At 39.8% G+C, this 252,163-nt stretch overlaps 6 protein-coding genes across 19 annotated transcripts; 4 read left to right on the forward strand and 2 right to left on the reverse strand.

Annotated features, from left to right (window-relative positions):
* Positions 1–32,005: 32,005 nt before the first annotated feature.
* HABP2 (hyaluronan binding protein 2) lies at positions 32,006–57,833 on the forward strand. Of its 6 annotated transcripts, none has more exons than XM_064514239.1 (14): positions 32,006–32,160; positions 40,570–40,640; positions 46,094–46,222; positions 47,387–47,497; positions 47,992–48,108; positions 48,523–48,642; positions 49,661–49,829; positions 50,285–50,379; positions 51,429–51,675; positions 52,354–52,496; positions 52,827–52,961; positions 54,367–54,512; positions 55,420–55,621; positions 57,253–57,833. In XM_064514239.1, the coding sequence occupies exons 2-13, from the start codon at positions 40,598–40,600 to the stop codon at positions 55,594–55,596; spliced, it is 1,632 nt and encodes a 543-aa protein (XP_064370309.1). In that variant the 5' UTR covers positions 32,006–32,160; positions 40,570–40,597; the 3' UTR covers positions 55,597–55,621; positions 57,253–57,833. The 6 variants fall into 6 exon arrangements, with proteins under 6 accessions (XP_064370309.1, XP_025973325.2, XP_025973326.2 ...); XM_026117540.2 differs by having other exon boundaries at positions 40,604–40,640; XM_026117541.2 differs by having other exon boundaries at positions 40,604–40,640; positions 47,390–47,497.
* NRAP (nebulin related anchoring protein) lies at positions 56,932–111,798 on the reverse strand. Its single transcript, XM_026117538.2, has 42 exons — positions 111,186–111,798; positions 110,823–110,917; positions 110,031–110,118; positions 106,813–106,917; positions 106,138–106,242; positions 105,359–105,466; positions 104,443–104,547; positions 103,741–103,848; positions 101,973–102,077; positions 99,268–99,372; positions 97,250–97,366; positions 94,875–94,979; positions 93,824–93,931; positions 93,021–93,125; positions 90,510–90,608; positions 89,833–89,937; positions 88,183–88,290; positions 87,141–87,242; positions 86,444–86,641; positions 86,091–86,195; positions 83,667–83,765; positions 81,662–81,766; positions 81,067–81,174; positions 80,132–80,443; positions 79,146–79,250; positions 76,827–76,925; positions 74,905–75,009; positions 74,390–74,497; positions 73,506–73,619; positions 71,861–72,058; positions 69,880–69,984; positions 68,747–68,845; positions 67,860–67,964; positions 67,389–67,496; positions 65,427–65,738; positions 62,576–62,680; positions 61,802–61,900; positions 61,589–61,693; positions 59,904–60,011; positions 58,937–59,248; positions 58,540–58,692; positions 56,932–57,312 (listed from the first exon to the last, which is right to left on the reverse strand). The coding sequence occupies exons 1-42, from the start codon at positions 111,255–111,257 to the stop codon at positions 57,211–57,213; spliced, it is 5,214 nt and encodes a 1,737-aa protein (XP_025973323.2). The 5' UTR covers positions 111,258–111,798; the 3' UTR covers positions 56,932–57,210.
* Positions 111,799–117,266: 5,468 nt separating this feature from the next.
* Positions 117,267–143,630, forward strand: CASP7 (caspase 7). Of its 3 annotated transcripts, none has more exons than XM_064514242.1 (7): positions 117,267–117,368; positions 118,796–118,908; positions 136,451–136,599; positions 137,634–137,762; positions 138,207–138,382; positions 139,765–139,903; positions 141,248–143,630. In XM_064514242.1, exons 2-7 carry the CDS (start codon positions 118,796–118,798, stop codon positions 141,469–141,471), a joined length of 930 nt encoding a protein of 309 aa, XP_064370312.1. In that variant the 5' UTR covers positions 117,267–117,368; the 3' UTR covers positions 141,472–143,630. The 3 variants fall into 3 exon arrangements, with proteins under 3 accessions (XP_064370312.1, XP_025973310.1, XP_025973312.1); XM_026117525.2 differs by lacking the exon at positions 117,267–117,368 and adding an exon at positions 117,855–117,873; XM_026117527.2 differs by lacking the exons at positions 117,267–117,368; positions 118,796–118,908 and adding an exon at positions 135,112–135,129.
* A 1,912-nt stretch (positions 143,631–145,542) lies between these two features.
* Positions 145,543–164,104, forward strand: PLEKHS1 (pleckstrin homology domain containing S1). 5 transcript variants are annotated; one of them, XM_064514244.1, is made up of 15 exons: positions 145,545–145,731; positions 146,031–146,120; positions 148,164–148,299; positions 149,537–149,625; positions 149,708–149,835; positions 151,264–151,398; positions 152,563–152,635; positions 153,308–153,415; positions 154,170–154,265; positions 157,881–157,991; positions 158,728–158,843; positions 160,181–160,390; positions 160,496–160,597; positions 162,552–162,687; positions 163,545–164,104. In XM_064514244.1, exons 3-15 carry the CDS (start codon positions 148,269–148,271, stop codon positions 163,611–163,613), a joined length of 1,404 nt encoding a protein of 467 aa, XP_064370314.1. In that variant the 5' UTR covers positions 145,545–145,731; positions 146,031–146,120; positions 148,164–148,268; the 3' UTR covers positions 163,614–164,104. The 5 variants fall into 5 exon arrangements, with proteins under 5 accessions (XP_064370316.1, XP_064370314.1, XP_064370313.1 ...); XM_064514243.1 differs by lacking the exon at positions 146,031–146,120 and having other exon boundaries at positions 145,546–145,731; XM_026117440.2 differs by lacking the exon at positions 146,031–146,120 and having other exon boundaries at positions 145,550–145,731; positions 149,729–149,835.
* A 12,709-nt stretch (positions 164,105–176,813) lies between these two features.
* DCLRE1A (DNA cross-link repair 1A) lies at positions 176,814–196,100 on the reverse strand. 2 transcript variants are annotated; one of them, XM_026117462.2, is made up of 9 exons: positions 195,100–196,100; positions 192,334–193,911; positions 190,236–190,369; positions 188,897–189,015; positions 187,009–187,152; positions 185,944–186,089; positions 184,743–184,897; positions 178,202–178,354; positions 176,814–177,560 (listed from the first exon to the last, which is right to left on the reverse strand). In XM_026117462.2, exons 1-9 carry the CDS (start codon positions 195,521–195,523, stop codon positions 177,528–177,530), a joined length of 2,886 nt encoding a protein of 961 aa, XP_025973247.2. In that variant the 5' UTR covers positions 195,524–196,100; the 3' UTR covers positions 176,814–177,527. The 2 variants fall into 2 exon arrangements, with proteins under 2 accessions (XP_025973247.2, XP_025973246.2); XM_026117461.2 differs by having other exon boundaries at positions 178,213–178,354; positions 195,100–196,098.
* Positions 196,101–196,271: 171 nt separating this feature from the next.
* On the forward strand, positions 196,272–238,056 carry NHLRC2 (NHL repeat containing 2). Of its 2 annotated transcripts, XM_026117463.2 has the most exons (11): positions 196,273–196,702; positions 198,930–199,082; positions 206,354–206,809; positions 209,000–209,121; positions 210,847–210,976; positions 221,762–221,861; positions 222,349–222,580; positions 223,022–223,144; positions 224,117–224,326; positions 225,896–226,121; positions 228,863–238,056. In XM_026117463.2, the coding sequence occupies exons 1-11, from the start codon at positions 196,531–196,533 to the stop codon at positions 229,126–229,128; spliced, it is 2,190 nt and encodes a 729-aa protein (XP_025973248.1). In that variant the 5' UTR covers positions 196,273–196,530; the 3' UTR covers positions 229,129–238,056. The 2 variants fall into 2 exon arrangements, with proteins under 2 accessions (XP_025973250.1, XP_025973248.1); XM_026117465.2 differs by lacking the exon at positions 224,117–224,326 and having other exon boundaries at positions 196,272–196,702.
* The last annotated feature ends 14,107 nt before the right edge of the window (positions 238,057–252,163 follow it).

Below are 252,163 nucleotides of genomic sequence, written 5' to 3' on the forward strand. Positions count from 1 at the left end.
AATTTGTATTTATTTAACCCTGCCTTTCAATGGATCTTTGTTCATGTTTCTGCAGCTTGGATTTTCTTGCAAGACCTAATCTTTTTTTTTTTTCTTTATAATAGTTTTTTTTTTTTTTTAATTTTGGTAACCAGCATAAGTGCTTTCATTCCCTAACAAAGCTTGAGGAAGAAACAATGAAGTAAATATGCAAAGCCAAAGGCTCACTTGCTAGAGATGCTATTGTTTGTACAATGGTAAAGCGCAGGCATCTCTGCTGAGGCGTGGGCCATCTCTCACTAGATATGCGGCAACCCCAAATCTTTACAGACAAATGACTGAAAGAAAAGAAGTCTGTTATCTTTGACTCGAAAGCAGTGAGCTGAAGTGAGGAGTGAACAGGAGACCTGTCCAAGTCTCTAGTAGCAGTGATTCGGACTTCCCTGAGATGCAGCGCCTTTACTACAAGCACTGGACATCAATGCTGAGCACTGCCAGGAGCCTTTTTGCAGACTGTCTGTGCAGCATAGCTGGAAAGGGGCATGCATGGCATGTAAAACTCAGGCGGCTGTGAAGCCCTCCCCCCATCTCTCCTGCTGCACCTCATATAGAAAGCAGCTGGACTAATTTCATCTCTGAACGTTACAGTGTGGGAGAAACCTCTGGAGGCCATTTAGTCAGTCTCCTTCATAGAGGTGGGATCGAGCTCTCCTCAGCTGCTCCTGATGGACCTCTTCCTGCACGCCTCCCTAAAACCACCTATAACAGGCATCCCACACCTTTCTCCTGCTCTAGGGGTCAAGTCTCCTTAAGGCTAGAAAAAGTAACCTAGCATACATCTTACTGCCCAAATTAAACTAGTCTTTTCTATCATGGTGAACACAGAGAGTAGTTAATCACCCCTCCTCTCTTAAAAACAGCCATTTATATGTGGCAGATTGTGCCCTCTCTGCCTTTTTCCCTAGATTAAGCACACCCAAGTTTTTCTGCCCCTTCGCCAGGCTGACAAGTTCCAGTCCATCAGTTTACCGATGTACCCAGAGCGTGAGAGGCTGGAGCCAGCTCGGCTCTCTGAGTTCGTGTTCACAACGGTTGCATGATTGCCTGCACAGACATGTGCTATCTGTAGCGACTCACTGCTTTGCAGAGGGCCTTGGGAAGTGTGAGAATCAAACAGACTCTTCTTAATCTCATTTATTTCCTCAAGCCATCTGGATTTAGTAAACAGTCAGGACATCTGATGGAATAAAGCTGAACCTTAGCACTACCAGGTTCACATGTGCAGTAAGAGCCAGGGCTGCCTGCATTTGGAGGGCGGGCTCCAGTGCTGGCTTGCCATTGAACCTTAATAGTTCTTCTGCAGTTTGGGTCTTAAAGTAGGCCCAGCTATGACTTCTTGCCTCATGGGGTGTTATGAATGCTTATTACTTATTGCTGAGAGTGGAGAGCATTACAGGGAAAAAAAAAAGAAGCTAGAGAGCTTATTCAAGCCTCATCCAAATTTTGCAGATTTGGCTTGTGCAAAGTCATCCTCAGGAAGTGGCCACTGAAGGTACTGTACAGCTTGTGTAAGAACTGCAGAGCTGAGCCTTTAAAATGCATCTCAATCGAATCTGCTCTGAATGTGGTCAGGCGAATCTTACAACTGGCTTTGGTAGAAGCATGGGATGTGGTCCAAAGTAAAAGAATCAGTGCTCTGGGAGTTTGAATGAAATCTAGTAACTAATAAATGAAAAGTACTTTTGTTTATCCATGTTGGCAAGCAGCCTGTCCGTAGTGGGAATGCTAGTGCCCCAGTATGTTCGTTATCCATCTGGATTTATATGATGCTAAAATGGGAGTCTGTCCAAAGTATGAGGTGCCCCTGCCACAAAAAGCAAGGACAAAGTACAAGCTTAGGTCCGAGAGCCATTTGTGAAATCCATGCAAAATACAGCTCTTAACTCCATAAAATCACTCCCTTCACAGCAGTATGTAACTATAGGTGTGTGTGTACTGTTCATGTTTGTGTGCCTGTCTGATATAGACTTAGATTAAATATGTTCTTATGCAGCTGACCTCAATGCTAACAGCCTGATGGTCATATTTGGGTATAAATCCTGTTGCAAACATGAGTTAGAAAGAGGGCTGGATGTTTTACACTCTCTGTCCTTAAAGTCCCTGCACAAGGAGGATTCTCGGGTGGTTTAGTCAGCTTGACTGTTTTACTGCATTGACATAGTACTGAGCATCTGAGCTACCGGCATGTGTTTGCCTCCATACCTGCCTCTCTACTCACTGGTGTCAGGGAGGGGAAGAGTAAACCATAAGCTGTGTTTCTAGAGTTTAAAAGGAAAAGTTCTAACCTGCCTTTATTTTGATAGAATCGTGGCAGGAGGAAGGTCAAAGTGCTGTTCTTCCAGTATCACGAAGCTATCTGACACTTATCTTTATTTAGCCCCGCAGTGGGTCTGTGTAGCTTTACTGAAATTTGTGCAGGAGGTACGTTTTGGGGGGGAGGAAGGGAGCATTCTTTTTTCATTTGTTCCTGTTCAGAGAGTCCAGGATGTAAAAATTTTGCTTAAGTTTTGTAACTTTAACATTAGGCAATGGGGTAAGGAAGATAATAAACATCATACCCTTTCCTGAGCTTTACGCTCGACATACTAAGTAAACTGTGAAAACTGGTCTAATCAATGTATGGATTTGAAGCTGTTGGAAGGAATTTTGAGGAATGCATTCCATTGAGATGCCCTTTAAATACTTGCTTAATTTTTGTGCATGAGCATCTTTGTTTCATTAAGAAACCCTCCACAGCTGAAACCTGGGTAAGACATATTTCATTCAAGTCAGGCATATAGTAATAGGTGATATAGCATAACACAGCGTGATGACTAGGACCATTTCTAGCTGTAATTTCATGGAGAAGCTTTTTAAATCGTGGACAAAATGTTCCCACCTATCACAAGGAAGTCTTTGTTGGCTGTTTCATGTCTTCTGCTGGAGGGGGAACATGGGTTTTTATCCAAGCTGGTAAATTTGAACCCCTGTTTGACATCACCTCACTCTGAGGTTGAGCCATTTGAATTTCACCCTTATGCAAAATGATTGGGATGGAAGGTGGGGGAGGCAGGAGAGGCTTTTAGCTAGTTAGAGCTTTACACTATTCTTGCTATGATGCCTCCTGATGGGAAGCAGTCTAATAAAGCTTCCATTTTCAAGTTGAGATAAAAGCATTACCTATCCAATAGATCTGTGTGTAGACACTAATGCCTCTCTGCTTTGTTTTCACATATTATATGTACAACTGGCATTAATTGTTGCATTTTTCTTATGTTTTTCCAGTATGTTTTTAATCTCTGCAGGCTGTATTGATTTTTTTCCTGTGTTGCTTCTGCACTTGCCACCAGGACCTCCTTGTAGATAAGGTGTTTCAATTCAGTGTGTGATATTTCTTGGGAAAACACTCTAAAACACTTTTTTTTAATGTGGTTTTTTTCTTCTCTCTCCCCCTTTTGCGATATATTAAAAGGAAGATGCTGGAAAAGAATTCAGAGCACAAAGCATAGACTTGCAATGCCCTTTCTCTTTCAGCGAACTCTTTTATTCTACTGTGAGGAATGAAACGCTTCTGTTGCAGCAAACACAGACTTGTGTTTTACAGCAAAAGCTGTTTAAAAGGTTATACACAGACTGTACACAGGGTTGAGCTTGGTAGCAAGAGTGTTTCTGTGTTCCTAATATTGAGAAGAAGAGACCACTTATTCTGAAGTCATAGCTGTTATGGAAGGACCCTTCTTTTTTTACTGCTTCTGTTATCATTACTTTAATTCAGAGCTGAAGGGGAGTCTATCAGGAGAGCCAAAAGTTAAGGAAAAAATGTTAGGCAGTCACAGAATTATGCTTGGGGGCTAAGAAGAGGGTGTCCTTGGCCATTCCTCTTGTATGATGAATGATTACTGGGAAAAGCAAAGTTTTAAAGTGGGTGGGAAAATCCAGTGACCACAGATAGATAAATTGCAATATTTTATGGGTTGTCAAGGCTTATCATGCATTCCCTTAAAGTTACAATTCTTCATTATCTCAGTACATACAAACATCAGATATGGAATAGCCTGAAAATAAAGGGGAGGTGGATCCAGCCACGGTCTCCAGGCAAGGAATGTTGTTGGAGGAGTCGCATGATCACCAGTGTTGTGTTGAATGGATGCACAGATTTTGTGCAGAGAAGGCAGGAGGACACAATTTCCATCCCTGTCACTCACCTCCCACTGTGCCAGACAATCTGAATGGTTTTGCCATGAGGAAGCTTTGTTCCCCGGCATGCTGCCTACCTGCTGCCAGCCTCAGTCAATGCCCTTACCTCCTGAACCATAAGCTCGGCTGTGTAAACTTGAAATGAGCACAATTAACATTGCCTTACAGTATGTCTAAATTTGTGCCATTAACTCTAGCCACCAATCCACCTTGGCCGCTGAGGTCAACAGAAAGGGCAGAGCTGTTCCTGTTGCCCCCACTGTGGCTTGTGTAGGCTCTTGCACTGGGGCAGGCAGCAGCTGTGGCAGCCCTGGTCTAGGGAATGGGAGCTGTAATTGCTTAGTGACAGGTCCTGGGGAATCCAAACCACTGTCAACCCCTCTGCAATTAATCTCTCAATGATAAATGGAGTACTTTCACTTCAGATTGGGAGCTAGCACCTTTTTCTGCTTTATGCGCTCCACTGACTGGAATGGGCACACGGTGTTGCTGCCCTCTCTCTTCTCCCATCGTGGACAGTGTAAGCATGCTGCACTGCCTATTGCCCCAAGAATATTCCTGCTGATACTTGGATACAGCATAAACATGTTAACCCGCATTAAGCAGTTAGCAACCAGCTCTCTGAGCATCATGCTGGGCATTTCCCACTGTCTGCATGTGTGATGTGTGAGCTGGCAGCATCATCTGCCTCAGCCACGCATCATTATCTGGGCACTTTATGTCTGCAGCTGCTCATTAGATATCTTTTTTTTATCATAGCAATGTCCAGAAGTGCAACCCCAAAAGTGTCAGGGGTGCTCATGGCTGATACTGCCAGAGTAATGACATACTGCTCCTGATACGCCTATAAAACCAGCACATGCCAGAGAGATGATTTTGGCAAACTACCACCTGCTAGTTCAGCACCTTGCTTGATACTGCTTTGGGAAATGGAGGAGGACAGGGAAGCGCAAGCTCCTTTTGCTACCTGATGCAGTTAGGGCTCAAGCCTGTTTGGGGTAGCCTATTTGTCTCCTCCATCCCCACATCCTCCTGTCCTGTGTTCGGGTAGGTGCTGCTTATGGATCCCCGATGAGTGGCAGCAGTCCGCCTCTCACTCTTCCCAGGACCGAGACAGTGACATCGTCGCTCTGGCTGGGATCTCACGACAAGTTAGAGGCAGAAGCAATTCCCCACCAAAGCACTTGGTTCAAGCCTGAGCCTGTGTCCCCTGTAGCACTGCCTCAGCTTTGCTGCCGAAGAGCTGTATCTCAGCTGTGCTGTGACCGGCCCCCCCCCCCCCCGCCATCAGCCTGGGAGAAGCCCCAGCACCCCCTCCCCAGGGACAAGCCGACCCCAAGAGCGCTAGCACAAGGGGATGAGCCGACCCTGCCAGCATTGGGACGAGCAGTTGCACAGCATCCCTAGCCTCTCCCAGTGTGCACAGTGAAAGAAAATGCCATGGTCTAAAAAAAAAAAATGCCGGGTCTAACCCAGCTACATTGGATCCTATGCAGAGTGAGCAATTCTACAGCATAACTATCCATCTCCATTCTGTGGCCCTAATATAACAGCAATCCATTTCAGAAAGAATGTAATATTGTAAATTCAGCCACTTTAATCAGAAATAACCACTGATTCAACACAGATGTACAGAAAATGTTTTGAATTTTAGGTCTACACCCCAGCCCCAGAGAGCTAAATGCCGAATAGTCACTGCTCTGAAATGCATGCTGTCTCTTGGAAAGTTCTGCAAAAGGTGAAATGCGCTGCAGTTTGTTTTGCTTCTAGACTGATCTGACTAATGGTTCAAACTTTCAAAGAAACCGTGTAGGAGCCTGACATTTAGAGAGGGAAAAGGGAGAGAGAGAGAAAAAAAAAAAAAGTGGGGGAGGAAGTCAAATCTTCCCAGAGAATTTTAAAGGACTTTTCCCCCTCTCCCATAAAGGGGAATGTGTCTAGAGTGCTGCTGTGCTTGTATTTGCTCCTGGCAGGCAGAATATTGTTCCCTGCATTTCCCAGTGGTGCAAAGAGAAGCATGTGTGTATGGGTGTGCTGATGTCAGGATTGCTTCTTTGGGAAGTTCGGGGGGAGGAAATCTTCCAAGAGATCAGCTCTACCTGCATTGAAAGGTACCGCAGTTAACCATAAGAAATACTTGCAAAGTTTTTTATGGGCCATGGGAGATTTAAAGCTGGAAAATACCAAATGTGCTACAGACTGGTCATCTGCCTAGAAGTCAGACAAATCCCTGCTCTCCTTAATCAGTGTAACCAGGAATTTACCAGACTAAACTGGGATGCATTTTCAGTGTTTTGTATCCCCCTTTATGGCAGGCAGAATTTCCGTACACGCTTTGGGTGTATTTATATAGAGATATATAATACAATGGTGTACAATATATAGTGCTCTGATATATGCAAGTATTACCCCTATGTGCTTGTATATTTATGTACATTGAGATACGTTCCAGATGCAAATCAGCTGCTTGGAAGCACAAGAAAAAATTCTCCGCAGCTTAAATTGCACCTGCAAAGAGGTGTCCATGCTGCATTTTTACCCTGATATGAGCTTTTTAAAATAAACCAGGACAATAACTATTTATTTTTAACTTGGACAATATTATCAGGCAATGCAGATTTCTAGAGAAGGTTTCTCTTTCCCCACCCTACCTGCACGCACACTTTCACATAAGTCATCTGGAGTTAGATATACTAAAATGTCTGAGGTCTAATGGTCCGACAAATGAATGGCAAAACTCTCTGTAATCCCACTGAGTGGATGTTTCTGGATTATTCTGCACGGCTTCTCTTCTCGGACCCTCAGGTGCTAGGGGAAGTTGTAGATGCACACTGAGTGCCAGAATGATGCTTTCGTAATAGGGAAGCATTTTGCTTTCAGTAGTTCAAGTAAGTGTCTCATTCAGGTTGAACACAATGGATGTTACTGAAGCTCAGCGTAGTTAGATATGGAAATAACCCATTAGGTTAAGCCCTCTCCCTTGCTAGCATCGGATGTAGAACGTGATCCTGCAAAACCTTGTTCACACAAATTGTTCTTACTTATGTGATGCTTCCCACTGAAGTTAAAAACAAACTCCTGTGCTATTCCTTCCTCTGAGCTTCCCCGTACATCCTGTCTCTTTTGTTTCACCTCACTTGGTTATAGAGGTCAGGCACGTCGGCTGTTTGGGGGGATTTCAGCACTGAGAATGCTGTACCTAACGAAGGGTGAATAGTGCCATACCGGTGAGATGAGAGAGGACGAATAACAAATAGAGGTTTACAAAAATATTTACAGGGATTTCAGTGATAAATGCACACCCAGGAGAGTATTAATTGCTATAACTATCTGCAGAAATTATTTTTCACTAAGTTGATATATTGGAATTATCAGACAAATGTGAATCAAAATCTCTTTTCTTCAAACAATTTTGTTTAACCTTTTTCTTTCATGCAAGAAATCTATGAATCTCCTAATTTTCTTTTCCTTTTTTAAAATAAGATAAGCTAATAATGCTTAACCAAAATTTTAAAAGAAACTTCACTCACATAAAGAAAAATAAAATATGTTGCTTAAAGGATGACAGTAACAGAACTCTTTGTTCCTCTTTTGGTGAGGCTATCTCCTGGTGATTTTTAAGGGGATATTTTATTAAGATTATTTCATTACTCACATCTGACCTATTCCAGTTAAATTTTTTAAATGTTTCATATTATCTTAGTAGAATATTTTTGGTTTTGAAGCAGGATAGTATTTCAGTGCTGTAGATTTTTAATGTTGGGTTTTTTAACATCTGATTTATAGACAAAAAATGTAGGAACTGATTTGCACCAAATTCTGCCAAAATAGTAGGGGTTTATAATAAAAAGCATTTGTGAAAGCAAGGGAAAAGTAGAAGAGAATTAAAAATAATGGCAGAATTATTCTTGTAATCACTCAGTATAGAATAAGCATAAAATACAGCCATAATATGAACGATCATCTGAGGGGGGAAGTAACAGCAGAAAGACAGAAAGAATTTCAATTAAAATATACTAAGCTTAACTGATTGTGCAGATAAAGCATACTGATACAGTGATGATGGACACTATATAGATGCCAATGCAGACTCCCAGAACACAGCAAACAGTTTAATTAAAAATGAATTTCAATACAATTATTGTTTTAGCCTGACAAACAACTACAACAGAAAGTCATATTTCATAGTACGAGCTCCCGATGCATGAAGCATTTCATTGTACCATATTTATGAACCCTGTTTTTGTTTCAAACCTTATAATGGACAGTTGAAACACATAGCAATGAATATATCCTTGTATCAGTGCTTTGTTCTGGGATTTTATCTAAAGATATAATTACAGTGAAAGAAGTGGCATCAGATGGGAGAGCCCCGCTCTGGCGCAGGGAAGCCGAGCGCGTTTGCACCGTTCAGTTATGTTTCAGTGCCCTCTCGTGGCTCGTGGGGACACGGGGGACACACTGCCGCAAGCGGGGGCCACGGCCGTGCCAGCGTCTCCGCTCCCCTCGCCCAAAACCCTCTGCCGCAGGAATAGCTCCAGGTGCACGCCAGCTCCCAGGGATTTCGGCAGGGCCAGGCCCAGCCACCCGCCGCGTGGGCACTGCCGCATCGGGCAGAGGCGTGGGGGGCCAGGGTGAGCCATCTCCTCCATGGGGCACACGGGCCGAGCCGCCGTGGTGCCGGCGAGGGCTGCGGTGTGGTCTCTGGCCACGGTCTGCACAGGAAAGTCTGTAGCTGACCCTGTTTCTGGATTGGATCGGGTCTGTCCAGTCTCTCACTGTGCAATGACTCACACTCTTTCCCTATAGCTGAACATCAAAGGATGCTGCAGCCCTGGCAGATACCTACCCATGTTTTTTTTTTTAATATATATATATAATAAGCAGAGGTTATGGACTGTACGATGGCCACATCAATATTTGATTGCAGATTTTAGAGTTCCCCTGTAATCTAGCCATGTTGGTGCATGTTGTTTAAAATATCTTTCCCATCTTTTTTTTTCCTAACATTTTTTTCATCAGTTTCTCCTGTCTCCCCCTTCCTTTCCTCCCAAATGAAACAGTAAGTCTCACAAATTGCAGTGCTCAGACTTGATCAGAACAGCTGAAGGTCTAGAATTTGGCATCTCATGGACAGCTACTGGGTGAGCATCCTACACACATAACTGTCCAAAACTTTCTTTTCAGAGATTAAGTTCCTTTGCTCCCTCCTAGTTCCAAAACCTGCTGTCAGTCCGGCTGATTTGTACAAAACCATATGGTACATGTATTCTGATATGGAAAAATCTATCTAATTCTAAATCGAAGTCACTTATCAGTGCAGTATCTAAGTCTGGTTAGGAGTCAAGCTGTGACCATTGCATTTAGATCACTTATGACACAAACTGGATTTAAACACATATCTCCAGAAGCATAAACCTGTGTCTTTTGACTTTACTACAGTCTTAGATGATGGTAAAAGTCAAAACCACCACAATAATTACCCATCTATTTCTCACAGGGTTTTCTGTAGTGCCCATCACTATAAAACCTAGCATATGATATTTGAAAGTTAAATAAATGATGTGAAACTTAGATCTCTGGTTCAACTAGGCATTTTTTACAATGTCAGAACTGAGTGCAAGCTGTAAGTCCTGTCTGTGCTAAGGGTCTTTTATCATTTTCTTGCTTGCTCAGTGCAGCTTGAAGATTTAAGACTGAGGAGGGTATATAAATTGCACAGATCTCTGTTGCAGGGGAAATTGATCCCTGTTGTAACTCTGCTGAGGTCAGTAGAGCTGTAAATGAGAAGGACTTTTGCCCAGTGTTTAGAATAACCATTTCACTGAGCAGTGCATTGCCCAGCCCCTGATGTCTTTTGTTGATCAAGAGACAACAGGTGGAGACTGCTTGTTTTTTGAGAAAAATTTAATTGAGCAAGAACAGTCCTTCCTCCCTCTATTTTTAAGGTTTTAATGACAGTACGTAGATACCATCTTTCATTCTGAGGGACACAGCAAATCAAAGCCAGACTGGGTCTTGGTAGAGTTTTTCCTCCTTTATTGGTGCCTTCCAAAGGGGTGGGAATAACACCAGTAAAATGATGTTGATATCAGTGATTTTATCTTCTGCTGATACCAAACTGATGTTCTTAGCACAGGGACACTTCTTAGAGGCACATCTTTGCAAAGAGGAAGGGGATAAGACTGAAGAGGTGCTGGGATTGTCTGTGCTAGTGCTGGCTCTTACTGGTCAGGGATTATAAAGTGTCTGTGGAATTGTGGCAGGGCCAGATGCAGCCCGGGAGGACATCCTTAGGTGGTACCCTGAGAGCAGCAATGACTTATGGTAGCTGCTACTGCTGGCTACTTCTGTGAGGGGAAAGCATCATTCCTCATGAGGTGACTGAGCAAGAGATCTTCAGCCATGTGCTCATGACCACCACCCACCTGTACTCCCCCCTGATACACAGTGTGAAGGCCAGGTTTTCAGTTAGAGGGAATCAGCAGAGTTTCCCATATACACCTCAGGACGCAGGAATCAAGATCTTGTGTTAAGGTTGCAAGCAAAGCTCTGTCAAGATTTTCACCCTGTTCCTACTTGTCTGACATACAAAACTGCATGGCTGGTTTGCTCCTGGAGACAAAGCCTCAAAGGTGCTGCTGGAGTGTTTGGGGAGGCCACAGCAGAAATTCGTACCAGGTTGAGAGCAGGGCCTGGCAGCACCCATCTTTGTCACAGCAGGAGCTGTGGAGCAGAGGACAGTGAAGGAGCACTGAACAGCAGGTTTGAGGACAATGGTCAGGGATACACAACTAAAAACATGGACTCCTGCTGTTCAGAAGAGAGGAGTCAGTGCTGTTAGCCCCTCTGTCTTCACAAGCCCTGAGCTTTTTCAGCCATGCTAAAAAGGAATTTGGCCTTTGAAGACAGTGGAGGGGAGCAGATGAGGCAACAGCTTCTAAAAGTACACTCTAACAAGACAGTCCAGACAGCTCTGTTGTATCCATTAATAATTCTGTACACACACAATTCTCAGTCCTGTATTTTGTGACTCATAAATCAGGGGGAGCTATCCTTTCATACATTAGGACACCTTCTTTTCAGACTTTAGTGTTGAAAGTACCTCCAGTATTGTGTCTGAAGTTGCTGTGGCTGTAGAATGGAGTCACTCCTCTGTTTCATAGATAAAATCCCAAAGGACAAGCACTAAGAGAGTCTGAGCACCCATTTCAATCAGTCTCATTGCTACAGATCAGGCAAACTGCAGGTCATGAGACTTAAATGTCAAGTGTGTGCCCAGTGACGGGAACAGCAGAGGCGCTGGATGGTCACAGTCTGTTTCTGTGGCTGAATGTTGATGTGCACGTGCACCATTGCTTCTGACGGTCCCCGTGCGGCTCGCTTTGCCTGTCACAGTTCAAGTCAGTGAGAGTTTCTTTATTTTCTCAGAATCAGATTGGAGTGAAGTCTGTGTTACTGTGACCTCGCTTTTCTGTGGTTCTCGGTCTTGTGAGCTGTACCTGGTTGCTAACTGACATTTCCTTGAATGCAACTGTTATTTACAGAACAAGAGGTGAATGCACAAAAATGTTTTTGGAAGTCAGTGGCAAAGGCCAGGTTAATGGTTACTAGTGTGCTAACACAGACTCTGACCCGTGCAATGCAGCCAGTGCACTGGACAGTGTTGCTATCGTCTGCTCACACAATGCAACACGGCACAACGTGGAAACTACCTAGAGCAGTGTTGTCTCCTCACTTTGGCTCATCTCTCATTAGCAGCAGCCTCTATAGCAAGAGACACTTCTTTCAAAACTTAAAAAGTAAGCGTGAATGCTGTTCAAAAGACTGCTTGTTAGAAGACTAGAAACAAATGGCAGCCTGAGCTGGAGAGATATACGAGACTTAAAATACGTATATATAAATCATATATACCAGCATATAATCCAGGGTGTACAGAAACTGGCCCTTCTGTTTCATCACCACAGAGTAAACAAATTGCATATTTTGCTCTGTCCTATGAGTACTTGTCCCTCTCTCTGCTGTCTCTCCTGATGCCACATGCTGAAGCTGTGTTGACATCCTTCCTCCCTCTATTCCTTTTCCTTCAGCCAGCACAGCAGGAGACCTCCTTTCCTATCTTCATCATTTCTTCATCAAAAATATGACCTAGTTTCCATTCATTCGGATGCAAGGATGAGTCCTGATCAGCTGGGCAGAAGCAGTGTGTGTGCAAAATGCAGGGCTGCCGTGCTGGAGAACACAGTTGGAACACTCCCAGCATTACTAACTATCTGTCTCTCTTAGATGCAGAAGTTTAGCTGGTTGCATGCTTATCTGAGAGGGAGGAGTTCCCATTTCTAAGCGAAGAGATTAATGTAAAGGTCTAACCTCAAAAACTGCACAAGAAAAGTGCTTAGACCTGGGTTAGGCCACTGCTCTGGACTTTGAGTTCAGATTCAATGTCATTGTAGTTTCACAGTCTCCTCTGAGGACATATCTGCTCCAGTCTGAAGAAAGTTCTCAATCATAATCACTTTTTTACATTTGCTAGCCAAATTGCACAAAAAGTTAATGCATTCCAAGCTGAGGATCTAAATTTAGTTTGCCCTTGAAGTAGGCAGTCTCTATCAGAAAATGAGTGTTCTCCACCTGCATGTAGAAACAAACAACTATTCTACATGAAGGTGATATATAATATAAGCTAAAGAAACATTTGCACATCCTGCAAGCACAACAGCTGGCTAGAAGTCCTGGGTAAACAGGACTAGAAATTCATGGTTAGAAAACATTTAGTTAATATTTTTTAGCTAATCTCTCTCCTTTTGGAGCATTTCTCATGTAAATATTTTGCAGTAATAAATATATGTATAGAAATAGCTTGATAAAGGAGCAGGGGAATTTAAGAGACTGACAACCAAGACCTTGCTATAAAATGACAGCTCTGCAGCCTGATGTCCTTCTACTCTCTAGTCAATGCTTCTGCATTGGAAGACTTCACAGATCCCCTGGGCACAGATGAACTTGATACCACACGGCTGTATATCCATACTGCCTACATAATGACAACCCATATATGCAACTCTAGATGGATTTGGCTAGGAGCTCTGCCCTACTAAACGTGCCTACAAGCAGATGCATGTGCTGATATGCACTTCAGTGGTACCTTTGGGCGTCAGCCCCATGGTCCCTTTTGTGGCCGACCTCGTGTTTGGATCGCAAGAGTCACGTCACATTCAGGGAGGGCTACACAGTGAAGCTCATAAAGGTTAACTGTGCATATGCTGGTGTAAATCAGAGTATGATATTAACTCTGCATTTTTATCCCAGCTAATGTATACCTAACTTCTCCCCTAACTGTAGCTAATGGTGATGTTCTGATGTTCCCACCATAGAAAATATTATTTTTAGCAGGGCGTCATTTGTTGTGCAATTCCTTTGAGCTGAAATATGTAATATACTTTCTTTGCACTGAAAAATTTTACAATGATATTTATATCTTTGCTTAGAAAAAGCTGCCCTTGATTAGCAGCTGGCTATTTAAGTCATCCCTTTACTGGAAGAGTCTACCATGCAGGTTGTAGAGGGAAGCAATTATGCTTAAGAGAAGCTACCCTTAGGTTAAAGCCACAGGGGGAACTAATTCAATTGAACAGAGGCCATAGCTTCTATATGAAGATGCAAGGTATCTGTCCCTCAAGCAGTAGTGAAAGATAAGGTAGATGGTTACACACTGTTGAAGAAACTTTTGCTCACAAGCCCTGCATATTATACAGACTACTAGAAACAAATTTTATAGCAAATTTTTCCCAATTTGGGAGACAAGCAGACAATTTTGCCGCAGATGTGTCTTTCAGGATCATTACTTCACGGGTAAGCGTCATTCTGAAAGGCCCAGGTTACCACTAGGTATAGCTGACTGCACTTGGATGTAACTCTGAGATCTATTTATAAAATAGGTGTATGAGATACTTATTTGTTTGTGACTGTTTATTTCAGGGACTGACTAAAGGATAACCATTCTTCACCTTCTCACAAATCCCAGGAGCTGATGGGCAGTTATTTTAATAGCCTGTTTCTTATCGTTCCAAAAGACAATTTTTCCTACAAGTTTCCAGATAAAGATGAAACTACGACCATAAAGAATTACAGATCACAAAAAAGTCAGCCTGAAAGAACACTCTCAGCTCTATGCCCTGAATCCTATGGAAAGTATTTCCTAAGCCTAAAGAGCAGGAAGAATGGTAAAGACTCTAGTGGAAATTTTGAACTAAACCATCAGCTGTTAAGCGAACTTTAGTTGACAGGATTGGGGAAAAACATCACTTGTGGGGAAACTATTTTATAACTGGAAAAATCCTCCCTGGCCTTCCTTCGCAAGCAGGAGCCCCAGGAGCGGCAGAGCTGATGGCCCCACGGGGTGGTAAGGTGCTGCCGAGCCGTGCGGCCGCTGGGGAGGACGGTGCCGCAACGGTCCGGGCCAGCCCGCGGGGCTGTGCCGCCACCACCGCAGGAGGTCTCTGACAGCCAGGTAGACCAGGCTCCGGCAGTACTGGAGCGGGGGGCAGACTGTCAAAGACCTTGCAAATTTGCATGACTCTCTGCTGATTCCTATCAAACTGGGTCTTTGGCTGTAGAGAGCAAGGGCTGGGTAAACCTCCTCCTGCTCCCCACTGTAATTTCAAGTTTCCTTCACTTCTCCTCTCTTCCTTCCTCTACGGTTTATTTGGATGGAGGTTAAGCAACCCAGCATCATTTTTCCATGACAGCAGCACCCTCATATATGTACATTTGTTCTGTGTTAGCGGGGTTAATTTAATTTTGGCAAAATATGTCAGAGAAACAGCCCTGAAGACAGAAATCCTCCATTTACCTACTGAAAACCAGACTGTGTTGTTCAAGCTTCAGATCCGCTGTCCTACAGACATGCCTCCTGCCTAGCTTTGAATGACACAGGGCATTTCAGCTGCTGGTACTCTGTCCCTGGCCTTGCTGAGACTAGCATGAAGGTGCCAGTCTAATAACAGACATTACAGCTTCCCTTAACTGACCATAAATGTGCTTGGGAGAGCCACCTGCAGTACTCCATGCAGTCAGTGTGCAGGAGTCGGCCGGCAGGGACGGGGCTGTGGGGGCACGGGCATCTGCTCGCCCAGCTCTGCCAGCTGCTCCCTCTGCACCTTTGGGCAGGCAAGCTCATCCAGCCTCGGTTTCTGTTTGCTCTTGCCCATAGGAAGTTTTGCGAGGATTAATTAATTCATGTTCGTGATATCCTTAAGAACTGCTGAAAGAGAGGCCCTACTTCAAGTGTAGAAAATAAGTAGGGTTATGGATACAGAGCTTTCACACGTAGCAGCCTGGGCTGACGAGCCGATGGCTGTTTCCCTGGGGAACTGCAGAGTATCGCAAGTTGGTGACTCACATCCTTCCCCTCCTTCTCAGTGCCCAGCTGTGATTCATGGGCAGAGGACTTGCTGGTTTAAGTACAAAATAAAAAGGTTGTTTAAAAAAACAGTTAGCCATCACTGTTATAGTGGAAACTGTCCCCTGTTTAATTGTGAAGCAACGCCATCAGAAAATTCCTACTTATTCCACTTGCGCTATTATGCAACTTCTCAGAAAGAAACCACATTCATCACTGGGGAATAATAAGTCTTATTTATAGAGTAACCCATGTGTGAAATCCTCTGGGTAACTAACAAAATATAGTCTGACTTAAAAAAAAAATCTGAAAATACATCTCCATGTAGTCCAATAAATGCCAAGAGGGGTTAAATAATTTCTTCATGTTTTTAGACTGAACATGGTCAGCAGTAAATGAACATCTAGGTGATTTTTAACAGACATCTTCTGGAGCTACATTGCTATCCTCCAAACAGTTGGTAGCTGTGTGGGATGATCAGACAAAAGGAGAGAATATACTTGAAGAGGTGACTGTGTCTTGACCCTCAACTCAACAGATTACCCCTCTGGTCTCCAGGCAGCTTTCATCTAAAACCACTGAAAAAAAGCTAATAAGGAGGCGGCTTTGCTGAATACCAAGTGACATTAATTTTACCCACAGATGTGGCAAATTAGGAGAAAATGCCTCCTGTTTAAAATATTTTCCCTCTGAAGCCCCAGATTCCCATCCCATAGGACGAAATTTCATTTTGTCCTTTGAATTCGTGGAAGCGGGGCAGAGGGACTGAAGCCAAGGTGGGAGCTGAGAGCTGTGTGTGGCCATGCTGCCCTTGAAGAACTTTCAGTCCCCCGTGTATGGAGGTGGATTCACTGAGTTTTAACTAGGCACAGCACCAGAAAAAAAGTTTTAAGGTGGACAGTTATATCTGGCCCATTTTCCCCTAAGCTAAATTGATGCATGGCTGGAATATTTGTGAATTCAAGGGAAGAGAAAGAGGAGTCTGGAAAAGCTGGGGCTGCCTCTTCATTTGCCATGAATGTTTACACTCGCTGAGGGTTGCAGTGTAAAACCTTTGATATGCCTCACTGGCTTTGGCAACATAAGATTTTTGTACCCCCCCACAGCATGCTTATTGCCTGGCCAGGTCACTCCATAAGAACAGATTCGGGGCTAGTCTCTATGCTGAGACTCTCATCCTTACTTTCTTTTTGAAAACAATAAGAGTGAATTCAGGATGCTACAGAAAAACAGATGATAATTTATGCAGGTACAATGTATCTCTTAATATCTTCCTTCCAACTATGTTTCCTGTATATTGTAGCTTTTATTTTAATTATTGAATTCCAAATGACTTGCCTTTCAGTCAGCAAGACTGAAAGATCTTGAAAGACCCCAGAAGTAATTTATGAGCAATTATCTGATTTTCATTTTTAGCAGTCTGTACTGTTCCGCTTTCTGTCACCTTGGAATATTCTTCGCCACAGTCTAGATAATTTAACTAATAGGAGGGACACCCGTTTTAAAAGGGGGCTTTATAATGACAGGCCCTGCTGAGCCTGCTGACATTGGTATGGGTAGTTAGAATTATTATGGTGATTCTCAGCATTTTCATTAATCTCTTCTGCAATTTCTGGGGTTTCTGAGAGGAAACTTGCCAGGCAAGGTCTTAGCAAAGTAACAATTTTTCTTCTCTTTCCTTAGGGTCTTTTTTTCCTATTGTGAGACTGGATTAAAAAGGTAGAAGTAGTTCACAAAACTACAAATGAAGATGGTGACACAACAGGCTTAAGGGGAACATAAGGAGAGCAACAATACTCTGCTGGGGTGCTGACTTCCCTCTTTTCCTTACCCTCTACCTGAAAATCAGGGTCCAGTGGGGCACAGAAAGGATCCATTTCTGGATGCTGAGCCACTCCTGGCTCAGGATTATGGATTTGCTGAGAATGGCTCTGCTGATTCCACAGGGAGGGCAGGTCACTTCAAAGAGGTCCCACAGCTGCATGCCGGTGCATGGCTTGCGACACGCGCCAGCACCAGCCGCACTTACACCTGGGCTCCTCAGCCACAGGCGACACAACAGAGTGGTAACCAGCAGAAAGGGAGGAATGAAACACGTGGCAGTGTGTCATGTAAAGGTCCATCAGGTGCAATTCCTCCCTCCGGAAAGACACAATGCAGGGCGCTGAAACTTCCCTCTCTGCTGGCCCAAGTATGGCCCACAACATATGTGGGAGAGTGGACCGTGACTGTGATGTGGGTTTCCACGAGTGAGTGGACTATCCATCTCTCTCTCTCTTTCTCTCTCTCTCCCTCTCTCTCTCCCTCTCTCTCTCTCTCTGTCTCTGCCAAGTGAAAGAAGTTGTGCAGCTCAACTAAATTTCTAGTCGGTGCTGAGAGCATGAGGGATTCATCGAAGGGCTGGTGAAACTGTAGCTCTTGAAGTCTTCAAGCACAACATCTCTGAAGGGCTCCTTCATGAAAGCACAGCCCCATGGAGGCAGCAAGAACCAAATATCTCTTGTCGCCACATCATCAGCAAGAGGGAGGGTGCCCACAGCTCTTGCAAACAGAGTTAGCCCCAGGAGCAGAGACCACCCGGGCCAGATGAGCATTTCTTCATCCTGGTCACAAATAGAACATGTCTATTTTTATCCCCCTCTGGTCTGATTTGCTTGTGTAGACAGTTAGCTCTTCAGAACACAAGAAAATCCTACTATTTTCCTGTATAACATCTACTGCAGGAGGCGTCATTTTTGCGTGGAACATTTGGGTGCTACCACAATCCAAATCATGAATGTCATTTTTGTGTTTATCTTCTCTTTCCTTTGATCTTTCCCCCTCTCTGATTGCTGATAGATTCAGCTACCTTAGGAACAAATATTTCTTGCAGCTATGCTCTTCCATAAATAGCAATTGTATACTTCTAATCAGAACAACTTTTTTTTTTAATGCATATCTGGAAGTTAAAGAGAAAGAAAGTAAAATCATTTAGAAAGGCACAGGATGTGGGAATGTGCCTCAGTCCTCTGCAGAACAGAACTGAGCACAAAAATAACTGGTGCTTTCGGCAAGCATCAGAGTCCTCGGACATTTAAAGATTCAATATGCAGGGAAAGAAGAGGCATGGCAGCTACCAGTTAGCTGGATGGGTTTATTTTATTTTTCTCTCTGTTCCTCTTAAATGCACTTAGAAGGGATGGCTCAAAGGATTCAAACTTCCTTGCTTCCTTGTGGAAAAAAAAGTCATCCCTGGTTTGGGAGCCCAACTTCTCTACCCAACCAGGAAGTCACAGATATACCAGATCAGTGGGTAAAAGAAATGCTTGCCTTGCCCCCATCCAGACACATCAGAAGTGAAACCAAGGTCAAGTCTTTTCATGTGTTGCTCGTAGCTTCTCTAAAATAGTGTTTCCACTGATGCACACCAATGTGATGAACATTTTTCATGTATTATTAATGCATTTCTTTGTACCATGTTCCGAAAAAAAAAAAGTTTTGATTTATTCCACACCTTATACCCAATGTGACAAACTAGTGAGATGGCAGCGGGCTGTCTCTTTCTTTCTCCAAGATTTGAAAACTGAACTTAAAAGTCTGGAATTATACTCAGATGCATTCCACTCTTGTAATATTAACATTTTTTTTATTACCTGAACTATTTTCCCTGTCTCCCTTGACTCCCACAGCAGGGACTCTCATATTATTTCCTGCAGTGTTCCACCCCCACTTTCAGAGACCTGGATTTGAGGAGCTGCCCTACCGTTTATCAAAGCTTTTCCCTTGGTCATCAGAGGGAGTCTTGTCTGGTTTGGGCTCTATGAAATTGTCTGCTTCTACTTTTTTCCTTGCTTTTTCTTCCTCTTCTTTGTATTGAGTTATCTGTTCACAGCTGAGTAATCTCAGTAGAACTGCGGGGATGGAGATCTTCTTGCCTCACGTCAAAGATACAGAACCTTTTTCAGCTGAGCTAGGGATTGGCGATACAGATAGGTATTTATAAGTGCACGCACAAAGCAGGTATGAGTTGTCCGCTGTGGCAATTCCTGTGCAATATTGTAATGATCACATATACCTCTGACCCCTTTTTCTGCCCTCTAACTGTACCGTTCACCTCCACCAAGACTACTTCTAGCCATCTATCCTGCTGAGTGCCTCTCAAGCAGCAGCCATCTATTTGGAAAAAAACAAAAACAAAAAAAACCAAAAAGCAAAAAAAATGCCACCAATCAACTAAGGAAAGCTTTGCTTTCTTTTCTTCAAGATATGGAATTTTTTCCCAAACCAGAGTGGTAAGGTTCATAATATTCACTCTTAGACCAGCTGAAATGTTTAAAGCTTAATACATTGTAAAACAGGTTAAATTCTCATCATATTCACCCCATAGAGAGTTGGGAATCACTTATTTGAAAAGAGAGAAAAATCTTTTAAAATCTACTGTAAATTATGAGATAATATATTTTAAATTATCAGTGTCATTACACAGAGAGAAATCATAGATCATTTCCCAATGAAACCACTGATACTGAATTTGTAGACTGTCTCTGTCATCAGCAGGTATTTTAAGTATGAAGTTAATTTTTAATACAGGTGATCCAAATGCAGAACAACGTGATATGATTTGAGGCAAATGTTTTGGTTGTACTTTCTCGGGGGTTAAATTCTTTGTGTTTTTTCCAGCTATCCCTTCTTCTCACAACAGAAAGCCTCTATCCTGCCAGTAGTTTAATTCTTAAGCTCTTAAAAAATTACTTCTCTGTGCAATCCTTTTTATAGTGTATTGAGTTCACATATGTAGAAATTTATATATAGTTCCTAAGCTCTGTTCATTTGCATGACAGTCCTTTGAGTAGGCACTTCTCTGAATAGAAATAAGAGTTCCCTTCCTGCGTGTGTGGAACTCATCTAGCCCAAATCAGCATCTACGATAAAGATGCTGACACTAGTTTTGTGGACGGTTATTATTTATTTATGTTCCCACGACTGGCTAATGGAGTTCTCTCACCTGGCATTAACAGAAATATCTTTTCAGAGCAACATTATTTATATGTACAGATGACGGAACATATTTTAAACTTCACAAATCAATTCCATGAATATTTGCTTCAACAGAAGTCAAAATCTGCTTCCTCTATATTTGCATTTTAGTTATTTGGAAATAATTCTAAATCTTCTATTTCTTATTTTTCTTTTTCTTCCTTTTTTTTGCCAAAACCATTGCCACATCTTCCTTAAAAACAAACAAACAAACAACCCCCCTCCTGCTGTGTTTCTGTGTGTGAGCACTCAGAACAGACACCTGCAGAACACCCAAGGAATTGTCAGGGAACTACCTGCCTTCTGTGCCTGCTTTTGCAGACAACTGTAATGGTGAGACTCTCGATGTTTGCATGGGATCCAGAGCTACCCACAGAAAGCAAATTTTGAGTGCCAAAGTGAATGTAGGGAAAGAAAATCTCATTCTAAGACTTGACAACCTGCCAGTCAGGCAGTAAAAACAAAAGCCATATGACCCATACACCAAATCAAGATTTACCAGCCCAGTTTAATCTACCCTTACCAGAGGATGGTATGAGGCTGTTTTGCTAACAGTTGCAGAATACACAAGCTGTAAGGTATTCATGCACATTTTGTAAACAGCAGAAGTGGGCAAATCTATAGAATAAATTATACATAACTTTTCCCTACTTCTTTTGCCTGCCAGCATAACTATGCCCATACTGTGCTGAAAAAAGAGTTTTCACAGATTTGTGATCTTAAGTGTTGAATCTATATTTATGAGTTCCCATGATGTTTCCATAATAATAAGATTATTAATGTCTCTTTTACTTAGTATGAGGCACTAAAGCAATCAATGCATGAAACTCACCAGCCTGTAACAGTAGCTGGTTCATTAGCAGTGACTGCTGTAAAGAGTGTGGTGAACATTAAGGAATATGCAGTTATTTTTAGCTGGCACACAATATTCTGTGCAAATCCAGCACTGGAAAGGGAATGGAATTTGTAAACATTTCATAGTCAAGGAATCCTTCCCAGAATGACATCATCCACAGACTTTTAACCTTTTCTCTCTAGTCCAGCACCCTAAGGTCCAGGTAAAAACTTTGAATATTACAAGTCTGAAGACATACCAGAGATGAGTTCTCAGCACGTGCTCCAGTTTGACATGAGCATTTGAGGGTTATCCTCTGAGTGTGCTGAGCTGTGCACCTTTCTTTTCAACGTTTTGTCTAGCTCCCATTTCCATAATATGCTCATGAGAATATCATGCTGAGTTCCTTCAAAAGCCCCATGTCATCTTCATGTATGTCAAATTTTGCTTTAACCTTAGTATTTCTTTTTTCAAGTGAGATCAGGATAGACAAGGAGGAAGTCCTCAATAAAAGTAGCAAAATCCAGATTTTGCATCCTTTTCAAAATCCCAGAGTTTGGTGATAGCAGATGCTTTGCAAATATCGTGGGGTTTTGGTGGCTACTTGTGGCCTAACCGTTGATTCAAGGTCGAAGAGGCCGGCCACAACGCTCACATCAGACATCGTCATCACAGTGAGGAACAGTTGCACCCTTACAGCGCTGTGCTGCATACATTGTTTTGACTAGGACAGTGTGTGGACATTATTCAGTTTTTAAACTTTATTTAACCAGATTGGTAATGTCCTTGCTCATCTGAAGAGGCTTGTAACAGCATATGAAAGTGACAGCTAAGGAAAATGCCATCATTAGAAATATTTTCCTTGCATCTGTGGCTCTCTCTCAGAAGACAGACATGTTGAAGTGATGCACACAGTATTTTCAAATTAAGACAAATGTATATGAGTGGCCTTTGTAACTTTGCTGTATATTCTGGGAAAGCTCAGACTGAGGATCTGACCTGAATTTGGAATTGAGTGGTCCTACCAGTTAAGTAAAAACTCATTTTTCATGACAAGAATCCATTTATTAGGTGAACCAAAAGCCCCACAAGCAGACAGTTTTAGGATTTCAAAGTGCCTTCATACAGGTTCTAGGAAACAACTTGCAAAACATGCAGGAATTTATACAGAGATGTTTAATAAATCAAAGAGACACTTACAACAATGAACATCACTCAGTTTAGGTGATTAGTTCTTTACAGTCATTAGGATTGGAGACCAGAGTGTGTGGACTAGTCTCTTTTTATAGATGATTGATGGGATGAGAGAGATCAGAAACAATATTGTAGACAACAGATGAACAGAGAATATTAAAAAAGCAATGGGGGGAGGATTGAAGCCCTGCTGAAAGATTAAAGAATAGAAAGAAGTACAAATGAGCAAATCAATTATTGTGTGAAGATTTCTAGGATGTTGTTTAATTCATATTGGCCTGTTCTATATTTAGTTTCCTCACAGTTTCGCTTTTTATTGATGTTTCTTTTAGTTCCCTCTCTGGAATGTGATTCTAAGATGCATCATTGAATGATCCTTTGAGGGGAAATGTTACAAAATGAGACCCAACCTAGCAAACAGTTTCTGACATGAGCCGTCTTGCCTTAACAAAGTGAAATTCAATGATGCTGTTTCTGAGTACGAAAATTGTTCAAAGGAGTAAAAAGTTTACAAGTTTGGGCCACGGAGCATGTACATCTATTTGAGGAGGGAAGGGCAGAGAAGGAAGGAGAAGTGGTAACTTCAGAAAAGCTTTTTCCTTCTGCAGCAATTTATGTGCCTTGTGGGATGTTTTACTCTCTGACCAAGTAAAGGGGGTGGGTTGCTGCAAGAATGATTATTTGCTTCCACTTTTTAGGTCCAGCTCAATTAGATGTAGAATGACAGTGCTAGCACAGGCAAAGACAACATAATATGTGACCAGTTTCCTCTGGGAATCAGAGAGTGGTGCACTGGACTTGCTAAGGCCCCTCAGCACTCCTCTACCGGGCCCTGCAGGCAAGGCAACTTCAGGGAAATATGTGGGAGCAACGTGAAGAGAAAACCAGAGAAGAGGTGCTTAAGCATAAATGTAGCTGAGTGAAGGCTGAACTTTCTGTGCTGTGTGATGGTGTCTGTGCATGGAAGACACTAGGAGAGAGGGGAGGATTATGCTGGGAATACGTGTGGGAATGGGTGTCAGCGTGAAGAAACCTGTGTGCCTAAGCGAGGTACCATAGGAAGGGGAAAAAAAAGAGGAAATAAATATACCTTTAAAAATTAGCGTACTATAAGCAGGAGTCATGTACATTAAAAAAATGTAACCACACTCCTGTACTCACTTCAGGATGTCATTACAGAGCCAAGTCCAGACTATTCAGGAATCACTTCCACACTGGACCATGTTTGAATTGAGTTTAACAATAAATTACTCAGTTTTGCAATGCCTGCCTTAGGGATAATTATAACATCACTGTAACTGTTTTTAATGTAAACACTGGTACATGCTACCACCTATACCACCCCCCTAACATTCAGAACTTCCTCTGGAAAGTTAGTTAGCCTCCTGTCTAAAAATAGTGTATGAAAAGTGCTGCTTTCTACAAAAAACGTCAACTTCTTCCCAGAAAGCTTTTTTTAACTGAAAAAAGGTGGGGGAATTCACCAATATCCTTTTTGTGAAGTATTTCATAGGAGTGTGGTGACGCATACATCTGCTCTGCTCTGTGAGACACTGTGGGAGACGTGCATCACAAAGAAATTTTCAGCCAGGAGGTCCATGATATTACTGAGAATGAGGGGAGGAGGAACTTGACTACAGCTATCATGAAACATTATGGTGGTAAGTTCATACCAGAAGTTTTCAAATGCTCAGTTTTTGATTTTTCACCAGAAGATCAAAAGTTTATTCGCTGGGGGGTCAGTCTTTCCCCACCTTCAGACTTTTTATAGTTTTGCTTAGGACTATATAGTGAGAAAACCATGCTAAATTTCCAGTCAGATGATACACTTGTTGGCTGCTAATTAGGGAAGCTATGTGGATGGTAACTGCATTTTGCTTTGCAAATGCCGGACACCGACTTTTCGCTGTGTCTGTCCATTCTCATCACTGGCCCATCAGAGGAGCTGGGCAGAGCGAGTGTTGTGCCAGTGGTGTGGCAGCAGAAAGCTCCTGCTCTGCAAGCATCGCACTTCCACAGCATTGGCTGTGTCTCATAAAGAAGTGCCTCTGCTCTGGGTAGCTGCCATCTGTTAACTATGAAGTGTATGAGACAACTAGCTTGATAGCAGTAAGAACAGAAAGTGGGGAATGGAAACGGGAACAAATATGCTTGAGAGCAGCTAGGTCAAAAAAGGGCCAGTTAAAGAGGACCTGAGGGAAGCAGGAAAAAAGTTTTGAATATGAAGAATAAGCAGGGGTTAGGATTTTCAAAGGAACACAAGGGGGGATTCAGAGGGAGCCAGACACAAAATCCCTTAGGATTCATTCACAATTCCAGCGACTAATCTACAGTCTATTAGTCCAGTAGTTATCGACCTGGAATGCACATCTACCATCACTCCTCAAGAGACAGCTTTCTTATGCTGGTCAATCTTATAAAAACTATGATCAATTTTATTTGTGGTTGCCATTGTTACATAGAGAAAAGTGCAAACAGTGCTGTGCTTCTATTATAAGTTTAAGAGTGACTTAAACTCTTCAGAGAGACTTAAACTACATTAAGAAAAAAAGACTTGTTTGACTTCAACATATAAAAAATGAGCTTGAATACTGGATCAGTGTCCATAGAGAAAATTTGTTTTCAGAAAGCAAATCCAGGGACAAAGTATAATCGATAATGGATCAAAAAGAGTAATTGTAACCTAGGGAAGCTGGGATTGAAATGCAATCAACGTTTATGCTCAACCAAATTGGCCCTGCTCATCACACTAGGTCAGCCAAGTTAAACAGAAAGCCAAGATAAACATGACATAAGTACTAGCACTGTTACACATTTCATCACCTCCATGTATGAGAACAAAGGAGGGTAAGTCGGGGGCTACAACTGTGTGTTGCTTCAATTGTGCATCAATGGGTGCAACTAGCTGTTCGGATGACTAATTCTTTTTAATGTATAATAATTACCTTTATTAATTACGTGAAAACTAAAAATCTTTTCTGTATTCTTATTCAGAGCTCTGCACAAGGAAGATTTAAGTATACACCTAAAATCTGTAATGTAGATGCATAGGTCTTACTCAAGGAGAAGGTGTTGACTCTCTCAGAACTGCATAGCAGTTCTCGTAAGAGCTATGCATAATTGCACCTGAAATAATGACTTGTCTCTGTTATTTTAGTCATTTAGGCAATTAATTGAATAGCATGCTAAATTATTCTGCCAAAGAATTCACAGATATTTAATATATGTATTGCCATATGATCTCCTGTCGGACTCCCCTCGTGGAAACAGATGATAACATATTGTCTCACTGAATAATGTGTGATGCCTGTTTAAAATAACAGTACTGCAGTGAATAAGAAAGCAAATAATTTAGTCAAAAAGTTACAGTGCTTTTTTTTAAGGCACGTGTTTTGGATGTACTTTTTTTTTTTAATCCAAGCAGTTACTAGTTTGTGCTTGCCTCTAAATGCATGCAAGGTAACATGGAGGTCAGGCTTCATTATGGTTTTGCTTTTACAACAGGAAAAAAGTAGTTGCCATAATGTGCATTATATTCAGTTTGTTTGGGGCTTCTGAAAAATAAATAGTAGTGAGAGTAGTGTCATCTACACTGCAGCATGAGAAGAAAAAAGACACGGATATTGGCTGAAGTCTCGACAAGAATTGCATGACGACTTGCAATTAGGCAGGGCCCAGGACTGCAAAAATGGATCCCTGGAAGAGCTCACCTGGCTGTGGCAGTTACGGTTTCACAGCTCAGGGCGCCTGGATGGGATCTGTGCCTTTCTTAAGGTACAGAGAGGAGATGGAGAGTTGGCAGTCTGGGAGTGAGGAGCACAAAGATGGCACCCCGCAGTCCATCCCTGTCTGTACTTCTGACCAGCTGCAACATTCAACAAGGCCACCCACCTCTGCCTAACCCCGTTTTGTCTCCTGTCCTTTCCAAGCAGCTTGTGAGCCCATGGGCCAAGGACCAGCTCATACTTTGCTTTTGAACCATGCCTACAGCAGCGTGTGCTGCCGCAGTACTGTGACTGCTTTTGGACAGGGTGACAGAAGTTCTTACCTTTAGTTGTCTCATCTGCTGGTATCTTACATGTTTTGGAAGAGCCTGGCTCTGACCTCCACAGGGTTGGTCCTTGTAACTCTGTGCAAGTTGGTGGCATGAAAGCCCTGGAGACAAGTGACAGAAGGGAGCAGCGAAGCCTGGCCAGCCCTCTGTGCTGCTGCTCCTCATCCCCAGGGGGAGCAGGGAGGCAAATGCTTGTGGATACAGTACCAGGCTCTTTTAGGTCAAGGAGCTTCATTTACTTTTTGCTGTTACACTTTCTCCTTTCCTTTCTATGCTCTTATCTCTGACAAAAGGTAAAAATCCAAATGTTGTGCCTTTCAGAAACCTCACCTTTTCCCCCAAAACAAATCGGATGGCCTTGTCAGCTCTTGCCAGCTTTCACCTGAGTCTTGCTCTCCTTCACTCTGCTTCCGTGGCATGGATTGGGGCTGGTAGCTGCCTGTGATTTCCCCATCAGAGATTATCTTGGAGTCAGGTATCCCAGGAAGCAAACCTTGCTCCTGGCAGGAAATGTTTGCTGGTGTTTCATGTGCTCTCATAGCCCTCTGGTGCAAAGTCTTTTGTCTGCTCTTGTTCTCACTTTGGCATTAGCCATCTCTGGGCTGCTCTTTTGTGCCTGGAGCAGGAAGAGGACCTCCTACGTTTCTGCTATGCCCGATATTAGTCCACAGCAAAGAATCTGCTCTATTCCAATAGCCAGTTCTGCTGATTATATGTTTGCATGAACAGTGGATTGCAAGACTCCAGGGGCATGGCCTGTACATTTTCTCCTTGGTCGATATTCCTTGCTGTGCTCTTTGTACGGAGAGAATCTGATGGAGTCTGCACAGGCGGCATTAGGTAACCAGAGCAGAGAACTATATTAGCTCTACCTTTACAGTGTAAAAATATCTCTGTTTTAGGATAGTTGAACAGAATTTGGCCCTTGGGATTTATAGCCTAGGCAGGGTAAAGTAAGAGCTGTGTACATTAAATGCAGACTTTGAGGTAGGCCATTGCATCTTTCCTAAAATGATGTTACCCTACGGTCACATTTTGTTTGTTTTTAATACTCTATAAATTTACTGCAGAAGCTTTGATGCATGTTTTTCAGCTTGAAAGCAAAACTATCTCTTTGTCCACCACTTTACAGTTTTAATGCTTTTAGCAGGCAGCTTCAAGACACAAAAATGAGCTCAGAGCGCTGTACAGCTAACAAGAACATCCGGAGCTGTTATAGGAAAGATTTAAAAGAACACCCAAGAGGCCGGAAAGCGACAAAAATTCTTATGGTTGGGGCATAAGCCAATCTCTAACTGGGGATAGGAATAAAGTTCCTCTGTGATAGGTTGTTCATTAACTGCTGGATGGAGTTTATGTACCTTCATAAGAAGAATCAGGTACCAAGTTAGTATCAGTGCCGGGTTACTGGAGCTGGGGTAGCGCTGGAGTGGTACTGCCTCTCTTCCTAATTAGCTGAGCCTTTTCTTGCACTGATTTTGAATTTGCATAAATCCCTTGAAGAATTACTTCTAGGTTACAGTGGCTGGGACAGGGGAAGAGTCCTTTTGCATGTCCAACAGAACTTTCTGCTGCCTGCGCTTAGTCTGGTTTTGTTTGTTTGCTTCTCTTTAAATTTTTACTGTGCTTTTGATCTGAGCCCAAGAATTGAAACCATCACTAGGAATTTGCTGCTAGTGAGAATTATGAAACAAAATGCAACCGCAACACTTTAAATGTTGATTTAAGTGGTGTCTAGACCTCATGCTGGCTTTCTGCACCAGGATGAATTTCACAAAAAGAATACGCCTCCTCCCCTTCCCAGATTTTATATTAAACGTCAATTCCCTATACTCTCACTCAAATCTGGTCCTTCTGTACAAAGAGGAATAATAGGGCTTCTGCTTTCTTATTTTTATTTGGAGTTTGAAAAACACTTGTATTTAATGGAAGTGGAGGGAACATTTAAAAGGGAAGCATGAACATGTATAGTGCTTTTGAGTTATTATGTCACTTAAGGAAAGCCACAAAAAGGTAGCAGCAGAAAAGGCCAAAGGCAAAGCACTGATCTTTGTATATTCCATGGCATGGCTGTTGGGTCTGAGGAAAGATCGCCCGACCCTCAATGAGACTGGTTTATGCTCTTGTAGGCACAATATCGTAATGATGGTAGCTGATGCCAGCAAGTATTGCTAGAATCACTATTAAAGCTGAATACTAGATGCTTTTGTTTTTCCTTTACTTTAGGAATTTTCTCTCTTCACTCACAAATATGGTGATATGGTTAATAACCAGCTCTGCAGTTAACATATCTAACACTGTAATAATCCACACATATAGACCCCCATATGTAGATCTATTACAGAAAATTCTTCATTCATGCTTGTTTTCTTTATGTTGGAAAGTGGTAAAGAATTATCAGCCGGGGAGGGACGGGGGGGAGTTTTCAAATGCTTTCCAGGATTGGAATTCAGGGCTTGTGTGTGGTGGCAGAAAAATGTCAAGGAGAAAGATTTTTTCAGTGAAAGGTCGGTCCCATTTCAGAGCAAAAAAATTAACAAAGCAATATTTCTGCTGCTTATTTTGGCAACAAAACTACCCAACAATTACAGAGTACATTATTTGGTAGTGATTCCAAATAAATCATTGAGAGGATAATGCCTTGGTTATTCTTTTACTTCTTTTATACTAGACACGACAACAAGGGCAAGAAACCTCTTATGTCTGGAGCTGCTGGTTAATATGGGACAAAGTACTGAGCCAGAAGAGTTTATTATCTAAACAGGCAACACATAGTGATAGAGGAGATACTGCTACCCACACTTTTCAGATGGGAAGCTAAGGAAGACTGAGAGTAAATGACTTGTTCAAGACACTAAAGATGATTGTGCAGAAATTCCCCCAGTCCTTCACACTTCTGTTCCAGTACAGAAACTGGTTATTTTCATCTACATATTCTCAGTTTTAAAGTCCTTGATAGTTCTTCCCTAAATTTTTCTTCATATTATTTTTGGAAGCCACCTGGCCTGTCAAGAGAAGTGCTTCATGTCTGTACATCGTGCCATTATCAGTAAGACAGTTTTGGAGATGTGGAGAATAGGTCCAGCCCCCAAAAAGAGCAGCTGGCCCCAAATCTTGCGCTATCTTCAAAGCCATTTACTATGCACACCAACATACTTTATGTAACTCCCATGCCCTGAAAGGAATGGCCATATCCTAATGGAGGAGGAAAGGAAGGTGGTGTATGTGGGGTTCACAACTGTTTGGAATCAAAATGTCTACAAAGTTGCTTTCAAGTTTCTTGAAGACCCCTATTGAAAAGATATTTCTACACATGGAAAAGAGGAGGAAGGAATTTCACTTGTTTAAACTGTAATCCACTTCTCAAGTTAGCAAAAGTTGCCAGTGGGTTTGACTTTTCATAGGATATGACATGGTGACCCCTTTTCCATGGACACAGTGACAGAATTAAATGGATCGGTAGGACTTTGATAGTGGGCAAAATTCTCCTCTGAGCAAAGAGCCACCAGAAATACCGTCACTCAAGTCATATGAAGGTTTACGTGGCACAAGAAGAGATGAACAGGCCTTGTTCTAGCCCTCTGCACGTGGCCAGATTTCATTCAGTAGCTTGGGAAGGTCAATTAAATGTTAAACAGCATCCAGGATAACATGTTAAGACGACTACACGCCATGTTGCTTCTTTTTACATATCAGGAGCTGTGCACAAGGGCATATCTAAATAAAATGCATAGGAAATAGCATCACACAAATATGATCTACATTTTTTCTTGATCAAAGAGGCTGAGGGAAAAAATAATTAAAAAGTAAAAGCCTTATGCAATGAGATTTTAAAAGAAAACTTTGGAGGCTGACAAGACACATCTGGCACAACTTCAAAGTCCATCAAAGTACATATAATCAATGTTTGTCAATAGCAGTTTTGCATCCTTTAATTTATCTTTCATGGATATAAAGCATGATGTTATTAGGATCCAGTCCATACCTTAATTCTGTTTGAGATTTGATGAATCAGGTCTCTATTAAAATTCAGTGCAAATCAGCTTACTCAAGGACACATTACATAAAGTGGTGCATTATCTAACTCCTTTTATCTTGCTGTCTTTCTAACTAGTTAAAGAATCTGGAATTCTCTTAAACTTGTGTGTGTGACCACCAGTGTAGTAAATCTCAGATGTGTTTTGCTTGTGGGCACCTGCTTAAATTATGCATATGTGACATAAATATACTTTCTAAATTTTTTGTGTATTATTTTTTAATGTAAGAAATCCGCCTCAGAATGTACAGGTTCCAAAGCGAGGAATCGTTAGAAATGAGGTTCCCTGACACGCAAAGTTCACCCCCCTTTTGACAGAGTCTGTAATCAAGTGCTCACATCATATCTTTTTCACCAGAAAATCCCATTCAGAACAGGAAAGAGTCCTTGTGATTCCACTGTGCTTTCTTCCTCATATTTCAACATGTGGCCCCCTCCCTTTTTTATTTACCGTATGCTGTTCCAGTCCTCCCAAGTCAAGAACTGTATTCTCTTCCTGCTGGTGCTGTGCAATGTGCTCAGCACTATCCTACCGAGCTGCTTTATAAACATAGATAAAACATATTACTAGGGAATTCCTATGTGACTTTGAGCTGCCGTCTGGAAACCCTTTGTTTGTAGCACCCTTTTCTTTCTTCCTACTATAAACTCTTTGGGAGAAAGAATTTGTCTTTTCACCTGTTTTCATCACATGTAGCACAAACAAAGTCCGATCCGTTAGTTTGTCACCGCGACCAGAATATAGGGTTGTTTACTCTTGCAACAGCATCCTGATTCCCTCCATTGCTACTGCTGTTGTATTTGCCTCAGCTTCTGGAGATCGGTGGTTACTTGAGAATCCCAGTTTTTATTTTAAAAAAAGGATTCTTAGTTCTTGTATTTGTGGAGAAATGATCAAGAATATGAATGCTGAAGTTTAAAATCCAGAAAGCAATAAAAAGCACACTTTCATGCTTTTAAAAATCTTACTTTTTAAATCAGATCTCTTTAGCTTTTTCAGGGGAAAGGGAGAAATGAGTCTGACTCATATTTTTTTTTAAATGGCAATAATAGAAGGGAAACAATTCTAATACCAGAAAAATATTTAGTTTCATCATTAATTCATACTGTTTCCAGCTTTGATATTTACTGTTTTGAAACATTCACCAACAGTCAAGACAGTGATCATCTGGACAGGATGCATTTATCTCATCAGGGCAATCTGTTGAACATTAAACAATATTTGAAGCACAGTTAATTATTTGCACTGAATTAGCTCACTCTCAAATGATCGTGGCCTGTCTGAAGAAACACAGGCAACAAGAAAAAGCTTATTTGAGGAAAAATCTAGCAGCGCCAGAATGGGTAACGGTGCTTTGTCCCTTCAGGTTCTTCCACTGCTCCTTTTCCTGGGGACCGCACGGCTGTGCGTGAGTACGCTTTTGCAATACCTTTGCGCTGCGCGCCGGCTCTGTTCCTCGCTGGACCCTGCCCGGCGCCTGCAGAGTTCAGCCGTGTAGCTGCGTTTTAGAACAGCGACGTGCCCAAGTGCAATACTGTATAAGCTGAAGCCTTATTGTCCCCTTATTGGCGGGGACAAGCGATGGCAGCCTCGGGGCTGATCCCCTGGCTGCCGGGGAGCCCGCGCCGGCTGTGCCCTCGGGCTCCCACCGCCCCGGCGGGACGGCGGCCGAGGCAGCGCTCCCAGACCACCCCAACCAGCCGCGCGGCCGCCGGGGCTGCTGATCTTCGTGGCGAACGGAGTTAACTGCTTTTATTTAAGGTTTCTGAAGGCAGCTCTCCCGTGGCAGGACAGTGTGTTGCGAGGTGCATGCTTCCCTGGTGATGGCGCGTTGCGCGTTTTTGCAGTGACTGCTGTTCCTGCAGGGATTAGGCATCAGATTAAACAGGGCACTGGTGTGCTCTGACTTGGCAGTTTTGCAAGCTCTTTTGCAGAAGATAAAATTTACCCCTGGCCATATGTTCTGGATAGATGAATTATCATTGCTACTAACATGGAAGGAAGGTTAGCAGCAAAATATTCAACACAACTAGAGAAGGCCAGAGCCCTGCTCTGTCAGAGCTTGATATACTTTCCCAAATCTATTCATCTTGTCTTTAAAGAAGAATGAAAGAATGACTTGTAACCAAAGCAAAGTTAAAAGTCAGTTTTAAAAACATTTCTTTTGTTCCTCCAAGCACTGTGATCAAGTAGATTTTCTTATGAAAGAACTTGATGTTCTTTTAAACCTCTGCTTTTTAATGAAGATTCCTATGCATGCAAGTTCATATTTACTGAAATTAATTTCAAAATAGTAGGTGTCGACATGGTTAAATCAAGTCCTTCGGGAAAAATACATAGTGAAGGGTTTTAAGGGGTTATGGATCTTTTTGAAGTGTTTGGTGAATTTAAAATCAGTGATTTTCACAACACAATAGGGTTTTTATTAATTAGTGTATCGTTAGGTGTACCTATCCCCTGACAACAGTAGATACAGCATACTTGATCCACTGATACATGTGACAGCTTACTGGGGGGAACGATTCTAGAGTAGTTCAATGCCAGTTTTACAGACATTGTGGGAACCCAATCTAATATAAAGAAGCTCATGATGAATTGGCTGTTTTAATTCATAGCCGGTGAGGGAGAGGTAGGTGCAGTTTTCAACCAACATGAAGTCTTGCACAGATTTTCCTAACTAGTTCTAAGTACTAGATTGATCCATTAGCTTTGACAATCCTAATCTGACTTTGCTCTAAATATCACTGTGGAAAATAGAGTGTATATCTCCTCCCACCCCGAATATTCATTAACATTGCTAAAATGCAAAGCAGCACGACAGAATATTCAGCAGGCTAGTTTTTAATAAAACATGTTTTTTCTTCATAATTAATATAACAAGGTTTTCTGGCTTAGCACTTGGCATGAATCCCAGAAAAAAAAAAAACGAGGGGAATGAGTTGCTGTGACGTGACCATTGCATGACAAACATGTTATGAGAGGATGTTTTTGCCTTAATGATTTGTTACAAAGCAGAAGTTACACTCAAATAGTTTGAAGGAAACAATAAGAGACTTTGCACACTCCTGAAATTGTGGAAAATATCCCCTACATTCCCATTTCAATCTTTCTTTCCTGTAACTCTTTTCATCATTCATATTTTTATTAAAATCTGCTTTTAGGAGTTTTTATAAATAACACTCCGATTAGTAAATGCTATTGGTGTAATATAGCAGAAGTCAAACATAGGTAGTAACTCATATTGAGTTAGTCAAAACAGAACAAAAAAGCACCAGGACATTTGTGGATCCAGCAGGCTTTGGAGAAGGACCTAAGGCAAAAATTTCCATTCAGTTCTTTCACTATTACCTGAAGAAAAACTGATTATACCTGCATAAATATAGAGCATTTCCATAAAGGGCATAAATTTACATCACAGATGCAAGTGAGAACAAAATTTGGCCCTTCATTTAAGCATATATGCTATAACTGTATAAAAGATTGTCTTCAGATATGACAGGCCTTCTCAGCATTTTTTGGCTTTTAATTGCAGTAGGTCCTCACCAATTTACACATCAGCATTGCATGAACAGGAACTTTTTAGAGAAATCAATATGCTTCCACTCAGCAAGACACTGTAGTAAAAATGTTCCTGGCATAAGGTGTCATATTGTTAGAGGTTCCTTACATTGCCAAAAAGAAATTCAGCGAGCTCGTCTGCAGCAAGTGATATGGATAGATATTCAAACACGCCAACTGAGCTGAGTATCCCCCATTACCAAAGCACCTGGGCTTGTAGTGAAGCACTTTTCCAAAATACTCACCGATTTAAATGATATGCTTAAATATTGTGCTGAACTGGGCTAGAGAAGTCAGCAAGAGACAAGACTGAGTTTGATCCCACAGTGCTCCAGCGATGGAGCTGCTTATATACCAGGCTGCAGTTCCCATTCAGCAAAGCTCTAAAGCATTTCAGCATATGCTCGCAGGAAAGTAAGTCATTTTTAAACCAACAGATGTTCAGATCAGGCTTTTTCTTCATATTAGTGTTCCCTCCAAACTCAAAACCACCACTGACAGCAGAAAGGAAGAGTTGCAGGAGTCCAAGCAGCAGAAATGGCTCTTCACTGAATATTTTAGAACTTCAAAAAATTGATGTCTGCTTAATTGTGATGGAGAGCAATTTGAAGTCACTAGCCATGTCCAGTCAAATAATCAAGTGCACTTACTAGTGGAATGGTAAGGATTAAAGTATCACATTAAGATCAAACAATTACGAAGAAAAGCTCCTTCTTTAGAAGGTATCATCAATGCGTATCTTCTAGCTGGACTGCAGCAGGTATGAAGCTGTTACAGAAAGCAGCACTACCGGTCTTTCCTTGGCTCAGGTGCTTGGACATCTATGTTTTAGGGTGAAAAATCTTGAAGTCAACTCAGCTTGAGATCTTCTCATGGTCGTTTTTCTACCCACCAACAGATCTATTCCTTTAGCAAACCTATGTTTCCTTCACCTTCTCACTGTAGTGCTGCGTCACTTGCGTAAAGGGTTTTTGCTCTGTTGCATCATAAACTGATCCCTGCCAAGAGGAGTGAATGCTGTCAAACCTGTTTTGATTTGTGGCCCACCAGGCATAATACTTTACTGCAGCACCAGCCTAAATTCGCCTGATGCGTCAGGAAAGCAAAGCAGCCTTCGCAGCGCCCCCAGCTAGTTGTGCGCTGCTCTCTCCTAGAGGGAGCATTCCTTTCTGACCCCCGAAGGCAAGCAGCTTATGCCCTGAAGCATGCAGGCTGATATCCCTTGTAACGAAAGGGACTTAACGACTTTGCATAAGCTTTAAGTCTAACAGTATAACTTGCATTCTCAGCACAGGCTGCAAAAGCGTTTGATAACGCAGCAAACTTGTGTCAGTGTGACAGGGCTGGTTTGTGCAGCCCCGTTGAAGCAGATTTCGCAGCTTTCTCTTACTTTGGCATCCAAGACTGGGCCCATTTTCTACCTAAGGGCACCAAGACACCTCACCCACCAGTGAGCAACTTTACAAACAGCCAGCCACTACCAGCCCATTTCTCACAATGCAAAGATTAACTTCCAAAATTTGATCTCTTGGAAAACAGGAGCAGGTAACTCCTGTGTAGACAACCAAGCTCGCTTCAGCAGCACCTCTGAGGGCCCTGCTGTTGCTTCTCTCCTGGATCCCCAGGTTTTTTGTCCTGGTTGCTACCATAGGAAATGTTCTCAAATGAATAATCACCAAAATAAAGACATTACATGTAAACTGCTCTGGGTATTCTGAACCCAGTCAATGAGGAATGTGTCATGTACTCTAAGGCAAATGTAACAATTCAGTGCGGAGGTAGGAGATGTCTTGCTAGAAGAGAGGTAAAGAACTCAGATGTTTTGGTGGAATCCTTTAAGGGAACAGTTTCCCAGGCTAAAAATATGACATGTGTTGCATGTGTGCTCCAGATGACAACATGCCCTGCTTTCATCGTACTGCAACTATGGCCCTGGCTGGGAAATACAATGTCATTGCTGGAAAAGCCACTTTCCCTTGAAGTTCAAAGACTGTCACTACCCAAGATGGTTGCAGGCAAAAATCTGGACGATTGTAAGAGCATCACAACCATCAATTCCCTCCTCCTTTGGCGAGAAGCCCAGACAAAGGTTCCCACTGAGAGCTGTCAGCAGCATCAAGGGGTTCACTATGAAAAGGCAGTAGTTGTGTCTGCCCTCCTGGCTCCTTCATACCTCATGGCAGTTGTGGATAGAAGTTGTTCAAATACCCATCCTCATTCTCCAGTTCATCCCCATTCCATATCCTCCTCAGATGCAAAGCTACAATTATACTGAGGGACAAATGAAAGGAGCAATATTTGTTTTGCTGCAGTAGAGGACACTGCACAGCAAACTGTGGGAGGATTTCCACAACCTAGCACAATTAAATGAATAGGCCAATTCACACTTAAGTAATTTAATTTTGTACTCCTGTAGTGCTTTCTTGTGAAGTACATGTGTGTCTGTGTGTACTCATATGTGTGGGGGAAGATATCTTTTGTCCCAGGTCGCCTTCTGCTAGTCCATCATGCCAGCTTGAGTAACTACACTCTTTTCTCTGGAATAATTTCTGTTTTGCACACATGTAAATTCAAGGCCTAGCCCTGGGTTGTACCCTTTGGGCTGCCTGTTTCTTCACTGCTTTTATAGCTTTTTTAATTTTTTCATTTTTTATTTTGATTGTAATATGGGGTAGCAAAGGTACCTGAAACACAACAGTTCAACTGCAGAATGCCCTTGGCAGCTGTAAATAATTTCTGTCAAATTTAGGGTCAAATCTTCCTGGCTTTATTCAGAAAGAATTACCAGAGATGATTAAGTGGACATTTCTGTCTGAGAAAAAGCTGTAGGATTCTGTCCTGAGACCAAGAAAACTCATGGTTCTGGCATTACTGCTTGAAAACTATTATATTTCATTAGTCTTTCTTTCTTAAGGAGGTGAAATGGAAAAATAGAGTATCATATATCTGCAGTATTTAACCTTTGTACAAAGCCTAATTAGCGAAGTTTTGATGGTTCTTTGGAGAAATAAAGCTTAGTGAAGTGCTGATCGTTAGGACGATGACAACAACAGAGGTCGGGTGAAATTAGGATATTTTGAATTTCAGCCTTCTTTCCTCCATTTTTCTAGCAGCCTAACTCCACACTCAGCAATGCACCTTTACCCATATAAAATGTCTCTCCTAGACTTTTTTGCAGGGTTTCTTTTTTATGAGCACAAAGTAATAAAATTTAAAATTGCTCTCCGTGAATTCTTCCAGCTTCGTCCCCATTCTCCGTGGACCTGCTACGAACAGGATCTAGTGATTTTATTCCCTCTTGAGAAAACACAAAAAGTATCAGTGTCGAGCTGCAGAAAGGAGCCTGGTGAAACAAGCCCCACAGTCTAATTTCTCTCCCTCCCCCCTGCGCTTTTGTTTGAATCCTGCTCCTGGCTGGACTCAGTATTGCACCTCGTCGGAAGGACAAGATCCTCCTCTGCTGGCCACGAGGAATACGGCATGGCAGGCGGCGAGGCCCTCGCCTCCGCTGCCCGCGTGCAGCCTGCACCCGCATCCTGCATCCCACACATCACACGCATCATTCATCCCGCATCCCACATCCTGCATCCCATACATCCTGCATCCCACACATCGCGCAGCCCGCAGCCCCTCATGGCATGGATGAAGCCCAAAAGGGCAAGCTGAAGCTCACAGGAGGGAGCAGCACAGCCCTGCAGAAAGCTTGGTGCAAGGACACGAACAGCAAAAATTTGGCCAACTTGCAGGAGCAAAAATGCTTCTGAATCAGGGCAGTCTAGCAAGCAGCCAGGTGGACCTCACAAGGGAGCAGAAAAATCTCCAGGGCACAAGGCCAGTCCTGCCTGCGGTTTTTTCCCCCCACAGCTCTGTCAGTGCTGCTGAGCCATCTGCAGCTTGTGACAGGTATGTGAAGGTGAAAAGCCCCAGAACAAGACTGGAAACTGGAACTTTTAAAAAAAGATTATGTTTAACGCTTGGACTTGGGGCATAGCGCTCCCTCTGAAATGCACAGGGTGCTGTAGCCACATTTGTTCCTAGTAACATCCGTTTTGTGGCAGTGGATAGAAGTCCTCTGGCAACCCGTTGTGTTTGGGATTCAGTGCCCTGGAGGACAAGCCAGTGCTTGCTCTGAAAGGTGTTACTGGAAACTTCTACATTTTCTAGGGCACCAGATTATTGCAACAGGGCATTTAGGGTATGTGCCGTCTTACAGGCAGCTCTGCTCGTGGAGGGGTGCTTGGAAACACAGGCTAGGTCGGTAGTCAGCCTGGGATATTAGAAAAGAAAACAGTACAGCAAAGTGCTAGGTCTCTCTCCTTTCTTTTTTTCTTGTTTTAGGAGTCATCCTCCTAGGATAGTGTGAAACCATCGCCTCTGTTCTACAGCTGGGAGAAACTGAGGCACAGGAGGACACGATGCCGTCACCTCCCATGCTGCTCAGCCTGAGCTGAAGCCCTCTGAAACTCCCATGTGGAGCTATTGGCTGCCATAAGTGTAGGGAAGGCTTAGCAACTTCACTGAAAGCAAAAGCTTCTGCCTCAAAACCCTTTCCAACCCCATTAGGCAAATAGCACAGAGGGGCACCATAGAGAGCTGAGGAGGGAAATGAAGCATTTCTTGCTTCATACTGTTGTTGTTTCTGCTTCCTTATCCTTCTGGTTCATCTATTTATCCAAAAGGGAGGTCTACTCCCCACTTGGAGGGTTTGTTTTGGTCTGCATTTGTGGATGAACTGTACCACTAATTGTAAATGGGACAATTAGACCCTTCTGCTCATACAATCTCCTCTGCATCGAGGATCTGTTAAAGGATCTGAAGAAGCCTGTACCTGCACTCAGCAGACAAATACACCAGGATGAGAGCTTTTACAGCCTTATTTACTATTATCTCTGCAGTCACTTCGGAGGGGCAAGTGTGTGTGTGTGTGTGTGTGTGTGTGTGTGTGTCCTGGCAGCTGCACTGGATTTAGCTCTACATCTGTGTGGCTCACTTAGCTGCACCTGGAAAGGGGCTGTGCTGAGTGGGTTGGGGTACATCACTCTCCCTGAAGTCAGTGAGAAGGGTAGAGCTGGTGTGTCTGTTCTCCCTGTCTCAAACACAAGAGGGACACAAATATGCCTGAAGCAAATTCGTTTATACATTCCAGATCATACTCACAAATGTGAATTCTGAGTTATTTGTCCGGTTTCTTATTCACTCATTCTTGTTCACAATCAATGTTTAGCTTCTTTCTTGTCTTTCTTCTATATACCATTTCTTTATATGATGCACAACTAAACAATGCATATATTTACAGTTAATTGTATCTATAGCAATGCATAGGCACACATAGTTACTGGGAGTGTGTGCGTATACTGTCTTGAATACATACGCTAATTTGTTTGGAATTACGTTTCCTCCCTACAAATTGTATGAGGGATGAAGAATAGCAGCTCCAAATCTACTTCTTTGCACCCGTTGTTAGCATGTGTACTCTCATCACAGGCAGGTAATTCTCTCTGCAACTGTAATTTAGGGCGAGAGAGAATGCAAGCTGAATTCTTCATGTGAAGGATGAGACCTGATGTGGAGTCAGTACATTTCCATGCAGACAAGCCTCACTCACACTCTTCAAAGGTTGAGGGCTGTTTTCCTTCTTCTTCTGTTCCTTTTTGTCATTTGCCCTTGATCGTGAGCCAAACAGGAAAGGCTGGAGCCCCACCTTGGAGGTCGAACACATGGCATTTCCTCACAGGAAGTACTAGAAATGTTCTCCTCCATCCAAGCATTGTTGACAGCCCTCCAGCTCAGAGGTCCAGATCCCACCAACGCGTAGCCACGCTTGGGCTCCCAGGCTGTGCCAGCACTCCCTGACCTCTGCACCGCCATGCCGGAGCCCGTCACAGCCACTTGCTTTTGCAGCAGGCTGGAGCATGGCCTGTGTCAGTATTTCAGAGAAGTGATGTGAGATAAAGAGTCAATGCACGGTCACTTTTTAAGCAAAGAGGCAATTTAACTCATTCAGGACATATTTTTGGAAAGCGCTTAGGCCCTGCAGCTAGGGCTGGGTGCTCAGAAAAGCTAGGGCTCCCCTGTAGGTTGTTGAGAGCAGTTGGCTTTTCAGATATTTTGATAATCTTCTGAAAGAGCACTTAAAAATCATGCCTTTTTTCAGCTCTGAAAAAGGTAAAGAGCTGATCTGGATGTCCAGCGCTGGGGCAAAAGGAAACCTGCCACCAACTGTGTTGTAAACCGAGCTCCTGTTGTCTTTTGTTTTCAGAAACTGACTTTCTACCCTTCTTTATCCCATGCAGTCTTGCAGTTTCTTCTTCCTGACTGGCCTTCTCGATGGTAAGTGCTTTTGATTTCTTCCATAAAAGTAAGTGCTGCATATGAAGTGCAATGGTTGGCAACCTGGTTCATCAAGACCCTTAGCTAGTGCCTGGCATGGAGTTTTAACAACTTCATGCACAACTTTGTTGCAATTTAAATAAGGCATGTGATCCAACAAAGTCGGTTTGAATTTAGGCAAGTAAACCTTGCCTAAATGTACACCTCATGGACATGCCTCAGGTACACCTTCAGCTTCACTTTGTCCCGCCCTCCGCATGGCGTCGGACCTTCCTGTGTGCTCTGCTTCGGTGCAGGAGACAGCTCTGCATCGGTCACAGCCAGGAGCACGTCTGGCACGTTGAAGCACAGACTAGGGGAGCTGCCGTGGTACTTCACAGCTGATCCTGGGGTAGTCCTGGACCTCACCTGCCTCTCACAGTACAGACCAAAGCCGGGACTTCTCTGCCACTCTGTGGCCCCAGGTGCTCAATACAGATCGAGGGGTGCAGATGAGCAGGGTCTGACACAGTGGGTCAGAGTGGAAGAGAAGTCACTGTGCCAGACTGCAAACCTCAGGCTGAGGAAGGTGAGGAGAGAGCCTGGTTGTGTGAGCTGGGCATGAAAGCTGAAGGTCAAATACATGCAGGTTCGTTTTTCCTTGCAGCATACAACTAATTATGGAACTTACCAGTTCATGCAGATAAAAATCATTGATGGCTATGTATATTAACAGGTTGATAGCAGTAAAGGAGTGATTTGGGGGGTAAAGTTGTGATGGAAGTCATGTGAGGATGTGTAGATACAGTGTGAGGATTGTACATCCTTAAGCAGCCTACCTGGTCTATGTGGAAAATGAAGGTTTTATTGCTAAGTTTAGTACTTTTGTGGGTAAGACCTGCTCTTTCTTTTCTTGATTTCAGTGGCTCTTAGATCTGAGCTTATCATTTATAACTAATAAAGTATTAAATTAATTTTACCTCTTTTCCTGCAAAAAGAATGTGGCCTTCCCCAACCACTTATTATTCAACCATATTTCCATTCATTTAATAAGCTTTCTGGCTTCCAAGTGTAATCTGGAATCCAGCTGCCTTGAAGCTTATACAGCACTGCTTCTTTCCCCAGATCAATGTTATTCTTCTAATAAGATGTGTATGGAAAACAAATTTCAGAATCATTCCTGTGTTTGAGCTCAGTATTTAGCTTGTGCAAATATTTGGTCACACAGTCATGCACTTGGCTTCAGGCTGTTATCCTTTTGGCTGGATTAACTGTAACACGGGCCTTGTGCAAGCCAGCTGAGCTGCCTTTCAGCGGTGGAGCTCCCCTTCGGATTCAAGGCCTTTCATAGCAAGTTAGTTGCTACATGTCCTTTCTGGTCCCCAGTTCTACCCACACTCCTCCTAACTACAATCCCAGCCTGTGTGCAAGCTTCCTCCCCCGTCTTTGTTTACATATTCCCTCTGCTTTTTCCTCGTGTCCCTGCACTGTCCCACTTCCCTCTCTCCTGTGAGTCCCTCACTCCTTCCTCCTTCGGCTTTCATCAGCAGCCTTTGCATGGTGCCCTGTTGTTCCAAGGGAAAGGTGCTACAAAACTGCAGTAAAGTAACAGCCCCAAAACTATATCTGAAGGATTTCCGGCTTTGTTGTTAGCTGTTCTTACTTCTTTTGCAACCCCTCTTCAGAGTTGCAGACACCCCCAGCCAAGGCCCTTGTGGAAGGGCCAAAATACCATGATGCCTAGCCTCTGCAGAAGTAAATGGGAGACCTCCATCATTTAAAATACAGTAGGATTTCAGCCTCATAAAATAACTTTACAGTATTCTCAGAAAAAAAGTATTTAGAAAGGCTGTGAGAAAAATCCAACCAAAATTAGACGAGACATCAGTCAGTCCCCAGAGGTTCTGAGAGCTTGAATAAATGCTGGGTGCTTCGTGGCTGCCTTGATGTGTGTTTGCAATGGCTTTAACTTTGCCCATCACTCATCTTGACAACTGCAGTCTAACAAAGTTACCTTGCAATTCAGGTCGCTCAGATGGCATCCGAATGCATCATATTCCCACTTGGAACATTAGTCATGACTTGATCCAGTGAAGGTTTTGAAAACAGTGTGAGTGCCAGTGTCGGGCTGTCTATTCTCTCCGTAAGAGAGAGTCCACGTAAACTAACGAACAAGAGGATATTGATCAGAAATCCATTACTTGATAGACAGCTCTTGGCAATGTGAAAACCTGCAGATGAAAGCTCAAGCAGTTTAAAAGATCACCCAAACCTCAAAGCTGATTTGAAGCTTTAAAAGTCAATCCCTGCCTATCAATTATGGGGGGATTTTTTTTGTACTACACAGAGGAAAGTTATTCTTTGAAAATTTGCATGCAGGATGTCTAATTTAATTTCATGTAATAGTCACATTTCAGTGACAAATGTCAGATCACTGCTTTTTTAAGCATGTTAAGGTTTTCCAGCACTTATAAAGAATGAATACTCTGATTTAGTAATACGTTTAACTCAACCAGTGTATCAGACTTTGTGCGTTAATTATGTGCTCAGATAAAAAAAAAAATGTTGTTTTTGCTTTACTAAACCTATGGCTTGTTATGAATAATTAAAAAAATGGAATGGGAGTACTTCTTAAATAAGAGATGTGGAAGCCAAATAGTTATTTAGTGTTGAAGCAGTGATAAATAGGAAGACACATTTCAGTTTGATGTCATGTATCCAAGTCAGGGCTTTCTGGTTTTTGTTTTTCACTGCTTCATGCTGCTGGGGAGGACACCGAGTAGATGGAAGATGGGAACTATCACTCACATAGCTTGTAGTCACTCTTTCATTTTCACAAACCAAAAGGAGAGCAGTGATGGATACAGCAGGGACTGATCATTTCTCAGATTTGCTGTGATCTTACGGCAGCTTGGCCAGGGTTTCCCAGTTGGACGGCTCAGCTTTGCTGAGTCTCAGTATTCACAGTTGGGGCCCGGGTACCCAGAAGTGTTTGTTGATATTTTCTGAGCCCTCTTCACGTGCACCCTTAATGCTGCGGCCTGGTTGTAGAGCTGCACCTGTAGGGAACGGTGGGACCCTGCAGGGGGTTCGGTACGGTCCAGGCCGCAGGTCTGGACCCTCTCGGTGCTCTCCGCGGGAAAGGCCATCTCCGCCCAGCTGCCCTGGCCGGCAGAGCCCTGCACACCTAACTCAGGTGCGTGCTAGCTTTTCCCAAAACCTGCCTGCCTGGGGGTCATCTGCTCCTTAAGTGCAAAGCGGGGTTAGCACCCTCCTCCTCGGAGGGCTGTTGCAAAAGGGAATCGACACCAAAGCCTTCTGCCCACAGGCATTACCAAGCAATCGGCTTTTACCTCAGAGATGCACTTAAAATAGTGCATAGTGGATCAGCAAGTAATTTCATAGGTGTCATTAACAAAAGGTTAGTCCATTGCAAAGAAATGATGCTAACCTAACAATTAAAATGAAGTGTCATTGTCATTTCTTAACACCATACTTGCACTGGCTGGTTTGAAAATCATGGTAGATGCTGCTACACCAGCTCAGCGTCCGTGTTCGTTCAGAGCACTTATTTTTCCCCTGTCAGCTCAGCAGAGTCCTCGCTAGCCTCTGCGCAGCATGCTGGGCATGTTTGCAGTGTGCCTTTGGCAGCTCTAAGTCCCCCATTCATCCTTCGTAACTTTTAACAGGTATAACCTCTATAAAAAAGGGCTACCCAGTCTCTCGGAATAGTTCTCTAAAGCATCTGTGAAATAAAAGCTAACGTTCCCCACTAAGATTTTGAAAACAAACAGGGGAAACAAAATCAAACTCCTTCAACACAGTCCCTCAAACTCAAGTCAGCTTGCAAAATCTCCCCTCACACAGAGTGAGCTTGTGGACTGCATTTCAGGCAAAACCCTCTTTTTGTTTTCCTTTCTTAACTACATCACATTAAATTTAATTTTGTTCACTGTAGACAATGTCCTTATCTTCCAGTGAGATCCTTCTGTTCCTCAGCAAGGCATACACTTCTGCAACGCTTGCACACTGTCAAGACTCAGCTCCTGTGGAAATAATGAGCTGAGGAAAAGGAGTCTTGACTTGACATAGCAATAAATGAGGTGAAACTTTCCTCTTTTTTATTTTTTTTGGTGAGAAAGGAGAGTTGGCACGTAGAAAAAAAGAAGAAAAAAAAAAAGACTGTTCTATTTTAATATGAAATATAAAACACCCATTGTACAAAAGTGGAATTTCTTTTTTTCAGAAGCAAAGAAAGAATAAAGATAAAGGCTGCAAGCGACTGAATGAGGAGAGAAAACTAAGATAATGTAGTCGATAATCAGTTCAAGGCAGAGCATTATCCATAGGGCCATCGGTCTGGCCCTAGGGGAGAGCTTTTTAAAATGTCTCCGTATGTAGTTTAGCTTTGCTCATTACCATCGCGTGTCTTTGAAACACCCGAGTGGCTTCAACTGGCAGCAGACATACCTGTGGAAAGAGCAGCCAGCCCCCTTTAATCAGCCTCCCCCCAAGCATCCGCTGGCAAAGCTGCCGGTCCGCCAGTGCGCGGCTCCCAGGGGACACTGCCGGCGCGGTGGGGCTGCTCCCGGGAGCGCGGCCGGCACACCGCTGAGCCGGCTGCAAAGCTGGTGGGAGGCTGCAGGCCGTGCTGAAGCAAGGGCTCTCTTTTCATCGCGTGTCTGCACAGTGCCCGGCACAGCAGGGGCCTCGCTCCTAGAAAAGGGTTTTGTGGACTCAGAGCCACGTCAGGATGTAAGCGCCTGACTGCTTAGGGCCCTCACTCCCCAGCGACCTCTACCAAAATGAAGTCCTGTGTCCCAAGAAGCGATTGGCAGCTATGTACCTTTGAAGATCCTGCCTCGCACTGCAATGGCAATGATCCTGGTAATCAAAGCAGTGAGACTAAGAAAACCTGTTTTTCTCATAGGAATCTAAATCTCCTTTTCTTATCGCAACCTGCGCTGGTAACAGTCATCAGGGTCCTCTCTTGGTTCTCATACTGAGTGCTGGGCTGGTGTTGCTCTGCAGCACGCAGCAGTGAGGAGTAGCCGCATCCGCAGGACTCCCAGCCAGCAAAGGGCAAAAAAGCCACGTCCTCTGCAGGGCATCCTGGCTCCCGTCACAGGAACCCAGCTGAGCCGCGATGATCCCAGTGCACTCCACCACTCCTTGGCTGCAGCAGCAAAGCCAGAGCTGGGATGACTGGTTTGCTGCCTTGCTGTGTACTGGGCAAACTCTGGCCGGATGGGCTCTGTGCTGCAAGCTTCACGGTACCAGCAAGGAAGAGCTAAGTTAAGCCTTGTTTCCCCAAGGGGGTGCAAGTTCTGGACCCACTGTTGCCGTGATGTCCCAAATGAGCTCAAGGAGAAAAAGACTGGCCCTCCCCAGGAACAACTTTTTAATACCTTCTCTATTTTTAAAAGCATTTTAATTCTTCTGTACTTCCACCCTTTTCTCACCCCTCCCTCCAGGCCAGACTGACGACTATGAGTACTATGATGAGTATACCCAGCCAGAAGAGGAACCCCTCCACCAAAACCAATACGCTGAGGATCCTGACTGGTTTGAGGAACAGTTTGGCTACAGTAGTACTAGAAAAGGTATTAGTAACTCTGCACTTCTCGGGATGGGCAGGGAGGCAAGGAAGGGGTAAAATCCCAACACTGCATTTTCAGTGTGAATGTGGCAGGCCTCGTCTGCTGGCGTGCTCTCGAAATGCCTGCATCAAAGGGATGAGTTAGGAGGATTGTTTGCAGTGTTCTCCTTTGTATTTCTCTTGTAAGGAGCCTGTGTTTTATCTCTGGGTTTCACAGGGTGGATTCTGATCATGCAGAACATTTCTGATTGCTACTACAAAAAACACGGGCTTATTTGTCTATAGACACTGTAAGATGTAATTGCTGTTTTCATGGGATATATGTTCTGTATTTATGCTGGGAACCCAAATGTAGAGCAGGTTTGCTTTTTTTTTTTTCCTGTCTCTCTCTCAGTTGCAGGGTTCTTTTCTTTTCTTTTTGTATTTTGCCATAGGAGAGCAGGAAAGGATCCTCAAAATTGCTCTGGGAACACAAAATAAGAGACAGGAAGTTGGTTAGAACATCCCCTAGGGTTATCCTCTTGCATAGAGAAAACAGAGGTGGTGTGTAGCTGGCTTTGCTTGGCCCCCACACCAATTGCTCCTGGCAGCCTGGAGTGAAGTGGAGAGGTTTAGCACAGTAGAAGTAACAGCACCCAAGTGACTCTTGGTCAGTGCCTACTCTACTGGAGCCATAGCCAACGGGGGGTATTTTAGAGTATAATAATGATAGATAGCTTTTCCAGGGTAGTTTTAGCAAGCCAAATCCAGACACCTCCATACTGAGTATATGAAGACAGATGCTCAGGGCCGGCCTGGTTCTTAATGCATCTGCTTCTGCAACTGTTAGAGAAGCAAATCTTCCCTGGAGCCAAGGAGTGGACTTACCCAGTTACAGCTCAGTCACAGACTTGGGAAGGAGCTGGGGAGGGAGCTCCAAATACAAAAACATGAGCTGGAACAGCTTGCACTAAGCTCTGTAACAATTCACAGCTGCTCCTGCAGTTAGTTGTTGAACTGAGGTGTAAGCAGAGTACCTGTTAGACTGGATGCTGTGCTCAGGAAAGACAGCCTTTTGCACAGCGCTCTGATGGTACCTGTTAGTTAGTCAAAAAACCTGAGAAGAGAAGGCAAGTGACAGAGGTGGAGAAGCTGAAAGTAAAACTAAAAAAAATCGCCATCCTCTCAGCAGACCCCTGCTCCTCCAATCCCTGCAAGAACAATGGCCGGTGTGAAAAAAAAGGAAGTCACTTCAGCTGCCACTGCCCCAAGCCATATACTGGGACTACATGTGAGAAAGGTAACTGCTGTTTTTCTTAGCTCATATTCCTTATCTTCATAACTAATGTTACTATTAAAGCTCTATCAATGGAAACAAACACAATGCTTTAGAAAACTGTTTCTTCTGAGGTGAGGGTTTTGACAGCCCAGTGTAGCCATATTAATGGATCTTGCATCAAGCTCATAGTCTAGACCAGAGTCCTTTTAAAGCAGTATCCAGTAAAATATACTACAGGTGTTCAGAAAGTACATCTCTGTTCCCAGTCTTCCCTGGTGTGGGCAGTGGTGAGTTGCCTGTTTGTCTTGCAGCCCTTTTGCTGTAGATACTGTGAAAAAGAAGGAAAATCTCATGTCCAAACTGCTGCATGGTCCGGGGAGATAGCCAAATGAAAACCCCCTCAGCAAGTCAGGAGAAAGCATGTCTTCCCATGATCCCTGTAGGGCAGAGCCCTCATGCACATACAAATGCTGATAAAGTATCTTGTTTTTCTGTTTTATCTGGCCTCACCACAGTGAAAGACATGTGTCTGGAGAAGAGGTGTGTCAGAGGAGACTGCCTCATTACATTAACCTCACCTTATTTCCAGTGCAGCTGTAGTCATCCCTACAAATTACCAGACTGTGGCCGAGGTGAGCGTAACCCCAACAGAAAGGGTTCCTATTTAGCTGGGCGCTGTGTGAATTGCGGTGGGGACTGTATTGCATTATGGCTGGGAGGTCACCGTACAGCCCGTTGGTTCAGGGACAGCGCGTGTGACCCACATCAGGGGGTTTATTTAGAGATTCATCTCTGCCCTAGTTGTTAAGCCTCAGTCTGCTGCAGCAACCACCCCTGGGGATCAGCACCCTAGCCCAAACATTCATGTTTGATTTACAAGGTTCAGTCACTAGCGAAACCTATGGTAATAAGCATTTTACAGAGTTCATAAGAAGTTAAAGCTTACAGGCTAAATGGGAGTTTTCCCTAATTTCCATTGGATGTGTGAGTGGCTGCATAGCTTTTAGCAAAGTAACAAACCTGTTTCGTGTTTTCCGTGTTGACAGCATCTTCACCATGCAGGCCAAATCCATGTAAAAATGGAGGTATCTGCATACGGCACAGAATCAGATCAGAATTCACCTGCAAGTGTCCTGAACCATTCAGAGGGAGAATCTGTGAAATTGGTATGTCACCACTCCAGAGGAAAAGGCTGGGGGCTCAACCTCCAGTTAGCCAAAGGTTGCCTTATCCATGCAGTCAGATTGACTGACGCCCTCGCTGCACAAGGAACCTAACTGTGCACCTGCGGCACTGGCCTCCGTGGGGAGAGTTTCAGAGGAACAGGCTGACTTCTGTTCAACAGCAGCAAAGGGGTTCAAAACCGTTCCTGTGTTGGTATTTTCTGAATTGTGCTTCAGCTAGCTCCCACTAGAAGAGAATGAGTGAGCACACATTTCCAGAGGTCCTACGTGACCCATGGGTAAGGAACGCCAGGTTTTCCTTAAACACCAGAGAGCCAATGTAGTTAAGATTCATCCTGAGTTGTCGCTGACTCCCCAGTCTCCAGGGGAAGGTGCTGGTACACAGATGGGTGACTGAGGTCATGGGATTACCCCAGCCTGTGTGGAGTGTTTTACGCCTCTCTAGTACCACACCACAGGCACCATACCCCACACACATTTCCAAGGAGCAGAACTTGTTTCATTCTCTTTTAAAAGTTTATTGCACTTCAGACAAACTCCATATAAGATGAGTGCACCTCATTGCAGATGACCTTTTCTCCATCTGCCTACCGGTAAAGTCCACAACCCACAACCTTCCTTTTGGCACATCTGTTTGCTTGTCACAATACCAGTTCTGCACCTTGTTCTGGCTAATCCTGCTGATACCATTTCTTGGACAGGCCACTGGGGGAGTTGTCCTAGTTTTAAAAGACACTGTTTAGCCGTTAAGTCCTCACAATGCAAAGAAGTTTCAGGCATTTGAAGTCAGTCTTTTCCTCAGGCGGGATGGATGTTGGGACATGATTCTTATTTCTGTCCTACCGAAGATAAAGAATATCATTATGTGAATTGTTGGGTCCTATAGCTCTTCTGTTCCTCCATGAATTGAACAGTAGGGCAAGCAGGGAAAGGAGGGGGAACTGCTTCAGGGAAGGAACAACAGAAGAGACATTTTCATATCAGAATTTTCTTCTTACAGGACCAGATGATTGCTACGAGGAGGACTCCGAGTACAGAGGAAGAGTGAACCAAGCAGCGAATGGAAAGACATGCCTGCACTGGAATTCCCACATTCTCTTGGACTACTCTATTAACTCATTTATGAAGGATGCTGACTCTTACGGCATTGGTGAACATAACTTCTGCAGGTAATATTTTGAAAAAATAACTGTAGAGGTCTCTGGTGAGGAAAGCAGAGAGTACAAACTGCTCCCATGGATTTGGCAAGCATAGGGAAGTCCTTAGGTGATGTTAAGATCTCACATCTTCTGATACACTGCCTGTCTAAAACATACCAGGGTGTTATAGCAGCATTTCCTAAGTGACTGTACTGATTTGAGACTTCCAGAGGTACCCTCATTTCCCTGAATTCCCTAGTTTTTCTCAAGGTTAAGATGAGCGTGGGGATAATGACAGACCCTGTCTTTCTACCCTCCCCCACCTCAGGCATCGTCTTTTTCAAAACTTATGAAAGAATATCTCTGAAAGCTTTGTCTCATGCTGGAGCATGAGACTACTCTGCTAAATGTCCTCAGATCTGTAAGCCAGTTTCACAGATATTTCCACAGTCTGGTTGGCTGATGCTGTCAACTGTTCCCTTCAGGAATGCTGATGGTGATGAAAAACCCTGGTGCTACATCAAAAATAACAACAAGGTGGAATGGGACTTCTGTGACATTTCACCCTGCTCAGGAACAGGTAGAGTGGAAAATTATAAATAAGCAGTTTGGCAGTGTGGAGGTGCTCTAGACCAAAGGGTGCCTTGAGCTGAAGGCACTGGTACAAGTCATTGCCACAAAATTGTGGCATCTTTATTATCTTGTTTTAAATAGCATTCCTGTACATTCTGCCCTGGCATAGGTGATTCCTGCAGTACTCAGAGTATTCAAGTTCAAAGCAGTCAAATGCACTTCAAGTTCCGGCTATTCTAAATGTCCCTTTAGGTGTACTGCACCATATACATCCAGAAGGGGAACTGTTGACGTTGCTCACTGTCCGAGAGCACCCCATACAGCAAGGCAAAATCACATGCCCACAGTGTAGTAAACTGATGTTAGAGCTGGAACTTGCAGGACTTACCCTAAGGCTCTGGGATTTACCACTGGTGAGGAGCTAAATATTCAAAGGCATACTGGTAAACTGTGAGAAGTAGGAGAGAGTGGGGAGTGAGTCAGCTCACATACTTCAGACTGAATTGTTTCTGGGCAGAGATAGATCTAACCAAGGCTAGATCTTTCAAGAGCCTTTAAAGATGTTTTTGTTTCTGTATCTGAATCTGCTTATTGCCAGGTTTAGTCTAAGCCAGCAGATGGAAGAGGGATAGCACACTTTTTGAGGATTCCCAACAGATCTTCCACATGAAGACCCTGTACTATATTCATTCAGATGTCAAAGAATTTAACAGTATTTCCGTTTGGACTCTTTTACCTAGGCAATGGGGTGCTAACAGAATAACTACCCGAGACAGAGTTTATGTCTAAAACATGGTATAGGGTTTTGCCAGATGGATAGAGTTCTTTTTTATTAACTCTACTTTCTCATTTCCCAAAATATCACTCCTGATCATACCCTCGCATCCTCAGAAACAAATACCTTCTTCCACAGGTGCCAGCCATGCCTGCAGAATTGTAATGCAGCCAATTGTCCCAGTGACTGGGAGTCACCCCCTGTTACTTAGCTCTCCATGTCACAGTTTCCCAGTCTAATATAATCTCTGCATTACACATCTGCTGTCTCTCCCAATGCAGCTGAAGAGATCCCAGGGGCAGCAGGCAGCCCAACTGTCCCGCCTGGATCAAATGAAATATTCAAAACATGTGGACAACTAGAAAGCCAAAGGCCACTAAAGAGGATCTACGGTGGAGCCAAGACTAAAGCTGGCAAACATCCGTGGATGGTATCTCTGCAGAAAAAGACTTCATGGAGGAGCAGGCATTTCTGTGGTGGAGTCCTAATAAAACCATGCTGGGTTCTCACTGCTGGACATTGCATTGAGTAGGTGCAAGTCCTATATCTAGGTAGCTAAACATAAAAAAAAGAGAGCAACTGTTAAAGATGCCATAAAATTTACAATCCAAATCATTGCTGGGAGTCAAGTTAAAAGGAAAGCATACACATGAAAAAGGAAGAATATATACATGAAGCATACACATGAAACTGTACATATATTTAAAAATGGTACTTACCAGAACAACAAATTAAACTTGCCTTCCTGGTCACCTGAAGTGAGCTAAAAGAATAAAGCAGCTTTGTATTAGAGGGAAAGAGGAGTAATATAACAAGGTTTTGTGAGGTATGTGAAAGAGGGATTTTAAGTATGATGAGACGATTGCAAGTCATTACACTCCCATGGCTCCATGGATTACCACTCATCATCACAGCCCCAGTAATAGACTGTGTGCACACTCCTACTCTGTTCTAAATACAAAGAGAAGCATGTTCATGCAGCTTTAAACTCAGTACCCATCATGATTGCAACAAGTTAAGAGCACATATACAGACCAACATCACAGCTTTCCTGACTAAGCCCTCTTATAACAACCTCTTGAAATCTTCTGCCCATGCTCTACAACAACAGGAAGCGCCTATCTTGACTTCCACGTGCTAAAGCAGTGGGTTGTCACCACCCTGCTGGACAATGTCTCCATGTAATTTGCTTTACTCTTTTTGCAGACACTCAGCAGAAAATCTCCAAGTGGCCCTTGGAAAGCAAGACCTCAAGAAGAGAGAGCCTCAAGAGCAAATATTTGATGTGCAGAAGATCATTGTACATTACAAATACAAAGACAAGGACGGTGTCCAATACAATGATATTGGTAAATCCCTTCTGTTCATGTGGCTCACTTCTGATCTCAGTTGTTTGAAGCACTTCTCTCCAACTGAAGTCAGTGTAAAATTTCCATCTGATAGTATATTCTGGAAATAGTTAGGCCAAACTGTGGCTTACATCCTTTGGATCTTTGGGGTGGGAATCATGACGGCCAGGCAAAAGTCATGGTGTGGGAAGAGTAAAAAAATAGAGACAGGCCCAGCATATACGCACATCACATATCAGATATTTGTAGCCTTCACAGGGTTATGTTACAGACTGATAAGGACTAAAATTAATTATAAATATTTTTTGTTGTTGTTTATCTTGTATCCAGCATTACTGAAGTTGAAGCCAGTTAATGGTCACTGTGCTGTGGAAACAAAGTATGTGAAAACAGCGTGTTTGCCTAACTTCCTCCTTCCTGTTGGGACTGACTGCTTCATTTCAGGATGGGGTGCCACAGAGACAGGTACTGGTGGGCCAGCTTGTCTTTGGTTGGTGCTTCCTTGGCAAGGTGGCCTGGCGCCTTCTGTGACAATTGCTAGATCCAAATGTGGGTCTATGCACTCAGTGAAACCAAGACTTGGAATTCAAAATTAAAGACAGCTAAACCCTCCTAGGGAAATTAATCATTAGCTGGCATCTCCAGCTGTTAGACCAACCAAACTTGTCAGAAAGTTCTGAAAAAAAAAAACCCTTCACATTTTTTTGTTTGCCATCTGACATACCATGTCTTGGTTTCAGCTGGAGCCAGCAACAGAAGCAAGAAAATATCGAGAGAGAGGCTATTTTATAGCTTGTGTGTTTCAAGACAAGACCAAGAAAGAGTGGAACTTTCACAGGCTTTTCCAGCCCATTGGATCAGATAAAGCTTTTTAGAAGCAGCATCTGGATCTTCAGATGCACAGGAAAAAAAAAAAAAATCCAAAGCTTTTCAAGTTCAACCAGCGCTATCCAAAACCTTTCTTGCCCACAGTAAATCCTGAGGGGAGAAATTACTATGCTTAAAAAAAGATAATGGCAATTTTCTGAAAAATGCATTTTCTCATGTTCTGATTGATGTGTTGCTGTAAAGCAGCAGAAGGAAAATGTGTCACGGAGGCTGCAGTAGATGTCCGACTGCTTTGTGACTGATACAGCCAGATATGATACCTAGGACCAAATTCTCCCTTCTGATGTAACTCTCATTGAAGTCCACAAGAGACAAGCGTATTCATTTGATCAGAATGCACCAACAGAATTTAATGGACATTTTTTTAAAGTTCCAAATAAAAAGTCTCTTAAAAGGGTATGGGGATTTTTTATTATTATTTTTTTCTCCAACAAAGAATATGAAGTACCCTCTTCGTGTTCAAACTAGATAGCTCCTTCTTTTAGCAGAGCTATTATTAGCGTTTCAGGAAATCACTGCAGAAATGGAGTATTTCCTGAAACTCAAGTACAACTAAACTTATAAACCACCTTTAATTATCTACAGATGTAGTGTGTTGAAAACCTGGCTACTGCCTTTAGATGTCAAGTTATGTCTTCAGATTCACTATAATTAATCATTGCCTTTAAATATTGTCTAATTTTCAGTTTTCATCTGTTTCATTAGTTTGCACATTAAAACAGCTAAGGAAGTTCTGAACAGCTCTAAGCTCCCTGGCACGAATGGGAGCTGCAGACCAGCACCTTGGAAAAGCAGAATGCCACTGACACATGTAGAGCTGATCTGAGCCAGATTCTGGATGCCTGATTTTGCTTTTGTTCAGGCAACAACCTCAGTGTGCTGAGTGAAGCTTCCAGGCTCAAACCATATTATTTCAGACAGACTAGCCCATATAACAGGATTGGGAGGAAGGTGACTCAATTTTTTGGTGCACACCCTGTAGATGAAGAATCCCGTCAGCTGTTAGATGCCAATGTCAAGCTGATTTCGCAAAGGCAGTGCAATGCACCAAAAGCATATGATCACGTACTGGATGAAAGCATGTTCTGCGCAGGAAATCTTCAGAGGTCTGGAGTTGATTCTTGTCAGGTCTGTTGCTTTTTCTGTATTTGAACACTAATTTCTCATGTAAATAGTCAGGCTGTGCAGAGTAATAGCTTTGGAAGGGTACTGCATATGTATCTGTTTCTCCCATCAGTATATTTCAACAGCCATCATCTTTCTTCAGTACAGTTTAAGATTTATGTCCCTAGAGCTAATGTCATCCCTGTCAGCCACAGGCAGATCTATGGAAGCTAGAGACCTGCCTGGAAAAGTTTAGTTTCTGAGGCAGCTTGTCATAATAACTTGAAAATTTAGCTTTTTTTCCTCTCTATTCTTTTACAGCCTCTGCTATCAGCAAAAATTCCAACTTGATCTTCACTATCAGAGCTAATACTTATGGGGAAGTCAAAATTGATATTTCTTTTCATTACAGTAGTGCAAATGTGAAGCAAGTTCATATTTACGCTGTTGTAAGACTGGATAAGAGCTTGAACAATGCTTCCTGAGGTGCAAACTACCACTGCAAACATACTAAGCAATAGAAACCACCAATAAAACTGAAAAATGAGACCACTCAGTTCAGAATAAAGTTTTGTTGTTATTTTGGGGGGTGGGGGTGGATATGAAGTGCTTTCATTTATGCCTAGGATCACATCTTTATCTTTTTGAACTCAGGCCCTGAATGCCTGGTACTTCATGCCTGGGAAATTTCATGTGACCTTGTCAAATATGTCACAGACTTAAACAAAACCTTACATCTAAGAAAGTCTAGTTTCGTCTGACCTGATTCCAGAAAAATTGCAAGCATGCTCAAGAACTGAGCAGCACCTGTTGGTACATCTGTTAGAAAAAACAAAAAAAACACTCAAAGTCTTTTAATGAGTGAAGGGAATTCTTATACTGGTAAATGTTTTGCTTCACATTTTGCTCTTGTATTACTTTTTCTCATCAGGGAGATTCTGGAGGCCCTCTAACTTGTGTAGAAAATGGCTCCTACTATGTGTATGGCCTTGTGAGCTGGGGTGATCAGTGTGGGTTAAAAAACAAGCCAGGAGTCTATACCCAGGTGACAACATTTCTCAGTTGGATTAAATCCAAAATTCGGTCGGAGTCAAGGTCACTTCATTGAGAGACAGCATTTGGAACATCAAATGGTAAGCTTGAGAAATTTACTTATTTTCTAGTCTTTTCCCTCACCTCCTCTTCCTCAATCAAAAACTTTACTGATGCTTCTCATTACCTTGATGAGGTATTCAAGGTCACCATCTCGGAAAAGGTGTCAGAGTGGTTAAGAGAATGTTGATTACAGTCTTCCTGTTTGGGGGTTTTTGAAGCCATCTTTTTGTAGGCAAAACAGATCAGAAACTAAAGCAACTCCAGTTATTTCCCAAATCAGTCACAGCAACACTCAATTTCCAGTTTTGCGTTTCAAGCCTTTGTCCCTGAAAATTCTGCAGGCTCAGCTGCTACCACCCTTTTCCTCCTCCCCTCATGCCCCCTGCTGAGGTGTTTTTACTACAGTCACTGGAATCTGACACATCAAAGCTATTGGCGTGTGCTCCCAAAGTCCGTGGCATTTTGAAAATATATAAAATACATCATGCGCCTGTGTTTGCAAGACTGGGGCCATTGGAATAATCTGAGGAGGGAGGATCAGGCAGGAGGATTATTTTTAAAAGCCCTTCTGTAGGGCTAACAACCCTAAATTCCATCAGTGATGCATTCCAGATTGAAAAAGCAGGAAAAAGAAATCACTAGCAGAAATACTCTTTACTTCTCATGAGAGGATTAGTCATTATGCTGCAGACCCACAATGATATACATGTGCTTAACTGCACTTCATATCAATGAGACCTAGGGGCTTTTAAACCCCTTTAAAGAGTTGGATCTAAAGCTCTTGGGTAATTCTTAGATTTTTAGAAGGTTTGCAGGTAGAATTGTGTATTTTTGCCCAATGATTCTACAACCCAAAAGGGAAATTTGGAAAATGGGATTGGTATTAAATCAGGACATAAAAATAGATATGCTTGCATGTGAAGAGTCAATTCGTTAAAATAGTGATGTCTCTTTCATCTGAGTTCTAGGGCTTACAACCTTTCCTAAGCAGCTACCTAATCTATCAATAGCTACTCCTATTGCAATAATTTCTAACAAACTAATTCTGATTTTTGCATCAGAAGATTTGAAAAAGACTGAAGGGCTAATTGTGATCTGAATACACACTGTAAATCAAGAACAACCTCTATGGTGTCCATTAAAAGACATGACCTCGGTTAGTCAATGATAACTTTGCTTCCACTGGCCCTTGTCTTGTTCATCTATTAAGCCAACTAAATCGTGCTTTTGTAACCTAAGTCAACGGTACCAATAATCCAGGAACATAAAAGTCTCCAAAGATGACAAGTATGGAATTAGATTCATTTGATTTATTCAATACAAATGATTTTATATTCTACCAGTCAGGTTCATTCATCTGAAGTACAAAGCTGAGCCTGCCAGTCATCTAGTATTAATTTCATTTACAGCTTTAAATAAATACCAGACTCTGTAATACATAGGGTGATAAATAACAAAGTATCCACACAAAAATAGAAAGATTAGTTTTAAGTTGCAATGTTTAGGTTGCTTTTAAAAAAAAACATTCGTAGATGCTATGTATTTTGCTTCCCGGAAAACTGGAAAAGCTACAGGATTTGCAGGACAAGCTGAAAAAAAATCCAATTGTTTTGTGTCGTGTTTCTGCTTACTTCTTATACAGCTGCATTTTCCTTCTCTTTACTTGCAGAATTTCTGAAGCATCAGGGTTGACTGTGACTTGCTGACATCCTTCTGTCTCTGACTCGTCCTGTAAGATCAAACCCAACTAAATTGTGAGGACAGCCAGTGGACAGGAGAAGGTTTTAATTGTTTTATTATTCTGTAAATATATTTACAAATTAAAAATTAACTCTACTGGCAAACAAGTGGGCAAAATCTGAATTACTGCTCTGCACTGAACAAATCTCTACCATGAAAACGTGCAAATAACTGACCCATTCATGTAAGTTAGATACTACAAGTATCCAAGGACAGAATGTGCTCAAGTCCTAATTTCTAGAGCAAAACAGCAAACACCTGATTTCCACATGAATAACGCACCTGTAGATTTCCCTGGGACTATCAGATCTCAACCACATGTAGGGCTTAAGAAGATATTTTCTGCAGTCTCTACTGTCTGTATTAGTCAACTATAGTTACAATTCATTTCCTGAGTAACTTTTCAGATGGAGAAGAAAATCAGGGATCTGTCCTGTTTCTCTTGGGCTGGTTTATTGTTTGGCTTGTTCCCAGAGTTAAAACTTAAATTAAACAAGTATTTAAAGTGCAGAGCTTCTCTTTTATTTTAACTTTTATTGTAACTTAATGCTTCCTAACAGTAGAGGCTACAAGGTTCCCATATGGACTTTTGCTCTCTTGTACTGGGACATTGCAGACTAAGACCCACACCTGTGGAGGTAAGGGAGGAGGAAAACCTGGAAAATCCCAGCTTGTAATTTCTTGCAGTTTGGGAGGGACAGGGGTGGAGGAGGCTGGGGTATTGCCCTTCACAAAAAGCCTGCCACAGTAATTGACATTATGCTGGTAGGCATCTACACAGAGCTTGTCAATATAGCTGTCAGTGGAGATTACATGGCAACACATGTGCCTTACAGAAATTAGGAAAAGCGATGGGGAGTTGTATAGGGAGTCCCTTCCACCTCCACTTCTGCTCTCTGTGGAGATAGCAGGATGTCTAGAGATATGAAGACATCCACGAGCAAAAGAGCAATACATCCCAAAATATTACTAACTCCTATCCTGTGGCATCATCAGCCATGACAGTGCTGAACTCCCTAGAGGAGCTCCTTCAAATTAAGGTTTAGACACAGCCACAGAACTCAGTGAGGGAAGTATATATATGTTCTGTTTAAATAATGGGGAGAACTGTAGTCTCCAGGGAGCATTCAAAAGCATTAAATGGGATGTATGCCTGCCTGCCTTCTGGTGAGCAGCGCTGTTGGGATTTGTGAGAAGAATGGTTTACTCTACTTACAACTTCAGGTTCATACTGAGCAGAAGCACTGTGCAATTCCATTCCCCGAGCATATGCCAGCTCAGCAGCTCTTCTTGCCATTTCAACTTTGTAGGAACCTGGCGGAGTCCAGCCAATGCCTCTGGTCCAGTTCAAGTCAGACTTGTATTTGACCTGAGAGAATGAAATACATGCCACTATGTATTATTTCATTTGGCTCTCAAACTGCATGCCCTGGATCTTCAAGAGAGTGCATATCAAGAGCAACAGGATCAATAATTAACAAATTGTTCATTTTCAGCATACAGACTTCAGTTGTTTTAAGAATACAATTTTGCTGCTAGGTAAAGTCTGCAGAACACATTGCCACAGACAGCTCCTAGCACTTGAATGGACCACTCTGCTCAGCTATACTTACATCACTCTGCAGCTTGTAGGCCTGCTTCGCATGCTTCACATTTAGCTGCTCAGGATCACAAGTGTATTGGTGAAGAGGCTGCCTGTAGTTAACACTGCTGGCAAGCTGCTGGCTTCTCTTAGCATGGAGGAATCCCGGCTGGTTAAGGTGACTCCTGAACTGCACCCTGTTTTGGGCATATCCACTCCTGTATTGGTTGTCACTCTGAAGCTTCCCCACTTTGAGGACATGCCTGATTTTGGGATCATCATTTGCATTGCGGAATCCAATCTGCTGACCTTTATCTCTCAGGAAAGCCTCTCTGTATTTGTACTGCAAGGGGTACAGAGGAAAATCTCATTTTCAGATTCAGATTACATTCAAATTCCATTATGGAATAACTTATCCTCCCCTAGCTATCAGTGCTTCCTGTAGTGCACAGAGACCAAGGGTTTGTCTGATACCAAAGTGTATCACTTAATCTAACATGACACTCAAGGAGAAGGATCTCCGTTCTAATTATTAAAGGACTGGAAAGATTAGGGAACCCCAAATACTCATCTCTTGAAAGCATCCACAGTTCCTCTTATTCTTGTGCTGTCCAGTGTACCCAATAAACAGCTCAAGCAATGAAGCTCTTCCATCTTCAGCATTCCTGCCAACTGCAATCTCATGTGTTCAAAGGTGACCCACTCTAGTCAAGCTCATGCTTTGACTATTCATAGCCTACTTTACTGAAGTATATCATAATATACCTCTTTCCCAAGAACAGAGCTTTGAAATGAAACACACTAATCTGTTTTTGGATATTATTAATGGGAGTCTATAGTTGGAAATTCTTGCACTTACCAGCATTTGGTTTAACCAGGTCACCAATTTTCCCAAACCAGACTACAAGGTTCACTTAGGCCAGAATTTACCCATTTTGAAGGGGTGGGGGTGTCATGGGAAGAGGGTTGGGAAGTGTTTGCAATAAAATGACTCTTACATCACTAGCAATCTCTCTTGAAGCCTTTGCTGTCTGGAATGGAATGGCGTCAATCCTAAAATCATAGCCAGATGCCCTTGTCTGTTCCCAAGATGTTTTATATACTTTCTGCGTTGAAAAGAAAAGAACAAAACAGTCATTTTCCCCTGGAGTTTCTTAAATGTAGTCCCGTGACTGCAATAATAAATGTTTTATCCTGCTGGGTTTATTTGTATCTAGAATCATCAGTACCATCTCCAAGGTTTTGATCCACTTCTATAGGACTTCAACTTCTTTTCTGTTCTCCGTAATGATAAAATGTCTCATCTGAAAAGTGCCACCAGGGTTTCTTTTTGTACTTGAATGTGGTTATTTTTTATTTGATTTAATTTCTATTAGAAACTGCGATGCATCAGTCACATCAATATTGCATTGATATGGCCCTTATTCTCTCTTTTGATGCATCTACTTGTAGTGTCTTGGGTTTCGTGGCATCATAATTTCAATATCAGCTATTTCAAGCTTTTCTAGTGTTCCCTATCTCAATCCCCAGCCACATGTGGCTTCATTAACTCATCTGGAATAACAGCTACTTCTAACATATTCAGTGTGACTGTAAGGCTATGAAATACATTCACATCCTGAATAGAAATTGCTCTAGATTTGATTCTTCTTCCATTAGTAGTATTCTTACAATAACTTCTAATTTGCTGTTCCCACTACACAGCCACTGTATCTTAGCTGACACTTCTAGTTCTCCCTTTCAGGTTTTATTCATTTGCTTTCTTAAGACTCTGATTCATCCCTTCTGGGGTTTGTGACCATATGAAAAACCAGCACAAAGTCAACTTCACATTTCAAAAGGTGTTCTCATGTTTCACTGATGAATAGGTGGTGTTTAGTTTGAATGTAAACTGAGATGGCAAAAGTCCTGCATGAACTGGTAGAACAGTCCACGTAGAAGCTATGAAAGTATTATTGTAAGCCCTGCTAATGGGTCTACGGCTGATCCTGTATTCGTGTGCAATCATCCCTTTCCCTTTTTATTTTTTTCCTCTATGGCTTCAAAGAATGTATATCTTAGTTGTTTCTTTCAGCTATAGAGCACCTCCTACACAAACCAGGAACTCAAAGAATTTTTCAAACTAAGGTCACTCTGACTCTACAGTTAAAGAACACAGGGAACAAAAAGTAGGATAGACAATGTGCCTCTGTCTGCGGTAGTGTGGAAGCAAAACTCTTTAAAACAATCCCACTTACTGATGCCGCTGCATCTGTGTTGATGACAACTGTGTCTAAGGAATCAGTTTAAAATACATTGTTGCAACCTTATGAAGTTAGATTGTATAGTCAAGGAAAGAGAAGGATTATTTTCTCCTTGCCCACCCAAATGGAAGTTCATGGATTTAAATTTATAACTAACTACAGCTAGTCTCGAAGACTGAAATGCTTAATAGCTCCCTGCCCTAGAAAGCAGAATCGATTCTCAAAAGGAAGACAAAAACAACAAAAACAATAAACTTCTCCTAATCCCACCCGCTCAGACCTAGCTAGAAGTTGGCTGTCCACAACCTCTGGCTTTTTCAGTCAGGCTCAGCAAAGAACTTAGTGTCTATACATTCGGGAAAGTTTTTTTCATTCCCAAGCAACTTTGTTTCCCTTAAATGAGCATTACCAACCCTGAGGTAAAAGGCTCTGTTACTTACATCGCTGATTTGAAGTGCATTCTGGCGGGCTCGGATAAAATCTGGGTGATCGGGAGGCAGGGTGTACCTGTGCCTGGCTTCAGAGTCTCCAGCCTTGTACAACCTCTGGGGAGTCAAAAATCATTGAATACAACTGATACTGGAAGCAAGGTTGAGGTCAAATCGTTAAAGTGCAACAAAAGTTAAGATCATTTATAGTAAAACCAAACCTACGTCACTGCACTGGAGGTAGCTATTTTTAGCATGAATCAAATCTGGAGAGTCAACCACAGCAGTGAACTTCAAACTTTCTGGCTTCTGACGGTACTTTGTCTGCAAGTGATATGGGGGAAGACAACAACAAAATCCAAGAGGTTTATGTTAGACAGAGATAAACCAGGATTCCAAATATGTGATAACTAGAGTAAAACATAAAAAATCACCTTCTTGAGGCCACAGTATTAAAAAATACTATTCTGCTTTAGTCTGAGCTGCTCTTTCAGCTAGGGAGTAGGGATGCCACTATACCACTTCAGTGGTGCCGAGGCACCAGACTTACTTTGTTTGTGAAAGTAGGGTTTTACATTGAAGATTCACATGCGAAAAGCTCTCAAATACTATGCTTAGGACAGCTCATAATTCTTCTTCAGTAATACAGGATACTGAACAGGCTAATGCCCCCTTCAATGTGATTGTCAATGCTGTGTCTTTCTGTATCACTTCCATAATCACCTGCTTAGAACTTCATAACAGAATTTACTGCATTTATTTATTGCTACATATTTTGTTTACACTCCTGTGTTTCATTCAGAATGGAAAATATTCAGCAAGTGTCACGCAGTGGACTTGTATCTCCCATACCGCTTCTTGGTAACTTACACCTTGTATAAACAGGCTTCTGCATCAAAAGGAAATGATAAGCTACATTCGTAAGTGTCATGTAACGAGGAGCCTTGATGGTAAACAATTCCTACAGATGTGCTATCCCATGAAAGATTTATCAGGTACCTCGCTGATGAGCTCTCCAGCCTTCTTTACACTTTCTATCTGCGGAGATCTCAGAGCCATCCAACCAACCCCTTTCATGAAGTTCAGGTCTGATTTGTAGCGACGCTGTTAAAAATGAAAATCGTTAGCTATCAGTTTTGCATCCACAGCTATTAAGGTTTTTAAAAAGACTTCCTGATTCATATTAACATTTCGAGGTTTTTCATTTGCCATGCATATATCACATCGTAAAGCCGAACTGTTTGCATTTGTTCATTCCACCAGGAATTAAATAATGTATCATATGCAAGTTACAAGAGGAGGCCCCACAAGTGAATTAGTATGACTCAAAGCAGTAAGTAATAACCTGTTTGTACTGGGTGTAAAAGAACCCCTTTTGAAATAATTTTCTGAGGTGAATTCAAGTCAGGAATACTAATTATTTTATCTGGTGCATACTTCGTCATTAACCCCATTTCTAAGAGGAGACCATTACTCTGTTCTACCCACATTAAAGGCTTGCTCTACCTCCCGATTCAGTGAGGAAAAAACAAGATAGACCTAATAAAAAGTGAAAGACAGTAAAGCAACCCTTCCTCCAACAATTCTGACTTCCTCTTCAGAGTGACAGTGGATCACTGTGTGACTTTAACCCCATCACTCAGCTTTTCAGAGTCTCAGACTCTCTATATGCAAGATGGAGATAACAAACAGCTGGCTCAAAGAGGTGCTGTAAATTACTCTTACTAGACTTTGATGAGATCAGACAAAACCAACTTGATCATTTCTCTGGATTCCTAACCTGTCCCTAAAAGCCCCGAGGTCCTTATTCATTTCCTATTCTGTCCCTTGTAGGCAAGCTCTAAAGTACACCCTGATAAGCTATAAGGACTAAGTCCCCGAAAAAGTTACTTTCCTGCAATGTAAGCCACCAGCACAGATTGGTAAAAGCTAGAAAATACTGCATATCTAGATCTAAGCAAAATACAAGCCACCTGTTACCCGTTACAGCAGAAAATAGGAATGGGAGTTGGAATGACAAAGAACTGCATCTAGCAGCAGCTTCTATTCCATCCCAAGAGTATCCCCAAAAGGTTCCTAAACCCATTTGATACCTCCACAGCCTAAGACAACTTGCATACTAAGAGCACCCTGTCTTCTACCAGCAGCATATTGTGAGGACTAGTCATTAGGCAAAAGGAGGCATCTAGAGAACTCTACTGAACAATAGACTGGGAAACAAAAGGTTTAATGAACAAGTAGTGCTGATCTGCGAGGCAGGGTGACAAGACTAATAAATGTGGAAGAGGAATGCATAGACTGAGATTTCTGTGACTTCAGAGAAGGTACATAAGGAATTACTGGACAGCCTGAGAAAGAAGATTAGAAAACTTTACTCAGGGAATGGCCTTAAATGCATGTACATTTTTATTATGCACACATATATTTGCAAGTGTGTACATGTGTGTGCATGCATGTATACACATAATATGTATATATACACATATAAAATGGACTCCTATGAAATATTTTTGAGGACTTGATAAGTAAAATTCCCGTGGTGAAAGATCAACTAAAATGCAGTTGACAAACTCTGTTCTCCCCACTGAATACACTCTCTAGGGTCTATTGTGCTACTCTGAAACTGAAACTGAGACTCCCTTACTCATTCCTAAGCCCCACAGAACTTGCTCTCTTATTTTTGTTGTCCTACATTTGGATATCTCAGTTTCCTGGGGTAACATCTTTTTCCATCTGACAGAGAACAAAGACAATTGATATCGTAATAACAAAATCCAACAGGGATTCTTCAGTTGGATCATTTGCTTTCATTTGAAGACATAAATCACAGTGGGTTCTTTTAAGGTGTCTTTTCTGGCAATGAAGAGTGCATTCAGGATACCAGATAGCAAGTACACTGAGTAAGAAAGAAGGATGTGGACTCTCCATTGCTTTGATTGCCTCTCTGACTTTCACAGATAGAATATCTATTCATATCTTCTCATCAAATATCCCATCACTTTGTCTCTCGATAAAATCTTGAGCTCAGTAAACGATCAGTTCCCTGAAGACATATAAAAAAAAATCAGCACAACTTTGGAGCAACCTTTTTCACTTCCTTGCTGAATCATTCAGCTTCTTTTCTTATACAACAAAAAACAGCCAAACAGAGCTTCCTGCTACAGAGTGACTAATGAAAGATGGTACTGGACCCTAAATTGTCAAAATACAACTACCTGCATACAGGCAGCTTTATACATGCACTCAATATCTGCATCTATCTGGAAGCAGATATGGACAATGGCCTATCCCCCTGAACAAATGTACACGTGAACACAGAAGCATACAAAGTTAACGTGGATGTTGCCTGTGCTGATTCCATCATTTCTGTGATCGAACTTTGTCTGAACTTACATTTGCATGAGTAATTTCTGCTAATACATCTGGGCAACTGGTTGTTTGATATTACCAGCTCTGTTTGTAAAATGGCCTTCTAACATGATACCACAAACCAACCTCTGAACATTTAACCTCCTGCCCAAAGACTTCTGCATGTAAAGCAGTCATTGTTAAACCACTGGCTGGCTGTGACCTAACCAACTGAGAGATGATTTTGTATATTCCCCAGCTCTAGAATAAGTAATATGGACCACACCAATTTTCCATCAGGCGTATAACATGAGAACCTCTGTTTGACTCACTTATGTTCTGTATGCGTGGAGCAATCGGATATCCTGCTGCTATGCATACCTAGGTTTACAAGTGCTCTTTCTAAAAACATTGCCCAATGTCAATATACAATTTGTGCCAGTCATGTAAGGTTTTATTATTGCTAAATTCAATTTGCAGTTAACAGAAAGAAAGTCTTTACCTCACTCTGCAGCATATGGGCTCTTTTGGCCCATTTCATCTTCATGTCTTCTGGGACTGCTGTAAACTCATGGAGTCTTTTTCTGTAATCCTGATCACTCACTAAGGCCTGGGCTTTCTTAGCATGGACAAGATTCACCATGTCCATGGGCAGATGGTACTGAGACCACACTCCTTGGGATCCTTTCTTATACTCCTGTTCACTCTGTAATTTAGCAGCATGCAAGCAATGCAGCAACCTGGTATCATCCAGAACACTTCTGGCACCAACATGCTTTCCTCTCTCCATCACAAAGTTGTATTTATATTGGTACTAAAAACAAAAGAAGATAAAAGTGACAAAGGGCCAAAGTTAGACTGATTACTCTAGCTAATTAACTTAGGATAAGTCATTGAAACACCTATGCTGACTGCAAAAAACAGCCAGGCTATACAGCACCAGAAAGTAATTGTTTGAATCTCTCATTGCTCTCAAATTTAGATACCACAGTAGTTGCAACATTTAAGTTGAGCACAACTCAACATATGCTCTGAATATGCCCAAAGCACAGATCATGTTTAACCTCAGATCACGCATTTTTATTTTATCTCCCATAGAATTCTATTTCCATTACTAGGAATAAGAACATAAAAGAAACAAACAAAAGAAAGACAAAAAATCTATACAAGAGAAACATCATGCACTCTGTAGCCTTCAGATTTGCAAATGCCACCCAACTATTTGAAAGAGTAAATTCAGCTTTCCTGGATCAATAACTATGTTGAGAAGCCTAAGATGGTGGTCTGAGCACAAGAATAAGCACCAGCAACCCCTCATTCTCATCTTAGCTGGGACTATGACTCTGCCTATGATCTTGCATTTATCCTCTCTGTGAAATGGTGATGATGATGATAATGATTATTTATATAGCATCAACAGGGTGTTTGAAACTTTAAAGAGAAAGCCTGGGCCCTGAAGAGTTCATAATGTAGTTGAAATGGGATAATAACACTTATCTACCACACAAGAGAGTTGTGAGGATTAAATTACACTAGCTAATGTTTATAAAGTGCTTCAAAGATGAAGGGCCAAATTCAGATCTGTTGTAAGTGGATGTAATTCTATTAGGGACTTGTACCCTTTAGAGCAGATCTGAAGCTATAACCAAAAGCACTCTGCAAAATATAGTTAAGTATACATTGTAAATTACAGCTAGATGTAGTTGCTTCATAAAACAAACACACATTAAATATATTCGTATTTTATCACATTAGAGAAAAAATATGCAACTAAAGGCTACATAAAATTAAGAGGTTCTTTTTAAACTTAATTTTAGTTTAATTGTAGGTGTTTCTTATAATTTATTTCTCAAATTTCTTGCAAGGATGAGATGAAATTACACTTTAGAAGGATACCACTATGTCTGAGTGTTTTGCAAATAACAATCCAAGAGAAAAAATGTTTTTAAGGGTAAGAAAATTTGTTTTCCTTCTTTCAGAAATTAAGGGGGCACATTTACAGGAGCATCCACTAATTTTCACATCCTAACCAGACAGCCAGCTCTTGATTTTCAGAGATTCAAAGAACACTCAGCTTCTTGTGACTTCATTTCAACTCAGGGACACTAAGCACTTCCAAAAGCCAATTCAAAGCTAGTGGACAGAATTACTGGGCACTTTACAATAGGAGTAGCTGAAAGCCTGGAGAGCTTGGAGTATCTCTTTGATTTGGCTGTCTGTAAATACTTCAATTCACTAGCTATTTCCCACTGGAAGATGTTTAACCAAGCTTGGTTCCCGATTAGCAGTGATTTTTTTTTTTAAATTCACACAAAGAATCTCATTCGTAAGTAATATATTCTGTCTCACACTTGTCTCACATGGTTACGGAGTTGCTTTAATTCAGTGAAATCTGCTTTAGACATTGTTTTACATGAAGTTAACAGAAATTAGGCAAGAGGGAAGGTTGAATCATTCAACTCACATCACTAGCAATTTCTCTGGAGGCCCTGGCAGTCTGGAAAGGCAGTGCTTCCGTTGTCAGCTTGTAGCCTTGAGCACGTAGATTATGCCAAGATTCCCTGTATTTCGCCTAAAGTAGGAAAGGCACATGTAGATTGCTGTTTCACTTTTAAATGCTCAAAGGAACAAACAAAGTAAACCTCTTTCATTTGTTATTCTGAGTTAGAGTTTCATTCCTCATTCTCAAAGGATTTTTTTTTTAATTATCTTTACGAAGTGCTACAAACTCAGACAAAAAATGTGTCTCATTCCTTATGTAGATTTAATTTACTCACAACTGCATACATGTTAATGGAGATAGATATCGTTAAAATCAAATTGGAGAAAGCATAAATACAACAGACCTAAAAATTCCTCGACTTATCCACCATTCCTTGCCCCTGTGCAATTCATCCTCCAGTCCAAACAAATAAGAAATATAACAAGCTCTTACGTCGCTGAGGTTGGCTGCATTTATTCTTGCCCGTGTAAACTCAGGCAGACCCAGTGTTGCTGTATAGCGATGCTGACTGTCCTCTCCTGCTGCTTTATACAGGCGCTAGAAGAGATCAAAAAAGACAATTGCAATTCATTTTTCTAATGTTTCAAAAAAGTAACAGAAGTACTTAAGTTGTTTGTGATTATGACAACCATTATCGGCCAGCACAAAACCAGCTAAGAATATATCAACACAACTGCAATTGCATTTTTTTTCTGGTATTAAAAAGCTTCTAAATTAATTGTTCCGTATATATCAGGATGCCAACCCGCTATATTCTTAGCCTTGCATTAGGACGTTCCCAGCAGGCCAAAAGGCCAAAAATAGACCTAAGAATGTTAAGAGCATCATGAATATATATTAAATAAACGGGTAGATATTTCTGGTAGACTGGCCATATTTTCTAACTTTGATTCTTCCTCATATTATTGTAGAAGATTTTGATAATTTGCTCAGGGGTTTTGTCTTCTTTTCAAAAATTAGAAAAGGGATTCTTTTTCAGGAGACCTCTAAAGAGGCCACACTATTCAAGTGCACTCCCGCAAGAACACCCACCAGACTGATATTCTGAGGCTTTGTTTCATGCATAAAAAACTGATGACAGGACTTTATTATATGAGCACTATTTGGCACAAAGAGATTGAACTGAAAAATGGTGCTAAATGTTTATCCAGGAGTAAATTTTTTGTGATCTAACTCTGCCAAAGCAGAAAGCAGTGATGTTTTCTTTCCTTTTGATACATTCTGTTTCTCAGAACAAGGCTGTTTTTTTCCCTCTCCGCCAACCCTAGCTCACTGCATTTTGAAAAGCGTATTTTCTGATTCACATTAGAAGAGCCTACCTCATTAGCAATCATATTGCTGAATTTTGCATGAAGGAGGCCAGGAGAGTCTGTCACCGATGTGTACTTGAAGGAATGTGGCTGCTGACGATATTTACTCTGAGTTCACACAGAAAGAAAAACGAACAGAATCACTAAATTGTGTTGTCAGATAAGGGACTTTTTTCTAACAGTAGTGCTCTAGTATTGCTTCTTATGCTTAAAACACTACTTTGCAAAGGATACATATCTATTAACCATAAGGCTAATTACCTTTTCTACTCTGGTGCATGCTTGTCTCACTAGGGGAAACTAAGAGTAAATAAGGAATTCTGTGTACTTCAAGAAAAATACGCTGCTTTGCTCAATACAGCAATGAGGTTATTTCACCCCTTCGTATCACTAACCCTGGCTAGTGAAATTAGAAGAAAGGCAATACAATCCAGACAGAAGGTGCTGCTCAAGCCTGCTGAACTGGGCAGGCTTTTTTTAGCTCATCTTTGTGGGAAAGATGAGATTCCACCTGGTCAGTGGTGCTAAGTCAGAACTGTGAACAAAATAACTGCAAGCTCACTGCAAGCAGGGATCTATTCACTGGAATGCAACTTGCACATCTACGTGATGGCAATAGATCCAAGATTTGAAACTAGCAGAGAGTGTAAGGAGAGAACAAAACAGGGGAAAGAAAAATCTGATTACAAAGGGGTAAAAGAATAGGACACAAAGGCAGGAAGTGAAAAACAGACTAAGAGTGCAAAGCAGAAGGAGAGCTGAGGATAGCGTAATGGTCACTCTGGCACTGGGCACTCTGCAAGTCAGTCGAATTTTGGAAAAACAGTACAAGGTGCCTAATAAAGTGCACAGACTTATTTTTATTTAAAAAGGCACTTTTTAAATCTAAAATAAATCACATAAAATAACAACCATCTGGGTCTGAAACACAGGAGAAAAGATATGTGAAAACAGTTAGGAAAGTCTCCAAAACCTTGAACTCTAGATTCGCCCATCTGTAGTTAGGACATGAATGGAGTGATTAAATGGAAGGGGAGGGAGCCTAGCATTATCCAGTGAGTCACTTGGCCAGCCCAGTTTAATAGAAAGACACCTGGCAAACTCTTGTTTGTAGTGCAGAAATCAAAACCCTCTTTTGTTACCTCACTGATGAGTTCAGAAGCTTTCTTCTTTCCTTCAATCTCTAGGGCCCCTGAAGTAATACATCCAACTCCTCGCATAAAGTTCATGTCAGATCGGTATAAATTCTAAGGGAAACCAAGCAGAAGTAATTACAAGTTTGCACTTGAGATGCCCTATATTTATTCATCAAAAATACACAATAAGGTTATTCAAATAAATCCATTAGAATTATCATCTACTACAAAGAGATAATATACTATATGCTATGTTCCTGTGCTTGTGTGTGCATGCATGTGTGTTGGGCACATTCATCATGAACAGACATAGACAGCACCAACGTAAGATTCGGAAGAGTACAAAATCCCATTAACACTGAATGATACTTGGGCTTCCAAATTCCACTTGTACCTTTGAAAAGAAACTTTTCCTAGATATATAACTTTTATTCATATATAATATATAAATCATATCTATATATTATTTATGTATAGATATATATAAAATGAGACTAGTTATATTCTTCAGTAAAAGCTGGGAACTTTTAATAAGTAACATTTCAGACAAAATACCCTTGCCTTTAAACAGTTCTGAATGCTCATAATGCAAGCAAGAAACACTAGGGGAAAACAGTGCTGTGCCACAGTATCAATTTTGTTAAAATGTTTTCTAGACTATCAAACACAGCAGTGAGTCATTGCAAATATTAGTTTTTCAAATACTACCAATAGCTTAGAGCTAGATACATTAAGACAAATACTATTGCATTTGATGATGAGAAGAGTGATGATGAGGACAAGAATCATTTTATTCTCTACTTCAAAAAAATTAGAAAGACCAAACAACTAGTAAACACAGTTTTGCATTATTCGATGCACATCTGGAAGCTGCTACTGCTTACTAAGGTAAGAATTAGCTGTACTTACTGAGGAGTTTTGGTTCAACAGGCCACTTGTAATGAAAATGAATTCTACCTTCAATTTATTCAGCCATGTAGGAGAGCAGAATCAACTCCTCTTTTATTCTCTCATGCATATGTCTGTCCAGTGTTAATCTCTGGACTCAAAGACATCACAGTGTTGTGCACAGGAAATATCCTTTGTGAGCAGATAGAAAGGACAAAAGCTAGGCCTCTTTACTCACCTGTTGCCAGCTATTACAGATGGCTGGTAAGAGTGTTGCTACCAATTAACATTTTACTCCCAACTCAGAAGACAAGCATGGAGGGAGGGAAATCTGCCTCAGAATCTCTGATTGTGTGTGCTTTCACTCAAGTTAGGGCAGTACAACTGGCAGCTGATGTTAACACTTGTTTGAATACAGTCTGCCATCTTTAAGACTGTTAAAAGTGTAAAACTGATATACAGTGGCATTTTGGGGCCAGATTTGTTTTTAAGATATAGTATCTCCTGAGGACTCCTGAGGCAATATAATCTATTAAATGCCCTTTGCTTAGGGCTTTGCCTACAGACACAGCCTACCCTTGAATTTGTAAGGCATTATCCAGTTAATTCTACTGAAGATTACATACTGGGCTAAATTCATCCTTATTAGAATTTCAGTGGTTATATCTTGGGCCACAGTCTACTGGTCTTTTACAAATCAGATATATTTTTAAACAATAGGCATCTTGCTTCTGGAAATACACATTAATTACACCCAGATGCAAACCAACTCAAAGGTCAGAGGGTAAACAGTTTGCATGGCTAATAAGACCTTAAAAAGAGTATTTCTCTAACAGTACAATCATCCCCACTTGCAAATACTTCTCTTCCCAATCATCAAATACTACTGTACTTTACATCTTGGAATGGTGCGATCACACACATTGTACAACTACCTAATAAGATAAATGTCTCATTCCTGAATGTAATCAAGGAGGAACAGCCATTGTTTACCCCTCAACTGCTGTTCAAATACATACCATCAGCTGTCATGGTTTGAGACAGAACTATCTCGCATCAGACCCAGTAGGGAAATATCATTGGGATGTTTTGCAGTTACCTCACTCTGTAGTTTATGTGCATTCTTGGCGCATCGCAATCTCACATCATCAGTCAAAGAAGTGTACTGGTGCAGCAGCTGTCTATATTCCTGTTCACTGACCAAAGACTGGGCTTTCCTGGCATGTACAAAGTTTATCATATCCAGTGGCAGATGAAAGTGAGCCTTTGTATGCTCAAAACCTTGCTTATATTTCACCTACCAAATTAAAAACAGATCACATATATATCACAGCACAGTAATCAAAATTCAGGTTTTGATCAAAAGAGACATTCTCCATATTTCTCCATTTTCCAGTATAAATTACTCTTTTTAAAAGTAAGTTCCCTAGCATATCTAACTGTACTGTGAATGACCAATATCTATAATTAGAACATGCTGCAGTCTATTCCAGGTCAAAATAGCATCCATCTACATTATATTTAAACAGACCAAGATATTTTTTATAATTTTAATTTTTTGTTAAAACCGGATACATCGAATCTATAAAGTTATCAAACTGACAAATGAATTCTTAATTCACTGCATTTTTAGAAAGCACAACAAAAAGTTAAAGTTACTGCCTGAAGTTACTGCCCAACAGACATATTTCAATAAGAATCACTACCAGTCCTCACTCAAAATATTTGTTGATCTCTACTGATTTGGCCAGTTTCATTTCGTAATTTTAAATGTTATGTTGTGCAGGAGGGTTCCCCCACCTGTTGGCTCTGGCCAGGAAAAGAAAGCCCTAGCAATCTTCAAAGAATTTTTTTTACACAAAATTTCCAGATAAGCTTGTGCAAACTTCAGATATTCAGACAGTTCATCCAGATAATGAACATCACGAATTGCTGATGCTCATCAAAATAACTTAAAGGAACTTGGCAGATGGCCAAATTCTTCAGACATTTATTGTTATCTGTATGAATCTAAGCATACCATCACACAAGATGCACAAGCCCAGCATTCACTGAAATCCATGAACACATTCCCATCTAAATCCATGACCAGGCTTGTTATGTGTAATTTTGGTAAGGAGATAAATAGTTCTTCTGAGATTACTTATGTGCTTAAAGTCAGACAAATGCTTCACTGCTTTCTGAATTAAGCCACAGTGTTTAAAAGTTACTGAACAGTCACAACGTTTATAGACAATGAATGAAATGTGATTTTTACCATCCCCCAAGAGCAAGTGGGAACCACTGTATGACCAAAAAAACCCAACTTGAAATTCCATAATCTCATTCATTCTATAGCCTTTCAAGAAAACAGTAAATTGAAAATCATCACTGAATAACTTTCAATGTCTACCAAATTTAATTTACTTGTGTGCAAAGAATACTAGTAATTCTCAACTTAAACCACCTCTGAGTCATAATTCTGCAGAGTAGAATGCTCTATGCCAGGAAACAGTGGCTTGGAGCAAGAGTTGTGTGAGAATATATAGATCTGTTTTTACTGTCAAATTAATGTTATTGTAAATAACGTGAAAAAATGATAACATCATGATTATATCAAAGTATCTAGAAAGTGTGAGAAAAAGCCTTAAGTTTGAAATAGTATGGCAAGTAGTAAGTCCACAGCTCAGTACATCTTCCATGAGGAACTATGTTCTGTTAGGAAAAGAAGTCCAAAATACCCATATGTTCTTTCTGATACTTACATCACTCTGTACCAACGCTGCATGAACTGAATGAGCAATATGAATATCACCATCCACGCCACGTGAGCCAACCATTTGTCCTTTCATTTTCTCAAATGCCTCCTTATACTTGTGCTGAAAAGGGAATAAGAATAGAAATCTGAACAGAAGCGAAGAAACACAAGTATCAGTCAAAATTGTTAAAATACAAATAAATGGGTTCTCATATTACAGAAGGAGAGCTATGGACAATAAATTCTCGTTATACTTAATATGCTAATATATCTGAGTAAACCTTAAGAGGATGCTAAGAATACCTAATCTGTGTAAATATTTTAATATTTTATCCTATTTAGAGAAAAAAAAACAAGAAATACACAAATTAACACTTAGAAAAGTTAGTTACCTGCTATTACACAAGTAGTAGAACACAAGAACCTAGTGCAGGTGCTGCAGGTTCCACTGAGGAACCTCTCTCCATTGGATCTCTAGAAGACTCAGAACAACAAGTATCCTATCCCTGAAAATAATTTATACATCTTTACAACCTGTAAGTGACAACCAAGACAAATGCTGAATGGTAGAGCTTCATGACCAAGCTCTCCACCGCAAACCTTGCCTAGCAGATAGTGCCTGGCAGCTCCTGAACAATCCCTGTGACCTGCCAGCATGTGAGTTGGTTACCTTTGCTAACAGACATTTGTTTTAGCAAACTTTCCCTTGCTTAGTTACCAATAACGCTCCATTGCATCTGCACTTCCAAAATCACAACAATGAACTAGACTGAGGCAGAATGTCTCCCAGCTGTAGAGTTGGCTGGGCATGCTGTTTGCAACAAGAGTCACTCAGCAGAGCAGAAGGGTTCTGCAGTGACTGAGAACAGTATCAGCAGTAAGTTCACCTACGTCACTTATGATTTCACTCGAAGCCTTTGCCGCCTGGAAGGGAATGGCATCTAGTTTCAGTTGATAGCCACCATCTTTCATCTTTCCCCAGGATTCCTTATAGTGAATCTGGTAGGAAATATGAGACAGAAGTGAAGCAGAGTAGCTGTTCAGATGGTTGACGCAGCAGCATTACTGTTATCCTCGCAATATAAGCATGTCAGTTACATTCTGTTCTAACACAAAGGGCTCACATAAATGAAACTATCAACACACAACAGGAATAATCAAATCACAGATGTCCATTATAAAAATGTAACTGTTTATTCATTCTTAATCTTACTAAATTAATAGAGGTTGGATAGGAAGTCTGGTAAGAAGTTTAATTTCTCATTTTACTTCAAAAATATTTAGACCATAGAATGATTCCATACAGGGAAGAGGAAAAAAAATGTGCGATTTCCTGTGTAGGACACATGGCAAAGCACTACTGAATTTTTCACTTTGCTTTAAAATATTAAAGGTCAGACTCGTACCTCACTGATATTCATAGCATTTAATTTGGCCTGAAGGATTTCAGGAAGATCTGCCGTTGGTGTATACTGATGCTTTACACTCTCTCCATGCTCCTTGTACAGCCTCTGCAAATAGAGGAAAAATTTAGTAGCAAGTACTCACTTATAAACATTAACAAATAGGTTAATGAAAACCAAGGACTATGGAAAAATGACAGCAACATTAATTAATACAGACAGTTGTATCAGTTAAAAAGTATTCAAAAAATTTTGGGGTATGATATAACTATCAGCTAGAGTACACTAGAGAGGAGCTCCTTGACGTTCTAAGGGTATAAATCAATGAATATGAAAATTCAGGTATCTGAATATTAATTTGATAAGAATTCCAACATATGTGAGTAGAGAGAGGGAGAATTAACAGTTTTTATTAAGAATATGCAGCCACGAGTGGCCCACAGACACTTCTGTAATTCCATAGAAATCTGGGGACTTTAGGTTCCCCAAACATATATCTTTCTAAAATTGTTAATTTTTAGCAGGTATCTGTACAACTACTCCAATGTTATTTCCAGAGCTAGCTGCAGAGAGGTGCTCAATGGTCAGCTCAATGGTCAGTCAATGGCAAGATATAAAAATCTGAGGTCCTAAAATAGGTGTGATGGGCCACTCATATCACTCTTTGGAGGAAGCATAGGAGGTTCGCTCAGGACTAGCTATCTTTCAGATGTCTGCAGACAGATAAGAGTTATGTCCAGTTAACTTGAATTTCACTTACAATACCTATTCAAAGTTCACCTCTTTCAAATTATTTTTCTTTCTTATCTTAGTTTCTTCTTACATTGACACTGTAGTTTCCAGACTAGTAGACTAGTATAGATAGCCTCCAGTTTCTTTTTTTTCTTTTTTTTCTTTTTTTTTTTTTGCCTTAGATATGACCCATGTCTTGACCACCCACCTTGTCTTTCTTAGAAATGTGATTCTATCTGAGAGTTTGAGACTAGGCTGGAACTAGGTTAGATGAATCTCAATATTTAATTCTGCTGCCACTTTCTGTTGCAGGTAGACCATCTTGAATAGCAGCTTCATGAGAGGAAAGTCAATAAGAACTCTACATGTGAAGGAGCAGAGTAGCAGACTGATTATGACTGCGGCTCAGTGGAACAAAATGACTTATATTTATCCTGCCTGAGATGCAAGTCTTTTGGATCTTATTAATTAAATCTAAGGCACAGACACTATACATGTTACAATAGCATGTGTTTTACACAAAGTCTTTCATCCTCTTTTTCATCTTAAAAATATCTGTTTTCACAATGAAACATTCTCTCATGTTTGAAACTTGTCTTTTTTGAGTGACTTTTGCTTATTATTCACTTCTGCATTATCCCAGTTGAGTCTACAATAGTTCTAAATTGCTCTTCTATTAAAAATAAACATGTTTAAACACCAAACAGCCTCAGTTCTTCCCTTTTAGGTTTCCCTCCTGGATTTCTCTCAGCAGGGTGACAGCTTGAAATTATTAGTTTTTTCTTCCTTGTCATGCTGCCTCACATTTTGTTTCCAAAGAATACGCAGAAATTGAAATTTGAAAGATCTGTCTGAAAAGGGGAAGACCCCCAAATGCATTCTTCCTCAATGAATCTGAAAAGGCCAAAAGTCTCTGAGAGGCAAAGGCCAGTCTTACTCTTAAATTTTACTTCTGAAAAAAAAAATTGGATATTTGTACATGAAACTCCCATTCACTTTAGTACGGTCTCATGGCTTTCCATTCCAGGTTAGAAACATGCTCTTTGTGAAATGCACCATACCAGAACACAGAAGTTTCATGGTTCCCAAGAATAATCTCAGAGAAAGAAACAGAGAGAAAGCCAGTGCTTCAATCAGGTCGTTCAAAGAGGATACCACTCTTATAATCATAATGTATATACATTATAACTTACATCTACAGCCTGGTTATAACTAATTCCAGCCTGGATCATCTCAGGAGTGTCTTTAATACTGGTAAACTTCAAAGCATATGGATGCTGACGGTACTTCTTCTGTTGAGCAGAAAAAGATCAAAGCTGTGAATTTTGTGCTGCTCTTTCATGCTATTTGAAAGAGAAAAATCATAGGTTGCTGGAGATTAGAGTGAATTTGTGAACATAATTATTATTCCTCTTTCCTCATCTTTATGTCCTAGGTACTTTCAGATTAATATTTGTTTCAATTTAACAATAACCTTTTGCCGACTAATATTAAAGTATTTCTCCCCAAATATAAAGAAAACATTTCAAAATCAGATTATGCCTACTAAAATACTCCAGGACTCACGATTTGAAAATCTTTTTCAGATGACTTCAAATACAGTATGACTGATTACATTTTTTATTTATAGTTGCTTTAAGCAAGAAATGGTGTAAAATTGTAGTATGATAATAATGGCAATGGTTAAATTTATTGTTTGAAGGTTTAGGTTTCCTCCTAACACTTACCTACAGCAAAACTGTGCAGTCATTAACATGATGCCTATTACAGTATATTTTTGAGGCACTGATATTAATTCTCATTGTTTGAAAGGGCCCATAGTAAATTCTGAGAGATCTTGCTATATGTACATAATTAAAATGAAAGCTGCTTGATGGCAAACTTACATTTTATCTATATACCTTAGTCACTAAAAGCTTCCCTTCCTGCACGGATTGCCATATATCCACCATTACTCTTATCTCTTCTCCAAATAAAGTGTACTAAGTTTTCCTGATGGCCAAGATGAACTTTCAAATCAGTAAGCATGTTCATGGCAGTTTTGGAAATGGTTTATAGTTCAGTGTTCAAATCTAAAGGCACGTAAGCCTCCTTTAAACTGAGCTGTGAGCCACAAAAATGTGTTTGAGGTAATTCACTGATTCTTTGGGAATTCAAAACCCTGATGTAAAACATGTTAACTCTTTTAAGGGATTACAAGCTTATAAGCAATGTTTTGGTTTCCGAGCCAAATCCCTTAGCAATGAGCAACTATAACTGAGTTTAACTGGAGACACAGGTAGCTTACTCTTCCTCCTGTTCAGCTGTGGAGACAAATTGTACGTAAGGGAGGAGGGTCACAGACATCTATAATTATTTAGTACTCACTAAAAGCTTGATATGAACAGCATAGCATGTCAAATTTCAATATGGCAAAGTTTTCACTACTACTGCATCAGGAACAACCATAACCTAAGTTAGAACTACTATGTTAAATGCTTTAACAATAGCCTACCCCCAAACAATTCACTCCTTACCACCAACTGCTCTACAACAGTGACAGTCATCTAGGACAAAGGTATGCCTTGGAAGTATTTGCATTATTTGACATTTGGGCACAGATTCACAGTTATTATCCTAGCTGGCATTGCTACACTGGCTTTTATGAAATTATCTTGTTTTATACTAGCTGAGAATCTAGATTATTGTGCCCCAAAAGTCAGTTTTCACTGCAGATGATTGTAGGGGGAAAAAATAAAGCCAACAATTAGACAGATGTGAAAGGACAACTGTATCTTTGCTTAGACCAGTGGTATACCAGTGGTTACACTGTTTTTTTTATTGAGTGAATGGACAAATGATTCTTGCCTCACCAGTCATTATCTAAAACAACACGAGATTCAGTCTCCTACTGAAGCAGATTTGGCTAATAGGACTCACTCTGAAATCACTGAAACAGAATATTGTAAACCTTTTAACCATTTCCACCAACATCTCCTTTGAAGGCCTAAAGGAACTGGAATAAAGGATTCTAGAGCTCACCTTTTCAAGCAAGTGATACTGGTTATAGAAAGAAATAAGGATGAAAACTACTGAGAAAGATAGATAGCTACAGAGAAATGTATGAATTTCAATATCTAATGTGAATATATATGAAAAAAGGAGCAAAAAATAACTTGAATCTTTTACAAAAGAGGTTCTGGGTGCAATGACTGCATCTTTTCATCATCTTTCCTGTTTTGCTTCATTAAAAAGGTATGCTAGTGGGTAGCAATTGAGCACTGTTTGATTGCCATTATTATTGATAATATCATTTGTCACCTACTTTGTTTTTGCAAAGGCTATATGGACTCCTACTGGTGTGTGTTTGGTATCTGGTTTCCCTCTAATTACCAGTCCTATCCCTGGTTTTGAGGGCTTTCATGTAGTATGCCTTTTTCTTTCCCCTTTGAGTGGAAATTATTTTAATTTTATACAGACATTTTGCACACATTATGCAGCAAATTCTGTTACATGCTGTCATGAAATCTCACCTCACTAATGAGTTCTCCTGCCTTCTTAGCCTGCTCCACATTTAATGACCCAGTGGCTATCCACCCAGCTCCTTTCATCCAGTTCAAATCTGCTCTGTATCGGTTCTGACAAAGAAAAAAAAGTCCTATTGTTGGTGCTCATACACTTAAAGTGCTATTAAAGGATTCAGACAACTAAGGAGCAACAACCAAGTCAAATTAGTGCCTGTTTTTGTTTATTCACTTCTGTGCAAGGAAAGCAAAAAAATTAGAGAACGAGATGGCAGTATCAGGACTCACCAGCACTTGCACAATATGCTTTGCAAAGCAATTTTTAAAAGTGGTCTATACCTTACTGTCCTTGGTAATTCTCACTCTGACAGGGCAAAAATTCCAGCATCTGGTGTGCATTTTTCAAAAGGACATTAAGGATTTGCAATGATATGAAAATGACACTTAGCACTTCCCAACTGCTATCCTTGTGTTACACTGGAGGGAAAGCATTTCATTTGTTTTTTTCCCATACATCTTTAAGGAGGAAGGATACAGGTATACTTCTTTTCCTCACAAATCTCTCATACCAACAGGTTTCTAAATTCCAAAAGCTTATACAAACACTACAGCTGGGATTCCCAAAGGAGCTAAATGTGATTCAGCACCTACATCTCAACAAGACTTGCAGACATATGTATCTTAATTTCCTTTAGAAGTTCTGACTTAAAATCTCAGAGTGGCAAGTCTGACTTACAGTAACCATATATAGTGCCAGACAGTGCATCTAATGGTTACAGAAGAGCATGTGACCATTAAACCTTAAATATACACACTTTAAATACCCCTCTTGGGCAAATTAGTAGTTAATATTAACAGTTTGAATATTAACTGTTTAATAGTTTAAAATGTTAATGCATAAATAGGTCATGGCCTTAAAAGCATAAATATCTAAAGAAACTCAGCCCTAAGCATCTGAAAGGGTTGAGTGAAACAGTGTCAAGCTTTGGACTTACATCACTTTGCAATCCATAGGCCCACTTGGCCCATGCCACTTTCATGTCAGTAGGCAGAGCAGTGTAGTGATGGAGGGCTGTCTTGTATCCTCTATCTGTGGCCAAATTCTGAGCCTTTTTGGCATGGACAAGGTTGACCATATCCATGGAGACATGGAACTGAGTCTTTGTGTCCTCAAATGCCTTCTTGTACTCCAGATCACTCTGCAACTTTGACATTTGAAGGGAATGAGCCATCTGTGAATCTTCCTTCACACCTTTCACTCCAATCAGCTTACCCTTTGTCTTCTCATAACTTTCCTTATATTTTATCTGGAAAGAAACAAATAGACCATGATCTATGTTCTCAAGCTGGCAGCTCTGCTAGTAGTCAAGCAGTCATCTATAAATGTTGTGACATGCTGGGTGAAGAAGCAAGTAAGAAATCCATTTGCAAAAGAGAACTGGAATGCCTTAGAAATTAGGAAGTGTCCATAAAGAATAAATCTTTTTTCAATATAACTATGTTCTCAGAAAGCTGTAAAAATCATTTTTACTGTTATCTGCAAGAAAAACAACATTTTTTTAAGGACTGAGTTTTGAAGGTTCTTTCAGGAATTTTCTGGCCAGCCTTAAATGTATTAAGTTACAGTGTTTCACAGGAGATTTCTACTTCATTCTGAGCTCTAAAATTCACCCTCGGGTCAAAATGGGAACAAGAAAACACAGTCAGCATGTGGGGGGGGGGGGGGAGGGGGAAAAGGAACACTGAATTGCTCAGAGCAAATCTTCTGGCCAATTACGGAATGCCAATCACCCAAAGAATTCCTCCATTGCTCTTTAGCGTGAACAGAGCTCAGGGCAGTGAGGCAGAAGTGACATCCCCAACACTCTGGCAGCGACCTGGAATGTCAGTTGTCCTAAGAATAAAGAAGGCTGATGGAGTCCATACTCACATCACTTGCCAGATCCCTCTTTGCCTTGGCTGTCAAGAAAGACAAAGCATCAAGACGCAGCTCAAATCCTTTTTCCTTCTGCTTCTCCCAGCTACTCTTGTACAGTTTCTAAAAAGATGACAATAACACAAGGACTTTATTACTATCAATATATTCTATTTGTTCTATAGTCACAGTCAAAGCTCTCAAGTAACAGCAGACTGGCATATGCTCCACTAGGTATGCAATCCCTGGACCAGTGACCATATGTCTAATGATCTGATCCTGGTGTCTGTGCTTACATACCAGTGGATACTGTACACACATTATTTCACTGGTTCCATTGAAATTGTTGATGTGCCACTGACCACTCATCTGACTGAAGGTAACCATGTGGAAAATAAACAGCTTCTAACCCTAAAAGTGACAAGTCTTCAGTGCAGCAGATGTACCTAGTATTTAATCAAGAGCATACAATTTGACCACAAAGTTTTTACACCTAAAACATTCAGAGCATCTCAGAGAAAAGGCCTTTTACGGACAGAAGAAACGTTTCAACAGCAGCTTTAGCTATTCACAGGAGTGAAAGAATCCAACCCATCATATCCTGCAGTACCTCACTGATATTTGCAGCATTTGCTTTGGCCAGTATGAAGACAGGATCGTCTTTGCTGATGGTGTACTGATGTAGGAACTGCTCTTTTCCTGACCTGTAGGCAACCTGTCCACAGAAAGCAAAGCATGGTTAACAATAGTCTACGCTTCGTTAACAAACAATAGTCTATGCTTAGTTTCAAAGGAATACTGATTAAAACACCACAAATATTCAAGGATTTACTAGGGTTAATTAGTCTTTAGCATCAGGATTTTTTCTGTTTAGTCTGAATTTAAAAGCTGACCCAAAGAGCCAGGCTGACCAAATTAGTGATGGTTAAATGTCAGCAGTGAAACAACATGCAATCCAGGATACCCTATTTCTCTTTCCTGAAGTTAGTTACTTAATTGGCTACAAAGCTGACATGAATTCATACTTGGTACAAAATGTGTGCAAGAATATATTTCATCCAATATTAGAATGCAGCTTCTTTTCTGGTGGAATAAAACATATTTAATGGGACACAGTAATAATGAATTTTAGGCATGAAGTGAAGAACACTGTGCACTTGAACCTGCAGAGAAAATTTGTGATGTATAGGTAGTTGCCTACATAATACTCCATCAAGGACTAACATTCCAGCTTTAAATGAAAATATCAAGGATCCATTACAACCGAAGCAGGAAACATCTCCATTTTATAAACCGGGACAATTTCAAAAGAGATGAGCTGCTCTGCTTCAGAACCCATAAAACTGTTGGAGGAGCTGTTGAAAAGCTATGAAAAGAAGTTCCATTTCCTCAAGTGTTAAATTTCTTGCATCTCACAGAAAAAAAAAAAAAAAAATTGTCCCTACTGTAAAGTTCTAAGTCCAGGGCTACTAAACTGACCTCAACATCCATACAGAAAGGCAGCATTATCCAGTACATAGGAGTTAAGTACTGGAAGTCAGCAGACCAGAGTTCTCCTCTGATTCACACTGGTTTCATCTTTGAAACACACAGTACTTTCACCCAAGTAAGTGCCAGGTTTTTACTGACACAGAGGAGCAAAAGAGGAAATAAGGTAGCTGTCTGAAAAAGACCATTCATGTAATAACTGAGATGATGTCAGTATCTCCAGTTCAAGACCCAACATATTAAAAGGAAAAAAAAAAAAAAAAAAAAAAAAACCTTGACAAGGCACTACTGTCCCTAAATTAGTTGATCAGTAATTTTAGCAGCAGGTTTCTCTTGTTTCAGAAAGTTAAAAGCAAGCTGCTGTCAGCTAGGTCCTGCTAGAAATTCTCAGATGCCATCGGGTAAGGTAAGTTGGCCAAAAGGAAGAACAGGGAGCATTTTGAAGGCATCCAGTTTGGGAAAACGTGTCTATTTTATTGTTTTACTAAAAGTAGCTTAACAGCAACAGCTGAAAAAGGTGCAGTCTAACATGGCCAACACTGTTTAAAATAGTCTGACATGGCCCTCTGTGGAGAGGAACACAGAACTTGGGCTGGATGTGTATTAGTCTCTGATGATGCCTATTTTGCTTTGAATGCTCTCTAAGGATCAGATGGGAACACCGTTTTCCCTCCTGCTTGCTTCCTCCCTATCTCATGGATAGCCTATCTTGGTGTAGCAGACACTAAAGCCTCAGGAATACCCAGGCAACCTCTCACAGACACATTTCAGCCTTACTTGAATCCAGTTTACAGACTTGCTGCCTGAACTATCAACAAGTGACCCAAGACTGTCTTGTAGAGGTATCCCCCCCTCCCCTCTCTGGCCATTATCATCATTATAAGCATATCAGCCTGTTTCTCTTCCCATCAGTTTTTGTTGTTTCTAGTTGAGAGAATGCAGAGAGAATTTATCAAATAAACAAATAAAAACCCTTAAAAATAAATCCCAAAGAATTTCAAGCACTGGAAGGTTTCATGACTGGGTTGTCTGTTCCCCTCCCCCTGCCCCCACAAAGCATACATACCTCAAGAATGAACATATTGGCAATAAAATATCTGCAAAGAAAAATTCCATCAAGGACTCACATCACTTTGCAGTTCCTGGCTTTTCTTGGCATGTTTGATCTGAGAACTGTCAGCCACACTGGTGAACTTCAGAGCATCAGCCTTCTGTCTGTACTTTTTCTAGATCAAATTAAAGCGGGTTACACAGAAGTCCCTACAATATTTACCTTCCCAAAAAATTTACTACTTTCAAACAGTGCTTTCCTGATAAGAGCCAGAAGTCCCCTGTAAATTCCCAAGACAGTTTTAGTACACTGATCAGCAAAATAAGCTTCCAAATACTTTACAGCACTAATATCTTCTGCTGGAAGGACCACGGTGAATAGCACAATAGACATGCCATATGCACTGTTGCTGACACTGCAGAGCTATTCATTGGTGCCAGATGCACTAGCTATGTATTTACAGGATCTAGATTACACATGGATTACTGTCTCCTTCACAAACTGGGTATGATTTAAGTCAGTGCCCAAGAAACCGTGAGAGCTATGCAGCCAATATTACCATCACATTTTTTCACATAGCATATGCACGTATTGTTCAAATCCCAGAACATCAATGTTACTGAGATATTTTTAAGTTATCAAGATATTCTTAAATTATCAATTAAATTGAAACAGGAAGGGCAATTTTAGTTCTGATTATTTAAACTTTTCTCCCTTTAGTGTCCTGGAAGTAACTTTAGTTCAATACCTTCCCCAACGCCTCCCAGTTCTTTTCAAAACAGGGCTCAGCATAGACACCGCAGTCAAGCCTTCCTGGGGGTAACAGCCGCGAGACCACGAGGCTCTAGTCTTGGATGTGGGAAGAAACAGCCCATTCCATCCAGCCTTTGGTGCCATTAACTTACATAAACATCTACTTGCATCGACAAATTTGCAGAGAGACTAACACTTCTAGTTTGACAAATAAGACTGCCCTTACTTTTGTTTTCTTTCTGAAACACATTATGGCAAATAGAAAAACATCCACTGACTTTCCACTGATACTGGTTTTGCATCAAGGCTGTTTTGAATCAAACTCTCTGCCTGAGCATTGTGAGTCTCTCCTTTCAGAGCAAGCTAAACATTTCTTTCCACCTTTGAGACAGTACTGGGAAATGTAACACACTATTTGAAAACCTCATTATGATAGGGGAGACCAGGCAAACACTTCTTGTATAGTTTAGTTTACTTCTTATTCTAACAGTTCAACAATGAAGTGGGACATTCCACCTAGGAAGGGTGTAAGTGCATTTTTTCATTATCTGGCATTTCAAGAGATAAATCCTTCTGTTTGAACTGATGGGTGAACAGATCAGTTTACACTGTGACTCTGCTAGGGGAACACAAAACAGAAGTTAAAAAAGCATGCAACACTTCAAAGAGGTGCTGCCTGCTTTATTTTAGGAATCTGGAAAGGAGCGAGGCAGATTAAAAACAGCATGTTTTGTCACATTGCATGGAACACAATGTAGTGACATTCTGCAAAGAAAAAACAAAACGCCAGACTCTGTATGGCAATAGAGACCTCTAAAATAATATCCATGAGTTTCCAGTTTAAGCGACAGTCAGCGATCTCTTGGCCTTACAAGGCACCAAAACGTAAAGGCAGATCATTTTGAATTAAATATTTGTGGAAGTGGTTATTACCACCACACACCACAGCAGCAGAAGTCAGTCTGTCTCTAGCAAGACACTGGTTCTGAGAGCAGCTGCTCTTCTTTTGTTTCTAAGATGTACTTTTTCCCCTTGCAAGAGCAAGGAGTGAATGTCAGAGACCCAAGGTATCAGAAAGTGTGATCTCCAGCAACTAACTGGCTTGTGTTCCTTCCTCCAGCACTAAGTAGAATTTTATCCATCTTGTCAAACTTCTCCTAATTTATTCTTCTTTCTATCCTTTAACTTTCCTAGCACTAGTGAGACAACTCAACACAGCTAAGCAGCTGAGGAAGTATACTTCCATAAGGTTAATGGCAGTGCAAAACCATGAATTAATCAAGAGAATGCAATGAAAAGGAGCAGAAGCTGAAGCTGTCAGTAAAGGCACAGCATTATTTGCTGAAAAGCAAGGAAGTTTCCAAACACAGCTGTCAAATATCTAATTTTTCAGCACTGCCCCTTAAAAGTCTACGTACTTCATGCAGCATGTCCCAAAGGAAATTCCAAATCTTTCTGGTGCTGCTCAGCAAAATAGGCAGGTGAATAGAAAGGGGTGGAAACACAGTCACAGGGAATTCTGCCTCACAGTCTTGACAGAAATCAATAATCATATAATGAGAAAACGTAATTTTTAACTCCAATGCAGGTTCTCCCAAACTGCCCTGTACTACATCTATACTATGTCCACCTGCTCTTCCAGTTCTCAGATTTCCAGTATTAGGAATTCTTTACCTATTCTACACAATGCAGTGGAATAATGGTGCATAAGCCCTTGAATAGACAACAGCCAGAGCACTTTGCTTACCTCACTGATCAAATCTCCTGCCTTTTTGGCTTGTTCTATATTAAGACTTCCTTCTCTGATACACCCAACTCCTTTCATCCACATCAGATCTGACCTATATTGAAGCTGTATAGGGAAAGGACATTTATTAGCATGAGGGGCACAGCTACAATGTTTGCATGTGAATACGTACACACTTTCAAGTTTCAAAAGTAAAGTACAGTCTCAATACATTTTAATAAGTCATTTTACAAATCAAACAGTGTCCATACGAAATTAGAAATAGTGTCAAATACTGAAAAACTCTTTAAACTTTCATACTGTTGGTAATAATAAAATTGATTAAATTTTAATTAAATTAAATATTATCTTACATCACTCTGGAGTCCATAAGCCTTCTTGGCCCATTTTGTCTTCACATCTTCTGGAACCACTGTGTACTCATGGAGTCTCTTTCTGTAATCCAAGTCACTAGCAAGTGCCTGGGCCTTCTTAGCATGCTTCAGGTTTACCATATCCATAGGCAGATGGAAACGGGTCTTACTCGCCTCAAAATCTTTTTTGTAGGCAATCTAGAAAAAGAAGGAATGAAAAGAAGCCTGTATCAGCACATCACAAAGCCAAACCTATCCTAAATCTCAGCTCTTATTTGGATACTTATGCACATTGGACAAAAAACATGTAGAAATCAGGTGTTATGAAGAATCCATAAAACAGATGCAAAATGGACTTTGCAGAGTCTAGAAGCACTGTCTCTACCGCAGTACATCTTATTTTACAATAAACTTCTGTCTGCTTGAAAGTTCCATTTAGAAGTGTTTATACCAGGGTTTTTAGGATGATGTTATTTTCCTGCTCCAAAAGAAGAATACCTATGCTCCAAAACTCCCCACAAGAACAAAAACACTGTGCATTCATTGTATATTAACAGACTGGGGAAGGAAAACAATTTTTATCACAGGCTTCCAAGGACTTATTATAGTGAAGCATCAGTAATGGTGGTGGGTGGTATAGAGTTGATGATTTATAACTATTAAAACACCTTTTAAGTATGAGAAATAAATAATTTACCTCACTACTCATCTTGGCCACCTGCAGAGAGTGCAAAAGTCTTGAATCTTTGGTTCCAATTGCTTTTCCTTTTGTTTTTTCATATTCTTCTTTGTATTTAACCTTTGGGAAAAAACAGTTTAAGTTAAAGATCATTTTCCAGTTACCCCAGAGATAGCAATATTTATGTCACTGGCCATTTGGGTGGTCAAAATTTACAAGAGCCTAGTGTGATTCTCATTTTGTCACTTCAGACTTCCCAGATTTTCTCTGAAATTCCCAAAGGTGCCAGATTGGTCTTATTTCTGTTTTCTTTAACCTCATTCTTTAAGGCTTGCTCCTTTGAAATGCATATGTTTATAGATTTAAAGTCTTCGGAATAACTAAATTATCTGGGTTATTTTCATTTTTCTCTGTCCAAGTATGTTACTTAGTAAGGTTCTTAAACAATAAGATAAAAAACCAATCAGGTAAAAACCAAGCAAGAAATTCAAGATTTGACTCTCTTAATGGGGTGGAGGGGAATATTCTGTTAGCATAAAACTCTTCTATCCTACTCCATTCTATAGATTTCTGTATCACCTTCATTGCCGAACACTTTCCAGTTAAAGGATCACTATTGTTCCTTCCTTTTCTACCTCTCCACAAGTTAAGAATTGCAGGATGAGTTGTTTTTAAGAGGGTTGGCTTTGAATTTTTTTAATGTGCGTATTTATGCTAAAGAAGCAGGCTACAGAAATACACTTTCCCTTTACAGTAGATGATAAATTTTTTGAGGCTTTAAATAATTCAAAGCACTGAATTTTACTATGGGAGGACTCAGCTATTGTCCTTTTGCAAACTTTGCTTCCTTACGTAAACTTTATTTTAAAAAATGATTTTAAGAGAGTGAAATTTCATGAGAAACTGAGAAAGTTTCCAACTGTTCAGCCTTTGAGAAAGATGAATGCACAACAGTCAAATGCAGGGCTTAAAAACCCAAATGAAGTGAGCTAAGGTTTATTTCCCTGTGCTATAGCAACTTATGTTAAGAATAATTCCTAGGTAATTAAATATAACCTACTTCACTAGCAAGATCCCTTGAAGCTTTGGCAGCAAGTAAAGGCAGAGAATCCAGTTTCATTTCAAAGCCCCGACCCTTACTCTTCTCCCAGCCTTCTTTGTACTTAATCTGAGAAAGAAAAGATGTCAACATGTCACTAACACACAAGAACTTCAAGTGAGCATGGAAATGGCTAAGAGCAAAACAGAAGTATAAATTCATATATTCAGTCCACAAACTGGAACCCTGTTAAGTCATAGTTCATTATCATTCTGGGTTAATTAATTGCCTAGGATTGAGTCAGAAATTTTATGCCTGGAGTTCTCAGTCAGTTTTAATCCCAGAATATGCAGCAATAGCTCTAGATTTTGGTTGGATTTTCAAAAGTGTCAGCGATTATGTCCATGTTTGCAAATACTATAGATCAATAGGAACTGATCTCTAGGGCAGAATAACTGGTGCAAAGAACAAGACATTTCAGGATTTTTCTTTTTTTTTTTTTTTTTCCTCCTCTCCAAATTAGAGCTTCTATAGCCCATTCACTGAATGCCTATTTGAAGCTGGACTTCTTTAGTTGAGCTCCTGGAGTGCATCTTTCAGTTTGGTTTCATTCAAAAGGAATCCGATTTGTGTGCTCTGAGACCACTCTGTAATGTGAATTAAACATCAGGGAAGTAAGGACAATCAGGAGATTTGCTTCAAAAGCACGCTCACAACACACACTAAGTCACAAATATAGATGAACCATGACAGTCACATGCTTAAGTTCAGAAAGTTAATGGAAGTTAAAGTATTAACTCTTTAAGCTATTTTTGATGGTTCCACTATAAATTCCATCAGGCCAGGATCAAGTATATTGCTATGCAAACACATAAAGAAGTATCCATGAATCCCTGTTTGCTGGATGTGGGTTTTGGTGAGCAGGTATCCCAATGCATCACATCCACAAGGAGTGTTGCCCCACAGTACTCCACCAATGCAACTCAAATTTAACTAAGAGGAAGAACATGAGGTATGAACAGGCCAGCAAAACCTTGCAGTAATACCAACTCAAAACCATGAAAAATTATGAAACAGACTTAAAATTAACAGTTACACTAGTACTAAGTTTCGAGGTTTTACTGCATTTGTATTTATTTGTCTTGTTTATTTTTCCAAACACTGCCTACAACAATGGGGGGCCTGAAAATTACCTAAAAATTAAATAAAAGTTGAGATTTTCATGTAAGCGTGTGATTTTAACACCTAGGGCTCTAAGTAAACCACCAAATATTGTGACAAAAAATGAATGGCAACAAACAGTGGCCTTGATCCAAGTTCACTGAAGTTATTGCAATTCTCCGCATTGACTTCAATGGGCTTTGAGTTACTGTAGCTGTGTAAATCTTTAATCTGCATACAAATATCACCACAGAAGCAGTTAACTTTGTGAAGAGTACATTTGTTTATTAAACACATTCAAGTCGTCTGAAAAGATCTTGAAAAAATTCTACCAGTTTTACTGTACTTGAAATTGCATGCCTATCTATTCAGGTTACTGTATCTCATGTTGCTTAGTGAAGACAGATTAGAAAAGCTGAATGCTTCCAGAAATAGTGTCATCATCTTTGCATTCATTTCTCTCTTGAAAGAGTAACATGTATACCAATATTTTCACATCACTTGGCTTACCTCACTGTATAATTCGGCATTGGCTTTTGCCTTGATTAACTGAGGTACATCTTGCGGTAGAGTGTAATTTGTTTTTGTCTTCTCATACTGGGCTCGATAGTTCAACTACCATACATTAGAAAAACAAACAAACAAACAAACAAACAAAAAAAATCCAACCTCAATTATATTTAACTCAAACAATATGCCGGTAACATTGAGTGACTACTGTTGAATTTCAGGCTATTAGTGCCATATGTTATAGATACAGTCATAGTGAAGGTTGACAACGTAAGCACTTTGGAGGTACTAAGGCAATTATAACTTTTTCCTAGGTAGTAGGAGATAGAATAATTATTCCAGAAAGAGAATATTTTACTATAAATAATTGAGTATGTCAATCATAAAAATATAAAAATTATAAAAGCAAGCATTAATAAATGCAAAGAAGATAAATCCCTTACAAAAGACACTTGCACAACTTTTTAAAATGGAAGAAAATATTATATTTTACTGATTTAATGGCATGCTTGCTATAGTTTTGACAGTGATTTCATTCAATTTGCATTATTGTTTTCTTTGTAAATCTGCTGATTAATTATCAACAATTAAAGACACTTAGAACTACAAATTTTTCATAGGTGAACTAAATTGTCTAATTCTAATAAACGGAGATGGCTAATGATGACAGAACTTACATCGCTGAGCTGCTGCGCATTTATTTTGGCTTGAGCAATTTGTGGAGTGCTTGTAACAGAGCTGTACTTCAGCTTGTCTATGCTTTGCCTGTAGTTTACCTAATTAAAAATAAAAAACAAAATTTAATAAAGAAAGAAATGTTCAGAGTGGAAAAATGAGAGATTGAGTGCATAGTTTTGCTAGCTAATAGTCTAGATATATTACTACTTATTTCATAATTAATTGAGATGTGGAAACATGCCACGATCTCTTGGACAAGATCTGCAGCTAATGCTCTGAAAACTTCCTGGGCTCAGGTAACAATTTTTATTCCATTTTGAAAATGAACTTCACTTACAACCTCTATCCGCACTAAAACACAAATTCTTAAAAAGACACAATTTCATCTGGTCCCCATAAAACATTCTATAAAACTGATATCCTTAACCATCACTCCGACTATTTTTTATCTTAGTAGAGAGTTATAGTGTTCCTTTATAGGGAAGTCTGTCCAGTATAACACAGTACAGAGCAAATGAACTCTTATACTCTGTCTTTACTGACTTTTAATATAATAATTAATCATAGAAGTTACTTGTGGGGTAAGAGTTTTGTATAGATGATAAGGAAAGAAAAAGACATATATGGTACAAAAAAAGTCATTCCAATGTCAGCCATTGATAGTATTAGAGCCCACTAAATTCCTAACACATTAACATGGTAGCAGCAATAATAAGCTATAAAAAGAAATATATTAAATCCCCAAATTATCCAAGATAAAATGTCATGGAGGAGCTTTCTTTTAAGCCTATTGCTGCCAAAGGCCTCAGTATCACACTGCAGGACACAATTATCCTTCTCTGTAGGCCTTAATTAATATTCACTGTAGTTAATCACCACTTTGCAAACATGGCACATCACATTGTTTAAAACCAGTTCCTTAAGAACACTTTTTTCAAAAAAGTGGAGTGTATTTCTAGAGACTTTGAGTTACTGAAACTATTTGAATGGGATCCTTTTTACGTGAATTACCCTCACAAACTTTCTTCTTTCTACCATAATAACAAACATTAGGCAAAAGGCCCGAATTATCTCACCGGTCCAAAGTGATCAAGGTACTTAAAACAGTTCATTTGCTCCTTTGGAGAGATAGCTAGGGTTTTACTTCATCAGAGAGTGACAATTTCCTTTTAGCTGAATTTGTGTATTTATTGTTGTTTCTAATCTTATGAAAAAGAAGAAAAGTGCTGGTGTAACAAACCTGAACTCATGTCCAAAATGCAGAAGTTAGTTCTACCCACTGTAAACATTTCAGCACTGTATGCAACTGCACGTTTAATAGTCAGCAGGTTTGGGAGCATGTAAATCAATTGACCACAAAGAATCAGTTGCAGTAGTCATGATCATGAGCAAGTAGTTTAAACGAGTCCCAAGGCCTGTCCACTCGTTAATAACTAACACATTCACTTTGTCCTCTTGAAGAATACAAGACTCTCACAAACCAAACAATGAAGCTACCTCTTTAAATTTTTGTATGCCTTTTCAAAGACAAAACTGAAGTTACTGCTCAAGATAAAATAGTGTGCATTACAATTGTAGTATATCAAGTACATCCCCAAAAATGTCGGGGTTCTCAATTCTGCTTCTTCGTGCTACCGTTTTTTTCTTAGAAGGAGTCTTTAGGTACAGCTACATCTCACATAATTTTAATGGCCTCTGTGAGGCATCTTGCCCTTGGCTTCTTGCATTTTCCACGGAAAAAACAGGTGATTCACATCTTAGGTAGCCTGAAGTGCCCTGCAGAGGTGCCACTCTCTTCCCGTTGACTTTATAAGTAATGCATCGTAACTGTTCTCCTAGTTAAGGCACAGGTTAGGTTCCTAATGCTAGGTAAGGTCAAGCAAGCCTTTAATGCTTGTGAAAGGTATGGCATCCCCTGCAGACTGACACCCTCCGTTTATCTGTAGAGCACATACATTCACAGCAGTACACAATTTCCCCCACATTGTTCCATCAGTATCTCAACCCCAAGCAGGAAAGAACACCTCTCTTGCACAGACCAGAGGCCTAATGATGACTATATGCCGCCTTCCAGTAAAGGGGCCTAAACCTTCAATACAGAATTTAACTGTTGCACTGAGCTTTGTGAGGAACACCTATTTTGTGGGAATTCACAGAGAGTGGGAAGTCTATTTAAGTCTCCTCCTTTCAGTGCTTGATGCTGTTGTTGAGGCTGCCCAGGATGGTGAGACCTTCCGTAAAATAGACTAGAGATTGGCCAGAACTAACTCATTTCATGTCACTGCACAACCTGTCCTGAACTGAAACCAATGATAGGAGGTGGCAGCACTTTCTCCTTTCTATTTCTCTGAGTCTTGATTACCTGCACTTTTTTGCTTTGACTTTGTTATCACTCGCTGTTTGCTCCCATGATTAAATCATCATTTGACACACACAATCCATCACAATCTCTCCTGTGGAGAGATGATGAGCCACACAAGCCATAGATAAAAACCCATAAAGTTATTTACATCTTTCAAAGGGACCAACTTCCTTGTTGTCTGATATGAAGGAGTGAGAGTAGCTGGGTAATTGTAGTCAACACCGTCATGTTTGTAATCAGATTTATAGGCTATCTGAAACACAGGGAGAACAAAAAAAAATTCTTTTTTTAAGCTGTCATTTGTTTGAATAATTATCAGTCAAGAGGAAAGGAGAAACAATAATATTAATATTAAATGCAGGAAACAAAGTAAGTTCAGTGTCATCAGTGACAAAGAAAATGAAATTATTTGCATAGTTTAGCCACTAATTGATTCTTTTTCAGCTCCTCAATTAATCCAATGCCAACAGTGGGAGTATTAACTTAACTTCCACCTATGACACATCTCTTTTATCTTCCTGCTTAGTTCTCAAGCTTCTTACAGATTTGTAAATAATGTACTTGAAGGAATAGTATGTAACAAAATAGCTTCTTGACTAACCCAGTAAATTAAATTGGAATCCAGAAATCTTCATTAAAGACTGTTTCTCCAACAAAGGTCTGACCCTCGTGGGGAGGGGGACCCAAGCAACCTCAGCTCCTACTGATGTCAAAGAGAACTGAAGGAGCTCAGTGTGTTGCCAGATCACTGAATTTGACTATTTTAGCTTCTTCCACACAGTGAGGTATAAATAGGACAAAAGGGTTTCCAGAGTTTCCTCACTTTTCAACACATCCATCCTTCAGATAACCAACACAATTTGATCTTCATTTTTCTATCAATTTAATTCTGGTAAGATTTAAAGACAAAGAAAAGCAACACCTATACAAGTACAATTGAAAAAGACTTACATTGCTTGCCAAGCTGCGAACTTTCATGGCATGTAACATCCGCTTATCCATGCCAATACCTTCATAATGACCCTTCATCTGGTTCTGGTAGGTTTCTTTGTATTTGAGCTATGCACAAAAGCAAAAACACTCTGAGAAAATATATTTCACTTTTCTATGTGTTTTTATGTGTTTCAGTAGTGAGACAAATTACTACAGCTGTGATTTACTAGTGTTGCACTACGACAGAAACTCACGAGTCCACAACAACCTTGGTACTCTAAAAATGAAACCTAAAAAACCACTGCCAGTTCTCTATCTTAAAAGACATCATTTATGTATTCCCCAAATCACCTGGATGCCACATAAAGGGGATACTCTACATTCTATTGCTGAATATTATTTCAGAGACAAGCACTAAAATAAAGTCACAGGAAAGCATTATTTGTACATTAACGAATGAACAGATAACCATTTACCAAAACTGTGTTGTTTTGGTGCAGCTTTTACCAAGCCCAGAGGAAGACATTTTGAGTTCAAAACAACACAGATCAACCAACCTACCACTTCATCTGTATCACAAAAGATTCACTCCTCCTGGATTTCAGGCAATGGGAGCAAGTAGTATAACGTAAAATTATCAGGATCTTGAGATACAATTACTATCATTATTGATTAGTTTTATACACTAAATGTGTTCCTCTCTGACATTAACTCTGTTGAATTATCTTCTATCTTTCCACTGAAGAAATGGACATACACAATGAAATAAGCAATAGATTATGAGAGACAACAGTAACAACTGACAGCTATTTGTTTGGATTAGCAGTCCGTTATAAGTAACCTCTCTTCCATATATGATTTTGAATTCTTTTCATAATCCTAGATAGAAAGAGCCCTAGTCATCAGCCAGGACCTAGCGAGACAGGTGCTATACAGACACAGATAAAAATCAGTTATAATCAAATTCCCAATACAGGCTTATCTTGAGCACACACACATATGAGCTGCAATTCCAGCAGCTATCAAGTTAAGCTTTCAGCAAGCCACACACGAGGTATGGAGAACTTACATCACTGGTGTATTTTGAGATCTTGCTCACATTCTTGAATTGCGGAGTCTCACAGTAATTAATGCTGTAGCCTTTGTTGTTTCCCAGATCCTTCCTATACTCCACCTGAGAACAAAAAAGCTCCAGGGTAAGATATAGTAAAACCTTAACTTACTCTAGCAAGTGCCAATACACATTATTTATTAGCCAGGCCCACTGTTCAGAGACTTTGATATGTGACTTTTATCAGATGGCATATGATGAAAATGAATATGAAGATTTATTTCATACACTCAGTTCTACCCTTAACAATAACAGGTGATGTATCTTCTAGAAACTTTGGTGTCTAAAGTTCCAAAGGATACCAATAACATCAGGCTGCTTGATTTCTGAATTTCCTACACATGGCACTTTGAAGGACCACATCTTTTAGAAACTGAAGTTTGTCAGTCCTCTGTAAATACAGAGACAGAGATCCATACTATCCTGGAGACAGAGACCCACATTTCACATCTGTCTCTACCACCACCACAGCAGAGTTGTAAATGGCAAGAAATGTGAGCCTCAACTGTTACAGTAGGCAGGTGCATCTTTAGCGAAAGGACATATTTATTTCTGTAGCCATTAAAAATAAAAAAACTTTGCAGTATACTTAAACATCTAATTTTAAAAAAAACAATACAGCAAAAAGTTCTTCAGCCATATAAATAAAAAGGGAACAGCAGCCTACTAAATAACAAGAATGGCAACAAGTTTATAGGCAGGAAAAAATGCAAACAATCCCATTCATTTGGACCTCAAAGTATATGGGACAGTGCCAGGTGGAAGAGCGTTAACAAAACGAGAGATCTATGAAGGAATTTTAAAGGTGGGTGTGGACCAGGCTAAAGGAAAAAGAGCAATGGGTAATTTTGAACAGGAAGGATACAACAGGAGGAAGTTTACTAGCAGAATTCCTCAGAATAAGTTTAAAGACAGATCTGGTTTATTATTTTCATTAACTATTCTTGCACTGAAGTAAGAATGTGGTGATGAAATCTGGGAGGCACTGCCAGTTCAAAGGAATGTTGGAGGTCATATTAAAAGGTTTTGGAGACTAGAGTAATAGAAATGGGACTAAATTCAGCAGTGTAGAATTTAATATACTTAAGGACTAGTCACAAAAATTTCACCTGTAAGAACTCATCATCTGCAAAGGCAGAGAAAGAGAAAATTCTTCATTAGTAGGCTGACCACAGAATGATGGCAAGATGCCAAAGTAACACAGCCATGGAAAAGGCAGGTGCAGTCTAAGCCAGGAGCAAGAAAAAACTTTGGAGCAGGGACTGGGAAGTGCGCATGCTATGTACCAGGTTCCAGCAAGACCTCATCAGGAACCTATGTACTCTTACAGTCATTCCTGTTTAAAGAACATGCACTCAGCCTCCAACAGCTGCAGTGAAGGACTGTGAGAGGAGATTAGAAGAATTTGGCTTGCTTAGTCTGGGAAAATAAAGGCAGAGAGAAGAAAATGACATCTGCTTATAAATCTCTCAGAAGGATAATCACCATGCAGAGAGAAGAACTTTTTAAACTACAGGATAATGTTTGCACAAAATGCAATGCTAATGAGATGGACAGGAATAAATGCAGCCTAGAAATGAGAAGGGGATTATATGATACTGTGCTGAAATAGCAGGAGCCAGGAATCACTGGCACAGGAGGCCCCTTCCAGTCCTACTTCCGGGGTTTTTTCATTATTGACGATTTTAGACTTCAACATCTCAAGAGCATAAGTTTTTAAACTGTCATGGGGAAGCTCCTGAAACTCACATTTGTTAATAGCTATATAGCTGATATGACACTATAAATAAATTAACAAATCAGAATCTATTGAGAATTCCCTAGCAATCTTCCATTACACCAGCTAGAGGAAGACTGCATTATCAGTAAGCCAGAGTCTTTTACAGACTAGAAGAAAAAAGAAACTTGCCTTAATACAGTTACACAAAGTTTGGAGGTATTGGTATTATTTTTAATTAACATTAGAATCTTCTTTGAAACACTGCAATATACATTCCCAAGTCATCCTAAAGCATTTACGCTGATAACCTCACAGTGCATTAAAGGCACAGTACAGAGCTTTCTTAGATTTCTCCATGTGGCCAGAATTAGAAGTGCTTTCCTGGCATCATTTGCCATACTTCCATACAGATCACTGGAAGCGCCAGGTAACAGTATCTGAAGAACTGTTCTCGCATCTTTCTCCCCGGCTACTGGGCTGCACACAGATCAGTTTTGACAGCGACTGGACAGTAAGAATGACAGCTTTGTATATTTGTAGCCCTTACCCACCATGCACAAATGTTTGTATGTGCCACTCTCACCCCAGTGCATAGATCAATTTAACTCCTTACCTCACTGACAAGCTTGTTAACACTCTGGGCTTGTTTAAGGACTAAGTTGTCTTGGGCTGTTAGGGAGTGAAAGTGAGCTGCACCTTTCATCTTGGAAAGATCTTTCTTGTATTTTATCTGAAAAAAGGTAGGAAAAATTATAAAATAGACACCTTTTCAACATTGCTACTTGCACTGGCTGTATGGGTCAGGATAAGACTTTTCTTATCCTTGTTTTCATAAGCAAACAGAACTTGCTAAGCTGAAAAATTGCAAGTTGTTCCTAAAATAAACCACACGGAAAATCACAGGTCCACATCCCTTGCCAAGCTACTTCACTTCAACATTTTTTTTTTTAATCAGTTTTCTTTTATGTGGATTGAACAGCACTGGCTGTTGTTTGTAGCTTGAACAGATAACTAGGAGATTCTTGGCTAGTGACTGGCTAGAGCTTGTGTGCACTTCCATTACTGAAGTTAATTCTCAGTACTTTAATTTTAGCCTTCCAGTCAGAGAATTACAGATAGTGACCAAGCTCTCTGTGAACTTTCCTTTCATAGGAACCAGCTTTTTAAGTAAGCAATGTCATTCTGCACTTCTAAAGTTTTAAAGACAATTATATTTTTCCTTCTAAATAAACAGATATTGAGATGAGGAATCTGTTAGTTTAATTTAGACATCTGGTCACTGACTTAAATTGGGCTAGGACAGGTGAAGATAGATAATATTTATAATGGCTTTTTGCCAAACTCTCTCCAACAAATATATATGTCCATATTTCTTACATACAAGGAGATGCTTAGGCTCTTCGCCTCACATTGTTACATATTTAGTTTTAAAAATCAGATTCATAATGTAAAAAATAGCAAATGATTTGAAACGTGCTGAAGCGTTAAGTTAATTTGATTTTATTTTCCAAGTCTGCACACTGCTTCCCACACTTTAAAGAAATTAAGCAGCTTGGTAAGTATTCTAGTCTGCTAATGTTACTGGCATGCATGAGTCCTCCTCCCCACTCCAAATATTACAAATTCATATTGAAAATGCTGACCTTTAGCATTTTGAAAACCTGTAAAATTGGCATCTTTAACTGGGAAGGTTAAACATTTCACATTTAAACAGGGAATCATTGGACTTGTCATCAAAATAGCGATCAGTCACAGGAAGTCTCAGGCTTTTTATATTCTCTCAGTCATAAATTTAAGTAATAGAATATGGTGGATCCTTTACAGTTGAGTTTACTGCTGGCATCTCATCCAGGCTGGTACAAACTGAAAGACTCTACCATTTGTGAGCTCTTTGGAAAACTGACTGAACCATCAGCTCAAATAGCCCCAAAGGGTTATTGGTGTCCATACTACAGAAGCTGTCACTTAAAGGAACCCTTCACAGCAGCAACAACAGAATGGTATTGACCAGCAGACTGGCTCATTTTTGTCCCTACTAGAAATGGTCTCCTCTAGCAGGGCTGAGGCTCTTTGATCAGTGAGCTGCATGCAAGAGTCACACATTACCACTCTTCTATGCCAATTCGTTAGCTCACCACCCAAAACTAAAAATCACCAGATAGAAATAAGCTCAGTCTTATGAAGTGACAATGTCATACTCTATGGTTTCTTTTCCTCCCTATGACTCGCTTTGTGCTAAAGGCAGGATACATCAAAATATCAAAACCAGTTCAGCTCATTCATCCTCCACTTGTTCACTACTGGGAATAACACAATAGTCCACAGGATGATTAAGGCAGTTGAAGGTTGCATTAATAATACAGGTGCAGATTTGCCAGGAGGGTTAACCTAACAGTAGGGATCCCTATTAGTTGCTGCATCCCTCTCCTCCCTCATGCAAGCTGGAGATGTGTCCCCTTATATTAATGGATACTACTAATCCCCAAGTCATCCAGGTCCCAGCAACGCAGGGAAATGTCACCGTTGTTTACTTCTCAAGTGTAATTTTAGCATTCTGCTCCTAGGCATTGCTCTGACAAACTGCTGTTTTTAATTGTTTATGAGTTGTATTGATTCAGGTTTCATACTTACATCACTTGCCAATTCATTTGCTTTCTTGGCATTTTGATAAGCCGGAGTGATCATAGCAGGAAAGCTTCCTTTCCCTCTGCGTTCTTCATACTCATCCATATAATCCTGAAGAAAATTCAGGGTGTTTACTCACCGCACATGAGCAGGTGGGCCATAAGTGATATCACAAAGCCCTTGTTAGTAGGAAAAGTTCATTACTTCATTTTCTTTATGAATAAAGAGAATAAAATGACCAATCATAATAAAATGATCTATTAAATTAGCTGTGTCCATAAAGTTACTTGTGTTGCACTGCAGGAGAAACTGATGTAGCAGTTAGCTGTGGTCCAGACAGTATTCAAATATACAAAGATATATATCCTCCTAATCTCACCCAGATTCCTAGAGCCAAAGAAGCAGTATCTGCTTACACCTGTTTATGTCAGTATATGTTTGCCAGGAAAACTGAAACAGTTTTTAATGGTTGGGTAGTCAGGAAATTTGCTTAACCTTTGTAAGTTTAGCTTAGGTCAGCCTCCCTCTGTGACTTGATAGAAGACCCTTGAACATGGCTATTCCTCACATCCTACCTTGAAGGAAAATAATTTTTCTCTAGTTTAATGATGTATTTTGAACCTTAATTCATTAACAAAGCAGAAATACCTAGTTATTACAGTGGTAAATTCCTTACGAAGGAGACCAAGAACTAATACTCTTAAATCTATCTATAAAGAAGTTTATGGGTAATTGTTTGCCAATTCCAAAAGCCTTTCAGGGCAAAATCTGTGGAGAATATGATAGGTATACAAGCAAGTAAGGTATAGTGTAATCTTTCTCTGTAATATTTTATAAATCCTTTGTAGTAAAGAGCCAGTTTTAGTGAAAAGAGAATGTACAGCATGTCAAGAATGAATTTAAGAGTATAGCATACATGGTAAAGACTATAAAATTCTAGGATATCTCTCTTGTGACTTCTCAATACAAAACAATGTATTTTAGGTAATGTACAGCACCAGTGCCACATGATAAGATGGGTCATATCATAAGTCTATCAACAATACAACATCAGTTATAATTACTGTGTCTAAATTATGCTATAAATAGGTATCGAAAATAAAAAATATCCCTGACTAATCAGCTGAGTTAATCTTTCAAATGTTATTCATGAGCCAGAACTCTTCAGACTAACTTGTCATTTTCTTTTTCTCATAACTTCCTCAAATACATTTTAATATCATTACTCATATTGCTCAAATACCAAAACAGTATTTTTAAAGTTACAGATAATTAACTTCAGCCACTCCTAATATTTTTAAACATGAACAAAACAGGTGTTTACCAAACAGGAATTTACCGCAACATTCCTTAAATTGGTTCACGTTACCTATGTCAGAATGAGGTACGCGTATGATTTTGACAAACAGAATTCTAATCTATTTACCCATGTTAAGTCATGCTTCACTCAGAAAGATCCATTAATTTCAGCATCTGTATGTTACATGAATAAAAATATTAGAATCCAATCCAAGAAGATCAAAAATCAAGCTAAATTTGAAGTCTGTGACTGAAGTTTCAAAGATACTTTCAAAGAAAAAAAAACTTTAATTCTATAGATTTAAGCATTCTGATGCTTGAAAACGCAATTAGTACTTTTTCAAACTCATTCTATTTGCTCACTCTTAATAAAATTTGTGGGAAGTTCAAAGATAGAAACTAACTGAAAGCTTGCTATGTATTCTAAACTAGCATGCTTCAGGGGTGGTTTGTTTCCCACAGTTGTATAACATAAAAAAAAGATGCACGTCGAGACAGAGACAGTGAAGAACTGTAAAACTCCCAAATGTCTTAGCACAATATATTTGTTTTCCTTCATTTCTCCAAAGGCTTTGCGTCTCATGAGGAGCTAGGATGAAAAATCTAAGACTAATCATATTGTTTTGTTTATACAAGAATACTATTTGTCCTTTCAAATTCCCTTTAGCTGAAATTCCTGGAATCAGCATAACTTCACTGGAACAGAACTTTGGACACTTTTTGGCATACCACAAAAATAATTGTATTCCCTGAAAAATGAAATAAAAGCAAAAAGAATGCCATAGACCAAAACAGATAGGAAGCTTATTTGGTTAAACAACTGCAGAAATACAACCTATCAGACTTAAAATACCACTTCTGTAGAAGAGTTGAAATCTAAGAGATTATGTATGATTTTCAGTGCAACTTGTACATATTTAGAGCTGCAAAGCTTCTAATATTTCTAGAAATACTGGCAGAAAGAAGATGCTTAACTATCATTTTTCTATCATTTTAAGCGCCTTTCACATTTTCTCTCAACTGAACTTACATTTTCTTTCTCACGGAACAGCAGGAAGGTCTCCACAAGTAAATACATTTTAGTGTGATGCATAACACCATCACAACAGAAGTGTACGCATGTCCACAGATAAAACATGCCTAGATAAAGCTTACCCGTTAGAGCAACCCTACCATAACGATCATGTAATGACCTGGCACGGACACTGCAGTCTTATCTTGTAAGTAACAATGCCAAATGTATCACATATTCATAGTATGGTGCTGCAGCACATGATCTTTTCCTTTGAGATCTTGTTTTCTCACACAGGAAAGCAAAGTGGAAACAGGTCACACTGCCCTTTCCAAAGTCTCGAGCAATTGGCCATAGTAATGATCAACATTAGCACGGTTATCTCTTGGGTGCTGCATACCTGGCTATACTGATCTACATTTTCTCTTGTGAAAGTAGTATCTGTTCCAGCTGTATGGCTGGCTTTTCCCTTGATCTCTTTCTCATATCTTTGATGATATTTCACCTAACAGGAAAAAAAGAAAAGGGAAAGAATCATCCACATGAGCATAATCTCTTATACAGATCTTGCATAATAAATAGTAATAAATGAAATGCACACATTGATAATAAAAGGTTGCCAAAATTCCCATTGCCACAAAACTACAGAAGTCAAAATGCCACTTCAAGATACGAAGAAAAAGAGCAGGATACTTTTTAATAGTGCACTAAACATAGGACTTGCCATTTCAACCCAGACTGTCAGGTCTGTGCGTTCAGTACCCCCTGCTTGTCAGTGGCTAATTCCTGATGCTCCAGCAGGCTAAAAAAACAGAATGGCTGAAAACGTGAATTCATGGTTACCACAGAACACTCCTTCCTGCCTGATCTGCCACAGGGTCAGCTGCATCCCATTAATAAAGGGGCTTGTTCCTGAAAGACACCAATCTGCCCAGTGAACAATGGAATTTTGGCAATCAACTTTCAAGTTTAGACCACTATTTACACTACTTCTGCTGAAGACAAAATAATGCCTAGAACCTGAGGCTGCCCTTTAACCACCATGTGCGTTTGCTGACACAAATAAAGGGTCTTCCACAGATCAAAGGCAAACAAAAATGTTTAAATGTTTTCGACTGATGCTTTTGCCTTCAAAATTTCACGTGCTTTTGCCTTCAAAATTATAGATCTCCTCTGATTTTCCTTGATGACTCTTAACAATGTTTTAAGCTGACTTCCATCAAGCTAGCACAATATCTTATCTTCTCCAATGAACAGAGCTTTCCTTTCACTCTTCAGTGACAAAATGGAATTAATTGTACATTTTGAAGGAATACCAGGGTCCTTTGACAATGCTTTTTAAAGAATACAGGGATGTTGTGGTTTTGTTCTGTCTGGAGAAGAAAAGAAAGCCTACAAAGATCAGTATATCACAGAATAAACCAAAAACCTGTCACAGCGAAGAGAGTAAAATGAGTCTGGAATAGAAATATTTTATACATTTATACCTATATCAGATGTGTGCATGTTTATATATATATATGTACACGCATATATATGTATACCTATACACACACACACATATATACACATACATATATTTATATAAATGGATATTCAAGAAGCTAGTTTCTTTGGTTCACAAAAGCCTCTTGAAAATACTAACACACAGCTCAGTCCTGCAACAGCACTAATGAAGGATGGAGGAATGAACTGTAAGGACCCACTGAGAGCATGGAAAGGCATGGCAAAGTAGAGCTCTGCAAACTCAGCCTTCTCCTGATATCAGGTCACCTAGGAATATCGTGGCTGCTATGTAAGTGAGAGCTGTTCTCCAGCACCTCTAACTCATACTGGCATGGAGAAAATGAAATCAAAGATCACCAGCTGTCTCCTCATGGTCTTCCTGCTTGGTAGTATGCAACAGGAGGTTGGGTAAACAGGAAGCTTTTGCCCACAAAAATCCATGGTGTTTGATTCTCAAATAAAATGACTAATTTTTTCTTTGCGCATAAAACCCAGCTTTGTCCCAGAAGAAAGAAAATCGCTTCAAAAATCTCTGGATGAAGTGCACGGCTAGCATAACTCCACAATGATTGTGGAATTTTTGCCAGTAAACATAAATTTAACCCAAAATCTATGTGACAATTTTTTCTTTTCTTCCAAAAAAAGAGACTTTGGACACTTACATCACTGGCTAATTCATTAGCTCTCTTGGCTATTTGATAAGCTGGCGTGATCATAGCAGGAAAGCTGCCTTTCCCTCTCCGTTGTTCAAAGTCTTCTGTGTATTTCAACTGGAAAAAAAAAAATCAAAACAATCAGGAGCAACTAGATCATACAGACTTATCTTGATTATCACATATTATCAATTTGTAAAGTTGCAACGTCAGGCATTAAATAGCTAGGAACTGCCAGAAGGATGATGAAGCATGAAGTCTGGATCTACCTCCTTTGTGTATATGTTTTACAATATAGTCTTTAATTATATGATCACATGCCTTCCTCAGGACATATATGTCTCATTCAGGGTATAGGGTGGATCAGAGTTGTTTAAAGTAAATACTGAAGTTGTCTGCAAGATACCTGCTCTATTTAAATTAGAGTTGGGCAGCTTCATGCTTTACGTTTATGGGGCCCAGCTGCTGGCATAGAACAGACTGGTTCTCTGTCTTCAGCTCTGACATCCAGCTAGTCCTATAATGGCCTAGAATTCAACAGCTAGCATTAAACATTTAACGCTAACATGTACCATAGTAACATACACTTCAAGAGTCTGCATTTCAAATATTACTTTTTATTTTTCTTTGTGTTCATATTTTTAAGCAATTTAGATGTATCCTAAGAATCACCTGCGGAGTCAAAAAACAGTTTTCCTCTATTTCACTTACCTCACTTGAAAGCTGTCCTCCAACCTTTGAATGAAGGATATCTGGAGTGTCTACAACAGAGCTGAACTTTGAAACTCTTTCTTCATGTCCCCGCTTATATTCTACCTGGAGGACAAAAGAGATATAAAATACATGTTACAGATAATAATTAGCAAATATCTATTTCTTGTCAGAAGGTTTCAACAGAAAATGGGAAACAGCAGTCATGACAATCTCAACTGTACAGTCAAGCTATTGGCATATTTAAGGTCCAATTTCCTTAAAGTAAATTCCAGCAGGAGACAGAAGTGGCCCCAAATAATCAAAGTTTCAAATCATACTAGATTTATATGAGCCATACTTTTCATTAAAAATGTTATGAGAATGGTCATTAATGGCACAAAGTACCAAGATCACACTGCAATGACAATGCAAACAGTGTTTGCAGAAACCAATGCAATACTTTAAATTAATTGTACAGGGTTTATTTTTACTTGACTTATTCTTATAAAGCAGTAATTTTGTGTGCATATATGATTTAAGGTAGCTTGTATATAAATACAGTTTAATATAATGGGTATTTAATTTCTTATAATAGAGGAAAAGATCAGATGTAAATAAATAGATCAATAAAGGCTCAAAATGAAAATAAATATAATGAAATAAACATTTTAGAGTGGTTCACTGATTTTTTTTAGGTTGTCAAAAATTACTATGTTTCAGAAAACGTTTATATGTTTATATTGTCATTTATCCTGTGTAATTGTCTTCCCAACCAAGTAGTTCGCTGAAATCTCCTGTGTCCATGTATCATGCTAACGTTTTTTCACTTTGTGGAATTTCCATCACAGAACCCACTGTTTAAGGTGAATGGCCTAAATCCAGGATTCTCCAGCTTCAGGAATTCTAACATAAATTTCAAAAAAATGAGACTTACATTACTGCTTAGCTGAGTGGCTCTCTTAGCAACCTGATAACCTGGAGTGATCATAGCAGGAAAGCTGCCTTTGCCTCTGCGTTGTTCATATTCTTCTGTATATTGCAACTAGAAAATTAACATTTTTGATTTTGTTGTTACAGAAAACCCACTGCTGTTTAATGTCATTCCTTTTTTAATGCCCACTTCCTAAAGGTATGGGTCACTTCATATTTTTTAAAAGTAAACAAATTAAGGCACATATACTTTATAAGATTATTAGGTGGAAATATTTCCTAAGTACAATAGAAAATATTCTCCATTCATATCAATTATCCACTGTTAATTGCCTGTGTTGACTGGGTCACTAACCCATTGTATGGACATGGACACCCAGTCATACTTCAGAAGTGATTTCCAGTAGTCATGGAAAGATAGTCTGTGAAAGGTCTACACTATAGAAAAGAAGGCCTGTTTTCCATCATGAGTTCTGCTTTAGTGAGGTGAACAACACTGCATACTACATCAGTAAATAACCAAGGTCACCTCAGATATCGTTGGTCGGTAGTTGAAATCCATCTCAGTTACATAAATACATAAATGTATGATTTCCAGGATAGATAATAACATTGTCACATGACTAACCACTTACATAGCTAATTATTGATATTCACAGAAGCAAACATGTCAGTCTCTCTTTTGGTAACATGTTATTATAAGTTTGGCTTTAGTACACTCGAAAGTCTTCAGAACATGATAACCCATGAAAACACAGCTATTCCAAACATCAGCCCACTTACATCATTTAAATTCTTCTGTCCCTGAGCCATCCTGACCATCTGAGGATCTGGGATGGCTCCCGAGTACGATGATCTTCCCTCCTCATAGGCAGCATAGTACGCATTCTACAAAACAGAAATTGAATAACAAACAATCCATATCCTTGTTTTTTACACACAAACAGTTGATGTGACAGGAAAAAAGGAAACACATACAATGTCCTGGAAATGAGGTTTACCCTGTGCAGGCGTACCACAGAAGGCCTATACTCTATGTATCATTTGAGTGCCAAGGTAGAGCTAGTATGGCCAGACCGGAGATCAGAATGTCAGGATCAAGACACCAGCCTCCTGAGTGAGGCTCAAATGATTCCCCCAGGAATCAGATCACTTCTGGTGAAGCTTCAGTGTCAACAGAAAGGAGACACCGAGTATGGCTGTACATGCAGCAGTCCAAACTGCTAACCATACAGATACACTTTCCTGTCCCCATCCTCTGATTCTTGCACCCTAAGCTATAATCGAGCTACAATGCCTTTAAAAGTTTAGCCAAATGAAAAGCAATGGCTTCTTTAAGACTGAAATGCTGTGAGTAAAATCCTAACAATCAAAACTACCAAGGCCAATACTTGGTAGCCCACAATCTGGCAGCTCTTCTGCACGCTATGGCTTGGAGACTTGAGCAGTATCTCTTACCTGGACGGCCAGCTGTTGGGCTTGACTTGCAGCTTCAATGTCTCTGGACCTCACATCCCATTGAAAGACTGATTTGAATCGTTCACCTTCCCCTCGATATTTTATCTGCAAAAAAAATGATTTGGTATTAATAGTTTGCTAGTACACGCACACACACCCCTCCCAGAAGGGATGCAAAAACAGACACAAACAAGGTAAACACAGTCTCTTGGTCCAAAGTTATACGGATTCTGCATGAATTACAGCAAAAAAATGGAGAGTAATGCACCGCTTCTGCTGTTTTGACTTGTAATACCCACTGTAACAAATCCACTTCAATGCCTGCTACCTTTGACTGCAATTTCACCATCACCTTATAAACCAGTCCAAATGCAGGCTACTTGCAAAAACACCTCCCGCCATACTAGGTAACCATTCTTATGCTCTCTCATGCACTGACACCATCAGGCAAGCAGCCATGTAGCTAGGTTGATCAGGGAACTGGTGTGCAGCCTTTCGCTGTGTTAGTTTTCAGCCAAGTCGGTTCATTGGTCTGGCTCACTTCAAAACCACCACTGCCACCACAAGAGAAGCAAAGGAACAACCTGGCTGCACAGAACTAATTCTTTGGGTAGCAACATCAACCTGGCTCAGCTTAAGACAATTTACTCTAGTCAGTGTTTACTTGTGCATGTGTTAGATCTCCACTTACAACAAAACAGCCTAGTTTTCAGTGCCAACTAACAATTTCACCCTGAAGGCACATTTATATAGGATATGAATGCAGAAACCTAGAGACTATGGCAAACAAGCCTGATCCACCAAATTTCATCATTCCACAAGAAAATACCAGTCACCTTCTGACAGCCTGCAAAACCTCTCCCTCTTTTCCTCCTTCTCCCTCTTTTCACCAACACCACTTCCAGCCCACTCATGTGCAAAAAGGCCTCATAACCTGTAGCTCTCTGCCATGCAAAGACTACATAACTACTTCCTCTCAGCCTTCCATTCTTGGCAAAGCAGTCTATGGAAGCAAAGATTAACTTTAGCCCTTAGGTCAAAATCCTACACTCCAAACCACACAGCCAGCTTCTGTCTAAGATTTTTGCTACTACTAGAGCTGCATGTCTGTAGAAGAATGGCATAATATAGCTGAAATTTGGCAATTATTCTGAAAGAATAATTTAGTTTTTAGCTAACACTTTGGGTGGAAATAATCTAATAAGATAAAAATCCCCCAAAAATATTAAGCAAAACATATCAAACAAGCATTAGATGAAAGAACTGTTACCTGGTGCATAATACCCTACTCTCCTGTTTCCCTGCACAGTGTCCATTAAGTATCAAGATCATGTAAATGCAACTGAGCAGCATATTTAGTCCTGGGTCATCATTTTTCTACTGTTTCTTACTTTTATAAAGACAGCATATAGACATCCAAACGAAATCAAAGCCCTGTTACGCAACACACTCTACAGATGCAAAAAATACAGTCCCTGCCCTGAAGGGGCATAACCCATACTGAATGGACAGAAAAGTCACTGAGCATGTATACCACTATGCCAATTTTATAAATGAAGAACAGAAGGACTTCAGATTACTGATTTGTCTGCTCATGTAGAAATTCTGCATAGGTGGAGGGAATTTTTATCTCTACATTCTAGTCAGTGTCTCAACGCAAGACTACGTGAGAGCATTTTGTTAGGATTTAAGAAACATGTTAAACTTTCTGCATAAGAAATGCTCCTACCTATAAAATAATACAGTAGCTATTGAAACCTTTTATCAGGTTAGCATTATTTTATACATTTACCAATGAAAAGTTTTCCTAGATCGAAAATTTCTACAGAACTACTCACTTAAAGTGAGCAGAATCATCTTCTTTACTAACCATAGCAATTATCTCTCTGGAGCTGAACCTCATTACATGATTGAAAAGAACAGAAGGTGCTTTAAGGTGTAAAAAACAAGTGAAAGTGATCTTTGAGCTATAATTTTCCTGGCATGTATATTCACAAACACTGGAAGTATCAGAGTCTCATATCGCTGCCTAAAAACAGAAATAGATCCTGCAGTAATCCCAAACTCATTCTTGACCAGATCTGTCACCCAGTTTAAAGTAAATGTCATAGCCACTGCTAAAATAGCTACAGCCAATAATACTGAAAAACCTGATGTATAAGAATACTGAACCAGAATGATAAAGAAAAGATATAGTATCTGGTAAGGGCTATTGAATGTACATCAACTTTGTACAGCTGATAGAAAAAATAGGAACAAATGTAGTATATTATAATATAAATAATAACACTTCCTTCTCCTATTTTAATATGATGGCTGGTCATAGTTAAACACATTGGTTTGGTTACTAAATATAGTTATGTAATGAATGGTACTATTCTAGAGTACTAAAAGACGACATTCAAGAAAGCAGCATTACACACAGAAATGAGCTAGCTACCAGTTATTATTGGCTGTCTTTCTGTTCTTTCCTCATTTTATGGAGTTCATATTAATACAAGTTTGAAACAAAAGTATCTGGAGGAAAACAATGCAAGACACAAAAGAATGACATTTGAAAAGAAAAAAGACTTTGAGCACCCCTAGAGGTTTGCAGATGCACAGCAGCTTTTTGGAGGATCGGTGCAGTTAAATGGGCATTAAAAGCTATTCTGTTCTTCATGTTTTAACAAAATCTTGTCAGCCAAACCACGCAAGTCCATGCAAGTTCCCTGAACTGTATGTTTGCTTACAAAAGGGGACTATCAGCCCAAGTTTGTCAGGAATAGTTGACAAAGCATGTATGTGAACTTTTTCCTCCATCCCTCTGAGATGGAATTTATTTTTTGTTTCATGCCACTGAGTGCCAGGTTCAGAAGAGATCTTAAGTTGTGTAAACCCCCCTGATTTAGTTACTAGGTTTGCATAGCTCTGGGCAGTATCTCTTGCAGTTTAAGTGAACAATGCTTCCATGTAGATAATCAGATTTGGTGGATAAGAGTCTGTGACCCATTTTTGTCTCTGAAAGTACGAGCATATTCAAATACAAGTGTTTTGCTTGGTTTCTTATGAGAGAATCCATCTGAAAATTATGATTCAAACCTGAGTCCAGATTCTACTGCTCTCAAAGAACACAGGCGGGTAGATAAAGAATACATATTAATATTTCTGAAACAAAACACAATGTGATATCAAAATGTAAAACAAAGCTAAACACCTCTGGCCCTCAAACTTCTTACCTCACTTACCACTTCTGATTGTTTTTTTGCATTTATGTTTATTGGTGTCTCAAATACACTTGTGAATGTGTTGTTTTTTGGATTATGCCTAAAAAAGAAAGCATAAAAGGACATCAGGAATCTATCAGATAGTCCATCAGAAAGGTTTTCTTTGAGTACTCAGAAACACACCACCAAGCTCCACCTTCCTATACATAACTTATCCCCCACTCACACATAGGTCTCAGATTACATTCATGTTATTATTATATGGAGAAGGTGCCTAGAGCAAAATTAATTTTAATGATCATCATATCAATGCTGTGTTTCTAATAACAAAAGAGAATAATAGAATAAAAAACAACTGTCATCTCTCCTTTTTCAGCTGACAAATTTGACAGGAATTGATCATTATAAAATAAAAACTTCCTAGAACAAACCAACTCCAAAATCTGCATTGTACACATTTTTCTGATTATTAGCTCAACCTTGTTAACTCTTAAACACTGATGCGGAAAGCACTGAATTTTATGGTTGGGTTTATTTTCTTCCCAAAATACTGAAATGGTGCTTAATTTGGTAACTTTTAACATACTGAACAAAACAACAAATGAGGAAGGTCTATACACAGTAACAAGAATTTCCCTTCATTTCTGATTCATGTAAATCCAGACAGATGCACTAAGGTCACTGACATTACAATTTCACATCACAGGTGGGACCAGACTGAGTCCAAATGGTGATTCTCTATTACATTAAGATTACTTGACATTTTAAACCTTTACTAAAAACAAACAAACAAAAATCACTTACGCTTGACAATAGGGCTTTTTCTCATGGCTAACAAAGTTATTTACTGTTAACATCATCTTGCATATTTCACAGTGAAAACAGGCTTTATGCCATGTCTGGAAATACCAAAAAAAAGAAGCAAAACCGAAGTTATTTTTATTTCATTACCATTCTGTTGAGTTTTACATGTCACTATTGATCCTTTCCATTTACTTCATGAATAACTATTCTTTTTCAGGCAATATGTATTGCCTGAATTAACTCATTTCAACTCTGGTCCCAGTTACAGGTTAAGAATTTTTGGAACCAATAGACTTGCACTGTGTTAAAAGTGTCAGTCCGCACATTTATTATAGTCCAAAATAATAAAGAAAGAGAACTGACCTGATCTATACAGTTAATCTTCTCAGCAGGGTAAACCCCATAGCCACATCTAGCACATGGCTGCACATTCATCTTGAAATCCACAGAGTGAAAAAAATATAGGTCTACACAAAAGGCTGAAAGAGTATGAAAGTGACTTTCTGGCCCACGCGAAGCCGCTCTAGACACTCCAGTCAGGGCCTTTTGCCGTGGTCAATGGCTCCCATTAAAGCTGTGAATTGAAGTCTGTTGCTCCGTTTGCTGACCTTCTGTTTCAAAGTCAGCTGCAGGCTGGCTTTTAAAGCTGCCAGTTAGTAAGAGTGGTTATTTTGGCAACTGTGTCAGTGCATAAGGCAGGGGAGCAATATCTTTCTCTAAATAGCAGAATGAACTCACAGAAACGAATCACGTCCATGTGAATGTTAGAATCGGATCATTTGGTATTTCAGTTTTGCTGTAAAGCTAGTTGTCATAAGCCCAGGATGAAGAGAAAGGTATATACAGCAGCAGCAACAATTTATCATAGTTGCTCTTCACCGTGATATATAGCAAGTGACCTCATTTAGGAGCAGTCTATGTATTTCTGAATGGCCTTACATTAGAAGGAAGCACCACCAGGGAAGAAGGCCAGAAATGCACCTGTGGCATCCCAGCCCTTCGTTACCTCTAGAAGAGGTACACTGGCCTTGCCCCAGCCAAGTCACAAACTCCTTCCCTTGGTGCCAATTCAGTTTGTCTGTGTATGTTACTGGGAGCTGAGCCAAACCACATTCATTCCTTGTCACTCTCTGTCTAGCCAACCTACCACTCCATGGCCACATGTGGAAGGACACACTGCAACAGACAGAGCCTTTTATCCCAAAGAATTCTAAACACGGTGGGTACAAATCCAAACATCTATCCCCCGTGGAAAAGTCATCAGAAAGGAACGATTTAGTATTGAATAGAATTACAATGAAAAGTATTTAACAGTGTACATGAAAAGTAGAGTGGCATAGGTCAGAACATAAAAATCCCTCAGCCAGGTAACACTACTGAAGAATCATTATGCCTGATACCAGGATTCAACCAAGTTTTTAGGGTCATCAAGCCTGCTCTGAACAAAAGAAGCTATTAATTTTTACTGGCTGCAAATGTTCACGATTTGAGATTCACATCTCACCTGAATCATAAACTCTCCAGTGGCAGGGCTCCATAGCACTGGGACATTGCAGAGTTCTCTCTACTGTCTCTACTCAGTCATCCACACATCCACCCCACTTCCCGTATCAGCAGCTGTCTTAGGACAGTACTAAGCACTTTCCTTTTGTGTAAACTACAATCAGCTCAATCAAAATGAGTCCCTTCTAAAGCTTATGGGTACACTTAGAAAGCCACCTACTCAAGACATGGAGATATCTGGCTGTGCTTAACTTACTATTGCTGCTTTTACTGAATGCTGACAATGTACTGGCACAATGTACTATCAGCAACTGGTGTGCTGAAAATAGAGCTCCTAATCTGAAGAGCAATGGGTATGGCACAACATCCTGCAAACACTTAAGGCCTTTCAAAATAGGTGACCAATGTCAATATATAAACAATTATATTTTCATTAAAAGATCTGTTCAAAGAACACAACTTCTTGTATTAAAATAACTGCCAATTTACCTCGTGCTATTCCTTTTAGGATCAGGAGCAATTTTATATTGACTATATTGACATCATTACAATATTTATTATGCTCACATCTGTGAACCAAAGTAATTTGGAGGTCTTCCAGTTCCCTTCTCACACAGCTTTTCATCTTGTCCCAAACTGACATTATGTTTATAGGAATGACCTATACCAGGGTCACAGCAGCCAGGCTGTCCCCTTCTTGTTTAGTGCTGGGCACACTACCAGCTGCTGCCTCTTTGTGCTCATCTACTCCAAGAGTCAACACACTGTATATTTTCTAGATAGTCCTGGTTGCCTTGTTTCTATTTGAACTCATGCTAGAATCCTAGGTCTTCCTACACTCTGGCAAGAAAAAAAGATGCACAAGATCCTCCCGACCCTGCACAGAAAATGCATTTTTAAGGCACTGCTGAAATGACTGCTGGGAGGTGCTGGAAGCAGGACATCCCTGAATGACACAAAACTACATGACTCAGCAACTACAAAACAAACCATCCATCCAGCAGTCACTTGAAGATCTAGACATCAGGGCACACAACATAGTATATACTGTGCACTCAGCCAGCATACTAGAGGTCCCTGAGAAGAACAAGACAACATATTCCTTCCAAGAGGACTGACAGACAGCTAGAAGCTCTTCGTTTCACAGATAAAAGCTATTTCATTTCCATACACACAAAGCACATTTGTTTCTTTTCACAATGCCACTTCTTACTATCTTGGCTGCAAGTGAGCAAATACGTTTTCCAAGTTCTCCTCCTTCTCCCAAGTAACAGCATGTTCAAAGAGGGGAATTAGGAAAGGCAAAAATGCCCTATACATTTACTTTTCTTTCCCAGCCATTCCGCTTCCTTCACATCAATTGTGTGCCAAATTCCGCTCAACTTTATTGAAGACTTCCCCAATTGTGAGCACCTCAAAACTGCCATATTGCTCTATTTTAGCGAATAGAGCAAAACTGCTCTATTCCTGACCATTCTGGATAAAAACTGAATTGCTAATAGAAAAGACAGTTTATTGAAAAACAAGCATTGTATGGTCTCATTATACTTCATTCTGATCATGCAAGGAATTAAATCACAAAACCAGTGCAAGTTTCTTATCTTGACAAATCTTAGCAAGGCATTTTCTCTTCAGTTAAAAGTTCATTGTGGCTTTTTTTCCTCCTTTAAGTAAGGCCCTGTAAAGGCTTTTTGATATCAATGAAAATCTTAAAAAGCTTTACTTAGCAATAAAACCTTAATCAATGTGGTTTAAAAGTAGTACCGTCATATATAAAGTACAAGGAGACAGCACACTGAAAGTGCAAATTAGTAGGAAGAAATACTGTTACCTCTCCAACCGCCTTAAACTTGGAGCATGTCTGCATGGAACGTAAAATCACGCTCTAGTTACAGAAAGTAGCCTCCGAGGGCTCTAACATACAAGTCAGGACTGCCTTTTCTGTCATTCCTGAATAGTGCCTATTCCCCTCCAGCCACACAAAATAGCAGGAAGCCAGACACCAGCACATCCCAGCAACAGTTTCGTCTGTTTGCAAAAAAAGGTGCCATTTCCTCACACAGACCGCAGGACACTACCCACTGTTAAAAGTCACCTGTAGAAGTCCAAACATTGGCCTTGCCTCAACATAACCTTCTCTGAACCATACAGTTATTAAGATACCTTGACTCATAGCCTTTTGTCTCATATAGCCTCTTCATGCTAATCAAATTTAGCATAGTAACGAATTAGCTTGCAAAAACATTGAGTGAAAGGTAGAAAAGACTTATCAGCACCAGGATCTCCCAAGACTAGACAAAAAACCTCTTTGGGACTGCCTTCCTATCTTCTACAGGAGATTTTCACATTTTGCTACCACAGAAACCAGGCAACAACTGATTACATTTCACGACTAAAAGTATTTGTACTTACACTTTCCCTTTGCTGCCAGGGTCTGGAAAACTTGAGCATGAAGGCATTTTGCAAATGCTTGTAATAGAGCAAGAGCAAAAGAGAGAGTGAGAAAAGAGAGAGACAGAAGAAAAAGAACCAAAAGGCCAAGAACTAAGGCATCACTATTACAAAGCAGATAAAGAACTGGTGAGGATGTGATACAACTTAAACTGAAAGCTTGAAGAAAAGTGTGCAAAACCTGCACAACAGAACCTGTGTGTGTACAATGAGACCTCCAAGGACCAGATATTCCCATTTGTCAGGTATTATAACCTAAAAATGCCCCAACTTTAAAACTAATAAAACATGGCAGGTGTAATAGATCACTCCAGACAGATCACAGAGAAATCCCACCCAAACACATGTGCAGAGTTGACTGGATGCACTATTCTACCAAGATTCATGAAGTCATGGTGTGCAAAACCATACTGCACAGTCTCAGTATTCCCAGCGGTGTATCAAAACCACACATCCTTTCTTGCAAAACATACAAAATCCTAACAATTGTCATGTAGGGGGGAACATCTTGTGAGCTGCTCAAATGCCCCTCCCAGAAAGTATCCCCACCTCTGCCCCCTCTGCTCAGCAAAGCACTCCCCCTTGCTTTCACAGATGCTGTGCAGAACACAGCACGCAGTTATTATTCCAGACAGGTACTATTTAGTTGCCTCAAGCCTTCCAGTTTATACCTGCCATCCACCTTCCAATTTCCCAAAGGCACACTCCATTGCCACCTGCAGCTGCTCAGGTAATAGTTAAACAGCTCTTTTCTACAATGCAAATATCCAGTGAAAAGCTTCATTATTAATGTTTTTAGAGAGTACAGCAAGTCTCCAGGGATAAGGAAAGGAATGCTGAAGCAATAGGTATCACACTGCTGGCTCTTTCCCCTGCCCAGTAATGTATACAGCCAGCTGTGCAATACTATACATGAGAAGATTTTTCCTTCCTGACCCTTCCCCTGGTAGCAATCACTCCATGCCCTGAAGCAAGACACTTCCTTCTACTATCCTTCCTAATTTCCCCCTTACTCATTACTGAAAAAAGAATGATTTTCTGAAAATGCTAGCACTTTGTACTCCATTAAAATTGGTTAATCTAACCTGTAGTTAAGAAAGGCATTGAAGCGCACTAATGCCAACAACTGACGTGAAAACAGAAAAAGGAGTTTCATCACCAGTTCAAGTCAGAAATTCCCTACACATAAATCTATTAGTCACCTCTTGTAGATTGACAAGCATTATAATAGACAACAGTACTACTTTCTCAAAGTCAGTATGTATGACTTTTAGAAGAGACCCTGTTCTAGATCTACTAAATTTGGCCACGAGGAGAAGGTGATGATAATAAACACTTTCATCAGGATAAAGAAAGTTGCAGCTAGCACACAGTTCTGCATTCCCTGAGTAAACTCCACACATGTCGTCAGGAAAGTACATTTTCATATTCTGAAGTTCAGGAGCCACTGCCAGTCACTGCTGGTGCACAGCAGAGTCCTCTCCCACCTTTCCTCTTCATGCATTTACTCGAAGAACTAGCTATTGCCAGTGTCTCCATTGTCCATAATGGTCTGTTACAGATTTAGAAATGCTGCTGGCTTCTTGAAAAGAAGCAGGAAACAGACGGCACAAGAGGAATGACGGGATTCTGCAAGAGTCTGATTTTCAGGAGCAAACTCTGGCTACATCTCCAACGAGGAGCTGCAGGCATAATCCCACGCAGCAGAGACCAGCACCGGCGGCAGCACGCAGAAACACAGCACCAGCTGCAGAGCGGTTCGGAAGCACCTCTGTCGTTCGGGAGCGATGACCTGTAGTGAAGCTAAAGGCTGTTTGTTACAGCACCTGTGTTTTGTGGCAGTTATGAGGCAGTTACTCCGAAAAATGTCACTCTGATGTCAACCTCTTCAGGTAGTGAATGTTAACCACCACGCACTGCTGGGTAGGTGTATGATTTTGCAGGATTGGAGCCTAGACCCAGGAGTAATTAGCAAGACAGTGCCAATCTCCAGCCCGTGCACTGGACTGCTGGGCCTGATGCAGCAGCTACGCAGTAGGAGATCATAATTAGCAGAGATGCAACACACTCAGTAATTGCAAAGATAAGGAAATGTCTCTGAAATTTATATAAGGAAAACATTTTCCTTAGATCTAGACAATCTCACGCCACTTTATAACTTAGGGTTCTTCTTCCGAAGAGGAGTGACAGACCGCTGCTACTAAAAAGTGCTAATTTTCTTTTTGCTATGATGCAGCTCTCGTTACCAGGGAAGCGGGGAAGGCCGGGACAGCCGGGGCGGGGGGACGGGGAACAGCGGGCACAGCCCCACGGGCCTGCGCCCTTGCCGCGCAGCCGGCCTCGGCAGCGGGGAGCCGGGAAGCCCCGCTGATCCCGAGGACGAACCCGCACCTCTGCGGAGGGGCGACGAGGCTGCCCCACGCCGCCGCGGCGCCGCCCCCGACAGGCGCAGAGGCGGCGGAGCCGGGGCCGGGTCCTGCGGGGCGGGGCGGGACGGGGCGGGGCGGGACGAGACAGGCCCGACCCGGCGCCGCCACTTTCGGTTTTGCTTCTGCCGCGCCGGAGCGCCGCGCCAAGGCCAGGCCAGGCCAGGCAAGCCCCTTCCCCGGCCCTGCGCGCGCTGCCCCTCGGTGCCGGGCCGCGGCCCTCCCCGCCCTCCCGCCCGCCGCGGGCCGAGGCGCCCGCTGCCCGCCCCCCTGCCCGCCCCCCGCGCCCCGCTGCGGGTTGCCGCCGGGGCCTCTGCGGCGGTGCCCGTGCGCCTGCGGCGCCGTGGCGGGAAAGCGCTGCCCCCGCGGCCCTCGAGGCGGCCGGCACCGCCTGCGCACCGTCCTCCCAGAGCGGTTTTAACGCTCGTTTGCTGCGCGCGTGGCCGTGCCCGCGGCAGCCCCGGCCCCCCGCGCCTCTGGGCCGCCCCAGCGCGCCGGGGCCCCACGCTTCCCGGATCCTGGGGTCTTAAGGGTCGCTGACGAACGTGTGTGTTTGTCAGCATCAGGTTTAGCCTCTGGCTTTCAGGAGCTGCCGGTATTATCGCGGGACTCAAAAATCTCCCGAGGCTAAAAAAACACATTTTTTCTTGGTGTCCCAAACCTGGGCTCAGGTGACTACTACTGACCGTTACTGCGGCGCCCACACCGCGTGCATTGCATATTCTTCACCTGTCGACGACAAACTGAGAGTCCTTAATCTGTTAAAAGTTCAACAGGGCAGTTTTCAAGCTAGGTGTAAAGGTGTACTCCTCCACGTTAAATATAATATATGAGCAAGCTGAGCCTGCCTAAGCATGGGGAAGGGGAGCAGCTGAAGCTAGGCGAGGGGGCACCCCGCAGCCTGGGACGGTGGGTCCCGCGGTCCCGTCTCCCCTGCGCCTCGCTGAGGCAGGGAAAATATTGCTGAAATATAGCAATTTGCATAAGGGGCAGCATGATGTCATGAAAATGCCTTTTAATTTCCAAGAAGGACTTCACAACTCTTTGCTTTTCCTAAAGACCATATGCATGTATTAATTCATCATTAGAAGGATATAAAATTCTTATTAAGGGTGAATATAGATAAAAGAGAGAAATTAAGAACTAAGTCTCCATCTAAGATTCCATCCATGAATCACACTACTGTGTTTTTTCTTATGCTTATTTGAATGTGTATATGCAAATGAAAGCATGAGAGCTTTCTGGATGTTTCAGTATTGGATAGGACTGCAGTTCCAAATATTTTGGTGTTAGTTGTCCTTGCTTTCTTTCCAGCACACTTTTTTTTTTTTTTTTTTCTCCAAACCATGAAAAATCTTCTGGGAATTATTCAAAAGATCTTTCATTATAAGATGACTTCTACCTTTGTTCTTACCTGCATTTTGGTATTAAAAGGGTCATTTTTTGGTAACTGCCACAAAGTAATATAGCTACAGCTGATCATATGCAGTGTCACATTAATGCAGGGCTGAAAATCTGTTTGGTTTATAGGAGTAATTCTAAAATAATAGTGTTCACTGAGGAACACTTACATTCTTGTGCTCTTACCTGTAGATGTCAGAAGACCAGCATGTTGATTGCTCCACTCAGAACAAAGATGATGAAGATCAAGGTGATGTAGTTGATGCAAAACCAGACAGAAGTAGCAGATTCTCAATTTTCATAAAGTAAGTTACTACTTTTATTCCAGTTGTTATTGTATCAGCTATGATATTACCTCTCTAACGGGATTTTGGTGCTCAGTTTGCCATGTCCACAACATCACAGATGGGTCTAGATAGGGAGGCTGTTTTATAGGTTTAATATATCTGATCTGTACCCTAAAGCTGAGCAGCCATCAAGCTGCTCTAACTTACAGAGACCTAAAGACCCAGCAGCTTTATTTGGTAGTCAAGAGACCACTAAGTTCATTTAGCATCAGCTGTAGCCCCTCATCTTAAACATTGCCCTTTGGTGGAGCTTGGAATTAAATATGCCATTAATTATCTGTTTTACTGCATTCAGCTCAGCTAATCTTCTGCTTATTGGAATCCCCTGCTGACTATTTAAGTTAGTTTAAAGCCTGAATGTGCCATCTAGGTTGTAGCATAAAGAAGCTTTACTAAGTCTAGAGGGGTAACCTGTTACAGAATAAATTAAAAGCCTTTCATTTTAAGGAGTAAGTAGTCTTACTGAAGCATAATCTTACTTTCATTAAATATATAGGTAGCAAGAACTGTGGTTTGCTTGTCTGTACTTCTGAAAACAGTAGATAAATGTGATTGAAAGTACAAAAGATGAAAAGCAGACATGTAAAATTTGCTGTTGAATATGAGAAATTACTATTTCAGGTTGTGAACTTCTTGGTTTTAGAGAGGCTTTATTACAGGTGTTTATTACAAAGACTTATATTTACATAGTTTTTTTTTTTACTGTTAGATATTCATATTCAAATGAACAATCTAATTCAAAGAAATTGCATGGAGAATATAATTTTATTTCTGCTGCTTATTATAAAAGAATCTAATGAGGGTAACAAATCTAGGACTAACACAGCTTCACTTCTTTTACAGAAGACTTTTGATGTTCTGTTAGGCAAAATCACTTAACTTTTCTCATCTCTTATGTTCACATTTCTAAAACATGCTTTGTGATGTGTATTAATTCTTACATATTCACATGATACAAAATAGAGAAGACAACATTTGTTTCTAACTCTTGCAAAGTATTTTTCCAATATGTCTTCTAAAACTTATAAAACTTGTGTTTTAATATCTGAATTGGTCTTCTTTATATGAGGTGGTACACTAATACTAAATTATGTTACTCACAGTTAATCCTTCCTGAAGGAAGGACAAGAATCAGCATTTCTATCGCTTTTTTTTTTTTTAAATAAGAAAGTTCAAATAGCATTCATCTTTTGGGAACCCCTTGAATATGCAAATTTAAAACATTTTTCTTTAGAAGTAAAAATCACTTGGATTAAATAAAGAAAAATAAATATGAAATAAGTGAGAAGATTCAACATTTTGTAGAAGAAAAGTCTGAAAAATCTATCAGGGACTTTTGAAGAAAGTGATTGTGTAAAGAGGGATGAGCTGGTTCACAGAGAAAGCCTTAAAAATCCAAGCACACTGACAAAGTCTTTGTCTTATAGAAACTAAAACTCTTTGGCTGGAGAAAAACATGGAAGGAATGTGAAAGGATAAAAGAAGAGGGGATAAGATAGAGGTCTAAAATCATGAGTCTCGGGGAGAAGGTGAATAGAGAACAATTGTTCATTGTGCTTCACATAAAAACTACGGAACATCCAATGACATGTTCATGCAGTAGATTTAAAACAACCAGAAAGATGTATTTTTTATGTAGGCAAAATGCTGGTGTAGAACTTAAACCCATAAAACAATGTAGATGTCAAGAGTTTAGATGAGCTCAAAAGAGATTAGATGAATTCATGGAAGGAAAGTTCATAGGGATATCGATGTTAAAATCTTTGGTGCAAGAAGGTTTCTGTGAGAATATATTCTGCATCCAGTTTCTTTTGCTTGTTCTGTTAATGCTTATTACAAGCCCCTACTTTTAGCTGGAACCTCTGTGGCTCTGTGTCTGCTCCACTTCAGTAACATGAAATTAATACTTGTAAAAAAGGTGTCTAGAAAGCTTTATATAACTATAATTTTATGTTCCGTGGATTTGTTTTAGCAAACCAGTATTTACCAGCTGGGCAATACTTTCAAGGAAATCATACAGTGTATTTCATTTATTATCACTTAAGTACATATGTAGGCTCATAGGAGAACAGTTGACTCGTATCGTTAAATTGGGACATTAATTTTAATGTCAAAAAGAACAAAACATTGAGAAACGAATTCGGAGCCATGCAGAAAGGCCAGCTACTTCCAGCTGTTTCACCACTCCAATTCATTCTTGTCTGGCCGTGACTGGAGACTTATGTAGCAAGGGCAGTAAACGGAAATGAGTGAAAATCTTCTTCCCTACAGCATGCTTCGCTCCGAGAAGTCCGTGAGCCGGCCTTACCGAGGAGGCCCTGGGGCTCAGGATGAGCCACGGCGTGGGCAGGCTCTTCTCTCTGCACCACGGTTTAGGGAATTCTCTTCTGTATGTTTCCTTCTCTTGGAAAAAGTACTAATACTTACTTAATTTTGGTGGGTAAAAGGTGTTTGGGAGGAGAAGTGTTTGAAGAAGTAAGTTTTGAATTAACATTTGCCTTTGTTTGTTTTAGGGTATTTTAGCCACTAGATGGCAGACTAGTATCACTTTTGTTTACTACAGAAGAAGGTTACTGTAGTGGAGAAGTTACCCGGCGTTGCAGTTTAGCAAAACATTGTGCTTCAGAAAGCAGAAATAGCAGGATACTGTCTGGCAAGCCTGAGCACAGCACAGCTGTAAATGTCACGGATAAAAGAAGATTGGACTGATGATTTGAAATGTGTATTTTAATTCTTTGTGTGATGATTAGAAACAAACCCATAGAACTTTTTCTTTTCTGTTCTCTATGTGGTCCTGTAATATTATTTCAGGAATTATCTTTAAGAATAGTTGCATTTCCCCACAGGATTATTTAGTATCTTTATTTTGTGTCTTTTGTCTTTCATTGGGGCAATCCATTGGGAGCTAAGAAACATGGTAGCCAGATACATTTTAGCATCCCGATAACATCATGAAATAGAAAAAAATTCTGGTTCCATGGTATTAAATAGAGCTAGGATTTCTCATACTCATAATGTAAGTTTTTTTTAAAAATGTCTGAAAATTACTAATGTTTAGTAGACTAGCATTTGCTCTATCAACAATCATGACTGTTTGTAACCTTCAGTGAAGAAAAATGCAGTAGAGGGTGAGTGTTAGTATCTAGATACCAATTATTTTCTAATTTAATTGTATATAACCATTTGCCTGTTGGTTGCTTTTATCCTTTTTCTACGTTAGCCCTGCTGTCTGTTTTTCATTCAATATTCCTCTTTCCATTTGGAAGCATAAAACAGCATTCAAAACTATATTTAAAAATTCTTACAAATATCTGGTTATCATTGAAACTCTTTATGCTTCTGTAGTGGCTTTAATTCACAAACATCAGATGATTTGTAACAAAACTTCAGTGAGGAATTTGAGAGACTTGCAGGGTATAGCGACCCATAGTCACCAAGAGTACATCAGCCGTTTAACAGTGCAAAGCAACAAAATATCTCTGAAGTATTTATTTCTGCCAAGTCAGACCAATATAAAATTTGAGACTTCATTTTAATTAATTTGAAAGTCTGCCCAAAATATTGGTGCGTATCTGGTCTTCCGTAGTTCAATAGTTATGATATCTGCCAATTAAATGCCCAAGCTTTGCAAATTAGTGTTTAGATCAAAAAGGTTTGCAGGTAAACAGGGCTTTTTTTCATATGTATGGTGTTTTTTGAGGTTTTAGAGCATCAAACTAGGGAAAGCGCAGACGTTACTAAAGTAGTATAATTTAATTTCATGATGCATATCTCAGTATAGCTGTATTTCTCTAAATGGCCTTATCTTTCAAAGAAGAAATACTTACTTTTGACAGTCAGCCTTAAAACATCCCTTTGTATATGGGAAGGAAGAAGAGGGCTGAACTTCTCTTGATGGGTTTTAAACATATTTGCATGAAAATGTTTTTATCTGTATAACCCTTATGATGCTGGTAGGTTGTTAAGTTGGTAGATCACCTAATTCAGTGAGATCTGAATCCCTTCAGGAAAATCCCTGATACAGATTAATAACCAGTTATAATGACAGCTTTGGGGCTGTAACAAGACTGGAAAACTGACTTTGTGTCAGCCTTACTCTTTTGTTGTTCTTCCATCCTTTGGGAGTTATTCTCCACCCAGTTTTGATTGCCAGCAGTTTCTTTTTATCTGGTTTGTAGGAAGGTATTTCACAGGTAGAGCTGGTGGAAGAATAGTTTCACAGAGTGTATGTTTTTTTCCCCTCACATCTGCATACATTTTCCAGAGTTACCCATTTAATATTGTTTGGGCCATTTGGAAACACGGCCTGATCTTGTAAATGAATTGTTTTATCTGTAGAAAAGTTACCACTGCTAGCAGCAGGTGCCTGTGAAGCGCTGTGTTAGTCAGCTGTTCCTGCCTTGAAATCTCCATGTTCTAAGCCAAATGATGCCTTCAGTGATACCTCATCTGTTTCAACATAACTTTTAGAGTTCTGTAACAGGTTTTTCAGCCACCGAATATTACAGATCTTTTAAAAATAAACATTGGTAAGAAAAGTATCTCTTTATCCTTAGATTAAATAGAATAAAAATAGCCAAGTTAGTCTGCAGCGGAGAACAGCTGATGAATATTTCATTAACTGAAGGTATGCTCTGGGCTGAAACTCAGAGGTCTGAACTGAACGCTTGGTTCAGCCTCTGGTTTCCTTTATGGCTGTAAGTACTCCATGCCTTGGTTTATCCTGTAAAGGGATAATCATGTCTTTTGTTTGTTTGTTTTAAGTAACTTCGAAGCATCCTGACTTTGAAGTTTACTAACTTCAAATCCTGACTTCAAAGTCTAGCACAATATCAAATTAATTTTGTTTGGAGTTCGTGGGTTCTGCGTTACACAAGCTAAATACCGGTGTATATTCCCCTTAAAGCGCTGAACGTGTAACTTCAGAAACAATAGATTCAGGCATCCATAGTTTGCGCTGCCAATGTTTATTCCTACAAAGACAATACAAGAGATTTTAACATAGTATAACAGATGTTTCATTTGCATTAGTCTCTTTTAAGCTAGTGGTTTCTTTTATTTTTTGTTTTTGTAGTTTTTGTTAGATCTAGAACCCAACCTCTAGGGAACACTGTAGGAGTATTTGAATAACAACTAGTTAAATTTGTGGTCAGTGCTTGTACTTTCCTCTTGGAAACTTACTGAATGTGCTATAAGGAAAATACCCAAGTACCTTGAACTTGCATTTAGTCTAAAGTGTAAGAAGTCATTAATTTGCAGCAAGTATTTATTTCTAGACTCCATAGAGACTTTCTCATGTGAAGTATAGCAAACATTGAGTTATCCTTGAGCTATATTTGTAGCAATCACAGTAGCAAGTCAAGAATCAGAATTCCTTTTTATTGTGGTAATTTATCTCCTTCATTGCAATAAACTCTGTATTGTTGTTGTTGTTCAAAATAGGGAGGAAAGATATTATACAGTGTAATTTTAATTTTTTAAGCAACTAACAACAAGTGAATCCCAATTTATAATAAATAAAAATGTGCAAGGTAAATATATAAGAAACAGTTTGATGAATTAGAGTACAGGAGGGATTTTGTAAACTGTGTATGCTAGTTTGCTTTTTTTTTTAATGTTCATTGTGTAAATATTGTAGTGATGGTGGATAAGGTTCCGAGAGAAGGGAGAAAGATGTATTAAAAGGTAAAGTTTGCTATCTCACCTCCCACCTTACGAGCCGCTGTATTTTCCTGCACTCTCGTACTGGGGCAGTGCAGAATCAGAGTGATGGGAGTGTTTTCTGCTTGTCAGCAAAGGTGCATCAGGCCTGCATGACCTCAGCTTGCAGGGCGATAGCTGTGAAGGGTTGAATAACCCCACAGAAAAGTCCAGCGTGACCCACTGCTGACACAGGCGAATCTTTGGGCCTGAACACAGAGCATCCTATTTCACTCTCCAATGTAGCCCTGAGCATGGTGGGCTCCTAGCATTAGTAAAGAGGATTACGCTTGCTCTTGAACATAAGGTGAAGCTATTTTCAGATGCAGTGTGGAGTGCCATTTGATGATGAGCCAAGGTACTGTAGAATGTGATGTATCTCCTTCCTCCTCTGCCACCTTTTTGGAAGTCTCATGAATGAATGTCCTAAAAGAGTTTAGCTTATATCGAGCTAATTATAACTCTATTGGCATTTTGCAATTGCTAATCCTAGCCAGAATGTTCTCTGAGAAATAGTAGTTTTTGAGGTTTTGCTTTATTTTGAGTTATTTTCCATGCTGTCCAGATGGAAATATGCTGGTTAATCGTTGTTAGTACCTGTGATAGATAGATAAGAGGAGCTTTCTCTTTTATTTTATGGCATAAATGGGAATTGCCAATGTACATTATACTATCTAGGATACAATCCCACAAGATTTCAATTTCCAGAATGGAAAGCATGTATGTGCAGGTTTTGTAGAAATGAGCAGAAAGCCTTTCAGCAAGCAACAGTATGCATTATCTTTTATTTATAAAACTTAACCTTTTGAATGTTATTTGAATACCGTGTTGCATAACAGACTGAGAATCTTGCACCGCAGATATCATGCAGAAAAATCTTTAGGAACCTGAAGACAAATTACAAATCAAGGTTTGAGAGTCTAGAGCTTACTCCATTTTGGTCTTCTTAACTGCACATGTTAGGCCACAAAATTGTTGTGTAGGCTGTAAATCAGTCTTGCAATGTCAAGTGCCTAAAGACTAAGAAATTGCTGCCTGGCTTGCTTGCTCGCTCGCGCTCTCTCTCTCTCTCTCCTGTTAACTGTGGACACAATATTAGACATAGTAGGCTGTTTCTGATAACTTTTTTTTACAAAATGAAGCTGGCTGAGCCACCACTGTGCTTCATCTGTTTCATTCATACGTAATGAATAAAATTGCAGCCACAGTTTTGATTTTGGATTGTGTTCAGGCCATAGCGCTTAGTTCAAAAGGACAGGAAGACATATTTAGATATAACTAACAAAATTCCAAGGGCGTGTATATAATGTACAAGGTATGCCAGGAGTTATACTCTAAGACTTGCTTTTTCAAATACCTCAACTGCTTTCTCTACGCGGCGTGTTTCCAGCTGGGGCGGTTGTCCCAGACGGTGTTCTCTGTCTTCCAAGCTCCTAGTGAAGATTCTCGCACCTATTGGGGAAGGGTCTGAAATTAAAATGAGGCAAAAAAGCTGGAACAGTAATTCAGAATTTAAAAAATGTCTTATAATGAGGAATTTAATATGTAATCTATTTATTTTCTCTAACTAAAATTGAAAGGTGATTTGACTGTGGTATACAAGTATATATGTGACGGAGGAGATTAGGAGATGGGAAGCATTTTTCTAAATAAAAGTTCAGAAACAGATCCAACACAGTGAAAGCTTATACCAAATAAATTCTGTCAGGCAGATTTTTAGTAGTGAGGGCATTTAACCACATAACATTTTATTTAGGACATGACATCTTTAAAAAAATGGGTATAATTCTAAAAGATGTTCTGTAGATTAAACAAGCTACAAGATTGTAGAAATTATTGAATAAGGTTTTGTGGCTCATTTTGTAAAAGAGCAAGCAAAAGGTATACTCACACACAGATGAATATGTTATTGCAGTTTAGCATGTTGCCAAACACCAACTGATTTTGTACACCTCCTGGACTGTTGCAGTTGCAAAACAAAGTATGTTCAGCTAAGCCATCCTTGCAGTAGATCAGGCCTTGCTGTGGCTAAAGCTAATACATTTTACATTGTGCTTTCAAATGATGTGGAGCATGCACAGTACTGTAATTCTGCCAAGTAGCTGCAACTTGGTAAGCTATGGTATCCTGATTGTTTAACCAAGGTCCCAGAGACCTTTAAGGCTATTATATACTTCGGGGAAATATCATATTCTGTGGAGTGCTGTCCATTTTGCAGTTGACATTAAATAATCCTGTACAGGCATTAAGGGTTTATCTCTTCAGGGAAGCTAATGTGCAATAATTGTAAATAGGAATTTATAGTATACTAGTGGTTCTGCGCTAAGATCCACTATTAACCTCCATAGCGCACAACTGCCTTTATCTCAGGCAGTCATTTCCACCAGGAACGTGGCAGTAAGCTACCCATGCACTCTGGACCTAAAGATTTTACAAATGTGTGATTGCTAAGGATAAAATAATGGATATTAAATTCATTCTCTAGGTTATGGCATACTAAAGTCCCTGTATAAAGAAGCCATGAAAGCTGCAATTGCTTTATGAGATAGGTCTGTTTGCGCTCCATTTTATAATGGAAAACTTAAGACCCAAAAACGTGGAATTACTTTTCCAAAGTTACTCAACAGCAGTAGCAGCATTCAAATTCAGTTCTACATGCTGAGCACAACTATATGGCTCTAAATGTGAGCAGTACAATGTATCCCTCCCACAGAATCAATCACATATTTTCTTTTTATTTAATAGTTTGCATGAGATTAACTGAGGAAAGCATAGTTAACATATAATCTTAATAAATATTTTTTGACGTGTTCTGTTGTGGGAGGTGATATAGCATGCTACAAGAAACTTAGAAAAATGGCAGGATTTCTTACAAAATGAAGCATTTTACTTTGAGAATTTTCTGCAAAATCTGTAACAATACTGCTACAGAAGGCATAATAAGAACACAAGTAGCTTATTAAAATGTTACTCTTTTATTGGATGAATGAACCCAATCCTGCCTTGGGCAGAGAAACGTATTAATGATTCCTGAGATCTCTCACAGCCCTATTATCTTTGATTCTGTAAAATTTAATCTTGAGTCTTGTTTCCAGCCACCAGCCATTTATGTGTTTTTATTCTAATGCATTTGAATGTAGAGTAGTTTATAAGCTCAAGGCAATAATTTCCACTGCTTACCTCATCTCTTTTTTAAGACTGTTTCAGCAATACTTTTCTTTCAAAATTAAGCCTAAGATTAGTCTGTAAAGTTATAAGGAAGGCTTGGGGGTGTGAGTTTGCGAAGAAAAGAGTGTGGTCTTCATTAACTTCCTGGCTTGAGTTTCATTTGAGCAAAAGTCTTTTCCACTGGTGACTTTAAAACTGGCCTTCATTAGTGAGCTGAGAGTCTTCCAAAGATGTCCTTAATAAATCATGAACTGAATGGCGCATTTAAAAAGAAGCTGGTACCTAAATATTCATTATGGCCTTGATCCTGAAAACACTTATAAACAGGCTTTGTTTCACTGCATGATTAGTCCCATTGCTTTCAGTAAGCCTGCTGCTGGGGGTAGAGTTGGGTGGGTTCATGAGGACGTGTGGTGTTGGGATAAGCACAAGGTTTAGACGCTTGGGCACAGTGGTATATGGAGAAGCAGACAATGCCCAGGTTTATATGCGTCACTGGAAAATATAAACCTTAGACTCCAGTGTTACCAGTTTGGCATTTTCACCGTCATTTAAAATTTCATTAACAGGGAAAACAGGACCACTAAAGGGATCAGAAATCTAGGACTGCCTGGCTGATTTTTATGCTTTTATGTTATTGTTTTGTGTTGTATTGCTTACGTTGTGTTACTGCTTTCTAAATCACTGCTGACAGTTTTCATGCCTTTTGTGTAAGACCAAAATAAGCCATAGTAAGCAATATAGGTGAAATAATATCTAGATACTTTCGGGGAAATTTTTTTGTTCAGTTGCGTAGGACCCCTTTTCTTTTTTTCTTCTAAATGAAGAATTTCTATTATATTCAGAAGATTCTGATGTTAATATTAGAAATTTCTTTTATTTTCCTTTGTTATTTCTCTGGAGCATATTTGGAAATAGCTTTCTCTAAGGACTGGTTATTTTGTAGTGCTAGTCTACCAAAGTCAGCAGTCATCTCAAAATTGTCAGCTAATAGATTGCTGTAGGGAAATTGAAAGTATGTAATATTTACTTGAACTTTTTCCTGCATTATTGAAGACTCATCACGAGGCAGTTATTTGAACTGTTAAGCTGCTATTCAGTTTACCTACCGGCACATAAATTAGAAACTCGAGTAACTTTTGTTAAAAAGGGATTGTGAGGGACTGTATTTATTTTCTTACTTGTTTTACAAATAGTTTTAAGCTCTTTCAAGAGAGTAGTTTGTAAGGTGTTAACTGTCTGAAAAGAAATAGAAATCGCATCTGCCCTTGCAGTATGTTTCAAGAGAAAAGGTTTGAGAGCCTGTAGTGTGTGGTTGGCAGGTGCATGGGGCAGTCGCAGCCCAGGTGCATGGGGCAGTCGCAGCCCAGGACCTGGAAGCTCCTGCATGCAGCCTGCAGGGCCGTGGGAAGGAGCCGCAGCCTCGGCAGGGATGGAAGGTGTCCCCTTGCCATCAGAGGGGGCCCAGCAGTGTTTGCTGCAACTCAGAAAGTCACTGTGTGAGATGACTGGAAGCAAGGACCCGCCCTAGGAGAGAGTTATGCACAAGCCTTTGGATTTCTGCCTTGTCTAGCTAGTTCACTTTGAGCTTTCTCTATCTAAAAAATCAATTATTTTAGTTTTCGTTCTGTCTTTTTGACATGGAGAGCCTTCTGGTATTCTTTAGGAGCTCGCTATAAGAGAAGGTCTAAGCAAATCCTGCTTAAAACCATGGCCAGCTCAGAGTCCCATCACAAAGTTGGAACTGAACAGTTAAAATCCTTAAGTAGCTGTTAGATGAGAAAATTTCTGCATAATATCAATAAACACCATATTGTATACCTATGGGAGTTCAAAGAATGAGGTTTTAAACAATCATTCCCATTATACTTCAGGGAAAACTGAGAAGTAGAGACATGGTTGAATTGACAAGGTCATAAATTGATTCAGAGACAAAGATGAAAACAGAACTCGGATCTGTCAAAGGCCAACATCTTCTGCTGTGGTTCATCTTAGTGTTTATAGTAGGTTTTACTCTGTACTCCAGCATGTAGCCTTCTTATGCATTTGACCCAGCATCACATCATCAAATGCAGTATAATACCGTATTAGTATTTGGTATTAGCCATATATGTGTGTGTATATATGCATGTGTTTATACACATATACATTTTTATATACATATGTGCTTTTATATGTTTATATGTATTTTATTATAAAATATACTGTGTTATTGATAGCCTTTATGGTTAATACTTAGTCCTTATCCCATATAATTTCTGCTTTCTGATTATTAAAAGTAAAGAATTATCCATTTTTTTAAAAGACAGTCAATTCAAGTAGAGACACATTATCCTTGTCCAGAAATTTTGCTGCTCTGCCAACCTGATGCAACATTAACAGGAAAAGGAACAGGATAATCTGTTATTTGCATGCTGCTCTAAATCTGTATGTCACTTTACCAAAGCGGATCTGACAAAGAACAAAGAGTCTGCCTTAAAGAACTTAAGATCTAAAAAAGCTCTAGTCAGGTTTAACAAGTGTCTTGTGCTTGTTATTGCCAATAGGTTTCAAGAACAAGAAATTCAAAGAGAGGAGAGTGTACAGTAATTACAGGTGTACTAAATATGGTGAAATTAGACTGGATAAAAGTATTAAAGCTGGCAGTTTGGAAAGAAGGTTATGTAAGAGTAAGACCTAGTAATGCATGATCATCAGAAAGTGACAGACCTGTGAATAGACCATTAATTACTGAAACTAATGTAGAAATGTAGAACCAAATTGTGAACCTTGATTTGTCTAATTTATGAATTGTTTCCTGTTGTTCACTTCTTTTGGAAGAATAACTCTGAGTTGATCTCAAGCACGATCAACTTTGTTATACATAACTTGATGATGCTTTGTGAATTCAAGCACAATCGAGTTTGCATTTTCGCTATTTCCTCTCTATCCTATATTTACTTGTTAAAAAGTTCCAATCCAGGATTTTTCTCCAGGAAAGTAAATATAGAACTTGTGATGATCTGCAGTGACAAATATCATCTATACTGTACATGTAATAATGGAAGGAATTGTATTTTATTTTAGACAAAGAGAGAAGCATGGAACAATACTATCTACATAGTAATAAAATCAGGAACACAAATCAGCTAATAAAATAAATAAAATCAGCTACACAAATTTCTCCAGAGATCTTAAAACTAATGTATTTTCCTGTATGCTTACTACACAGTATCATAACAATGGAGAATTTATTCAGATTTTTAAAAGGTCTTCAAACATCAGAGTCATTAGGAGGACATCTCAGTGACTAGTAATAGATCATTGCAATTGTAAGATACCAGTTCAATTCCACATCATTAAGTGTATGAAAGTTCTAATGGATTTTGATGGATTGGCTGAGAAAAGTTGTCCCATAGACTTTGTTGTTTTATCACTGCTACAGTCTTCTTGCCTGGACTGAACAGAAAGGCTGAAGTCCTGGCTGGAACGAGAATAAAACTGTTCTCCAATGCCAAAAGGCATGGGGACTCATAAAAGGATACTGGGATAATTTGTGTTCTGTAAGAACAGCGTGGTTTTTAAGAGAAACAAATTTTCTTTTTAACAGAACCGTGTTATCAGTCATTAAAATGATGTATCATTACACGTTATATTAAAGAAACATGCCAGAATAAAAACAATCGCAACATTCTGAAATATTCCTTATCCAGTTAAACTTTTCCGAGTTATTTAACTTCACATAGCAAGAGTAAGTCAGTTAAGAGAGTTCTCTCTCTATGTGTATACTTTAACTAGAAATTAATGTAATCAGCTTAACCTTTTCCACACTCTTCTAAATGGTGACTTCCTTAAATTGTATAGTATTTTAATTGTAGATTCTTTTTTTTTAAACTACTTACATTTTTCAGTATAGCCACAAAAGTCCCTAACGTTCCTGGGGGTGAGAGGGAATATACCTGCTTCCAAAGCCCAGGTATGCCCATATAATAACATTTTTAGAATTCTTTTTGATTTAGCACATTAGCTTCCACTTAGGAGGAAAAAAAGTTTGGGTTAGATGGCTTATAAGGCAAAGAAACTCATGCTTTCAGAAGAGCTCTATAGTCTGTGGGTTACTATCAGTCTCTTTTTAATCACTGGTAATGTTCAGGTGTAGTAAATGGATTGCTGTAACGGTTTCTACCCTAGAGATTGCATTTTCTTCTTCTGAATTTTCCCTTTTAGCCACTCTTCTCACTTGAGAATTTCCCCTGCATTACACTGGCACTGTAGCAAGGAGAGGCCTTATCCTTATGGCAAGCCAGCTTTTCTAGAGCAAAGGTTTGTTGCGGGCACTGGCCTTTACACCTTGCCCAAAGCTCAGCACTGCTAGACTGCACAGCTAAGCTCTTCTTATAATATGCTGTCTTTCCCTGTAATGTTTCCCTGTAAACATTAGGTAATGTTTAGAATATATGGCATTCAAGGTGATAAACATATGCAAACTGAAGATCTCCCATGGAAGTGTATCATGACACGCTTGAACTTAAGCAGACAGTTCTCACTGAATTGCTTGGAGCCCTGGAGGGCTCGTGGACCTGAGCCCAGGAGCTGGGTGTAGCAGCTGAGAGATGTGGTAAGAAACTAGAACACCCAGGGAAGCCAATGTACTGTACACTGCTTTTTATTACATTAACATGGAATACCAATATACAGCAGAAAAGGAAAGTGCAGTGAGATGCCAATAGAGAGGAAGCCAAAGGAGAAGAAATTACTGTTGCTAAGAGACTCTGCTTTCAGTAAAATTGTCAAGATTTTTATTTTCTTACTGAAAATAATCTTTAAATATATTTAAATGTTAACAGTGGCATTTTTAGCCTTTTAAACCCTTAAATCCTGATAGTCTTACACATTGAAATTATAATTTACTCACAGTGGAACAGAAAAGGAAGTTTATGATGTTAGCTAGCAGTCCTCTAGACAGTCATGATCAGAGTTACTGTTGGTGCAATTGAATGTATCTCCGTTGACTTTGATAGAATTTTAGCCATTCATGGTGATGAGGAATTTGGCCTTTGGTATTGAAAAGTTCACTAACAGAATAATAAATAGTATGGGAAAGCTTAATTTTATATTTGAAATGTGAGAATTTGATAATAATGATTTTCCCAGGGTTGACACTGACAAAATGTCATAAAGCGTGACTTTACAAAGTCACATTCCCAGACATACCCTTGTCAAGCCTAAGGCCTAGATTTAGAGACACAGTAAGGATGAAAGTGTGCAAGCTCTATGAGGGTGCCAGAGTGGAGTTTCAGTTTTGCTAAACTCTTGACCAAAAGGAAAGAACATGAAATATGTGAGAGTACTGATAGGCAGAATATTTCTGTCTAAGGAAAAGATTAGAGGTCACCACTAATGGAGTGAGGAATTACAGCACAGTTATAATTATAAGCTAAAGAAACAGGGAACAGTCATAAAATACAAATTTGTGTTCAGTCTGGACAAGTTTTAATCCAGAAAGAGGGAAATAGAAGGCACTGGATATCAGACAATCAGAAAGAAATAAAACAGAGGGCAAATAGTTTACAAGATTTTTTAATAGTACATAATAAACCTGTGGAAACCCTCTTAAATTTTTTTTTTTTTAAGAAGGCTTAGTAAGAACAACAGCCGCAAATATTTATGTTAGCACGTGCCCAATTTAAATGTTAGAAAATAAAAATTTATCTATAAAGCTTCATGCTTTGAGTCACAGACCAGTTTCTCACTGATAATAATCAGCCCTTAAGGGAAATTTTTTATGTAATGACTACATTATTGCTCATTATTACAAGGACTGATTTTAGCTGGTTTAAGCCTTAGTATAGAACCTTAAACTGTCAGTCCAGTCCAGTCAGGCAGTTCCCATATTGTCCTATTTTGGCACAGAGAAGAGAACTTCCAAAAACCAATTTCTGTCTGGACTGCAGACCTGAAATACGTATATACAACAACTTTGCTTCCTTAGTCATTCAGTTTGGACAGGTACCAGAAGTTTTCTGGAACTCTTTTGTTGTCTTCTGGTAAATAAATTGTAGGCATAAACCTACAATAAATGTGGCTGCTTAGTACCTGATTAGCCTGTTCTGCTTGGAAGGAATCATTAGAACAAAAGCACGTTGTCCTCAGGAAAGGTACGGGGAGATATAAAGGATAGACTCGCGAGTGCTGTAACTGTCCTGCCGAGGCTGGCTGTGACATTTGACGTTGTACAGCATATAGCTTCTGGCCTGCTTTGGGGAATACCAGCAGTTGCTGCATCCCTTAAAGTCTGGATATTTCTGCATGGATGAGTACACACAATTGAGGTCAGAAGTGAAATGGTTTCAGAGGATAAGCTTTATGGCTACATTATTATGCCACTTAATCCAGCTCATACTTTCAATCAGGTTTCTGGAACGGTAAGATGTCTGCATGACTTCTGAACTAGAATTAGCTCACCTTCGGCATTTTAGAAAAGCAGACAGGGTAAATGTGATATTATACCACTGATGTAGATCTGTCTTGAGAGTTCAGAACTGTTCCTGGGTTGGACATTGACAGAAATTTGTGTATAAACCCCTTAAAACCCCTTATCCTGTGGTGTGTAGCAACCACTGTTAGTCATAGAGCTTGTTCAGGAAGTCAGTGAAGCCAACAAAAGCCTGTAGAAGCTTGAATCCAATGCGGACTGAGAAAATTAGCCTCTTCATTGACCTGAGTCATTATTTGTTGTTTTGAATTTTCTTTTTCTCTCTTTTTTTGCCAGAGATCTGTCTAGTGATACAGGACCAGAGGGATTTTTAGGTTAAAATGAGAACCCAAGATCTCTTTGAAACTCAAATATAATATTAAAATCATACAGCTATGGATAATTCTTTAAAATGGTTAAAGTCTTTTCTTGAGGCAAAGCGTATTTAATTATTGCTCCCAGAGCACTCTAGAAGCAGTATGTGAGGAGAATACCAATACTTCCAATTTGCTAGCAGAAACTGTACTTCCCGAGTATCAGATAAAATCCTCAAGTGGAGACCATTCAAAACCTTATTTTGAAGTCTCTATGATAAGACTAAGAGAGGAGATGATATTAGTTTGGTTACATGTAAAAAGAGTACACAGTAGACCTGCCAGGTGCAACTGTTTAATTTGGCCTTTTATAGCAGAACATGAGTTTACTCAAGAGAAGACTTTTAAAATTGAATCGCAGTAGCATATAAAAATGAGGAATAATCTAGAGAAGGTTTGTTATGGTTTCCAATTTGTCTTTTCCCTTAGTAATTGAAAAAGAGGACACTTAGAGCTAAAGACAGCAATTGTTAAATTGGGAAGGTAAGAAAATACTCTTCTTAAACAACATTTAAATCGATTGGCAGCAATCTCATGTCTACAGGCTATAATTGAAGCAAGTAGTTCAGTAATTCTCCAGAAAGGCTTAGATGTCAGCGAGAATAGTGAAAGTACTTAAATAAACTGAGATTACGGGAAAAATCAAATTTTATTTAAAACAAACTATATAGTACAGTTATTTGTGCTGAGAGAAGGGGTTATTTTTTCCTATTAAGACATCAGCAATAAATACTATTGGAAGCAGGATGTTGGGCTGATGCTTTCTTCTGCCCTTTCTTTATTGTTGTTTTTAATCAGGCCTTCTTCAGAACTTGTTTACATTTCTGGGGTTGAATCAGATGCTTTTTAGTATCTCACTGGCTTCAATTCTGTTTCAGGAAATCTTACCAACATCAGAAGCCATCTGCTTGGACCAAAAAGTCCACCCTAAAAGCAAGCACTAAAGTATCACCAAGTTCCTCATGCTTGTACTGCAGTTGTGTCAAATGATGAATCATATTGACTATAGTTGGTCTGGTTGCTTAATACTTCATTTAGGATAAATTGGTAAGGTCCATGCTATCCCTCTGCATCTCTTTCTAATCCAATTTAAGACCCCCTCATATAGCAGAAAGGTCAGTACACAGTCATATTAATGGAGAGTATTTGTCTGTTTTTTTTCTTTTAATTGCATTTAATTGCATTTAATTGCTAAATACAAAAATGTATTTAGCGTTTGCATAGGTTCTGACTGTTTCTTGGCAGACCAAGTTAACACATGACCTATTCACATATGTAAGCTTTATAAGTAGAATAACTTATAAGTGCGCTCTTTATTTTCAGAGAATTTAGGGGTGCTGACGATTTAATAAATCCTATCAAGACATTGGGTAAATTGCATATCTTCTTGCTGTGCTTGGAATCACTACTAAGAAAGCCCTGTCTGTTCTTCCATTAACTGTTTGTAGTAAAAGTAAAAAAGCACTTAAGTCCAGGACCATACTGCCAGCCTGACCTAAATTTTAAGCAGTTTATTTCATCCGTGAGATTTAGGTCAAGGTCCGCATACACTGCGATTGGCTGGGGTTCACTCTACGGTGGTTTTACATCATCGGAATACAATAGCGTGCAGTAATTGCTGCATGAAAATCACAAGATTCAATGGAAGAGTTAAATTTCAGATAGAGACATAAGGATAATAAAGGAACACAAACATAAAAAAAGGAGAACAATTAGATAGGGCAGCCCTAACAGTGTGAATTAAGATAAGCAACCACAGTGCATGTGACCGGCCATTAATAGCATTTTCATTTGCTTCACATAGAAAAAAGAAGAATGGAGAAGAAGAGCAGCCGAAGTCCACTCTCAGTAATCAGTATCGAATTGTTACACCCACGTTCCAGTATAATATGGACTACAAGAAAGTTGGCAAATGTATTATTATAAACAACAAAAATTTTGAGGAAAAAACAGGTAACTTTTTTCCTTCAATGATACTCATTACAGACTTTAGAGGTTTTACTCTTTCATTAATCAACAAGCCTGTTATTTCTAAGGCATGTAATTTTAATGAATATATTTTTCTTATTTTGAAAATAGTTGTTGCTACAAAGTACCTTTTCTTTAACACTTATATTAGAGCAGCTCTTGGCATCTTCTTAGCAGTAGGCACATCCTTATCGGTGTTTTAAAGAGCAGGGTCTATCAACTTCAAAATAAACCTTTGCCTCAAGTTTAAGGTTGTGTTGTTAAAATTTGAACTTTGTCATCAGCTAAAAGACACTGCTGTGCTCTATTCACACTCCTGAGATAGCTGAATTTAACTTTCCAGTTGTGGATGGTTTTGAAGGAGACGGATAATATGTGTTATAGTCAACTTTATAGGTCTTTGCCAGGTCACAATGCCTTTTTTTCAGCACACTGTGCAAACACACGAAATAAGCTGTTTACTCCAAAGAATTTACAGAAGTTTCTTTTATGTGGGCATCATAGCCGGATTTCTTGTCTATAGAAAGATACCTGAGGAAATCAGACTAAGTTCAGTTTTATGTGAAGCTGTAACTGCAGATTTTTTGCTTCAAATTCATAGTTTTCGGTAAGGATTTTAAAGGTAATATTATGAGTGTTTGGAAAAAAGAAATTTATAATGATGCTCAACACTCTTTCAACTCTTTATTCTTGGAATGTCTTTTGCGTATGTTACATTACATAGCCAAAAGGTGATAGGGCCATAGAAGTCCCATGGTGCAAGATACTGGGGGTATAGCAGCACTTTTCAGGACAAGATGCATATTATCACTGAACCTTGCCTTTTTTGCATTAAACTGAATCTCACAATTTGCTGTGAATGCAAACAGGTTATTTGAGAAAGTTATTAAAGGATTGTTTTAAAATCATGTCACCATGACATTGTCAATAAATTGTAAACCTAAAAAGTTACCTATGAACATGTGAATTGTTTTGAATTGTTTTGTGTGCAATCAACTGTATTATTTGTTTTCTGGCAGGAATGGGCACACGCAACGGCACTGATAAAGATGCTGGAGATATAGCTAAGAGTTTTAGAAACTTAGGTTTTGAGGTTTGCACATACAATGATCGAAGCCGTGATGATATGGAAAAATTACTGAAGAAAGGTAATAATTTAGCATCATCGAATAATTTAGGTTGCAAAGGACATCTGGAGGGTCGAATTAGAGCAGGTCGCTTAGACCCCTGTAAGTGCAATTTCCTGTGTAGAAGGATTCAGTTTCTGAATAGATTAGGCTAAATTCCCCACCTCTTCCACCAACATCAATTCATATATGTATATTTTTCTTGTCATATTAGACTGAAGAGTGTGGCCCATCCTGCCTATTCCAGTGGGCTAGACTGAGTCAAGTGAGGAGTGCAGTTCATGTATTTAACATGCTCATCACGTTAGTGAAAAGTGGGTTGTATCATCTTCATCTGCTCTTTTTTCATGCCTTGCACTGAAGTAGAGACCCAGAGTAAATTTGGTCTTTGAAAGATATGTTTGCTAATTGTAATTTTCATTTAAAATGTTGCTTCCTTTGGGCTAAGAAGTGTTTGATTTGTAGCTGCTGAGGAGGATCACAGTGATGCCGCTTGCTTTGCCTGTATCCTTCTAAGCCATGGGGAAGAAGGCCTTATCTACGGCACGGATGGACCTATGGCAATCAAGAGTCTGACTGCACTCTTCAGAGGAGACAAATGTAAAAGCCTCATAGGCAAACCCAAATTATTTTTCATTCAGGTAATAGCCGTAAGGTAAATACAGAGTATTACTACTGCAGTGGGAAAAACATGTTATGTTGTTTGTCTGTTCTAGAAAGGCCCTATAAGTTAATTTATTGCATTTTGCTAGATGTTTAGTGAAAAAAATGTGTTGGGAGAAGTTAACTTGTTTATTTTTAAAAGGTGATTTATATACAAGATTCATAGATGTAAAGAACATACTGTCATTGTAATTTTCTCCATCCACCTTTTTTGTACACGGATTCTCTTTCTTGTTGGCAATATATCAAGTTCAGAGAAGAAAGATAATCTCCCTCTGTGTCCACACAGAGCTGAGGACAGTATGTGAGTACCAGTAGAACGAATAGCGTCCAGATCTCTCTGAACAAAGGCTGTCTCTACAAATTACTGCATTCTACCAAAAGAAGTATTTTTTTCTCTCTCTCAGTAGCCTGAAAATTGATGTTGTATTATTACTTTAGCATGTAATTAATAGTATATTACTTAAGCATTTTAAAGACAGCTTTTCCAAGCAGTATTGACTAACACACCATGGGTCTGAATTCCCTTTTTCATCATAGTATTATGTATATATGGGAGTTACATCAATTAATCCTCAACCTCAAAGTCTATTTTAGGTTCTTTGTACTACTAAAGTGATATTTCTTTGACCATAAGTTTGTAATGGGTTCATTGTTACCTTAAAAATTATCTTAGTAAAGGCAACTTAACTCAGCAGATTGCTGTAACAGCTGTCAGTCAAAACTACTGATCAAGGGCTGAAACTTAACAGCTTGGTCTATGGTCCCAGGGTATAGTTTAGCTAAACTGCATGACTGAGAGGAAAACAGGAATAAAAGAGAGAAATAGAAAATGCTACACATCATAAATCTCTTTCTTTCCATAGTGTTAGAAATGCAGTACACTTCAAATGTAGTGCTATGGCAATGAATGTCAGGAACCAAAGACAATGTGTAGTCCACTATAAAGAAGATGTCCAGAAGTTACATTGCATAAGACATTATGTAATAACTGAGTGCTGAGGACTACTCTGGAATAGCAAAAATTGGTCATAGTTTAGAGTAGGTTGGCTAGTACACTTAAGTTAATGCTGATTTGGTACCTTGATAATCCCCCGAGCCTGCAAGACCACTACTTCACTTTACTATACAGGAGAGACCATATTTGAAAACAGGTAAGCTAGTCATGGCCAGGCGTGGGTCTCTATAAACATTATCACTAAACAACTTAAATGACTTTAAGCATTACTTTTCTGTTTCTAATTCACACAAAGTACTGCTTAAAGCTGTGTCAATTAAAAAATGTTAATGACTACTACTTTGTGAAACACCTCGCTTCCTCTCATTAAACAAGTTATCTTTGTCTTCTCTACTGTTTCAGGCATGCCGAGGCTCTGAATTTGATGAAGGGATACAGACTGACTCTGGACCTGCAAATGACACTCTAGAAACAGATGCCAATCCTAGATACAAAATCCCAGTAGAAGCAGATTTTCTGTTTGCATATTCCACAGTGCCAGGTAAAAAAAAAAAAAAAAAAAAAAAAAAAAAGGAGCGGGGGTTGGCAGGGGGAGAAGGCCTAACAATTTGCAGTCGTTTTTACTTGCAATATTTGTGTGCATAAATTAGACATGCATTTTTACAGTTAAGTTTCAGCTCGTAGGTATTTATAAGTAAATAAAAAGAAGTAGAATTACACTCTATCAAGAACTTTTTCAAACTTTTAAAAAATTTGTTTTGTATTGTCCTGAGCACTCTTACCATTTTTGTTTTGGGAAAATACAAATAGAAGTGCCATATTGACTTTCACTACTGTTCAGAATTTGAATGTGCCGTGGTTAGCACCCTTCACTCTTTTAATGAGAACTTAGATTCTAAGGAAAATATTCCCACTGTAGTGCTATGGAGCTAACAGTACAGGAATGCTTGTCACAGTAGCAGTAACTTTGTATAAGGTACATAGTTAACATAGAGAGTGTGAAGCTGAGTATGACAGCTGTCATTATTAGAAACGGAAATAAGTTATGTTAAATACTTGTTGAAGATGAATGATAAAAAAGCATGATCTGAAGTAACTCCTTAATTATAGAGTAGACAGAGTTTGGAGACAGACGATTAATCTCTTTGATTAGAGTAAAAAAGTAACCACTCATATCTTCAGTTTTCAGTTCACTGTTTCCAACTGTTGTTGGAAATATAAAAATAGTTGTTCTGATAAAACATATTATTTCTGCAGAACTTCTTGTGTCTATACCTTACCCGTAACAACTGCAGCACTGCTACCACTAGTATTACAGACGGACCTTCATTGATGATACTTTGTGCATTGGTGGACAAATCACATAAATTCCTTGAGTGGTACCTGTATCCACCGCTTTTATTCTAGCTATAGCTGGAACAGCAGAAGGGCAGCCCAGATTTGGCAGGTGAGAAGGCGCAGACATTACAGAAGGCAGATGCAGTGCTGTTTTGGGAATCCTGCCCTTCTAAGGCCTGGTTCAGTGAGTATGTTGAATGTGAGTTGAAGGCAGGAAGAGGAAGTGCTACAGCACAAAGTTTATTCCTAGAAAGGAAAAGCATGGAATCTTACCTCTTAGGTTTTCCCAAATGCAAAAATACAGCATGGTACTTTAGTATTGTGAGGATCAGAGAGCTAAGAAGACACAATATTCTCTGCTTTAATGAATTAGACTATGTTATACAAGTGATGAGAATTAAACTTTCCGTTTGTGTGTAGTTACTCCTTCACCCAGAACCTTTCACCTAAATCCATACCTCTCTGCCATTCCACTTTTCAGCACATGACAATAAGATGAAAGAGGAAAAGCAACCTCCTGTACTCTCTCCTCTCTTTTTTCTGTAAGGTTATTATTCCTGGAGAAATCCTGGAAGAGGCTCTTGGTTTGTGCAGTCTCTGTGCTCTATACTAAATGAACATGGAAAACAACTTGAGATCATGCAGATCCTCACACGGGTCAACTATGTGGTGGCCACAAACTTTGAATCACAGTCTGATGATCCACGCTTCAGTGAGAAGAAACAGATTCCCTGCGTAGTCTCTATGCTCACTAAGGAACTTTACTTCTGAAAACAGATTTTAATACCCTGATCTCATGCCATTGGCTGTATGCCGCTGGAGGGAGTTTTGATTATAAACTGGTGCAACACATTTTTTAATAATAGAAATGTAATTATATTGGCTTTTTATACTGTATAAGCTGGGGTTTCTGAAGGATGGGTGATATGCAGGATTTTAATGAAGAAACAAATGCTGTGGGCCAGTCATACAGCTAACACTAATTACTGTGTCTTGATTTCCCTTAGTGTGACTATCTTGATTTACGGGTGCTGAAGATGTATATCGCCATGCCTATAAGCAAAGAAAGCTTCCAAAATTACACCTGTCTTCCGTATTACTTTGTACACTCAAGAGATGCTGTGAACTCTTCTTTTGTAATGTTCAACTGTTGTGTTCCATTATGTGTTTTTTGATTATTTATTTCCCCCCACACACACACTTAAAACTTTCCATCTAATTTCATTCATGTTTTGGTTGCTGATTTTTCTTTTTAATCTTACATTGCTCTTGGTCCTTCATCACTATCAAGTGGAAACTTTTCAGTGTTTGCTGTTTCATAGGCTGAGTAGAATAAAAGATGTGATTTTAGGAACCAGTGTTATCAGCTGCTAGGAGGAAGGACAGGGAGATCACAAATTGGATCAGGGTAGGATTAAAGGAAATTATATTGGTCGTTAGTCTTTGCTGTTCAGTTTTCACATTCATTAAACACTGGTCTTGCATATGCTGATATTGGAAAAGCAGAGAACCTTTCTCTCTAGAGGATAAAAATAAGTCCAAATGTGAAACTAAGAAAATTGGCAATGTTCCTTTCTAGTTTCTGATGGAAATCAATGGAGTTGCATGTTGTTTTGTTTCATGGAGGTTTTTTTTTTAAGCTTAGGAAATATTTGATCCATTTTTCCATCTTGGGGAAAGAGGGAGAGATTTCAGTGATCTGAGATTCAGATACCTGACAAGTAAAGGTTATTCTTTTTGACTAAATAACTGTTCATATGTTCTGCCTACTGCTAAAATGGGGGTGGGCATGGTGTAATGCTTACTTGGGGGTGTGTGAGGGAGAAAGGAGGGGAAGTCTGTGTCTCAATCTGAATAAATTAAACAATACCAGAAAGCATATTGTAAAATGAAAAAAGCAATCATGAGACTCCATCTTTTCTTCGACTAAATTACTGGTTCACGGAATAGTGACTTCCCTGGAAATTTCCTAAGAGCATCATATTATGAGAATGTCCAGTGACAGACTGAATTTGTAGCTATTTAAGAGTGTTTCTTAGTCTAATATGTTCAGTTCCCTTTTGTGAGCATTACTAGTGAAGACAATTTGATTGCTCTGTGCTTAGTTTGAAAGTCACTTTACTTAGTTACGACTCTAGCATAAGGTGCATAAGTAAAGAATCAATATTTGTAGATGGTTTAGCTGAATAGCATATAAATGTAAAAAATAGAAAAATCAAAATGAAATTCTTTATAAAACTGGACAAACTGTAACTGGAGGAATCCTTATTAAAATACTGTAATAAAGATTTTTTCTTTGTAAGTGACAGTTAATTGATAGAACAGCCTGAAACTGTGCTGTTGCAGTTTTTCTGCTTGCAAAAAGAAAAATGTCTGCTTGGTGATTCAGAAATTCTGAACCAACAGAGAGTTAATGATTAGGTTTTGTTCTAAAACTTTAAATTGAAATGTTGAATTGCTAGAATTGTGTGTCTCAGTAATAAATGTATGCTTAGGTTTAATTTCTATTTATGAGGAATTTGCCAAGACTGGAAGTACTTACTTGAATAGAAACCAGAAGTGCCTTTCTAGCTATGTATTGTCTTGATTTTGTATTTTGGAGTTATGTTAGTGATATTACATTCCTACTCTTTACATACTCTGTAGAGTTGGTAGTGCTCAAAAAGCAAATTTAATGATTTGGTTAAACTGATAAATGAGTAGATAGTCACGCTTTTTCCAAGTAATGTGCTCTACACTTTTATGAAATTCTTTAAAAAAAGAGGTGCATAGTAAGCACTATGCACCAGTGCATTATTCCTACCAGTACTGTAATATAATGAAGCATATTTTTTTCAGAAGTCAAATTTACAACTGTGTGAATTAAATAAATGACTGTTTTGTGGAAAACTTGAGCATGACACCAGTAAAGACCTTTCTAAAAAAATTTATATGAGTATCTGCCTGTTTAACACTTAATCTGGTGAAGTGAAAATAAACCAAAATACATCTCAAAACCTTTCTTAACAGAGATTACAGATGATCTTCAGCATCTTTGTCAAGACAAGATTTCCAGTCTCAGTTGAAAAGTTACTTAGAAGAGTAAGCTGGCATTTGATGACTTGGACTAGGCAGGCCAGATGCTCTCTTAGAGTAAGCTAGAATTACTGTAAGGATTTTGATGGAGCTGTCCTGATTTACCAGCCCTTGAAGTCTTGCCCAGTGCCTGTGATGTCTTTACACAGCAAACTAGTTAGTGGTCTGGCAAATCATATGAAAATGCTCTTCCTATTGCTTCTGGCAAATAGCCTTGACTTAAACTAGTTTTCTAGGTATTCTTGTTTTACCAATAGAAATATGTCCAGTCAACATTTTCAGTATTTCTTATTTCTCTGGAAGCTCCTTCATATCCTTATAGCTCATTAGTGTTTATCCACTACTGTTTATCCTGTTTTTAAAATTCTATTAACAATGTTCTCCTCTCTCCAAGACTGTCCTTTTGTTCAGAATTGTAGCTCTGAAGCCACAGAGCCTTGGGGACAGTTAAAGAGCAAGTAGAAGTTCTGAATCAGGGCATTTAAGGCTTTTAAAATAATCCCAAGAAATGGAACAGTGTAACAGTTAAGAAACACATTTCCTCTTGCATAGTACCTTTTTCTTAAAGGTTCTTTGGAACTGATTTTAATAAAAAGAACTATAGCAACCTTATCTTAAACATAGAAGCCTTGGGAAAACATAGAAATGGCTTTCTGTAGAGAGAGGCATAAGGCCATCGGTGTCATTCAAAATTGCTTGTGATAAAGATAGATCGTTGAATAACTGTGCCAGGGTTTGTGTGCATCTCACCCCTCCCCATTTCCCTTACAAATAGTCCCTGGGCCAGCCTACATGGGACTGGTGAGGAAGAATCAGAGGAGTTAATATTAGCATTTCCTCTAAGAGCAGGAAAAGCTCTTTGCCCTGTTTGACATGATCTCTAAAAGAAAAAAAGGGGGGGGGGGGGCGGGGACGATGACAGGGAGGACCTTTATCAGATTTTGCTGTATATTTACCACAGTGGACACCAAATAAGGACAGCTTGGGAGTTAACAGGTGACGTGGTAGTTGTCTGTCTGAGAAGAAGGGCTAGCTAGTCGTGTTATTTGAAGCTCTTCAATGTGCTAATGTGGCAAACAAAAGGGCAGGGGAAAGCAACTTTTAACTATAACTTACAGTAGTATGGAAAGAGAGAGAAAGGCATCATTCCTTGTGTTGGGACCAGTGTCTCTGCTAGATAGAGCATTGCTTTACATCATGTCCAAGAAGTATTGTTAATATTACTCAAGAATAAAAATTCCCACCAGCCGACATCACATCAGACTAGTGATGTGTTTACATCCTGATAGCTGTCGTAGCCAAATAGCCGTAAGGAGACCTTATCCTCTGACTTGCACAAGACCAGATAGCTGAATAGTGACTTATAAGCTGTAAGGCATTTTAGCCTATTTTCAGTTCAAATTTATAATTATTTTCTGTCTAAAAGCAATTCCCCTGATATTTGCAGGCTTAGTTGAGCACAGTTTAGTGTGGAGTGACAAGACTTACTATAGTTAATGATTTGTTGTCTGTCTCTGCAGAAAAGCCAAAAAATTGACCTAGGAGCGAGACCAGTAATAAGTAATTGTAGACACACTGCTCTGAGGAAAAATAGGGACTATTTAGAAAGCTGAACCAACAAAACAAAGTTATCTTTGGGTTTTTTCTGCGTGGGAGACATTTATGGTTGGCTCAAATGTGTGTATTTTTTTTTCTTTGTAAGTGAACTACAAAGTTCACCTTCAGCTGGGTTTCCCCTTTCAGAATAATCTTTTATTTGCATCCTGTGCTAGAAATGGGAGTTTCCTTGTGGGTCATATTTCAGGATATTTGTATTTACGCAAGGGTTATAAGAAAGCAGTCACTATGCAGAGCAATGACATGTCGTGTTGCGCTGCAGAAAACGATACAGGTAATTTGGAAATGCTTTAAGGGATATTTCTCCCAGACCTTCCACACCATGAACACATTTTGCCTGTAAGTATTAACACAGTGTGTTTGCCTTCTCCTGGTATTATATTTAAAGCTTTATAATAGCCTACATGTTAATTCATTTGCAGCACTTTATTTGCATTTTGACTGAAGTGGCCTGTTACATTTCAAAAGATTGAAAGCATTCAAATCTCTTAATGCCTTGCATCAAAAAATCTGAGGGGGGATAATCATGGAATTGTCATTGTCTCTTCTGAATTAGAAGTGATTTAAAAGGTTGCTTTCCACTGGAGAGAAAAAAAATGATTAAATGTAACAATTAAAAACTTGTTTTCAAAATACAGAGTGAGATCACACAGATGATTAAGAGCCTATTGTAATCCCAGAGGTTTTTGTTTTTCCACCTGCAGATCTTCACTTTTACTCAAATCTAGGTGAGACTTTTATCCTGTCATGGACTCGTGTAATGTTGTTTTTGTGACAGATAGATCACTTGCCAGTGGTGATGGCTTTGTCAGTCAAGCTGGGAAGAACGTTACAGTGGCTTTGATTGAAACCCCAGGCGTGTCCCCCTACTATTGATGCTAAGAATTGGAAAGCACATTTGAGTTTGTGTGCAGTCACTTCTTTTTTAGGGTGCAGGGTTTTTTTGTCATTTTGTCCTTTTTTCAGTAGGCAACAGGTGAAAACCCTAGGCAGTAAAGTTTATAGCATAGTTTTGTCACCACATTTGTACAACAAATCTTTCTCCCAAAAAGGGAAAAATGCCAAAGTTTCCTTAACAAAAAAGTACAGGCAGAAATGCTTTAGAGTTCTCCTGTGGACCTTCATTAGAAAGGGGTCATTGGCATTGGCACCATGGTGTCACCTGGAGCAGCAGCCACGGAAGCCTGTAACTTTAGTTGTGTGAGGGAAGCAAAACTTTGTGTAGTGTAACAAACTGTTTCTGACCACTGCTCCTAGCTGTATCATGTTCACTTCTGATACTGTGGAGTAAGTCTCCAAAGAAATACAAGCCAAGCAAACCACTCAAATCTCTCAGTTGAGGCAGGGCATTCGGAAAGGAACTAGAGAACAGCACTGCAGTTCTTCAGGTTTTCCCACACGCTCTGCAGCTTCGTGTAAGCAGGCATGTTAGAGACTGTATAATGTTGCTGTAGCTGACAGACAAGTTGAAGCCAAGTTATTACAGGGAAAGGATTTGATTTTGCAAGGAATGGGAGATTTACGGTGGGGCAAAAGGAAGTTTTGAAAACTTGTGTTTCCCGCATGGTATTACAAATGGACAAAACTTGGTATTGTTGGAAATGTAACTAAATGAGAGAAACTAGATCTGATTTTAAATAAACAAACAACTAATTGTGACATAAAAGAATGTTGAGTGTGCAAAATGGAGTGCCATACATGCAATTGATAGTCAGGGGTCCAGAGCTCCCATATGAATTGCAAAGAAAAGGCAGTGCAATGGATATCTGGCTCTGTTATCCAGACACCAAGAGAGTGTTATTTGATAGAAAGCATTGAAAGGCAAATGAACTTAAAAACAGTAATAAAAGTCCATTAACCAAAAACACCTTTTACCTTCTAAATGTTCTATTTCTGTGTTCTTGCAATTATCAGATCCCACAGACTGCTACTTGCTTATTTTATTAAATGGTTATTTAAGAAAACTTTGGAGAAGAACATGGTAGTGCATTAGTGTGTTTTGCCTTAATATTAGCCTCTATTTCCATGTCTGCCACAGGCTGGCTCTAAGAAAATAAGCAGGTAATTTCACTTCTTCTGAGGGTTATAGTCAGATTCCAGTTTCCCTGGTAAAATTGGAGGGGACGTTCTGAACATAACTGACATAAAAATAGATATTATCTGTTCCCCCATCTGTAAAATTGTGATACTAATCCACATCTTAGAGTGCTTTGAAATTTATTGCATCACTGTTTATAAATTGCTGTGAGGGCATTGTATTAAGGGTGCTACAGACTTGCAAATTATTAGACATGTAGTTTTATTACTAGATTTTTAAAATATCTTTAGATTTTAAGCTCTTCAGGCCAAGTTATGCCTACTTTATGCAGTTTCAATCACACTGTGAGGGCGCTGTTAGAAAGATGTATCTGATGCAGTGCTCCTAGGCTGCAGCTGCTGTTTCTAGTGCAAGGAAAGGGACAAAATGAGACTCCGTTGGCAGATCTGCTCAGTTCCTGGACAAATCATCCCTTTGAACTCTGTAATTTTATAAATTATATAATTTATCATTTAATTATTACTTAATATAATAATGATACACTTACTATTAGAGCATATATAATTTTAATATATAATATAACTTTATATAATGAATTAAATATAGATTTTAATTGTCTTTTATAAGCATTATTATAATTTATTACAGATTTTTATCTTTCTATAATTATTTATATATAGATTTATCATCACTATGGAAATAAACACTTTTGAGATACTTGTTATTTTCTCAGGTGACCGTAAGTACAGTAAAATGCAACTCAGCAGGAATCCGAGTGAAAGGAATTAGCCTCAGGGTTTTTGCTCTCTTTATATTCCGTGTGGAAGAAACAATCAGGATGGCTTCCAGAAATAGAAGAAATTCTGCAGGTACAAAACTTAATTTATGGAGATTTGTCAATTGTGTGTCAGCTTTCAAACCATTTTCATCAGTATTTGACACCATACCCTTCCCCTCCTTGTGCCAAGGACTTTGTGCTAAAAAGTTAGGGAAAAGCAGCATATTAGAAAAATCTGACAAGTCCAGCTGGACTTATTCTGTGTGTTAATTCCATAATTCTACTCTTCTGCTTCCTTCCGTAACAAATCTTTCCTAAATGCACCCTGTCCCTTTAAAACAGAATCTTTCTTGTCCCTGATGCAGAGGTTGGACAGACATTGTGAAAAGATTAAAATCCTTAAAAATTAACTGGGAATAGGGAGATACAATCAGTAGTTCCAAGGCACTGATGATGAAATCTTACCTCCACTGAAGTCAGTGGAAGTGGAATTTCAGCACAAAGCATTTCTCGTGCCACCACAAAGTTTAGTTGTGGTACATTGCTGGTGTATCTCCCAGAATTTTTGTGCGTCCTCTACTGTCCCTTACAGGAAGATCCAAAATGATGTTGACTGTTCAGTCACTGAATTCTTTCGAAATCTTAATTTCCCATATGCAGTTTATAGCTTAAAAGATGGAATGAGATTTCCACTCCTTACATTGAGTGGCTAAAGTGCATTAATAAGACTGAGATTTTGATTGCAAATCCACCACTGATTAGAAATTAGAAGTCTGAAACTATAGCTGGCCACGGAGTATGCAGGGTCATGAATAAATACATTGAGATATTCCTGTCTGCCCCTGAGGTTTTAGGTTGTATTTTCCATGGTAGACATTTTCCTGGTGTTACATCACAATTCACAGGGCAGGGTAGTTTGTAATTAGTGGTGTTTGTGCCCCGTCTAAATTGAAGCCACCTATAAATGTTATTAGCATGCTGTTTGCTCTCTTTCAGATCACTAACAAGAGGTAAAGTAAGACCAGACCTAAGACAGAACCTTAAGATATCTTCCAAGCCACCTCCCAGAACGCTATACAGTGTCGCTCTCCTTTGTTTACAGGTTTTGCCAGTTGTCAGCAGTAACATTGATATCAACAAAGGATGGCCTGGCCCTATGTTTTATAGCTTTGATTTGTGCTTGTCGTCTCTAATTGAACGTGCTTCGTGGCCACTTAAGCGCAGAAGCCCTGAGATCAGCAACAATTTCCAGTTCAAGCAGGTCCTTGTAATAGAATAATTAGCAACAAATTGAGTAATGGTGCCATTCGTTTCTCTTTGATTGCTAGGAGATCAAATTGCATTCTGCCCCAAGGATGAAGTTTGCAAGCACGGATTCTTCACCAAATCACCACCTCTTCAACTTTTGAGCTCACAGGTATACTAGCGCAGATTAGTGATATTCCAGCAATCCCTCAAGAAACATCTGTTATTTCTGCTCTCCTGAGTTTTGATGAAAGAAATCATTTTCTCTTTGGCAGAATTCCTGGAAAAGGCGGTTTTTCATCCTGTCCAAATCCAGCAAGGGTTATTACACCCTGAAGTATCTGAAAGGCCAGAATATAAAAGGCTCCATAGCTGTTGATCAGTATGTAACTCTAACACATCACCTTTTTATTTTAAATCACGTAGCATTCTTAGATGTCCACTGACTGTGCAGATATTTGCTGCTTGAGGTTCTTGAGCCGAATCCCACTGAAGTCAAGAGAAGAGTCCCATGGACTCTTGCAGGCTTTGGGTGGAGCTTATAGCGTATGGTTTATGTAGAAGTAAAAATCCTAAATGTTTCTGATAGAATTTGATGCATTTACGTGAGGGATTGTGACGATGTGTTGTCTGCAAAGCAGACGGCTTGGCTCTGTGATCCGGAAGGCTGTATTCCTGCAGTATAAGATACTTTATCTTCTGTGAATATAGCACTATGCATTTATTCACACACAAGTAAGGGTGAGCTGTGCCACTCCTAACTGTTGAACAGAAGAACCTTTCCCACCTTGTGACTTTACGAAGTGCTCCAGAAGATGAGCAGAAGTCTCACTGCTTTTACTTAGCCCTTTGGGTTGATGCTTGCTGCTCTGCTGCCACTTACCCTGCTGAGAAATTGCTCTGCTTGGCTCATTTGGGTTGGTCATTTCATTCTTCTCAGGACAGTGCCCATCGCAGGCTGCAGCAAGGCTGGGTGTCATTGGCTTTGTACTAGTGTCCTTTACAGCATCACCTGTGGTATTAAACATATAGAAGGGAAACAGTTCTGGCAAAGAAATGTAAAGCTTTTACCAGTCAGACTTGAGACCACATCCAAAGGCCCCTGAACTTGCAAAGCACGGAGTTCACTGGACTCACATTGCTGTTGTGTTTCTTCCATTAAAAGGTTTTCTAGTGTGAAGCTTTAGAAGAATTTCCAACTTGCTCAGGGGCTTGTTATTATATTATTACTATCATTATTGTCATTGTTCTTACTGTTTTTACTACAACTGCAGTTTGGTCTAATTTAATATTTTGGAAGTTAATGGAAGCAGTGGTTCCGTTTAAGAATACATTAAGAGTGCATCTTGTTTATTCCTGCTGTCCTCCATTAGAACACTGTTAATGTACAGTTGGTTTCAAATCAAACTTATTATTTGATAAGTTGTTGAAAAACTGTAGTTGTTGAAAAAAGATCTGCAAGGCATTTTTCTTATTATAACTTCTTTTCAAGATTCTATGTTTAAGCAAGAGCCCCTTTATTCAAAAATGAGTTTCCAAAATTTGGACATGAGTTATTGTAAAACTTTGGTTTTATTTTTTTTATTGACTTTATTTGTTTGTTTTGTAGTTTTCTTTATTGAAAGACCAGAAAATGTTTTGGAAGTGTGCACTTATTTTCTTGAGAATTTTTTTGGGGGGAAATACATACCTTTTTCCATGCAGATCTCATCATGTCATGCTGTGCTTAGTGTGTAAAGTAAACACACACACACACACGTATATATGTATGTATAGCTATATAGAATGTTTCATATGCTTATCTTCACAGAATCATAAATACAGAAATTGGCATAAGTAATTCTGAAAGGATGGCAACAGTAAGGAAGATGTTTAAATGCCCTCCTGAAGAGGTGATGTCTATCAGTACTGGAGACAGAACTTACTACCTCATTGGGAGGAACAGGTATGCATAGAAAGACATGTAAATGCAATCTGACATTACAGTTAACCTATTGTAACACCACGCTGCTGCCCCAGAGCAAGGTCCTTCTCCTTCCCTGCAGCTCCGGTCCGCTGTTACAAGATCCAACGTGAGAAAGTAATGGAAGCACACAGCTGGGAGGAGACATGGCAAAAACATTTCATCAGTGTACTAATGTAATGTCAAACTGTACCAGTAAAGGGTCAGGGAAGAGCAGAGACTTTTGCCCTCTAACCCCATGGCTTCTGGGAGTTAGGAAAGCTTATGCTGCTTATGGATAAATCATCGGAAATAATCCTGCCCTGAAAAGAGGGTTATTGATCAAGGAAAACAGAGTGAAGGCGAAAATTCTCGAGAGAGAAAACAGACTCCGAAAGGAATGATTCAGGGCCCCTATTCAGATGGCTGGCTTTGCAGCTCAGCAGCATGGCTTGCTGCACTCCCTGCTCTCCCAAACTATAATCCAGTCTTCATCAAGAGCCGGAATTACTGCTGCTGTGGTGATCAGCCAAAGCTCAGTTAGGTGAGGGAGTACATTTGGCAAGGTGCTCCTCTGCTGCTACTTCCCAGCTTCCCCCCTCGCTTTCGCAGACACCAGCATTTCAGGGGGGTTTCTGTCATGTATGCAGAAGAGCAGCTGATGCGTGAAACAGTGATAAGCACCGAGGAGAACACATACCTATGTGTCACTTGAGCATGCCATTCTACACCTTCACTTAGGGCACTCCTTTCACAAGTATTTGATGGGAAGTAGTCCATAATTCATCAAACTAATCCCACTTGCGAGCACAAAACAGTGTTTCTATGGTGCATTCATGACCTGTTTGCTCATTCAGCAAAGCAGCATTACACATAGCAGATGAAGGAGAAGGAACCATTCCACCCCTCCCTCATCTCTTTCTTGTGTGTGCACACACACACACCCTCATAGCTTTTAGCTCACAGTCCTGTGCTGCATCTCTTTAAGGCCTGAACTTTGCCATCTGGCTGAGGCCACCCAAGCATGTTCTCTTGAAAGGAAGAAGCGATTTTCCCTGCTGATTTCAGGAAGTGTTATTTTAGGCCCGTAAGAGGAAGTAGGTGAGCAAGTGCATTTTCCTTGTGGTTTACTTACGAGGTTTGCATTTCTGTTGTTCCAACCTACAGGCAGGAGATAGAGGACTGGGTCACTGAGATATCTTCAATCTGCAGGGAGGTGAAAGAAGGTGGATGTCCTCAGGTGACTTGCTACTACACTTGATTTAAGAAAGAAAGACGTTTGTAAGTTCATTAGAAACTTGTGCTAAGAGGCAAGGAATTTTCCTGATTTTGGCCTTGCAAGTTGGCCATTGCCTCTCTTAATCGAAAATTAATTTTCCATATAGATCCTGTGTACTGGGCTTATGAGTTAAGCAGGCATTGTACAGTCTGTTGCACTGGGATTGAAGGAATCACTTTGAAGAATAAGCCACATGGAAATTAGGAGGTGATTGACATTATGTTGCAATGTATTGCACCTTCGATGTCTCAGAATGAAAACTTGTGCACAGTTCTTACTGTGGGCTTTTTGGATGTGTCTACATGCTGTTTTACAAACGGATTCACATCTAGTCTGTCTGTGCTATGAACCAACTGGAAGCCCTGTTAATTCAATGTCAAGCCCAAGTTTCTGTACTTTGTTGGTCAGCTGGGCCTATTAGTTCAGACCCAGCACTATGCTACTTACATCCCAACAGCTTCCAGTCAGCTCAGAGTATAAGCAGGGCAAATGGATATTTGCCTGCAAAATACCATGTAGACAATCTATCTGAGCCTTTAGAAGTAGAATTTGTAGTATTGGGATGCCCTGGTACATTGTAGCCCATGCACTTCAGTTGCCTATCGTCTTACACTGCTGTTGTCCTGTCTCTAGAACCAAGATCTTGCAAATCCAGAAGTCAAAAGCCTGCCTTCCTCTTTGCCGTTATCCATGAATGATGTAGCTATGACCAGCCACCTGGAAAGGCAAAACATCCAGAAGGTAGATGGATTAGCAGTCCCTAATGAATTTGCTGCCAGGAGTAACTGTGAAATTTGTTTTGTATAGTTGCTATTTTCAATTAAAATAAGTTCTTCTGAGGTCATGCACTGAGTGCCAGGTGTAGTATTCTGCTTTATATTGGGGCTTTATGTAGTAGGACCTGGATTATAATGTCAGAGTCCCCACACAGGGTCAGCACTGGCATGTTTGTTTACTAGTCTGCATTTAAGTAAGGGCAGGTGTTCATGGCAGTGAGCACTAATACTCACTGGCCGTCTCAGCTGACTGACGAAGACTGGTGGGCATGTTCTCATCCCTACAGATTAGCTTTGACATGCCTCGGCAAGCCATGTGAACACTTTTTTCCGCAGCTGCTGGCAACGTTCTTCCTGTTTTGTGACTGTGCTTTTCTTTGACTCTCTTCAGACTTCAAAGCCTAGAGGGGAGTTCAGTTCCAGTGACATCCACTGGAACCTGGACTCCTAGCTGTCCTCTGTGCCTTTCAGATCTTCCCCCTCAATATGCAAATAGAAAGGAAGGAAAGCATTGCTACTATCCCAGAGCAATTACAAACCCCATCTTTTGGTGACAGACTAATTAGCAGCCAGGGAAGAGTTGGTTTTCTGTAGTGACAAAGCTCTGCGCAAATAGTCTTGCTGGAGGTCAGGCTTAACAAAGGCTGTGTTACCCAGCAACACGACAGGTAAAACACCTGCGGAGTATGCAGGAGTCAACATTTTTCTTTTGTGTACAGGAGAAAGGTCCCTCAGAAGAAAAGAACAGGCCTAAATCAGATCCTGGCCCCCATCAGTCTCAGTACGACTCACTGAGAAGAGATTTTCCAAGCCTGGTGAGCAGCTTTTGACTTGTTCAGTCTGCAGAAGTAACTATTGGCTCTCATCTCGCCTGAATATCTATAGCGATAGATTATTCCCCTACTTCACAAGTGCGTTGAGTTGGTTTTTGCCATGCAGGTTTTCTAAATATAGCTAATCTCTTGTTTTATTTAGCATTGAAAATAACCTTCTGAGAACTTGCTTGAAATACCTTTCACTTACTTTGTTTCTTGGGGGCAGATCCTCAGAGTTTCTCTGCAGCAATTGCAACTTGTGGCACCTCTAAGAAGCTTGATAAAGAGAGCTCTTGAAGTTGCACTACTTGAGGACTTACCCCTCCCACCATATTTCTCAGTTGTGCCACACTCTTCCTGAATGGTTTCTTTCTCTATCCTCTTTCAGAGTATATGCAAGTAGCAGCTGAATCAATTTAACAGAACTAAAGAACAAGCTATTGCTAAATTGAGGCACACCTCAGGGCTGACCTTGTATCAGCATAGATATGGCTTCCAGTAATTTAGCTTTCATATCTGGTAGAAATGATTCTAAAAGATAAAATAATAAACATGACCATGTACTATTGACTAAGTTCTGACCTGTGTTCCCTGAACCAATAGCTGCAGCAATTTCAGATGTTTTTCACTAGCCCTCTGCCCTTGGTTACTGCCATTGCAGCAGAGTCAACAGAACAGAATACATGTCCAAGGCACCACCATGACAGTATACAGTTTGGCAGCTGATTATAAACCCATCTTTATTAGCAGTTTATACCCTGGACTATGATCTGGAGTGGCTGAGACATAGGGAAAGAATCTATTCTGCTATCACGGCTAGCAGGGTATTAAATCACATGTTGTAGTAACCATCCATGTATGTACAGCCTGGCAGCAAGTATGAGATGATACAGCTAAATTTAGTGTAATGAAATGAAAATAGTTGAAACTAACTTGCAATACCATGGGTAGTTACCACAGCTCAGCTGACACACAGTAATTTGTGAAGGTGCAATAATTCAGTTGTGAGTCTGAGCCCTAAACTGGATCGGGTTAACTCAGCTTAAAATCATACCCTTAGTTTGATTTTTAACTAGAGCTACTTTGTATGCATGCCAAGGCTCTCTTTCTGTCTCTCTCACATATCCCTGTCCTGTCTCTCTCATTAATCCTTCTCATACTTGTGGTGGCTTGGAGGGCGCTGCTGTTCAGAGTGGGACAGAGCGGTCACAAGGAATAAACAAGAAAGAGCTTGTGTTTTACCTGTTCTCTTTAATCTAAAGCAGAGGGAGTAGCAGGAAGCTCATATTTTTGTTTCAGGATGGGTGAAAATACTATGAATGACCTTGCCAGAGAGCTACCAAGGAACAATCATTGCTCATTTGATAAAAATATTTTAGTTGCCTCATAAGTTTAGTATCTGCTAATTTCTCTGTATCTTTTCTCTGCTCAATGATATTTAGACAGCTCACTTCTAGATTAAGCCCTTGTGTTTACTTCCTGTTAAAAGTATGACTCCACATTCCTAGTATCTGGCTACTTTTGGTGGTTCCCTCTTGCATGCCCTGATCTAGTAGTAACTACTATTCATGCAAACAGGCTCCTCAGTGTCAGGGAGTCTAGTCACATAGTCAGGGACCCAAGAGAGGTTTTCGGGACCTGGTTCCCTTCAAACCCACTTCCTGGAGCTACAAAATCAAGTCTCTGTTGACTTGGCAGTTCAGTATCAGCTATTTCCGTATGCAGCTTTCAATACCTAAAATATATCAAAATAGTGAGTCCTGATTTGTGTCACCCTGTATTACTCATTACTGGTGTACAGGCATACAGTCAGGATTAGGCATCCTAGTCAGCAACATTAGCTTTAATATGTGTTAGACACACATGATTGAAAGAGAAGTCCCTCTTTCAAAGAGCTTAGTGCAGCACATAGCTTTTGATTCTTCCCCTAAAAGGCCTAAAACTAACAATTGCTCAGTTGTTTTCCAGTTACCCTTTTCATATTCCACCTTGTGCTACAGCTAATCTGCTTTGTAATCTGCTTTCTTCCTAATATAAATCCTCACCTTGGTTTAACATAGCCTTTACTAACTTGCTTATCTGTAAGGCTGAGAATAATTTTACACCAAAGCTAACCGCACTACTCCACTTCCAAAGCACCTGGAAGAGTTGAGATTTAGGCCAAATGCTGCTGATCTAGACCCAGCACTGCAGCAGGTTAACTTTCTGCTTCCCGTTATCCCCTAAATCTGAGATGATGCCAAGAAAAACACTGTATTCATGTCACAAAAGCTGGCCACTGTCAATGGCTGAAGGATCAGTTTGGGAAGCTGATGAGTACCGTCTGCTCTTGAGAGGAGTTGGAGGATCTCAAGACCTCATAAAATTGCTTCCTTTACTCCCTTTTTCCCAAGTGTTTACTATGGGATTGATCCAAAGCCCCTGAAAATTCACTGGGAAATTCGTTCATTACTTTAGATCACGACCATAGAGTCAGTCCAGTTCCCACTAAGGATTTTTGTTGCATGCTTCCTGAGGGACCATTTCTAGGTGTGTTCTGACTCCTAGAATATGGGCTGCTTTTTAATGACATTTATACCCACAAGGAACATAAATGCCTTCATCGTCTCTAATTTCTATTCAATGCCAGTTTCTTCTCTTTACGTGAAACAGGGTAATTAATTTAATTTACTTTACCTTGAAAACAGTAATATATTCGGTGTCATATTTAGCAATTATTATAATTATCACCATGGAAACCTAGAATGTAAGTAGAGAGATAAAAAATGATTGCATCAGAAACATGGCATGGAGAATTACATTGTGAGGAAGCTAAATACTAATTACCGTACTCTTCATTATAGTGAAGTCAACAAGGAGACATAGAAATAAACAATTTATCTTTGTGACTTAAAAAGATAAACTTGGTGGAGGGATTAACTTCTTGACTTATTAAATTGTCCCAAACTTACTATTCTGAGTATTTATGAAGCATCTTAAGGCAGAATACCCCTCAGTCAACAAGGCATTCAATGTTGGGTCTCCAGCCCTCTGAGGTATGTTCATGGAGAAGTATGAGTTAACAGATTTGTCATTAATCGGGGCAGTCCCAAATTTATTCTTTATTTGATAGCAGTTGCTGAAAAATAACAAATATTTCCCTACCAAATTCTAGATTTCCTTTGGGTTTTTTTCCTAGGATAAGGACTGTAGGACTGAACCCAAATAAAAAAATCTTTTGTACACAAAAATGTACCCTAAATGCATGCAGAGTCATATATAAGTATTTAACGCACTTAAATTGATTTTTAAATAAAATAACAATTATTGAACACACAATCAACTGCAGCTTCCTGCTTAACATATATCAGTGTATGAGAAATACTAATATTAGTGGCCAGTATTGTGCATGTACATGTGCAGTTTATCTCAAAAATACACGTAGAAGCACGATTACAGATACCATGACCCTAAAACAGGCTCATATTAGCATTTCTGTCTTCAAGGAGAAACAAGTCTTCCCGCGTTTCCTGTGTGTACGTGCTGATTCTATTATTTTTCCAAATAAATGGAAAACTGCACATTAAATAATCTGTAGAACTGTTGCTGTTAAATATGAAAAAATTATTTTAACAGAATAAAAATATGGAAAAGACTGAGGAAAATCCACTGTTGTCAGATACAGATGAAGACATCAAAGAGGAAGAAGACGACTATTACAAAACTCCAAGCAGTCTTTTAACAAAGGTAGTTTATCAGATGTGAGTTCTTCTATTTTGTTAACTATAATACAGGAGACATTTAACAATCCAAAGAGGAACTGGTATATAGAAAGAGCTAATACTTTGCCAGAGAAATACATTAATAAAGCACTAGGTGATAGAGCCTTCATTTGTATGAGAAAAAATATACTAGACTCATTCAAAGGATTTTTCTGCTAGCAAGTAGCATTTTGACAAAAACATTGTTGATTTTCTTGAAATTCCTCAAGTAGACTGCTTCATTGTAGATGGGCTTTGCCCACTCTGTCACAGCTTTTTTCAGAAACTGATAACTTCTTTATAAAATTTATCTGTACGTTATTTTAAATATTTTAAAACATAATTCTACTGAAGTGTCAATAAACTGCATAAAATCAAACAGTAATTCTAAAATGCTATGAAACATTTTGGTATGTGCATTTCAGTTTGAAACAAGGGAACAAGAGAGGTAATTTTGGTGGATACTTTAGAATACAGCTGGTTATGTTCCAGTCTGAAAGGAAAACAATAGTATCAATAATACCAGATAACATTAACTTCTAAGTTTCAACCATTTTTATAGCTTACTATTTCTGGGACGTGACTTATCTGAGGAAAGTTAAGTTGTATTAGCCAGTGTATTATCCTTAAACAGCACAAGTACTGAATAAAATAATTAAGAAGATTTTTCTGTAGGCAGAACAAGAACGTTTACCTCGTATATTATTGTGTGTTTCTAACAGTGTAATACTGAAATATCAAAGCCTGACCCTACAGCTGAGTCTAATGTCCCTGTGCAAGAGAAGCCAGTGCAGAAGAACACAGTAAAGGAGAACATTTATATGTCAATGAAATCACTGTAAGTAACAACTTTATTAAGGTTTTGAAAATTAAAAGTGATATAGTGATATAGGAAGAGCTGTTATTCATAATTTTTACCTAATGATATCTAAAGGGTTCTCATCTTGTTTGAATGAGTTCGTATTGTTTCATCTTGGTTGAATGAGTCTGTGTTTGGTCTTGGTTCAGAAAGTTCAAAACTGCTGAGTATACCAGAGTGAAATTCAAACTTATTAAAGTGAAATTTAAACTCACTTTGCAAGCTCATGCACTAAGATAGGGTCTGACTATAGGACACAACACTCCTCGTTGACTGATGCTTTTTCTAGGCTTTTATGGTGCAACAGCCTACCAGTGTCCTCAGATACCCCAGCCACGCTTCAGCCAGCCAGACTCCACAGCAGCCAGCATTGTCTAGTGGTTAAAAGAGAAAAAGAGACCTGGAGTGTTAGATCCCAGTTTTGCCAGTAAGAAGTTATGTGATCTTGAAAAGGTCATCTCCTTCCTTCCATTATTTCATCCAAAGGATGGGTCTACTGCTGTGTACTTTGAAGATACAGTATTTGGCGAGTCACCAAGAAAGACCTGAAATTAGTGTCACAGTTCTAGTGCCATAATGAAATTTTACAACTATCATATTATGGCACATTATGCTGAAGAGAAGCATGCCTTCATGGTAGAAGGATACCTGTCCTGAGCCAGAGAAGAAGTGGTTATTACTTGTTAGCTAAGACCTGCCACCTACAGATGGTCAGGTCTTATTCCACCTATTGGGAGGCAGTTGGAAATACAAACCCACAAGCCAGCTCATTAGGATAGACTCGTTGAAGTGCATCTGTATGTTTGGGAGTCTTTCTGGAGGGAAGCGCTATTAAAAGCCTCGCAAGCCTATACTATCTGAGTTAAAAACCCATCAAGAACAGCTTTTGCTACTCACCCCAATCTTGGTGAGGGGAGGCCCCAGACATTACATGGTTCATCAAAAAAACTAAGAAGCATTTAAGCACATCTGCATTATTGTATTCCCCAGGGGACAGTGTTACATCCCCACAGAAGCCGGTACAATCAGTGCCAACAGTCTGTACTCACTTTCTTTGTCAAAGCATGTTGTTAGCTGGAATGTTTTCAGGCTTAATAGTAGTCTTTAAATAATGAAAAGGTTTATTTTGAGATTTATGATCCATGTTTAGAAGGACAGTTTATTTTACTTAGCTGTAATTTTGTCCACTGGATATGCTACAAGAACGTGTTATTCCTTGCTTCACTGACAGCTGTTTGATCCAGCTTCAAACAAAGCAAAAGCAACTGTGCCTTGAATGGCCAGACTAGTTCATTTTTATTGCCCTTTCTCTTCAGTCGGGTCCTGGATGAGAATCACCAGCTCATGTGCACGAGTGATAGACTCCTGACTCCTCCCAAGTGCCAGGAAACCAGTGCATGTCCAAGAGACTTGATGGCAAACAGAGACTTAAAACTTGCAGAAAGCAGCACCAGGCAGCAGCCAACCCTCCAGAGAAAGCAAAATTCATTACCCCTTTCGGTGGTTCAGCTGACCATACTACTCAGGTAAGTGTCTTCTCCATTTTTCATTGCAGAGAAGACAGATGTATTCATGGACTTCTGCTGAGGTACTGGTAGAGCATGCCTTGTCGCTGATGTTTTCTCTCACAGTCAAGTTACAGATAAGACCCAACTTCAGAAGTTGGATATTTTCATCCCTCTGACTGATATTAACAGTAACCTAACACTTACCGAAGCAGCAGGAAAAATATGGTGAGTTCTGGATGTCTTAAGATGGCGCCTGTCAGATGTGAATGAGTGACAATCAATGTAGAATAGAAGTGTACAGCCGTATGCCTCCATATACATTTTTGACTGTGCAGAACAGGACAGAATCATTGTGTTAGAACTCTAGAATTCCCACTGCTGTTTCTGACTGTTTCTGTACTTGAGTTCCTATTTCCCTGTTGAAAAGGACTGTATAGAATTGAGATGTCTATGGCATCTTGTGTAATAATTAGCAATTAAATCCTCCCCCCAAAAGCTAATCTTCTGTTATTCGTGTGAATCACGTAATTACTGCTAGTCAATTTTGCCTTTGATTTGGTAAACTGTAGTGATGATAGAGATGTGGTGAGGGGATATATCTTATGATAGGATAGAGTTTTTCAGCTAAAAATCTTGTAGAGATTAGTATAGATAACCGGTAATTTGTTATGCTTTGTTATTGATGATGAAGCTGAAAATTAGGAAACACAAGGTATAGAACTCAAGTCCTACTTATCTGTCTTCTGGCCACCATACCCCCTTAAGTATGTTTATGCCTTATGAAGAAAAAGAATATTTGTGGAAAGAGACCGAAAGTCACAAAACCTGTCTGTCACTGGAAAGAGTGGCAAAATGGAACCTACTAGCACACAGGGAACCATTTCCAGATCTAGAAAATTCACTAATTCACTCTAATTCATCAAATCCTTTTGTGTCTTTTTTTCCCTTTAACCTATTAGCCTGTGCCCCTAATATTATTCACATCTAGCAGCACCTGCAAAGCATGTTAAGAGTCTCCAGTTAAGTGTGGGCTGTAGGTGAAAACTTAAATGATGTTAGATAAATCAAGCTGACTTGAGTTGGATCCCAGCATAGGCTGTTCTCCATGGGCTAATCTCAGAATTAGTCCCAGCGCTGGTTCACTGCCAAGAATCAGTTGTCAGGTCAGTTTTCACAAGTAGGTGTTTCGGGCTAGAGCACGTCAGTCGTCCTGGTCGTCCCACTAGAAATCAGTGCTCTCCCTAGACCCTCAATGTCAATGACTGTAGGAGAAAGAAGAGGGAGAAGAAGAAAAGTTCAGCATATACTTTTTGCCTCCTTCTGTGCAGTCTGATGGTCTTTCACTGCCACACACCACTGAGGCTCCCTTTTGCTGCTCCTCTGAGATTCATACTTATCAAGTGCACCGGGTGCACAGGAAGTCACTTTGTTTCAGCCACTATCAGCAAGAAGATAAAATACCATAACAAAAAGGACTGGAAAAGGGATGCAGCTGCAAAAATTGGATCTATATCAAAATTCATAGTACTTTTGTAGTGGAAATTCATACTGAAAGGATTTGGGGCTGGTTCCAGGACAGAACAGAGCACTAGGTCTGACTGTTGGGTCAGCCAGTCCTAGATAGCTGGTCATCAAGGAGAGTCTATCAGAGACAAGCAGGAAAGAAATACTGGAATTTCCAATAGAGTCCAGGTAGGATTTTGGCTCATACAGTCACAAGAACAGTGATAGATCTGTGATTCTTACAGTTATATCATAGATAAAACACATGATTATAGGTTTTCGTTTAATCTTCTCCCCATGGAAGATTTCAAAAAATGATCTCAGTCAAGCATAGGGCTAAAATATCTGCAACAGCGGCATATACCACCCACACCAAGTTTGGCCCACGGTGTTCAGACCCAAATCCCCAGCTTTCACTATTAACCTTGTTAGCACTAATACCGTGTTAGGGGGTCAGGGTCTGTGTCATGTACACTTTTACAGGGACCTGTTGGGATGGATGAAGCAGTTTCATTTCAGCTAAAACCAGATCAAAGAGTTACAATATCATTTACTCTGTGTGTTATTTCAAGAAGGAAATATGAATAAATGCAATCCCATTTGGTCATCTTTGTTCTGTTAGCACTAATTAGATATCCCATGTGATTCCTTTATTGTATGTCCTCCAATTACCTAGTGTCTCACACTGGACTGGTCCTTACCAGCTGGGATGTATATTTAACCATGGAGACCATATAGTGGCTGTGAATGACCTGCACCCAAAGAATATGGAGGAAGTTTCCCTGTTTATCAGCAGGTCCACAAGAAAGGAGGTAAGCTCGACTAACTCGAAGATGATAGTCAAGTGAATAAAGCCAAGTGAGAAAGCAAGTTATTTTTCACCTTTCAAAGAGCTTCATTCAAATGAGTTTTCTCTATTTTGAGTTTGGCATTAGTAATCTCAGTGCCAAATGGCCCCTCAGCATCATTCTGACATAGCGCTTCTTATTCGTGAGCTATTTGGGGAATTCAGAGTCTGCACTGCTGTGTTTGAAGACTTGATCTCAAAGAGCCTGAAGCAACCTCGTGAGATTCTGGCCAGCTGTAAGTTAGAGTTACTTGGTATTTTTTAGATAAGGACCTTGAAATGCAAACTTTGGGGAATAAAGGAATGCCTCCAAGGGGTGTGTAGTTGCTTGTGGTGGTTTCGGTCAAAAGGGTGTTGTCTCAAGGGTAGCTTAGCCATCTGGCTATTGAGCACAGAGAAAAGACTCCTACCTCTTATTCCTTTTCTAATCAAGCACTACGCAAGCTCCTTGTCTGATACTTGCTACTTTCTTTTGAAGAACCTGGGAGATTTCTTAGTGGTGCCTTAACAGCGCAGCAATCTGCTATGTGTTGAGCCCTATATTTCTCTCAGATGGACTCCTATTTCAGTATCCGGGTTCTCCAACCTATAAATAAACATCTTTGTATTTGAATTTTGCTTAGAAAGTTGAGGTCACCAGATGTTGTCACCTAAAGAACAGAAAGCCATTCTGAGGAAGAAAAAATGCTAATCTATCCTAACATGGTATTTTTATCTAGCTAATTAAAAATTCAAGTCATATAGTAGCACAGATGTTGACCAGCTGTAGCAAGCTATAAAACAGTATCTCTCACTTTGTTTTTCTTCTTTTTTTTTTTTAAGGTGAAACTTACTATATGTAGGATCCCAGATTCAGATATATTCCATGTTAAAGGCTGCTCATGTTCCTGAAAAAAGACCTCAGCAATTAAGTGCTAAAGTTCAATGGAAAGAGCAGTGGAGAAGAATGTAATATGTAGTATATGGATGTAATCTTTACCTTTCAGAGCTGCCAGGCAACTTTTGGTGCTGAAGTACAAAGAATACAGGATGTGGATTTCATTTTCGCTTTATGTCCTAATAACTTGTTTTGGGCACAGGAATGGCATGTGTTTGGCCAGGGCGAATAGATTGAACAAAACTTAAGTTTGTTATGTGTTATGTTATGTGTTAAACCTTTGTACAATACACACTTTGTACCTCAGTAGAAAGTATTGGTTCACACCTGTGTTTGCCTCTTTACACTGAATTATACTGATTTATACTGATCTCCTAATCAGTTAGGGGTGTGCATTTGGGATAAAGACATGTTTTCCCTTGGTCTAACTACAGAAAGGCAAAGGCAAACTGAGACCTGTAATACTAGAAGGAAGGTTGATTAATAAAGTGTTGTGTAGTAGTGATTCAGTGGGAACTCCTCTTCTGTTATACCTCTCTTACATTACAGCCATGAAAAGACATTCAAGGGATGATGGGAAAAGGTGCTGGTTGGAAAAAGGGAATGTGTCTAAAGCACCTTTGGATTCTTTGGCAGCTGAACAAAGCCGTAAATGAAAAATGAATGAACAGGAGTGTTTGGGAGAGTGCAGAGCTGGCCTGCTCTGGGAAAGTGTTATTGATCAAGAAAACAGGGAAAAACAGAGAAATGATGAATATGAAGGCATGTGCACACAGCCCAATGCAAACAGAGTTCACTGAAAGATTTTTTATTCTACCAGATACTACCATGAGGATGTCCCAGATACAGTGGCATTTCCAGAACAAGTGTTTATATGTTTCCCAAACAAAGATGTTCCCTGTAAATATGTAAATTTTTGTTTGTGAATGTGCCTTGCTTCCATTAGTATCATAGAAACATGACTGATTTTCAGTTAATGTCATACCAAAATGTGTTGGTGCTTGGTATGGACATCTGCAGGGGTGCCTTTAGTAGTTGCCAAAAGGAAGTCTTGTCCAGGACTATAGTGACCGCTGATGCTTACAGAAACACAGTGTAATATAGATTGCATGCAGAACACATACCTATTCTCTATATGGATATATACACATTTGTATATATGTGTGCATGCGTGTGTTTACATACATAGATATATTTCTGTAAGATAGACTGGATTAATATACAATGATGGGCCAACAAACCAAATCACCATCATATCTGAGAACAGATCATTTTATTTTGCCAGATACAGCCGAGATAACTGCTGGTTTTACCAGCATAATTGCATAGTGTTACTAATGTTAGCAGATTTGTATAAGCTTTGATCAAGGTTGATTTGGTCCAAAGACCTTTGTCCAGATGCCAGTTGAATTAGATGGACCAAATCAGATACTAATGTAAGAAACCGTTCTTATTAAAATCAGTGATGGTGCCACTTACTCTAGTAGTAAATTTGACAAATGTGATTTGTATCCTTGCTTTAAAATTCCATCTCAGCTTTTTCTTTTTTTTTCTTTACAAGATGTTACTTAGCCAAAGATGAAAACAGCATTAGTAACTTGAAACAAACAAAAATGTTGGTGTAATCAATTCAAATTGAACTCGCCTCCTATTCAAAAGATTAATTTCCACACTGAATGTTTCCACAGCCTCTCTTTTCTTCATAAGAAAGAGTGCTTGTGATGTGCTTATTTCTAAAGGTGGGAAGGGATCACTTTTTCATATTTCTGTTTCAGTCGTGTTCAAAGGCCCTTTTGTGCTGAATTCTGCATAAAGACAGAGGGAGACACGGGTTATAGAACAACGGAGACTGAAAATGGAAGAAAAGACATTTCTTAAAAGCTCTCCTCCAAAGTTGCTACAGGAGTCCTTTGCCCTGGACTGTCTCTTTGAGCACAACAAATCCCTTGCTGTCTAAGGAGTCTCTGACTCCTGGGATGACTAAGCCATAGCCAGATAAGGCTTGTCCAGCTCTGTAACTATGTCAGCCTTTTAGGACAGTCCTTCAGGCCTGAATCCTATAATCACAAATCATCCAGCTCAAGAGTACCCACTGAGGATGTCTCCCTCAGCTGTTCCTGCTAAATGTTCACCTAAACCCTTCTTAAGAACTCTGGAACAGGAAACCCTGCTCTGTTGTTCCAAGACTCATCCATCTGTATGATTAGGAAGTTCTTTCTAATATTTATCCTAGATCATCTTTTCTGAAAATGAACTTGATTTTTTTCTTGTCCTGTTTTTGGTGAACGTGGGGAATGCTTGATCTCCATTGTCTCTAGAGAAATCTTCATTCTGGAAGATGGTTTTTCTGCTTGTTCTTCAATCTCTTTTCTAGAGCAACCATCCCCAATTCCATCTACTTTTTTAGATATTTCCTGAGAAAGGTCATATGCCACTGAACTGCAACACAAAGTACTTTGTTTTTCCAGTTATGGATGAACAAAGGAGGTGAGACAGTCTTAAAGCAATTTCTTGACATTTCATAGAGAAACATTTCCAAAAAGAGATGAGCTAGCAAAGAAACTGTGAACCGTGCATGGTGGTGAGTGGAAAGTCCCTAGTGGAACCTGGGGGAACCTGGCCTCCTTGCTGTTGACGCAGAAATTGAGCAATGCACACTGCACCTTATAACCAAGGAAGAATGTTGCTTTTGGGCAAAAATATGGTTTGGCCAAATCTATCAAGCACAGGGTAATTCCAGAATGCTTCAAGAAACTGGGGGATTGTTTCAGTATTTCTGGAAATAGTCACTGAGGTGTTACTTCATTATGTCAGTTTGCACAGCAATAGATGCACATAATTAATGTTACATATTGTCTGATTTACTGTTCACAGACTTGTTAGATATAAAATATGGAAGTGACATCTGTACAGTAAATTCTGGTAGGGTATATGAAATTGTCCACCCACATATGATTAATAAATTTACCACACATTGTGTATTCCCCTGATTACATCCCTTTCTCCTAAAACAGTCCCTCCTCAGCCTCCAAAGATTACCTGTAGCTTTCAAGGAACCAATAGCTGAGGCACCAAGCAACCCTTTATAAAAATTTAACCTGCTACCCTTTAATAAGGAAGATCAACCTGCTTCTGAAATATTTTTTTCCTAATATGAAAATTTTATCTTTGGCATTTGTAGATTGATGATCATCATGCCTTAGAGAGAGAATTTGTCCCAGGGTGCTTCTAGAAACAGCGGCAAAGGGAGGTACTTACATGCATAGTATTACCCAGTGCTCTCTTTTAGCCCCAGAAGATCCCAAGATAATGCCAAGTGATTAACTAAACATTAACATGCTCCTCACTAACTATATTTTATTTCCTGTCATTAAATACAGCCAATGCCTTTAGGTTGTTTCTCTGGCTGTTAATTCATGGCACATTCTCATGCTGCACTCACTCACCATTGGCTACTAACTTTTCCCCCTGAAGTCCCTAATATCAATCATGCTCTACCACTCTAACACCCTTCATCAGCAGGAAAATGGCAATCGTCCAGGAGAAAAGCAAGTCCCAGAACAGAGAGAATGTAATGGGAAGAAAAGGTCTCCAAACTAATGTGATACCACTGAAGCCAAATACAATAAAAAGCCCATTGCACAGCAATTACCAAACAGGCCACACAGCCGCAGTACTTCCTCTTGGGGGCCACACCACTGAGAATTAGAGCCATATATTCATCAGAGAGGAAATAAATCCTGCAAGAGAACAAGTCCAGCTGGGGAAGGGAGTCTGTGCTAGCTGCGTCCATCCCGAACCTAGCTACCAACAGGCTCTGCCTAGTGCTTGGGACTGGGTGTTGTTTAGAGTCCATCCAACCTGGGATACCCAACCAGAGATGCTGCAAAGTGGCTGGACTTTCAGCAGGTGGAAGCAGTAAAGGAGAGTGATATTATCTCCAATACCAGAGAGAAAATGGAGCAATGGTGAACTAGGGACACCAGGCAGTGTTCTGTTTCGCCCCAGACTTTTCAGATGACCTCAAGAGAGCCATTTCCTTGCACTCCCTCAGTAGAATTCAAAAAGTGACTTCACACACATTTGCATCGTGCTGTCACTTACAATGAATGCCATCTCCCCCATCACGTCCAACAGAATTAGCCATTTTCACTCCCAGAACATCTGCTAAAAGGTGGAAGCACAGGTTGGGGGGGGTCATCAGTGCCTGTCCTGTGCTATGAAGAGGTGCTGATGTTCAGTGCTTAAAGAAAATTCAACCTTAGTGTAGAAAAGTAGCTTATGCTCAGGTGCCCATCGGACAGCACCTTCATGAGTGAACATTAGGTGATGCTCCCACTTCTCTGCAGGGAACTGACTCATCCATGGCGTGTGCTGCTTGCAGAGAGCAGCACCAAACAGTATCAAGGGAATAGCCAGTATCAAGGGAATTCTCAGCTGAATGGATTCTGCAAGTACTTCAGCCCTATTATCAGCTCTATTTGCAACGGTACATCCTTGCTGGTGCTCCTTTTATCAGGGCAGGGGCTAGAAAGAGTGTTGCATTCTAGCAGAAAGTCTTAGCCACAGGACAATCCACCTTCAGGTCTGGGGATCTGACAGGGTAATCTTAGATGTGCTGTGGGCTTTTTTTGGTTGGTTTCCCAGGGAAGAACAGCCATCCCACAACTATGCCTGTCTGTAGCTACCCACTTCCCTTTTGCAGGCTGGCCAGCAGGTTGTTGCAAAGAACTTGGAACATGTGAGGCAGTTCCTGGAAATGCCACTGGAATTTCAAATGTTGCCGTTGGCCCCTTATCACTTTCTAATTTATTGCATCATTTCAAGAAAATGAGAGGTTGGCCAAGGTTAATCCAAATCTTTCATTCAGCAAAAACATCTTAAGAGAAATCCCATCTCTGCACTCTGCAACACGAAGATGGTCAGCAGCCAGGAGCTATTTCCTTGCTACCAGCAGCTGCTCAGTGACTCAGCCTTCCCACTTCGAAGTCACAGCAGGGCCAGCTCTTTGGTAGGTACAGAGCACTTAAGCTCCTCGGCAGCCCCTACTGATCAGTCCTGGGGAAGCTGAATATTTGACACCAGGACACAATTTGCCAAAATAACCTCATTTATATTCTAAATGTCCTTGAACTGATTAGATGCCCTGAAGGCTTTCTGGCCTTCTTGTCCACATATTTGCCCCTCTTCTATCTTATTTGATGTCCAAAGCCATTCTTCACAGAAGTCATTTTGCTTCCAAGCAAATGTTCTTGTGCTCTTTTTTCTAAGAATGAAGGTGAGCGCTGGTAGTGCAACATTTCTGAGAAAGTCCCAGTAGTGGGAGGGTAGCTAGGAAGGTGGACAATGATAGAGTGAAAGGGAAACTGAGTCACAAATAGCTATAGACAGCAAGAGGGACAGTGGGTAGGGGGAAAATGAAGTCAAAGCCTGTAAAATCAAAGTACTCTGCTGTACGTAAGTAAGTTTGTTTTTGATATATTCAATGATTTGAAATAAATCAGTTTAAGGTTATCCCTAGCATCAGGCTAGTGGCAGTACCTGCTCTTCAAGGCCAGCTGAAGCATTGAAATAACTCAAAATAAATATGTGTCCAGTCTCTCTGGCACTGTGGTGAAACACTGCGAAAAACAACAGCCCCATGGTCCTGGCACCCTGAGAGTTTCCATTCATTTTTATTTGTCTTGTTTAACTAACTCCTGCAAGTGGAATTCACTGCTGCTGATGAAGATCAAGATGCTAGGAATAGTCCAGGGATATTTCGACATTGCAGGCAAGGAGACAGAAGGATAACGTAACAGAATGTACCCATGCAGAACTGAATCAATAAGCAACTGTCATATCTAAGGGCTATTGAACAAGTCAGCTGGCAACTAAGCAAGTGCAGAACCTCTGGGAATAAATTCCTTATAATAATCCAATTATTATTAAGTGCTAGCAGGATTGCTCCTGCCAACCACAGACACCCTTACAGGTTTGAGACACCAAGTATGCCCTAGATGAGATAAGGGTATCTATACTTTGTCCCTGGGGCCAGAGATAACTGCTGTCTTCCCAGGGTGTGCACCTGCAGGAGTGGACTGCCACCTCCCCAGCCCCTGTGCCACCGGTAGGTAGTAGTCACTGGTCTTCTCCCTTATATGGGCCAGGGAACACACACTGCTTCTTCCTCAGGATCTATGGCTCATGTATTATGAAGCCCAAGAAAAGTAAAGTAAAAGAAAGTAGTGGCGCCAACGTGTAACATGTACCTGAGGGCATGAGCTGAGCCATAGCTCTTCATCTCAGTAACCAGCCGTCCTCAGTCACTGGCTGCTGTTTGCCGTTACCTGCTCCCAGTGCTTTCGGAGGAACAGCCTAGGGCTGTGGCCAAATGTATTGAAGACGAAGGTAAGATATTTATTGCCCCAGCAGGCACAGGAGTCAGGCTGCTTGTTTGGAGGAACATCCTGGGAACAAAACAGTAGGCACCAAACTGGGAGATGAGAGCCCAAACATCTGCTAGCTTTGATTGAAAAGTCACTGAGCATCCAGTTCTGTTGCTGTGTAATCACTGAAATTTCCCTAATTGATTAAGCATTACATTTTATGGCTGGTGCAGTGTGCAACTCTCTCAAATCTTCATTTGCTCCTGCAAGCTCTGCCACTATCATATTCGTTACAGATGCACACAGAGTCCTTCATTTCCTTTTCTGGACTTTCTCTTCTGCGCATTAAGCTCCTTCTGCATGCACTGTCTGCCTTCGGATTGGACTCCAATTTACACACTAGTATCTCCAGCTGCAATTAATACTGCTCAAAGGATTAAAAAGGAGAGAGAAAAAAAGAAGAAAGAAAATGAGTTGGCAACAGAATGAAATGACTTGATTATAATGATTTAGTGGATGAGCTGTTTTATGAGCTTACCGTCCCTGCTGGTGTTCCCCAGGTTCTTCCATGGACCTTTTGATTTCATTCATGAGTGAGAGCAGATCACTGATGGCTCCTTGCAGGTTTGTATATGACAGAAGTGATATAAATCAGGCAGCAATAGCAGTAGAGCAGATAACAGCCATCTCTTTGGTTGTGTTTGGTGTGTATCTCAGGAGATCATTAACGTGGTCCGTTGGATTTCACAAGCTGGCCTGTGCGGGGCCCCCACAAAGCCGGTGACACAAGAGGGGCTGCTGGATCCCAGACCGTCCGTCCCTCTGGAGCGGGGAAGTTCACAGCAGGTTCCTGCTTTGGTTCTACAGGTGGGATGTCGCCTGCTGTGCTTTCTGCCAGGGCCCTGTCAGCACACAGCAGGTAGGTTTAGAAATGCCACCAGAGTATGTCAGAGGGAGCAAGCATACACTGAAAAACACAGCCCAGGTGGCTGGAGGGGGTGGCGGGGGTGCTGGTGTGGGCACCGCTGCGGGGACGCTGCGGACCCACAGCTCCCACTGACGGCAGCTCCACGGAGCCGTGCACTGGATGTCTCCCGCTTTGCCGCGCACTTTTCTAGCCATGCACAGCCCTTTGCCGAATGAGTGTGGGGGTAACGTTACTCTTCCCACTCCCGTGGGCTGCCCACCCAGCCCCTCGCCATTAATCTGTCAGGATAGCTTGGAAAGCTGGTCGCCACCTGAGGCGCTACCTCTGAGCGTCCTGTTGTACCAGCCTCTCCCCTCTCCCTTCGGCACCTTTTCTTCTTCGTCAGAAACGGAGGGCTTTACAGTGGCAATAGCTTGTTGTCGTAGGGCAGAAAACCAGGGACTTTTATGCACTGCTGGGAATGTTTGTCAGGGCCCTGCAGGCACCTGCAGCTCTCCTGCCCCTGCCCCTGCCCCCCGGGCCTACCCCCTGCCCAGCCCTGGCCTTGTTTCAGCCCAGCCCAGGGCTGGGGCTGCCCCAGCTGCCCCACTCCTGTGGGGCAGCAGGACAGGCCCTGGCGGTGAGGCCCAGCCCTGCCCCACGGGCACCCCCAGCCCATGCGGCACCCTGACAGCATTCTCTGTACCAGCTTGTCTGAGCTGCTGTTGTCAGTTTTAATCACAGCATTTCTCCTCCAGCTCACTGGCTGGCCGTTCCTTGGCAGCGTGAGCTGCGGCTGTCTCTTGCCCCAGAGCAGGGCATGCTAAAGCACTCTGCTGCTGCTAAGCAAGAGGCAGTGCCTTCTCCCTGCTTAACCACGGCATCCCCCTCGGGCACTCTGCAGTTTGCCTGCTGCTCCTGAGGACAAGGCTGCAACAGCAAGCTGTGCCTCCTTCCAGCACTAGGAAAATGGCATGGAGGTGGGCACTAGCCCATCACATCTCCAAGAAGATGGCAGTGCTTGCAAACACGGTTTTATTTCCAGGCAGGGCCATGTGGTAACACAAGAAGGGACTGCATGGGTAGGCAAGGAGATTATTCATGGGAATTTCCATAACCCATCTCCCAAGTCCAGGAGATCTCCTGGGTTGAAGCCCAACAGGTGCAGGCTGCTCTTCTCTGACAGTAACTTCAGTCCCCCCATTCACTAAGAGTCGTGTAGGTAAGTTAGCAGGCTGGACCTAGCTCTTAGATGGTGTTTTTCACCTGCAAACCCAACTGTTATACAAAACATGTCTAGATCACTGTTGCAGTCTTAGAGATAGGAAAACTGAGTCAGAGAGTGAAGTGCCTTGCAGCAGTCCAGGCTCCTGCATCTCCCGAGCCTCAGCTGAGGGCTTCCTGTGTAATCTCCCCTGCCTGCAGAGCTGCTCAGCAGCCCCAGGACACTCCAGAGGACTGAGTACAGTTACCACTTTCCTACTTAAACTAGGACTCTTCTTTGATCTGTTTGTTACCAGCAGACAACCCACAACTGGTTTGCAATAGCAGGATGGTATCTGCAGAGATTCTTCCTACAGAAGACCTAGGAGGAATTAGCTGTCCCGTGAGTCATTCTGAAGATGCTATAGAAAAAAAAAACATGTTTCTGCTGTGCTGCAGAACTCAGTTCCTCAGTCACTGAGTAGCAGCAGAAATAAATGAATTTCAGCTTTAGCTCCCTTGTTCAGGCAATAGGTCCAAACAAGAGCAGGGCAGAGAGCCAAGCAAATAACACGGCTTTGATACTAGGGTACCTCTGATTGAGGAAGCCCTGCTAGGATAACTGCACCAACCCATCTCATCACCAAAACAGGAGCAGAGAAATGGGTTAGATCCTGCAGCAGGGAGTCTGCAGCGGTGCTGGTCAGTGCTGCACATAGAAAGGGCTCTGCTGGGAGCTGACAAGGGTTGGGAGTGATCAGATAAAACCCAGTTTTGCTTCTCACAACACAGTTCACAAAAGTCAGTGTTTTCCTGCATGGAGAAAGGCTGGTGGGCAGACAGGAGAGGTGGGAGGCAGCAGTGGTCAGTACATGCTACATATGCTTATTGCTAGTCCCGATCTTGCTGAACTCAGCTCCAAAATCACCCTTCTTTGCATTTGTGTCCTTGTATCACCTCTCCTCAGGCACATTATTTGTAGCTTTTTCCCCGAGACAGTACATTTTTTCTCCTTCCATCCTTAATGACCAATATAACGTACAGAAGAAAAAGTGAACAAAGTTAAATTCAAATGCCAAAGAGGGAAGCTTGGAGTTTTTCAAAACTATTTGTTTATATAAGCACTTATTGGAAATGGGCACAAACAGGCCACTATCTGCTCTGAGATACGATAGTACATGTAAATGTGACAGAGTGGAAAAGCCTCTTCCCTGCCAAAAACATTCGCTGGAGATTTGATAACAAGGTGCTGTTGTACAACAGTGGGTAAATGTTCAGAGGGGGAAGCAGAAACAGAAGAGGCATCTGTGCGGTGCAGGGCTCTGCCTTTGTAGACCACCGTTCCTTCACCGAAATCCTTGTGAGCATTATTCTGTGTTTAGGCTAGCTAACCACAAATCCTAAAAATGTAAAGCAGACCTGGCCCCACCCTCAAATGAGATACTCTGAATTGTTTTTCCTTCTGAAACGAGAAGTAGCTGCTTTTCTGCAGCTAAGAAAGGATGGAAAAGTTCAGGGTGAATTTTTTTTGTTCACAAAACTCACCTGCTTTTTGTCCCTCCCCCAAAAATCACTGCAACATTCAATAGACACATAAAACACCAAGACGAAAACTGCATCTTTAGCCTGACATGATAGCAAGGCTCTTACATAACCCCAGGAAGCATTCTTCAAATTCAAAATACAGTCTTGGTACAAGTCAATCTCAAATTGCTTGAAGGATGTGTTGGAAGCCATATTATCTTTTCTTTCTTTTTTTTTTAAAGCCATTAAGCATCAATTTACTTTAATAGCCTTTACTAAGAAAACATGGGTAGACAGGTTTGATCACAGCAATGCTTTACACCATCCCAGTGACATCTCAGTTCATTTCCCCACTCTGAGTAACTGCCAAAATTTATTTCATGGCATGGTTTTAAAAGATAGCCAACACCTTAAAGTTCCCCTTAATTGCCCATAAATGTTTTTATTCAGCCACACCTTTGAACTTGCCTTCCCAACATCCTCTTCAGCGGTGATGGTGGGGCATGATGCACAGTTTTCATTTACTGCAGCAAGTCTAGCACACGTTGCTTGACTCAGTAAAACTAGCGTGCTGTTTTCTTCCTCTTCCCTTCCCCTCCATCTGCCCTTTTAAAAGTGTTGCTTTTAGCTCATTTATCTGCTTATTGGGGTGATACGTAATCAGAACAGGGAGTCCTGACGGGAAATGCAATGTGGTTCTTCAGAGTGGTTGGCTCTGAAAACCGTTCTGGGCACTCGTGAAGCCAGTGTTACAGCTGCCCTTTTTGTTTGCTTTGACTTCTGCCCCAAGTCTGTCAGCACTGAACAAACTGGGAGAGCATCCAGCAATCTTGATTTAGTAAAATATATTATTATTTATGTAAACACTTGACACACATTCGGTGTGAAGGTAAGGACAGAGTCTGACTCATCTACCCATTGTATACCAGACTCTGGTCTAGTCTTGCTGTAACTTAACAAAAGACCCAAAACCATCCAGTCCATTGCCTTTGAAAAACGATACTTTCTCTGTACATAGAGCCAACACTGTTAACTTGCATAACAAATCTTTCGACTCCTGTATCTGTAACACCAACACTGTCAGAGACTGAAAATACATTCACTTCTTCACATGCAAAAGCAGACCTTTCCCTTAATCCTAATTAATTACACTTGGGCCACAACTCTGAAGTCAGGTTTATCATGTCTATGTTTTCCAGAAAGACTTGATCTGCTGTGATCAGAAAGGCCACCCTAGGAACAAATCTTTCTACAAAATTCTTGTTTAATTAAATTGTTTTCCACATCTGCTTATATGCCTTCCTTGGTAATCTAAGCAGACACTTCCTGCTATTAATCTTCTCCCTTAAGGTGAACAAAAATAATTTCTGAGTTCAGATTCTGAAAAGAGTTTTTTCCCCTCATGAAGGAGGCCAAGAGCTTGCAGAGCTGCTACTGTGAAGGTGGATGAAATGCTGTGGAGTCCACCCACAAAAAACAGCTGGTAGGAATGCAATACAAACCAGAAAGAGGGAGGAATGAAAGCAGCTAGAGGGCTGATGTGTGAACACCTATAGGACAGCAGGCAACTGAAAACAGATGCCAACACATATAGACAAGAAAGAAATCCAATAAAAGAGCCATTGCACTTCTGCTTTGTGGACTGCAGTGAGAGTTCCAGCATCTGTTCCAAATCAGGACACAATTAATAGGCTGAAAACCTACAAGTCAGTCAGTCCAGTAGATGCCAAGGTCAGGGTGTGCAAACTGTATCATTACTGTGGTTAATTTCAGAAATAAGTTTGCCTTTAAAGAAAAAAAAATCCTCCATTCTGGGTAACAATATGTCATCTGAAACCAAAAGGGGGTGGGAACTGATAGCTCAAAGTAAAGAGCAACAGGTGAGGCAACAGGTGCCTGGAACGGAGCAGCTGCAGTGAAAGCTAGTTTATTTTGGTTCCATATTATCACCCACATACAGGATAACTAATTGAATCCCAAACCTGTAACAGCATCAACATGTTCGGCGCATACATACTCATTCTGTAGGGATATTCATTCCTCAAAACGAGATTGTTGAAGCAAGAGGAGGTCAGAGCTGCAATTAAGATTTTGACTTTGGCGTGCTTACTCCAGACCCTTACACTTGGCAGAAAATTAGCCTGGGAGAAGACTCTGGAGGCAAAACCATGGATGAATCCTTAATGATGCAACCATTCAGGATGCAGCCTTAATGATGCAGGAGCATTTTCCCGCCAAGGAGAATCCCCAGTTTTACTCTGACTTGTACAAGGGGCTAAAATCAGGTTCAGTGTTTGCAGACTATGAAAGGCAAATTTTCATACACCTACTCCAACAAGGAGTGGAATGCTAGGAATGAATAGGTCAAATCCAGGACAATTAACAGTTATTGTGATATAGGGAGGTAGCATAATAAATTATGCATTTTAAATACCAGTTAAAACAAAAACTTAGATTCCTTTAATTGCATAATTCAAATAGCACCATTTAACAATGCCATATTTCAGTGAATGTACTAAAAGAATTGTGAATCAGCAAAGAGCTTCTTTTCCATCAGTTTCACACAGTGATACTGTTTCTCTGAGAAGGCAGAAATAAAATAAAGTAACTTTGTATTACAGAGTGGATCAAAGACAAGTGCCTGTTTGTATTACACACTGTTCATTGAAGAAATGTCTTCTCAAAAAAAAGCACACTGGAGATTTCAGATTAGCTTTTTGGGGTTTGGGGATGGTCTGTTATGTATGATGCAGCTTTTCTATCTCCTGGAAGTTTGGAATGAATATTACTGTACTGTTTAAAATTATAACAGGGTGACTGCATACACCCACATACTTCAGCATCATAAATACCAAGAGAGATCCAAAAAAAGCAAGACTGATTAAGGGGATTCAGGGGAAAAACACAAAGCACAACTCACCTTTCTGTTACTAATATTAGTATTTGCCTTTCCTGTTTTTCCAGAAATCAAGTGAAACGCCTACATATACAATCCTGCAAATCCAAATACAATACAGGAGACTATCTGAAGAGGGACAGACCACTTTCTATGCTGACATATTTGCACTACACGGGACCAATCTCATACAGCCTGTACAAACAAGCAGTATATAGCGAATGTTCACTGAATATGTTTCGGTGAGGTTTGTCGGACTGGCAACTGAAGTACTGAAAACAATACCCTTCCCTCTCACTTAAAAAAAAAACACACGTCATGTAAATTCTTTATTAAAAAAAATTTATAAAATCTTGAGTGGAATGTAAGTAGCAACATCTTTTTTTAAAAAAAATTATTCTTCAAGTTGCTGCAACAGCCCAAACCAATCCTGTCATAAGGTAATTTTTTTTTTTTTTTTTTTTTTTTTTACAAGCTTTAAATTATCATTGTCACAATAGCCAATTCTGCCTAATGAAATGAGCTTCTCTGAAGCCTGTATTGACATCATGCCACATAAGCTTAGTATCTTTTCAGAACTCGTTAACCTGGAAGCATTCTATCCCCCAGCATTTTACATATGCGCATCTCCATGATCTTGGGAAAATAAAGAACATGGAAGAAAAAGCAGTAAGATAAAAATCAGCTGAAATATGCATTTGCAGACAAGTTATAAGTTATTGAAGACTAAATTAATAGGTTCACTAGAAGTGCAAGATGCCCATTTTTTCTAAATACTGCTTTTTCACGAGAGCAGCAGCTTAGTCTTACTCAAATGGAGCTCACAGAAAAAGGAGGAGTTAAACACAGGAACTTCAGTTCCCTGTCTCCTTTGAAGTATGCATCCTTCTTTATTTTTATTTATGCCCATTGCCCTCAATCATCCAGTCTCTAAACCGCTTCTCCATCAAGCTTCTAGCTCTCCAGTCACCAGCATTTACAGTGGGGATGATTTTCTGTGGCTTCAACCACTGAACAAAACGCTTCATTTCTAGGTAACTGCTGTGTTCACTGTAAGGAATCCCTGAAATGAAACAAATCAGACAGATCTGTCAGCCTACTTAGCTTGTTGCAAAAATACTTTTAAGAAGATTTCCAGCTAAGAAATACTTCAAATAATGTTTCAATTCAAACTGGAGATCTAAGATTTATAGCAAAGGTAAAAGGGTAAAATGAAAATCTAGATTTTATTACTGGAAAAAATACTTAGCATTCATTTACCAAGTCAATTATCAAACTGAGCAACACCTAACATTTGGTTAAATGAACAATAAATTTTTAAAAGATTTAACTCCACCCACAGACTCCACCCACAAAGAGGAAGGCCCACACTCCCTCAAGTGGGATGAGATATGGAATGAAATCCTGACTCTGGAACTGCACTGCCACCATCATTAGTGGGGCCAAGATTTCATCCCTAAAGTCTTTGTTCATATTAGATAAAAACCTTTAGTTGTAAGAGGACAGCAGGAGAGGAAAGTATGTAAAAATCTGTATCTACAGTGTTTTGGATTACTCAGTCCACAAACCTGCCCTGGAGAGATTCATCTGTTCAGCTTCTCACAGAAGAATTATCAGAAAGCACTGGTTACAACGAACAGCAGGAGTTTCCCAAATAAAAGTATGAAAACCATCCATATAAAATTAAATGCAGCAAATCTTTACCAAACTTATACCATATATGGTGATCCTTCCTCTTGTCTGAGGTTTGATATCCACCAGCGAAAGGCATGAATCCGAGTAGGTCCACCCAGTAGGTTTGAAAGCCAGAACTTGATCAAAATTCTCAGAAAACTTATTCAAGTGATCTTGTAAGCCCTGTTAAAGGAATACAGCATATACTGAAACCTATTACATAGCTCGTTAGTCTAAAGGGTTGGGGATCTGGTAATGAAGCGACTTCAGACTAAATTTTATTTTCATGTTTCCGTAAAGAACATTTTTTAATATCATTTGCCTTCAAATTAATAACGACAAATATTTACATTTGCAGAGCACATTATACCTTAGGATCTCAATTGCTTGATCTGAATAAGAATATATTAATAGCATGCATTACAGATGAGAACACAGAAGGCATAGTCACATCCTCTTATAGATCTTGAGGTTATAGTATAATTGCCCCCAAGCTATTCATTTCCCCCTCTCAGCTGGAGGTCAGCACTCCAGCAGCTGAGTTGTGATAAAAGATTGTGAAAGCCTGTTTCAGTAAAAATCGTCTGGTTAAAAGAGCCACTGACATTCTGACATCTGCCTGTGCCCAGAAGCACTCACATTTAGTAAGTTATCAAAAAACCTCAAAGCAAGTCAGTGCATAAGCTCAGTAAGGAATCTAGATCTTGCTCTGACCACTAAACCACACTTTACCACACCTCCAGTCACAATCGAAAGGAAAGCACCTCTCTCCTCTTCACTTAAAAAAAAAAAAAATTAATTTGAAACTTTTTCAAGCTGGCTAAATTAGCCTTCAATGTTGTTTAAGCCAGGATATGGAAAAGGATGAGCGGAAAGTACAAGGAATGTGCAATCCTACTTTTGGATAAAGTGAAGCCAACAGATTTTCTATTTTTGGTTTGAAATAATATTTCATGTGTCCCATATAAAATCTTCAAGGCACATTCTCCATTTGAAAGTCCAAGATTTTAGCTCTCCAAAGCATAAACATTATGGCAGCAGCAGGCAGAGGAATGTAAAATAAAGACTGCCAAAAGAAAAAAAAAAAGCTGTGACAGAACACCAACTAACATGTCTGACATTTAAAAGTTTTTGAGTAGGGAAGTGGAAAGCTGCCTGTGACACTGCCTCATTTAACAGTGCCTTCAATACAACGTCCAGTAGCAACATACAGGGCCCATTAAACTGGACACACTAAAGAACAATAATGAAAAATTCTACTGTAACACACATTTCATTCAGCAACAGGAATTAAGACTAGCCTCTATGACTCCTAATGCACTGAATTCCAGTGTTCACTAGAATGAAGATACAATTGTAGCATTTTACTTCTCCTTCACACTCCATTTTAGAAGGACCAACACAGCATAAGGCAACAATTCACAAAACTACATTTGCTCACCTTGCCTCAGTGAAATCCAAACGCACTACTTCAAATACAGTGATTACGACATTAACAACTGGGTGTGTAACGTTAACACTAAGGATGCAATTTCAGTCTCAAAAATTGTGTGCGTGTTTCAATCACAGTCATTTTTGAAAATCTCACCTTAATGGTACCACATGACATTACTGGGATAAGTAATACAGAAGAGGTGCGCAGACAGTGCATCAGCCATGAAGACTTAAATTCTCTGAAAACGCTCGACTGCACATTCAAGTGGCAGAAGTCTCCACTTTTCACTGTCACAAAAAGTTGTTTGTTGCAAAAGAAATATATATGCATTTTAGAAAAGATGGCCTCTTTCCATGAAAGAAATGACTACAGTGCTTATTCATAAAAAATACACTTCAAATATACCTTCCAAGTTCTTTTATTTCTTTAGCCAACGCTGTTCTAACACCTCCATCCTTTTAAAATGGAAATTATATTTCATTTCTAAATCAGCCTCCTTCAATCACCATGACAACCTGTTATCAACAGCATTGCTAAAGTAAGCAGTACATGCAAGTAGCTTCCACATGGTATGAGAAGGCTCAGACATGATTAAATGGTCAATTCACTATCAGCTCTAACACCACTTAAACTCGCTTAGCTTATTCAAAGGGAGCTATTCATGAACACACACAGTGATCCCTGTATTTTACTTGGGTAAAACCAAGCACTGCAGTGAAATATCACATCTCTTTGAAATAGTTTTTTTTTTTTATTCCTTCTTCTTCATGTATCGCATCCACTTTCAATATCGTAGCAATTAATGTTTTGTTTGTCCTTTGTTCAACAAAGGATTTCCATTAAGAACATCCAGAACATGAATCTAGAGCATGTCATCTCTCTTCCTTCAGTAACTACTGGGGTCAAAAGTTATACTTAAATCCAATTGCATCAAGTCCTAAAAATAAACTTCTACAGAAAGTCAGGGATTTATATTTAAAAAAAAATTCAACAGTAATATGACAATACAAAAAGCCTATTCCTCTGCCACTGTATCTCCCCTGCCTCCGATCCCCTGATGCTTTTTCTTTCTACTTTTACTCTTTGAACTTCACACACATCAGGCAAACACTAATTTTCAAGCACTGGTTCTCTTCAAGGGGGCAGTCATAAGACCTGGATTAAGTACATTACGTCTGCTGCTACTTGGCCAGGTATTCGGTGTTACAGACGGGACTGCTTTCATCCTCACCACAGATGGAGACTATCCATACAAAATCAGCTGGACAAGGATGTTATTTATAAAGCAGAAAAGACACATTTTGTTTCTGAATTTGGACTGACTTCTTCAGCAGATTTTGGGACACTGATACAACTCCTGACATAGTGATAGAATACCGCCTAGCATTCATTATTCAAATGAATACTTGAGGATAAAAAGTGACAGAAGCATTCAAGCCAGGTAATAGTTTCCTCCACTATGGATGCATTTGTATAGAAGTGCACACATCTTTACGCAGACAGCTCAAGCATGAAAGGGAAGTACGTTGTGCACTAGATTAGTTGCCAAGTATTTGGCTAAGTGAAAAGCTAGGGTACAGCACATTTAATTCTGAGGATGCTGGGGGTTTATATAAATCAGCTTTCAACCTCTTCTGTCACAAAACCATTCAGTGATCAGCCTGTTTTTCATACTGGATTTTACACAATTGTGTGTTAAACACCATTCATTTTTGTTTTCTTCAGTTCTAGGCAAAAGGTACTGACATTAAAAAAAAAAACACACACACACATACACACACTTTTAACTCTAGTAACTGGGAGAAAGATGGCAAAAGAGGTTTAGCAGTTTCTGTACTTTTCAAAGTGCCTGTGAATTTTAGGTGAGTGAGGCTCTCTCCAAACAGTGTCTACAAATCATATGTGAACAGTTAAGCTGGTTGTTCACAAATAATAAAACAGCTGACTCAAATGAAAAATGAAAAAACATGTTTGATATTACCCCTGAAAATCAACACAGAAAAGAGCAGGAGATTTCTAATAACCCCAAACCTCCAACAGCTGGACAATGCCACTAAGAAGAAAAAAAAAATTCACAACAACATACAGAGACTGCAAAAATACTTCTAAAATTCTGGAATATGTATTTAAATATATATTTTGTAAAAATAAAAAAAATAGTTATATACATTGTGTATATATATAAAAACACATTATATATATATATGCATATATGTGTGTGTAGATACATATGTATATACATATACATATATAGTTATAACTTATTTCCTAGCAATTTGGAGAACTGTCATCACTGGAAACTTGAAGCTCAGAGAAAAAGTCTATGATTACAGCAGAAGGCCTGTGAGCAAAGTAAGTGCAGAATCTTCTTGTAACAATGAACTCATTTTTGTTAAAAACTCATGAGTCAAACTAGTCCATTCCCTGCCAGTTTGAATTAATATTTGCCAAATACAAACAAATTAGACTCAACTGAGTGGAAAGGAAAGCTGAGGCCATCTAGATTTGATCTTGGGAACTCTGAAGTGTAGAAACATAGAAGCTTTTCTTGGGTGGGTATAATTTTATTAACAGTTATCACAAACTAGACTTGAATCATCGTAAGCCTGTGTAGTTTATGCAGCTTCTTCTCTGTCCTTTATCTAGAAACAGATTAGAGATTTTTTTTTTAGTAATGTAAGGCTGAAGCATCACGCATACAGCTCTTAGAACTATCAAGCCTGGAGCACAGAGAGTGTTAGTAAACAGCTCAAAAAAAAAAAAAAAATCCTAGGTTATAAAATTGGAGCTTCTAGGACCTATTACCATCAGGGTATGGCTTTTTGCATTCTACTAAAAAGGTAACTGATGTACAAAATCACAGCTGTACTCAACTTACTAAATAAGGACTGAATTCAATTTTTTGATACTCCCATAAGGATTTTGTGGATTTATAGGTTTCTCAGCTTGAAACTACCTGAGTAGGAAATTAGTCTGAATTAAGAAGTAGGATTGGGTTCTTAAGTAGAGTTAAGGACCAAATAATATAGTAGAGGTAGGAGAGACCTAGAAGACGATAACAAAAGCTGAGGCTTACTCTACTGAAAACTATTTGGTATTTAGTGATGAGGTCCGCTAAAAGATTCTGTAGTGAATCAGTAATTTGGGACAAAGCCTGCGTAACATAGCACACAAGAAAAACGCACAACTGGAGATGATGACATCAACATTTACATGGCCTATAAAACAGGATGGTATCATTCGTTGCTCTTTAACTAGAACAAGGGACTACAAGTGACCAGATGGTATTTTTGAGAATATATTGTCTTTCTGAGTTCATGTTTACTGATGTTGCTGGAGCAGCCAGATAAATGGCTATATGAATTCATCTTTAAATATTTAACATTCTCCACATCTTACTGATACTACATATCACCTGGGCGTTGATTAGTTACCGGCCTCCTTGGAAAATTAGCACTCTGGAAGCCCACCTAGCATGACTAGTTTATATGGACACAATATTACTAATCATAGCTGGATATCACATTCAAACTTCATACATGTTAAAGCCCCAGTACAGAACACTGCAGCTGTTACCCCAGGACTGTACTGTCTCAGTCCACAGGATGTCTGTGCCTTTATCTTTCCCTGGGCCGGAACAGGGTCCAGGCATCGCTCCTGGCAAGCTGCAGATTTGTGTAGAATCTCCATTCCGAGACATGAGACCCTGCCACACAACGCACCTGCCTCCCTGAGGAGCAAGGCTGTCTGGGGATCCTTACAGTTTAAGCACACCCTCTGCCAGAAATCCCACTGCGTGAGTACTCTACAAGCAGAGGGATACATGATAGCAGTATCACACAACAAACAAACTCTGTGCAAGAAACTAAAACATACTGCTGTTTATTAAGACAATACAACACATTGAACTAAACATACTAAATCCATATGCATTTCCATTACTCATTTTCTGCGCCACTATGAAAAAGATTATAGAGTAAGTTTAAGCCACTAAGATATGTTCCTTCTCCTGCAGCTCCTGTCCAAATCATATAGCCTCTTTTTCTCCTTTTTAGGTCAACTCTGACCTTGGCTGGTCCTGCAGCTAAATACTATGTTGTTATGAAGGATTTGCTTGAGCTCACAGAGTAGACCTGAAGCAGAGCAGGAAAATGAGTCCAAATGAGAAAGGCTGAAGTGACCGATGGTTTTTTCCTTCTCTTTCCAGCTACCTTTAAACTAGAGCCTGCTGCTTTGCTTTAATGCCATTCTGTATTTTGGGGTCTATTTAAAAACACGTTTTCCTATGAATCAATCACCTTTCCCAACTAAGAAATTCCCACAAAAATCTCCACAGTGAAATCCCAGTGTCTCAAATTCTCTTGAATAAAACGTCACTGAAAGTCAGCTAAGATGAAACATATCTTAAACAAAAACTGTTTTACTTCCTTTTGCTACAAGTAGTACAGAAAATTCTTCTATGTGGAAAAATTAAAGAATGTAAACGTATGAGGTGTCCTTCAACCCACTGAACTGCATGCACTTGTTCGTGTATGAGTTTTCACTGGTTTTCAAGTATCCATATCCCCATGTTGATCTTCAGCATAGGATGAGGAAGAATATTCTTTTAACTGCTAAAATTATGATTGTAAAGCCATGGAAATAGAACGGATAGGAACAAGGAGAACTCGATTCTTTCATTATGTTAAAACAGATTGAAAGTTTGCAATGTTCAGGGGCTGCCTCTAAATGAAGAAAGCCTCAGGCAGAAAATCCTTCTAGTCTTTTCCTACATCACACAAGGCAAAAGGCAGGCCAAAAACAGGGACCAAGTGTCACAGTATATTAATTGTTAAAAAGATAGATCCTGCAGTCATTACATAAATCTACTTCAAAAAGGCCTGCAAAGAGCAAGCCTTTGAACAAATCTCATCTTGTACGAGCACTGCATTAATGTGAAATTACACTTTCTGTGCATCATGTTTGAAGACAGTTCTTAATTGCATCTCATTTTCAATGTATTGCTATATGTCAAAACTTTACTAAACAAATATGATCCGACAGGAGGTTAAAAAGCAACAGACAACATAGAGTGAGATGAGCCAACATTAAGGTTTGCCATCAGGTTAATCAGCATACGGTATCTTCTAAACTTACCTTAAAATTAATTTGCATCATAGGAAGAACATGAAGCAAACTATCATGCCAATCCATACTGATGAGGGAATTAACAGCTGCTGACTCCAAGCACTGCAGTGTTTTGTACTTATCACGGGACATACTTGCTTTTGAGCCCAAAACTTCAGCAATTGCTTTAGAATGAAGTACAAAAAAATTAAAAAATAAAAGAAGATAAATAAGAGTGCTTATGTTACTTGTCTTAGAGATATTCCTAGTTATTGCACTGGAACATTTTTTTAAGTGAAAAAAAAAAAAAAATCCATATTCAACAAGATACAATGTTCCATGACTTTTAAAATGCACAGGCTAGTATTTTTTAGCTCGAGAATTCTGTAGGGCAATTGGAAAGAGAAGCAGAAGTATATTCTTCAATTACAACTTGTGTTTCTTTGGTAAAATATTTTTGGTGTGAACTGATATTTATTTCAAAGAAGCTAGAACCATGTGTACTTTTTGGAATATGGGACAAACAGCCCAAGTTAACTACAGACTGAATTTCAGAGAAGGTTTTGCCCTGATGACTTGAAAATCTATTCAAAAGCACAAATGGTACACAGCTGTCTGCTCTAAAAAATACATTCAGCTAATCATTATGGTTTCTAATGCTGTAACTGAGTAAAGCATAGCACACATGATTTTCATTGAGGCAGAAAAGATGTGCTTTGCTTTTGGGAAAGCTTTGTTAAAATTGATCCAGTTAAAACCAGTTACTGTAAGTATTTACAAAAATACAAACAACAAACCTTGAGGGAAAAATGCATTAACAAGACAGACATTTAAAAAGAATTAAGATTTCCCCCTTTGCTGTTTCTTGACAACATCTGAGATTATTAAAACCAAAAGCATCATAAAGATCTCATTTATACTTTTTAGATTATCATCAGTGCTTTCCTTACCACCACCACAGCTGTTCATTCACCTTAATATCTGAATAGACATATTGTACATTCTGTAAACATGGCAGAAAAACATTTCTTTCAGAACGCTAAAGCTGAAGGGGGGAGAGTGGGAAGACAACTGGCAGAATGTATTTATCTTCTTTATGCAATATTTGACCATCAAGCCTAAGATCCTTTACACCCTGTACATCCTTTAGCAAAAAGGTCATTTAACACCTTACATTTAACATTCAGACAGGTACTTAAGTCATTTGATCGAGTACATTTATTTTACATACCTAAAAAAACTTTTTCTTTTCCAATGGAATAGGTGCCACAGACAACTAGAGTACGTGGGTTTAAAGTTACTGTCTCAAAAGCAGTATTGACAGCAAACTGGACAACATCTTGTTGAGAAGGAAAAGTGTATTCAGGACTACAGTATCTGAGGCATAGAAACAAGATGTCATGTAAACACTTTGTTATACAAAATGGAAGGCATATTAGTTTTCCTAAAAGACCTTCAAAACTGCATGCATAGAGTAACACGGAAATGAAAAAGGTGTTATCCATCAATGTAATTTCAAACTATTGGCAATCTATTTGTTAGAAAACACTGTGGTACCCAGATAAAATTGTTGCAACAAAATTTATGTTCAGTATATGCACACTTTTCTATATAACTATTCACTTGTCTGAAACTGACACTTAATTTTGTAGCTTTTTTCCTCTATAAATACCAAGCTAGATATTTGTATCACATACTAATTGCATCCTTATGTCTATTTTTTGTCATGCACACAAACCATAACAGAAAGCATTATTCATTCACAGAAACATACGGAACAGAAATGAAAGACTGCAGCTGGGCATTAGTCATCACATACAGAAAAACAATTTTATATAGATGAGTCAGAGAAAGGTCTAATGAAAACCTGGACAACTAACTTAACCATTTCGCATTCTTTCACTCTTTGAATTTTCTTTTTCCTTTTTTCCATTATAGATCTAAATCCACCTAAAACCATTTGCTCTGTAAACCTTTATTTTTAGAGTTGAACACTCAACATAAGAACTTTGACATCTAGAATTTAATATCACTTATAAATAATACAGCCACCTCAACAAATACTTCGGCAACTTTTCCACCACCCACCTTCATTCTCACTCCTATAACAGTGTAACAGATAAAGAGGCCAGACATAGACAGACTTTTAATAATTATCTAATTTTATATAATACTGAACAAACTTAAAGAGTGTTAAAAACAAAGGTCATTCATATTACAATTTATCTGATTCATATAAAGTCTTACTGAAGTGAAACAAGGGTTATATTGAATAAATAATAAAAAAAAGACTTACGTGGTATCAAGGTAAAGGGTATGGACTTTTTGACCAATCAAAGGAGGATAGCGCTCCATAGAAGGATCTGCCCTAAAGTCTCCTGTGTGCAGAATAACATTTCCAGTAGGTAGATAAAAAAGGATCATTGTTGCACCTGGACAACTTAAAAAAAAAAAACAAAAAACAAAAAAACACCCCACATATTATGTTAATTCTCTATATTGATAAACTGCCTTAAGACAAGAGATACACTGACCTACAGGAGCAGGAAGGCATAGAGAAGAGAATTTTAAGTTGCAGCTACTATGCAGCCCAGGTTTGCTAAAAATTCCTATTTTCTAAAGGAATTCTAAAGCCATCCTCATGGCCATTGACAAGCTAACTTGATTTTTCAGCTGAGATGGAAAGAAGAAAACTACATCAACAGTAAAGTAATCAAGCATTAACTGCCTTTTTAGGATGCTCTGTCTTCCTCTAGGTATGACACAGATGCTGCCTCAGTTCCAATCTCTGTGGTTCCATTAGACTTGATTTAAAGGGGAAACAGCATACTAAAGACAAGAAGTATTCGTATTTTGGAGAAACAGAATTGTATTATTGCAAATGCTATCTTCATTCCTGTAGAACTTACTGAAGCTTTTGCTATTAAATTCCATTTGCAGATTTTAAACATTATCCTCCATCCAGAATTCACTGTTTATAAACACAATTCTTTTGTTGGCCACAGCCACAGGGAGTCCTTTGCACCTTTTGCAGTTCTTCACTAAAGGAGGGCAAGTGCTCAGACTGGGAAATGAGAGTGGGACTATTTTGGACATGAATCATCTGTAAAGGATAAACAAAATCTCAAAAAGGAAACGCTGTCAAGAATAGGAGCTAAAAATGACAGAATTGGTAAGCTCTCCAAAAACTTGAACTTTGTATGTAGGTTTTATATGCCTTTTAAATTGAAGAAGGGGATTGAGGAGCAAATCAGGAAAAATGGGAAGTGTCCAAATTACATAAGCAAGAAGGCTTCTTTCATTCCCAGAAAGGGTTCTCAAAGGACTTCATGCAATCTTATCTCTCCAACTATAAACAAAACCAAAGATAAGTAATATTCAAACCAGCTGTAACACAGTGCATTTCAATATATACTTTAGGGAAAGAACTTTTCTTTTATCCCATAGCCAAATAAGGCACCGAGAGGAAGAATGGCAAGGGCACAGGACTGGAAGACAGACGCTACTGAATTCTAATTGCAACATTACCACATACTCTGCTGCTGTAAACCTGGGCAAAAATCTCACCCTTTGTCATTGAATCCAACAAAATTCTTAGTCATAGATGTTACAGATTTCAACAAGGTTTAGAGTTCAGTTTTTAAACTCTTGGTTAGGATAGCTGGATGAAAATCTTCCATGATCCAAAGTATCACATTTTTCTTTAGCTGAAGATTTCACTGTCTTCAGTGGAAGCTACAGAAACCTATTATACCTGAAAATCAGATCTAGGGTGTTCGCAACTAGACATCTAAGACTGAAGTGTCCAGACCACTAGAAAATCATTCAACCTCTCAGCAAATGTAACAAGTTAAGGAACTGTGTATGGATGACACCATGGATTCATTACAAGCAAACAAAATAAAGTAAAAGTGATCAAGAAAAGCCTAGGTTTCATTTTAAAAAGTAACTCAGCTATTTCAAAAGCTATCTACTTACAAGAAATTTAGGCTCCTTCACGCCTAAGTCACTTCTGAAATAAAAAATTGTGTTATTAACCTGGGTATCTGAAGTAGTTTTAGCCTTAATTTTTCAGGTCCACTGATGCCATCAGGATCATGAAATCATAAACCGCATAAGTACAACTGTTTACTTTTAATATTCTACATATACAAACACTGCTCAACAAATGCAATGATACATACTGATTAGCATCAAGCAACAACACTTTGATCCCATTTACTGTACATTCTGTGTCCATCGGCAATACGTGGATGTACTGCTCTTTGACTCGGAGTTTGCTCTTCACCAGATTGCCAGTTATCTGTAACGGCAAAAGGATTTAATATAAAATAGAAACAAAAATCTTCAAAAAACCCCCCTTTATTTGTTTTAGAAACAAAGGCACTCTAACTCAGACAGTCTGGCTCAGAGAGAACCTATGAGATCCTGGGTATGATCAAACCTTTCAGTAGCATTTCACCCCTCAAAAAGCAAACTGAAAAAAAAGCTGCCTTAAAAAAAAATCCCAAACTTTTTAAAAGCAAACTTTAAAAAGCCTGTCGATAAGTTATGGATCAGAATCAGTGAGGAGGCCCAAAAAGGATGAGCAACCTGGTGAACATCCGTTACAAATTCCCCAGGCAAGGAGAGGAGGTGGACCAAGCCTTCTCTGAATAACTGAAGAAGTTTCCAGGTCACAGGCCTGGGAGGACTGTAATCATCCCAGCATCATGGGGGACTGTAATCACCCCGACACCTGCTGGAAGGGCAACATGGTGGGACACAAGCAATCCAGGAGACCTCTGCCATACATCAGAACAGGTTCTGTATGGACTGATTAGGTGAGGTGCTCTACTGCATCATGAATAAAGAAGGTCTGTTGGAAATACAATATTCAATGGCAGTCTCAGCCACTCAGAAGCCTGAAGCACAGAACACATGGGACCAGGCTAAGACAACTGCATTTACTTAATCTGGAGAAGAGAGGGCTTAAGGGGAATCTCACTGCAGTCTTCCACCACCTGAAGAGAGTTATAGAGAAGATGGAGCCAGACTCTTCTCCATGATGCGCACAAAAAGAACAAGAAGCTATGGCTACAAGCTGCAAAAAGAGACATTTTGGTTGAATATAAGGAAAAAGTTTCACAAAGTGGTTAAGCACTGGAACAGGTTGCAAAGAGAGGTTCTGAAAACTGTCTGCAGATATTTTCAATATTTGACTGGCAAAGGTTCTGAGCAATCTGATCCAACTGCAAAGTTAGCCCTGCTTTGAGCAGGAGATCAGACTATATGACCTCTAGCAGACCCTTTAAACGTAAATTTTTCCATGTTATCTAGTCACAGAAATTTCACTAATCTTCCCTATCAGCCAAATCAGGGTAAGAAGATCTTTTATCAGAGGATCCCAGGTTCGTCTATACAAATACTGTGCCTACTGCCCCAACAGTGGAACCTCTGCTCCTGTATTTATTATCATCAGTCTAAAGGTGATTATAGTTGCATATGGATTTGATAATGTCTAGTAATTGTGGACAATCTTACCTTATTACAGTAGATTGGAAACATGAAGTTTTTTGTTAGTCCACAATAGTGATCAGAATGAAAATGAGTGAGGAAATAGGCTGTACAGCCTTCAATTTCTCCATACTGGAAGGCATCAACCGTAAAACCAGTTCCTACAGAAAAAGGGGAAGAAAAGTCAGTCAGTAAATATGCATAGGTCAGAACTGTTTTCTATTTTGATTTTTTTTCCTTCTTTCTTTTCTTCCAAAGAGGGAAATACAGTTAAAAAAGGGAATACAGTTACAAGGTATACAATTAAAGGAAGCATTTAAAGATGAACATGGTTTGCATATGAGTTTACAGTAGCAAAAGAGTTTTTTGTTTATTAAAATAAAGCTTAACAAAATGTCCATGCACAAACAGCTTCACATGCCACCCAAATATCTGTTGTTAAAATGCCACCTTCCATAGATGGCAACTGGTTAAGCAAAATAAATCTATCTATATTCAGCTGGTATTTTTGAAAGTTCACGTGGATTAAAGTCCAATACCAGCATCTTAACACAAAATACAACAGACAACTAGAGCTTAACAAAACACACTTTGCAGTCAAACTGTAGTTTTTCAATTATTATATGTTTATTATTCCTCCTAAAACACACTACTATATAGTTATAGTTAACAATATAGTTATAGTGGTCTTTGAATACCTCTGCTGAGATAAAACTTCACTGATTTGCCACTGTAAGTTTTCAAGGAGGCACCGTTTGTATAAAGCTGTTGTATAAAAACAACTTTTCTCTGCAATTTTTTTTTTTTAATTCAAACATACTGACAAATAGTCCTTTTACATTTGCCTCTACTTTCTTAAAGCCACCAAATATTGCACAGAATTAATCCATCTGCTGGCATTCAAATACTTTTAATTTTATTTTACGCAAATTGTTCAGATCTTCCAAATAGTTTTATTTACTTGATGCTAGAACTTTAAGTATATGCAACTCCAGAAAAACACACAGCAGTCTGGAAATTAAAAAAACAAAAGCCGAAAATCCCCAACTGCTTGAGAAGTACCTGATTTGAAACTTCAATGAGATGAATTATTGTAGGCCACAGGATAAATGCATATGATTAGCAATATAGAAAATGCAGTCAAATATACTTCAAGTGTATAAACAAAATTCAGAACAAAAGTGATATAGAGGGATGATAGCAAATCAGCTTGAAAATTTCACTATAGGAGTCGATCCTTTGAATTTATCATACATGGGAAATTCTCTCAATCCACAGAACCCACGATACTGGCGTAACTCCTCAAAGGCTTAAAGGTCAGTCTTCAAGCAGCAGCTAGGCATTTAGGATCCCTAATACATTTCTACTTTGCTTCTTCACATTTCTGTCTAGGAGGCTTAAAAAAAAAAAAAAAAATCAAACAGTACAACTAAGACAGACCTTTAGTAGTAAACTGTGAGGGTCTGAAGTCTTTTAAGCTGCTGATCCATCAGCAGCATCCTGCATCTCTGATAATTGCTTGAGGAGATTCTGAGAAATTCTTGGCTCTTTCCCTAGCTAAATTCTTCTGTTTGGTTTTCATTTCTTTGTTTTCATAGTTGTAGCACTTAATATTTCTAATACTACTTCTGAATTTTAATACAAAATGAAACTCAGTTTTTTATTTAGTGTAAGGAAATAATTGCTATTGACAGACTTATTTTCCAGGCACAAGTGAAGTTACATAAAAGATTAAATTTGGGAATTAGAAGAAGGGAATATTAAGGAGGGATATATTCAAAATAATTTAAGAAAGTACATCTGTCTTTCAAAACTCCTTATGTTTCTTACTCTCTTAAATATATTTGAAAATCTGTCTTTGAAATAATTTTTCAGAGATAATTATTTCACTATACTTTACTGACAAAGCCTTTGTTGATTCTAATTCTGCCATCAGCTTCTGGAGACCTGCACTTTCACAAAATCTGATTCACTTAGGTGGGGGAAGGAAAACTCATTAGGGAGTGGAGTCCCTAGGGACAAATGGTTATGGAGAGTAAAGAATACAGCCTAAAATTACAGGAAAAAAAATACAACACTCCAGTCAGATTATTTAACCACTACAAAAGTAGTAATTATCTCTCACCTGGTATTTTCTTGTAGAAAGGACACTGTTTTTTTCTTGTTCCTTCCCCTGTAGTAGATGATTCTCTGAATTTTTTTCTCCACCTTCGTTGGCCACCAGAACTTGTATCTGCAAAGACTCCATTTTTATTTGAACTTTCTTTAACTGCTTCTACATCCTCCACAGATCCTTCAGCTTTCCTTTTGCACTGTCTGGGCCTCTTTCCAGTGGGAGTAATTGGACTTGATATCTGCATTCCTTCACTTGAAGGAGTCTCTCCTTTGCTTTCCTCTTTTGCTTTGGGTTTTAACCCAAAGAAAACACCAATGTCCATTTGCTTGAGATCCTTGGCAGAACTGGATTTGGCATTCATACTTGCTAAAGAAACAAACTGCACTGTTTTAGAGATTGGGCTCGGACAGCATATAACAGCTGTGTTAGGAAGATTTCCTTCTTTCCCCATTACTGACTGCAAACTCTCCTGGCATACTGCTTTTTCAGTTGTGTTAGCAGTCATTTTATCTGTACTAGTTAAAAGGTTACTTGGATCCTTCAAAACATTACTTTCCTGTGACAGGAGAGACTTAGCACCTTCTCTGACTTGCAGCAATGGCATGTCAGTAAGAGCCACGTACGCAGAATCCAAAGCACAAGCACGAATGTCTTTAGAGTCTTTATTACCTGCATTAGCAACAGACGAAATCAATTCTGACTGTTCAACCTCCTCCTTAATTATATTGTAATTATGAGGAAAAGAAGATTCTATGGTTAGCACCTCTTGCTGATGCTGATTATCTACACATGCTGAATTAGAGAACTTGATATTCATGTGACCCTCAGAAACAGTTTTTACACTATAATCTACATAGCTCAACATATTTACTTTCTCACAGTGTTCGTTTTCTGTTGTGAAACTTCCCATTTTAATAGACTCATACTCATGTGCCTGCTGTAAGAGAAGCCCATCGAGTTTTTTAAACAACACAGAATTAGATTCTTCATTTTCAGAGTTGTGGACTTCAAATAATTTCTTTTTAGACATTTTTACTTTCTTCTCCTCTTCCTCAATTTCCTCTTCACTTTCCTCATAAGTACTTAGTGGAGAATAAGAAATTTCACAGTCACTGAAATCAGCTTTTGACTGTAGCAGACTTAGCTGATTTGTATCTTTCTGACTATCCAGATCGTCTCCTATTTCACTTTCTTGAGAGGATGCAAAGTCATAAAATTCAAATTTGCAATTGTCATCTGTGGTCTGTGTGAACTGAAGTGTCTGTTGAGGCTTTTGAACACTTGCAGAAGAAGAAGTACTTTCACTGGTTGTATTTAGAGATTTCATTTGTGTTGAACTCTGTACCCTCAATGTATGCTCATCATTTGGGACATTACTGGATGGCTTCTCATTCTGTGAGATTGCCTCCACAAGAGTTGGGAAACAGCTGGACTCTGCAGCAGTGGAACATGTGATCTTCCTCTCTGAAGTGTATATTGAAGAGTTTACAAGATAATCTCCTGCCCTGCTTGCTGCAAGTAGAAAATGGGTATAGCGCTTGTAGTGGGATGGAATGGTGGAAGTGCATAGTAAACCATCAGGACACTCTATGAAAAGTTAAGCAGAGAGCACTGTTAATATCTTTGTAAAGATAGACGTAAATATTAAAATAAAAACTATATATGACATTTCATTTAAAAGCTTTTTCTTATACATGAAGTCATAGGAGGATACAAGGCACAACTACAAAATAATGTGCAATCAGCTAAGGGCTCCTGCCTTAAGCTGGCTAGAAGTAAGACTGCTTCCAACCTAAAACTGAATAGCTGCTGGAAACACAACACTAAGCCTGAATTAATACGCCCATCTAACAAGAAGGGTGTCTTAGCTTGTTCCAGTGTGCTAGCGTACTTATACAGCTTCTAGTTTAGAAGTGTCTTGCGTGCAAGCAACGAGGTCAGAGCAGTGGCACTGCAAAAGACAATAAACATGTTTCAAAACAAACCAAATCTAGGTTCTGAATCAACTTGAAATTCCATCTCAAAGTTGTCTGGTGGGTTACAATAAAATAAAATAAAATAAAATAAACTTATGTGAAAAAAGTAATCAGGATTCAAATGCCAAGAACATCTTAAGGCTTTTTTGGTGATTGTTTGCTGGCCTAACTCTTGAATTTCACAGGCACGAACATAGGAATGTTCACATATAATTCCATACAAAATTTCTAAAATACACTGGACCAGGGGCTAACACTTCAAGTACATTAGCCTGACAGACTGATCTCAGCTTGCAACTGTCCGTAGATAACTGGACAAATCACACAGCAATGTGGGTATGCTATAACAGAATTCACATGTAAGGAGAAATAAATTCTCTGTGCAAAGTAGCAATCTCTTAGTTGAAGGAGGCTTTTTCTCAATACTGACTGAATAATAACAGGGGTCAAAGTTGATCACATCCATTTTTTTAAAATCATAAATATGCAATATGCTGAATGCCTTCTATTTCTTAAAGCCAGTGAAAGGGGAGTTTGAAGAACAACCAAGAATTTTTACCAATGCTCCACAAAGTTCTGACATAACGTTGTTAGATTATTTTCATACCAGTTCCATGATCTTTAAAAAGAATCCAAATTCTGATATGAAAATAATGCTGATAAATGATCAATAACAACATTCTAAAAATCATACCAACTATCACCTCAGATTTTGAACTAAACATGAAAAATAGAGTTTACACAACATTATGTCTCTTTAACATCTTTTTTTAAAGACTTTTTCGTATGCTACTCATACCTTTTTCCACGGATCCTGGAGTATCCAAACATTCAGCAACATGCCACCGAGGTGTCTGGACTAATAGTAAAGAGAAAGGCATCTGACAGCTTGGACAGTATCCATCATTAACTGGTTTTGCATTTGATGAGCTTTGCTCTGTCAGACTACTCACACTTTCCTGGGATTGCACAATAGTATCATCTTTACTTTGATCTAGATCCTGATCTGCTCTTGATCTCTGCTTGCTTTTCTTAATAGTATCAGGTTTTTCCACTGATTTTTTTTTATTTCCATTTCCCTTTCTTTTTGGTCTGCACTTGTCATTACTTATTTTCTGCACAGGTGTGGAGGTGCACTCTGAACTATTCTGATGCACCAACTTCTGTTTCCTAATGGATTTGTACTCCCAGATGTCCTCTTCCAATAAAGCATCTTCAGACATGGCAACATATGAAATATTTCCCTTGCTCTTAGGCAGAAGTCCATTAGTCTAGTTTTCCTTCTGTTAATATGTTTCGTCTCTCCCCCTCTCTTCACTAGCTGAAGAAAAGCACCTGAACTCCATTTTAAAAAAGCAAGATTGGGCCTCAAATTGAACAGCAATCCCTGATGAGATAGAAGCATGGTGGCTTCTACCCTAAAACTAATTTAGAGATTGTCTGTCTGGATATCTGTAAACACAGCTGTTAAACAAAACCCGAGGCTGTAAGGTGCAGAAATACTTGCAGACAGAGCCATTTCCTTCGGTTATTCCTCTCACAAGCACCTAACCCGGCCTCGGAAGGTGAGCCCAGCCACCCCCGCGCCAGATTGCCACCTCGCCGGCCGAAGCGGGGAGGATTTCAAAGAAAACGACGCCGATGTCCGCTCCAGAGCCGCTGCAGGAGGCGCGAGGCGCCACACGCCGCAGGCCGAGGCGGCCGCTGCCTCCCGCCGCCGCTCGCTGCCGCCGGGCACCGCGGGTCGCGGCCGCCGCCTCCCGCCGCATTCGTCGCCGCAGCTTCGTCACTACGGCCGCCGCTCCGCTTTCCGGATCTCCCGTAGCTTCCGAAAGAAAAAAGAAAAACTCCGTTTATTTATTGGTGCGGTGCTTGGACCGTGTCCCCAGCCCCCCGATTTTCAGGTTTATTCCATTTAAAAATAAATAAGAAACTGGGCGGGAAAAAGGGCTGTGCTGAATCTGCTGAGCTGAAACCACCACTAAGGATTCTCTTGGCGAATATGCTACCGAGAACATCGGAGCTGGTTAAAAACACGAATTTATCACAAGCAGTCTCCCGTTAAAACACACGATTTATTTCGTGTTTGTGCTTAGGGGATTTTTTTTTAATCGCTCCTTCGGTTTCGCGGTGTTGCCGGAGCGGGAGCTGTCGAATATGGGACGGGGAAAAGGCAGGGCGGTAAGGAGCCGCCCTCCCCCTGCGCGCCCGGGCGGGCCCAGGCGGCGCCATGGCGGCGGCGGGGGCGCGGGCGCTGGCGGCGCTGCTGCCCGCCCAGACGCAGCTGGAGTACGCCCTGCTGGACGCCGACGCCCCCCAGGAGAAGGAGAACTTGGTCTACCAGTACCTGAAGAAGATGGACAGCCGGGAGCGGGACCTGGCGGTGCCCGAGCTCGGCAGAGGTGGGTGGCGGGGCCCGAGCGGGACGGGCCCCCTCGGGGAGCGGAGCGGAGCGGAGCTCGGCCCCGCGGGCGGCGGCGGCAGCTGGGCCCCCGCCAGGTCTCGGGACCGAGCCCTGGCTCCTGCCCCCCGGGGTGCGGCGTCTTCCTTGAAGCCCCGCTGCCGAGGGGGAGGCCCGGGTAATTTAAGGCCTCGTTAACTGCCTTCTTTGAAAAAGAAAAATATTTGTCCTCGTTGCAAGAAATGTGCGTCCTGAAAGTACCAGCAGGAAAAGACAAGTGCAAAGAATCCCTTTATAAGCACTCTGCTAGTGTTTGTAAAAATATGTTGTTTAAAATTTCTGTCCTAAACTTCTGATATGTGGCTTCAGTGTGTTACCATTTTTAATAAAACATTTCTCTTCTCTGCAGTGTATTGATATCTGCCCTCAGCCAGTCAGTGGTCTCACCTTACCTGCTCTCTCAGCTTTCTCTTGAGCTCGCTTGGTTTCACTGCAGCCCTGTAAGATGTTTCCCAGCTCTCTCCCCATGACTTACCTATGTTTGTCAATTTTCATGGTTCTGATAATATAAACTATGCTGGAAGTGTAGTCCTCGTTTAGTGGTGTGCCCATTTCCATTTCACATGTTTCACGCATTTTTATATCTCTTTTTACATTCACTGTGACTCAAAAGTTAAGTCTCGTAAGATCGTGTAAGTCCTCCTCGGAGTCCTGGTCACCTAGTTGAGACACTCTGGAACCATGAGAGCTCACAAAAGGGGTTTACAAGACAAAGACCTAAAAAGATAAACTTTGTGTTTAAAATCACGTACATATCACGGGACTGAATTCTGACTTTACCAGTGAAGTAAAGTGAATGCTCTTTTTCTCTGGATTTGGATTCCCGAATTGAACTTTCACCTTTGTCATTAGTGTCTTTTCACCTTCTGTATTCTTTCACTGCTTATCTTCTTTTCTGAAAAGCAGCTCAAATAAATAGTCAACATTTTTAATTTACAGTATGTTTTGATGAAAGATACTTTAGTGAAAAAGGGAGCAATACCATAAAATAAATAACATACTGTTTTAAAAACAAAATGTTTATTAAGTTTTTGCATGATTTCCTCAGTATACGGGCAAGGGTTTTCTAAGTTTTATTATTGTCACCAAAACAATGACTGTGCAAGTTTATGTGTATATAGGTAATGAACAACCCTCCTCTTTGTGAAGCAGAAAACCATCCTTCTGCTGACTTGAGTAGCAGTAACTTGTTCTGGGAATGTGGGAAGTAAAAACTTAGTTTGTTGAAACTGTCAGGGTGGGATTTTTGAATATTTTTAGGTTACCAAAGCACACTTGTACATTTTTTAAAAAGTAGCCCTTCAGAAATTTAATTTGGCTATGATATATCACATCTGCATTTTTTCCATTATTTTAAGAAATGTTGAGTGATAATACAGGCCAGACATATTCTAGGATTTTTATTTCGTACCTTGATACCAGTTTCTTATGGGATCAGAGGAGTATCAGTTACCTCTTCGCGTGTACGTACATAAAATGAGAAAACACTGCCTTAATGTCTTGTATCAGGTGGTTCAAAATAAATGAGCAGAAATAGTACCAGGTGTATCTGAAAGGGTTTTATTTCTCCAAAACAACATATAACATGAATTTATACCTGTTATTTCAAACTGTTCAAACTCAAGATCAAAACTATAAATACAGAAATATTTCAGTAGTCTCTGGTATTAGTTCTTTACCAAAATGTAAAATCTCCAAGAGTTTAGCAGGTTTTTATCTGCTTACTAGCATGTATTTGTTGAATTTAAAATAAATAAGCATTACCCATATGACTTTCTTAGGGGTTGGATAATGTAGATCATGCTTTACGATGATATATGAAAATTGTTCTGGGGCTTTCGTGTGCTTTCCATTAAAAGGTGCCTGTTTAAATGTATAATCTGCACTTTCAGTATTACATTAGATCTTGTTAGTTTAATAATTTTGCTTAATACTACTTAATAATTAGTACATTTTATTTGCTAATTATGAAAAATTGTGGCGCATAAGGGTGAGTTTGATAAATGTATGATTTTTTGTTTGCCTTCCTACCTGGACAGAAAGTGATGTTGAACATTTTTTAAGTTAACTATACTAGAAATGTCTGTTCTCATGGAAGTTAGGTATAAAGGTGTTCCTTTCCCTACCCCTCCCCCCTAATTTGGATACCTCTGTTCTCTGAATTCCAGATTTACAGTGGCTAAACACTGAAGGTCCCATTTCTCTTCACAAAGACCTTTGTGGAAAAGTGGTGGTGCTGGATTTCTTTACTTACTGCTGCATCAATTGTTTGCACTTGCTGCCTGATCTCCATGCCTTAGAGCACCAGTACTCTGATAAAGGTAAAAGTGCTTTGGCTTGCTTAAAATAGAATTTCCTGGCAGTGTTGCAGGTGGAGTAGCTGAGTCATTTTGTTGTTCATTACTAAAAGCTGGCAACATTTCAGGAGGGCCTTAAAGTGTCCTATAATCTTTTATGTAACCTGGTAAAAGTGACTGTTTGTACCCCCATCACATTTTAAAATGGGGTTAAATATGGTAGCTATTGTGTCTGTATAATTAAAGAAATAGAATATTTCTTACTTAAAGCTTCTTACTTAAAGCTCAACTGTGATCTTAAAAATAGAGCTATTTGAAAAATGCTACTCAACAATGTAAGATAGGGGCTCAAAATCAGTATATGTATCTAACCCTCTGCATTTGACTTGGGAACCAGCTCTGAGCAGGACATAGTGTACAGGTGGTAGAACGGATGTAGATAAGATTACTTCCCCTGCCCTGTTCTAACTGAAATAACAAAATACGTAAACTTGATTTAGGATTGTTTTGGTATTCCCTGCAGCATCACCTTATTTTCCATTAGTAGTCCTCTTTGCTCTGGAGAGAAATTTAAGCGAATTAAATTGAGGTCTGTGAAAAAATCTCCATCTCTCTCTGACTGAATAAACCTGCAGGACAATTACTATTTGAAATATAGTCTCTTGTTGTCATGAAGACTAGGCAGAGGTAAGGTTTATTCTTACACAACATTGCAGCAGCCACTAACTTACCAAGGATATCTTAATAGGCTGAACAGTGGGATGTGAAATAATATCTACTGCAGTCCTCAAAAATTTATATTAAATACTATAATAAAATAACATTACTTTATAATGCTTAATACGGTTCTGATTCTCCATTAACCTTTCTGATTGGTTTTCATTTTGCTGACATTTATTTTCATGTATTACCTGCTTTCACTGGAAAAAGAAATTACAATTTTTCTGTAAGAAATTCCACTGTGTATTGTGGGCTTACATAATGCTTTACAAAACACTTAACTAGACTGATTTTTCTGCCCTGAAAAGCTTAGCTGTTTGCTTCAGATTAATTTGAGATCTGCTATGACGGTTTCAGATATAAGGAACATTATCTAATGAAAAAAACTGTCTAACATTTTTGTGGGGAGGGAAGCTCTTTTAAGTGGGGAGGTAGTTAACGAGTTATAAATGGGCTGCTCTGAATAACAGGTACGCTGGGAAGAAGGTCTAAATTGAGATTTCAGAAGATTACACTGATTATATAATGAATAATATTTTAAATGATAAACATTCTGTACTATAGTGTTATTGAATTCTGTAATACCGTTATATCTCTCATATCTTCAATCTGTTTTTTTTAAGACCAAATTGTTAAAATGATTGGTAACAAAAGCTTTGTTGTTAACAACCTCTCCCCACAAACTTGCTCTTTAAAATACCTGAGCATCTCTATTTTGGTGTAGAAAAAGCTACAGCACTCTGAACTGAATTTGTAGTCCAGTTGGAGACATGTTTTTGTTATCGTTTGAATTATTTTAAGCTTCCTGTTATAGGAATTATTGAGGAAAATACTGTGCTGGTAGATGAGACGTCTTTTTTTGTATTTGAGCTATCCTACTGTTCCCTGGAGGAACTGGAGATAGAAAAAAAATATTTGGGATGAAAGGGGAAAACTAAGGTGGGGATAGAAGGAAATGAGAGCAGGTGTGTGGGATGTTAATCTTAAATTTAATGTGGTAGGTAAAAGAGGCTAGCAGCTGGATTCAGGAAGAGATTAATATGTTTGTATGGTTCAAACAAAAAAGGAAAATATGATTTTTTTTAACTGTAGCTTTCCCGTTTGGTTCTTTTCTGTTGTTTTCATGTGTAGATTGTGAGTGAGCCTTTGGATTATTAAATTGTTAACTGCATGAATTCTAGCATTATAGTAGTATAAAGCTATAAATGGATATATACATGTATACAGGTCAAGGCAATAAAGGCTGAGTTTTTTTAAGCTTTAGACAAAGACTTCAGTAGAGGGTTTTATGTCAGTGTGCATCTTCTTCACCGAAGGAGGAAATTACTTATCAGTCACCAGGGAAAAGAGGTGAGGAGAGCTGGCCTGAGAAAGCTAAGAAAAATAAAAGTCAGAAGAATAAGATTAAGGAAGAAAGGATCTCTGACATATCAAAAAAAAATCAAGATTATTAATGCAAGTGTCTTGGTGTTCAGTGCCGTATGCTGGAGTTTCAGCCTGTTTTAGTGAAGGGAGGTCCCTTCTCCCTTGGGGTGGGGCAGCTTCACTTTCAGTTGGATGAGTTCTCCAATGTGTATTACCTTGTGATTGCACAAATGCTAATTTTGATGCAATCATATAGCAAAATCACTCATTTTGAGAGCAGCATGTCAGGTTAAATAGATGGTGAAACTGCAGCTTTACCAAACTTCAGGTGTGTAAATATAGGATATATTTGTACATTCCACCAATATATTTACAGTGCAATGAAAGTGATAGAGGGTGCTGACCTAGCAGACAATATTATTCGGAATGAAAACAATCATCTTATTTTGCTAAAGTATCTATCTCAAAGTGCATTTAGATCTTTAATCTGTTGTTGGAATATGTGAAGGAATGTTTCCTGTATCTTTCTGCTTAACTGAGGACACGTTTCAATATAGATATAGTTCATAGCAGTCTTTCTTTGACTGTACACTCGGTACATAAACTTTTGATATTCTGATAATGTTTTTATTGTTCACATGGAGTAAGTACCCTCTTACACAGGAGTATGTTGGAACGTCAGCAATGTGATAATCAGACATGAGATTTGCAAACACAAGCAGCTGTTGTTTTAGGATGATCGTAACTATCAAATACATCTTTGCGCATATGCACACATTTTTATTGTCTGGAATTTCAACAAATTTTTCTCAAAGACTACTTTCCGTAGAATTAAATGGCTGCTTAGCATCTTTATCTGATATGCTCTTGCTGCTATCTTCAGTGGTGCTATTTCTGTTTTCATAATGGCATTCAGAAAGTTATTTTAAACCCCAGTGCATATTCAGTTCATGTTATCAGCAGTCCAGAAATTACTTCTATAAGAGGGTGTACTTTTTATATATTCAGAAATAGCTTGGCAGAAGTCCAGCATTATGCTCTGGTATAATCCTACAAATAAAGTGTTTTAGATGGTGTGCGTACTCATATAGACTAAAGCAACATTTGTGAGTTCCCACAAGAGTTTTCCTCATGAGATGGTATTTTATCCTATTTGTGCTGTATAGGTGTCGAGAATAGAGTCCTTCTAGCTTTGTTGACGCTTTGGAAGGACAAGTGTAAGCACTGCTGCTGACACTATTACAGTGGAAATGTTTGACGTGCTTCTGGAGTTCAACAGTTTATGATATTATGACTTCAACTACCTGATACTGCAACATGCTGTGCCTGTGGGATTAACAAAGACTGCATCAGTTATAATGATTTTGTAATCCGTGAACTTGTTTTATTCAACTAAGTTTCATTGTTCTCCTGCTGTGCAGCTCTTTATCCTTTCCTGTTCCTATATTGAAATATTGCCATTCCTGCAGATGTTAGACTTCTCCACTGATACTGTGTTATGGTTGAGGGAGGAGAAGGGGTAGAAGAGAAAAATAGTTTTCCCTTTCCCTGTAAGCAAAGAAAAAGCCAACCTGAGATTGAATTATTTTTTTAGAAGGAAGGTAACTCTTCCAAGCTCAAAAAATACAACTATTTAAGACCTGAAATAACTGCCTTTCTTACATTTCTGCCGCAAAACCACCAAAGTAGATTACTTAAAATAGAAATAAAATATGGATTTTGCTGCCAAAACAATAAAGACTCTGGCAATCTTCCATTATTATAGAGATAATTCATCAAATGCTAGCAATACAGTGTGCATTACAGCAGAAAATTTCTTTCCTTGAATAGATGTCAGACAACCATATTGTATCTTGGAGCACTGAGTCCCTTTTTGGAACAACAGAGTGTTTATGCTTTGGTTTTGTATCGTATAATACAGTGAAAAAGGGAACAGCTACATTTTTCTGTCAGCTTTTTTGTGTCATCTTAATTGTATGTGGTGCTATGGAGTTAGTTGATAATCTGTAACTATAGGTTTAAGCTTCGAAACTTCTAAAAGTACAGTGAAGGCACTAGAAACAGCAGTACAGTTGTTCGTGGTGGGAATGCTTTCAGACGTGGAGCTGGATCTTTACATTGCAAAATAGAGAAATTGAATGTATGTTCCCGTAATACCAGCAGTTTGGAACAGCAAAGAAGAAAACATGCTGTTAGGTTTAGAAAGAAAACTGTTGGGATGGCAGCTTAGATAGCAAAGCTGTAAGGAGATGTAAGGATTTAGTAATAACTGAATCGTAGAGATTTTTTAAGTGTGAGGAGAAGAACCTTTAACTATATTGGGTTGTGTCTTTTTACACACAAAGTTTATTTAAAAAAAAAGGTCTGCAGAGCAGCAGGAAAGGAAGGTATTTGCAGCTGTGCTTTTAGGTAGACTGAAGAACAGCCTGAAGAAAAAGAGACTGCAGTCTTAAATTCAAACCAATTCAACTTAGATTACTGTTTTGGCAGCAGAGCCTTGAGGAATTTGAAATACTGTAGAAAAAAACAATGGCAGGATTTAGCAAAGGTCCAAATATAATCAGGAGCTACAGGTAAGGGAGTCAAAGATTTCTTAATGAGAATGGGTTTGTATAACAGAAAGCATTCTTTATGTGCTAGGAAAATCAAGGATCACGAATTAGAGAAGAAAACACTCCATTTTAGACTAAATTAGTCAAAGTCAGTGTTGGCATAATATGGCATTGCTGACTGATTTTTAACTATTTGCTGAAAGAGTGAATGGAAATGATTTTGCCTGGTTAAATCTAAGAGCCTGCCTGATCAAAAGCAGGTGGGACTATAGAATTGAGAAGTGTATTTTATTAAAAAAAAAAAAAAAAAAAAAAAAAAAGGTTGATCAGATGATGAAGGGTAAAACAAAAATGTCCAGCTAACCACACTCCCCCCTCTACCATAAAGCGAAGAGAAAAGCATAAAAATTCATACTATATTCCATTCAAAACCATGTCCTTGGATGTAGTTGCGTACAGATGTCTCTTTTGGGCCCTGGTTCAGGCCTTCTCTGATCAGAGGGCTGGTCTCACTGTTCTTTCAATGGCAAACTCCTCTGATTGTGGCTACAAGACTTCTGGAGAATTGATGGTCTTGTAGTAACACTGTACTACATTTTTGATTACAGTAAGTACTTGTATGAGCACAAATTAGCATAATTTAAGAACCTGATTTTGCAAGCCTTCCTAAGTTATAAGCATTATCAGAATTGGATTAGACTGAATAATGTTCCTTCTTCCCCCCCACCACCTTGTAATGACTCCTTGGCTTTCTTTGCTTTTGGAATAGTTGCTGGTTATATTACTGAAAAAATATGATACTACAAGGAATCCACCTGTAGACATTGGTGATCGGAGAAAGGAAGGAAATTCTACAGATATTTGAATGTTACTGATAAAAGAGTTTATAAATGCCAAATACTTTTTATAGACCTGACTGGGAGGGAGGAAGGGAGAGAAGTACATTCACTTTTTTTGTTGTCAAAATATTTTCTAATACTGAAGTAAAATTAACTGGTATGGGTATAAACTGTAAGAATATTCTCCTTTCCCATTTGATTTCACTCCTCTCCTCAGAATGATGCAAAAGATGAAAATTTAGAACTTTTATTTGCATAAAGAAGTAGAAAGATCCCAGACGTTACTGTGGTTCCAAAATGCTACTGAGTAATTTTTGGGAAAGTAGTAAGGTTAACTTCTAAGGATTTCCATTAGATTAACAGTTCTCATTTAAAAGTATTGTATCGCAGCTTTCTACAACTGCATAGTTACTGCTGTGACCTTTTTTGCTTCGGTTAAGAAAAATCGTAAATGCTTCGTTCTATCATGGTGGCTGTGAGCAACAGACTCTGTAAATGGATATGTTCCAAAACTTAGTCCAGTGTTACTCAGATCTCCAAAGTTTAAAAAGATTATCACAGAATTCACAGGTTACTTTGGCTATAAGAAGGTTATGTTTATGCTTAATAATATTCGCTGAGTATGAAGTGAGATGAAGTATAATATTGATGTCATGTACATTGCTTCCTTCATTTGGTAGAGATTTTGCTAGTAAAACATAATTTAAAACCCTGAAAAAGTGTATAGTCTTTATTTTGCTCCTAGAAAGTATTGAAAAGTGACTTAATAAAAGAAGGCTCTTCATTCTCTTTCTGTTGGGTATGTAGGGGGAATGGAAAATTTGGGGCTGCTTCCATAATGTCTACATGTAGTAGAAGTGAGTAAATTTGCTTTTATCACACGAATAAAAACAGCTAAAGTCTGAGCCATAGATTTTTATCTCTGTGCTTGATTTCATGAAACTGAGAAAATAAGCAATTCAGAGAAGCTGATTGCATGATTGTATGCTTTTGATGGATTTAGGGTTGGTGCTATATATGCAATGTATATAATTTAATTATAATACTTTGTCCTTATGCAACACCTTCATATTAGGATCTCAAGTGAAGTTATCCTTACTATGGAAAACCTGAACTCTTCATTGTCTTTACAGGCCAAATACAGAAATTAGCTTAACATATGAAAAGGAGGGGCAAAAATCTGTGATTAATCCTTTCTTTAAAAAAAAGGGATTTCAAGCACTATTTGTCTTAGTTTTCGGTGCTATCAGTTTAGTTGAAATATAGAATACAGTATTGATTTCAGAAGCCTATACATTTTCTCACTATTTATCTAGAGTTAGATATTCCAGGATAACTGGACTTCCAGACTTCAGTGTTACATTTGTGACTTCTAGTTAATAGTGGAAAATAATTCATTTTCTAAAAAAGGATAATTGTGTTGGGGAATCAAAAGACAAAGAGGCATGGTAAACACTTGAAAAAATAAAGTATCAGGTGAAACATTCATCCTACTCCTAATTCTTTTGAAAGTATTTTCTGCCTTTGTATGTTGAGGTTCATGAATTAAAAACAATTTATGCCATATTAAATGTCAGCCGGTTGGGGAAGTAATGGTACTCAACCTCAGTAATTTTACTGATAATTTATTTCTGAGTTTCAGTATTTTGTATACATAACTATATTCCTACTGAGATGTAATCATTTATTATTTGTTCAAGTCCTCTTTCATTCTGGAATGCAGTAAGTCATGTTGTGAAATAACTGTGCTTCATTTTTACTTTTTTATTAAGTTCAGATGCAAATATGTTTCAATGCAAAACTTTACTTTTCCTTTCAGATGGTCTTGTTATTATTAGCGTCCATTCAGCGAAATTCCCAAATGAAAAAGTTCTGGATAACATTAGAAGTGCAGTTCTGAGGTATAATATTGCCCACCCAGTAGTAAATGATGCAGATGCAACGCTTTGGCATGAACTAGAAGTGTCCTGCTGGCCAACTCTTGTCATTCTTGGGCCTCGTGGAAACATGCTGTTTTCACTTGTTGGAGAGGGACACAAAGAGAAGTTGTTTTTATTTACGTCTATAACGCTGAAGTTCTACAAAGAGAGAGGACAAATCAAAGATAACAAAATTGGAATAAAGCTATACAGAGATTCCCTCCCACCTTCTCCCTTGCTATTTCCTGGCAAAGTGACAGTAGATAAATCAGGAGAAAGATTGGTAATAGCAGACACCGGACATCACAGGATTTTGGTTACCCAGAAAAATGGACAAATTCTGCACACTATTGGAGGTAAGGTTATGCAAGTTTCTTACAGTAATTTTATTCTATGAGTGGAGTATATTCTCTGGGGCTACTAGTCTGATTCTTTTCTTAGAGCTTTTCTTAGGCTGACTCTTACAGCATCTAGCAGTTCATGTGTATTGGTAGGAAAAAATTTTCTAAAATAACTTTTAGTGGATATTGGGGGGATATAATATAGTACCATCAGTAGGAGTGCTCTGTTAATGCAGCTGGTTGAGATGTCTAATTTTTTTTTCTTTGTTTTATTGACTAAGTTTGGTATTTTTTATGTCGTGTCCTACATGAAGCACAAATGACACGTTCTGTATTCTTATGCAGGAGTTGCAAATGGGTTTAGATTTAAGTGATGTACACCCACATACCTGCTAGTAGCAAGGCAGGGGAAGGAAAAGAGACAATAATGCTTCTCTTCTCAATAGAAAAAAATGTTAGTTTTTTTGGTTTTTTCTTTTTTTAATTACAAGCATCCCTCTGTAGGATCCCTGTCTGGTTTCTTATCAAAACTCAAGTGTAACATGTAAACAAGTTATCAAAATAGAGAAAAGTTAAGTATTTTATATTTACTTCTGTTACAAACCTTTTATTAGTAACATTTTGACTTTAAAAATCTAGTATCTCTTTGTTCTCATAAATTACTATCTGCTCTACAATGCAAATCAAGAAAATTCAGCTGAACTTGCCCACTTTTTGTATGACTTATTCTTTCATAAATTAAACATTCAGAATTGTTCCTTTTTTATCTAGTCAACTATCTGGTCAAACTGCACCAAGTAAATAGCTGTTAGAACAGTCCATTTACAAGCAGTCATTATAGACAGTTTTAGGAAAGGTTTGTATCTTCAAACCATTGAAAACAATGGTTCATTTATGTCTCAGAATCAAGACCGGTATGCGATGTGGGGTATATTACTTAATCTAGTATTGACTAATACCTGAGCCATGGTGGGAATAGTACAAGCTTTATGAAAATACCACTGGCACTGCTGTTTAAGCAAGGAGGAAAATCTCTCATTATTTGAAGTAATACTGCATTGAATAGACAGACTAATTATCCTAGTTAACCTGATAAAGGCATCAGTCTTAATGCCCTTCTGTAAGGAAATTACAAACAAAATTTCTTATGATGAAACTCAAGGAATTTGGTTTCCATTTGATCTGTGAGATGCAGTTTCTGTCAACAAGATACCTTTTTGTATTCTGGGATATTCATTAAATAGCAACTCAGAGGGAAGTGTCCTAACTTCTCAGTTGGACCCTTGTGCTTACCAAGGGGAACTAGTGGAATCTGCCACAGTAACACCCTTGCCCTTCCTGTTTATTAATGTCTAAACTGTCTTCTGACAGCTAGGTATAGAAGTTGTATATTTTAGTGACTCAGTTAAATGATCCTGTGGCCAGAAAATAATATAATGCAGCCAATCATACAGTAATAAATGTGGGAATGCACAAAGGTTAAAATTACTATATATGATGCAAATATAACTCGTGTATCTGAATGCCTTCTGTTGACACATACTGCTAATGCACGTTAAATGTTACTCCCTCTAAAATATGATGCTTATCTTCATACTGTTTTATTCAGGTCATGTTTCTTTTCTCTTTCTTGATTATGCTATGCAAAAGGCTGTCACTCCATCAGTCTCACTGTTCTTTCACCTAATTAGTTCCATGTCATCTCTTCGCTAATTGTTATTCATGAGAAAACACTGCTGAGTATTAGTTTCATTTGTAACTTACACCAAAGTGTAAATCATTGAAATGAAATTGAGTTTTGGAATTTAAAATCTTTGCTGCTGGCTTGCTTTGATGCAATCAGGAATAAAAAGACCGAGTTTCCTATTTTTGTCTTCCCTTGTTGCTGTTGTTTCCTAATGCAATGAAACAGGAACAGTTTAGACCCTTATTAAGACCTTTCTTTAGAGAATAAGCCAAAGATACAGGGAACTTAGGTAGAAAGAGTGAAAAACATAATAGCACCTGATTATTGTCATTGTTGTCACACAGCACAGCGACTAAAATGAGACTACACAAATTATTAATAACTTAATCTGTACAAGGTGCTATGAAAGCATCTTTTAGAATATGTAATTATCTTACAGATTTAAATATATGCACTTTGATTATTTTTAAGTTCCTTTTTCTAAAGTGACTTTCGAATTTGCTTTGTTTCATTGGTAGGTCCAAACAGTGGAAGAAAAGATGGAAGATTTTCAGAGGCAGCTTTCAACTCACCTCAAGGGATCGCTATAAAAAATAATGTTATTTACGTAGCTGATACAGAAAATCATCTAATTAGAAAGGTAAATTTTTCATAAGACAATTTAAAATTTGATCTATTACACCTTATCCTACCTACACAGATGAAAATTTACACCAAATGAATTATTTTACAAATACCTTCTGTATCAAGAAGGAAGTTTGGCCTAATATCCTATAAATAAATGCTGTAGTGCAGTTTGTTTTTTAAAGGGCTAAATACACATTTATACATCCTTTCAAATGGAGATGATGTGCACTACTTGTTCTAACATAGCTAGGTTTGTTTTGGGGGTTTGTTTTTTTTTTCCCCTAGTGTTTCTTGCTTTCCTGTTGTGAGAAACATCTTTTCTTAGTTTTGGAAGCAGAAGCTGTTTTTGCTTCACTTCCAAAACTGTCAAATTCTTATCTAAAATTATTCTTCTGTTATGGTTCAATGGATTTCTACACCTTTGTTACTTAGCTGTTGGGGTCTACAAATAACAGGTAACTGGTTTAATTTGAGAATTGTCTGCATGTGGATGTTTTGGATTAAACACAAGGTTTTAGCACATGGGAACGTCAATATAAATTGTAGTTGGATCTTAAATTTGATTACCTCAAATTTAGAATAATTAGAAGTTAAATTTGCTGGAGCAATAAAGTATTAGCTTATTATTAAAAGTAGTTTATGCATGTCCAGAACATCTTGTACCTAGATCCTAACCAGTATTTGGGTGTCTGATTCATTCATCAGAGGAGATACATACTTACTTAATTTGGGGTGCCTTTGTACTGTTATATTGGCTAATTTTGTGTCTCACTTCAAAGCACTAGTCTACAAACTGTCCCCGCTGTTTACATTCTAGTTTGCTCCCAAGCTTTATTCTGGAAAGGACCAACGTGGCCCTATTGCTAAGGAAGTATTGTTACAAAAAAAAGAAAAAACAATAGTTTGCTCCAGAGTCCTTATCTCACTAATATTCATTATTGTAGTCTGGAGGCCACAGATAATTAAGTGGTTTGGGTAACAAAGATAGTACAGGGACAGCTGAAGATTTGGGTCATACTGCTTCAGCATTTTTCATGGTTTATAAACATGACATCAGGATATCCCAGGATTAAAGAATTAAGGTAATAAAACAGCTACAGGAACATGCTTTCAACTGCTTATGCAAGACACAGGCTATGTGAAAGGGAGGCATTTATTGCTACAAAAGTTAGAAGATGCTGTGCATGCAAGACTCTACTTTTTTACGTAACCGTCACAATAAATTCATGAGAATTTTTATTATTAGAAGTGACTTAGAAAATACACAAAAAGGGAGGGAAAGAGAAAAGCATTTAGGTGGCAGAAAGAAAATAAAAATATTTTTTCCTCCAGGGCATGAATTATTTGTAAGTCTTGCTAGTGAAATAAACTGCAAAAATTATTTGCTTTGTATAGAGTACTGTTACAGTATTTGAGTTTTTATTATATAGTCCATTAAAACTGGTTTAAATGAAACATCCACATCTATTGTCCATCTGAACACCTCTCTAGAAAATTTTTATACTTTTTTCCAAAAGTTCAATCTAACTTTGACAGATTAGTGTTCATTTTTGTGCAGTTGGAAGAGAAATGCAAGCATTCTCTTTTTTTCTCCTATGTAAAGAAATACTTGAAATTTGTTGGGATTTGGTTTCTCTTTGTCAGCAAAGATCCTCTGTTTTTGACATTTAGCTCAGATTATCTGTATTGACTCAGCTTGCTGTTGTACACTGAATTTATATAATTTTGTTTCATACAGATTGACCTAGAATTAGAGATGGTGAGCACTGTAGCAGGTGTTGGGATACGAGGCATTGACAAGGAAGGTGGAGCAAAAGGAGAAGAACAGCCCATCAGCTCTCCGTGGGATGTGGTCTTCGGAAATTTGAGTATTGTATCAGTTGAGATTTTAACTCCTTTTATTTACACATGCATGAGTATTCACTATACATTTTTGTTTTTTGGTAATCTGAGATATGAAAAAGTAAAGATTTATTTTACTGTACAACTGAGTTTAAAAAACAGTGGTTTCTTCAGCAAAAATATCACAGTTATTAACTGAGATCAAGTTTCTGTTTTGGGTCCTGAAAAAATGTGGACCTCTATTATCTGAGACAAAGGCAAATTTTTTGAGGCAAGTTATATGATTACTGTATCTAAATAGAAAATGAAATTGTGATTGCTGTTGCTAGGTTAATGCTTTATGCCAGCATCACTGAAGAAGCATACGTGTTTTATAGGACGTGGACATTGTCTAAAAGTTCCTTTTCTTGACTCCACAGACGTGTCTGACCATTTGTAAATGCTGGAGTTTGTGACCTATATTTATTACTGTTCAGGTGACATAAAATCATTAGACTGAAGATTATAGTAGATTCAGACTGATAGCAGAGGAATATCTCAGGAAAAACCTTGCAAGCATCAGGGATAAAAATGAAATCTTTGCATAACAGGAAAGATGCAAGTATCAGCTTCCAAGGATTTAATAAGCTTTTTCTTTCTTGATCCACCTAACACATACCTGAGCTTGACATCACATAGCTGTGATGCTGTTACTAGCTGTGAGTTAGTATTCTACTTTCTCATTTAGTTTTCATTTCAATATAATTTAAGAGTTGAAACTGCAAATTTCTTAACAATGAGCAATCAATGTTTAAATGTGGCATAAAATTGTGGAGCCAGCATTTTTGGTGTAAAATTTGACTGCTAACATTGGGTTTTTTTGAATCTGTAGATGAAAGGGTGAGGAAGAGCATAACAATTGTAGCATGATTTACGTTTGTTATCTTTAAATTAGAAGTGCTTTGCAAGAATAGTAATTAGAACATTTTAATGACCTGAAAGCATGCTATAATCTTGGGTAAATTACCCAGGAGAAAAAAACCTCAAATTTAGTTTAAGGGAACATAAAGCTTTTTCATAAATGCAGATCGTTGGAAGTCTTCTGGTGTAAATATGTTCTTAGTATAGACAATGTACTTTGACTACTAAAACAAGCAACAGGCACCAATTTTTAGAATTAACATTTTTACAAGTGTCACTTCTACAAAAAAAGCCGAGCACTATGTTGAAAGGCTCTGCCAATGACCCTTACACATTGTCTGTGTTAAGGATATTGTATGAGGTAAGAGGAATACCTGACAGAGAGTCTCGCCAGATGTGGGTTGCTGTAAATGAGTTGCTGCGTGAGTTCTTCCTAAAATTTTCCAACCTAATTGTGCTGATGTGGTCCAGTAGATTGTTTTGTGGTCGGATGCTATGATTTTCATGCTATCCTGAACTGGCAAGCTGATCTCTGTGGGATGTTGTGGCAAAGCTGTTTCACAGATCAGCAAGGAAGGAGACTAACAACTCACCATAGGTATTGCCCCAGTGCTTCAGAAACTTAAGCCAATTAGCAGAGCTATTCAAAATACTTATTTACTTATTATTTTACTTACTGTTTTTCATGATGCTTCATTCTGCTTCTGCCAACAGCTGAATTTCTGTTGATATTTTTTATTTCTGAGCGCTCTGCTTGTTAAATGAAATGTTAATTGATATGATTGTTACGAACATGAACATAGTCATCACTCAATTAGTCACCTGTAGAGAATTAGTCACCTGTACTGTGTAACATTGACTGCTGAGTTTTTATCACTGTTTCTATGAAAATCAGATCTTCTAAATGCACTCTGTTTGGAGCAGTGTAGATTTTTTTCATACTCAGTTAGATCCTATCTGTTAGTTGTCTGTTTAGATCTCTATCAAAATACAATATAACCTGTATCAATTTAATTTTCTTCTTTGAGAGGTTAATAGGCCAAATATATACAACTTTTTTAGTTTTTAATTTATTTTTAAAGACTTTTGATACCATTTTGTGTGAGCAAAATAAGCTAGGGAAAAAGACTTGATGAAATTACTACAATACTGACATAAAATTTTTTAGAGAACTGTGACCAGAGAGACTTCAAAACAGAGGAGTATATTGAGTACAGTGCTGGCGGGAGTCTGTTCCTGATCCCGGTAACACCCAAGTGGAAAGGATAGCCAGTTAAATGATGAAAAGATCAAAGTGACTTAGATTCCCTGGAAATATGGCCTGGAAAAATTTCGTGTTATTTAGTAGGAAGAAGTACTAGGTTCTCCACATACAAAGGAATGATCAAATGTATAGAAAACTGCCACAGCGTGAAAAAGAGTAATCTTGTTTTCCAGGTCACTGGTGGGTGGGACAAGAACTGGCATGAAAAGAAAAAAAGAAAAAATAAAATTGGTAAAATTTCCTGACTGACAAAATTACAGAGTCTTCTCTTTACAGGCACTGAAAAATGGGTTAGACAATCTTTTAGGAATGGGCTGAATGTATTTAGTTTCTCCCTGGAGAAGAATAGTGAACTAGATCACTTCTTGGAGGCTCTTTCAGTCATTATTATTATTCTTTGGCAGACTTGCACTGTTTCATCCTCTCCTTGGAGTACATGGTTGTTTGTCCCTAAAAGATGTTTCTTCTTCTCCTTCTCTCTGACTGTTACCCAGGAGCAATATATACCCTGGTTAGATACCCTGGAGTAGTGTGTTGGGGAGCTGGGTTTTAGTCATTTCAAGATTAATTCAATTTTGAAAAGAAAATACTTCATGTGTGAAATCAGTCAGCTGTTTTTAACGTTGGAGAAAATATAAAAATCCATTTAAAAAAGTTTGCATATAATGGGACAAAGTTATATGAATTATGAAGATTACTTATAAAAATATCCTCTTAGCACTGCCGTCTTCTCCCATTGTCTTTTCCTTTTGTAGAGAAAATGTGGGAAAGTTGGCATAAAGCACAAAAAAAGACTTTTTGACTGTACCGTCCTAGGGTAGAGTACCCCAGTGCTGCTTACTTTAGGATAGCTTCCTTCTGTGTTCCCTGAGACTGAAAATCTCCTGCAGAGAACTGCCTCAGTTCCTCCCCCTCACGGTCTTTCTAAGGCTTGTATTGTCAAAGCTTCATCAGTTCAGTCACGGCTGTTCTTCTCAGTGCAGCCTTCTTGAATCCTTACACGTGGCAGTATGATGTCACATTTGTTTTAATAGATTTATGGGTGTTTTCTTTCTGTAAACATTACATGAAAATTAAGTGACATCACAAATGGTGAACTTCAAATGGAGTGCTTATGGTCAAATTCAGCGTAACAGTCTATATAATCTGAGTTTTAGGGAGTCATTCTGGGGGATTTAGCATGCCGACCTAAAATGAAATTTGTCAAAATATACCCAGCAACAGTGAGCCACTGGCAAAAGCACTTACATGTTCTTGGTGGCTGTGCAGAATTTTGGCAGTGCCAGTTTATAGATTGTAAGATAAGTGTTTTTTAGAGGACCAGGACTCCAGGAGGCACTTAAATCACCAATTTCAAGGACCTGTTGGAGGAATCAAAGGAGGTTTGGGCAGGTGGGTGAATGGTGCTTACTGAGCTGTTGTCTCAAGATACAGCGCACAGCAAGAATGTGCATGAGGAACCAGGACTGTGTGTTGTAGCCTGCAATGCCTTTTACTTTCAGCATAGATACAGTCATGAGCTGCAGGTTTTTGGTTTTTTGCTTTTTTGTTTTTTTAAGTTTTGTGTTAGGTATCAAAATAGTTTATCACCATTGCAGTAGAGTTTGTCAAAGTTCTGTTGTTACTGCAAATTGCTTGAGCCTCGTAGGCTCTTCTGTTACTCTCTGGTATGTCATAGCATACATACATTATTCAGCAAATGTGTAGGAAACAGCTCTGTAGGAAGTCTTCATTGTCCTGGCCAAACAGATAAGAGTTCTGTTCCTGGGCAGAGACCCAGCCTTCAGCTGGTTATTCTCAGCGTGCTGTCCTACCACAAGTAGATACACTGCTGCTGTTAGCATACTAAAAAATAGTATGTTAATGTCTACTAATGAATTTGGATGGATGAAGTAATTGATCTGTGTTTCAGAAGTTACTTTTGTTTGCGTACACACAGTGGTGCCCATTTGCAGTATCCTTTTTTACATATGCTTATTTGTATCTCTGTGTAAGTTCTAGGAGGTTACATACACTTCAGAAAGTTTGTTACTGTATATTTATGATTTTGACTTTTGTGTTAACTGGCATGGCATATAGGAAATGAAATAGATTCATAGTTTTCCATTTTCCTTAGATCTACATACCTTAAGCAGTGCACAAGAGGATTTTTTTTTTCCAAATATAGATCTACCGATTTCTTACTCCTTAAACAAGTGATGCTTCCGTGAGCCTCCTTTTAATGCCCAAAGCCATGCTATCCAGGACATGAAAGGCAGAAGGGAAAAAAGCTTAAAAGTTTAAGCTCTTTCTGTGCTATGCAATATACTTATAGTATTAAACAGCTTATGCTGACCTTTTTCAAAATCTTAAAGGGTAAAGTTACCTCTTAAAAGATAAACTTCTTTTCCTTATCAATCATATCTCTTAAAACATTACTCCTCCACATACAGTTTAGAATATGTATTGGTCAATTAAAAGACTTCACTGTTTTCATTTGTTTATTTTAATGTATAGATTGTTGTGGAATGAAACAAACTTAAATCATGGTCTAAAAGATGCCATTTAAAGAACCAAGAAATGTCCTTGCTAATCTTAGAACACTATATTCACAAGTCATTATTGCTTTGAGATGGTTGGTTTCAAAGATATGAAGTAAATATACAGTTTAGCTGTTGGATTCCAGAGGACATCAGGTCTGATCCAAACCTACAGAAGTCATCAGATCTCTTCCTGACATCTGGCTTGAAGATTCAGGAAGGTTATTTTATACCATCAGTAGAGAATAAATCACTTGGAGTTTCGAGGTGTAGTTTTGTGAAATTGTTTAAGTGAATGATATTTTTATGTTAATTTGGCTCCAAGTATAGTAAGAATCGGACTTCTCAATTTCTTATGCAGTTCAGCACTGTGGTATCTGATCTTAGTGTGATCACATTGAAAATATTTCTAAGAATTCGTATTCATAAGGACAAAGTTTTCAGATAATCAGACAAGCAAAACCAGGACCTGAAAGGATGTGATGACATCTTTATCAAAAATGTATCCATTAGTAGACAGTTTTGTGATTGGAATTTGCTTTGTATACATTTGAAAGATAAAAATATTGAGAAAAATGTTAATGAGGGAGCAGATCACTTCATTCTTAGAACAGATATTACCAAGTATCTCAGCATAATTTTAACCAAGCCTCATAGTATTTACATGAGGTAGTAAGCTTTGTTTCCCTATTTTGTACAGATGTTGAGGACTGAGGCAACGAGGCTAAGTGACTGTGAAATACCATTTAAAAGAAAGTTGACACAATTGTCTCCCTTTAAGGTAGAGGAATTAATGGAGACAAATCACAGTGTAGGATTTAGGCAGACAATATTCTTCTTTGTCATATTTTTAGTTACTTTAGTTATGGCCACTGAACTTTTGTTTTACCCTCCTTTAAAATTCTTGAGTGAACTCCATGGATTAAATTCTGACTTTGTTGAAGTTGATACTGAAATTTTCATTAACATAAATTGTATAGGAAATGCATAATATAGGGCCAGCAGTTTAAAAATACATTATTAAATTACTGTGGGTGGAGGTGTGTGTGGTTTGGTTCTTTTTTTTTTTTTTTTTTTTTTTTTGAGCTTTCTCTGTTGTCCGGTTCTATTTTTATTCAGTGGGTGTTGAAAGCAAGTGATACTTAAATGCACAGTTGATCTAAGTGCAAAATGTTCCTGATAGCTGCATTCTTGCTGGAAGGAGCACAACGATGACCTGTGCATGGTGACATAACTGTGTGGTTTAGAGTCCAAGATCTTCCAAAATCCAGTCTTAAATTGTGTGATTGTAAGCTATTTATAGAAATTCACAAGTACAGTGTTGGCTGTGCTTTCAAGAAGTGAGTTGGAAATTTGTGCTTCAATGTAGGTTTTACGTTGATATTATTTAAATGAAAGTGCAGTAGCTATCATGCTGGTACAATCTTTATAACCTTTAAAAAGCAGAAGTATGTATGATTTCTTCCATGTTTCTGCTAGAGGATTATTTAGAACTGCATTCCAGGAAAGATTTTTTTTTTCTGAATTTTTCATAGTGATTCTTCCATAATTTTACCAAAAAAAGCAATAACCAATTAACTACCTGGGTGAGCTCGGAGTGTATCTGAACTATCTGATCTTGAAAGTATGCTATCTACGTGTCTTTTTCCTTCTGGTCTTGTCTCATTCTGGCGTTGATGCTTTCGCCTTCATTGTCTTGTGAAAGGAATTTCCCCTGGTAATAGCTGAAAATAAGAGCTGCTTTTGAGATCATCAGGGATTAATTTTGAATCATGTTTCCTTACAACTCAAAATTTGAATTACTCTAAATAGATGTTGCTTGTAATACGACTGTGTGAGGTACAGGTGTAGACTCATTTGGAATGCAGACCACATCTTTTCAGCAGTTTCCTGTGCAAAGTACAAACACAGAGACCCCATTCAGCTTTGGGCTGTAGCTGCTCTCATGGAAGTCCAGTTTCTCAGAAAATAATGGTTAAGATATCGCTGGTATTTAACAGCATTGTCTGTCCTTCTCTTGTTGAATTAAATCCTAAATTTGCCTGTAAATGAAATTACTTTTTCTTTAAAATACTCCAAATTTCAAGAAAAAATATTTTCATAATTTAACGTAGGGCTAAAGTTAAGCAAAAGACTTATATATGAACTCTCTAAGGAGACTAGGTCTTTTGAGAAACCTGACATTAAAAAATTGCAGTGAAGGACTACAGTGAAGAGAGTATTACACAGGAATGGTTTGGGAGGACTTCTGAAGTGCACAGTTTTCCTGTATATATTGTCTGAGTGGGTCAAACAGTCAGCTTCCTACTGAATTCCAAAGAGGGGCTCCTCGATGTAGCAGAAGTTTTCACGTGTGCTAAAGTAATTTGTGTATCGGTTCTGTGATCTCTAAACAGCTTTTATACCTGCTCCTAAACTGGTGTTCTTTTGGGGGATTTGTGCTTTCTGTCTCACTGAAGTGACTCTCCAGTCATTCTGTTAGATTCAGATTTAATTTATTGAACTTGAGCTGACTGAAGTGAAGGCAAGACTGATATTCATATGTGTGCATACACAGCATACATGTCTGTAAGCAGGATGCCCTGATACATGAAAATCATTCCCTTTTTACCTTTTGTGTGTTGGCAGATGAGTGTACCAACGTACTACTTTCTTTTTAGATAAAATTAGTAGATGGGCAAAATATTTTCAATTACAGTCTGTTTAGAAAATGTCAATGCTGTCATCCACAAAATGTGACTTTGATTCCCAGACTTTTAATTCCTGGGTTGGAAGTAAGCATGCAGTCCTCGGATAGGGAAGCTGGAAGTGTTCAGTATTCCTGGGAGTGGAATCTCTGCAGGTAGATATTGCTGTTGACTGCTACTAAAGAAAGTCTTTTCTCATTCTTTATATTAAAAAAGGAAAGGGTATGGCATCCCGCAACCACTTACCTGTGTGTTCAAATTGACTAACAGTGCCTTAGAAAGGTCAGCATTACTACTGACATGTTTAAAATTGAGTATGTATGTGAACAGGACTGAATTGTTAGAAGCATGGATGTGTAGCAGAGGCAGATTCAGGAACTTGAAAAGCATGGAAGTAAAGTACAGTATAATGCTGCCATATGGAACAATATTGCATCCAGCACTCTAGTTCATTATTAGTGAATCTTTATAACACAAGTGTATCGCATTTGCAAGCCATACTTTGCTTTGATACAGACAGCCCTAAAGATAACAAAGTACATATCCTAATAAGGAGAAACTACACTGGATTTTAAAAACAGCTTGAGATAGGTTGGAATGTGGTGCTTAATTGAATAAATGTAAAAGAATTACTTTGTTCTTTTATGTTGTTTTGTAATAAATTCTTTTAAAAATAAATTCTTTCCATTCAAGGATGATAAGAAGTAGTTGATGGCATTATCATAACTTTTAGCATGCTTGTTCTCCCTGCCCCCACTTCTCCCATGAGAACAGTAGAAGGGTGACACTGGTGACACGTCCCCAAACTGTTTTCTCCTCAAAGAAAAATGTTTTCTATCTTCTGCTTTAGATTAATTAAACATTAAACTCTGTAGTGTCAGGACCATCGTGTGATAATATACACAACCAAAGGCATCGTTTTTACTTCTGTTTTGTATAATTTTCCGGTTAAAGCTCTGACGTATTTTTCGCAATTCAGTGTACGCATTCTGTTTCCGTGCTTATATCCATTCCCTTTGTTCTACTTGCTATAAGGGAGAAGATGTTTCACTTGCATTAAAATTTATAACAGTTACAAGTCGCTTTCTTATTTTTCCTGTCTTGTTCTCTAGTTGAAGAAAGAATCTTCTCTCTACTGATCTTACGTATTCAGTAAAATTTGAAATTAATATTGATACTTTTTTCTTGTATTTTGTGTTTGATAAGCCTTTCAGTCTGTATAATTGGAATAAGGTGTCTCTTCAATTTTTCAGCTTCTGGCTGTCACAAGACAGTTCTCAGTATGTAGAACTACAACATTTGGTTTATGCAATAGATTTTCTAAAGTGTTCAGCTCTGTTCTTACTGCTCCATTTCATTGGTGGGTGAAGTGGATATTAAAAAATTAACAAACCACTTTGAGAACCTTCAGAATGAACTGGATAGCATAAATGCAAGATAGAAAACCCACTTTCTGAATTAACCAGTGATTTTAACACTGCTCATTCTGCAGTACTCAGAATAGTAGCATCTGAAAAATGTAAGCTATGCAGCCTAGAAACAAAATCCTGGGAGCTGAACATGTACTATATAGGAGGTAGTCAGATGATTGCCTAGCCTGTTTTCTTAATTAAGTTTCTTAGAAACAAGTTCTAATCGAAGATCATTTTGTGATTTAGGGGTTTTCAAGGGCTTTTTTTGGCATTGCTAGTACTTTCTTAGCATCTCTGATGATATATAGAATATTTGTTTTCCAGCTCACTTTGTGAACCTTTCCACTCGTAAAAAGCTTTTAGGTGCTGTGGAAGTTTAGCTTTTATTCTTGGGATTCCAGTTTGCATAAAAACACAGAGCATGTGGAGATGCAGGAGAGATTCAACAGAGTTCTTTTTGATCACAGGCTTAGAAGCTTGTATCTTGATCCCAGAAGAAGAAAAGGCTGAAGATAAACTACATTAAAATCATATTAATACTACTCTTAAGAGGGCTTAGGTAGGAGGAAATTGTTTCTGTAGATAAAGGGTACTAATTTTTTCCTCTTCTAATGTATGATGTAAGAATGCTTGAGAAGTAGAAGATGCAAGGATCTCAGTTTGGGGAATGGTGATGGTTTTATTTTAGGAAGATTGGTTTGGTCTAACTTTTCAGGTTTAAAATGTTTGCAGGCATTTTACATAAAATTACCTGTATTCTGAAACTACAAAATATGAGGGACTGCTGTTTGTTGCAAGGAACAGTGCTATGGGACCCACATTGTTTTATAAGTTCATACGAGTAAAAAGTTTTTGTGAGTGTTTGGAAGATATTTTTCAGTTGACTGGCTAATAGTTATTCCAATATCTGTTACATTGATTTAGAAAAACTTTTTAATGTTGTTTCTGACTAGATGGGACAGTTCTGTATAGTTTGTATAGACATGTACAGTGTTAGGAAGATAACCTGTTTTAATGTACCTGTTTTAATGCAGTTTTTAAATGTCAATCTTCTGTTCCTTAAACTTTTCAGAAAAAGCTAAGTGAATTTATTCTGTTTCAATGGCCTTTCACTACTTACCTTCATGTGTTCTTTCTTATGCTGCAGTATGATCTATTTTAAGCTATAGAGCACTTACCTGTTCTTCTGTTTTCATTTATATCGTTTTATTTGGGAAGTATTATCTGGTCAAGCTTTGCATAATTTTATAAGTTTGGATTGGTGAATAATAGTTTTATACTTTATGAGCTGAAAAAAACAGATACACATTTGAACACTTTCTGGTCAGAAGGTCACTGTTCCATGATCTGCATCTTGCAATTGTGATACCACATATACACGTATACATGAAGAGAGTGTCACTTGGAAACTGGTTAGAGTAGAGGGAAATTGGTGATTGCACACATCACACCTTACCTTTGAATAAATAGCAGTAGTTATTCTCTATAGCATAAATCTACATGACATCCAAGCACTAGTTTCTGTTATCTTGAAAACACTGATTTCAGTGGGATTACTAGGATAAGAGAATATGTGAATTTCCAGGATGAAAGATCTGTGATTAAAATGAGCATATGATCTGAAAGATACTGCCATTGTTATTTCTCATGAACCCTGGAAACAATTGCCAATACTTATTTGGAATATCAAACTTTGTCACTAGCTTTGTTTAAAAAAATACACATGCTTAGCAAACAAATATAAATATTTGTTGGCCAGTATGAATCCAAAAATAACTGGTGAAGCATGAATCCAACAGCAAAATCATGCAAACAGCAAATCCCATTTGAAGTAATGTCTTTACCAAAGATATCAAAAAGAAATTTTTTATAATCTTGGAAAGAGAACAGAAGAATAACGGCAGAATGCCCATGGCAAAAGATGTGCTAAGCGGGAAAGGTTGGGGCTGGTTTCTTGACTTCTTGGTTTTGTAAAACATGCCCAAAGGATTTTTTTTTCCTCCTGTTTTTATACATCCTTTCTAAAAAGTTGCAGGTACCCAGGAAGATGATGTTTTATGGATAGCCATGGCAGGCAGTCATCAGATCTGGGCACTGATGTTGGAAAGTGGAAAACTACCAAAAGGAAGGTAAACAGCTTTAATGAGAGACATAAGAAATTGCTGTTTGTTTGATAAATAGCCTTCAAACCCCAAAGAGAGATAATCACATTAAACTTGAAGTAATTTTCTTCAACCCGTGCTTAGCTTGAAGTTTGCTGCTTCTCTTCAGACTTAAAAGGCTTGCGTGCTTTAAAGTCTGCCTGTTCCCCCCCCCCCCCCCCCCCCCCCCACATAAGTTCGATGAAATGGAAGTTGCTACTTTTGCTATGAAACTATGACTTGGTAAGCTACGTTCATGTAGCTGGATGTTACTTTTCATTGCATTTGCTGAATTATCTAATGATGAATGATAAATTAAGGTGAAATAAAAGTTAGCACAGAGGCAATTCAAATAATTCCTTGTGCTGCAGTACAGTTGTTTATAACTCACATGCTTTTCCTGTAACTTCAGTTTATGCATAATGTCTAAAGTATTTCAAATTTATCCTTGAACTTGGTTACTATTTTCCTTCAGCGACTTAAAGAAAGGAGTCTGCATTCGATTTGCTGGGAGTGGAAATGAAGAGAACAGAAACAATGCATACCCGCATAAGGCAGGCTTTGCACAGCCTTCAGGTCTCTCTCTGGCTTCTGAGGATCCATGGAATTGCCTTTTTGTAGCAGATAGCGAGAGCAGCACCGTGCGAACAATCTCTCTGAAAGACGGAGCAGTGAAGCACCTTGTAGGAGGAGAGAGAGATCCATTGGTAATCACTTCAATCTTCCCCACACTGCCCTACTAATATTCCTCGAGCCTGACCTGGAAGAGCCACTTTTGGGGTGAGAGGGTAAATCAGTTTCCATGGCCATCCATTTCTTAACTTCGCTGCTTGGAATGCAAATGTGCCAGTTGCAGTGCTCAGGTTGTAGTGCACGTTGTTGCTCTAGGGATTCACTTATTTATAAAATAGCCAAACTGAGATGGCATTGCCTGTTTTTTAAAGTCAGCTGTATTCATATTGATAACTTAACTGTCATGGTCTCTATTTCCATGGTCAATGTCCATAATCCCAGTTCTCAGTATATTTGTTTTGAAGTTGTCTTGCTTTGTTTTTAAAAAAGTCAGTTAATTTCCATTTAATTATAATCATTTAAACTTATGTCAGCATTGAACAATCAAATTTTAATTTAATAACATACTTCTTCAGAATTTGTTTGCCTTTGGTGATGTGGATGGAGCAGGCACAAATGCAAAGTTGCAGCATCCCCTAGGAATAACATGGGACAAGAAAAGAAAACTGCTGTATGTGGCCGATTCCTATAATCATAAGGTAAGTGTATGGGAGCATATTGTATATGGTTTTACAATTCTTTCCACTGTGAGAGATTATTTTAGGAGCATACAAAGATTGCATTTGGAGGAGTTGAAGAAACACTTCTTTTGTGGGTTCTCTTTTGTTCCTCCCCTTGTGGGTCTTTCTCTTGAGCCATTGTTTTGTTATCACGTGTTGTTGTACTGATATGATGGCAGGTTTGATACTGCAGGTTTGTTAAAACTTGTAGTCCAAAAGGACTTGTTTTTGGACTTCCTTAAAAAAGCCACATATATTTTTGAGAAGAAACATTGTGGGTTGCCCTCATGTAATTGAGAGTCCCTTTAGAGAGAAGAAAGATTGTGTTGTGTGATTCTTCTCATGTAGTGATGTATAAACTTTTATGCCTGTAAGCTTGTCAACATTTACCTTGATTAAATGTATTAATAAAAAAGTAATTTGTTTTATTTTAATTTGAAGAGTAAAATATATACACTAAATACTCATTAAAGTTTACATAGCAAGTTAGGTTTTTTTTCTTGAAGTAGTAGCAAAATAAACACTGAAACTGTATTTTGTACAATACTTGAAACAAAATTTAACTCGCCCATTTTTAGAAAGAATGATATAAAAGTTAGCCTGCCAGTTTTGTTATTTGTCAAGCATTTTGCAAATGTAAGAAAAACGTGCCGTTCAGCATACTTACATAGCAAAGGGGTAGGTAGCTTAGAAATGATAAAAGAGAACACTAAATGAAGACCAAAGGAAGCAATAAAGTCCAGCAGGGAAATCAGGGAGAAAGAAGGGAGGTATTTTTTGTTAAAGGATGATAACCTAGCAGCCACATAGTTTCAAGGATAGACACTTGTTAGCTAAGGTACTCAAAGTTAGTGCTGGCTTCTGAAAATGTTGGGCATAAGATAATGCAGAACTTTTAAATATTGGTGGTTTATTTTTACTCAGGTTGGTTGGTTTGTTTGTTTATCTTAGATTAAGGTTGTAGATCCTAGAATGAAGAACTGCACCACCCTGGCAGGCACAGGAGAAGCAAGCAATGTTACTGCTTCCAGCTTTACACAGTCAACTTTTAATGAACCAGGAGGTTTATGTGTTGAGGAAAATGGCCGCTTGATGTATGTTGCAGACACAAATAATCATCAGATTAAAGTGCTGGATTTGGAAACAAAAATTCTTTCCATGGCAAGTAATATTTATTAAACGTGCTGATACTGGTGTTTCTTGTTACTATTACAGACTTTGGTAAATGGTATAAGAATCATATAGCTAGTGAAATTTTGGTACACTAGTTATCTTCACGTAATATTTTGCGGAAAATGTGATTTTTGCAAACAAACATTGCTTGTTAGCTCATTTGTTGAAAGCCTTAGTCTTTGGGAAGGCTACTTTTGCGTAGAAACAGAAAGTGATTATCCTCTATAAGTAATATGGAAATGTGAGCTGTCTTAGAAAAATACAGTGCAGTTTTGCAATATGAAAAACATTTCATGAGCCCTTGCAACTCTCTTCGGAATGAGTAGAAGTTGAAATTGGTTACCAAGTCATGTAGTTAAGCCACAAAAGATGGTTCTGAGAGGTCAGCCACTTCAGGCATGATATACAGATGACTAAGTTATCTTCAGGACACACTAGGGTGTCATTTATGCCGAATTTCAGCTATTCTACATTTACTACTGGGTGAACTGCTGTGCTGCAAAGTAAATGCAAGGCACTTCGCCCCTTATGGTTTGTGTCTACATTACCTTGCAATATCTTGCTTTTTTTCGCACGTTGTTTTTACTAGATCTTACGTCTGTTGACATCTTTGCCTGTAATTCTGCATCTGTATGTCTGATCTTTAGTTATACCAGAAGCATGTGGAATATTGAGATATGTAAAATAAAACAAAGATGAGTTGCAACAGTGAACTGGAGAGAAATGTCCTCAATAGATTACTTAATATGGCTGCTATTGGGAGAGCAGAAGAGCTCTCATTGTTCCCTTGTAGGTTGAAAAAAAAAAGTTTCTAAATCAGAATTCTTCCAAATCTTTCAAAAATGTTGGTACTACGAAGTTCTGTTTTTACTATTACAACGCTGAACTTCTGAAGCTTACTTCTAAATGGCGTCTGACTTTTAATATGTGCAGTGCAGAATTTTAACATTCTTTCTCTTGGGCTTCCAAGTTGTCATATCAGAACCACTTTCAGAATTAAGCACTGCTGTCTTTGCTTACACCACGTGAGGGCAAAACAACTTTGAATTCCTGTCCATCTTATAATGGCTCTATGTCTTACTGTTTTCATACAGGTATGACAGAATGGTCAAACTGTCTTTGTGTAGGTTTAAATTTTCATATTAAATGTAGCATTCTGGGAAATAATCCTTTGCTTTGCTGTGTAATCTGCTAGGTTAGAATCTTAGATTTTATTATCTAATGGTAACTAAAAATTTAATGAAACTGTTAAAATTTTGAATTAAACTATGCTGTAACTAGTGGAAGCTCTGAAGTGGTAGATTTTGTGATTTTAATAGTGAATGTTATTTTTTTCAATTTTATATATTCATATATCAATTTTATATATTTTATATATTTTGGACTTTTAAAAAAATCTGTCCTTTATTTCTGTCAGTGCAGTACTGTTGCATTCTGTCTTGTCATATGTTAGTTTTCCTAGTCCACGTCAGCTATGAATATGTGATTGTATTGTGAAAGCCTGTTTGCTCTACAGCACAAATAAAAATTAACGTTTTGTTTGATTTTTGCTGATAGCTGCCTATCCTGAATCCAGAAGCATGGGATGTTCCAGATCATCTTTCTGTACAAAGGGATGAAATAGCAAACCTTCCAAAACTGCCTAAATCTGCACCAAACATTCAACTTCCTTCACTGACTGTAACTCCTGGCCAGACAATTCAATTTCTGTTAAAGTTGACTCTTCCTCCAGAGACAAAACTGAATGAAGAGGCACCTAATTCCTGGTTCATCACAGCGGAAGGTAAAGTGTCTGTGTTGTTACATCAGTTGAACAAGACAAGGGATCTCGATCTCATGGACCAACATGGCTCTTGCAGGCCTGTGTTCCCATATGACATTGTGATGTGATGTACAGTGTTTAGAGTTGCTACATTTAACAGCTGGAGTGGGAAGATTAAGAAAAAAAATGATAATGGCTGCTTTTTGCATGAATTAACACATTCTACATTCACTTTTTCAGAAGTGCTTGGAACAAGCTGCCAGTGAGGGTTGGCAAAGATACTGTTCCTAGAACAGTCAGCCTTTTTGAATTTTAAATGCTTGCCTTCTCCGCTCTGTCTCTATGAATAGATTATCCCAGGCCTAGTGTCTGTTTCTTGGAGAAAGCTTACCATGAACCTGAAGTATATTCCTGAAGAAGGTTCTTTTTTTTTCTTTTTCTCTCTTCAAAAAATTATTTGAGGTATATTTTTGTGTAACCACTTTGAACCTATTTGGTTATAGTTCATATTTGCATATTTCTGCTTGAATATTTCTATAACAAGGCACACATTCTTACATAAGAGGTAAGTTGTTATGTCAAGGCAGCAGAAATGACTGGCCTTTATTTCAAGTTCTTTTGCTGACTTCCTGTGTGACTTTGCACAGTTCTTTTGGTCACTGTGTACCTTGGTTACTGTAAAATGGCAATAATAATATTTCATGTCACAGAAGTGTTGTGAAGCTAAATTAACCAATGTCTCTCAACTCTAACTATTTGAAAAGAACACAGAGAGCATGTTCTTATGGCCTGTGATTGGAGTGGTTTAATTCCATCCATCATTGCCATTCTTACACTGGACATTACTGTACCCATAGCATAACTGGCAGAATGAAACATGTGAGCGTTCCCTAAAATTTCCTTCAGTACAAAAATAGCAAGGTTATCTGAAGCTCCTTCTTGGGCAGGGTGACCATTAATGAGTGTTTGGAAACAGTGTTTTCCAGTGTAACAGCTATACCTGGAAGGGAACATGTATCAGTGTCCTCGGAAGTACCTTATGAAAGCCAATATATAAAATAACCTACATGTTTTTCAGATGCTTTGTGTGGTGAAACAGTTTTGCCTGGTAATTGAGTTACTCGGGTGTGACTCATTTGCTTTAACACATTTATGCTCTAGGAATAAATTTTTGATCTCACTAGAATGTTAATGCTTCTAAAAGGTATCCTATACTATGCACTCTATTCCTAAGTAAAACTGCTGGAAGACACTTAGTATGCAGACGCTGAGAAAAAAATCTGAACCTTATAAACACATCTGCTGTTAGTCTGTAGGTTCCCTAGAAGTATGTGATGCAGCATACAGAGAACTGTTACTTGTAGGAGGGAGTGGACAAGTTACCCACTAAGCCAGTACAGAGCAATAGAAAGCTTAACTGATTGTTTAGAGTTGCTAAACCTTTTTTTTAAAAAAAAGAAGTCTAGAATGTCATTTTCTTTTGGTTTGTTTGTCAAGTTCTGGATGTTGAAAACGCCTCATTTGCACTTTCAGTAGATTTTTGGGAAGTCATAGAGAAAACACTTGTATTTAAATTATTTTCACTCGTTTGTAGCACTGCATTGGAAAACATTCCATTTTAGAAATGCTGCTAGATTTTAAAATTCTGCTAATTACTAGTAATTGTTCTCAGGCTGAATTGACTGTTACAGTCTATTTATACTGTCAGTAGTCATCAGTGTATGCAGATGCAGTTAAACAGATCTAAAACGACACATCTTATCTTTTGACTAGTCTTTTGTTGGCCAGCTTTCAAAGTGTCTCTATATCCATATGGTACCTTAATTAGATGGGTTGTTTTTAAAACAATCAAAAAAATACTGTATGGCACTTCAATTTGTTTGTACACCTTGTGGTTTGAGGAAGTTTCTCATCTCACTTTTTGCCTTTAGAGAACAGATAGATTCTTTCCAGGAGTATCAGCACAATTTTTGGCCTAAAAATCTCCAGATATTGTTGAGGTAAAGAGATACGTCATAGTTTCAAGGGCTGGTAAAACTGCAGAATGTAAGCAACTGAAACTCAACAAGTCATTTCCAGGTCATATATTCTAGAGCCAAGTTGTAGTTATTTGCTGAAAAATACCAAAAAGAACACTTCATCCATCTCACTTATGGCAAAATACAGAGTACAATGCAATGAGTTAGGTGCGTTTATTGTGCAACTCATTTGTCAGCTCATGTACTCTTAAATATTTAAATAAATATGAAGCTCAGGTCTCGCTGTAACAGTCAGCCTGAACATTACTAAATTATAGCAACCCACTTATAAAGCCAACATTTCTGTTTGGAAATGTCATAAAGTACCTTCAGTTTTATACATTTATGGCAGTCACCTTGCCTTGAGTATTAGGCCCCTGATACAAATCTGTAACAGTCCATTAATTTAAGGAGTTTTGATTATATATCTCAGAATAAATTTTAATATTCTTATTAGAGCTTATAGGACAAATTTTAGATGCGTTGCATTTAACCGAGGCATACTTCTTAAATCAAAGCTATGGATTCTTCCACCTTTAAATGACTACCAAAGAAACATTTGTAAACTGCTTTTCCTTTTTCTATGTGACTGGAAAAATTAGGTGAAATTTCCCCTAGTATTGCACATGGAAAGAAAGTCCATGTTGTCTAATAAGTAAAATCAATGCTTTCTGTAGCTTTTAGACACGATGTTGAATGTCCTAATGATAAAACCTGTTTGTTTTGTTTTGTTTTGTTTTACAGATAATACATGGTTGCTTCAAGGACAGTGTCTGTCTGGAGGAATTAAGGATGTTTCTTGTCAAACTCTCATTCCCTTTCAGTTACCCAGTAGCTGTCTATCAGCTGAAGCTATCCTGGCTATCAAAGCGTGCCTCTATTATTGCAGCAAAGATAGCAGTGCCTGTATGATGAAAGGAATCTCATTCAGTCAGCCTTTACAGATAGCTAATACAAACCAAAGTAGCTCGACTCAAGTTGAACTGACATACGCATTTTTAACTAACTAACCCAAAGCCAGTTAATTTCATACTTTATTTTAGTGTCCAGTGTTTCTGTAGGAGAAAATACGGATAAGTAACTTTTGTCCATTGTTCATTTTCCTACAGCTTATGAAGATGCTAAGAAATAATATACTTGATAAAATGAAGTAGAGTTCCTCACAATTTAACATGAAAACTTATAATCACCACCTCAGTTCTTTTCATTACTGTAGCAGCTATAATATAGTAACACTCTAGATTCTGTTGCCAATTGTGAATATAGTGGATGTATGCCGTTCTGAGCAATGAGCAACAATTTCAGGAGTTCTTTTGGAAGAGGTAGTACTGCTTTGTGATGTTACTGTAATAAGTTCTTTGCACTGTGCATACTGTTAGAGCAGCTAGATCATTTTGGACTAGCAGTTAGAAATTCCTTTCACGCCCTTAACTTCTAACAGAATGTCACAACCAATGCTTTCTTTCTCCAGGTTATAAAAGAGTTATCTTTCCTATTTTTCAATGTTGGCATTTATGACACGTGTATTTTGAAAATACATCTTAAACTAGGTGCAGCTCTAATTTTATGCAAACTGTGTTTTACTTACCTAGATAGGACCGCCTTATATGAAAAGCACAGTTTCATGAAAAAATTTCTTTGAAAGGAAGTGTTTAAGTTCCTACAGAAGCATTTCATACTAATTTCTAACAAAGAATGTGCCTCTCTCTAATGTATGTATAAAAACGTGTCAGAGTTTTTCTGTTATATACCCATTTACATTTTATAGTAAATTGTAGGTAATAGTTGAATATCTAAACTGCAAAAATTAAACGTCAGCCATTTCAAGCAGGTGAATCACTTTTTCTTCCCACTTCTATGATTTCTGTGTAAAGACCTGTCTGAAGACTCCTGTCTTGCAAACACATATGATTATGAATAGTATCATACTCTTGAAATCTAATTCAAAGCCTTTGGAGTCATTTGTTATAGTGGCCTCTGGACCAGAACCATGCATTTAATGATGGATTATTCACATTCACATTCATGTTTGCAGGATCTGAGCTTTTGCTAGTAAACTGGTATTCTAATCTTTGAGTAAGGCGCTTTAAAACTGCATTCCAGAACTCTGCCTTTGCTGTTTAAATGTTTTGCAAGCGCATAGCAGGAGTACTGGAGCATGTGTGTGTTTCTTCCATGAATTGGTAGGGTTTCCACTGGGCTTCAGTGATACTTGAGTTGGACTCAGTGGTTGGATCACGAGGATCAGTTCTAAGTAGATGAGTTTGTCCCAAGTTTGAAGATACACTTTTACATATGGTTTGAAGATACACTTTTACATATATTATGAAGCACAGTAGTGAAATAATTATATAGCTTTTTCTAGAAAAAAGGCCATTGTTCCTGACATCTGTCAGTAAATCCCCAGTATGATTTGTTGTTGCTCTTTCCTACTTAAAAGCTGATTGAAATGTTGGTCATGAACTCAAGAGGCTTTTGTTTTAAGTAAACCATACAGACTGGTGTGTTTTTTTCCTTCCATTGAAATGCCAGCCTATCTGTGAACTCTGTACTACCAGAAATGATAATTATCTCACCTGTCAACAAGGCAAGGACTGAACTATTATTTTTCTTGTGTTGTTTAAGCAATTTTTCTAATTTAGCCTTTCAGCTCACATGTAGTTTTGAGGAACAAGAAAGCTTTGCTACTTTGTTCACAGTTTGTAAAGGCTGTTTGAAAGATGAAAACAGAGAAACTGATCAGCGCATTTACCATTTTTTACATTTTAGTACAACTCCTTTCTGAAATACTTTTTGTTTAACTTCAGATAGTAGCCAGGAAGCCTTAGCTAGTCTTAGCTTCCAGCTAGCTCATACATTTTTTTATTGCTTACTGAAAAAAAACAAGCACTATTTTCAGGAGTTCAAAATGATGAATCAAGTTGTTACTGTTATCTTGAGCATATCACTCAGTGGATGGATTTGCTCTCTAAATTCCAACTAGAATTATTTGATATTTGTCTATTTCAATTGGACAAGGTAATCAAATTTGACCTGTTTTAGCTTCCTGTATTCAAAAAAGCAATCCTTGTGTCAACATATCTGTTACCTTAGTGGCACTTTTTAACATATTGCTGAAGAGGGGAAAAAATGTATTCCTAACTTTTGTTTAAATATAGTATGTAGTATTTAAATATAATATTGTAGATGTGTTTTCTATCCAAATGTGCATATATAAATGTGTGCTTAAGGGTCACAGCCATTTTGTTTTTCAAGTCTCAACTTGCAGTTAACTGTATGTATGCATACTCAGAACCACTGTAAGCTTATTGGGAGAGGATATGAGTAGACAGTAGGAAAACTGTTGCATAGACATCAAGCTAAAGTCCAGGATCAGACTCTAAAGGACCTTTAAATATTTAGTCATGGCCAAATTTTTATAATTGTATTCCAAGGAAAACGGTTTCTGCTTAAATCGCAAAGGGTAGGAGTATATCCATTTGGACCAATTTTTTTCTTTCTTTTAAGTCCATGTCTTGCAGCGATGGACTGAATCCTATATAACTCAAAGAGAGGTAAAAGTTGTAAACAATTTGGTGATGCTAGTCCAGCACCAAAAGCTTTTTCATCAAATTTAATGACTGTTCTCTGCTTCCCTCATGCATTTTTCAAATGAGCTTTGTAAAGATACTATATCCTTGCTTTCCACAAAGTCTGAAATTGTTCCTTGCTGCTATAATCTCTTTATGCTCAAAACAGAAAACAGAGGCAGAGGAATGTGATTTCATCTCAGAAAGGCACACCACCTGTTATTTATGAAGAAAAGCTATATGTTGGAGGTAACAGAATCTGGTGGGTTTTCACGACCCAGGTCAGTTCCTCCTGGTCCAGTCAGTAGCAATGCTGAGCACACATTCCTGATAAGCACACGTGTGTGTATGCATGCAGAGTACGCATATAGAGTACACACACAGCCAGCTCCACAGATCAGCACAGCCAGAAATATAATTTACTGACACCCTCCTAAACAGCCACAGCACTTGCATAAAAAGGAATGGCAGGGACAGCCCCCTCTTTGGCTGATCAGGATTGAAGTGGAATATATATATATGTATGTATATATGTGCGTGTGTGTATGCACTTACATACAATAATGGGATTCTTCAGTAACTGCTCTTAGGCACTTGATCTACCTACTAGTTGGCCTCCAGGCTCCTCCAGTTGCTGGCACATGAACGTGTGAGCCCCTGTGGTTTGTTTCCCCTCCAGTTGCTGCTCAGCCGCCTTCTGCTCACTGGCTACTCTATCCTGAAGCTTAATAGCATTCACACACAGGCACAGAGTAACCAAAAAAAAAAAAACCCACAAAAAATAGTTTAAAGTAGGATTTAATACAAATGTAGGCTAGACTGGTGATCAAACACAAGGCTTGATCAGACAAGTGCTGAATAGTCCTGTTTATACTCAACTAGCCTTTTTTATCCTCTTTTCCCTGTATTTTCCCATGCTTGTTCCTCCTCAGTCCACCTTGACCCCACCCTTTCCCCACCTTTGGTCTTCCCCTAAACATCCCATGGTAAGTTTTCCACTTTCCCTCCGTCCCCTTAAAACACCCCCAAAACATAGTCCCAAAATGCTTTCCCTCCTGCATCCCATAGTAAGTCCCACACTCCTTTAGGCAATAACCCCTTTAGTTTGCAAGAGGGCTTTATTTCCCTGGCTCATCTCAGTGGGCTTCATGCTGGGACAGCACTTAATCCTTCTCCTTCATAGGCTTAAGAGTAGCTGATTCTCAGTGTGCTCCGGCTTTCACTGGTGAAGTTACTGGGTCACTGAACCTGTCGTTGCTCCTCTGAATCTTGCTCTTTCTTTGTGTTCACTGTAATTGGCCTTGAGTCACATAGCCTAACACTATATTTTTTGTCCAAGGAACAGCATATACATTCCTTGAATCCCTTCTTCTGTTTCACTTGTGGTGTGCGGGCATTCAAATGCTTTATAATTACAGTAACACATTTAAAAAAAACCTTTATGATATTTATTTTTATTTTATGAAAGGGATGATGGTTCCATTGCTTCCTCCAGGGTTTACAAGACACTTATACTAAAGCAGCAAGTGCCATGAGCATAACCAAATGGGCAAACAGAAGAGCTAATGCGAGCTGCAGCAATTTCAGTTAAGTACCAGAAAGGATCCTCAAAATATGATTCATAAAATTGGAAAGTGTTACTGTTGTGTCTAAATACAGAAAAATCAGATGTACTCATGGCTGCTAACTCTCTGTATCATAATTTAGTTCAGTAGTGTTTCCTGGTATAAAAACTTCGGTATGGCTCAGGTTGCTATGGCTCAGCACTCCCAGATATTTGTATCTTCCAGTAAAAGTATGTAATTCGAGGCCTCATAAAATCATGTCTTTCTACTCACTGCTATAGGTTTTACATCAGACCTTAAAATATTAAATAATAGTAAAATATAGTGAATGTCTAAAGAGTATTGGTCATGGCTGTAATGTATAATGGAAGCAAGTTCAGTGGCATTTGCAGTTTTTAGGGCTAATGTTTGCTTTCCTAGAACAGCTTTTGTTTATGAATGAATATATAAAAAGTACCATTAGAACTTTTTAGGAATTTTATTTAATTACAGTGTGATGATCTTTTTAATTAGAAAAAGATAGTGCAGTTTCAAAGAGGGAGGATAATGCATTTTATTAACTTCTTCATATTGTTTGAATTCAGTAATATCTTCCTGTAGTTTATTTCTTTCTGTTGAAAAAGGGTTGGGAGGGATACTGACTGTGTAAGCTTCTTGATGTAAGCATATTTCATGCATATGTGTTTAGCTGATTCCTTCTTGTGTTAGCTTCTAACATGTCATTTTGGGCTCTTCTATTGGATGCATCCCATCGTAGTTCATGTTTTGCCCCTCATGTCTCCCACTTGTAGAACCTTGTGCTTGTATAATACTGCGGTAATGTAGTGATTCAAAGCAAGTACAAGCCAGATGTGTAATACACAAGATAGTTTTATAGCATCATATAAATCTGCTTAGCCTGAGAAAAGGTATATATGGGTTTCAGTGTATTGTATATATTCTTAATGCACTTTTTTTTCCGGTGGGCGAATCTTGTAGTTCAAACTATAGGTAAAACTATTATTTGTGAGAACATGGAGAGAAACATATTCCTTATCTCTTGCTCAGAAAAGGGAGATGATCAGAATCAAGTGACTTTCCTTCTCTCATACAGGGGAATGTCATTCTGTTCATTTAATTATTGACTGTTTAAGCAAAGATAGATGTATTATTGACTCCACAGTTGCAAAATCTCTTGAATTTTTGGTTCCTAACAAGGTTTATTACCTAGATGAAGCACTTACTTGTTTGACTTTGCAGAGTTATGAGTATTTAGCTGAAAAGAACTTATAAATATCTCTGCTATTGTCTGCTAAATTATTACATTCTTATGATCCTTAACTTTTAAAAATCACTGTTATTCATTAACACTTACCTCAAAGAGACATTGCAGCTAAGGTCCCACAGAAGTGTGTGCATAAACTATATGTTGCAAGTCAAAAGGAAATTTTCTTTCTCATGTAAAATGTGACACATGTTGTAACATCTGCATGTGTCCTCCAGGCAGTAGTTATGTTAGCTGAGGAATTTACCACATGAAGCAGCTTATCACCTGCCCTTTCTGACAGTAACTCTCTGCTCAGATCTGCCAGCAGAACTGTTCATATAATCAGTTAAAATAACTCATATACCTTAGTAAAAATCAAGTATTTTAAGTGAAGTTTAATCTTTTTCATTGAAATAGGTTTGTCAGGGATTAAATGAGCTTATTTGTCCCCAGCTAGAAAGCTGGAAGGATGCTGACAGTTCTGGACGGTAACTTTTACGGTCATTGCGAAAGTGAGACCTGGTTATTTTGAATTATTCTACCATGTCTGTCTTTGTATTCTACAGCAGGTCATAAATATAGAAACAATACTTGTCATAATATTTCTATATACAGTTATGTTCATATAACCAAACTTGACCACTATCTTCCATCAGAACTACCTGTTTCTATATTTTGTAGTTTCTGTACTATTATATGTAAAATCACCTGCTCTTGTTAAGGATTCAGTCTCCAGGTTTATTTTGGCTTCTTTGTCATAATGTTATGTGGGGTTTTGGTTAGGCTTTCCTATCATTTCACCCAAGGGTGAAGTCCAGTCAGTTTCTTGATACCTCAGAGGGATACAAGTAGGACAATTGCCTCTTCCACCTCTCCCTGCTCCTGCTTTAGGGAGGCAGATGTAAATAGACAGTGCAATAGGGCTTTTCCATCTAAAGTTAATGTTCCCTGTCAGCTCACTCACAGTGGTGCAAATGAGCTGAGAGTTGCAGGATGAGCTACACCATGACACTGATTCTCAAAATGGATAGACTCGGTGCATACTGGCTTTGTGGGGTTACCTACTTCTAAGGTCCTATTTATATTCTCTACAGTCTTGCTCCATATAGAAGGCAAAAATTTTGCCCTTATTCTTCTTGCAGAAATCTGTAATCATCTGATTCAATAGTACTCTTTATCTTGAGATAACCAGGTACTAATTACTGAAATCTAGGTGATATCTGGACATTCCCCCACTGTTGTAGGTAGCATTTGAATAAGAGTATGTTCTTATGTCAGCTTCATGAAGCTTTGTGCTGATGCAGCTGCCATCAGCATTTTTACCATTACCTCTGGCCTATGCAGTAAGGTTCTACAGCTGTTTCTAGACGTCTCAGAGCATTCCAGCAAACTCGAGTGACCTATGCAGGGATTTTGATGGCTCTTAGTTTCAGGAAACTTCAATGTTATAGAAAATACTGTGGGTATTAGGGAATTTGAAAGATACTGCAGCTTGCTTTCTTGATGCAGATTTTGCTTAATTATTATTGGAGGTTAACATATTTGTGTCACAGTTGAAAAGCTAAAAACCTTGGATATAAGTTGGGGACTGTCTGTGCAGCTATAATTACTATTATGATTCTCTGGTGTATCTCTTCTTTGTTCATCCATTGCTTTCAAGCATACCGGAGAACATTTTGCCCAATTGCAGGCCCCATGGCTAAGCAAAAGAATTGCAGGTATTTTTCAAATCTTGTCTAGTTCGTTTGCAGTATTGACAATTTTAAGCTAAAGAAACACCACTTGTAAAAATCTGTTCTTAAGTCTATCTTAATTTAATGGAATTTAATGTTTTGTACTCAACATGCCTCTGTAGAGCAATATTGCACACTAAGTTTTTCCCCTTTTGAGTTAGTATTTAGAAACTAAATCTGCCTGGCTTATGAAGTTGCCACACTTCATAGTAAACAAGGTAACTATTCCCAATTTGATTTTACGTTAATGTTTTAAAAAAATAAAAGCTTGTTCTTCAAGCTTTTGTTTAAACTGAAATATCTACTTTTGAACCATCTAATCCAGTAATCTGTCCTGAGAGTTGTTTGTATCAGGTGACTGACTTCCAAATTAAAAAAAACCCTCAGATTTGATAGCAGAGTGGAGGAACAGAGCTACTAAATGTTTTATACATTTAAATGTTTAACTTCAAAGTTATCCAATTTCACTTTTAAAGGAGAATTAATGCAATAAAAACTTTCTCACATGTAAATCATTCTACATCCATTAAAACCTGTAATGGGTCTATTTGATTTTATAAGGGCACTAATAAAGAAAAATGAGGTCATTGTGAAACTGTGGGTGAAATCCTGGCTCTCCAAGGTTAATGGTAAATATCTTTTGGGCCAGTAGTTCAGCCTCAGACCAAAATATCACATTTTCATTATATCATGATGACTGAAGGAAAAATCAGTGCCTTACTTGAGAATATTTGAATGCATATCTTTACAGAACTGCTGGAGTATTGTTTGAAATACAGTATTTGACCTTCATGGTTTGTAAATTTGCAATTTTTAAAATTCTTTATTAATTCAGAAACTGTGAAGGGTTTTCCCTCTCCATTACATTTTTGAATGAAGTAGAAAGAAAAGTGCTTTATGTTCAATCTGTTCTTCTTATGAAGTACTTTTTCGTAAAACATTTTTTCTCAGTCTGTGAACCTGCTTCTGAGACTGTTGTTATGTATTACGCACACTTCAAAACACAATGGCAGGGAGATTGCAAACATCTTGCTGAAATTCTGATTTGAGTGAAATGAAGGGCAAAACTTCCATTGATCTAAAAGGGTTAGGATTATGTTACCTTGGTATTTCGGGGGTGAGAGATTGGTTTTAGTTCTGTGTGTTTTCCTGTTCTGCAGAACAGCAAAGATGCTGTAAATGGCAGAGGGTTGTGCATACAGGCAGCTATGAAGGGTCGGGTTCTCTCACTATGTAAAACCATGTAACTTTATTTAGTTCTGATGTTGAGATGTCTAAAAATCACAGCAGTTTACCACTGGTGAAGAAAGTCACATTTGAGCACTGAACACCTTAATAAATGTCTCCATGTTGTTTATGGGGAAAGAGGGGGGACTTTCTTTTGTTTTCCTTTCTTGAGAATTTAAGTGTTGCATTGTGGACACTGGAATATTTTTGTTGCTGTTTGAGATACTAAACCTCTGTTTTTCCATTACATGTGATGCAAAGCCTTTTAAAAATCTGAATATTTAAAAGACATTTTATATTTGCTGCTACAAAACATGCAAAGAATTAAACTGAAGACACTTCATCTACAGCTGATACAGACTGTAAATTGTTCACGTGTAGTGTTACCTAATAGAATTCCTAACAACATGCAATGATTATAGTCCTTTTAAAGAAAAGGTAAATGTCCTGTAATATTATGAGAAGAAATACACTGTAGGAGAATATGCAGCCTTGGATATCAATTGTACAAATGAATGGTGATTAAAGAATGTAAAACCTGTTTCTTCTTGTAAAGCTTTTTTGTGAAAAAATAAACATAAAAAATTGTGTCTTTTAAGGCTTGTCTTGTCTGTCAATCTTTATATCAACATAGATGTGAAAGTGATGAAATATGTATGCCATAAGTGGTGAGAGCTTTGTTAAAATGCTTTAACTAGCAAGTACTGTTTGCTTCATGTTCACATACCAACCGGGCTCTGCTGTCATGGGTTTCAACTGGTCATTCAGTGTCTTGAGGCTCTACAAAAGAGTGTAGGGTTAGGAGGACTCCCCAGCTTCAGGTTTACCCAGTGATCTGGAAACAAGAGGTCTGATGTCCTTCCCTTTCTGCACATAAGAGAGATGAGAAATGGTATACTGCACGAGTCGTAGACTGGCTGTTTTGCGAACTTCAGTTTATTGCAGCGATCCCAGAGCTAGCTTCAATACTGGAAGAGGTCTGGCTGCACTGAGGCCCTCACTGGAGTTTTTTGGCACTGTTTGTTAGCCTTATTACTGTGGCTAGACTGTTCTGCAGCAGCTTGCGCTATGTGGATGCCTATACAGACAACTATTCTCCTTCCACCCAACTTTGTTGGCACGGTACCTGAAAAGGAGAAAATTCCTGTAACCATATGCTTGGTTTGATTTCCCCCATATCTTAACATGGAGGGTGAAGGGAATATACCTTCCCCCCCATTTCTGTCACACTTCCCTAGGGAGGTGAACATTTTATTCTGTTGACAACAGTAGCTATCATAGTAAAAATGTTTAATTTGAATAATTATGGTTGAACAACATTTCAGCAGCTTTGAATAAGATCCTGTGGGATACTGAGTATTAATATAGGCTTTTCATGTGCATGATACAAGTGAGGAGCAATACCAACATGCCTAAAAAGATGATCTCTTACTTCTGACTACCATCATGCTTTTACTGATATAGTGATTTAGCTTTAATGAAAACATTGTATGCCAAAAATTCTGGCTTATTTACCATAGGTGAGCCATACCATTAGTAGTGTAGCTATGTTGATTTTTTTCTCCATCATAAAAATTTCTCCTTATGTCTATTCAAATATTTAAAGCATTTACAAACCCTACCTATAAAATTTGGTTAATTTTCTCTGATTTCTATTCAGATTAAGTATATCAGCTTAGCGTGATGCAAGTCCAACTGGACAAACATTCAGATAAATTTATTTTCAATTTTTATGTTTTGTTATAAAGTGCATATAAAGCTTCTGCCAAACCTAAATTAGCTTACATAGGGTGATGCAATCTCAGCATTTTACTTAGCATTTGCTTCAAATCATAAAGTTGAAAATTTACCCTCTTTCAGACATCTCTTCTGAAATGACACCTCTCCCCCCACCTTTCAGCTAAGAATTATTGAAATGGGGTCAATATTATGACCCTGCTGCCTCATCTGAATTCTATCTTTTTGACCTGCCACACCAGTATTTCATGCACACAATCCTACCAGAACTTTCAGTGGTTTCTGGTAACTGTTACATGCTGCTTGTGTGTAGTAGTACTCTACCCTAGTTGTATTTGGGCTCTCTAGAGCTTGTTTGTGCTCCTTTGCCCTTTCTTAAGCACAGAAATCAAAGCAGAGGTGATGATTTCAGCTTTCATATGTAACAGAGTAGCTTTCTGAAGTTAGTGCTACAGGAGTATGTATTTTCTCTTTTTTGAAAAAGTATTAGCAAGTTGTAACTTAGTTAAATCTCTCCATGTTTTTACTATCTTAGGCATTTCCTTAAATGGAATATGTGGGACTATTAATGCTCAGAGAGCCTCATGACAGGCTGTAATGTATGTAATAGGTATACTTTTCAAAAGTGGAACAAACCTGCAGTATTAAGGAGTAGTTAGACGATAATGAAGAGGTTGCATTGGTAAAACCAAATACTTAACCAAATTTACCTGTGTGCTGTATCACCATTTCTAAACTCCTACTATACAATGTTATTTTTGATCTTTGAAGCTGAAGTTGCAATGACAATAATTTTGGAAGCTGAAAATTGTTCTAATGTCATCTTTATATACTAATGAGAAGGCAGTAAGTCAGGTTTATTATCTTCTTTATATCACAGGGCTTGGAAAAGTACATCACTTCCCTAGCAGAGGTCTGAATCCTAAATCTGAGATGACTGCACATGAATATGAAGTGTTTTAAGCAAAGCAAAGTACCATCAACAGTCTAAAAGTCAGTAGCAAGCGTAAGTAATAGTTGAATCAAGGCCTGTGCACTTTCCCTCCCTCCTCTCTCCATACAGACACTGACACACTAATGATTTGAATAAAGCTGTAGTGTTTTATGAGTTGTTGTCTGGGGTTACAATACTAAAATACAGAGATCATTAAGAATGAGAGATGTGGCTGTTTTTCAGAATCTTAATGCATTAGGCAAATGGAATCACACAAAAGTATATAAAATTTAAATGTGTCAAACAGTGCGTAGGAGCATCTATGTTTAAATGGCAGTTCAATCCAAGGGAAATTTGCTGGGGGCTACTGAGAAACCCATCATTTAAAATTTTCTCCTTTATACAGTTGAGTGAAGAAGATGGATTTAATTAGCATTTTTGCCATGATGTTAGCAGTGCTATAAAATGCTAGTGTTATTGTAGGCTTGAATCAAAGGAGGATGTGGCAGAACTTCTCAGACTGTATATGGAAGGTGCGGAGGATACACTGGGACTCTCAGAACTGGAGTCTGTAGTAAAGAGTGACATGATCATGTTTGCTTCACAAATTCATTGGTAATTGTAAAATGAAACAGCTACTGAAACATTAGAGGAGTAGTTATGAAATTAATCAGGGGATTAAAATTTTTTGTTTACTTAAAGCTGCTAAACAGAGCAGTTCTCTTCACAGGTTTAAATTAAGAGGAAGTGCATCAAATACAGAAAATAGAACTTCAGCAGGAGCAGCAAAGAAGTGGGGTGAATGTTGTACTTTTTTATATGGATGTGTAAACATCTTTTTTTCTAATACCAAGAGCTTGTTGATTTTAAAAAGTATTTTTATATGTCAGTGGATGGAGAGTCTCAACAACTTTATGACCTGCTTCAAGTCTGTGTAAGTATATTCCCTTTCACAGTTTTCTTACATGCTCAGTAGCAGGGTCTCCTGCTTCACATACCAGGGTAGCATAATCACTGTGATGCCATTCATTACTCTGCCTATTGCAATTTTGATCTTGCTTGCAGGAAAGACTACCTTACTATAGGCATCTGACAAAACACATGCATTTGTTTTTGAAGAACAGTCTAGCTCAGATGAATCCTTCATAGTAATTGTTTTCCATTTTCTTCTAATGTGCAGAAAGCTAATGGTATGCCTTATTACAGCAGACAAGTAAAAACTCATTAGGATTCTTTTAGATTTAATCAGTATTGGAGTTTCTCACAGTCTTGAAAGAAACTGCTATTTGTGATTAAAGTGGTCCCAGGAGAGTGCTAATCTGCTATTTGGAAAAAATCCCAACAAATTTAGTTGTTAACCTAGAACACATGGATATTTTTAACTGAGAAATGTTTACAGCCAAGTAAAAGAATTTTCAGAAAAAGTTGTTCTATGATCATGTTATTCTAAAGCAATTCTGACCTGTCTGCTTGACAATGTTTTGAGTACCGTTATAAGCAGTGATATATCCTATCCATTATTTTGTTAGTCAAGAAAAATAGGAAAATCCAGTAGGATTACACTTCTGTAAGGCACTTCTGTAGCACATATCAGCATTAAAGTCTAAGGAAATCTCAAACTGGGAAGAGACTCAGATTCAATAGTAGGTTTGACTCTATGATATCACCATGTGAAAGCTGAATCCTTAAATGGGAGAAATCAGAATTGTTCTCTTTAGCAATATGTTTGTCACATCACAATGGGTCCTGAACATCTTCATTCATTCAGAGGGGTCAGCCCAGCCCAGGTATAAATCCATGGTGATGGAGAAAGAAAGACTGTGGCTGCTATTACCTTAGAAGACATAGCAAAATGCACAGGTTCCTAAGCAGATGTGCACATAGCCAGTGCCTTTGGCCTCTAGGCTAACCCTTTCTTTGCATTCATATCTGCTTTCAACCTGTAACTTCCCATTAACTGTCCCGTTTATGAGAAGGCCAGACATTTCACGTCATTCTGACAGTGTCTTCAAGAGTGCATATTAATTTTCTTGCTTCTAATTAGGCAGTAGAGTTTATACATTTCTCCCAGGCAGCAAATAGGTGTATTTATCACTGCATGGCTGGACTCATCTCTTTAATGTTTATTGAGTTTCTCCTTAGTGACTATTACTTGATCCTTTTCACTTTACCTTTATCTCTCCAATTTGCCCTCCCATACCTTGCAGCCCATTGAGTATCAGTTTGTAGCTCTTCTCTCTCACAAAGAAAAAGTAATTTTTTCTCTCTCATATTAAAAAAAATATTGCTAACCTTTCCATCCCTTTCCCCTTTCATGAAGTGTGCTATTAACAGTGGCTCCTGCTTCCTCTCTTTCACTTCCATATTACACTGCCACTATTTTAGCTGTTCCCATGCTGACCACTGAAATTGCTCTCAGCAAGATTTCTGATGATCTGTTGCTCACCAGATCTCTCCAAACCTCTTGACCTGCCAGTTTCCTTGAACACATGCAACCAGACTTTATCTTTTTGAAATCTTCATTTCTCTTTGCTTCTGTACTTGCCTTTATTCTGGCCCTCTGTTTACTTTGCTCCTTTATCGTGTCCTTCGCTGAACAGTCCTCATCTTCCCTTTCCCCAGCTTTCTGTGGGAATTCCACTGGACTCTGTCACAATTTCTTCCCTCTTCTCACTCTACCCTTCGTCTCTGTATTGTATGAACTTCAACCATCACTTGTGCTCTCTCTCCTTCAGAACTCTTTTTTTCAAAGCTAAAAATCACCCATTATCTCTGACTTTTGTACCGCTTAGTATAGCTAAAAGGAACAGCCGGAGCCCAGAGCAGAGCCCACCAGGCCCATTGCTGGCCCTAACCAAAAAGTTCTCCTGGGAGCAGTCTTGGTGCAGCCCCACACTTGTTCTGGCATGCCCTTTGCAGCCCCACTCCACATGGGGCTCTATGCTTTCTCTCTCTCCTAACCCTAACCCTAAGCTTAACCCTAACCCTAGCCCTAACCCTAAGGTCAGCTGGGGCCTGCAGCAGAGGCCACCAGTCCCATTGCTGGCCCTAACCCAAAAGTTCTCCTGGGAGCCGTCTTGGTGCAGCCCCACATTTCCTTTGGCATGCCCTTTGCAGCCTCACTCCACATGGGGCTCTACGCTTTCTCTCTCTCTTAATTCTAACCCTAAACCTAGCCCTAACCCTCACCCGGGCCCTAACCCTAAGGTCAGCCAGGGCCCAGAGCAGAGCCCAGCAGCCCCACTGGTGGCCCTAACAGAGAAGTTGCCCTGGGAGCAGTCTTGGTGCAGCCCCACATTTCCTTTGGCATGCCCTTTGCAGCCCCACTCCACATGGGGCTCTACGCTTTCTCTCTCTCTTAACCCTAACCCTAAACCTAGACCTAACCCTAAACCTAGCCCTAACCCTAAGGTCAGCCAGGGCCCAGAGCAGAGCCCACCAGCCCCACTGGTGGCCCTAACAAAGAAGTTGCCCTGGGAGCCGTCTTGGTGCAGCCCCACATTTCCTTTGGCATGCCCTTTGCAGCCCCACTCCACATGGGGCTCTGTGCTTTCTCTTTCTCCTAACCCTAACCCTAAGCTTAACCCTAACCCTAGCCCTAACCCTAAGGTCAGCTGGGGCCTGCAGCAGAGGCCACCAGTCCCATTGCTGGCCCTAACCCGAAAGTTCTCCTGGGAGCCGTCTTGGTGCAGCCCCACATTTCCTTTGGCATGCCCCTTGCAGCCCCACTCCACATGGGGCTCCAAACTTTCCCTCTCTCCTAACCCTAGCCCTAACCCTAACCCTAACCCTAACCCTAGCCCTAGCCCTAGCGCTAAGGTCAGCCCAAGCCCAGAGCAGAGCCCACCAGGCCCATCGCTGCTCCTAACAGAGAAGTTGCCCTGGGAGCCGTCTTGGTGCAGCCCCACATTTCCTTTGGCATGCCCTTTGCAGCCTCCCTCCACATGGGGCTCTATGCTTTCCCTCTCTCCTAACCCTAACCCTAGCCCTAACCCTAGCCCTAAGGTCAGCCCGAGCCCAGAGCAGAGCCCACCAGTCCCATTGCTGGCCCTAACCAAAAAATTCTCCTGGGAGCAGTCTTGGTGCAGCCCCACATTTGTTTTGGCATGCCCTTTGCAGCCCCATTCCACATGGGGCTCTACACTTTCTCGCTCTCCTAACCCTAACCCTAACCCTAACCCTAGCCCTAACCCTAAGCCTAGCCCTAACCCGAAGGTCAGCCCGAGCCCGGAGCAGAGCCCACCAGCCCCACTAGTGGCCCTAACAAAGAAGTTGTCCTGGGAGCAGTCTTGGTGCAGCCCCACATTTCCTTTGGCATGCCCTTTGCAGCCCCACTCCACATGGGGCTCCACGCTTTCTCTCTCTCCTAACCCTAACCCTAGATCTACCCCTAAGGTCAGCCGGGGCCCAGAGCAGAGCCCACCAGCCCCACTGGTGGCCCTAACAGAGAATTTGTCCTGGGATTAGTCTTGGTGCAGCCCCACATTTCCTTTGGCATGCCCTTTGCAGCCCCACTCCACATGGGGCTCTACGCTTTCTCTCTCTCCTAACCCTAGCCCTAGCCCTAGCCCTAGCCCTAAGGTCAATCGGGGCCCGGACCAGATCCCACCAGCCCCATTGGTAGCCCTAACAAAGAAGTTGCCCTGGGAGCAGTCTTGGTGCAGCCCCACATTTCCTTTGGCATGCCCTTTGCAGCCCCACTCCACATGGGGCTCCACACTTTCTCTCTCTCCTAACCCTAACCCTAACCCTCACCCTAGCCCTAGCCCTAGCCCTAAGGTCAGCCCGAGCCCAGAGCAGAGCCCACCAGGCCCATCGCTGCTCCTAACAGAGAAGTTGCCCTGGGAGCCGTCTTGGTGCAGCCCCACATTTCCTTTGGCATGCCCTTTGCAGCCTCCCTCCACATGGGGCTCTATGCTTTCCCTCTCTCCTAACCCTAGCCCTAGCCCTAACCCTCACCCTAGCCCTAGCCCTAAGGTCAGCTGGGGCCTGCAGCAGAGCCCACCAGCCCCACTGGTGGCCCTAACAAAGAATTTGCCCTGGGATTAGTCTTGGTGCAGCCCCACATTTCCTTTGGCATGCCCTTTGCAGCCCCACTCCACATGGGGCTCTATGCTTTCTCTCTCTCCTAACCCTAACCCTAACCCTAGCCCTAACCCTAACCCTAGCCCTAACCCTAAGGTCAGCTGGGGCCTGCAGCAGAGGCCACCAGTCCCATTGCTGGCCCTAACCCAAAAGTTCTCCTGGGAGCCGTCTTGGTGCAGCCCCACATTTCCTTTGGCATGCCCTTTGCAGCCTCACTCCACATGGGGCTCTACGCTTTCTCTTTCTCTTAACCCTAACCCTAAACCTAGCCCTAACCCTAAGTTCAGCCAGGGCCCAGAGCAGAGCCCACCAGCCCCACTGGTGGCCCTAACAAAGAAGTTGCCCTGGGAACAGTCTTGGTGCAGCCCCACATTTGTTTTGGCATGCCCTTTGCAGCCCCACTCCACATGGGGCTCTACGCTTTCTCTCTCTCCTAACCCTAACCCTAACCCTAACCCTCACCCTAGCCCTAGCCCTAGCCCTAAGGTCAGCCCGAGCCCAGAGCAGAGCCCACCAGGCCCATTGCTGGCCCTAACCCGAAAGTTCTCCTGGGATTAGTCTTGGTGCAGCCCCACATTTCCTTTGGCATGCCCTTTGCAGCCTCACTCCACATGGGGCTCTATGCTTTCTCTCTCTCCTAACCCTAACCCTAAGCTTAACCCTAACCCTAGCCCTAACCCTAAGGTCAGCTGGGGCCTGCAGCAGAGGCCACCAGTCCCATTGCTGGCCCTAACCCAAAAGTTCTCCTGGGATTAGTCTTGGTGCAGCCCCACATTTCCTTTGGCATGCCCTTTGCAGCCTCACTCCACATGGGGCTCTACGCTTTCTCTCTCTCTTAATCCTAACCCTAAACCTAGCCCTAACCCTCACCCGGGCCCTAACCCTAAGGTCAGCCAGGACCCAGAGCAGAGCCCACCAGCCCCACTGGTGGCCCTAACAAAGAAATTGCCCTGGGATTAGTCTTGGTGCAGCCCCACATTTCCTTTGGCATGCCCTTTGCAGCCCCACTCCACATGGGGCTCTACGCTTTCTCTCTCTCTTAACCCTAACCCTAACCCTAACCCTAACCCTAACCCTAGCCCTAGCCCTAGCCCTAAGGTCAGCCCGAGCCCAGAGCAGAGCCCACCAGGCCCATCGCTGCTCCTAACAGAGAAGTTGCCCTGGGAGCCGTCTTGGTGCAGCCCCATATTTCCTTTGGCATGCCCTTTGCAGCCCCACTCCACATGGGGCTCTATGCTTTCCCTCTCTCCTAACCCTAACCCTAGGCCTAACCCTCACCCGGGCCCTAGCCCTAAGGTCAGCCCGAGCCCAGAGCAGAGCCCACCAGGCCCATTGCTGGCCCTAACCAAAAAGTTCTCCTGGGAGCCGTCTTGGTGCAGCCCCACATTTCCTTTGGCATGCCCTTTGCAGCCTCACTCCACATGGGGCTCTACGCTTTCTCTCTCTCTTAATCCTAACCCTAAACCTAGCCCTAACCCTCACCCGGGCCCTAACCCTAAGGTCAGCCAGGGCCCAGAGCAGAGCCCACCAGCCCCACTGCTGGCCCTAACAAAGAATTTGCCCTGGGATTAGTCTTGGTGCAGCCCCACATTTCCTTTGGCATGCCCTTTGCAGCCCCACTCCACATGGGGCTCTACACTTTCTCTCTCTCCTAACCCTAAACCTAACCCTAACCCTAGCCCTAACCCTAAGCCTAGCCCTAACCCTAAGGTCAGCCCGAGCCCAGAGCAGAGCCCACCAGCCCCGCTAGTGGCCCTAACAGAGAAGTTCTCCTGGGAGCCGTCTTGGTGCAGCCCCACATTTCCTTTGGCATGCCCTTTGCAGCCCCACTCCACATGGGGCTCTACGCTTTCTCTCTCTCCTAACCCTAACCCTAGATCTACCCCTAAGCTCAGCCGGGGCCCAGAGCAGAGCCCACCAGCCCCACTGGTGGCCCTAACAGAGAATTTGCCCTGGGATTAGTCTTGGTGCAGCCCCACATTTCCTTTGGCATGCCCTTTGCAGCCCCACTCCACATGGGGCTCTACGCTTTCTCTCTCTCCTAACCCTAGCCCTAGCCCTAGCCCTAGCCCTAAGGTCAATCGGGGCCCGGACCAGATCCCACCAGCCCCATTGGTGGCCCTAACAAAGAAGTTGCCCTGGGAGCAGTCTTGGTGCAGCCCCACATTTCCTTTGGCATGCCCTTTGCAGCCCCACTCCACATGGGGCTCCACACTTTCTCTCTCTCCTAACCCTAACCCTAACCCTCACCCTAGCCCTAGCCCTAACCCTAAGGTCAGCCCGAGCCCAGAGCAGAGCCCACCAGGCCCATCGCTGCTCCTAACAGAGAAGTTGCCCTGGGAGCCGTCTTGGTGCAGCCCCACATTTCCTTTGGCATGCCCTTTGCAGCCTCCCTCCACATGGGGCTCTATGCTTTCCCTCTCTCCTAACCCTAACCCTAAACCTAGCCCTAACCCTAAGTTCAGCCAGAGCCCAGAGCAGAGCCCACCAGCCCCACTGGTGGCCCTAACAAAGAAATTGCCCTGGGAGCAGTCTTGGTGCAGCCCCACATTTCCTTTGGCATGCCCTTTGCAGCCCCACTCCACATGGGGCTCTACGCTTTCTCTCTCTCCTAACCCTCACCCTAGCCCTAGCCCTAGCCCTAAGGTCAGCCCGAGCCCAGAGCAGAGCCCACCAGGCCCATCGCTGCTCCTAACAGAGAAGTTGCCCTGGGAGCAGTCTTGGTGCAGCCCCACATTTCCTTTGGCATGCCCTTTGCAGCCCCACTCCACATGGGGCTCTATGCTTTCTCTCTCTCCTAACCCTAACCCTAACCCTAACCCTAACCCTAACCCTAACCCTAGCCCTAGCCCTAGCCCTAGCCCTAAGGTCAGCCCGAGCCCAGAGCAGAGCCCACCAGGCCCATCGCTGCTCCTAACAGAGAAGTTGCCCTGGGAGCCGTCTTGGTGCAGCCCCATATTTCCTTTGGCATGCCCTTTGCAGCCCCACTCCACATGGGGCTCTATGCTTTCCCTCTCTCCTAACCCTAACCCTAGCCCTAACCCTCACCCGGGCCCTAGCCCTAAGGTCAGCCCGAGCCCAGAGCAGAGCCCACCAGCCCCACTGGTGGCCCTAACAGAGAATTTGCCCTGGGATTAGTCTTGGTGCAGCCCCATATTTCCTTTGGCATGCCCTTTGCAGCCCCACTCCACATGGGGCTCTATGCTTTCCCTCTCTCCTAACCCTAACCCTAGCCCTAACCCTCACCCGGGCCCTAGCCCTAAGGTCAGCCCGAGCCCAGAGCAGAGCCCACCAGTCCCATTGCTGGCCCTAACCAAAAAGTTCTCCTGGGAGCAGTCTTGGTGCAGCCCCACATTTCCTTTGGCATGCCCTTTGCAGCCTCACTCCACATGGGGCTCTACACTTTCTCTCTCTCCTAACCCTAGCCCTAACCCTAACCCTAGCCCTAACCCTAAGCCTAGCCCTAACCCGAAGGTCAGCCAGAGCCCGGAGCAGAGCCCACCAGCCCCGCTAGTGGCCCTAACAAAGAAGTTGCCCTGGGAGCAGTCTTGGTGCAGCCCCACATTTCCTTTGGCATGCCCTTTGCAGCCCCACTCCACATGGGGCTCTACGCTTTCTCTCTCTCCTAACCCTAACCCTAGATCTACCCCTAAGGTCAGCCGGGGCCCAGAGCAGAGCCCACCAGCCCCACTGGTGGCCCTAACAGAGAATTTGCCCTGGGATTAGTCTTGGTGCAGCCCCACATTTCCTTTGGCATGCCCTTTGCAGCCCCACTCCACATGGGGCTCTACGCTTTCTCTCTCTCCTAACCCTAGCCCTAACCCTAGCCCTAGCCCTAAGGTCAATCGGGGCCCGGACCAGATCCCACCAGCCCCATTGGTGGCCCTAACAAAGAAGTTGCCCTGGGAGCAGTCTTGGTGCAGCCCCACATTTCCTTTGGCATGCCCTTTGCAGCCTCACTCCACATGGGGCTCCACACTTTCTCTCTCTCCTAACCCTAACCCTAAACCTAGCCCTAACCCTAAGTTCAGCCAGGGCCCAGAGTAGAGCCCACCAGCCCCACTGGTGGCCCTAACAAAGAAGTTGCCCTGGGAGCAGTCTTGGTGCAGCCCCACATTTCCTTTGGCATGCCCTTTGCAGCCCCACTCCACATGGGGCTCTATGCTTTCTCTCTCTCCTAACCCTAACCCTAAGCTTAACCCTAACCCTAGCCCTAACCCTAAGGTCAGCTGGGGCCTGCAGCAGAGGCCACCAGTCCCATTGCTGGCCCTAACCCAAAAGTTCTCCTGGGAGCATTCTTGGTGCAGCCCCACATTTCCTTTAGCATGCCCTTTGCAGCCCCACTCCACATGGGGCTCTACGCTTTCTCTCTCTCTTAACCCTAACCCTAAACCTAGCCCTAACCCTAACCCTAGGCCTAACCCTAAGGTCAGCCAGGACCCAGAGCAGAGCCCACCAGCCCCACTGGTGGCCCTAACAAATAAGTTGCCCTGGGATTAGTCTTGGTGCAGCCCCACATTTCCTTTGGCATGCCCTTTGCAGCCCCACTCCACATGGGGCTCTATGCTTTCTCTCTCTCCTAACCCTAACCCTAACCCTAGCCCTAACCCTAACCCTAACCCTAGCCCTAACCCTAAGCCTAGCCCTAGTCCTAAGGTCAGCCCGAGCCCAGAGCAGAGCCCACCAGTCCCATTGCTGGCCCTAACCAAAAAGTTCTCCTGGGAGCCGTCTTGGTGCAGCCCCACATTTCCTTTGGCATGCCCTTTGCAGCCCCACTCCACATGGGGCTCTACGCTTTCTCTCTCTCCTAACCCTAGCCCTAGCCCTAGCCCTAGCCCTAAGGTCAATCGGGGCCCAGACCAGATCCCACCAGCCCCATTGGTGGCCCTAACAAAGAAGTTGCCCTGGGAGCAGTCTTGGTGCAGCCCCACATTTCCTTTGGCATGCCCCTTGCAGCCCCACTCCACATGGGGCTCTATGCTTTCTCTCTCTCTTATCCCTAACCCTAACCTTAACCCTAACCCTAACCCTAACCCTAGCCCTAGCCCTAGCCCTAAGGTCAGCCCGAGCCCAGAGCAGAGCCCACCAGGCCCATTGCTGCTCCTAACAGAGAAGTTGCCCTGGGAGCCGTCTTGGTGCAGCCCCACATTTCCTTTGGCATGGCCTTTGCAGCCTCCCTCCACATGGGGCTCTATGCTTTCCCTCTCTCCTAACCCTCACCCTAAACCTAGCCCTAACCCTAAGTTCAGCCAGGGCCCAGAGCAGAGCCCACCAGGCCCATTGGTGGCCCTAACAAAGAAGTTGCCCTGGGAGCAGTCTTGGTGCAGCCCCACATTTACTTTGGCATGCCCTTTGCAGCCCCACTCCACATGGGGCTCTACGCTTTCTCTCTCTCCTAACCCTAACCCTAACCCTAACCCTAACCCTAACCCTAGCCCTAGCCCTAAGGTCAGCCCGAGCCCAGAGCAGAGCCCACCAGTCCCATTGCTGGCCCGAACCAAAAAGTTCTCCTGGGAGCAGTCTTGGTGCAGCCCCACATTTCCTTTGGCATGCCCTTTGCAGCCTCACTCCACATGGGGCTCTACGCTTTCTCTCTCTCTTAATTCTAACCCTAAACCTAGCCCTAACCCTCACCCTAGCCCTAACCCGAAGGTCAGCCAGGGCCCAGAGCAGAGCCCACCAGCCCCACTGGTGGCCCTAACAAATAAGTTGCCCTGGGATTAGTCTTGGTGCAGCCCCACATTTCCTTTGGCATGCCCTTTGCAGCCCCACTCCACATGGGGCTCTACGCTTTCTCTCTCTCCTAACCCTCACCCTAGCCCTAGCCCTAGCCCTAAGGTCAGCCCGAGCCCAGAGCAGAGCCCACCAGGCCCATCGCTGCTCCTAACAGAGAAGTTGCCCTGGGAGCAGTCTTGGTGCAGCCCCACATTTCCTTTGGCATGCCCTTTGCAGCCCCACTCCACATGGGGCTCTATGCTTTCTCTCTCTCCTAACCCTAACCCTAACCCTAACCCTAACCCTAACCCTAACCCTAGCCCTAGCCCTAGCCCTAAGGTCAGCCCGAGCCCAGAGCAGAGCCCACCAGGCCCATTGCTGGCCCTAACCAAAAAGTTCTCCTGGGAGCCGTCTTGGTGCAGCCCCACATTTCCTTTGGCATGCCCTTTGCAGCCCCACTCCACATGGGGCTCCACACTTTCTCTCTCTCCTAACCCTAACCCTAAACCTAGCCCTAACCCTAAGTTCAGCCAGGGCCCAGAGCAGAGCCCACCAGCCCCACTGGTGGCCCTAACAAAGAAGTTGCCCTGGGAGCAGTCTTGGTGCAGCCCCACATTTCCTTTGGCATGCCCTTTGCAGCCCCACTCCACATGGGGCTCTATGCTTTCTCTCTCTCCTAACCCTAGCCCTAACCCTAGCCCTAACCCTAGCCCTAACCCTAAGGTCAGCTGGGGCCTGCAGCAGAGGCCACCAGTCCCATTGCTGGCCCTAACCCAAAAGTTCTCCTGGGAGCCGTCTTGGTGCAGCCCCACATTTCCTTTGGCATGCCCTTTGCAGCCTCACTCCACATGGGGCTCTACGCTTTCTCTCTCTCTTAATCCTAACCCTAAACCTAGCCCTAACCCTCACCCGGGCCCTAACCCTAAGGTCAGCCAGGACCCAGAGCAGAGCCCACCAGTCCCATTGCTGGCCCTAACCCAAAAGTTCTCCTGGGAGCATTCTTGGTGCAGCCCCACATTTCCTTTGGCATGCCCTTTGCAGCCCCACTCCACATGGGGCTCTACGCTTTCTCTCTCTCTTAACCCTAACCCTAAACCTAGCCCTAACCCTAACCCTAGGCCTAACCCTAAGGTCAGCCAGGACCCAGAGCAGAGCCCACCAGCCCCACTGGTGGCCCTAACAAATAAGTTGCCCTGGGATTAGTCTTGGTGCAGCCCCACATTTCCTTTGGCAT

Source organism: Dromaius novaehollandiae, chromosome 6 (genome assembly GCF_036370855.1).
Source record: "Dromaius novaehollandiae isolate bDroNov1 chromosome 6, bDroNov1.hap1, whole genome shotgun sequence".
NCBI lineage: Eukaryota > Metazoa > Chordata > Aves > Casuariiformes > Dromaiidae > Dromaius > Dromaius novaehollandiae.

What these genes read in the sequence shown, in the direction of transcription:
- NRAP (XM_026117538.2), bottom strand. Translation starts at nt 111,257, where the DNA reads ATGAATGTGCAGCCATGTGCTAGATGTGGCTATGGGGTTTACCCTGCT. An exon ending in CTTATGGACTCCAGAGTGAT is followed by an intron (nt 86,196 to 86,443) that starts GTAAGATAATAT and finishes TTCCCTATACAG; the next exon opens with CTTCAATATAGGTCAGATCT. An exon ending in ATGCACTTCAAATCAGCGAT is followed by an intron (nt 60,012 to 61,588) that starts GTAAGTAACAGA and finishes TTTTCAACGCAG; the next exon opens with AAAGTATATAAAACATCTTG.
- NHLRC2 (XM_026117463.2), top strand. Translation starts at nt 196,531, where the DNA reads ATGGCGGCGGCGGGGGCGCGGGCGCTGGCGGCGCTGCTGCCCGCCCAG. An exon ending in GGTGCCCGAGCTCGGCAGAG is followed by an intron (nt 196,703 to 198,929) that starts GTGGGTGGCGGG and finishes TCTGAATTCCAG; the next exon opens with ATTTACAGTGGCTAAACACT. An exon ending in CTGGTTCATCACAGCGGAAG is followed by an intron (nt 226,122 to 228,862) that starts GTAAAGTGTCTG and finishes TTTGTTTTACAG; the next exon opens with ATAATACATGGTTGCTTCAA.
- DCLRE1A (XM_026117461.2), bottom strand. Translation starts at nt 195,523, where the DNA reads ATGTCTGAAGATGCTTTATTGGAAGAGGACATCTGGGAGTACAAATCC. An exon ending in TCCAGGATCCGTGGAAAAAG is followed by an intron (nt 193,912 to 195,099) that starts GTATGAGTAGCA and finishes AACTTTTCATAG; the next exon opens with AGTGTCCTGATGGTTTACTA. An exon ending in ACCCTTTACCTTGATACCAC is followed by an intron (nt 186,090 to 187,008) that starts GTAAGTCTTTTT and finishes TCTATGCCTCAG; the next exon opens with ATACTGTAGTCCTGAATACA.
- CASP7 (XM_064514242.1), top strand. Translation starts at nt 118,796, where the DNA reads ATGTCAGAAGACCAGCATGTTGATTGCTCCACTCAGAACAAAGATGAT. An exon ending in GGAAAAATTACTGAAGAAAG is followed by an intron (nt 137,763 to 138,206) that starts GTAATAATTTAG and finishes TTTGATTTGTAG; the next exon opens with CTGCTGAGGAGGATCACAGT. An exon ending in CCAAATTATTTTTCATTCAG is followed by an intron (nt 138,383 to 139,764) that starts GTAATAGCCGTA and finishes CTACTGTTTCAG; the next exon opens with GCATGCCGAGGCTCTGAATT.
- PLEKHS1 (XM_064514244.1), top strand. Translation starts at nt 148,269, where the DNA reads ATGGCTTCCAGAAATAGAAGAAATTCTGCAG. An exon ending in CAGCTGACCATACTACTCAG is followed by an intron (nt 160,391 to 160,495) that starts GTAAGTGTCTTC and finishes TTTCTCTCACAG; the next exon opens with TCAAGTTACAGATAAGACCC. An exon ending in GCAGGTCCACAAGAAAGGAG is followed by an intron (nt 162,688 to 163,544) that starts GTAAGCTCGACT and finishes TTTTTTTTTAAG; the next exon opens with GTGAAACTTACTATATGTAG.
- HABP2 (XM_026117540.2), top strand. Translation starts at nt 32,092, where the DNA reads ATGGGTAACGGTGCTTTGTCCCTTCAGGTTCTTCCACTGCTCCTTTTC. An exon ending in AGGGAGAATCTGTGAAATTG is followed by an intron (nt 48,643 to 49,660) that starts GTATGTCACCAC and finishes TTCTTCTTACAG; the next exon opens with GACCAGATGATTGCTACGAG. An exon ending in TGTCCAATACAATGATATTG is followed by an intron (nt 52,497 to 52,826) that starts GTAAATCCCTTC and finishes TCTTGTATCCAG; the next exon opens with CATTACTGAAGTTGAAGCCA.